The sequence below is a fragment of the Nomascus leucogenys genome, chromosome 12 (genome assembly GCF_006542625.1).
Source record: "Nomascus leucogenys isolate Asia chromosome 12, Asia_NLE_v1, whole genome shotgun sequence".
NCBI lineage: Eukaryota > Metazoa > Chordata > Mammalia > Primates > Hylobatidae > Nomascus > Nomascus leucogenys.
In genome coordinates, this window is record NC_044392.1 from 14194335 (window position 1) to 14475407 (window position 281073).

The 281073-nt window shown below is 45.0% G+C and overlaps 8 protein-coding genes and 2 pseudogenes across 32 annotated transcripts; 5 read left to right on the forward strand and 5 right to left on the reverse strand.

Moving 5' to 3' along the window:
- Positions 1 to 13965: 13965 nt before the first annotated feature.
- On the reverse strand, positions 13966 to 35918 carry MUTYH (mutY DNA glycosylase). 19 transcript variants are annotated; one of them, XM_030823781.1, is made up of 17 exons: positions 35630 to 35918; positions 29217 to 29337; positions 28233 to 28384; positions 28105 to 28144; positions 27918 to 27991; positions 27739 to 27780; positions 27584 to 27655; positions 27395 to 27508; positions 27212 to 27309; positions 26987 to 27131; positions 26844 to 26907; positions 26482 to 26670; positions 26243 to 26379; positions 26005 to 26157; positions 24516 to 24557; positions 23268 to 23432; positions 13966 to 13979 (listed from the first exon to the last, which is right to left on the reverse strand). In XM_030823781.1, the coding sequence occupies exons 1-16, from the start codon at positions 35663 to 35665 to the stop codon at positions 23301 to 23303; spliced, it is 1611 nt and encodes a 536-aa protein (XP_030679641.1). In that variant the 5' UTR covers positions 35666 to 35918; the 3' UTR covers positions 13966 to 13979; positions 23268 to 23300. The 19 variants fall into 19 exon arrangements, with proteins under 19 accessions (XP_030679641.1, XP_030679642.1, XP_030679640.1 ...); XM_030823782.1 differs by lacking the exon at positions 13966 to 13979 and adding an exon at positions 22892 to 22904; XM_030823780.1 differs by lacking the exon at positions 13966 to 13979 and adding an exon at positions 22913 to 23175.
- Positions 20707 to 22705, forward strand: HPDL (4-hydroxyphenylpyruvate dioxygenase like). Its single transcript, XM_012511187.2, has one exon. The coding sequence runs from the start codon at positions 21157 to 21159 to the stop codon at positions 22270 to 22272; it is 1116 nt and encodes a 371-aa protein (XP_012366641.1). The 5' UTR covers positions 20707 to 21156; the 3' UTR covers positions 22273 to 22705.
- TOE1 (target of EGR1, exonuclease) lies at positions 35097 to 39398 on the forward strand. Its single transcript, XM_003278654.4, has 8 exons — positions 35097 to 35715; positions 36483 to 36622; positions 36710 to 36750; positions 36892 to 36988; positions 37375 to 37533; positions 37810 to 38069; positions 38269 to 38428; positions 38508 to 39398. The coding sequence occupies exons 1-8, from the start codon at positions 35664 to 35666 to the stop codon at positions 39126 to 39128; spliced, it is 1530 nt and encodes a 509-aa protein (XP_003278702.1). The 5' UTR covers positions 35097 to 35663; the 3' UTR covers positions 39129 to 39398.
- On the reverse strand, positions 39311 to 156127 carry TESK2 (testis associated actin remodelling kinase 2). Of its 3 annotated transcripts, XM_030823776.1 has the most exons (10): positions 155820 to 156127; positions 116650 to 116771; positions 81369 to 81417; positions 51168 to 51314; positions 43317 to 43399; positions 43008 to 43092; positions 42376 to 42459; positions 42099 to 42185; positions 41305 to 41422; positions 39311 to 40987 (listed from the first exon to the last, which is right to left on the reverse strand). In XM_030823776.1, the coding sequence occupies exons 1-10, from the start codon at positions 156039 to 156041 to the stop codon at positions 40269 to 40271; spliced, it is 1716 nt and encodes a 571-aa protein (XP_030679636.1). In that variant the 5' UTR covers positions 156042 to 156127; the 3' UTR covers positions 39311 to 40268. The 3 variants fall into 3 exon arrangements, with proteins under 3 accessions (XP_030679636.1, XP_030679638.1, XP_030679637.1); XM_030823778.1 differs by lacking the exon at positions 51168 to 51314; XM_030823777.1 differs by lacking the exon at positions 42376 to 42459.
- On the reverse strand, positions 54207 to 54299 carry LOC115837822 (annotated as a pseudogene).
- Positions 156128 to 190851: 34724 nt separating the features above from the next.
- Positions 190852 to 195308, reverse strand: CCDC163 (coiled-coil domain containing 163). 4 transcript variants are annotated; one of them, XM_030823802.1, is made up of 8 exons: positions 195169 to 195308; positions 194555 to 194588; positions 194206 to 194428; positions 194012 to 194093; positions 193659 to 193851; positions 193424 to 193508; positions 191558 to 191685; positions 190852 to 191306 (listed from the first exon to the last, which is right to left on the reverse strand). In XM_030823802.1, the coding sequence occupies exons 5-8, from the start codon at positions 193698 to 193700 to the stop codon at positions 191199 to 191201; spliced, it is 363 nt and encodes a 120-aa protein (XP_030679662.1). In that variant the 5' UTR covers positions 193701 to 193851; positions 194012 to 194093; positions 194206 to 194428; positions 194555 to 194588; positions 195169 to 195308; the 3' UTR covers positions 190852 to 191198. The 4 variants fall into 4 exon arrangements, with proteins under 4 accessions (XP_030679662.1, XP_030679660.1, XP_030679661.1 ...); XM_030823800.1 differs by having other exon boundaries at positions 195120 to 195308; XM_030823801.1 differs by lacking the exon at positions 195169 to 195308 and adding an exon at positions 194677 to 194783 and having other exon boundaries at positions 194206 to 194396.
- A 19-nt stretch (positions 195309 to 195327) lies between these two features.
- MMACHC (metabolism of cobalamin associated C) lies at positions 195328 to 204035 on the forward strand. The gene is made up of 4 exons (XM_030823798.1): positions 195328 to 195649; positions 202096 to 202290; positions 202951 to 203103; positions 203533 to 204035. The coding sequence occupies exons 1-4, from the start codon at positions 195569 to 195571 to the stop codon at positions 203950 to 203952; spliced, it is 849 nt and encodes a 282-aa protein (XP_030679658.1). The 5' UTR covers positions 195328 to 195568; the 3' UTR covers positions 203953 to 204035.
- A 1718-nt stretch (positions 204036 to 205753) lies between these two features.
- On the reverse strand, positions 205754 to 218141 carry PRDX1 (peroxiredoxin 1). Its single transcript, XM_003278656.4, has 6 exons — positions 217958 to 218141; positions 214698 to 214814; positions 211463 to 211616; positions 210677 to 210799; positions 210310 to 210440; positions 205754 to 206124 (listed from the first exon to the last, which is right to left on the reverse strand). The coding sequence occupies exons 2-6, from the start codon at positions 214801 to 214803 to the stop codon at positions 206039 to 206041; spliced, it is 600 nt and encodes a 199-aa protein (XP_003278704.1). The 5' UTR covers positions 214804 to 214814; positions 217958 to 218141; the 3' UTR covers positions 205754 to 206038.
- Positions 218142 to 225606: 7465 nt separating this feature from the next.
- On the forward strand, positions 225607 to 226828 carry LOC115837521 (annotated as a pseudogene).
- A 19850-nt stretch (positions 226829 to 246678) lies between these two features.
- Positions 246679 to 267069, forward strand: AKR1A1 (aldo-keto reductase family 1 member A1). Of its 2 annotated transcripts, XM_030823803.1 has the most exons (9): positions 246679 to 247051; positions 258478 to 258567; positions 263586 to 263705; positions 263886 to 264037; positions 264993 to 265188; positions 265497 to 265696; positions 265939 to 266011; positions 266164 to 266250; positions 266911 to 267069. In XM_030823803.1, the coding sequence occupies exons 2-9, from the start codon at positions 258484 to 258486 to the stop codon at positions 266974 to 266976; spliced, it is 978 nt and encodes a 325-aa protein (XP_030679663.1). In that variant the 5' UTR covers positions 246679 to 247051; positions 258478 to 258483; the 3' UTR covers positions 266977 to 267069. The 2 variants fall into 2 exon arrangements, with proteins under 2 accessions (XP_030679663.1, XP_030679664.1); XM_030823804.1 differs by lacking the exon at positions 263586 to 263705 and having other exon boundaries at positions 246722 to 247051.
- The last annotated feature ends 14004 nt before the right edge of the window (positions 267070 to 281073 follow it).

The window sequence follows — 281073 nt, forward strand, 5'->3', positions numbered from 1 at the left end:
GCTCTGTCACCCAGGCTGCAGTGCAGTGGCACTATCATAGCTCACTGCAGCCTTGAAATCCTGGCCTCAAGTGATGATCTTGCCTCAGCCCCCAAGTAGCTGGAACTACAGGTTCTCACTATGTTGCCCAGGTTGGTCTTGAATTCCTGGCCTCAAGCAATCCTCCTGCATTGGTCTCCCAAAATGTTGGTATTACAGGTGTGAGCCACAGTGCCCGGCCCCCAGAAAACTCTCTAGCCCTCTTTCTGCCAAGTGAGGTCACAGCAAGAAGACAGTCAATGAACCAGGAAGCAGGCCCTCACCAGACACCGAATCTTCCCATCCTTTGGTCTTGGTTCCCAGCCTCCAGAACTGTAAGAAATACATGTGTATTGTTTAAACCATCCAGTCTATGGTATTCTGTTATAGCAGCCTGAACTGACTAAGATGGTCCCTTTCATCTCACTGAGCAGGACTGGAGCATATCTTCATTCTTAAACCAACTACTGGCAAGAAGGATGGAACGAATGTGATGGGCTAAGATCAATCACGTGGGGTGGAAGAGTGCTTAGGGAGTCAACCCTATGCCTTCTCTAGAAGTCTTCCTCCAGGAGGTGGGAATTGAAGCTGAAAGCACGGATGAGCTCACCCAGAGAGTGTTCAGAGGGAGAAGCACAGAGGACCTAGGAACTTCAGCTGAGCTGGAGATCTAGCTCAACTGGAAGGCTACAGAGGCAGAGACTGAATCAGTTACCGCTCCTGCTGCAGAAGGGCTTCCTGTCTGATGGAAGAGACCACCATCAAATACAGTTACAGATGGACCCGAAGTATAGTTGGGTCAGCCTGTGACAGTAAACTGGATTGAAGTCCCAGTTGTTTATTAATAACTGTGTGACTTTGGGCAGGTTACTTAAGCTGTATGGCTCAGTTTCTTCCTCTGTAAAGCACCCTATACACAGTAAATATCAAATAACTACAGTTATTATTGTCCACATGATTATCATATTTAGGTGGTGGGAGGCCAATGGATGGGATCTAAACAGGAAAGCGTCCTAGTCAGCTTTACATTTCAATCAGGTAGCTTGGGCAGCCTGTGTTCTGTCCCTGCTCAGAGGTACCTCTTACCCTCACTGAGTTTCCATCCATCTTCCCCCAGAACTGAGCCCCACCAGACCCTTTCAGGCCCCAGCAGCATCTCCACAAAATCTCTCTGTTGATTTTAGCTGTGCTTCTGTGCCTCGGAATCAGGATGAGTTACTGTTCCTCATTTCACCTCTGTCCACTTGGCATTGTTGCCGCTCCAAGAAATTAATCAGGTTTATTAAGCACGACCTCTCTTTTGTGAGCCCCGTTCCTGGCCTGCTGATCTGTACCTGTCTGCTGCTCTCCTGGCTCGGCTCAACTGGAGAGGCCTCAGCCTCCATTACTGCTTTGGTGGGGGCAGGGATAGGCGGCCGGGTGGTCACATCTTTTGTTTGCAAAGACTGACGCACCAGGCTGGATCAGAGACAAAGGCAGGACGCTCTGCTAGAGTGAGCACGAGGCCCTTTGTTGCCATGGCTGTGGAAAAATAGGAACAAAAAGGATAAACGTTGCATCCAAATATGCTAATAATTAACACTTAGCACCATGGATATAAAAAGCACTTAATGCTAAATTACAATGATCATAATAGCTAGTCTTTATTCAGCCCTACTCCATATGGCACCATGGCTTGGTAGCTAAGTATGTGTGAGCTAGAGCCTAAGTGCTTGGGTCCAAATCCTGGCTCTGCTATTTACTAGCTCTGTGACCTCAGGCAAGTTACTCAAGCTCTCCTGTCTCAGTCTTTGCATCTGTAAAGCACAGATAATGAAAGTACACAGCTCATAGGGTATATGAGTTCACACCATGCTTAGAAAGCACTTCAACATGGCCTGCCACATGATAAGCACTCAATGAATACTTTATTTTTATATACATTTTTATAGACATTGATCAGCAAATTCGGACCTCAAAACAAACTTGTGACATAGATATTATTATTCCTATTTACCAGTTGAGGAACTCAAGACTCAGAGAGGTTGAGTAACTTTCCCAAGGTCACCCACCAAGAAAATAGCAGAACCCAGTTCTGTCTGACTATAAAGTCCTGTGCTTTCCACTGCACCAGGTGACTGTCTTCCATGAGCTTCTGGCAAGAAGCCCCAGGTCAGTATAAGGGTACATTGCTGATGACTGTCTCACAGTTCCCTCTTCCCTTTAGTCACAGTTGGAACACACTAGGTATTTTCAGAATGAAGGACAGAGGAGTCCTGAGTACAAGGCAGCTTCATCAGTCGTTTCTGTCCACTCCAGCCCTGCATTATGCTCAGCCTGCCCTAGAATGTGCAAGGCCCAGTTCTCTGGTAGAAGACGGAAGGCCAGCTGTGGAAGGACAGAGACATGACCCAGCTCTGATGAGGACTTGCTCAAGCTCCACCTGTCCAATGATGTGGCTGGCTGAGTGGAGCCACAGGGCAGAAATTGGCCACACCACAGGGCAACAGGTCACACCAGACACAGGGGCTGGGTAGTTGGCAGATTTTTGCACCCTAAGACTCTTGGACAGAGTCAAGGAAATGCAGTGAACCTGCACAGCCTAAAGCCTACTACATTTGAATAGCAGCTCCCTGCCAGGGAACTTAAGATTCCTGAAGGATGTTTGTATTTTGTTTTTTAATATGAAGGAATCCCAGAGCTGGCTTATTACACCTCCTGTGGAGGGGACATCTGGCTGCCAGGCCACTTCCCATCACAGTCAGGCCTTGGTCCATACCTGTACAAAAGCAACTTTTGTTCAATATTCAAAAGCAGCTCAATTCCTAAGTGACTGCCTGGGCAAAATAAAACTCAGCCTTACAATGTCCCTGGGAAGGAGAGAAGCCTGGCTATACAATTAACTGCAACCATTTACTGAGCATGACCCTGGTCACAGCTCCCACCCAGCACTTGTCCCTCCAGTTTATGGCTAACTCCCGTGCTCTCCCATGTCCAGACGTCCTTTTGCAATCATGAGAGTGGGCTAGGTCCACCCTGGACTCTGGGAAACATAGCCCTGGCTCCTCAATTAGGACCCAACTTGGTGTCAGAATAAGCGCCCATGAAGGAGCCTCCCTGGCTGTTCCCAGGCTATGTCCACATTTAGCTCAAGGTGGCAGAGCCCACTCATGAAAGGACAAGCAAGCTGTCATGCCATGTGCCCATCCCCTTCCCCAAGCCCTGATCACAGGCCTCCTTCCTCAACCGCTTCCACCCACACCTGCCTCTTGCTTCCCATTCATATCCCTGGGTTCCCAAATGAAGATTAGAGCAGCAGAAAAATGGCCAGGCTGCAGGTTCAGGGAAAATCGCAGGAGCTCTGTGGTTGAACAGACATGCGTTTGAATTTCACCACTTAACACCTGTGTGACTTGGGCTGGTCACTTAATCTCTGAGTCTCAGTTTTCTCATTTCTAAAAGGGGAGTAATCTGTACTCTTAGGATTTCTATAAGGATTAGAAACAATATGTGTAAGTGTGTTGTACCCAGTGGCACTCACTAAATGGTAGTGATTGCCTGACAAAGGTGAGTCTCTTTATTTACAGTGTAAATACTGTTTCTCTCTTAATTCTTACAATCACCAGGCTGCATGCAGGGTCTGCCCACCACGGATGTTGCTGGGAGGGGTTTGGCTGGTTGGAGCTAAGCCCTCTTGCTGGGCCTGGACCTTGCTCCAGGTCAGATACGGGAGTTTTGGCTCTTCTGACTGCGGTTGGGTGACCAACTCTCCCAACTGCCTGGGATTATCCCAGCTTTAGCACTGAAAATTCCTTGTCCTTGGAACACTGAAAGTTCAGTCCTGGGAAAACTGGGATGTTTGGTCATCCTATCAAGGCAGCTGGCCAGGACAGATGGAAAGGTATCAGACCTGTGGAAAGAAGCTGAGCTTTTCGACAACCTTTCCAACTTGCTGGATGAACACACCAGGCTGGGGACCACTCAGCCTAGACTGAGTTAAACTAAGGCCAATGATGACATCTACAGGTCATGTGAAAAAACTGCAGCCTAGGAATCACCCACTTAGTCTGTAAGTGGTTCATATATTCATTGTGGTTCATATATTCATTGTGGTTCATATATTCATATATGTAATGTGAATAAACATATTCATATATTTACTGTGCTCTCAACACGGCATACGTCTCGGGGGTCTTGGAAGGCATCCGCAGGCAAGTGAAATTTATGCTGAGGCTTGGTGATTGAAAAAGTGTTAGCCAGGTTAAGGTGGGAGGGAAAGAAAGAGCATTCCAGGATGGAGAAAACAGCAAAGAAAAAAGCCCTGAGTGCAAAGGAACAGAAAACCTTCAAGAAACAAATTACGGCATGGGGAAGGGGACAGCGGTAACCAAAAAAAGCTGGAGAGTGTCTGAGCCTAATCAACCATGGAAAAAGTTTCTGTCTTTACCCTAAGAGCAATCAGAACTTACTGAAAGGTTTTAAAAAGCAGGATAGTAACATAATTAGATCTGCATTTCTCAAAGTTAACTCTGGCAACAGGGTGGAGGCTGGTTTAAAGAGTAGCAAGCCTACCACTTCAACCCGGGGAGTCAAGGCCACAGTGAACTAAGATCACACCAGGGCACTCCAGCCTGGGGTACAAAGTGAGATCCTGCTTCAATTAAAAAAAAAAAAAAAAAAAAAAAGAGTAGCAAGCCTAAAGCCAGGGAGGCAATTAGAATATCATTGCAGTGTCCAGGCGGTACAGAAGGTGGTGGGGACAAGGGGAGGAAAAGAAAGGTGACCGTTGGTAACAAATAATGGAAAATTGGCCCGGCGCAGCGGCTCACGCCTGTAATCCCAGCACTTTGGGAGGCCAAGGTGGGCGGATCACGAGGTCAGGAGATTGAGATCATCCTGGCTAACACAGTGAAACTCCGTCTCTACTAAAAATACAAAAAATTAGCCAGGCGTGGTGGCAGACGCCTGTAGTCCCAGCTACTCGGGAGGCTGAGGCAGGAGAATGGCATGAACCCAGGAGGCAGTGCTTGCAGTGAGCTGAGATCGTGCCACTGCACTCCAGCCTGGGTGACAGAGCGAGACTCCGTCTCAAAAAAAAAAAAAGAAATAATGGAAAATTAGCCAGGCATGGTGATGGTGGTGTGTCTGTGGTCCCAGCTTCTTGGGAGGCTAAGGCAGGAGGATCACTTACAGCTGGAGAGGTTGAGGTTGCACTGAGGCATGATTGCACCATTGCACTCCAGCCTGGGCAACAGGGCGAGAACGTGTCTCAAAAGAAAAAAAAAGGGAAAGAGATTATGGAAATAGAATGGGCAGGGCCATGGTGATTGACTAGAGGTGCAGACTGAGGAATAGGGTTGTTCAAATAGCCAGACCTGTAGGTTTCTGGCTAGGAGAGCAGTGGAAGAGCTACTGAGATGGGAGCGTGAGAAGGGGGAGGATAATGTTGGGTATGACTGATTTGAGGTCCCTGTGGGACATTCAACTCAAGATGACAAATAAGCAGTTGAATAAAGGTTAGGAAGGGAGACTTCACTGTGTGGATCAACTGCATGTAGATGGTAATCAAAGCTCTGAGCAGCACCAACATTTCAGAGTGGGCAGAGGAAAGACAACATGGCCAGGGGAAAACCAGGCAAGTGTGGCACTATGAAAGCTGGAACAAGAATGTTTCACAAAGGAGAGAATGGTCAACTGTATGAAGTCTTTGAGAAGCAGTGAAATGAGATCTGAAGATTGTCCATAGGACAGCATGAGGATCATTGGTGACCTTTGAGCCTTTGAAGGTGGAGTGATAGAAGCCAAATTAGAATGAGTTGTGGAGTGAGTAGGAGGTAAGGCGGTGGAGAAAGCAAGTGAGACAATTTGAATAAATGTAGCTAAACAAGTCACCAGTGGGAGGGTAAATAGGTAAAATCATAAATTAAATACACATAGCTTTTACCCCAACAATTCTACTTCCAAGAAATCAGACTACAAATATACTCCACATGTGCACAAAGACCTACAGAAAGGATGTTTACTACACCATTTTATAAACAGCTACAATGTTAATCAACAGGGGGCTGGTTAAATTAATATAACACATCCACACAACAGGGTATTATGTGGCCATTAAAAATATCATGGTAGGCTGGGCGCAGTGGTTGACACCTGTAATCCCAGCACTCTGGGAGGCCGAGGCAGGTGATCACCTGAGGTCAAGTGTTCGAGACCAGCCTGGCCAACATGGTGAAACTCCGTCTCTACCAAAAATACAAAAATTAGCTGGGTGTGGTGACAGGTGCCTGTAATCCCAGCTATTCTGGAAGCTGAGGCAGGAGAATCACTTGAACCCCGGAGGTGGAGGTTGCAATGAGCCGAGATCGTGCCATTGCCTGGGCGACAGAGCGAGACTTCTGTTTCAAAAAAAAAAAAAAAAAAAAATCATGGTAGGGCCAGGCGCGGTGGCTCAGCCTGTAATTCCAGCACTTTGGGAGGCCAAGGTGGGCAGATCACCTGAGGCCACGAGTTCCAGACCAGCCTGGCCAACATGACAGAAACCCCCATCTCTACTAAAAAGACAAAAATTAGCCCAGCGTGGTGGCGCACGCCTGTAATCCCAGCTACTTGGGTGGCTGAGACACGAGAATCGCTTGAACCCAGTGGTGTGCCACTGCATTCCAGTCTGGGCAACAGAGCCAGACTCCATTAAAAAAAAAAAAAAGTACATATGGTAAATATGTGTATTTTACCAAAACAATTTTTATTTTTAAGGCAGAGTCTTGCCTTGTCGCCCAGGCTGGAGTGCAGTGGTACGATCACAGCTCACTGCAGCTTTAACCTCCCCCAGCTCAGGCGATCCTCCCACCTCAGCCTCCCGAGTAGCTGGGACCACAGGCCTGCGCCACCACGCCCGGCTAATTTTTGTATTTTTGTAGAGGCGGGGTTTCACCATGTTGGCCAGGCGGGTCTCGAACTGCTGATCTCAAGTGATCCGCCCGCCTCGACCTCCCAAAGCACTGGGATTACAGGCGTGAGCCACCGCATCTAGCTGAAAAAGAATTTTTTTAAGTCACCATCTCTACGAGGTTTTTCTGAGCCACCCCCCGGTAAAATGTCAAGCCCTCGACAAGCCGGTAGAGAGTCGGGGGAGGGGGAGTCAGGAGTCTGGACACGCCCCTGTGGGGGAGGCAGGGGCGTGTCCAGAAAGCCGGGAGCTTCCGGGACCGCTTAGAGCTAAGGGAACTCGGAGCGGGGGACGCGGCCGAGGGCGGAGCAGGGTGGGGAAGGCGCGGGTCCAGAAAGACGGGAGCTTCCGGGGCTGCCTCCTCTGGAAAAAAGGGGAGGGAACGTAGAGGGGGCGGGACCAGGAACGAGAGCCCTTGGGTTTCTGGGGTGTCCACCGGCGCCCGCTGGGACTGGGGAGAGAGGGAAGGGCCGAGGCTCACGGTTTCGGAGTAAGGGGAGCGGCTAGGGAAGCCGCCGCGCCTCGGTTAAAAGCAGCAGGAGGAACGTGGCTTCACGAGTTCGGCTCCTCGGCCGTCCACAGCCCGGGCCTCCGCCTCTGCTGACCTGGCCTCCGTAGAAGGCAGAAGAGGCCTGAAACCTGCAGCAGGAGCACCGCCCTGCCCCGCGGCCCCGCGCGCCCTCCAGTGACGTCATCCCATTCGCTTTGGTCTCGACTGGCGCCCCTGCACTCGGCAGCGGCACCCCTTAGGAGGGCAATCGCGGCCAGGCTCCGAGGACACATCTTGCGAAAGTTCTGCAAGGTCCTGACTTTAAGGGAACAGGGGTCGTACGTGGGCCACGGCCGGAAGGGAGACCCAACATCCATGACGACGTCTACCCCCCAGCCTACCTCTTCAGAGCCCAGTCTGTGCCTTGCATCAAAGTCAAGCACAGGGCTCTTGTAGGGCACCAAGCCCCAGCCAAAATCACCCTTTTCTTTCAGATAGCCCCCACTTACCCCCAGAAACCTTACTCTCTCCCTCGGGAGCAGGTGGGAAGTGAAAGGCCGGGGGGTCCTGTTTCTGCTCCCCCTGGCTGTACCTGTGGCCCTTGAGTGGAAACCCCCGCCGCTGGACCAAAGACCTCGAGGCTCTAGGATTGCCCACTTGGGACCCTGACTATGAAGGGTCAAGATAGCCCATTCTGCCCCAGCACTCACAGAGCCCTATTACCAAGGCCCCTACCCCAAGAATCCACCATCAAAACCGGGGCCCTGCCAGTGCCTTCCCAGTGTTCAGGCCTGGGGAAGAGTAGCCCCATTATGCCTGTTACTCCTGATCCTTCTGCAGTCTCTCTCTCTTTGTGACCCCATGGCCTTTGCTGCTGTGTCTGCCCTGGCCCCACAGAGTGCCAGGTCAGAGCCACCCTGGCCTACATAGCCAGGCCCCGGTTCACAGGCTAAAACCTGGGCCTCCTGCCAGGCTGCAACTCCCAGCTGCACACCGCAACGTGAGACATCTCAGCACATTCTAGGGACTAGTAATTGGGACGCTTCCACTCCCTGGGGAAGGGAGATTAGGACCTCTAGCTCTCCATGCCCAGTCTCTCATCATCAAAGTCATTTAAGGCCCCAGCGTCCCCAGGGTTCAGCAGCATCCTGTTCATCATGAGCAGGGGGGTGGCTGAATAGAATGGGAGGCAGGTGTGGCCTGAGCAGTTCCCAACTTGAATTTTCCTTTGAGCTTAGTGATTTGGGGTGGGGGATTGAGATATTTTCCTTTCACTTGTGGGAAATCTTGGGGCCCCACAAATCACTAAACTGAAGGGAAAAGTCAAACTGGGAACTACTCAGGGCAAACCTGCCTCTCATTTTATCCAAAGTCACTCCTCTGCTCACTGAGATAAGACACGTACCTGATTGCCTCCCTTGGAGAGGCTTATCAGAAACAAAATAATGCAACCATTTGTCTCTCACCTACCTGCGACCTGGAAGCCCCTTCCCCACTTCGAGTTGTCCCCACCTTTCTGGATGGAACCAACATACTTCTTACGTATATTGATTGATGTCTTATGTCTCCTTAAAATGTATGAAAACAAACTGTGCCCCGGCCACCTTGGGCACATGTCGTCAGGACTCCCTGAGGCTGTGTCACGGGCACGCATCCTCAACCTTGGCAAAATAAAGTTTCTGAATTAACTGAGACCTGTCTCAAATTTTCAGGGTTCACATTTTGGTAACCATTGAGGGATTCTGAGTGGAGATGCCCCTGACCTTTGACAAATCTCCCACTGGTGCATGGTACCAGCATGAGCTAACTTTATGGCTCAAACCAATAGGACAATTTGCTGAGGTCTGAGAGTACCCCTCCAGAGAATCCCTGATCTCCCAAAATTTAGTCAAGATCTAAAGTTTATTTTGCTGTACAACTCCTCTTTTTCTAGAGTTTTACTTGCTTCCAACACAAGGAAGGCAACTTTTTTCCTGCTTCCATGACAATGGAATGCAGGTAACTCCTATGGAGTTTGAACTCGCTTCTAACAGGGAAGATGAGTTTGTTTGTTTGTTGTTTTTTTCCTGCTTCTAGGATGGTAGGAAGCAGCCTTCAGCCTGAGACCCATCCCTAGGTAGGTAACTGAATTGGGGTTTGTCTTGGATAAAGTTAAGATTAACAACCAGCTGGTCTTAATTTCTCCTTACCATTAGAGCGCTCAGTGATCACATTGTTGGTTTTTTGTTGTTGTCGTTTGTTCCAGTCTGAAGTTGTTGTTTAAGGATCCTAATTCTAGTTCAGAGATGCATTCTAAAGGGTCTTCTCTATTGCTTTTTCTCCCAAATTTAAACTTAATTCAGTTTGTCTGTGTGCATTTGCGTGAAGAAGTGAACTGTTGTTTTCATACGTTAATGACAGTTTTCTCAGCTCCGAAGAGAAAGGGCATTTACTCCTCCCAGCTGAAAGAACCCCTGGGTGACTGGGGACCTCATGGGAGTCTCGGCGGGGGGTAGACCCCTTGCGACGTGCAGCGGCCCTGGAGGGAAATCCCCAACAAAAATTAATTTTTAAAATGGCTCATCCAGGAAACGCATATAAGGGCTGATCGCCCAGCCTTTTGAGCCTTTTCTGAGGTCATAAACCTCTGGAGAGAGAAACTGAGACATGTAAGAGGGTGGAAACGACTCAGCGATGACGCCATAGCACGCTGCCCACAAGCAGCACATAGCAATCAAAAAACCTGGGCCACAGCTCAGTTCCTCCTATTAAGACCAAAAAAAAAAAAAAAAAAAAAAAAAGTGGGAAACAATCTAAGAATGAGGAAGAAACAAGGAGAATGGCCCCTTTCGAGCACGCCATAGGTTTTATGGCACATCTACTTGCCAAAGTTTATGTCAAATGGAAGTAATATGGTCTTTGTGCACATTTACATTAAGGAAAAAGAGCCCTAAGATCGACCTGCAAATTATAGAGTTCCTAAGTGCTCTTTTTCTCTATTTTTTTCTTTTCTGCCTGCTCTAAATCTGCTGTTATTTTTCTATTAAGATAAAAACCGCTGTATCCAACAAGTTCTTTTTGCAGGCTGGTGAATTTGTGTTTCTCTCATGGCTAAAAGTTCTGAAGTAAAAGCTATATTTGTTTATGTGAGTGTCTATGTGTGTGTGTATATATATTTAAAAGGACTTTATAATTTCTACAATTTTATGCTTAATTGGCAATTAAATGTTTTAATTTCCCTCTAGCACACCAAACGTTTTCTCTCTGACCTTATAATGTAAATTTTGCTATTTGACTTTCACCTAAGTTGTTTCCTTTAATATGCAAATGTAAGGCTATTTAGCTGAAAACTGCCCAGGGTTATGAAATAGGTCATCAAGAATCTGAAAGTCTAATAAAGGGGAAAAAAAGGTTTTCATAAATCTGTAAAATGTACTTCTGTCGGCATGCCTAATACGTCTATGTATTTATGTGTTGTGTACAGTGTTTCACTACTAAAAATATATAAAAGAGCACTAATTAATTGGTTTAAAATAATGAAATAAAAGTGCTTAAATCATATACTACAAAAGACTAGTGAAATGCTCTTTCAAGTTTATGTAACTTAAGTAAAATCTTTAATAAATAAGCTAGCTTTAAAATTAATGGTAAGGTAATATTAGAAATGTCTTAAGAATTGCCCGCCTACTTTTTTCTTTGCATGTATTAATGAAGCAATTTCATACTCATCCCTGCCAAATATTATAAGGTGTCAAAATTTGGCATAGGGGTTACAAAACTATAAACACAGCCCAAGACAGAATGATCTTGCTTGTGTAACCTTTAACAAATAAGATACTGATATTGGTTTAATGAATATAGTTATATCTTGAATTATTTAGTAAAATCACCATAACCTCTAATCTTGTGGCTTTAGGCAGTCTAATCCACAGACGGTAAGTAGGTTTGTTTTGGGAAAGGACTGTTACCATCTTTGTTTCAAAGCCGAACTATAAACTAAGTTTCTCCCAAAGTCCAGGAATGAACAATGACAGCTTGGGGTTTAGAAGCAAGATGGAGTCAGTTAGGTCATATCTTCCTCACTGTCTCAGTTATAATTTTGCAATGGCAGTTTCATAACTTTATTTTTTATTTTTTATTTTTATTTTTTTGGAGATGGTGTCTCACTCTGTCACCCAGGCTGGAGTACAGTGGCGCAATCTCGGCTCACTGCAACCTCTGCCTCCCAGGTTCAAGGGATTCTCTTGCCTCAGCCTCCCTGGTTGCTGGCATTACAGGCATCTGCCACCACACCCAGCTAATTTTTGTATTTTTAGGAGATATGGGGTTTCACCATGTTGGCCAGGCTGGTCTTGAACTCCTTACCTCCAGTGATCTGCCTACCGGAGATGTGATCTGCCTACTTTGGCCTCTGAAAGTGCTGGATTACAGGCATGAGCCACCATGCCCAGCCATTTATTTATTTTTTTCATGGACAGAGTCTTGCTCTGTTGCAAGCTGCAAGCATCTGTGATGGTCCAGGAAGCTTCTGAAGTGATCAGGCAGCATCAGTCTTCAGCAACTAAGCCAAGAAGATCTGGGAAGGAGTCAGTCAGAGAGCCTTGGGCCAGAGTTCCAGGGGCTCTGGGAGTGGATGCCGGGTGAGTTGGACAGTCTGATTTTCAGTGGGGTCCTGCACAGATGGGACACAGCTTAGGAGGAATCCCAGGCTGCGGGCATTCCTTGTCCCAGTGGTCAGATTTCTGGCACTTGAAGCAAGATCCTGATGGAGAAGGTCCTGTAGGAATGCTTGACTGCTGTGGCTTAGGCGTTTCAAAGTTCTTGTGTGCTAGAGGTGTGGCTGGGCTTTTTCTCACAGTGGAGGCAAGTAATTGTAACTTTCCTCTATTATTGTATACCTTGAAAGCAAAGTTAATTAAGTCCTGTTGTAGGGTTTGAGGGATGGAATTTATTTAATGTTGGGAGTGGATTGGGTAATAAAATGCATATTGAGAATAAGATGGCCTTCTGACCCTTCAGGGTCTAGGGCTGTAAAGCGTCTAAGGGTTGTTGCCAAATGGGCCATGAACTGGGCTGGGTTTTATCTTTGATGAAAAAAAGCCTAAACACTAACTGATTTGGGAGAGGTTGGATAAAGAAGAAGGAGCATTAACCTTGAATATGCCTTTAGCTTCCGCCATCTTTTTAAGAGGAAATTGCTGGGCAGGTGCGGGAGGGCTAGTTGCAGAACAAAACTGTAAGCCAGACTGGGTGTAAGGAGAGGAAGTGATAAAAGGATTATAGGGTGGGGGAGTGGAGGCTGAGGAAGAATTAGGACCTGGCTCGGCCTGGTGAGGAGCAGCCTGGGGAGGAAGGGAGAGGACAGGTGGGTCCGTTGAAAAGGAAGATTGGAAAGACTCAGAGATGCTTGGGTTTGGGACTGAGGGGACAGGTGGGAGGGAAAGAAGGAAGATTTGGGATGAGTTGCATTGGGAACAGAGACTAGGGAAGGACTGATGTGTAAAAGAATACCTGGACGTCAGGCACCTCAGGCCATTTGCCCATTTTATGATAAGAATTATCTAGATCTTGTAGGATGGAAAAATCCAAAGTGCTGTTTTCTGGCTATTTGGAACCACTGTTGAGTTTGTATTGGGTCAAGCGGCATTGTAGAAGAAAATAAGGCAGTTAGGTTTTCGGTCAGGTGTGAGTTGAAGAGATTTGAAGTTCTTGAGAACACAGGCTAAGGGAGAAGAAGGAAGAATGAAGGGTGGAAATTCACCTATAGTGAAGGAGGCAAGCCCAGTGAAAACAGAAGGTAGAGACATGGAAAGAAGGGGTGGGGGGTGCCTGCCCCCCAGGAAAGTGGAGAGAAAAGAGAGAGTAGAGACACAGAAAGAAGGGGGGGTGCTTGCCCCCCAGGAAAGTGGAGAAGGGGTGGAGGGCGTTTGCCCCACCAGGAAAGTGGAGAGAAAAGAGAGCGTAGAGACACGGAGAGAAGGGGTGGGGGGTGCTTGTCCCCCAAAATAGTGGTGCTTGCCACTAAAGGTGAAGGATCAAAGCAGGCATCCCTGCAGTGATCAGACACCTCTGAAACATGCGTGAATAATCAAGCAGGTGTCCCTGCAGTGATTAAACACCAAGGGAAAACTGTCTTCCCCAGTCCGTGACCGGCGCCGGAGTTTTGGATTCACGGAAAAAATGTGTCTCCTCTGTCTCTACCAGAAAAGGAAAGGAACTGAAATTAAGAGAAGGGAGAGATTGAAAGATGGTGCCAAGATTGAAAGGAGAAAGATTTTGAAGGATATAGTGAGAGAGGTTGGAGAAGAGAGTAAAGAGAGGCATCTTACCTGATTTAAAATTGGTGAGATGTTCCTTGGGCTGGTTGGTCTGAGGACCCGAGGTCATAGGTGGATCTTTTTCACGGAGCAAAGAGCAGGAGGACAGGGAATTGATCTCTCAAGGGAGGTCCCCAGATCTGAGTCATGGCACCAAAATTTCACTCACATCCATGTGAAGAGACCATCAGATGCTTTGTGTGAGCAACAAGGCTGTTTATTTCACCTGGGTGCAGGCAGGCTGAGTCTGAAAAGAGAGTCAGCAAAGGGAGATGGGGTGGGGCTGTTTGATAGGATTGGGTAGGTAGTGGAAAATTACAGTCAAAGGGGGTTGCTCTCTGGCTGGCAGGGCTGGGGGTCACAAGGTGCTTAGTGGGGGAGTTGTTGAGCCAGGATGAGCCAGGAGAAGGAATTTCACAAGGTAATGTCATCAGTTAAGGCAGGAATAGGCCATTTTCACTTATTTTGTAATTCTTCAGTTACTTCAGGCCATCTGGATGTATACCTGCAGGTCACAGGGAAATGATGGCTTAGCTTGGGCTCAGAGTCCTGACAGTAGGCACCTATAATCCCAGCTACTTGGGAGGCTGAGGCAGAAGAATTGCTTGAATCCGCGAGGTGGAGGTTTCAGTGAGCTGAGATGGAGCCATTGCACTCCAGCCCAGGCGACAATGTGAGGCTTCGTCTCAAAAAAAGCAAAAAAACAAAAAAACAAAAAGCCTTTTTAATATGACACAGTGGCTATATGCTGGCCTTGCATCAGTGTACCTTTGACATTAATAATTAATTTATAGAGAAACTAAACTTATTTTATCATTCAAATTGGCCCTTACAATCTCATGCACCCACCTCTTCCGTGATAGTCCCTGGGCCTTGCAGTATTGAATGGGTTTAATTTTTGGCCCTGTGTCTCAGGAATGCAGTTTATTTTGATTGGCATCTTCTTCCAGACCTAAAGATGGGGCTTTAATTGCTGTCAGTGTTTAAGATTTAGCAGGACTTGGTGTCCTTTTCAGACCCTGTAGTCCAAGTCCTGTAACTCAATGTCACGAGTACTTTTTTTTTTTTTTTTTGAGACAGAGTCTTATTCTGTCATCCAGGCTGGAGTGTAGTGGTGCGATCTAGCCTCACTGCAACCTCCGCCTCCCAGGTTGAAGTGATTCTCCTGCTTCAGTGTCCCAAGTAGCTACGATTACAGGTGTGCGCCACCATGCCCAGTTAATTTTTTATCAATTATTTTTCAAGATGGAGTCTTGCTCTGTTGCCCAGGCTGGAATGTAGTGGCACAATCTCAACTCACTGCAACTTCCACCTCCCAGGTCAAGTGATTCTCCTGCCTCAGCCTCCCGAGTAGCTGGGATTACAGGCACCCACCACCACACTTGGCTAATTTTTGTTTGTTTGTTTGTTTGTTTTGTTTTGTTTTTGAGATAGAGTCTTGCTCTGTTGCCCAGGCTGGAGTGCAGTGGCACAATCTCTGCTCACTGCAACCTCCACCTCCCAGGTTCAAATGATTCTCCTGCCTCAGTCTCCCAAGTAGTTAGGATTACAGGTGCATTCCACCATGCCCTGCTACTTTTTGTATTTTTAGTAGAGATGAAGTTTCACCCTGTTGGCCAGGCAGGTCTTGGAACTCCTGAGCTCAGGTGATCCATCTGCCTCAGCCTCCCAAAGTGCTGGGATTACAGGTGTAAACCACCACGCCTGGCCTAATTTCGTATTTTTAGTAGGGTTTCACCATGTTAGCCAGGCCTTTGGGAGGCCGAGGTGGGTGGATCACCTGAGGTCAGAAGTTCGAGACTAGCCTGACCAACAGTGGGGAGAAACTCTGTCTCTACTAAAATACAAAAAAATTAGCCGGGCGTGGTGGCACATCCCTGTAATCCCAGCTACTTGGGAAGATGGGGCAGGAGAATCGCTTGAACCTGGGAGGCAGAGGTTGCAGTGAGCCGAGATCACGCCATTGCACACCAGCCTGGGCAACAAGAGTGAAACTCTGTCTCAAAAAAAAAAAAAAAAGAAAAAAAGAGTTGCCAGCATACATTTTTGTTTACACTTATTGATCAAGCAATTTCATACTTATCTCTGCCAAATACTACAAGGTGTCAAAATTTGGCATCAAGGCTAAAAAACTGTAACTCAGCCCAAACAGAATAATCTTTGCTTGTGTAATTTTTGAATAAATGAAACATTAATGTTAGTTTAATAAAGATAACTACATCTTGAACTATTTAGTGAAATACCCTAACTTCTAATGTTATGGCCTCAGGCAGTCTAGTACACAGACATGAAGGAAGTTTGTTTTGGGAAAGGACTGGTATCATCTTTGGTATTAAAGAAAAGAGAATTTATATAAAAAAAACTTACATGGTAAATTCTTGTTCTAAAGTAAATTAACTGGTTGTTTAAAGAGAGGGATGTTTACAACAAGTCACAAAGCCGAGGCATGTCAGAAATTGTCAGCGTAAATCGTGAAAAAATTTTATAAAAGGGAATGTTGTACAATTTAAAAGTGATTAGGCCTGCTGAATGCTTTATAAAACGCCACTATAACTCTTAGCTGTACAACTTGTCTGCTTTGCAGCTGGGTAAGATCTAGGACACATGGAGTTAAATGCTGGAATAAGTCAGACCCTATCTGCACTCCTGTCTAGGTCCCAGGCTCTACACCTACTACATAATTAAAACCCCAAACTTACTAACAAAAGTAAAAGTTGCTAAAAGGTAACAGTGTAATATGTATTTAAAACTACTGAAAAAACAGTTTACATATGCTTTTGGTAAAAAGATTATAAGGAGGCATGAAGAATGTGGATTTTTACCTAGATTAAAAGATTGAAGAATTGTTTTGAAGGTTTAAGCAAGTTTTGAAAGGTTAATTGTAAAGGAAATTCTATGTGTAAACATTGGCTAAAGTTGAAAGGGTATCATCCAGTTTTTCTGTAAATTGAGCATTAAAATAAAAGCACAATGGGTTTCTCTTAAACCACTAATCTGCTCTTTAACAAAAATTATAAAGGGTTAAAAAGGTTCTATAAAAATCTTACCTTACGGTCAAACATTAAAATTGGGTAAATGTGTCTACAAGGTTTTATTAAAATTAAGTTTAACATTAATAGGCCGGGCGCAGTGGCTCACGCCTGTAATCCCAGCACTTTGGGAGGCCGAGGCAGGCGGATCACCTGAGGTGCAGAGTTCGAGACCAGCCAGACCAACATGGAGAAACCCCGTCTCTACTAAAAATACAAAATTAGCCGGGCATGGTGGAGCATGCCTGTAATCCCAGCTACTCTGGAGGCTGAGGCAGGAGAATGGCTTGAACCCAGGAGGCAGAGGTTGCTGTGAGCCGAGATTGTGCCATTGCACTCCAGCCTGGGCAACAAGAGCAAAACTCCGTCTCAAAAAAAAAAAAAAAAAAAAAGAAACACACTAATATGAAGATAAAATTTGGCTTATTTGGCATAAAATAATACAGGAAACATTGTCAAATATAAAATGGTGGTTTTAGGGCTATATTTGTATAAATATATTATTGGTATGTGTTCCAAAGTTATGGGAGACTCCTATAATTCTTATATATCTTAGTGTACATTATCAGTAATAATTATAATTGTTAGGTTAAAATTATTGTGTGCCACAAAGGTAACAGAAATCCTTGTCAATTGTAACTTTATGGCTACCCTAAAACTTTTTGTCATCCATAAGCAATTGTTGTCTTATTTTTGGTCGTCTAGAGACTGAAGTAATAACAGATATCCTTGTCAATTTTGACTTTATGGCTACCCTAAAACTTTTTGTCGTCCATAAACAATTGTTGTCTTGTTTTGGTCCTCTTTAGAAGGTGGTTTTATAATCGGCTGTAAAGCTCTAACAGGTGCTATTGAATGCAGGTTTCTGATAACTTTGGAGATTATGACATCAGAATGGAGGAAAAACGTTCAGGCCTCTTGAAGAGCTAAAATGTTCATTAAGGCCAGGCGCAGTGGCTCATTCCTGTAATCCCAGCACTTTGGGAGGCCAAGGTGGGCACATCACCTGAGGTCAGGAGTCCAAACCAGCCTGTCTATCATGGTCAAACCCTGTCTCTACTAAAAATACAAAAAATTAGCCAGGCTTGGTGGTGCACACCTGTAGTCCCAGCTACTTGGGAGGCTGAGGCATGAGACTCACTTGAACCGGGGAAGTGGAGGTTGCAGTGAACCTAGATTGCACCACTGCACTCCAGCCTGGGCAACAGAGCGAGACTCTGTCTCAGAAAAATAAAATAAAATAAAATGTTCATTAATATCCAGCAGGACAGAAATTAACTGCATGAACTAAACTAATAGGAGACTGGAGTGATCTTTTCAACGTTTTGCTTAAGATATTGCTAATCCTTTGTTTTGCTTTTCAAAGTCAAACTTTTCTTTTGAGCTATTGACAGCTTTTAACAATTTAATATACTCCCATGAACGAAATTTGGAGCATACTTGTTTCTCTCTACCTGATTTTCTCCAGAATTTGGAAACTATCTGTGAGTATTCTTAAGTTATGGCAGTATAGTTATTTGTGTAAGTGCAATAAGAATCTGTTTTCTTTTGTAACAGGACACAATTGGTGAAACTGGTTATTTTTCCAAGGCTTTGACTGGAATGGTGTGCTTTCCTTTGACGAATCAAACTTGACTTATGAAGCCAATAAAGCCCTTGGGAAACTGGCCTCATATTTTGTGTGCACAGTCCCTGTGTAGGGTTTCTGATCTGCAGTAAGTAAAGAATGTCACTTTCTAGCAGGCCAGGAACTCCAAGTTATCTAGGAACCTCAAGAGGAGAGGAATTCTCCCAACTCATAGGTATTTGATGGTACAAATCCATGGCTGGGCTTGGCTTTAAAAAGTAATCTCAGATTCCTTCTACGGAACAAGCCAATTTAAAAGGCCTACGTAACAAATAATTATTCTTGCTGCACTGTATGCAAAGAATTAAGCTAAGTATAATAAAGCAAACCAGCCGGGCGTGGTGGCTCACGCCTGTAATCCCAGCACTTTGGGAGGCTGAGGTGGGCGGATCTCGAGGTCAGGAGATCGAGACCATCCTGGCTAACACAGTGAAACCCCATCTCTACTAAAAATACAAAAAATTAGCCGGGTGAGGTGGTGAGTGCCTGTAGTCCCAAGCTACTTGGGAGACTGAGGTGGAAGGATTGCTTAAGCCCAGGAGTTGGAGCCTGCAGTGAGCTATGATCATGCCACTGCACTCCAGCCTAGGTGACAGAGTGAGACCTCATCTCTAAAAAAACTTTTTTCTTTTCTTTTTCTTTTGAGACAGAGTTTCTCTCTTGTTGCCCAGGCTACAGTGCAATGGCATGATCTTGGCTCACTGCAACCTCCGCCTCCTGGGTTCAAGTGATTCTCCTGCCTCAGCCTCCCGAGTAGCTGGGATTACAGCTAATTTTTTGTATTTTTAGTAGAGATGGGGTTTCGCCATGTTGGCCAGGCTGGTCTTGAACTCCTGGCCTCAGGTGATCCGCCTGCCTCAGCCTCCCAAAGTGCTGAGATTACAGGTGTGAGCCACTGTGCCCAGCCCTAAAAAAACTTTTTAAAATAAATAAATATTAGAACATGTGGGAAAATAAAATTAATTAAAAAAAACCAGTAACTACAATAGCCACAGCTACTATTTACTGAACACTTACTCCACCTCACTTAATCACAACTCTTTGAAGTAGGTACTATTATTTCCATTTTTACAGATGGGCAAATTAAGGCTCAGAGACGTTAAGCAACTTGCCCACACAGGCGGTAAGTGTTGCTGGTGATTCAAACCCAGGTCCATCTGGCTTTTGGAACTCATGTCCTCACATTCACTGGTCTGCAGAGTAGCACCAAGTACCTTTTACCACCCTGACCAGCTCCTGGGTACTGCCCTCCTGCCTCCAGGCCTGAACACCATGACATCCAGCTAGCCCCTGTCCCCTATGACATCCTTCTCCCTCTTGCCAATGAAACACAATAGATCAGGCTGCCTGACAAAAAAATCTCTTGTGATGCCTTGGACTGTGGCATTCATCCTAAATGCCTCCCTAACAGCACGGCCCATTGCTCCTCTAAGAGTCTGGCTCACATTCTTACTGAGTTTTTGCTTATGCCTTTTGCCCTTCTTGGATACCCTTCCCTAACCCTTCAAGGGCCACTCAGTTGAAGTTCCAGAAGACTCCAAATTCCACAATCCAGTCATCTCACACAATTCTGGGTTCCAGAGCCAGAAGTGCCCCCACTACAGAAATCTCTGGCTCAATGCCAAGTCAGGAAGCTGCAAAGAGCAAGGAGGGCCTGAGTTCCAGTCCTTAAAGGACGGGGAAGGGGAAGGACAGCCAGGTAGCTGTTCCTTTCAGATCCCGAACTCTCAGATTTTTCCTCCAAATCTTGCTTGGGACCGGGGGTTAAATGATGTTGACAGAAGTGAGACTGAAGAAAGAGACAGGACTGGTTGAGAGATTGCCCAACACTTTGGGAGGCTGAGGTGGAAAGATGGCTTGAGCCCAGGAGTTTAAGACCAGCTTGGCAAAATAGCAAGACCTCATCTCTAAAAAAAAAAAAAATTATTTTTAATTAGCTGGGTGTGGTGGCGTCCGGCTGTGATCCCAGCTATTTGTGCACTGAAGCAGGAAAATCGCCTGAACCCAGGAGCTGGAGGCTGCAGGGAGCTGTGATTGTGCCACTCCAGCCTGGGTGACAGAGTGAGACCCTGTCTCAAAACATAAACGTGTGTGTGTGTGTGTGTGTGTGTGTGTGTGTGTGTGTATTCCAGGGAACATTAAGACTTAGAGGCAAACTCCAGAACTTAAAGAAAAAACATGAAAGTCCTAAGAAATTCCGTTCTTGTGGAGAGAGAATTCCAACTCTTTCCCTGAACCTGGGCTGAGTCCCTTCGCTGTGAGGTTGGGGGGACAAGTGGGAGCCCAGCGCCTGGCGCCGAGTGAAGGCAGCCATTGTGAGTTCCTGGGCTGGGGAAGGGAGGCTCAGTGCCCAAGGATGTGACCGGGCGTGAGGCCCCGGGAAAGAGCAGCGCAGCGACACCGCAGTATCCTAGGCGACAGGTTGTGGGCGAGGGGGTGGGGAGTCAAAGGTGGAGTCACGGGCTCCACCCTCTTTCTCCTGCTTGGCGCGAGCACAGGCTCCGCGTGGTTCTCACAACTAGCAGCTCGGCTCAGTGAGACCCGGTGGTCCAGAGGCTGCTCCTGGCTGGGGTGGCGCTGCAGGGAGAACCGCGAACTCTCAGGGGTAGGCGGGTGACTTCTTTCCGGAAGAAAGCGAGGAACGCGATCTGCGGGGTGAATTGGACTCCCCAACTCCGGACGATCAGCCCAGGACTGAGAGTCCCGAAGTCCGCAACCACAAGTGAGCGGCCCCAGAAGGACAAGTCTAGGTCGCCGTCCAGAGCGCCATGGCCGCGCCCCCCCTTCGTTTGTGCCACATCGCCTTCCACGTGCCCGCGGGGCAGCCCCTAGCCCGGGACCTGCAGCGCCTCTTCGGCTTCCAGCCCCTGGCTTCGCGGGAGGTGGACGGCTGGCGGCAGCTGGCCCTGCGCAGCGGCGACGCGGTCTTTTTGGTGAACGAGGGCGCAGGCTCTGGAGAGCCGCTCTACGGCCTGAACCCGCGTCATGCAGTGCCCAGCGCCACAAACCTGTGCTTCGACGTGGCGGACGCCGGCGCTGCAACCCGGGAGCTGGCAGCGTTGGGCTGCAGCGTGCCTGTCCCTCCCGTTCGCGTGCGGGACGCGCAGGGTGCCGCCACTTATGCCGTGGTCAGCTCGCCCGCCGGCAACCTCAGCCTAACCTTGCTGGAGCGCGCCGGCTACCGCGGATCCTTCCTACCCGGCTTCAGGCCCGTGTCCTCTGCGCCTGGCCCCGGGTGGGTCAGCCGCGTGGACCACCTGACCTTGGCCTGCACCCCCGGCAGCTCCCCCACACTTTTGCGCTGGTTCCACGACTGCCTGGGCTTTTGCCACTTGCCGCTGACCCCAGGTGAGGATCCCGAGCTGGGCCTCGAAATGACAGCAGGGTTTGGGCTTGGGGGACTGAGGCTTACAGCCCTGCAGGCCCAGCGGGGCAGCATTGTCCCCACTCTCGTGCTGGCTGAGTCCCTGCCGGGGGCGACCACACGACAGGACCAGGTGGAGCAGTTCCTGGCCCGGCACAAGGGGCCAGGCCTGCAGCACGTCGGGCTGTATACTCCTAACATTGTGGAGGCCACTGAGGGGGTGGCGACTGCTGGAGGCCAGTTCCTGGCTCCCCCTGGGGCATACTACCAGCAGCCAGGAAAAGAGAGGCAGATCCGAGCTGCAGGGCACGAGCCTCATCTGCTTGCTCGACAGGGGATCCTGCTAGATGGTGATAAAGGCAAGTTTCTGCTTCAGGTTTTCACCAAGTCCCTTTTTACTGAGGACACTTTCTTCTTGGAGCTGATTCAGAGGCAGGGGGCCACTGGCTTTGGTCAGGGCAACATCAGAGCTCTGTGGCAGTCCATACAGGAGCAAGCTGCCAGGAGCCAGGAAGCTTAAGGATGCCCAGAGCTGGGTGCAGCCAGCTGTCCTGCAGCTCTGGGGAGACCAGCACAGAACTAAGGAACATCCGCAGGAGGCTCAACTAGTGAAAGGCTTTGCCTCCAGGGGGCAGGTGTGACTCCCATCTTGCCTGCCAGAAGCCATGTCTCTCACTGGGCTCCAAAGAGGTGGGATTTTTTAAAACTAAAATATTTCTTATATACAGTCTATAATAAATATGTAAGATACAAAGAACAATAATAGAATTACACACTAGGAAATAGAACATAACCAGTACTTTCGAGTCCTCCTTGTGTCCTGATGATTCTATTTCCTCCCACCCACTCCTCAAATCCTGTCATTATTAGCCCTTTGCTTTTCTGTATTGTTTCACTCCGTATGTAACATAACCCTAAATAAATGATTTCGTATTTGAGGTAGGAATTTAAAACAGAACAAATCTTCTCCTGTGCTTCCTCTCCCCCTAGGGAGCGACCACTGCAGGTGGGGAGGGGCTGGGTGAGAGTTAAGCCCAACTACCTGCTCCGGAGTGATGCCACCGCTCCAATCAGAGCTGACGTGAGACCTAGACGGAGGGTGTTGGGTGTCAGCCACTGGCAGGTTCTCCCTGTAGCTGCCTTGCCTTTCTCCTGGGGGATGGAGAACAGATCAGTCTGGACAGAACACCCCCCCAACCCCATCTGCCCAGGGCTGGCTGGGAGTTCAGCCAGAGGAAGTCAGGACCAAGCAGAACATCAACACTTTTCTGGGTCCCTCCCTCAGATGTGAGGAGTGAGGGGGCTAGGGAGAGGGTGGAAGGCTGTCCAAAATAGCTACAAAAGGGCGGGCGTGGTGGCTCATACCTGTAATCCAAGCACTTTAGGAGGCTGAAGTGGGAGAATCACTTAAGGCCAGAATCACCTGAGTTCGAAACCAGCCTGAGCAACATAGCAAGACCCCCATCTCAAAAAAATATAACATAAAATAACTACAAAAATAAGCACTTTACTAACAGGATTCTCAGGCAATGGGGGCTTTCAGAGGTGTCACTGGGCAGCACTGTTGAGGCTGTGTGCATCAGTGGAGATGTGAGACCGAAAGAAATTATCCAGCACTTGCTGGCCCATGCGGGGCTTTTTCCGACTGCACGGAGAGGGCACCTGGGACCTTTTGGAACCCTGCGAAAAAAATGGAAGGAGGGAGGCCTTGTAGTTGGGGAAGGGGGAGCAGAGAATCCTCACCCTGTCCTCCCTCCTTTTCCCTGACTCTACTGATCTAGCTCAGGCTTAGCCTGGAATGCTGTAGAGCTTTCATCCTGCCTCAAGTATCTGCCCCATCAATCAACCCTCCAAAAGGCTGCCTGAGGGAATCGAATTGTCCTAAAAATGCAAATCTTGACTCCTCTCTCCTCTACCTAAAATGGGTCAGCAGCCTAGGGCTCACACCCTGACTGACCCAGCAGGCCCTGCTAACCTTTCCAGCTAAACCAACTGCTCACAGCTCCTTGAGCACTGCAGCCTGCACTGGGCCCCACCTTTGCTCACACTACTCTTGGGACTGGAAAGAACATTGCTACAGTTGATTCCCCTTCCAAACTTGAAGAAAATGATTCATTTCTAGGACCCAGATTACCAGCTGCTTCCTCCAAACAGCCTTTCCTGATCCTTGTCTCCCAGATAGAACTGATAGCTCCCATGGATGGGTGTGGTGGCTCACGCCTGTAATCCCAGGACTTTGGGAGGCCAAGGCGGGCAGATCACTTGAGGTCAGGAGTTCGAGACCAGCCTAGTCCACATGGTGAAACCCTGTCTCTACTAAAAATACAAAAATTAGTTGGGCGTGGTGGTGGGCACTGTAATCCCAGCTACTTGGGAGACTGAGGCAGAAGAATCGCTTTAATCCAGTTGTCAGAGATTGCAGTGAGCTGAGAACAGGCCACTGCACTCTAGCTTGGGTGACAGAGCAAGACTCTGTCTCAAAAAAAAAAAAAAGAACTGATGGCTCCACAATTCATATCCCACAAAACCCAAAACCCAGCACACGCATTTCACACACCTGTGACACTGCAGCGTCCTCATCATTTTTTTCCTTTCCCTCTACCCTGCACCCCACAATGCAAGGTCTCCAGGTCAAGAACTATTCCTCTCTCCAGTGAAGCCTGGAGTGGAGAATGTTCACCCAAACATTCGTCAGTTAACTGACTAAAAACCTATGGACTCAGGCCTGGGGAGACACGGTTGGGAGAGGCCTAGGAGACTTACCGTACAGGTCCCTGGCTGTTGGCCCTGATACACACGGAAAACCTAGACAAGAAGACAGGGAGGTGAGGGCTGGCACTTTTTCCAAAAGAGATAAACCGGTGTTCTGCCCTTAACTTCATGTCCCAGTACTTTTGTTTAAAATACGCTTTTTTGGCCAGGCATGGTGGCTCATGTCTGTAATCTCAGCATTTTGGGAGGCCAAGGCGGGTGGATCACTTGAGGCCAGGAGTTCGAGACCAGCCTGGCCAACATGGTGAAACCCCATCTCTAAAAATACAAAAAATCATGGCTGGGTGTGGTAGCTCACACCTGTAATCCCAGCATTCTGGGAGGCTGAGGCGGGCGGATCACTGGAGGTCAAGAGTTCGAGACCAGCCTGGCCAGCATGGTGAAACCTCATCTCTACTAAAAATACAAAAAAAAGTTAGCTGGGTATGGTGGTGCAAGCTCATAATCCCAGCTAATTGGGAGGCTGAGGCAGGAGAATCACTTGAACTTGGGAACCAGAGTTTGCAGTGAGCTGAGATCACACCACTGCACTCCAGCCTTGGTGACAGAGGGAGATGCTGTCTCCCTCCCAAAAATTAAAAATAATACAAATTCAAAAATAAAAAATCAGCCAGGCGTGGTAGCACACGCCTGTAATCCCAGCTACTTGGGAGGCTGAGGCAGGAGAATCACTTGAACCTGGGTGGCAGAGGTTGCAGTGAGCCAAGATCATGCCATTGCACTCCAGCCTGGGCAACAGAGCAAGACTCCATCTCAAAAAAAAAAGCAAAAAAAAAAAGCAATTTTTTTGGCCAGGTGCAGTGGCTCATGCCTGTAATCCCAGAACTTTGGGAGGCAGAGGTGGGTGGATCACTTAAGGCCAGGGGTTTGAGACCAGCCTAGCCAACATGGTGAAATCCCCATCTCTACAAAAAATATAAAACTTAGCTGGGCATGGTGGTGTGGTACACGCCTGTAATCCCAGCTACTCGGGTGGTTGAGGCACGACAATCACTTGAACCCAGGAAGCAAAGGTTGCAGTGAGCCAAGATCGCACCACTGTACTCCAGCCTGGGTGACAGGGACTCCATCTCAAAAAAATAAAATAAAATAATGGCCGGGCACAGTGGCTCATGCCTGTAATCCCAGCACTTTGGGAGGCTGAGGCAGGCAGATCGCCTGAGGTTGAGAGTTGGAGACCAGCCTGGCCAGCATGATGAAACCCCATCTCTACTAAAAATACAAAAATTAGCCGGGAATGGTGGCGGGCACCTGTAATCTGAGCCACTCAGGAAGCTGAGGCAGGAGAATCGCTTGAACCCGGGAGGCGGAGGTTGCAGTCAACCGAGATAGCGCCACTGCACTCCAGCCTGGGCAACAGAGCGAGACTGCGTCTCAAAAAAAAAAAAAAAATGCTTTTTTTCCTGTTTACACAGTAATATATTCATGTAGAACATGTAGGAAACACAAGGAAGTACAACAAAGACAACAAAGGTAGTGCCTTTTTCATGGCGGTGGAAACAGCTGCCATGTGAAATTCCTCCTGGGTCAGCCAGCGAGCGCCTGGTGGTACGGTGGTCACTGGGGTCTGCCCTTCCAAGGCCAGACCATATACTTGATATGTCAGCTTGATGTGAGAGAAGGTGTGGACAACCTGGAGGAAGGGCCAAGGGATTCAAATAGGCCTGTGGATATAGCCTCAAGAGCCAACATCCTTGGCTGTTCCACCGCTCACTTACCTCCCCAAGGTGCCGGAGGCGCGTGGCTGGGAGGGGCCCAGCCCAACGCTGTAGTTCCTGCAGCAGGGCCTTGCGCTGAAGCTGCTCTGAGGGCTCCCAGGTCACGGACGGGAACTCCCACAGTCCTGCCAGCAGACCTGAGAGGGAGGGCAGCCAGGCAGGGGTCAGGACTTAGCTGCCGATTCCCTCCATTCTCTCGTTACTCACGCCACTGCCCTCCACGCCCAGTATCCAGGTACCTGAGTTGGGCCTCTGCACCAGCAGAATTTGGGCCCCAAGAGCCCCAGGCTGTTCCAGAACACAGGTGGCAGAGCTCTCCTCCCTGGGGGGCTTGCGGCTGGCCTTTCTGGGGAAGTTGACCACTCCCAGGGTCTGGTCCCAGGGCTCCGAGGGAGGCAGGCACAGGTGGCACTGTCCAGTGTTGGGAGCTGGGAACGGAGATCCCCGAACCCTACTCAGGGCAAGAGGGCTTCAGGGGCCAACCTGGAGAGCAGGCTTTGGCCGGGTTCTGCAGAATCTTACTCAGGTTAGAGGAAGAACTGGAATGGGGCTTCTGACTGGGCCAGGAAGGGTTGGGGTGGGGGCTAGGTTTGGTGCTCACCACACTCCTCCACGTCAGGACTGCCCAACAGCCTCCGTGAGGCTAAGAGCTGTTCCCGCTCCACCTGAGAGGCACAGGGTTGAGTGTCATAGGGCAGAGTCACTCCTTAGGACTTCTCACTGCCCCTTCCCCAGTAGGCTTACTCTCTGGCGTGCCCGGCACAGGCTCTCCACAGGGCACTGGCTGCACAGTGGGCGCTGTGGGGTACACACTGTGGCCCCTAGCTCCATGGCTGCTTGGTTGAAATCTCCTGGCCGGGCTGGGTCCACCAACTGCTGGGCTAGACCCCTAAAAGGAGGGAACATTGCTGTGAGCCAGAGCTCCTTTGGAGACACCCCTGAAGCACCCTTGTTACCCCAACATCCTACCAGAGCTGCTGGGAGACAAGGGTGCTGCTGGGATCAGCACCAATGGCTCGGACACGGCACAGCACCCGTGCTACGTTGCCATCCACCACACCGGTTGCCTGGCACAGAGGGGCCAAAGAGTTAGCCTGGGCTGGGAGGAAGGAGGCTGGGCACGCACAAAGTGGGGCTGGGCGGTGGGATCACCTGGCCAAAGGCGATAGAGGCAATGGCCCCAGCTGTGTAGCGCCCCACGCCAGGCAGGAGCTGCTGCAGGGTCTCTGCTGTACGTGGCATGTGGCCCCCTAGCTCCTCTACCACCTGATTGGAGTGCAAGACTCAAGATTATGAGACACCCAAGACTCCTGGGTTCCTACCCTCCTGCCATCCCCTTACCTTCCGAGCTCCCTCCTGCAGCCGCCGGCCACGAGAATAGTAGCCCAGGCCAGCCCAGAGCTGATTCACCTCCTGTGGGTAGGATCAGAGGTCAAAGAGATCACCCGTCCGTCCCTCTGTCGCTCCTATTTCCCCTACCCTAGGGTGGCTCTCACCTCCAGGGAAGCACTGGCCAGGTCCTGCAGTGTAGGCCACTTCTATAGCCACAGGCAGGCAGAAAGAGACAAGGTCAAGGGTGAGGGTGGTAGAGGAAGCCTTCTCTACACCAATCCCAAAGTAGAGGCTCTCATCTGGGGTCTGACCCATGACCCTTCCCTTCCTCCCCTGGAGTCACCTGCATCCATCCGGTATAGTAGTTGATCACAGTGGCAACCTGGGTCTGCTGCAGCATGACCTCTGAGACCCACACTGGGGGAAAGGGGTTGGCATGAGGACACTGCTGACCTGCCCTACCTGGCCCACAGCCCCCAGACCCAAGGGCCTCGAGGCAAAGTGGCCCTGCTCTCAGGAGATGTACTGACCAGCATATGCCCGCCTGTCCAGGTCCACCTCATCTTCTGCCTGTCAATGCAACCCCAGATGAGGAGTTAGGGTGGAGGGGGCTGGGTGCCTGCCTCCCACCCACTGTCCCTGCTCCTCACCCGCCTACCCGTCTTCTCCATGGTAGGTCCCGCTTCGCTTGGTCGTACCAGCTTAGCAGGCTCCCTCGGAAGGCTGTGACTTCAGCTACGTCTCTGAATAGATGGTATGAGGAGACGGAGGCCTGCAATACCACCTCTTCCGGCTGCCTGGCCAGGCCTGCTGGGGCCCCAGGACACTCAGGAATCATCCCTGCACAGGCTGTGCATCAGGGTCTTGGGACACAGCAGCCTGTGGCAGTATGCTCCTACTTAGGGCTTCCCCCAACCAACCCCCTTAAGCTTTGGAGCTGGAGTCAGACCAGAGTTATGTAATTGTGTGTAGCTGTGGCTAAGTTTCCGGCCTTAATTTTCTCAGGGTGGTACTGCTGGCTTCTTCGTCTCTGGGCCATAATGAAAACCTAACAGTTTTAGCCAGCTATAATGTATACTGGTGCAGGACCTTCCTATTTACAAAACACTTTCAGGCTCATAAACTCATTTGGTCCCATGAAAGCCACATGAGGGAGGAAATGCTGAACTACTGCTCCATTTTACTGGTAAGAAAGCAGCCATTCAGAGCAATTATCCTAATGTCACACAGCAATATAGTCAGAATTACACCCTTATTGAGTCTCTCTTTTTTTGAGACAGAGTCTGGCTCCGTTGCCCAGGCTGAAATGCAGTGGCACTATCTTGACTCAGTGCAACTTCTGCCTTCCAGGCTCAAGCAATCCTCTCACCTCAGCTTCCCGAGTAGCTGGGACTACAGACGCTCACCACCATGCGAGCATAGAGAGGGGGTTTCACCATGTTACCCAAGCTGGTCTCAAACTCCTGGGCTCAAGGGATCCACCCGCCTCGGCCTCCCAAAGTGCTGGGATTACAGGTGTGAGCCACCGCACCTGGCCCTTAGTAAGTCTCTTAATGTCTTGATACGTATCACAATCCCTTCCCAGCCTGAATCTGCCCCCTTTCATGGCTAATGAGCCTTGGGTCACAACCGAGTTCCTTACCATCACAGGCAGAAGGCTTGGCCTGACTGTTGTTCTTAGCATGCTTCTGCCTCCCTTCCTGGCTGGCTGCCTGCTTCCTGTGACCACTTCCCACGGCTGCTCGTGGCTTCCTCATGATGGCCTGAAACAAAAAGACCCAGCCAAAGCAGTCAGTCACGATGAGGCCGAATCTTGAGGCCTTCCAAGGGTGATAGCCATCTCCCTCTCATCTACCATTCATGTAGGGTCCAGCTTTTCTCAAGCACTCTCAAGATGCTCACGGGTTTACTCTTGGCTGGCTGCAGCACTGAGATACAACTAGTACAGCTGAGCAAGTGGCCTCAAGGGGGCCAGCGTTACAGCCCTGGAGACATGCAAAGACTGAGAGGCCAGGGCTGGGATGGGTCAAGGACGAAAGCCTCCTGTTTGGGAGCATTTGTGTATCTCTGATGCTTACTGTGACTGTGTGTGTGGATAGGAGTTGTTTAGGTGTGTCTGGGACAATGGGGGTAGGAGGTTTCTCTGCCTCTTAGAGACGTAGCATGGTTACACTGAAACAGCCTTTAGTAGTCATCTAGTCCAAAACCTTCATTTTATCCTAGAAGAAACCAAGGAACAGAGGGACAAAAGATCTGAGAACAGATGGCAAATCAGTGGGAGAATAGAGATTAGCTATTTTTATTCCTAATCTTTTCCTGATCTAGTAAATCATAGGTGGCTGACCATCAACAATTAGAAAATGTGCCTGGTTGATTTTCACTGCTCCCTGACTGTTATAATGGCCGCCTTTTCCCTAACAGCTAAAATTAGCTGATACTTTGTGAGTGCCTACTCTATGTCAGACCCCATGAAGAGCTTTACCAGATCTCTCAATCTCCTGGTGACTCTATGAGGTATGTACTTGTATCACCTCCACCTTAGTTATAAGGAAATTGAGGTTTATGGAGATTAAGCAACTTGTTCTTTCAAATCCACAACCAGCATTCTTATACTGTGATAAAATGCAGTCCTTGCTAAGCCTCTGTATCAAACTCTCCCCCCAAACCTTTGACTTTACCACCTCGTTTTCATCAAAAGAGCTTGCCTCCTCCTTCAGAAAAAAAAAAAAACAAAAACTTCAAATCTACCTCCATTTGCACTGTCCTACCCTCCTCCTCTTCAGAGTCCTGCTCCTCCAATCCCGTCTAACTGTTGGAACTCAGAAACCAATACCCCAGGCCGGGCACGGTGGCTCACGCCTGTAATCCCAACACTGCGGGAGGCTAAGGCAGGCAGATCACTTGAGGTCAGGAGTTCGAGACCAGCCTGGCCAACATGGCAAAACCCCATCTCTACTAAAAATCCAAAAAAATTAGCCGGACGTGCTGGCTTGAACCCAGGAGGCAGAGCTTGCAGTGAGCTGAGATCATGCCACTGCACAGCCTGGGCAACACAGACAGAGCAAGACTGTGTCTCAAAAAAAAAAAAAAAAACAAAAAGAAAAGAAACCAATACCCCAAAATATGGCCCTCTGATATGCTGAACTCAAGAAGCCTCAAGGTCTCTCTGATCCTTCCACCCCAGACTCTCCCAAAGCCGGGACAAAGTTGTTCTCTGGAACTCTTTATCTGCCTAAAGTCCAAACCCACTAAAAAGAATACTTGTTTTTTCTTCCCCTCCCGCTAAGACTAACATGTAACCACACCTGAACAAACCCTTTCACAGGTATTGTGTACCTCAGGATCACTCAAATTCCAAAGAGAACTATTAACAAATTAATCTCTGTCCCCATTCCATTCTCCCTAGTAATCCTTTATTGCCCTTCAACAGAATCTCCTTCTGGCAAAAGTTCAGTTTATTTAAAAACAAATAGAGCTGGACATGCTGGCTCAGGCCTGTAATCCCAGCACTTTGGGAGGCCAAGGCAGGAAGATTACTTGAGCCCAGGAGTTCGAGATTAGGCTTGCAATATAGCAAGACCCGGTCTCTACAAAAACAGAAAAACAGAATTTCTCTTCTACCCCTCGTCAGGCCTCTGAGCCCAAGCTAAGCCATCATATCCCCAGTGACCTGCACGTATACATCCAGATGGCCTGAAGCAACTGAAGATCCACAAAAGTGAAAATAGCCTTAACTGATGACATTCCACCATTGTGATTTGTTTCTGCCCCACCCTAACTGATCAATGTACTTTGTAATCTCCCCCACCCTTAAGAAGGTTCTTTATAATCTCCCCACCCTTGAGAATGTAGTTTGTGAGATCCACCCCTGCCCCCAAGACACTGCTCTTGACTCCACCGCCTATCCCAAAACCTATAAGAACTAATGGTAATCCCACCACCCTTTGCTGACTCCTTTTTCAGACTCAGCCCGCCTGCACCCAGGTGAAATAAACAGCCTTGTTGCTCACACAAAGCCTGTTTGGTGGCCTCTCCACATGGACACATGTGAGACACCCCTCCCATAATCTGTTTTGCCAGATGGTATATAAACTCACGAACTCTGTAGGGAGATGGGTAATCACTTTGTGGTTCTCCCAGTGTGCATGTTAATAAATTTGTATGCCTTTTCTCCAGTTAACCTGCCTTTTGTGAGCTGAGTTTTTCAGCAGATCTTCAGAGGGCAAAGGGAAAGATTTTCCCCTTGGCTCGTACACAATCAAATCCCACCCTCCTTCCCTTCATAGCCAAACTTCCTTCACCAAACCTGCTTACTTCCACATTCATTCTACAATCCATTCTCCAAAGAGCAAAGGAACCTTTTCTAGATCATGTCACTTCCTTCCTTATAACCTTCAATGGCTTCCCATTCTTTTTTTTTGAGGGGGATGGGGTCTCACTCTGTCACTTAGGCTGGAATGCAGTGGTGTGATCTTGGCTCACTGCAACTTCTGCTTCCTCGGCTCAAGCAATCCTCCCACCCAACTCCAAGCAGCTGGGACCACAGGCGCACACCACCAACACATCCAGCCAATTTTTGTATTTTTGTTAGAGACAGGGTTTCACCATGTTGCCCAGGCTAGTCTCGACCTCCAGAGCTCAAGCAATCAACCCGCCTTGGCCTCCCAAAGTGCTGGGATACAGGCATGAGCCATGGCGCCTGGTGACACCCCATTATATTCTTTTATTTATTTATTTATTTATTTATTTATTTTTGAGACAGAGTCTCGCTCTGTCGCCCAGGCTGGAGCGCAGTGGCGCAATCTCAGCTCACTGCAAGCTCCGCCTCCCGGGTTCAAGCCATTCTCCTGCCTCAGCCTCCTGAGTAGCTGCGACTACAGGCGCCCACCACCACGCCCAGCTAATTTTTTGTATTTTTAGTAGAGACAGGGTTTCACTGTGTTAGCCAGGATGGTCTCGATCTCCTGACCTCATGATCCGCCCGCCTCAGCCTCCCAAAGTGCTGGGATTACAGGCAAGAGCCACTGCGCCCGGCCTATTCTTTTATTTTCTTTCTTTTCTCTTTTTTTCTCCCTCCCTCTTTCCTTCCTTCCTCGTTTCCTTTTTCTTTTTTAAATACTCTAGGCCTTTACTATGGGTCATTAATTCTTCAGCAAGCTGGTTGTGGTGGCTCAACACTGTAATCCCGCTACTCTGGAGGCTGAAGTGAAGAACAGCTTGAGCCCAGAAGGTCGAGGCTACAGTGAGCTATGATTGTGCCACTGCACTCCACCCTGGGCTCATCAAGATCTTGTCTCTTAAAGAAAAAAAAAAAGATTGAGCAAATATTTATGGAGCCCCCTAATAGGTGCCAAGAAGTTTTAGGCACTTGGCGTACTTCAGTAAATAAAACATCAAAAGTTCCTGCCCTCAGGGAGCTTATATTCTAACGGGGACAGAAAAGGAATAATGAACATAAGTAAATTCCATAAGATGTTAGGTGATAAAGATTAGCATAAAAAGCAAAAATTAGACCAAGTCGGGAAAAAAAAGAGTGCCAAGGTGGGGTTTAATGTTGCAATTTTAAAGACTGTGGTCAAGGAAGACCCAAAGCATTCTAAATGAGTGCAAAGGCCCCAAGGAGGGTGCCTGGTATGTCTGCGGTACAGTAAGTAGGTCAATGTGGTTAGAATGGAATGAGATGGGACTGAGTGGTAGAAGAGGTCAGAGAAGTAAACCAGATGAGGTGGGGAGAGAAGGGTCACAAAGTACCTTATAGGCCATTGGAGGGATTTGGCTGCCACACCCTTGCTCTTATAAGGCAGTCCTCTTACTACAGCCTTGCAGGTCCAGTGATCCGGGCACCATCTGCCTTATCCCCTCACTATGCTCTAGCCAAGGCTGACTGAATTTAGTTGCTTGAACACCTCAAGTGTGTCTGCCCACCTTGGGGCCTCACACAATCCATTTCCTCTGTTTGGACTCTTTTATACTTTACCTAACATCGAATCATTTTTCAAGTCCTGACTGAAATGTCCAAATCAGGTCCCCTCATCTTATCCTATCACATATTTCTGCCTTGTAGCTCTTACCTAATGTAATTTCACATTACTTTGATTCTTTCCATCAGTGTGTACTTCCTGAACTTGACTGTAAAAAACGACTTGAGTTCAAGGACTGATTCTCTTTTGTTGACTGGTGTGTGTCCAAAGTCAGTGCCAGGTAAACTGTACACAATAGATACCTGTTAAATGAATTAATGGGATGGGGGATAGTCAAAAGAGTTTCCCTTTTTTAGGATAGGAGAAATCCAAAGTTTTTTTTTTTTTAGAGACAATGTGTCCCTCACTTTGCTGCTCTGCCACCCAGGCTGGAGTGCAATGAGATCACGGCTCACTGCAGCCTCGGCCTCCTGGGCTCAAGCCATCCTCTTGCCTCAGCCTCCCAGGTAGCTGAGACTACAGGTGTGCACCACCATGCCCAGCTAATTTTTAATTTTTTTTTTTTTTCTTTTTCTTTTTTAATTTTTTGAGATGGAGTCTCGCTCTGTCGCCCAGGTTGGAGTGCAGTGGCGCAATCTCGGCTCACTGCAAGCTCCGCCTCCCGGGTTCACGCCATTCTCCTGCCTCAGCCTCTCCGAGTAGCTGGGACTACAGGCGCCCGCCACCACGCCCGGCTAATTTTTTGTATTTTTAATAGAGACGGGGTTTCACCGTGGTCTCGATCTTCCGACCTCGTGATCCGCCCGCCTCGGCCTCCCAAAGTGCCGGGATTACAAGCGTGAGCCACCGCGCCCGGCCTTTAATTTTTTTTTGTAGAGACAAAGTTTCACTATGTTGCCCAGGCTAGTCTTGAACTCCTAGGGTCAAGCGATCCTCCCACCTCGGCCTCCTAAAATGATTACAGGCATAAGCCACTGCGCCTGGCCCAAGCAATTCTGAATAATGATGAAATGGGCTCAGCTGAGAGAAGCTGAAGATGAACTATAAACAATGAGGAACAAAGAAGCATTGGAAGGCAGAGGTGGATGGGAATCGGAGTGTTTACGGAGGGACTAGTCTCCAATAGGAACCTCTTTTTTTTTTTTTTTTTTTGAGTCGGAGTTTCGCTCTTGTTGCCCAGGCTGGAGTGCAAAATGCCGTGATCTCGGCTCACTGCAACCTCCGCCTCCCAGGTTCACGCGACTGTCCTGCCTCAGCCTCCCAAGTAGTGGGATTACAGGCACCTGCACCATATCCAGCTAATTTTTTTTGTACTTTTAGTAGAGACGGGGTTTCACCATGTTGGCCAGGCTGGTTTTGAACTCCTGACCTCGGGTAATCCGCCCGCCTCGGCCTCCCAAAGTTCTGGGATTACAGGCGTGAGCCACCGCGCCCGGCTTAGGAAGCTCTTTCAAGTTCAATCACCCTCTAGTTCGACTATACCGCCTAGCTGTTTCACAATTTGTCCCTTCCTCGCCATCCATATTGCCAGCCTTAATTCAAGTTCACATTATCTCTTGATTGGATTATTTCAAAAGCTTCCCTACCAATCAGTCGCCCTACACCCTCCACCGATGGCCTTCTCCTCGCCTCTTTCACTTTCTGGAAATCACTGAGCTCTCCATCCTCTCTGGGAATTTACCCATGCCCAGAACGCCCTTTTTTCCCCCCACCCGACCCTCTCCTAGTCTAACGCCTGGGCGTGCTTTAAGCTCAGCTCAGGCAGCGTCACCTTCTCTGGAAAGCCCAAACCCAGCCACCCCACTACCCCCCACCCCCGGCCCACGCTGATGAAGACAGCAGAGCACGGAAGCCCCACGTTCCCGCCGCGAGTGCGGGAGAGAAAGATTACCTCCCGAGAGCTCTAGCGCGCCCGGCTTTCCGGCGCACTCCAGGGGGCGTGGCTCGGGTCCACCCAGGCGGCGAGCCAGCAGCACAGGCCAATAGGCAATTAGCGCGCGCCGGGCGGCCTTCCCCGCGCCGCACCCGGGAGGTCTGAACGGAAGTTCGACCCCTCTGCGACCCGACGGCGAGACCCCGCCCCATCCCCGACTGCCTGAACCGCGCCAGGACACGGAGCGCAAGTCTAGCGTACCCACAGACGACTCAGGCGGGAGACGAGCGGTGTCATGGCCGCCGACAGTGACGATGGCGCAGTTTCAGCTCCCGCAGCTTCCGACGGTGAGCGGCTTCCCAGAGGTAGCCTTCAAAGCCTCTGCGCTCTGGGAGAGGGGAAGGCCTCGGGCTCATAGTTCTAGAGGCCCCTCAAGCTTCAGAGGACTGCTCCTTCCGCCTGAACTAGCCACGAGGAGACTACAAGTCCCGTTGTACACCGCGGCTCGGGCTGCCAAAGCCTGGAGCGTTGGGAGCATGGGGCTGGTGGAGGCATGGCGGGAGATGTAGTTTGGAGCTCATAACGGTTAGTAATAATAGTTGTGATTCAGTTCAGTGGAGTGGATTGAGCGTTGTGATCCAAAGGAAGGTAGGACGTATTGGGAGCTCTGGTGTGGGGCACTGCCAGGCTCTGGGGCTTACTGGGAGCTGTTGCTTGTGGCGCTGGGGCACCATGAGAACAGTAGTATGGATCCCTGTGGGATATTAAGGGAGCTGAGATCTTCAAGCCCTGCAAAATGTTTCCTGCAGGACATGGGAAAAAAGAATCAAAGGTCATCTAGTCTAACTTTCTCCTCTACAGATTGTGACAGCGAGGTGGGAAGTAATTTACCCAGGCTCATATAAGCCACTAGAAGACTCAGGCTTCCTCTCCCTAAATTCAGGGCATTCTCCACTCCAAGGCCTGTGTGTAGAACACGTGGGATACAAAGGCTTGTGGGAAAAGCTACCAATGGAAACTACCCACTCACCACCATCACCGTGGCCTAGCTTGGTGTCTGTTCCCCTGGGCTCTTTCCTTAAGCATGAACATCCATCACCCTCCTAACCCCCAGGTGGTGTCGGCAAAAGCACATCTGGGGAGGAACTAGTAGTCCAGGTTCCTGTAGTGGATGTGCAAAGCAACAACTTCAAGGAGATGTGGCCATCCCTCCTGCTAGCCATAAAGACAGCTAATTTCGTGGCTGTGGACACGGTGAGAGTTGGGAAACAAGGAGGGCAGGTGGTTGTGAAGGGGCTGGTGCTAGAGGCCTGTCACAACCCTCCCTTTACCTACCCACAGGAGCTGAGTGGGCTTGGGGACAGGAAGAGTTTGCTGAACCAGTAAGTATAATAAGCCCTGTTCTCTTTAGTGCCAGCCCTCAACTGTGGATTGGGGGAGGGGGGACGGTCACAGACCTGGGTGGTTTGGGTCCTTCATAAGGCTAACTCCTAGCCACAGCAACCCCCATACCCAACCCCAAGGTGCATCGAGGAACGTTACAAGGCCGTGTGTCATGCTGCCAGGACCCGTTCTATCCTTTCCCTGGGCCTTGCCTGCTTCAAGCGGCAGCCAGACAAGGTATGAGCTGATCTCACCCCAATCCTAGGTGTGGCTGTGGGGAGGAGGGTAGAGAGATTCTGGGGAACATCAGATATGAAGCGTTTTTCTCCCAAATCTTTTTTTTTAACTTGATAGATTTTTTTTTTTTTTAATTTGAATAGGTTTATGGGGAACAGGTGGTGTTTGGTTAAATGAGTAAGTTCTTTAGTGGCGATTTCTGAGATTTTGGTGCACCCATCACCCAAACAGTGTACATTGTGCCCAGTGCGTAATCTTTTATCCCTCACCTGCCTCCATCCTTTCGCCCGCTGAGTCCCAGAGTCCACTGTATCATTCTTAAGCTTTTGCATCCTCCTAGCTTGGCTCTCCGAAATCTTGATATAGCAGACTTCTCTTTCTCCCAGGGTGAACATTCCTATCTGGTTCAAGTGTTCAATCTCACTCTGCTGTGCATGGAGGAGTATGTCATAGAACCAAAGTCTGTGCAGTTCCTGATACAGCATGGCTTCAACTTCAACCAGCAGTATGCCCAAGGCATCCCCTACCATAAGGGCAATGACAAGGTAGGCCTCCAGCATCCCTAGCCTTGAGTCTGCCCCTTCTGTGACTTTATTTCTTCCTACTCTAGGCTGGATGTCTGGGGAGAATCTGCTTCTTAGGGAGTATGGGGAATCACTAGTGACAGGGCTTGGGAAACAAGACTGGTATGAGGAGGGTGGGTAGCATTGGGTAAGGTAGAGAGAGAGTGTTCCAAGTGGGGAAGTCTGGGATAAGTGCCCAGCAGAAGAGGCTCCCTGGGGGACTCTGTCCTCCTCATTGACCCCTTTACTTTCGCCTAGGGTGATGAGAGCCAGAGCCAGTCAGTACGGACCCTATTCCTGGAGCTAATCCGAGCCCGCCGGCCTCTGGTGCTACACAATGGCCTTATAGACTTGGTGTTCCTGTACCAGAACTTCTATGCACACCTCCCTGAGAGTCTGGGAACCTTCACCGCTGACCTGTGTGAGATGTTCCCAGCAGGCATTTATGACACCAAATATGCTGCTGAGTTTCATGCCCGTTTCGTGGCCTCCTACTTAGAATATGCCTTCCGGAAATGGTGAGGAAATGGTTGAGGGAAAGGGGTGGGGCCTGATACGAGTTTATTTCATTCACTTAAGATATTTATTGAGCTCCTACCGTGTGCCCAGGCAGTGTTTTAGGTGCTGAGGATTCAGCAGTGAACAAAACAGACCACAAAACCCTGCTCTTATGGAGCTTATATGCTAGTGGACCATTACCCTCTTGCGCTGTTGCAGTGAACGGGAAAATGGGAAGCAGCGGGCAGCTGGCAGCCCACACCTTACCCTGGAGTTCTGCAACTATCCTTCCAGCATGAGGGACCATATTGATTACCGCTGCTGCCTGCCCCCAGCAACCCACCGTCCTCATCCCACCAGCATCTGTGACAACTTCTCGGTGAGAGCACCCACCTATTTCTTGGGAGGGGAGGTTCTGATGCCTGGAGCCTCTTTCTAAGCCTCTTTCCCACCCCTAGGCTTATGGCTGGTGCCCCCTGGGACCACAGTGTCCTCAGTCCCACGATATTGACCTTATCATTGACACTGATGAGGCTGCGGCAGAGGACAAGCGGCGACGGCGACGACGTAGGGAAAAACGGAAGAGGGCTTTGTTGAACCTAGCGGGGACACAGACCTCTGGGGAAGCTAAGGATGGTCCTCCCAAGAAGCAGGTCTGTGGGGATAGCCTCAAGGCTGAAGAAACCGAGCAGGAGGTGGCTGAGGATGAAACTAGGAACCCGCCTCACTCCAAGCAAGGCAACAAAAATGACTTAGAGATGGGGATTAAGGCAGCAAGGCCTGAAATAGCTGATACAGCTACCTCAGAAGTGCCAGGGAGCCAAGCCAGTCCTAACCCAGTGCCTGGGGATGGATTGCACCGGGCTGGTTTTGATGCTTTTATGACAGGTTATGTGATGGCCTATGTGGAAGTGAGCCAGGGACCGCAGCCCTGCAGCTCTGGACCCTGGCTCCCTGAATGCCACAATAAGGTATATTTGAGTGGCAAAGCTGTACCCCTCACAGTGGCCAAGAGCCAGTTCTCCCGTTCCTCCAAAGCCCACAATCAGAAGATGAAGCTCGCTTGGGGCAGTAGCTGATGCAACTTCCACCTTGCACTCAGGTGGAACAGAGGTATTTTGGGTCTCTCTAGCCTGAAATGTCATCCTCAATTATTACTGAGTTTAGGGGTGGGGGAATGTCCTGGCAGACATATCACTGCATTGCCCTGGACCACCTCCTTTATCCCAGTGTCTGAGGTACAAGTAAGAAGGCTGACCAGCACCTGTAACACCGACTTTATTTTTAAGTCTGAAAATGTCTTGGGAAAGTTTTACAAAAAAACAACAGAAGCAAGTTATGAAAATATTTGACCAGCTTCATCTTTGGTTATTTCTTATTGCAGCTCTGTAAGGACAGACTGTTCCCAAAGCTCCAGCCATGGCAGGAAGGGAAGAAAATCAGTCCATGTATAAACCATTTAACCAACTGAATGTATCACATGTTGACAAATACATAGAAGCAGGCCCTAGGGCCTACAAAACCAGCCCCACTCCCAACCACAAGGTTGAAAGTCTTATGGGGCAGAACATTAAGACTCCTTTATAAATATGAAAATAGATTAATCAATGGGAAAAGGTCTTTGAATAGGTTAGCTAAGAGCCATGACCACCACGCTGCCTTGCTGTCCCCTTGCATAGAAATGTAGTGACGTGGTCTGACCATGCAGTAAGTGCAAACAGCAATTACTCAAGTGTCTTAGAATACTGGCAAGAAGTATATACCCCAATATTCAGGTCTGGGAAACAGCCATGCCCATTTTGGCCTCTTGGTCAGCTCCATGTTCCACTCAGTAGCTTATATGCCCCAAGAAAGGGCAAGAGACAGACCTGGGGTGGGGAAAGGACCGGGGTAACAGCTGCCTGCCAGCTCAGCCTAGAACTAGACATCCTCTGGTCCTATCTGGGGAAGTACACTGGAGGGGGTCTGGTGGGAGGCAGACCTCCTTGCCGGATTTCAGAGGCTTGGTATCAGCTGTTGGCCCTGACTAGGAAGGCCTCTCACTGCTGCCTCCCCTGTCATACACAGCCAGTGGGCACTGGGAGCCCAGAATTTGAGCCTAGCTTGGCCTAGCCTGCCTGCTCTGTAGGCTCCAGGGAAGAATCAAGGCTGTGCACCTAGGGGGCCGTATGGTTTCAGCTGAAGGTCCATCCCCAGGGTGAGGCAGGGACCAACCCCCCTCACCCATCCTGCTTTCCCTGGGTTTGCAGGCCTATGCCCGAGGTGGAGAAGGTGGCTGGAGTTGAGCCTGCTGGCCTTTCTTCTACCTCCATCTCCTCAGAAGCACCCGCAGGGCATGGACTGGCCCCCTGGGGCCTGGACCCAAAACCATTTTCTTCCTGGAGACTGGAGCAGTCCATAGCCTCATGGGCTTGAGCAGCTGGTAGGGCAGATGCCCGGAATGGTGGGATCTCTTTAACTCTGTACTTGAGACTACTTAGGCGTGGTGGGGGCCCATCAGATAGCGATTCTTCCCGGCCCACAAATGGACAGGCCTCTTGATGCAAGAACTCAGGCGAACCAGGCAAGGAACGCCACCGGCGAATAGGTGGGGCCAGGGGCTCCTGCCAGTCAGCCAGGGGCATAGTTCCGGGCCCTGGTGCATCCAGGTCAAATACCAGAGAGATGACAGACTTGCTGGGAAGGTCAAAAAACTTGATCTTGCCCCCCTTGAGGTCCTGGCGAGCACTAAAAGGGTTGACTTTGGGGGTGCGGGCAGCACCATCTCGTGGCCGGTAGTATGGGTCCAAGACGCTCACTGTACGTGGGGGCTTACGGGAAAAGATGTCTGACTGGCTTCGAGACAGCCAGATGGTACGTCTTGGGCATGGTGACTTGTGGGGGATCTTGTCATCCAGTGAGCTTAGTCGCTTCACCCCAGGTGCTTTCTCCAAGAGTCCTGAAGAATAATCAAGTCTGGGTTACTCTCACTAGTCATAACAAATACAAGCAGCATTTTACCACAGAATGTTTTCACTCATGAAAGTAAAGCTGATACCATGGCCCTGTTTCACCAGTGAAGAAACAGACTCAGAGATGGGAAGCAGTATGCCAAGCTACAGCTCTTAAAAAGGCCAGTACTTGCTGCATCATCTCGTTCCCTCCGCTTTGTTTCTGGACCTGGGATCCTGGCAATCACAACCCTAAGAGGACAAGGCCCCACATCTGAATTTCCTCCCTTAGGGTTAGATTGGGCTTCCTGGTCTAATCTCTTACCCCTGGCTGTGGGCTGCAGCTTCCTATCCCTCTCCTGCTCTTCTTCCTGTAGGCGGCTCAGAATTTCCTCCAGGGTCTTCCCAATCTCCACAAAAGATGGGCGCAGTTTGGGGTCCATCTGTAGGTATCCACAACAGCCATGAGCTCTGCCCTCCATCTCCCACCCCAAAGATGGCATTTGAGTCTATTTCTGGCATCTTTGAAGATTCAGATGTGCAGCTGAGAGACCTTTTCTAAAGGCCCCAGACAATGAAGATGATCCCTACAGTTCAGGTCAGGGAAAACACTACTGTCTACTACCCTCCCTGTCTTAGTGTTTGTCTTACCACCTTGTCACAGAACCTTCCAAAAGTATGCTCATATTAGTTTATTCTGTTCTTGAGTTCTGCTCCTAATGTGTTTCTGGGACGTATCTGAACGAAGCCCACCTACCCCTTGATCCTAACAGGTAAGATCCAGCCCCAGAGCTATATATGTGAAGGCCAAGAAGAGCCTTTCTCATATGCCTCAGGACCAGTTGGATCCACAGTCCAACAATAAAACCCAAGGCAAGGAGTGATAGGTCTACTCTGCAAGCTGAGGACCAGATAATACAAAGCAATTTTTTTCTTTCCTTGGTCCAGAGCTCTGAATAGGTTAGCTGCCAGAGAGAGGAGGAGGAGGTGTGGTTGCTGTCACTACAGTGAAAATGAGGTCCCTCATGAAGCTAATTAGCAGCCTCTCTGTACAGTCCTAACCAGGTGAAAAGGGTTCAGCCAGCCCCTGATGAAAGGCAGAGGGAGAAAGACACTCACATTACAGCAGTTGAAGGTAAGCTGCAGAAAGTCTGGGGGACAGTCTCCCACCATGTGCTGGAAAGCATCATAGTCCAGCCCGAAATTCTGTGGATGGGTATGGAAAGCATAGGTAGACAGTTCATTAATCCCCCCACCCATCCCAGCCTGCTCAGTAGAAGAGGTTGGGAGCTGCCCCTGACAACCAGCAACAGAGAGTTCCAGCAAGTCCACCCCAGGGACAGAACAGTTCCATTGCTTCAAACTAGCCCCATCAGTGGCCATGCTTGCAGCTCACCTCTGTGCGGGGAAGATAGTCCGGGTCGGCCTGGATGCGGGCGATGATCTCGCAGAGGATGATACCATAAGAGAACACATCTGCCTGGTGGGTAGTCGGACTTTGGTTTCCCTCTTAATGGGTTGAGGGGTAGGGTATCTGCCCCTGCCCCTGCCTCCCCCCCACCCCACCATCTAACAGCCCAGGCCTGGGCCATATTGCCCATATTTCATCCAAGTCAGTCACTGGGCAGCTGCCAGGTACCACCACTGCTCTTGGTAGGAACATCTTGGACACTCTGCTAAGAGTGGATTCTAAGGAGAATCAGCCAAGCGCGATGGCTCATGCCTGTAATCCCAGCACTTTGGGAGGCCGAGGCGGGCAGATCACTTGAGGTCAGGAGTTTGAGACCAGCCTGGCCAATATGGTGAAACCCTGTCTCTACTAAAAATAAAAAAATTAGCTGGGCGTGGTGGCACATGCCTGTAATTCCATCTACTTGGGAAGCTGAGGCAGGAGAATAGCTTGAACCCGGGAGGCAGTGAGCTGAGATCGTGCCACTGCATTCCAGCCTGAGCAACAGAGTGAGACCATCTCAAAAAAAAAAAAAAAGAAAAAAAGGAGAATCAGGCCTTGAGATCCTCCAAACTTACCTTTTCATTATAGGGCTCATCTCGGAGAACCTCAGGTGCCATCCAGAATGGGGAACCCACCACAGCCAGCTTCTCACTCCCCATGCTGTGGGGTGAGATTATACAGAAAATGAGCTTACCAATGGCTGGTGCAATGGAATCTTTTGACCATTCCTCCACCCCAAGGATGGGTACAGACGAGGACTAAACAAATTTAGGGAGCTGAGGTTGAGCTGTGACCAAGTCCTGGCCTCTGGGAAGGAGGCTAGAATTTTCCCTTAGCTTCAGCCCCCTGTCCCTTGGACCCCAGCATCCAGTAGGGCTACACACCTGACATCGGGGATCTTCTCAGCCAGGCCAAAGTCAGCTACCACTGCAGAGTAACCATTCTCATCCCTCTTTATCAGGCAGTTCTAGGGTTCCCAGGAAGGAAGAGAAAATAATGTGGCTCAGAAGTGGGGATCAGCCAGCCATAGAATTACCACCCATTCCTCCCTTCCCACCACAGGGCACCTTGTTCTCTGCTCCTTGGTGAACCGCACTCAAGCTGACCCCACTGGTCAGATTAGGGGCTCTAAGACAGCCAGGTGAGATGAGTTAGTCTTGGGTCTTGGGTGGCTGTCCTAGGATACACTTCACATTCCAAACAATTACTCATCTTTGCTTTCTAAGTGCTAGGCATAGTTTTAAGTGCTAGAAATAGCTAGATGAAAACCAAAACCCTTGTCCTCTTGGAGCTTGCAATATAGGGGAGAACAACAAACTATCAGGCCCCTGGCCTCCCTTCCTCCTTCCTCAGAAACACAGACCCAAAGCCCAGGCCAGACTTTGCCAACTTGATACAAGCACAAGACAAGTGTCTAAGCCTTCACTAACCTTCACTGTCCACAAGATCACAACCAACCTCTTCTCTGGCATTAAAAGTCTATGATCTGGCTTTATCCAACTGGCCTAGCAGCTGTCCCCCTGTTCCTGATGCCCCTATGCACATATCCTCATCCAAACTTGTCACAGACAAGCTTGACTTACCAAACCTGAACAGGTCCTTCAAGCCTTTGCCTTTGCTTACACTGTTCCCTTTCATTTGAAATATTCTCCCAATTATCCTTTTCACCTAAGAAAATTTTGTATTTTAAGGCAAGCTGCCTTTTTAGCCATGACCTAATCTTTCTTTTCTTTTTTTTTTTTTTTTTTTTTTTGAGATGGAGTCTCGCTGTCACCCAGGCTGGAGTGCAGTGGCGCGATTTCGGCTCACTGCAGGCTCCACCCCCCGGGGTTCACGCCATTCTCCTGCTTCAGCCTCCCGAGTAGCTGTGACTACAGGCGCCCGCCACCTCGCCCAGCTAATTTTTTGTGTGTGTTTTTCGTAGAGACGGGGTTTCACCGTGTTAGCCAGGATGGTCTCGATCTCCTGACCTTGTGATCCGCCCGCCTTGGCCTCCCAAAGTGCTGGGATTACAGGCGTGAGCCACCGCGCCCGGCCGCCATGACCTCATCTTTCTCCCTCTCATCTCAACTCCTTTAGCTCCTTCTCTATGCCACTCCTCTTACAGTCTAGCAGAAAAGCTGTGAACCCCTCAGGAGCAAGTTCTGGTTTGCCTTCCTTCCTCACAGCTTTCAATTCATGAGATAGGCTGAGAACATGCTCACTGAACAAATGCTGTCTTCAGGTCAACCCAAGTGACCTGTAAATAAACAAAAAGCAGCAACCAGCTCTCCCCAAATAGCTGCTTTCAAAATAGCCCTACACTGCTCTGGCTCAAGAGGCACCTCACCCCACCCCCTTCCTTCACAATAGCAGAGAGCAGGGATCCTTGGCTCACAGAAACACTTCTGGAGCCAGCAAGGCCCCATCTGACCCAAACCAGCCCTCCTTCTTCCTTGCCAGCCTTAGTATCTAGTTGCTAAGACATGGCCAAGTCACCTCCTGCTTACTCCTGTCAGGTACAAATCAATCCCTTACTCTGGCCTTGACATGATTACACTATTCCTCTTACCCAAGCTGGAAGGAGCCGTGATTTTATCACTTCTACCCTGGATCACAGGTAGACATGCCTCATCTCTGGTTTCCAGGAAGGACAGTTCTCGTGCTTGTCCTGGCTTTGGCTCTCTAATCAGTCCTGCTGGCTCAGCACCCCCAGCTCCCTGACTTTGACTGACTGTGAGAATATGGGCCCTAGGCCAGCCTGCCTATTAGCCAAAGCCCCAGCTATAGGGCACCAGCCTGTGAGGCAGTGGCAGCTCAGATATGTCACCTATGTCTCTTCCCTCCTAGAGGACTTTTGAGTGAGGTAGCCCTGCCTACACTAAGCAGTAAGAGAGGCCCAGTCAGATTTCCCTGAGGCAAGAGGTGACCTTTTCAGTTTCAGAAAACAGCCCAGGCACTGTTGCTGCCTGGTTCCCGTTCTTCATTGTCCTCACACCTATTATATTACACTGCAGCAGTGACTTACATGTTTGCCTCTTCACTGGCAAGGAATGATTTCATTTGTCTCTGTATCTGTAACCTAGCACAGGTACCCAGAAGGAGCTTGGCAAAAGTGTGTTAAATGAAAGTTTGGTCTGATGACTGAAGCAACTGGGCTTCTTTTAAAAGCATGTGTCAAGCTGGGTGTGGTGGCTCATGCCTGTAATTCCAGCACTTTGGGAGGCCGAGGCATGCGGGTCACCTGAGGTCAGGAGTTCAAGACCAGCTTGGCCAACATGGTGAAACCCTGTCTTTACTAAAAATATAAAAATTAGCCAGGTGTGGTGGCAGGCACCTGTAATCCCAGCTACTCGGGAGGCTGAGGCAGGAGAGTCACTTGAACCCGGGAGGCAGAGGTTGCAGTGAGCCAAGATCACACCACTGCACTCCAGCCTGAGTGACAGTGAGACTCTGTCTCAAAAATTAAAATTAAAAAAAGCGTGTGTCAAACGTATACAATAATCATACATTCCACTCTCCATAGTGAGGACTGAGCTGAGAAGAGACTCAAAAGGGTGGCCATGGATGCATTTCCTGGAAACCTACACAAATTCTTCAGAACTGGGCCAGATCAGACACCTGAAAGTTCCTGAGGTGTCCTGGAACAGCTGCACAGTCAGTATTAACACTGAATAAAGCCACCTGAGTGGAGAAATGCCAAGTCTATTCATGTTCACTCTAAAGCTGTTTCCGCAACAAAAACAACAAAACACTTTCTGTGTGGCTTCACCTCTTTCCCCTCACCCGCAACAAACTGACTCCATAAACCCAGTTAGGATCAGGCAGGAAAAGACTGATTCTACTGAAAGACTGAACAGTTAAGAGGTTCTTTTCATAGCACGGGGAGATCAGTGACCGAACTGCCGGACTCCTAAATGCCTCAGGGGCTGTTATATTTCAAGTCTCTTAGAGGATTATCTGTTTTGGTGTGATGTGTCCCATCCCTTGCCCTCAATCCCACTATGTGATCCCATACCTTTACCATAGCTCTTGTGTAATGACCTCCTGACTTAAATATCTCCACAACTAGAGTAGAGCCCATGGAAGGTAGAGATTGGATTTCCCAATATTGTGCCCTCTAATAGCACAGCATAAATAGTTCCCAGAAGCTGCTGATGGTTTTAATTATAAAAATTAACTTCAGGGTACACTAACAGTCATTCTCTATATCCCTCCAGCATTCAACGTTGTTCCTAATTCATGTTGTCTTCACTCTGAAAATTGGCATTTTCTATTCCTCATTGTGTGGCATAGCCTAAGACCATAACTGAATAGGCTTTTCATTCTAGTGAAATCACCTAAGTGACTTCTATGCAGTCAACAAAAACAACAGAAAAGAACTAAGAACTAAAGGTGCAATTCATAATTCATACTCATTCCCAACAGTAATCACAGAAGATCAGTTGGGCAGTAATGGTATTAAGCAGAAGCAAACTACTTTCTCAGCTGCCCCCAAGAGCCAAGGCTCGGGTATGTGTGTACTGGTTACTTCTAGAGCTACTGATAAAAGCCTGTGTGTGGCTATTGGCACTTCTTCATAGTGCTCACAAACTGAATATTTTTAAAGCCACACTGCCTCCCACTTCCTTCTAAGTAAGTTCTTGGCCTTGCCACTGCAAAAGTCTGTTTCAGGCTGTTTCTTAGAAGTAATTACAAAATTAGACTGAATGGCTATATCTGACAGACATTTTACTCTTAGAGCATTATTGCAGTAGCTGTGGACATGAATCCTATAAAGGCAATACTACTTTCAGGAGGCACGTTGATAGGAAACTAGGGATCTTTTTGCTTCTAACCACAGGCTCAGGATCATTTGGAAAAAGGCATCTACTTCTCTCTGTCCTGGTTTACCCACTTGGAACATGTTACCTCTACTTTAAATCCCTCTTGTCAGCTCTGGTCTGAGCAGTGTGGACTGATCACTCCTGCAAAGTCAAGGAGAGCATCTATTTTACAGACTGGGAGCGTGGAGGTTCCAAGGTCACTGAAGTCATTCAGAGATGGGGACAAAACTGGGCCTGGGACCCAGAATCTCAGCTCTGGAGCAGGCGTTTTGGCCTCTTTGCTATCAAGCCCTTCGCCCTTCCCTGAAATAGGCCCAGGAAGACTTTACTCTCATAGGCTCTGTGCTAGGTGGTAAGAAAACAAAAGTGAATAAGAGGAGCACTTGAGAAACTCATATGCTGGTGGGAGATACAGACACAACAGAACAATCAAGTGATATGGAGTGTATAATATTAAAATATAAGAAAACCTGATACTGTCCTTAAAGAAATAAGACACAGACCCAAGATGGACTATGAAGAGATAATTTGGAAATCTCAGAGCCCTCTACTGTCCCTTGAGCTTTATTTCTTAGAGATGATAAAAGGGCAATGAACACAGACAGTATCTCAAATTGGACAGTCTGGTTCATAAGACTCACTTGTTTGTCTTCAACTTGAGATCCCCGATAGTGTACTTCCCAGCCTTCCTCCAGAGTTTGCAAAAGTCCTTTGTTCTCACCACCTGGAAGTATCCTCAAAACCTCCTTAAAGTCCAGACCCAAGAAAGTACAGCCCAGAAATACAGGGAGTTATTTCTCCTATGTTCCTAGTTTTTTTTTTTTTTTTTTTTTTTTTTTTTTTTTTTTTTTTTTTTTTTTTTTTTTTTTTTTTTTTTTTTTTTTTTTTTTTTTTTTTTTTATTTTCTCCTATGTTCCGCTCCTCAAGTCTGATCAGCTGCCCCCCCCTGTTCTTTTTGTCTCAAGCCAGCTGACACTGGGAATACCCATTCCCTATAAGGAAGAGCAAAGGGTAGTGGTCTTATCCTATAGTCTAAAAAGGTTATTTTTATAATACAGCACAACAAGCCCGGACAGAACCACACTTGGACACTAGCACAATGGGACAAAGTGATTTTGGGGCACAGAAGGGAATATGATGAACTCTTAGGGAGTGGGGGCTTTCCTCGAGGAAGCCTAGCTGCCCTGGCCTAGAGTGATATTTCCTGCTTGGAAAACTTGTCGTCTATGTAGCTAAACAATTATAAAATGCTGTGCACTACTTTTTAGTTATTTGCCAACAAGACTGTACATACCTCTAGGTCAGAAGTTCCTCTTTTCTAATATTCCTTCATCCTTGGAGCCAGGTACAGGAGACGTGTGTGTGTGTGTGTGTGTGTGTGTGTGTGTGTGTGTGTGTGTGTGTGTGTTGGGGGGAATATCTGAGTAACTGATACGTATTTTGTCACAAACTCCTTCTGTCTTAGAAAAAATGGTGCTTTCTGAGTAGGAAGCAAAGATTTGATATCTAAGTTGATTCAACCCCATCCATTTGCCTGGAACAAATGCATTTTTCTTTTTCTTTTTTTTTTTTTTCAAGACAGACTCTCGCTCAGTCGCCCAGGCTGGAGTGCAGTGGCACGATCTCGGCTCACCACAACCACTATCTCCCGGGTTCAAGCGATTCTCCCGTCTCAGCCTCCCGAGTAGCTGGGATTACAGGCACCCACCATCATGCCCGGCTAATTTTTGTATTTTAGTAGAGACAGGGTTTCACCATGTTGGTCAGGCTGGTCTTGAACTCCTGACCTCAGGTGATCTGCCCGCCTAGGCCTCCCAAAGTGCTGGGATTACAGGCGTGAGCCACCACGCCCGGCCTGTACTTTTCTTAGTCTTGGTTTTCCAAAACATTCTGGGGGAGAAGAAATGGCTAATAAAGAGATAAGATACCACCTTCCAGGTCCCAACTGCCTAACTGTCCAGTTCTTACAGACAGTAATGTAGATAAAGGGCTCCTTACAACTAGGCCTCAGCTGGTTCCCAGTTTCTACTTGCCAGTCTTGTGCTCCTTCAGGAACAGTACAGCTGACTACAAATGACTCTGCCACACACCAAAACCATTCCATGTGAGGCATCCAGGTACTTACTGCTTTAGGCTTTATTGACTCAGAGTACTGCTACTTTTGTTCCCTTTCAAGCTTTTTCTTAAGATGGGCTCCCTTCCCCTCCCCCTCATCTGGGGCAGAAGGAGTAGGAGTATGTGCATGCATGTGTGAATATGTGTACATGTAGGTATTGAGGGTGGGGAATGAAGTGACAGCTATTCTTAGGCAGGTACAAAACTCTTATACACCTCCCTAGCAGACTTTAATTCAGTTCTTGGGCAGAAGTCATATTAGATATGTTAGATTGCCTTATAGTTCTCCCATTAATAATCAAATAGTACTATTTATATAAGCCTTGTCATGATGGTATCTTAGGCCATTTGGCTATGAGGTGCCTGTTTTGTGGCATGGCCAACTTCCTCTGAAAGCGACTCTTTTCTAACCTGGTCACACAGCAATTTGGACAGCAAGAGAGTGCTACAGAGATCAGCTGATGCCAAAGAGGAACTGGCAGGGCAGCAGAAACTCAATCACACAGGCAGAAAATGGGTCAGTACATATGGCCCTAAAAACCTGCATTCAAGTGACTAAAAATCACTGAACTCTTGCTCTTAGCTAAGAACTACATCATGGGGCCACGGGAAAGAAAACTTATAGGCCCCTATACTGCCTTGACTGCTGTCATTCCTATAAGGCAAGAATTTCTTAACCCTTCTCATGTCATTTGCTCCTGTAACACATATTCAGGAGATTGAAGTTAAACATGAAGGCTCTCAAGATGTATGAGTTGGCTGGGCACAGTGCACACCTGTAATCCCAGCACCTTAGGAAGCTGAAGTGGGTGGACTGCTTGAGCTCACAAGTTTGAGACCAGTCTGGGCAACATGGCAAGACCCCATCTCTATTAAAAATACAAAAAAAAAGGCTGAGTATGGTGGCTCACGCCTGTAATTCCAACACTTTAGGAGGCCAAGGCACATGCATCACCTGAGGTCAGGAGTTTCAGACCAGCCTGCCAACATGGTGAAACCCCATCTCTACTAAAAATACAAAAAATTAGCCAGGGGTGATGGTGGGCGTCTGTAATCCCAGCTACTCAGGAGGCTGAGGCAGGATAATTGCTTGAATCTGGGAGTTGGAGGTTGCAGTGAGCCAAGATCACTCCATTGCACTCCAGCCTGGGCAATAAGAGTGGAAAAAAACAAAACAAAACAAAAATACAGCCAGGCATGGTGGTGTACGCCTGTGGTCCCAGGTATTCGGGAGGCTGAGGTAGGAGAATTGCTTGAGCTGATGGAGTGGAAGCTGCAGTGAGCTGAGATCACGCCACTGCACTCCAGCCTGAGTGACAGGGCGAGAACCTGTCTCAAAAAAAAAAAAAAAAAGTATGTGTATTGGCTCACTCAGCACTGAAAGGAACCTGCTGTAAGAAAATATAGGCTTATGGTGGGGCACAGTGACTCACGCTTATAATCCCAGCACTTTGGGGGGCCAAGGCAGGGTGGATTGTTTGCAGCCAGGAGTTCAAGACCAGCATGGCCAATATGGCAAAATTCTGCCTCTACTAAAAATTAGCTGAGTGTGGTAATACGCACTTCTAGTCCCAGCTACTCAGGAGGCTGAGGCACGAGAATTGTTGAACCCAGAAGGCAGAAGCACTCCAGCCTGGGCAACAGAGTGAGACACTGTCTCAAAAAAAGAAGGAAAAGATGTAGGCTTTCTAAGGACCAACTATAAAATATAATGAATTATGTCCTCTGTGATTAAATGTTAAATCTAACACAGCTTTCTTGGCAAAAGAGAAGGGTGGTATCTCTCAATGAGTTGTGAGAGTAAAGCCTCCATACCTTAGATGTGAGGTCCCGATGAAAAATGCCTTTGAAGTGAAGGTAGCTGAGGCCCACCGCTATGTCATAGGCCAGTTTGACCCTCACAGTCCAAGGCAAATGCAGGTTACTGTCTAGCAACTGTTCCAGGTTCCCGGAGTTGATATACTGCAAAACAGAAGGAAAACCCAGCTACCATTTATCAGAAATGTTTAGGCTAGTGGTGAAACCATTAGAGAGTAAACACCTAGAAGAGAGAGACTGTTTTTTTTTTTTAAGTTACTGAGGGCTTATTCTGCCTCCAAGCACTATGGTAGGTGCTGCACACAGTGACACTTTCCTTTAAGGAGATCACAATCTATTAAGGGACATGGTCAAACAATATCATATAATAAATATTAAAATATAGTTATGTGCAGGTAGGACAACACCATGCAGCGACAAGGATAAAGCTAAACTGTGGAGGCATGTCAGAGGAAATGCAGAGAGGAAATAAGGAGTCAGAAAGGATGACCTGGAGTAGCAGGAAAGATAGACACAGAGGGAGCAGCATATGCAAAGTTATAGGTTAAGTGCATGATGCATTCAGGAACTTAATTTACTTCGATATGGCCAGAGTGCATTTATAGACAAGTCAGGAAGTGAGGCTGATATGTTTTGCTAAGATATGTGAACTTTATCCTGTCTATAGGAAACAAAAGAAGCATTTTAAGCAGGAGAGCCACATGGTTATATTTGCTTTTTAAAGAAAATATTATTTTAGCAATGGTATGATAGGTGGATTAGAGTGAAAAATACAGAGAAAGGGAAATAGGAGATTACTGCAATAATGCTGGTGAGAGCAGGGCATCTGAATCATGGCAACAGTGGAGGCATTAGAACAAGGCAAGATTCAAAATGTATTTAGATGGCAGAGTTTAAAAAAAAAAAAAACTTGATAATTGCCTGGATTAGAGAATGAGAGCAATAGGCTATTGGTCCCTGGATGTCATTTTTAAATACCCAGAGAGCAAGGAGAGGAGTAGGTCTTTAGAATAAGAGGCAATGTTAAAAGAGAGTGAGTTCAGGCCAAGTGTGGTGACTCATGCCTGTAATCCTAGAACTTTGAGAGGTAGGAGGATCGCTTGAGCTCAGGAGTTCAGACCAGCCTGAACAGCATAGTGAGAGACTTAGTCTCTACAAAAATAAACAGAATTAGCTGGATGTGATGGTGCACACCTGTAGTCCTAGCTACATGGGAAGATCACTTGAGCCTGGGAGGTTGAGGCTGCAGAGAGCTAAGATCATGCCAATGCACTCCAGCCTGGGTGATACAGTGAGATCCTGTCTTAAAAAAAAAAAAAAAAAAAAAAAAAAAAAAAAAAAGATAGTGAGTTCAGCTGGGAGAAGTTAAATTATTAAAGGTGCAGGTGCTTATTGGACAACTAAGGTGGAAATGATCTAAATAGAGTCAGTTTGAAGTTTAAGAACAAAGTCTAAGTGAAAGACTTAATATTTAGGTGGTAAAAACATTGAGCTGAAGCAGTCATGCATTCCAAGGTCATGCATGCCCAGGGTTTAACATGTAAGATGGGAAATTAACAGAATCCCAAGGAACAGACAAGAATGTCAATATGAGAATATTCTAAATGTTCAGAAGGACTAAACTCCATCTCATAAATAAATAAATAAATGTATGTTCAGAAGGACAATGACATTCTACATGTCAGAAGGAAAGCATTCTACAAAGGAAATGACGGACAGTATCAAAAGCTATGAATGAGGAAGACGAGCTTGAAAGGTGTCCACTGAATTTGCAACCAGGAAATCACTGGCAACCTTGGACAGAGCAGTTTCAGTAAAGTGGTTAAGACGAGTAAGACTGAAGTGAACAATGGAAAGAGTAGCAGATAAGGTTATGGAGAAACCATGTGAAGATTGTCTGGCTGTTCATCATTCCTAAATACCCATGAAGGGCAGCTTTGCTTTTTTATTTAAAAAAAAAAAAAAAAAAAGTGAATAAGTCTGGGCACGGTAGGAGGCCAAGGTGGGAGGATCGCTTGAGGTCAGGAGTTTGAGACCAGCCTGGGGAAAGTGGCAAAATCCCATCCCTACAAAAAATACAAAAATTGGCCAGGCGCAGTAGCTCCCAGAGGTGGGATCACAGTAGCTCACACCTGTAATCCCAGCACTTTGGGAGGCCAAGGCAGGTGGATCACCTGAGGTTGGGAGTTCAAGACCAGCCTGACCAACATGGAGAAACCCCGTCTCTACTAAAAATACAAAATTAGCCAGGCATGGTGGCGCATGTATGTAATCCCAGTACTCGAGAGGATGAGGCAGGAAAATCACTTGAACACGGGAGGTGGAGGTTGCAGTGAGCCGAGACCGCACCATTGTACTCTAGCCTGGGCAAGTGACAGAGTGAAACTCTGTCTAAAAAAAAAAAAAAAAGCCCGGGCACGATGGCTCACACCTGACAACTGTAATCCCACCACTTTGGGAGGCCGAGGTGGGCCGATCACGAGGTCAGGAGATCGAGACCGTCCTAGCTAACATGCTGAATCCCCGTCTCTACTAAAAATACAAAAAATTAGCTGGGCGTGGTGGTGGGCGCCTGTAGTCCCAGCTACTCAGGAGGCTGAGGCAGGAGAATGGCGTGAACCTGGGAGGCGGAGCTTGCAGTGAGCCGAAATTGCACCACTGTACTCCAGCCTGGGCAACAGAGCGAGACTCCGTCTCAAAAAAAAAAAAAAAAATTAGCTGGGTGTGGTGGTGTGTGCCTATAGTCGCAGCTACTCACAAGGTTGAGGTTGGGATGATCACTTGAACCTCAGGAGGTCAAGGCTGTAGTGAGCCATGATTGTGCCACTAGATTCCAGCCTGGGCAACAGAGAGAGACCCAGTCTCAAAAAGTAAGTATATGTATTTATAAATAATAATATCAGCTGTTATTTATATAGTATTTAAATTGTTTCAGGCACTGTTCTGAGAGTTTTGCATATATTATCTCATTTAATCTGCACAATAACCCTATAAGGTAGGTATACTGTTACTTTTTTTCCTTTTTTTTTTTTTTCATGTCAGACAGACAACGTGCAGACATTAATAAGGTTTAAGGGTAGTACACCTCACATGAAAATCCAATCATCGTGCTATGGACTACAAAATGACTATATACTATTACTCTTATTTTAGAGAAGGCATTTAGAAATTAAGCAACTTGCTTAAAGTTATCCAGTTATTAAGTGGCAGAGACTGGCAGACTCTGCAGTCTGGCTCCGAGTCCATACTCTTTACCACTACGTTGCATTGGAGAGTTAGAGACCACAGCATCTGAGTCAGAGAGACTCATGCAGCACAGGAGCTCAAAAATGAATTTACTCAAACCTTATATGATGTATTATCTCCCTCCTCCTCCCAAGGGAGAAAAAGGGAAATTCCTCTAAGCCTAAAATTTATATCTTAATACATATTTTGGGGTACTATTGAGTTTACAAAGGACTAGGGAACTTAATGGGATAAGAGGAGAAATATCTGAATTCTAGCCCAATTCAGCCTCCTAATAGCCATTTAACTTGGAGAAATCAACTAATAAGGCTATCCATCTTCACTTTTCTCAACTATAAGTAGGTGTGATAATCCCTGATTCACCTTATTTGCAGTGTTCTTATGAGAATCTAATAAAATATGTGAAAGTTGGCCAGGCGCCGTGGCTCATGCCTGTAATCCCAGCACTTTGGGAGGCCAAGGCGGGCAGATCACCCAAGGTCAGGAGTTCAAGACTAGCCTGGCCAACATAGTGAAACCCCATCTCTACTAAAAATACAAAAATTAGCCGGGCATGGTGGTGGGTGCCTGTAATCCCAGCTACTCGGGAGGCTGAGGTAGGAGAATCACTTGAACCCGGGAGGTGGAGGCTGCAGTGAAGTGAGATTGAGCCACTGCACTCCAGCCTAGGCAACAGAGTGAGACCCTGTCTTGAAAAAAAAATATGTAAAAGTTAGCCAGGCGAGATGGCTCACACCTGTATTCCTAGCACTTTGGAAGGCCGAGGCAGATGGATCGCCTGAGGCTAGGAGTTCGAGACCAGCCTGGCCAACATGGTAAAACTGCATCTCTACTAAAGATACAAAAATAAGCAGAGCATGGTGGCAGACGACTATGATCCCAGCTACTCGGGAGGCTGAGGCACGAGAATCGCTTGAACCACTGAGGCAGAGGTTGCGGTGGGCAGAGATCATATCACTGCACTCCAGCCTGGGCAACAGGGTGAGACTCTGTCTCAAAAAAATAATAATAAAATAAAATATGTGAAAGTGCTTTGAAAAAAATTTAAATGTCATGTATTTTCTGATGTGGTAATAATATAAGCACCAAAAAGAACCAGTTGGGGGCAGCACCATGCAGCACTTCAGATCCTTGGAAGCGTCGGAGCAGTTTTGGCAAGGCAGAAAGAATGACTAAAAATAAATCTTCTAACTTCTCAAAAGGGAAACTTGTTGATCTGCTTCATCCTGCTTGATAATCCATCTTTGAAAATCTTAAAATAAAGCATAATGACGGCATAAGCACAGCGCCTTGCTCTCTTCTTTCTAGTTGAATCTGCCCAAGGTTCACATTTGAGGTGCCCATTTGCTGAAAAGAAACTGAGCTTGTGAACTTCAGGGTTATAAGTGGGCAGTGAAGCTGACATCTAATCACACAGGCAGATTTCCTTAGCTCTGAAAGTCAAAAGGTAGACAGTGGTTCACTTCTTTAGCATGATGACAGTGTGATATGTCGGGCCTGTCTTCAGGAGCCACTCAGGTTTCCCAACTGAGTGCCAGGCAGAAGACACTATAATGAAAAGACTGTATGTGCACTCTCTATAGGCCAGGTGAGACCAGGACTCTTGGTTCCGGGAAACACTTGTTTACTCTGTTCAGCAATGTCTCTGAAGGCCCTGGAAATCCATATGCAAAGCCAGAGGGTGGAGAGCACGGGGAAAAGGTGACAAAAGATGAGGAATCACACTTGGCTAATAGATTCTGGCTTCTCCAGGCAAAATGCAAAAAGCGCAAACCAAGGACCGGAGAGGGAAAACAAATGGAATTTGCTTTTACAACCCATTTCTCTTGCCTGCCTTTGGTGAATAAATTAGTTGGGCTGATAAGCCTGTAGGCCCTCAGAAACCATGTCTCAATGTTTCAAGACCTCTGCATGTATAAGAAAAGGAAATTTGAGATTTGTCAACAAGGAAGATTTCTTTCTTTCTTTTTTTTTTTTTTTTTTTGAGACGGAGTCTCACTCTGTCCCTCAGGCTGGAGTGCAGTGGCGCCATCTCGGCTCACTGCAACCTCTGCCTCCCAGGTTCAAGTGATTCTCCAGCCTCAGCTTCCCGAGTAGCTGGGATTACAGGCTTGTGTCACCACACCCAGCTAATTTTTGTATTTTTTAGTAGAGACAGGGTTTTCCCATGTTGGCCAGGCTTGTCTCGAACTCCTGACCTCAGGTATTCCACCCGCCTCAGCCTCCCAAAGTGCTAGGATTACAGGCGTGAGCCACCGCACCCAGCCGGAAGATTGCTACACAGTCTCTGTGCCCATTAGCTGGAATGTTCACTTCTCCATAAGCAACTCTCAGTGCAGACTCAGCTGGTGTGGCCTCTAAACAAATCCCTCTGCAGGAAGCAGAGACAAGAGCAACTGCATTAGCATGTTCAGCTTTCCCCGGATGGGGATAACAGCTGCTTTGCTTTCATTTTCAGCTAGACTACTCCCTCGGTCAGCCCTATAAAACAACCCAAGGCATTGGTAATACATTTAATTAATACAGAAGTTTTAATATTTTTAATTGTTGTTATTTTAACCTTTCAAGTTATAAAACTATAATACAGCCAATAAAATGTGTTATAAGTACTTCAATACCTCTCAGTGGCTGTTACCTTTTTCTATACCAACTTTACCTATACCAAAACTTGCCTCACTTCCTCATGGTCTAATAAAATAACAGAGTTTCTTTCATTTCATTTGTGTTTGATACTTGGTTTCATTAAATATATACAGCCTTTTCCTAGAAGGCACTCAATAACTTTTAAAAGTGTACTGGTAATTCAACTATATTATATAAATAAACCTTTATTACTAAAATGCAAGAAATCATATGCCAACATCTATTTTAAAATCACCAAAGGCACAGAGAAGTGAACACTCAGTTCTCCACTCGGGAATATCAATTCAGGTTATTTCTACAAACATTTATTGAGCACTCCTCCCCCTACTGCCACTTCCATATGAGAGTAAGAACTTGTCTCTTGGCCAGGCACAGTGGCTCTCGCCTGTAATCCCAGCACTTTGAGAAGCTGATGTGGGAGGATTGCTTGAGGCCAGGAGCTCAAGACCAGCCTGGGCAACACAGCAAGACCCCCACTCAAAAAAAGATGGTAAATTATATGCTATATGTATTTTACCACGATAGAGAGTGTGTGTACAAGCATCCCCATAGTTCTTTAGTCCCTTCCACTATGTAAGGACACAACAAAAAGACAGGCATTTATGAACCATGAAGTAGGCCCTCACCAAACATTGAATCTGCTTGTGCCTAGATCTTAGATTGCCCAGCCTCCAGAAGTGTGAGAAATAAATTTCTGTTGTTTATAAGCTACCCAGTCTATGATATATTCTTACAGCAGCACAAATGGACTAAGACAACTGCCTAGGCTAAAGAGTACAGGTTCTTCCCACATATCCCAATAGGGTCTGGTAGGTACCAATTTAGGCACAGACAAGCACATAAACATATTCATACAGAGAATATTCTGGACTGGCTCTAGGGAATATGTACCTCTCTCTGAAGTAAATGCACCCAGGACTCCAGTTCCCAATTCTTGCTGATTCTAGTCAGCTACAGTAGTTTCAACCAATTATAACTATTCAGAACAATAAGACAAAATGGTAGCTTTAAAAAAATTTGAATTACCAATGTACTGATACTTGCAACCAAATAAGCTTATCTCTGAACAGTGGCTCAAAGGCATTCAGAGAAGGTCTGGAGAAAATATCAACTGTAAGAATTATTATTCCTTTTTGAAAAATCTACCCAACTGGCCAGGAGTTAGGGCACTTACCCAAGGAAGATAACTGTGCTGCCATCTAACTAACAGAGATCATTTGCTACCATCTAATTAGCAACATGGTACTGAGAAAGATTCATCCATCCTTCTGTTCACCTACCCAAACACTGAAAACCTACAATGTGAAACACAAAGATAAATGGGGCCAGTCTCTGCCCACAGAGACTAGTCTAGCCTAGATGGTCTAGTAGAGATGCCATACAGTCAACTAATACTTTTTTTTTTCATACAGGAGAATAACATGATCAGATATGCTACATAGAAATATTCTAACAGTAGTATAAAAATTGTATGAAAAAGTCAGGAACTGAGGCTGGGGGAAGAGTTAGGTTAAACAAGGCCTGAGTAAGACAATGGCAGCAAGAATGGAAAGGAGGTTAATATCTCAGAGACATTAGAGGTGGAATCAACAAGATTTGGTGTTAGTTCAAAGGCAAGGAGTAATTAAAGAGATATGGTCTAAATACAAAGTCAGTCCAGTTTGGTGTTTAGCTCATAGTACACAACTCATTCTCCCAATTAACAGTATCTTTTTAAAATTTATTTTCATTTTTTACAACAGGTAGAACCCACTATCAATAACTTATCATTCTCACCCCTCCCTTAGGTTATTCCATTAGCTTTCTAACCTGTTTTCTTGCTCCCTTTTGCATCTTGAAAAGATTTAGCCCTCATTCCAATCCATTTTCCACAATACAGCCAAGACAATCTTTCTGAAATGCCAACCTGAAGCCACTCTCCTGTTAAAATTATTCAGTGATGCTCTATTACTTGTAGGATAAAACCCACAATCCTTAGAAAGGCACACAAAGCCTTTCACTCCTGCTTATAAAAGTCTGACTCCTGCTCACCTGCACATTTGTACACATTGCTGGTCCCTTTACCTGTAATATCCTTCCCCTTTCCCCACCTAGGCCTGGCTAATATTCACTCATTGTTGAGGATTTAATTCCATTTCATGGTAACCCATAGGCAGGGTTGGGGATAAGAAAGACAGTCTATGCAAAAGGAACACAAAGATAACAAAGCACAGAAATTAGTAATTATTCTTTTTTTTTTTTCTGTATAAGTAGGGGAGAAAGGATGAAGCTAAAAATTTAAGATGGGCAGTATAATATAGTGGTGACTGCAGTTAGGCTGGCTAGGATTGAATCTCATCTCAGACTATAATAGTTGTAGAGCCCTGAGTTGGTTACTCAGTTTGTTTAATACACATCTATAAAATGGGAATAATAATAGTGCCTAACCCACAGAGTTGTGAAGATTCAATAAGTTGATACATGTAAAATGATAAGAATAATGTCAAGGAAAGTGCCCAATATGTCAGTTATGACTATTTCTATTATTATTATTATTATATTTGTTATTAGTGCAGAAGTTCTGGAATATCAAGATGAAGCATCTACAGTTAATTCAGCAGAACACAGGGGCCACTGAAGGTTTATAGGTAAAGGTATAATATGATCTAATGGGGGTTGAATTACATCCCCCCCAAAAGATGCATGCAAGTCCTAAACCCTGGTAACTATAAATGTGACCTTATTTGGAAATAGGGTCTTTGCCGATGTAATCAAGTTAAGATGAGGTCATATTGGAGTAGGGCAGGCCCTTAATCCAATATGACTGGAATTCTTATAAAAAGAGGGGCAAGAGATACAGGCACACAGGGAAAATGTCATGTTAAGATACAGGCAGAAATTGGACTGAGACATCTACAAGCCAAGGAACACCAAAAACCTACCAGAAGCTAGGAAAAGGCAAGAAGGATCTTCCCGTAGAGCCTTCAGAGAGAACAAGGCCCTACCAACACTTTGATTTTGGACTTCCAGCTTTCAGACCTCTGAGATAATAAGTTTCTGCTATGTCACCCACATTGTCGTGCTTTGCTATGGCAGCTCTAAGAAACTAATACATGACCCAAACTGCATTTTAGAAAGGTCATTCTGGTAGCAGGATAGAGAAGGAATTAGAGGCAGTTTTGGAGGGTACTGCAACAGCCAGATGAGAGGTGACCAAACATCTAACTAACAGTGCTATTTATGGGCAAGAAAAAGTTGGCTATAGTCAGAATATAAAGCTTTTTAGCAACTGAGTGATAGATATGAGAAATAAGGAAAAAGAGTCAAAGACATCTCAGAGATTCCAAATTGAAAGGTTCAGACAGCAATGGAAAAAGATTTCAGAATCTTAAATGACTCGATGTGCCATCAGTAAGTCAGAAACCTGTCAGAAACCAGTATCAATGTCAAACAGCCAAATCAGTGGCTTGTTGGCACTCTACTCTTTGGAGGGGCTCTTTGCAAAAAAGGGTTTGGGCCCCGACCTAGTTTTCACTGTAGCCCAACAATGCTTTTGTGCTGGCCACCGTATGTTTGTTGGTAGGCTCCAAACACAAAGGCTAGCCGACATCCCATCCTGCTGGCTTGGGTTAAGGAAGAAAAGAAAGCTTTGTTACTGCTCTGGGTAATTCCAGGACAGACATCCCAAGAGTGCCCTGTGGGAGGCTTGTGCTCCAAAGAAGCCTCCTGTTCTCAGCTCGAGAATCCACAGCCACTACAAGTGTACATCCGTATATCTGCCAAGGACTGAATTTGCCTACCACTCCAGGAGGTTCACCAGGGCCTGCCTGACTGAAACAGTCAACAGTAATGAGCTGACTCAAAAAGAAAAAGGAAAGACTAGTTCTAGCCACAGAGTAAAACGTTCTTAATAACCCAAAATATATTTCAGAATATTTAAGTGTTTAACTCTTGGCCTTCATATATGCTTGCTGAATACCCTTCTTCGTAGCTTTGCTAATTCTTATTCATCCTCCTTGTTTATTTATTTTCATTTTTATTTTATTTTATTTTTTGAGACAAAGTTTCCCTCTTGTTGCCCAGGCTGGAGCTCAATGGCACTATCTCAGCTCACTGCAACCTCCTCCTCTTGCGTTCAAGTGATTCTCCTGCCTCTGCCTCCTGAGTAGCTGGGATTACAGGCGTGCACCACCACGCCTGGCTTTTTTTTTTTTTGAGACAGAGTCTCACTCTGTCACCCAGGCTGCAGTGCAGTGGCGCAATCTCAGCTCACTGCAACCTCTGCCTCCCGGGTTCAAGCAATTCTCCTGCCTCAGCCTCCTGAGTAGCTGGGATTACAGGTGTGTGCCACCACACCCGGCTAATTTTTGTATTTTTAGTAGAGACGGGGTTTCACCATGTTAACCAGGCTGGTCTCGAACTCCTGACCTCAGGTGATCCGCCTGCCTCGACCTCCGAAAGTGCTGGGATTACAGGCATGAACCGCCACACTGGGCCTTATTTATTTATTTATTTATTATTTATTATTTTTTGAGACTGAGTATCGCTCTGTCGCCCAGGCTGGAGTGCAGTGGCGTGATCTCGGCTCACTGCAACCTCCACCTCCAGGATTTAAGCAATTCTCCTGCATCAGCCTCCTGAGTAACTGGGATTACAGGCACGGACCACCACACCCGGCTAATTTTTGGTATTTTTAGCAGAGACAGAGTTTCAACATGTTGGCCAGCTGGTCTCAAACTCCTGACCTCAAGTGATCTGCCCGCTTCGGCCTCCCAAAGTGTTGGGATTACAGGTGTGAGCCACCACGGTCAGCCACTTATTCATCCTTCTGAACTCGTGGAAAGCGTTCCTTGATACTCCGTCCCATTCTTTGTGCTAGGCTGGGCACAGTAGCTCACACCTGTAATCCCACTACTTTGGGAGGCTGAGGCAGGAGGATTGCTTGAGCCCATTCTTGGTGCCACTTTAGCATCCTGCACGTTTCTACTATTGTTCATCACACTGGACTATAACATTTATGGCAGGAACTAGGTCCTGCTCAATTTTGTAAGCCCCTTTGTAAATCTCAGTGAAACTGTTGAACAAACAAATGCATAATTAAGTGCATTTAAATAAATGGAGGTGGGTTTCAAGTTCCCTCTTTTATTGGAAGCCCCACCCCCCAATTTAATCATTAAAATGTAATTTAAGATATAAAAGAGAAATGTGCTTTTAGAGGAACTTTCCAATAAATATCATGCAAAAACAAATATTTAATAATGCTGGTTGGGCGCAGAGGCTCACACCTGTAATCCCAGCACTTTTGGAGGCCAAGGTGGGCAGATTGCTTGAGCTCATGAGTTCAAGACCAGCCTGGGTAACATGGCAAAACCTTGTCTCTACAAAAAATACAAAAACTAGCTTGGCATAGTGGTGCATGCCTGTAGTCTCAGCTACTCAGGAGGCTGAGGTGGGAGGATGGCTTGAGCTGAGGAGGCAGAGGTTGCAGTGAGCCAACATTACAACACTGCACCCCAGCCTGGGCATTAGAGCCAGACCTTGTCTCAAAAAATAAAATTAAAATAAAATAAAATAAAATAAATAAAATAAAATAAAATAAAATGTTTAATAATGCCTACTCAGACAAAGAAAGGCTCAGGCAAAAGACTAAGTCTGATCTTCTACATTGAGGAGACCATGTTGATTAGTGTTATGTTCAAAAAAACCAATTCCCAAGTAATGCATACACAGCTGAAAGAAGGAAGTATTCCAGCTGCACCCTCCAAGTTTTCTACATCTCAGTAAACGGCATCGCCACCCACCTAGAAACTGGGCATCATTTGGTTCCTCATTCTCCTTCTTTTTTTTTTTGAGACGGAGTCTCTGTCGACTCCAGGTTCAAGCAATTCTCTTGCCTCAGTCTCCCAAGTAGCTGGGATTACAGGCATGCGCCACCATGCCTGGCTAATTGTTGTATTTTTAGTAGAGATAGGGTTTCACCATGTTTGTCAGGTTGCTATCCAAATCCTGACCTCAGGTGATCCACCTGCCTCGGCCTCCCAAAGTGTAGGGATTACAGGCATGAGCCACTGCATCTGGCCACAAAACATTTTTTTTGAGATGGAGTTTCTCCCTTGTTGCCCAGGCTGCAGTGCAATGGAGTGATCTTGGCTCACTGCAACCTCCGCCTCCCAGGTTCAAGCGATTCTCCTGCCTTAGCCTCCTGAGCAGCTGGGATTACAGATGCCTCCCACCATGCCTGGCTAATTTTTTGTATTTTTAGTAGAGACGGGGGTTTCACCATGTTGGCCAGGCTGGTCTCAAACTCCTGACCTCAGGTGATCTACCCACCTCAGCCTCTCAAAGTGCTGGGATTACAGGCGTAAGCCACCACACCCGGCAAAGCACTTTCATAGTTACCTCATTTGACCATTGTAATATCTTTTTTTTTTTTTTGAGATGGAGTTTCACTCTTGTTGCCCAGGCTGGAGTGCAATGGAGCGATCTTGGCTCACTGCAACCTCTGCCTCCCAGGTTCAAATGATTCTCCTGCCTCAGCCTCCAGAGTAACTGGGATTACAGGTGCCTGCCACCACGCCCGGCTAATTTTTTGTATATTTAATAGAGATGGGTTTCACCATGTTGGCCAGGCTGGTCTTGAACTCCTGACTTCAGGTGATCCACCCACCTTGGCCTCCCAAAGTGCTGGGATTACAGGCGTGAGTCACCACACCCGGCCTGACCATTGTAATATCTTGAAACATTCTTGTCATCTTTTCGTTTTTGTTTTTTTTGTGTGTTTATTGGCTTTTTTGGTTTTCTTTTGTTTTGTTTTTGAGACGGAGTCCTGCTCCATTGCCCAGGCTGGGCTGCAGTGGCGCAATCTCAGCTCACCGCAACCTCCGCCTCTGGGTTCAAGCAATTCTGTCTCAGCCTCCCGAGTACCTAGGACTACAGGCGCCTGCCACCACGCCTGGTTAATTTTTGTATTTTTTAGTAGAGACGAGGTTTCACCTTATTGGTCAGGCTGGTCTGGAACTCCTGACCTCAGGTGATCCACCCGCCCGGCCTCCCAAAGTGCTGAGATTACAGGCATGAGCCACCGCACCCGGCTGGTTGTTTGTTTTTTGAGACGGAGTTTTGCTCTTGTTGCCCAGGTGTGAGCCACTGCACCTGGCTGGTTGTTTGTTTGTTTGTTTGTTTGTTTGTTTTTTTGAGATGGAGTTTTGTTCTTGTTGCCCAGGCTGGAGTGCAGTGGCACCATCTTGGCTCACTGCAACCTCCACCTCCTGGGTTCAAGCAATTCTCCTGCCTCAGCCTCCCAAGAAGCTGGGATTACAGGTGTGCGCCACCATGCCTGGCTAATTTTTTTTGTGTGTGTTTTTAGTAGAGATGGGGTTTCATCATGTTGGTCAGGCTGGTCTCGAACTCTTGACCTCAAGTGATCCACCTGCCTCAGCCTCCCAAAGTGCTGGGATTACAGGTATGAGCCACCAGGCCAGCCCAGAGAACTTAAATAACTTGCCTATGATTATTCAACTAGTAAATAGTACAGCTTGGATTTGTATCCAAGCCTTGTGACCTAAAAGCCTGGGTTTCTTCTACCCTAGGAATGTACACTTATGTAGGGAAGCTAAAGCAAAAAAAGCTTTAATAAATGAAAGAATGGGGCTGAGTGCAGTGGCTCATGCCTGTAATCTCAGCACTTTGGGAGGCCAAGGCAGGTGGATCACGAGGTCAAGAGTTCGAGACCAGCCTGGCCAACATTGTGAAACCCCGTCTCTACTAAAAATACAACAAAATTAGCTGGGCGTGGTGGCAGGCGCCTGTAATCCCAGGAGGCTGAGGCAGGAGAATCACTTGAAACCAGAAGGCGGAGGCTGCAGTTAGCCAAGATTGCACCACTGCACTCCAGCCTGGGCAACAAAAGTGAAACTCCGTCTCTAAATAAATAAAGAAAGAAAGAAAAGAAAAGAAAAGAAAGAATGTGTAATAACAAAGGTACAAAAATTCCATATAGGAGAAGATGAACGGAGGGAAACATTATGACCAAATGGGTGGTGGCAGTGGAGGTGGGTAGAGACGATGCGGCCGAGAAAAAGAATCAGGAAAGGCTTTATGGGGAAATAAGTGGACTCTAAGGCCAGGTCTTGAAGGGAAGATAATTTTTTTTTTTGAGATGGAGTCTTGCTCTGTCACCCAGGCTGGAGTGCAATGGTACGATCTCGGCTCACTGCAACCTCCACCTCCTGGGTTCAAGCAATTCTCCTGCATCAGCCTCCCCGGTAGCTAGGATTAAAGGTGCGCACCATCACACCCAGCTAATTTTTGTATTTTTAGTAGAGATGGGGTTTCACCATGTTGGCCAGGCTGGTCTCGAACTCCTGACCTCATGATCCACCCACCTCGACCTCCCAAAGTGCTGGGATTATAGGCGTGAGCCACCGCGTCCAGCCAGGGAAGATGATTTCTATAGGACAGAGGGAAAGAGTATATTCTAGGTTGAAGAAACAATATGGATAAAGAGGCGGGAAAACACAGACCATGTTCAGTAAACAATAAGAAATCCTGTTTGCCTGAATTATAGAGTACTTGTTAAAGAAGAGAAGAACTAGGAGAAAAGTAGTATTATAGTAGGGCATAAAGGACTAGAATATCAGGCTGAGTTTATCCTGAATTCCATTTTTAAACTCTAGCTGTGAATCAAAATAATTTGTAGAACTTTATTTATTTATTTTTAAATACAGATATCTGCATCTCACCTAAGACTTTAATCAATGAGGAAAGGTTTTTGAGCCAGGAAATGCCATTGATTGTTAATTTATTCAATCAACAAATATGATAAGCAGCTACCATTTGTCAGGCACTGTGCTAGGAACCAATGGATGACAATGTAAATAAAACAATCCTTGCCCTCAAGGAATTTATAATCTATTTATAATCTACACATATGAACAGTCAGTTGAAATCAATGATAAATTATATTGTATTATGAGAGCACATAGGTGAGGGACCAAACTACTCTTAGAAAGATCAGAAAAGGCTTCCCAGAGAAAATGAATTCTAAGCTGGGGCCTGAGGAATTGGTTGGGCCAGGGGGGATGAAGAGGTGTGTTCTGGGCAAACAAAAAGTCTGGTGCAGAGCTCTGAAGGTGGAAAGGGTCATGTTCCATTTGTGGAACTGAAAGAGGTTCAATACAGCTGTAGCACACAGTTGCGACAGGACAGAGGCAAGAGAAGTGAGGAGTGAGGCCATAGAGATAAGCAGTAGCAAGATCAGTTTTGACTTTACCCTGAAGACAATGAGGAGCCACAGAAGGGTTTTTTCAGGGAGAAACAAAATTAGATGTGTATTCAAAAGTGGTACTGGCATAAAAACAGACATATAGACCAATGTAATGGAATAGAGAGCCCAGAAATAAACACCTATCAATTGGGAAAGGGCAGTCTTTGCAACAAATGAGAAATGCAAATCAAACCACAATGAGATATCACCTCACATCCATTAAGATAGCTACCATCAAAAAAAAAAAAACCACACAGAAAATAACAAGTATTGGTGAGTTGGTGAGGATGTGGAGAAACTGGAACACTTATGCACTGTCAGTGGGATTGTAAAATGGTGCAACCGCTACAGAAAAAAAATATGGCAGTTCCTCAAAAAGTTAAAAATAGAACTACTATATTGTCCAGCAATCCTACTTCTGGGTATGTACCCAAAAGTCTGGAAAGTAAGGTTTCAAAGAGATATTTACATACCCATGTTCATAGCAGCATAATTTAGCCAAGAGGTGAAAGCAACCCAAATGTTCATCAACCCATGAATGGATCAACAAAGTATGGTATATACATACAATAAAATATTTATGCAGCCATAAAAAGGAAGAAAATACTATCACATGCAACAACATGGATGAACCTTGTGGACATTATGCTAAGTGAAATAATGTGATCCCCAAAAGACAAATACCGTATGATTCCACTTATATGAGGTATCAAAAGTAGTCAAATTCATAGAAACTGAAAGTACAGGCTGGGTGTGGCGGCTCACACCTGTAATCCCAGCACTTTAGGAGGCTGAGGTGGGTGAATTGCCTGAGCTCAGGAGTTCGAGACTAGCCTGGGCAACATGGTGAAACCCCATCTCTACAAAAAATACAAAAAAAAAAATTAGCTGGGCATGGTGATGCACACCTGTAGTCCCAGCTACTTGGGAGTCTGAGGTGGGAGAATCGCTTGAGCCTGGGAGGTGGAGGTTGCAGGCAGCCGAGATTACACCACTGCACTCCAGCCTGGGTGACAGCGAGACCCTGTCTCCAAAGTAAAAAGAAAATAGAATGGTTGTTACCAGGAGCTGGGAAGAGGGAGAAACGAGGAGGTGTTGTTTAATGGGTATAGAGTTTGTTTCACAAGATGAAAAAGGCCAGCCATAGTGGCTCACTTCTATACTCCCAGCACTTTAGAACAAGCTGAGAGGATTGCTTGAGCCCAGGAGTTTGAGACCAGCCTGGGCAACATAGTGAGACCTCATATCTACAAAAAATAAAAAATTAGCCAGATGTGGTGGCATATGCCTGTAGTACCAGCTACTCGAAAGGCTGAGACAGGAGGATCACTTGAGCTTGGGAGATCAAGGCTGTAGTAAGCCATGATCACCCCACTGCATTCCAGCCTGGGTGATGGAGTGAGACCCATTTTATTTTTGAAAAAATAACAATTAAAAAAAAGATGAAAAAGATCTGGCAGCCAGGCACAGTGGCTCAAGTTTGTAATCCCAGCACTTTGGGAGGCTGAGGCAGGCAGATCACCTGAGCTCAGGAGTTCAAGACCAGCCTGGGCAACATGGTGAAACTCTGTTTCCACTAAAAATACAAAAAAATTAGCTGGGTGTGGTGGTGCATGCCTATAATCCCAGCTACTCGAGAGGCTGAGGCAGGAGAATTGCTTGAACCCAGGAGGCAGAGGTTGCAGTAAGCCAAGATCATGCCACTGCACTCCAGCCTGGGTGACAGAGCGAGACTCTGTCTCAAAAACAACAACAACAACAACAACAAAACAAGATCTGGCCTGGTACAGTAGCTACTGTCCCTGTTACGTGGGAGGCTAAGGCAGGAGGACTGCTTGAGCCCAAGAATTTGCGGCTGTAATGCACTATGAACTCCAGTCTGGGCAACAGAGCAAGACTCTGTTTCTTTCTTAAAAAAAAAAAGAAAAAAAGGCCAGGCATGGTGGTTCATGCCTGTAATACCAGCGCTTTGGGAGGCCGAGGCGGGTGGATCATCTGGGGTTCGAGACCAGCCTCAACATGGAGAAACCCCGTCTCTACTAAAAATACAAAATTAGCTGGGCGTGGTGGTGCATGCCTGTAATCCCAGCTACTCGTGAGGCTGAGGCAGGAGATTTGCTTGAACCTGGGAGGCAGAGGTTGCGGCGGTGAGCCGAGATCGCGCCATTGCACTCCAGCCTGGGCAACAAGAGTGAAACTCCGTCTCAAAAAAAAAAAAATAAAAGAAAAAGGTCTGGAGATCTGTTGCACAACAATGTGAAAATACTTAATACTAACTACTGAACTATATACTTAAAAATGGCTAAGATGATTCAAAACAAACAAAAAAAGATTTGTATTTCAGGACCACTCCAGCTGGCAATATAGACTATAGATTTAAAGTGTGAAACAAGACTGACAGAGAGACTAGCTAAAAGGTTATGGCAAGACATAATGATGGCAGAAGGAATGATGTAAGATAAATGATTCAAGAATAGTAAAGAGGTAAGATGAACAGGACGTGGTGATTGGTAAGATTTGGAAAAGGGATAGATTAGGGATAAAGGAAAAGGAAACTGTCATTTGTAGAAGAGCCATTCACTATATTAATACATTTGCAAGTTATTAATTCATTTAACAAACATTTATTGAGCAGCTACTTGTGCCTAGTAGTACAGAAGATTTTAGACAATATTCTGCCACTATCATAGAACAGCTTCTCATTTTTTGAAGTTCACTAAACTAGCCCTTGACACAGTATCTGCTTAATAATTATTTGTTACATAGGAAACAGACACAAGCAATTGCATTGAAATGAGCTAAAATGAGCAAGTAAGGAAATAAATGCCTATGACTGACTCTGGAAAACACTGATCTAAGAATTTATTATCTAAGCAAATAATGGTGACCAGGATAACAAGAAAAGACCACATAAAGAGAAAGAGAAAGTAAATACAGAAAGTGCAGACAGTGATTATGTATCAGGCACAGGGATGCAGAAATGCCCCTGAGTAGTAGCAATGTGTGAGAGGTATATTGGGAGACCCTCCTTCCATGGTCCTACTTGCTACAGATTCCAAAGTTGGAACAGCTCCCAGGAGCCAACATAGAACCAACTCCTGGGAATGATACCACTTATCAAGTTAGGAAAATTACACTCGGCAAATCTATTAGAAACACATCTAGCCTAAACTCAAAAAGAACTCTGTGAATTCAACTGTCACACTAGTTTAACAATCATGAGGGGATTAGGAGAAAGATTAGCTAGAAAGCCTCTGAAGAACTTTCTAAATCCTTCTGCTGTCCTCATACTACCAATGCTGTAAAAAGATTCATCAAATGGATGGCTGAAATGACCTTGAAAGAGGCAGATATCTTTGCAGCTAACAGTTTAACTGTTAAAAGCTCAAGTGTTGGGAAGCAGTACTCATTTATCCATTTTCCATTTACCCAACAAATATTTATTGCATGCCTTTATGCTCCAGTTACTGACAATTCAGCAGTGAACAATAGCCAAGCCCAAGGAGCTCAAAGTCTAGTAAGTACGGGATTATAGTCAGCCAAAACTTGATTTAAATCCTAGCTCAGCTACAAGACCTTAGCTAACTTAATCTCTTTCTGAGCCTCAGATTTATCATCTGTAAAATGGGAAAAATATTACCTATTTCATAGGATTGCATGCTAATTAAATAATATATTGACAGGGAGAAAAAAAAAGCTTAGCAGACCCTGGCACATAGAAAGCATTTAGTATGAAAAATCACTGAATGATTTTTTTATTTTTGTTACTCAGGAGATAATACAGCAGTTGAAAAATGCCTCCTTCCAAATCAATGAAACACTCTCTAATGAAAATGTTGATAAACAGGATATGAACAAGGAAGGTATCACTCAGAGTACTCCTTCAGACACCAGTAATCTATGAAGATATCTCAACTCAAATGTCCAATAAATATCTCAAACTGAACCTATTCAAAAATGACCTCTTGATCATCTCCCATTGTGTACCTCCTAGAGTCTTCCCCATCTCCATTAATGGCAACTCTGTTTTTTAGGTGTCCAGGCCAAAAACCTCAGAGTTATCCTTGACTTCTCTCATCCTCTCATACCCCACAGCCAATGCATCAGGAAAGCCTATTTGTTTGTTTTTCTTCTACTTTCAAAATGGATTCAGAATTCCCAGCTCCACTGCTATCATTCTGGTCCATTACCATCAACTCTCACCTTTTTTGCAGTCTTTATGTATTGCACAGACTTTATTGTAACAGTCTCTTAACTGGTTTTCCTGCTTTCACCCTTTCTCTTTTTTTCAGTCATTCACCAAACAGTAGCCAGGATGATCCCATTAAAGAATAAGTCACAAAAACCTCCAAATACTTCACAATTTATCCTGAGTAAAATCTAAAGTTCTTACAGCAGTATATAAGAGACTCTGATCTAGCCAGTGTTTCCTCTCTAACCCCATCTACTACTGTTCTCTTCATGCTCTCCACTGCAGTCACATCACCCACCTTGGAGTTATTCAACCAGACCAGGCACACTTCTGCCTCCACGCCTTTGCACATACTATTCCAACTACCTAGAACACTTTGATATCCACACAGCTAGTTCTTCACCTTCTTAATTTTTTTTGTGTGTGTGTGAGCCACTGCACCCAGCCCACCCTCTTAAATTTTAGCCTCTTTTGTGAGGCCTTCCCTGTCTACATGTTGAAAATTGTAAACCACCTAGCACTTAACATCATATATATTACAATTTGTTCCCTTGTTTAGTTTAACTCCTCTGCCCGCCCCCTGCTGATTAAAATATAAATTCCAGCTGGGTACAGTGGCTCATGCCTGTAGTCCTAGTGCTTTGAGAGGCCAAGGTGGGAGGATCACTTGAGCCCAGGACCAGCCTGGGCAACATAGCAAGACCCATGTCACTGCCAAAAATAAAAAATACAAAATAAAGTTAAACTTAAAAAAAATTAAAATGTGGGACAGGGATTTTTATTTGTTCATTATTGTATTCCCAGTACCTGGAATAGTGCCAGACATGGTAGGAGCCAAATAAATATCTTTTGGATGAATAAATGAGCCAAAAGCAAGCAAGCAAGTCAGAGAAAAACTGTTTTAAGATAAAGTAAACTAAATAAACTCTTCTATTATTTGTGGGCTAGCTTGCCAACCTCAAATTCTTGTTTCTCAAATGTCACAGGGAGTTACTAAAAATAAGAACAGAAATGTACCACAGTTTGAGAGTTTTTTATTAGTAAATGAGCAAAGCAAAAAAATTAAATAAAAATTACTTTTTCCAAAAGCAAAGTGCAGTCAAACTGTATTTGTAGAAATATTTTTTGCACATAGAAGTTTAAGTGAAATAAACTTCTAATTATGAAAGGATTTGAGATGTGACATTTCTTTCTCTCTCTCTCTTTTTTTTTGAGACAGAGTCTCACTCTGTCACCCAAGCTAGAGTGTAATGGTGATGGTGTGATCTCAGCTTTGTAGCCTCTGCCTCCAGGGTTGAAGCAATTCTCCTGCCTCAGCCTCTCAAGTAGCTGGGATTACAGGCCCCCGCCACCATGTCTGGCTAATTTTTTTTTTTTTTTTTTTTTTTTTTAGGAGAGACAGGGTTTCACCATGTTGGCCAGGCTGGTCTTGCACCCCTGACCTCAAGTTATCCATCTGCCTTGGCCTCCCAAAGTGCTAGGATTACAGGCGTGAGCCACTGTGCCTGGCCTTCACACTATTTTTGATTTCTGGCTCTTTCCACTAGGGCTAATTCAGCTTTCTTAGAGCTGGGTCTACACTAGACCATCAACTACAAACACACACTAAGCATATGCTATGGGCCCAGCCACACAGAGTATTATTATAAGCTCTGTCTAGGAGACTTAGTTCCATTAGAGAACCTGGGATTTCACACAGCTTGGAGAGAAGAGAGATAAGGACATTCCTAGTCCTGGAAGGGACACCTAAAGCAAGAATGTATAGAAGAGAGCAAAAAGACCCATGTAACTAAAGGAGGGATGCGTATTATCAAACGAGATTAGAGAGTTTAGAATACAAAACAGAATTTTTTAGACAGAAGCATCACATTATCAGGTGTGCTTGATGATGATTATTCAGATAGTAGTATGTCAAAATGAAGAAAAGAGGTCAGGTGTGATAGTTCACACCTGTAATCCCAGCACTCTGGGAGGCCCAGGTGGGAGGATCCCTTAAGATCAGGAGTTCCAGACCAGTCTGGGTGATATAGTGAGACTCATCTCTACAAAAAAATGTAAAAATTAGCTGGGTGTGGTGGCATGCACCTGTAGTTTCAGCTAATGGGGAGGCTGAGACAGGAGGATCACTTGAGCCCAAGGGTTTGAGGCTGCAGTGAGCTATGATGGTGCCACTGTATTCCATCTTAGGTGACAGAGCAGCAAGACCTTGTCTCTCAAGAAAAAAAAAAGTATTTGTAGGAATTGAGGTATGGAATAATATTATGGCTTTGGAATGAAGAGAAAGAAAAATAATCAGAAAGATATCACAAAGAAGAAAATAGGAAAAGATTGGGGACCGATTAAATTCAAGTGATGAGAAAAAATCAAAACTAACCCCAAAGAACAAAGGATTCTAATAAGAGAACATGGATTTTTTTCTTTTTTTTTTTGAGACAGAGTCTCGCTCTGTTCTCCAGGCTGGAGTGCAGTGGCATGATCTCGGCTCACTGCAACCTCTGCCTCCCAGGCTCAAGTGATTCTCCTGCCTTAGCCTCCTGAGTAGCTGGGATTACAAGCATGTGCCACCACACCCAGCTAATTTTTGTATTTTTAGTAGAGACGGGGTTTCACCATGTTGGCCAGGCTGGTCTCGAACTCCTGACCTCAGGTAATTCGCCCACCTCGGCCTCCCAAAGTGCTGGGATTACAGGCGTGAGCCACTGTGCCCGGCCGAGAACAAGGATTCTAATAATGATAAGGGCCGGACACAGTGGCTCACACCTGTAATTCCAACACTTTGGGAGGCCGAGGTGGGCAGATCATGAGGTCAGGAGTTCGAGACCAGCATGACCAATATGGTGAAACCCTGTCTCTACTAAAAATACAAAAATTATTCTGGGTGTGGTGGTGTGTGCCTATAGTCCCAGCCACTTGGCAGGCTAAGGCAGGAGAACTGCTTGAACCTGGGAGGTGGAGGTTGCAGTGAGCCGAGATCGTGCCACTGCACTCCAGCCTGGGTGACAGAGAAAGACTCCGTCTCCAAAAATAAAGAAATGAAATGATAAGGTTGGAATGGATGGCCAGTTTGGGGAAGGTAACCAAGCTAAGCTGTACTGCAAACACTAGCAAAATAACTGAGTGGAAAAAAAGAATATGAACTATAATGAGTAACAACTATTAATATACAGAGAGATCTGAGAGTTAACAGCATGGGATAACAGATTTTTAAAAAACAGTTTCTAAGGAAGGGCACAGTAAGAATTTTCTCACTATCCCAGCCATTAACCATTGAGTTCATGAAAGACACTCCAGTGAACTAAAGATGGTCATTGACAGATGGCCTTAGTGACTTGCTTGACCAATAGAATGCAGCTTAAGGGACATTCTGGAACTTGCAAGGCTAGGTCATAAAAGGCTTGCAGCTTCCACTTGAGTGGTTTGTACCAGTCTAACTATCCTGAGATCACCATGCTGTGGGAAGCCTAAGCCATATGGAGATGATCTAAAGAATGAGACACCATGTGGAAAAAGAGAAGAACCAAGGAGTACCATGGCACCAGATATGCAAATGAAGAAGCCATTGAAAATAGATTTGCCAGCTCAGTCACTCCAGCTGACACATATGGATCAAAGATCCAGCAAAGCCCTTCTGCATACCTGACCTACAAAATCACAAGCAAACTAAAATTAAAAAGCCACTAAGTTTTGGGGTAGTTTGTTATGTAACAATAGATCACGGGAGCAGATGTCTTTTTATCCTAAACCCAGAGCCTAGCAAAGTACCTAGCCCATAGTAGATTCACTCAAAGTGGTGTGTATCAAGTGAATCTCTATCTTCCTGTGTATTTTCTAATTTACATCTTTGTCATTTCCCCCTCACTTGTCCTTTTAGGAAAACTTGAATCACAGACGCAATCACTGTTAGTACCTCTGGTGTGTCTCTTAACTACCATGTGGTGGTTAACAGCTGCCAGTCCCAAACTTGAAAGATAGGTATGTCTTTGCTGCCAAAGTTAACCCAAGGCAGGGCACCAAGCAACTTCGCATCTTTATCATGGTAAATAAGGATAGGAAAATATTCTGTACTGAAACACACAAAAAAATAAGAAGCAGGCACAACTAATAACAATATCACATATCACAGCACACCAATAAAAGGTCTGCCTTGTTCGTTTTTCCTTTCTTTGAGATGGGGTCCCACTTTGTTGCGCAGGCTGGGGTGCAGTGGCAGAATCCTAGCTCATTGAAGCCTTGCCCTCCTGGGCTCAAGCAATCCTCCTGCCTCAGCAGGAGTAGCTGGGACCACAGGCACAAACTATCATGTCTGGCTAATTTTTAAATTTTTTGTAGAGATAAGATCTCACTATGTTGCCTAGGCTGGTCTTGAACTCCTGGCCTCATATAATCCTCCCACCTCCACCTCCCAAAGTGCTGGGGTCACAGGTGTGAGCCACTGGACATGGCCTTGGCTTGCGCATTTTTATAAATAATGCATGAGTTTGGTCACTGAACCCATGGAGTTTCATTGTAAGCTGTCTGATTATATAAGGCTTCTTATAAGTCTGACAAAACCAACTCAGAAGGAATACATATCAACCCACATAAACAAGAAATTTCCAAAGCCACTAATACTCTTTAATAAAGAAAGAAGATGTATGGTTGGGTGGGAATAGGGAGTGATAGGAGGATCAGGGCTATGTGAATAAAAAACTCTGCAATAGCCTTCAGCTAAGAGCATTTCTTTCAGTACTAAACATCTGCTCGACTGAGGTGGCTCTGTTGTAAAAAGACCGAATCACCTCGACTAGGCCAAGGAATATTCTGCAACTGCAGAATTGGCTGAGTGGTTCTCATTGCCACAGAAGAAAATAAGAATAGTTTATTTTTTTTTAAATTTTTTGTAGACAGAGTCTTGCTCTGTTGCCTAGAGCTCTGTTGGCTGGAGTGTAGTGGCATGATCTTGGCTCACTGCAACCTCCACCTGCCAGGTTCAAGTGATTCTCCTGCCTCAGCCTCCAGAGTAACTGGGACCATGGGCATGTGCCACCCACGCCTAGCTAATTTTTGTATCTTTTGTAGAGATGGAGTTTCACCATGTTGGCCAGGCTGGTCTCAAACTCCTGGCCTCAGGTGATCCACCTGCCTCGGCCTCCCAAAGTGCTGGGATTACAGGCATGAGCCACTACACCTGGCTGGATAGTTTTCTTCGTGGCAGAAAAGGCAAGAGAGACCCCCAAAACATCCTGCTCACCAAGCAATTCAATTGCTGACTCCCCTGATCAGAGAGTACTGCCATTTGTGATCCCTCTCCACAACCATATACCTTACCCAATTCCCCAATCTTCTAGCCACTGAGAGGTTCTGCACTAATGGGTTCCCAAACTGCTTGATTGTGATGGTATTTCCTTCTCTGTGCCTTTCTTAACAATATTAAAAGGAAAAAGCGCTTTGAGATGACACACAATCTATCACTTTCTCTTCTCTCTTTCTTTCTCTCTCTCTCCTCTCCATCCCAACCTCCCACTCATCTTGGATATAGAAGAGAAAACATATACCATGTAAGTTTTTGGCAGCTACTTTTTGATTATGAGTGACAGACATCCTTATTTTAGGATGAAATTGACAACATAAAGACAGAGCAAAGAGAAAGAATAAGGTCTCTGGACAGCGTCAATTTAACCATTGAATTATATCAATACTTAATCTAATAAACTGCTAAAATTCCAGTTATATGAGTCCTTTTGTTATATGAGCCCATTTAACTATTTTCTGTTACTTGCTCCCAAACACACTCTAATATACCCAATGACCAGGAAGGAAGTATCTTTTCCAAATAACCCAAGATGCATAAAAAGTGAGTCAGAATTGAATTCTACAAATACTATGCATGCTACACACATAAGATCTTGTGCTTAGCACTGTGGGGGAATATAAAAATCAATTAAGAACAGCATGTTGTAATAGAAATAGACTTTGAAGTCAGATGAACCTGGATGCAATCCTACTTTGGGGAAGTAACTTAATTTCTCTAAGCTTTAGTTTTCTCATCTACAAAATGGAAGAAATAAGATTATAGCATTGTGAGAATTACAGTTAATATAAAGTATCAACCATAGCATTCTGCCCATAGTGGGAGTTTAAGTAACTAATAGTTGTTACGGTTTAAGAAATGGGAGAAATTCTTTACCCTCCAATGGGGCAGAAAACACAAATACTTATGATCTGCTGACTGGGATATTTACAGGGCATGGGTGATTGTCAAGGGTTCCAATTCTTCGCCTCCTACTGAATCTGTGCCTTTTGACGCATAACTTTGCGGCATATTCCTGATAAGGGCAGAGCATATTTCCTACCCCTGGACTCAAGCATGTGACTTGCTTTGTCCAATGGGATGTTGGCCAAGCAAATCTGAACATAAGGAGAGTCATGAAAAGCCGTTGTGCAAATGGACTGGCATATTCTTGCTATTCTGATATCAACTTAAAAAGGACAAGTCCAGTCTAGCCCACTGGCCCCAGAAGGAGGATGAGCTAGAGCAAAGTTCTCCCAGAAATCTCAGCCTAGGGCAGACCACCAGCTGATCTGCAGATGCATGAGTGAGCCTGAGATCAGCACAACTGCCCAATCTAGCCTCACTCAGTTCAGCTAACCCTGGAAATGTATGAGAAATAAACGTTTATTGTATGCTTTTGAGGTTTTGTGGCTGGAGGGCAACAGCTAACCAATACACAGAATTATATTTTCTGTTTAAAAAAACCAAAGATTTACACTTCCCTGATACTTGTGACTAAGTGAAAGACAAGGTTAGGTCTTGTGAATGAAAGACATACTTATGGTATATTCCTATTCTTTTTTTTTTTTTTTTTTTTTTTAAGAGGTCTCTCTCTGTTGCTCAGGCTGGAGTGCAGTGGTACAATCATGGCTCATTGCATTCTCAACCTTCAACCTCCTGGGCTCAAGCAATCATCCTGTCTCAGCCTCACAAGTAGTTGAGACTATAAGTGTGTATCACCACATCTGGCTGATATTTTTAATTTTTTGTAGAGTCTGGGTCTCACTATGTTGCCAAGGCTGGTTTCAAAATCATGGCCTCAAGCAATCCTTCTGCCTCCACCTCCTAAAATTGTTGGGATTATAGGCATGAGCCACTGCACCCAGCCTCAATACAGATTCTTATTTCAACTCATTAAATTTAAAAGGTTTCATGTGACCTTTCACCAAACCGTTTTCACTATATATTTTTTGAGACAGGGTCTTGCTCTGTCACCAAGGCTGGAATACAGTAGTGCAAGTATGGCTCACTGCAGCCTCAACCTCCTGGGCTCAGGTGATCCTCCTACCTCAACCTCTCCAATAGCTGGGACTACAGGTGCACGCTACCACACCTGACTAATTTTTGTATTGTTGCAGAGACAGGCTTTTGCCATGTTGCCCAGGCTAGTCTCAAATTTCTGAGCTCAAGCAATCTGCCCACCTTGGCCTCCGGAAGTGTTGGGTTTACAGGCGTGAACTACCATGCCCAGCCTATGCTTGCACTTTAACAAATACTAGTTTGCTTAAAAACTTGAGTCAGCTGGCCAGGCGCAGTGGCTCACGCCTGTAATCCCAGCACTTTGGGAGGCCGAGGCAGGAGGATCACCTGAGGTCAGGAGTTCAAGACCAGCCTGACCAACATGGAGAAACCCCATCTCTACTAAAAATACAAAATTAGCCAGTCATGGTGGCACATGCCTGTAATCCCAGCTACTCAGGAGGCTGAGGCAAGAGAATTGCTTGAAGACGGGAGGTGGATTGCAGTGAGCTGAGATTGGGCCATTGCACTCCAGCCTGGGCAACAAGAGTGAAACTCCGTCTCAAAAAAAAAAAAAAAATCTTTAGTTTATCCTTACGGCAGGTAGTTTAAAAACAAAAAAAGAAATAAAAACTAAGTGTCTGACTGTTCCAAGTTCAATTAATGTCTACAATTACAAAGAAGACTCATGGAAATGGCTCAAGCCCAGGAAAGTCCAGATCACTAATGTATATGAGAAATATTCTTCCTAATAATGTCAATGTTTTATAGGTATTAATGAGTGCTATGCTTGTCTACTGTAATTATTGACAAATAAACGTGAAGAGAAATGAGGAATGGTACTCACATTACTTTGGAGGACAAGCATTCCACCAACTGAAAAGTATTTACTGAATGTCATCTAAGTTTCAAAGACTGTGCCAGATATTATTAATAATTTATTTTTTATTATCCTTACCATACAGTTGTGCTGCCAAGTCAAATTATAAGGCAATTAAACCTAGAAGTCTCCAAAGACCTATGCCATCAAGGCCTTTGCTGATCCCTTCTAAAAATAACCAAGAGCATTTGGCTATTTGGGCTTCATCACTATCAGTCTATTAACATCATATTAAAAATTACTAATATCATAAGCTATGTCAAAATCTCATTAATGCTGCTGGAAAGACTGGCAATAAATACTCTTCCATAAAGTACACATTGTATGTTTTATATGGCTATAAACAAGCTAACAAGCAGCAGATTAAGTACAACATGGCCAAGAGAATATTGCATTATGATCACTCATTACTGTCATTTCCACCACAACCTGCTTTAAAATATGCAACTTAACACAAATTTTAAAAGATGTTCTTCTCTGTCAGCAAAACTAACACACCAGCCCTTCCAATGAATTCACATTTCAGAGAACAATCACACATGCAGGGAATGCATCAAATACTTTTATGCTTATTAGCATCAGAACTCTGGTAGACAGAAGGAAGGGGAGAACTTTATCTTTGAAGAATTTATAGACTCACTTCCAAGAAAAGAAATACATGGGAAATGTTTCTTGATCTGGGGTGCTGGTTATGGGTGTGTTCATTTGTAAAAATTTAGTGAGTGGTACTTTTCATATGTATACTTTTTCTGATATGTTATACTTCAGTAAAAAGTCTAATTTAATGACACTAACAGCGGTATAGGACTAAGTACAAAATGAAACATATTAACAATTCAGAGGTCAGAAGAGGGACTAGTCACTGTTATTTTGTTCAAAGAGTTAACATGTATTAAATAATTTATATATGCCAGGCACTGTACTAAATAAGTATTTTATATTTCATCCTCACAACATCCTTGTGAGGTCAACATTATATCAACAGCATTTGCCACAATTAATACTCCCTCCTTGAAACTCTTTCCTTTTCATTCCAGGCCAGCATGTTCTTCTGGTTTTCTACCTACCTCACTAACTGCTCTTTCTCCGTCTGTCCTCCCCAGACTTTCATTCATCCATTCATCTATCTATCGACAGGGTCTCACTCTATGTATGTATGTATGTATGTATGTATGTATGTATGTATGTATGTATCTATCTATCTATCTATCTATCTATCTATCTATCTATCTAGAGATAGGGTCTCACTCTGTTGCCCAGGCTGGAGTGCAGTGGCACAATCATGGCTCACTATAGCCTCAAACTCCTGGGCTCAAGCAATCTTGCTGCCCCAGGCTCCTGAGTAACTAGGACTACAGGTACATGCCATCACATCCAGCTAATTTTTAATTTTTTTTTTTTTTGTAGAGACAGAGTCTTGCTACATTGCCCAGGCTGGTCTCGAAATCCTGGTCTCAGGTAATCCTCTCACCTCAGACTCCCAAAGCAATGGAATTACAGGTGTGAGCTATAGCACCCAGCCTTCTCTAGACATTTAAAATTTAAATATTCTAGGGCTCAGCTCTTGGTTGTCTTCTCTATCTAAACTCCCTGGGGCAGGTATTATTATTATTAATTATTATTATTCCCATTATACAGATGGAAACTTTGAGGTACAGACAGATTCAAACCTATGTAATCAAGACTTCAGAGGCCATGCTCTTAACCTCTTCACAATTCTGCCTTCTTTGGCTTTCCATTTAAGAGGCAGGGCATAGCTGCACACATTCCACATTCTAGTGCCTTCAGTAACTGAGAAAAGAGAGAGAATGAGGCACATGGGACCCTCTTTCATAAGCTATTAAGGACTAATACCAGATACCAAGCCAGTAAAAAACCAACACTCTTGCAAATTCTGTTAAACAACTTTCCTTCCTAAGTTTCTTCACTTTGTACTTTGGTAATTGCTTCTCAAGGAGGAATGTGAAAAGAATCTAGAACATAGATTCTCAAATCTAGATACTCATGAAATAATCTGAGGAGCTTTTAAAAATATAGATGTAATAGGCCCTATACAAACCTATTAAACCTAGAAGATTCCAGGAATCTGTGTTTCCAAGGAGTACCCAAGCAAGGTCTGAAGCTGATAACTTGGTACCTGAATTTGCTCTAAAGAGAGTTCTCTGATCCTCAGAGGATGAATAATGACCATCACATATTCTGCCTAGCAGAGGCTGGAAATGAAATGAGAATGAAGATGTAAACTGATTCCAACAAGTAATAAGACTAATCAGGAAACCACAGCAGGGACTGTGGAATTCTAGATCAGGACAGCAAACATTACCAGGTGGTCTGGTAATGTGTTGCCATAGAGAGTTTGCAGTCAAGTGCTGTCATCCCTTGGCTTAGGATGGATTCACATCTAGGCAGCAAGAGCTAACTTAATACTTTAATACTTGAGCACTCATATTGTCAGAGTATTCACCAAGCATTATGAGGGAATACAAGGATATTAAGAAATACTGCCCATTCTGCACATGTACCTCAGAACTTAAAGTATATATATATAAAGAAATACTGCCATTGTTCCCAGGCAACAGAAGAAAGCATTATTAACACTGCCATTTTTGCATAAACATAAATGCACATACATTTTGTTTACATATGCAAGCAACACTTACTATGGAACTATAAATGCTGAAACTAAGGCAAATACGTTACTTCAACACTTAGTGATGTCTTACCTCTGTAAGTGCATGCAATTGTCCTTGATGAACACACACACCCATGAACCTAAAGAACAAAACAGAATTATTTAACAAGTGAAAAAGGACACAAATATAAATGTCATATAAAGAAATCAGGTTAGTTATCCATGCATTAGAAACAACCTGTGGGGTGGGGCACGGTGGCTTACATCCGTAATCCCAGCACTTTAGGAGGCAGAGGTGTGCGGATCACCTGAGGTCAGGAGTTCAAGACCATCCTGGCCAACATGGTGAAACCCCATCTCTACTAAAAATACAAAAATTCGCTGGGTGTGGTGGTGGGCGCCTGTAGTCTCAGCTACTCGGGAGGCTGAAGCAGGAAAATCACTTGAACCCGGGAGGCGGAGGCTGCAGTGAGCTGAGATTGTGCCATTGCACTCCAGCCTGGGCAACGAGAGTGAAACTCTGCCCCAAAAATAAATAAATAAATAAATAAATTAATAATAAAAATAAAACAAGATAGGTCATTTTTCTCTAAATGTTCATACAACTCCCCAATCACTAGAATTATGAGGGTATGCCATTAATTTATTAAACAATTATTTATTGAATGGCTGCTATATTGAAAGTATTAAGGACAGAGAGTAAATAAAAACTTTCATTCTAGGGTCATTCTGTTGGAGGGCAATTATAATAAAAAGATAAATTATGCAGAATGTGGTTAAATTGTATATATGAACTGCTGTTTCTAGTCAGCCTCTTTTAGAAAGACAGCTTCTCTGAGATGAAATTATATCCCTGCCTAGGAATAATTCTATTCCCATTATCCCACTATAACAAAAACAGTTAAAGTAAAATACGATAAGCGACATTTCCTGCTTGATTAAGGCTTTCCAAACTATGATGGGTACTAGCAGGAGTTGGCTAACTATGATCAACTACCTGTTTTTATAAATTAAGTTTTACTAGAACACAGATATGGTATTATCTATGGCTTCTTTGATGTTACAATGGCAGAGTTGAATAGTTGTGACAGAGACTGTGTGACTGGTAAAGACTAAAATATTTACTATCCAGCCCTTTATAGAAAAAGTCTGCTGACTACAATGGTTTGAATGTTTGCTCCCTCCAAAACTCATAGTGAAACTTAATTCCCAATGTGGCAGTATTCAGAGGTACGGCTTTTTTTTTTCTTTTTTTTTTTTTTTGAGACGGAGTCTCATTCTATCACCCAGGCTGGAGTGCAGTGGTGAGATCTCGGCTCACTGCAAGCTCCGCCTCCCGGGTTCATGCCATTCTCCTGCCTCACCCTCCCAAGTAGCTGGGACTACAGGTGCCCGCCACCACGCCCGGCTAATTTTTTGTATTTTTAGTAGGGACGGGGTTTCACCGTGTTAGTTGAGATGGTCTCGATCTCCTGACCTTGTGATCCACCCGTCTCGGCCTCTCAAAGTGCTGGGATTACAGGCGTGAGCCACTGCGCCCAGCCGAGAGGTATGGCTTTTAAGAGGTGATTGGGTCATGAGGGCTCTGCCTAATCCTTTCATGGATTAATGGATTATTGCAGGAATGAGTCTGGTAGCTTTATAAGAGGAGGAAGAGACTGGGCACAGTGGTTCTGCATATAATCCCAACACTTTGAGTGATCAAGGCAGGAGGATCGCTTGAATCCAGGAGTTCAAGACTAGCCTGGGCAATATAGGGAGACCTGAGACCTTGTCATATACATATGTTAGCTGGGTGTGGTGGCACACTTTTGTGGTCTCAGTTACTCATGAGGCTGAGGTGGGAGGACCACTTGAGCCCAGGAAGTTGAGGCTGCAGTGAGCTGAGATCATGCCACTGTACTCAAGCCTGGGTGACAGAGTGAGACCCTGTTTCCAACAAATAAAAAAGAGGAAGAGAGACCTGAGCTGGCATACTCAGCCCCTTTGCCATGTGATGCCCTGAGCCACTTCGGGACTCTGCAGAGAGTCCCCACCAGCAAGAAGACTCTCACCAGATGTGGCCTCTCAACCCTGGACTTCTCAGCCTCCATAAGAAATAGTTTCCTTTTCTTTATAAATTGCCCAGTTTCTGGTATTCTAAGCAATAGAAAACACTAAGGCATTGACCCTTCCTCTAGAGCACAGGGATATCTATCCATTTCCACCTGGGAGACATTAAGAAAGTTACCTAATCTTTATAAATCGCAGTTTCCTCATCTATGAAAATGGACAGAAAAATAACACTACCTTAAAAGGTTGTTATGAGAATTAAATGGGATATTTTCAAGTATACTGTGTAGCAATGCCTAGTGTATGCTCAAATAAAGGTCAGTGGTTTTTATTTTATCATTATTAACAATCCTAAATTACATCATCCTTTACATGGCTATGAGAGTTACCTTTTCAAAACACAAAATATGTCATTCTCTTTTTCATAACCCTTCAATGGTTCCCTTCTGCCTACAGAATAACGTTAAAACTTCCCATGATCCACTCCAACTTATCTTTGAAATGTCACATTTTCCCACAAGCCTTATTCTTCACCCATCTGTCCTTTTCCTCTGGGCTCTATGACCCTAGCCTACAAATATATAGTTAAATTTCCCTCATCTTAAAAAATTCTTCCACCAGGCACAGTGGCTCACACCTATAATCCTGGCACTTGGGGAGGCCAAGGCGGGCAGATCTCTTGAGACCAGGAGATCAAGACCAGCCTGGGGAATATGGTGAAATATGATCTTTACAAAAAATACAAAATAATAATTGTATTTTTTATACAAAAAATACAAAAATTAGCCAGGCATGGTGGCATGCCTGTGGTCCCAGCTACTCAGTAGGCTGAGGCAGGAGGATCACTTTAGCCAGGGAGGCAGAAGTTGCAGTGAGCCAAGATCATGCCACTGCACTCCAGCCTGGGCGACAGAGCGAGACTCTGTCTAAAAAATAAAAATAGAAATCTTCCCTTGCCCCCTCACTAAAATATGAATCTAATTCACTCTTTTTATTTGTTACCAAACGTTAAGAATAGGTTACATTCTCTATGTTTCTAAGTTGTTTTTTTTTTTTCTTTAAAAAGAGTCTTATTTTGTTGCCCAGGCTGGAGTACAGTGGTGTGATCACTGCTCATTGCAACCTTGAACTTCTGGGCTCAAGCAATCCTCCCACCTCAGCCTCATGAGCAGCTGGGACTATAGGTGTGCACCACCACGCCTGGCTAATTTTTGTATTATTATTATTATTGTTATTGTTATTATTATTATTATTATAGTGATAGGGTCTCATTATGTTGCCTAGGCTGGTCTGGAACTCCTGGCCTCAAGAAATCCTCCCACCTCAGCTTCCTAAAGTGCTGAGCTTACAGGCGTGAGCCATTGCACCCAGCCTCTAGCTACATTTCATTTCTTTTTTTTTTTTTTTTTTTTTGAGACAGAGTCTCACTCTGTCGCCCAGGCTGGAGTGCAGTGGCGTGATCTCGGCTCACTGTAAGCTCTGCCTCCCGAGTTCACGCCATTCTCCTGCCCCAGCCTCCCAAGTAGCTGGGACTACAGGTGCGTGCCACCACACCCAGCTAATTCTTGTATTTTTAGTAGAGATGGGGTTTCACTGTGTTAGCAAGGATGGTCTTGATCGCCTGACCTTGTGATCTGCCCGCCTTGGCCTCCCAAAGTGCTGGGATTACAGGTGTGAGCCACTGCGCCCAGCCCTTTTTTTTTGAAACAGTCTTGCTTTGTTGTCCAGGCTGGAGTACAACAGTGTGATTATAGCTCACTGCAACCTCAATCTCATTGGCTCATGTGATCCTCCCACCTCAGCCTCCTGAGTAGCTGGGACTACAGGCACACATCACCACAGCGAGCTAATTTTTTAATTTTTTAAACAGAGATGGGGTCTTGCTGTTGTCCAAGTTGGTCTTGAACTGTTTGCGTCAAGCAATTCTCCTGCGTTGGCCCCATATCACTCTTGTAACTTTTCTCACTATGGAAGATTCAGAGCTTCATTTATTTCTGCATTTCTACTACCTAGTATAGTGTCTGGAACACAGTAAGCTAGTTCTCAGTAAAGATTTATTAAATGGCATGAATGATTTTTATGACTTGGAAACTTGGTTGAAGTTCCTTCTTTGAATTGGAATACTATACTTACTGAAAATCATCCAAGATCAGCTAAAATTTCATCTTCTATACAAAGGATCTCCTGGATACCCTTAGCATTAATCTTTTCTCTCTCTCTTTTGTCTCTCCCTACCTCCCACAGTACAACTAGCACTTTTCACCCTACTTTGAATGACTGCTAATTACTATTAAGTGGTCTGGATCTAGAGTTAGACTGCTTTGATTTGAATCCTGGCTCTACCATTTACTGATGACCTCTCTGCAATTCAGTTTCTTCACATGCAAAATGTAAATATTAATATTACCTAACCCATATGGTTATTGTGAAGATGAAATAAGATAACTTGGGCTCCTGGAACATTATAAGCACTAGAAAATGTCAGCTATTCTTGCTACTCTAACATTTCTGACTCCTTCCCCAGACTGGAATATAAGGTATTTATTTATTGATTGATTGACTGATAGAGACAGTCTCGCTGTCACCCAGGCTGAAGTGCAGTGGTGCAATCTTGCCTCACTGCAACCTCCACCTCCTGGGTTCAAGCGATTCTCCTGCCTCAGCCTCCTGAGTAGCTGAGATTACAGGCATCTGCCACCATGCCCAGCTAATTTTTGTATTTTTAGTACAGACAGGGCTTTACCATGTTGGCCAGGCTGGTCTTAAACTTCCTCACCTTAGGTGACCCACCCACCTCAGGTGATCTGCCTGCCTCAGCCTCCCAAAGTGCTGGGATTACAGGTGTAAGCCACTGTGCCTGGCCTATTTGAATATTTTTTAGCCGGGCGCAGTGGCTCACGCCTGTAATCCCAGCACTTTGGGAGGCAGAAGCAGGCGGATCACCTCAGGTCGGGAGTTTGAGACCAGCCTGACCAACGTGGAAAACCCCGTCTCTACTAAAAATACAAAATTAGCCAGGCGTGGTGGCACATGCCTGTAATCCCAGATACTCGGGAGGCTGAGGCAGGAGAATTGCTTGAACCCAGGAGGTGGAGGTTGTGGTGAGCCGAGGGCGTGCCATTGCACTCCGGCCTGGGCAACAAGAGTGAAACTCTGTCTCAAAAAAAAAAAAAAAAAAAAATTTATTTTTTAGAGATAGTATTGCTATGTTGCCCAGGCTGGTCTCAAATTCCTGGACTCAAGTGATCCTCCCACCTTGGCCTCCCAGAGTGCTAGGATTACAGGCATGAGCCACTATGCCGGGCCAAGGCTTTTAAGAGTACAGATCTTGTCTCATTTGTTTCTATATACAATGTCTCACACAAAATGTTTTGTATACAAGTTGCTAAATACACATTTATTGAATGAAGAAGCAATAATTACCAAATTAACTTCACAATGTAAACTCGTGTTACAATAAGAATATCAGAGGCAAGTACAAGGCAGTAAAGCCAAGAGGTATTTGATTTTCTTTAATCAAATATTTATAAAGAAGTCAGGCAATAGGATTCTACTAGAAAAACAATGGCTACATTTTAAAATCATGGGTTTTTCTAGAAGCTGAAAATACCTGGTTTGGATGTGACACACCCTTGCTTTTCTTCCTCCCAGGCCCACTATTATTTTGACCACACCATCTACAGAGATGTCATAGCACATCCAGGCAGGCACTGGCTTCATAGGACAGTTTTCTGTCTGCTTTCTTCCCACCCTCTACTCAAATAACCATATCACAATTGTGTCACACAACTCTACTTCTATGTGCAACTTTACTGCCTAACCTCTCCCAATTCCTTCCAAATGGAAAACCACCACCACATCCAAAATGGTGTCACGGAGTTGGCAATCTGAGACATGCATTAGCTTTATATTGGAAAAAGAGCGGCCGGGCATGGTGGCTCACGCCTGCAATGCCAGCACTTTGGGAGGCCAAGGTGGGTGGATCACGAGGTCAAGAGATCAAGACCATCCTGGCCAACATGGTGAAACCCCATCTCTACTAAAAATACAAAAATTAGCCAGGCGTGGTGGTGGGCATCTGTGGTCCCAGCTACTCGGGAGGCTGAGGCAGGAGACTCGCTTGAACCCAGGAGGTGGAGGTTGCAGTGAGCTAAGATTGTGCCACTGCACTTCAGCCTGGGCGACAGTGAGACTCCGTCTCAAAAAAAAAAAAAAAAAAAGAGCTTGAACAGAGTTAATCACTCTAAATGTTGTAAAAAAACAGAATATACTATAAAGAGGAAATATTACTCATCCTTGACAGGGAAGTGACGCCTAGAAAAGCATGTAACATCAATAATAAGTTTTCACTAAAGTTTTTATTGCTAACTATATCAAAAATCAAAATGAAGCCTCAAATCATTGTCATGTCACAAGACCTTAAAAATTTATATTCTGAATGATTTTTATTCCCCTATCCCCATACCCCACCCCAAATCATACCAGCTAGAATTACACTCAGGAAGGGGGTGCTTTCTTAATGCATGTGCTTTGAGAGTAAGTGATTACTCAACTTTGTTATTTTTAGTTTCATATGACATACAGATTCATGTTGAGAAGGAGGGTTGCTTTTTTTTTGAGACAAGGTCTTGCTCTGTCGCCCAGTCTGGAGTGCAGTGGCACAGTGCAATAGTGTGATCATAAGCTCGCTGCAGCCTCAACCTCCCAGGCTCAAGTGACTCTCCTGTCTCAGCCTCCTGAGTAGCTGGGACTACAGGCACACACCACCACAGCTGGCTCTTTTTTTTTTTTTTTTTTTGGTAGAGACAGGGTCTCACTCTGTTGCCTAGGCTGGTCTCAAGTTCCTGGCCTCAAGTGATCTTCCTGCCTTGGCTTCCCAAAGTAAGCCACCACACTAGGCCAAGGATTGCTTTTGTACTTTAGACCACTATGGAAACAAACCCATGAAGGATCTTGTCAAAATGCAGACTCACACTCTGTAGGTCAGGGATGGGGCCTAAGAATCTGAATTTCTAAACTCCCAGGTGATGCTGATGTCGCTTGGTCTACAGACTACGTGCAGTGCATAGCAAGGCCTTTAAACAAATGACTGTTTATCACTGCTCTAAAGATAGTAAGACCAACAGGAAACTCTTTTTTTTTCGAGACAGAGCCTCACTCTGTTGCCCAGGCTGCAGTACAATGGCTCAATCTTGGTTCACTCCACCTCTGCCTCCTGAGTTCAAGCGATTCTCCTGCCTCAGCCTCCCGAGCAGCTGGGATTACAGGCGCCCGCCACCACACCCAGCTGATTTTTGTATTTTTAGTAGAGACGGGGTTTCACCATGTTGGCCAGGCTGGTCTCAAACTCCCAACCTCAAGTGATCCGCCCGTCTCAGCCTCTCAAAAGGCTGGGATTACAGGCATTAGCCACTGCACCCAGCCCCAACAGGAAACTCTTAACTCTGATACTACTGGTAAACTAGACTTTGTCTAGAGACTAGAGTCTTTTTTTTTTTTTTTTTTTTTTTTTTTTTTTTTTGAGACGGAGTCTCGCTCTGTCGCCCAGCCTGGAGTGCAGTGGTACAATCTCGGCTCACTGCCAGCTCCGCCTCCCGGGTTCACGCCATTCTCCTGCCTCAGCCTCTCCGAGTAGCTGGGACTACAGGCGCCCGCCACCACGCCCGGCTGATATTTTGTATTTTTTAGTAGAGACGGGGTTTCACCGTGGTCTCGATCTCCTGACCTTGTGATCCGCCCGCCTCGGCCTCCCAAAGTGCTGGGATTACAAGTGTGAGCCACCGCGCCCAGCCGAGTCTTTTCTATAGCATGATTTACCATTCCCCATAAAGTGTCATTATTAAGCTTTTCCACATCTTTGCCTTTACTCAGACTGTTCCCACTACCTAAAATGCCCCTCTCTTCATTTCCACATACCTCACTTAATGATGGGGATACATTCTGAGAAATGCATTCTTAGGTGATTTTGTGGTTGCATAATCATAGAGTGTACTTACATAAACCTGGATGGTATAGCCTACAATACCCTCAGGCTATACGGTGCAGTCTATTGATCCTAGGCTACAAGCCTGTACAGCGTATTACTGTACTGAATACTGTAGGCAACTGCAACAAAATGGTAAGTTCTGTGTATCTTAACATATCTAAACATAGAAAAGGTACAGTAAAAATATGGTATTATAATCTCATGGAACCACCATCATGTATGCGGTCTGTTGTTGACCAAAACATCTTATGCACTACATGACTGTAGTTAGATTCTACTCATCCTCAAATACCAGTTCAAATACTTCCTTCTCATGTTCTTCAACTACCAAGGCACCCATTTACACTCCTTTTCCTTTTTTTTTTTTTGAGACAAGGTCCCACTCTGTCACCCAGGCTGGAGTGCAGTGTTGCAATTACAGCTCACTGCAACCTTGAACTCCTGGGCTCAAACAATCTTTCTGCCTCACCCTCCCAAACATGCTAGGATTACAGGTGTGAGCCACCATGCCCAGCCTATATCACCTTCCTATAGCATCATTTCCAACCTTTATCTATGTTTTATCACATGCTTTATAACTTTTTTACTAGACCACAAGCTTCTTAACAGCAAGATATCATTCTCTTGCCTGGCATATGACAATATATAAACACTTGTTAGTCTTTCTCTGAAGGAGGTTAAAAATAAATAAAAAACACTTGCTGGGTAAATTATAGTTTTTTTTTTGTTTTTTTGAGGCAAGATCTAGCTCTGTCAACTATGCTGGAGAGCAGTGGCACCATCATAGCTCACTGCAGCCTCAAACTCTTGGGCTCAAGTGATTCTTCACTGGGTAAATTTATTTTTATTTTTATTTATATATTTTTATTTTGAGGCTGGGTCTTGCTCTGTCACCCAGGCTAGAGTGCAGCAGCGCTATGTGGCCTCCATGTTCAAGTGATTCTCCCACCTCAGCCTCCCAAGTAGCTGGGATTACAGGCGTGTGCCCCCATACCCGGCTAATTTTTTTGTATTTTTAGTAGAGACAGGGTTTCACCATGTTGGCCAGGCTGGTCTTGAACTCCTGACCTCAAGTGATCCACCTACCTTGGCCTCCCAAAGTACTGGGATTACAGGTGTGAGCTACTGTGCCCAGCCTTCACTGGGTAAATTTAAAACACAACTCAAAATTTTTTGAGTGCTTATTATGTGCCAGGCACTGGCAACGATGATAATGATGATGGTATCAGATAACTCTTTTTTTTTTTTTTTTTTTTGAGACAGAGTCTCACTCTATTGCCCAGGCTGGAGTGCAGTGGTGCAATCTCAGCTCACTGCAACCTCTGCCTCCCAGGTTCAAGCAATTCTCCTGTCTCAGCCTCTCGAGTAACTGGGATTACAGGTGCCTGCCACCATGCCTGGCTAATTTTTATATTTTTAGTAGAGACAGGGTTTTGCCATGTTGGCCAGGCTGGTCTCAAACTCCTGACCTCAGGTGATCCACCTGCCTCAGCCTCCCAAAGTGCTGGGATTACAGGCATAAGCCACCGCGCCCGGCCTGGTATCAGCTAACTTTTTTTTTTTTTTTTTTTTTTGAGATGGAGTCTCACTCTGTTGCTCTGTTGCCCAGGCTGGAGTGCAGTGGCACAATATTGGCTCACTGCAACCTCCACCTCCCAGGTTCAGGAGATTCTCCTGCCTCAGCCACCCGAGCAGCTGGGATTACAAGCATGCACCACCATGCCTAATTTTTGTATTTTTATTAGAGACAAGGTTTCACCATGTTGGCCAGGCGGGTCTCAAACTCCTGACCACAAGTGATCCGCCATCCTCGGCCTCCTGAAGTGCTGGGATTCAGGTGTGAGCCACCACACCCAGCCTGGTATGAGCTAACTCTTAATGAGCACTTACTATGCAGGCATTGTTCTAAGCACTTTACCTTATATGAAATCATTTAATCCTCATAATAACCCAATGAAGTAGTACTTTTATTATCCCAATCATACCAAAAAAGAAACTGAGGCACAGAGATTAAGTAACTTGCCCCAAATTATACAGCTAATAAAAGGCAGAGCCAGGAGTCAAATCTAAACAGTTGATTATAGAGTCTGTGTTCTTAATCACAATGCTATATTACCTTTCCATATAGTTATAAAAAGTATATAAAGATGAGCAAGACACAATTGCTTCCCTTTAGAAACTGTTTGCTACTCAAAAACTCTTGTAGCAGCTTACAGATCCCGATTAAAGTCCAAATTCCTTACCATGTTATTCAAAGGTCTGAATGATCTGATCCAAACCTCTCTTGCTTTATCTCCTATTACATCCACCTGCATTCTCTCTCTTTTCTTTTTATTTTACATTTTATAAAATTCTTATTTTTCCAACCTGGACCCAGAGCCAGCACTGCCTGCAGGCTCTGAGGCCACAGGCACCACCTGCATTCTCTATGTTGCAGTTATATAACCTGCCACTTCTAAATATGTCCTGAATCCTCCTACTTCCATATTGTTGCGAGGATGAGTCTCTCTGTCTGGAATCCATTTTTCAAAGCTCTATGAATCCTTAAAAACTTGGCTCAAGAACATCTCCAAATAACAACAATAATAATAGCACCAAACATTTATATAGCATTTAGTGTGCCAGACATGTCCACATATTAAATCACCTAACTCTTTTTGTGTTTTTTAGAGACAGGGTCTCACTCTGTCACTCAGGCTGGAGTGCAGTGGCGTGATCATAGCTAACTGCAGCCTTGAACTCATGGGCTCACACGATCCTCCCACCTCGGCCTCCAAAATAGCTGAGACTACAAGCATGCACCATCTCACCTGGCTAATTTTTTAATTTTTTGTAAAGATGGGGTTTCCTTATGTTGTCCAGGCTACTCTCGAACTCCTGGCCTCAAGCAATTCTTCTGTTTCAGCCTCCCAAAGGGCTGGGATTACAGGTGGGAGCCACTGTGCCTGGCCTGTCACTTAATTCTTTTTTTTTTTTTTTTTTTTTTTTTTGAGACGGAGTCTAGCTCTGTCGCCCAGGCTGGAGTGCAGTGGCGCAATCTCGGCTCACTGCAAGCTCCGCCTCCTGGGTTCACGCCATTCTCCTGCCTCAGCCTCTCTGAGTAGCTGGGACTACAGGCGCCCGCCACCACGCCCGGCTAATTTTTTGTATTTTTAGTAGAGACGGGGTTTCACCGTGGTCTCGATCTCCTGACCTCGTGATCCGCCTGCCTCGGCCTCCCAAAGTGCTGGGATTACAAGCGTGAGCCACCGCGCCCGGCCACTTAATTCTTAAAATAGCTCTTTGAAGTTGGTTATAAGAATCTCTAGCTCAGAGATGTAATTTCAAATATTTCCAATCATAATTAATCTTTCTCGAGGTGGGAGAATCACTTGAGGTCAAGGGTTCAAGACCAGCCTGGCCAACATGGAGAAACCCAATCTCTACCAAAAATACAAAAAAAATTAGCTGGGTGTGGTGGTGTACACCTGTAGTCCCAGTTACTCAGGAGGCTGAGGCAGAAGAAAATTGCTTGAACCCAGGAGGCAGAGGCTGCAGTGAGCTGAGATTGTGCCACTGCTCTCCAGCCTGGGTGACAGAGCAAGCCTCCATTTCAAAAAAATAATAATAAAAATAAAAATAAACCTCTACTGGAGCACTTATTAGGCCCTGCCTTCTATATCAAGTTTTACCTAATGTCTACCTCTTCCACTATTAAAAGGTTTCTGAGGGCAGGGATCCTGTGTGTGGAAGAGAATAGCTACTTGTTCAACAAATTGCTTCCCCTTTCCTCCTGTGTTCATTACAGTTGGTTAAGATTGTAACACTAAGTTCTGGCCAGTGGTATATGGGCAGAAGTGATTATGTCATTTCTAGGCCTGTTCCATAAAACCTCAACACTATTTTCCACAGCATCTTCCTTCATCTGCCAGCAGATGCAGAAGATCCAGTAGAGGAATCTGAGGCCCTGTTCTAGGTGAAAATGAGCTCCCTTTCCACCTCTACCCAACCTTCACTGGACTAGGACATGAAAAAAAAAAACAAGCCTTTAAGCCAATAGTTAGTCCACCTGGACAACATATACCATGTAGTTTTGTGCCTCTCCATATACTTAAAACATTGCCTTGTTCACAGTTAGCGCTCAGTATTCATTGAACTTAAATAAAAGTTGAAATTCTTTTTTTTTTTTTTTTTTTTTTGAGACAAGTTCTCCATCTTTTGCCCAGGCTGGAGTGCAGTGGCATGATCTTGGCTCACTGCAGCCTCCACCTCCTGGGCTCAAGTGATCCTCCCACCTCAGCTTCCCAAGTAGCTGAGACAACAGGTACGCACCACCACACCCAGCTAATTTTTGTATTTTTTTTGAGATGGAGTTTTGCTCTTGTTACCCAGGCTAGAGTGCAATGGTATGATCTCGGCTCACTGCAACCTCCACCTCCCGGGTTCAAGTGATTCTCCTGCCTCAGCATCCCAAGTAGCTGGGATTATAGGCATGCACCACCACACCCAGCTAATTTTTGTATTTTTAGTAGGGATGGGGTTTCTCCATGTTGGTCAGGGTGGTCTCAAACTCCCGACCTCAGGTAATCCGCCCGCCTTGGCCTCCCAAAGTGCCAGGATTACAGGCGTGAGCCACCGCACCAGGCCTAATTTTTGTATTTTTGTGGAGATGGGGTTTTGTCATGTTACCCAGGCTGGTCTTGAACTCCTGTGCTCAAGCAATCTGCCTTCCTCGGCCTCCCAAATTGCTGGGATTTCACAGGCACGAAGACACTGTGCCCTGCCAAAAGTTGAAATTCTTATTCTAAGACAGGTCTTTTCCTAGGACCTACTATTAGCCAGCAGTCTCCACAATGGGTAATGAGCCGCGTTATCCATTGGAGTATGGGAAGAAAATGAAAACTTTTACTTATTTTTGATAAAAAGAGAAATTTCATTTTACTAATATTTAATTATAGGTTAATAGTACCACATGGGGATGTGCTCAAAAATGCTTTCCTAATGGGATACTGAGGTAGACAGACTAATGGTCCCCCAGAGATGTCTATGTCCTAATCCCCAGAACCTGTGACTGTGTCACATTATATGGCAAGGGAAATAAATCAAAATTGTAAATGCAATTAAAGTTGCTGGTCAGAAGACTTTAAAAGAGAGATCATCCTGGATTATCACTGTGGGTCCAAAGTAATCACAAGGTCCTCATAGGTGGAAGAGGGAGGCAGAAGAGTCAATATCAGAGCAATGCAATGTGAGAAAGACTCATTGCTGGGTTTGAAGATGGAAGGGGTCTATGAGCCAAGGAATGCAAACAGCCACTGGCAGCTGAAAAAAGTAAGGAAATGGATTCTCCTCTAGAGCCTCCAGAGAGGAATGCAGCCCTGCTGATACCTTGATTTTAGCCCAGTGAGACTCTTGTCAGACCTCTGACTTATAGAACAGTAAGATAAAATAAATGTGTGTTGTTTTAAGCTACTAAGTTTGTGGTAATTCATTATGATAGCCACAGAAAACTAATAATAGGTACATAATTTAAAAAATTGTATGGGTCACTCCCCTGTGATATAACGTTCACAGATCTAAAACAAATTTTAGACTTTGACTCTTTGTAAACTAGCATAAGGAAAATAACATTAACATGTTCCTTGGTGGCATTCGCATTCAGTCAGCCAAATATTTATCAAATTCACAGTTCTGTATAAAGCTCAGAGTTAAACATTAAAGCATAAATGTCCTCCCTCAAAGCTTTATTACCTAAACAAAGAAGTGAAGGAAGAGCCAGGCATGGTGGCTCACACCTATATAATCCCAGCACTTTGGGAGGCCAAGGCAGGTGAATCACCTGAGGCCAGGAGTTCAAGACCACCCTGGCCAACATGGTGAAACCCCATCTCTACTAAAAATATAAAAATTAACCGGATGTGGTGGCACACATCTGTAATCCCAGCTACTCAGGAGGCTGAGGCACAAGAATTGCTTGAAACCAGGAGGTGGAGGTTGCAGTGAGCCGGTATCATGCCACTGTACTCTATCCAGCCTGGATGACAGAGTGAGATTCTGTCTTAAAAAAAAAAAAAAAAAAAAAGAAGTGAAGAAAGAGGTGTGACATAGTCTAAAACATATCTAGCTGTCCTTACTGTGATTTAAAAAACACTGACACTACTGGCCAAGCGTGGTGGCTCACATCTGTAATCCCAGCACTTTGGGAGGCCAAGGCGGGTGGATCACCTGAGGTCTGGAGTTTGAGACCAGCCTGGCCAACGTGGTGAAATCCTGTCTCTACTAAAAATATAAAAATTAGCCGGGCGTGGTGGCAGCCGCCTGTAATCCCAGCTACTCAGTAGGCTGAGGCAGGAGAATTGCTTGAACTTGGGAGGCAGAGACTGCAGTGAGCCAAGATCTCACCATTGCACTCCAGCCTGGGCAACAAGAGCAAAACTCCATCTCAAAGAAATAACAATAATTAATAAATAAATAATAAAAATAAAAAAAACACTGACACTACTATTACTACTGTTCATGGACCTCCTGAAGGCTGAATAACAGCACCTGGTAGGAAGAGTCCTGGGGCCACTGTATCAAAGCTGTCAAGAAAATTACTTACTGTTTACCTACAATAAAGCTGGAAACTGTGCTAGTTGCTTTATAAATATATTACCTGAGATGAAATTACCCCCACTTTATCATCTAGGAAAATGAGGTTTGGAGTATTTAAATGACTTGACAAAGATTAAAGAGGGTACTGGAATCTGGATGTTTGGCTCCAAAGTCTATGTTTTGCCCTGTGATAATGAGTAAAAAAGAAAAAAAGGCCAGTGGTCCAATAAAACCACTTTTGATTTTTGATTCATAAAAAAGAACTGCCTATCTATGAACCAATGAACATCTACCCGGTTTGCTTTATGAGTTTTTCTGCTGCCAACATTGAGCAGTAAGCAACATACACATCATAGGGGTTCTTCTGACCCATACTGGTCTTTCCAGAAAAATGTCTGATTCTAAAGGTTATGGTAACAACAATTAAGAGGCCTAAATAAACCTATAATACAATGTTAAAGCGTGGACATAATTTTGATAGTTATGTTTTCTAAAAGGCCTACATCTAAAACACTGAAAGCCTGCTAAGAAAAATAACCATTAAAAAAAAAAAAAAAAGAAAAGAAAAGAGGCCAGGCACAGTGACTCACACCTGTAATCCCAGCACTTTGGGAGATCAAGGTGGGAGGACCACTTGAGGCCAGGAGTTCAGGACCAGCCTGGGCAACATAGTGAGACCCTGTCTCTAAAAAGATTAAAAAATTAAATTAGCCAGGCACGGTGGTGTGTGCTTGTAGTCCCAGCTACTCAGAAGACAGCCAGGAGGATCACTTGAGGTCAGAAGGTCAAGGCTATAGTGAGCTATGACCATACCACTACACTTCTCTGCCTGGGCAAAACAGCAAGATCTTGTCTTTAAAAAAAAAAAAAAAAAGAAAGAAAGAAAGAAGAAAAAGAAACAGATGCATACAAAGATTGATGAAACCTACATAAATTGGTTTACTATTTTGAAACGGAGTTTCGCTCTTGTTGCCCAGGCTGGAGTGCAAAGGCACGATCTTGGCTGACCACAAGCTTTGCTTCCTGGGTTCAAGCAATTCTCCTGCCTCAGCCTCCTGAGTAGCTGGGATTACAGGCATGCACCACCACACCAAGCTAATTTTGTATTTTTAGTAGAGACGGGGTTTCTCCATGTTGGTCAGGCTAGTCTCAAACTCCGGACTTCAGCTGATCCGCCCGCCTCGGCCTCCCAAAGTGCTGGGATTACAGGCACGAGCCAATGCACCCAGCCTATTCTTTTTTAAAAAGTATGTTTTTCCAGAATTTTTATCTAATTTCCTCTCATAATTTTGGAAGAAAGGGGCCTGTAATATACTCTACCAGACTCCACTAACCTTTAACATGTAGCACAAAATAAATTGCTTTGCATTTTACTCCCAAATAATACAAAGATACCATCATTTCTTGGACTTGGGCTAGAAAAAAAATCACCAATAACAACAACAAAAAGGCCAGGTACAGCAGCTCACACCTGTAATCCCAGTACTTTGGGAGGCTGAGGTGGGAGGATTACTTGAGCCCAGGAGTTCAAGATCAGCCTGGGCAACATAGGGAGACCTCATCTCTACTAAATATCAAAAAAATTAGCTGGGTGTAGGGCACGCCTGTGGTCTTAGCTACTCAGGAGGCTGAAGTGGAAGGCTTGAGCCTGAGAGGTTGAGGCTACAGTGAGCCATGCTGAAAAAAATATATATATATGAAGAAGAAGAAGAAAGAAGAAAGAAGAAGAGAAGGCAATGGCTCAGATCTCAATTCCCAGAAGAACTATGAATCTAAACCCATAAAATGGCAGTAATATCCTCGGGTAAGTGCAGTTCAAACATGTTTTAGAGGTATTACATCATGGAAAACTGGTTGTGCTAGGTCCTAGATATGAGAACTCATAAGGAAAACTCAGCTGAACAGATATTAACCACCAGAGTCTCACATTAGGTGACACTAAGCAGAGCTGGTTCAGTCTTGCTTTCTCCTTTTTGTCTTTGGTTTTTAACAGTCCAATTTTAAGACAGCCAAAGGCAGAACAAACATTGCTTAGCAATCAGATCATGTCAATAGCACTACACATAATAACAAGAGGCCCAATCAAGTTCATGGTCCAATTTTACTTTTTTTGGGTAAAGCAATACAAAGATCTAAAAAGTTAAAGTCAGATCTGCTTGCTTACAAATATTAAAATAGTTTAATAAATAAAAAACACCCAAGATTTCTGGGAGGAAAATATATACCCTCTATCTTGAATAACAAACTGAAATTAAACAAACAATGAATTTATAAGTAGTTTAACAAAAATTTTAAATCACATTGCTCAAAACTGCCATGCAAGCAAAAAAAAAACAAAACAAGTCTCCCGACAAACACAGAACTATTAATACATATACATACAGTGACTTTAAATATATCCAAAAAGCTTTTTCTTAATCCAGGAAGTTCAAAAGAGAACTAATATCCACAAACTCAAGTATTTAAGTTGTCTCCCCAAGCCCTGAAAAAGTTTCTTCTTCCTTTCCAAATTTCTCCTTTATTCTAAAATTACTTATAAATTTACACCAAAGTAACAAAATAGAAATATAGACTTCAATCTATGTGAGCATATTTCTGAAACAATACTCTCACAGTGATTTATTTCTTCTCCCTCTCCCAAAGTGAATGAAATGTATAAAGGAAAGAAAATGTCAATCTACTAAGTATGTATCAAGTAATTAATATTTGCAAGGTTTGTGCTCTCCACAGATAAATATTAGAATACTTGAAATTTTTGTAATGCCTGTCACATATATATTAAGTACAGTGCCATGAAAAGGGGATTAAGTGGGGGCTACAGAAATAAATGTGATGTTCCCTTCTTCAAGGGAACAGACAAACGATGGTGATGTATAACATTTACTGAGCACCTAAGGACGTGTCAGACACTGTTCTAAATACTTTTACAGAGCTTATCTCATTTAATCCTTGTAAAAACGTGATAAATATATTTCTATTTTATTTAATTATTATTATTATTTTTTTGAGATGTAGTCTCACTTGGTCACCCAGGCTGGATTGCAGTGACGCAATCTTGACTCACTGCAACCTCCACCTCCTGGGTTCAAGCAATTCTCCTGCCTCAGCCTCCCAAGTAGCTGGGATTACAGGCATGCACCACCACGCCCGGCTATTTTTGTATTTTTATTAGAGACGGGGTTTCACTGTGTTGGCCAGGTTGGTCTCAAATACCTGAACTTAGGTGATCTGCCCGCCTTGGCCTCCCAAAGTACTAGGATTACAGGCCTGAGCCACCACACCAGGCCTATTTCTATTTTAGAGATAAGAAAAATAAAGATTAAGTGGCTCACCTAAGGGCACACAACGAGCAAATGGTGGAGTCAGGGAGTGGATTTTTACCTCTTAAACTTTAAGCTATACAGCCTCAATATATGATATTTCAGATTATTATGACAGTAGTAATAACAATAATAAAAAATAATGACAGGTAAGATTTAGTGCCTTTGTACTGTGATCAATTCTTTATGTATATTATCTCATTTAATCTTCCCATCAAGCTGATACAGCAGTACTATTATTATTTCCTACTTCACAAGTAAGAAAACTGAGGTTATAGATATTTCACAATTTGCTCAAGATCCCCTAAATTACTACGAGGCACAACCATCCTGAATCTCTCCTTTGAATTCCAAACTTGTTTATCCAACTGCCAAGTTGATATCTCCTGATCTCCCATTTCCAAAACTGTTCCCCACAATGTCTCCCCAGTACAATTACTGGCAATTCAATTCTTCCAGTTGTTCAAGTCAAAACCTAAGTAATCTGCACATGTGTATGGTGGTTTGAAATAAAAAATAAATAAATTTAAAGTTTAAAAATTGACAAACAAAAAACCTAATTAAGAGTCATCCTTTATGCCTCCTTCCCTTGTGCTAATATCCCACACCTATTCCCTCTTTAAAAAATATTCAGGGCCAGGTGCAATGTCTCACACCTGTAATCCCAGCACTTTGGGAGGCCGAGGCGGGCAGGTCGCTTGAGCTCAGGAGTTCAAAACCAGTCTGCACAACGTGGTGAAACCCCATCTCTAAAAAAAAAAAAAAAAAAAAAAAAAATATATATATATATATATATATAATTTGTGTGTGTATATGTATACATACGTAGCTATATACACACACTAAAATTTTATATATATACACACACACAAAAAAAAAATTAGCCAGGTGTGGTGGTGTATATGTGTAGTCCCTGCTACTCGGGAGGCTGAGGTGGGAGTATGATTTTAGCCCAGCAGGAGGCCAAGGCTGCAGTGAGCCATGGTGGTGTCACTGCACTCCAACCTGGGCAACAGAGCAAGACTCTGTCTCAAAAAAAAAAAAAAATCTCTATTTTTTCTTGGAGAAATAAGAAAAATTAAAAGAAAGAAGATATTCAGAACCCGGCTGGTTGCAGTGGCTCACACCTGCAATCCCAGTATTTTGGGAGGCCAGGGTGGGAGGACCGCTTGAGCCCAGAAGTCCAAGATCAGCCTGGCCAACATAGTGGGTCAGTCTGTCTCTGTAAAAAAAACTTTAAAAAAAAAATTACCCCAGTGTGGTGGTGCTCACCTGTAGTCTCAGCTACTTGGCAGGCTGAGGCAGAAGAATTGCTTGAGCCCAGGGGTTGGAGGCTGCAATGAGTTGTGATCATGCCACTGCACTCCAACATGGACAACAGAGCAAGATCCTATCTCAAAATAAATAATTATGAACAGTATTTTAAAATTTCTCAATAAAATATTTTGAACCTAAAATTATGTGGTTGGTCTGCCAACTAAATCTTAGGGCAAAATAAAGACTTTACCAAATGAGTAAGAACTCAAAAAGTCTCCCGGGTGTGGTGGCTCATGCCTGTAATCCCAGCACTTTGGGAGGCTGAAGTGGAATGGTCACTTGAGGCCAGGAGCTAGAGACCAGTTTGGGCAACATAGAGAGACGTTGTCTCTACAGAAAATAAGACAATTAGCTGGGTGTGACACAATTAGGTGGTGCATGCCTGTAGTCCCAGCTGTTGTGAAGGCTGAGGCAGGAGGATCGCTTGAGCCCAAGAGGTCGAGGCTGCAGTGACCCATGATCGCACCACTGCACTCCAGCCTGGGTGACAGAGCAAGGCTCTGTCTAAAAATAAAAATAATAAAAAAAAATTCAAAACCTAACTCCTCTTCACCTCTACTACCACCACGTGGTCCCAGTCATCATGAGCTCTATCTAGATGGTTACAATAGCCTCTTTAAGTAACTTAAGTTACACACTTACATAGCTTCAAATAGGCATATAATAAAAAATAACAGTTCCCTACCCTGCCCACACCACACTGAATCACCTCCTCAGAGGGAACCACTTTCAACTCTTTTTAGCTATTTATTCTATTTACCTTCATACATCTAGCTAACATACACTGCCATTTCTGACCTTATCTACTGATTTTACAGTGTAGCAGCTGAGGATTTAGCACTCTTAAATATTTCCCTTCCAATATTGTTATAAGACAATTTGGGGTAAAATCGACATTCAAGGGAAAAAAATCAAGACTCAGGATTACATCGTTAAAATTATTATTATTTTTTAGAGACAGGGTCTTGCTCTGTCACCCAGGCTAGAGTGCAGAGGTGTGATTACAGCTCACTGAAACCTTGAACTCTTGGGCTCAAGAGATCCTCCCACCTTAGCCTCCTGGGTGGGTAGGACCACAGGTGGTGGCCCTACAATGGGCTTTTTTTTTTTTTAATCTTTTGCTGAGACAGGGTCCCGCTATGTTGCCCAGGCTGGTCTCAGCCTCCCAAAGTGCTAGGATTATAGGTGTGAGCCACCGTGCCTGGCCAGCATTTACATTATTATGACTGATTATAATCACTACAAGGCCAAGTACTATATCATGATTTCACTTTATTTCTTCTATAATTGTTTGTATTTTACCCCTTTTTTCATTTGCTTAGTTATTACATGCTATTATGGTTTGGTTGTGTCCCACCCAAATCTCATCTTGAATTGTAGCTCCCATAATTCCCATTTTGGAGGGACCTGGTGGGAGGTAATTGAATCATGGGGACAGGTCTCTACCGTGCTGTTTTCGTGATAGTGAATAAGTCTCACGAGATCTGATAGTTTTATAAAGGGGAGTTCTCCTGCACATATTCTCTTGCCTGCAGCCATGTAAGACGTCCCTGTGCTTTTCCTTCATCTTTTGCCATGATTGTGAGGCCTCCCCAGCCACGTGGAACTATGAGTCCATTAAACCTCTTTTCTTTATAAATTACCCAGTCTTGGGTATGTCTTTATTAGCAGCATGAGAAAGGACTAATACGCATGCCTACTGCTACTTCTTTCCAAAGCCTCCAACGAAATTGTAAAATTCTTCTGAATATGGATTTCCACCCTGCCAAATATATCAGGAAATATATAAGTTCTTTCCTCACACTCCTACTTCCCAACATCTCTCCTGAATTTTGTAATCCTTCGACTCCAACCTGAACTGCTTATTTTCTAGACTGTTGCACAACAGTCATCCTGGAACTTCCCATTACCTTTATACCCTCTTCTTTTTAGGTCTCAAGTCTTCCTTTTTATTTTTATTAGGGTGTTTTGTTTACTTCCCTGTTTTGAAGGGACACATTCTCCAATAGCATCATGAGAAGGGGCTCATGAGAGGCAAATTTTTTGACAATTTGCCTATCTAAAAATGTCTTCATTCTACTCTTATGCTTGATTGGTAGTTCAGCTGGACATAGGATTCTAAGTAGGAAATCATTTTCTCTCAGAAAGCATCTTCTATTGTTCTAGCTTTTTTGTATGGGATTTTTTTTTAAATTTTTTCCTCTGTGGAAATGTTTAGAATATTTTTATTACCCATATTCTAAAATTTCATAATGATATGCTCTGGGTGGCTGTTTTTTCATTCATTGTGCTGGGCCCTTTCAATCTGGAAGCGTATGTCCTTTGGTTCTCCCCTCCAGCTATTAGCCAGGCCCAGCAAAATGGGTTAGTCTGTATACTGAATGGTGAGAACTCAAAGAGCATGAGCCTATGGCTATACCACCCCAGTGTGCCTCATCTCATTTGAACTAAACTCCACCCTGAATGTGCCTCATCCCATTTGATCTTAGCTAAGGTCTTAGGTGGTATGGCCATAGACTCATGCTCTCTGGGTTCTAGAAGATATTTTCTTATCAATCAAAATTAAACTTCCTGGGTTAATCTTTTAATTTTCGTATCTTTTCTGCCTTATTTTCTTTTATCTTTTCCTACTAATGGAGGATTTCCTCAACTTCATCTTCTTAACCATCTATTGACTTTTTAAACCATATTTTTAAATTTCTAAAAACAATTATCTGTGTGGTTTCCTATTCACATTGTATAGTATTCTATTCATGTTTCATGGATGCAGTATCTTCTCTAACCTCCTAAAAGGATGATAATTGTAAGATTTTTTGGTTGTTACTTTTTAAATTTTTTAAATTGTTTTATTTTTATTATATTGCCAAAGCCAAATACTTCTGAGAAAGGTTGTCACTTTTAAAAAACTGTCTTCCTTTATTTGGGTCTATTCATTTTCTCCAGGAAAAAAGTCCATCAATTTCCTGGCAAGTGGCAGGGTTGAGGGTAGGATAGGAATGATTCTAGCCTGCCTGAGAGCCAGGTGATAGAAGGTGACTAGAAGTCTTATGAGCCTCACCATTCCAGTATGCAGACTACCCCCCCATCTCCTCTTTTATGTATTGCATTCTTCCCCATATTCTATCAGATGCTCACTAGTATGAAGTATTTCTGGTTCAATTTCTCTCCAAAAATAAACCATGTCTTATTGGGGTGGGTGATATTTAACTCATTAGTTACAAGAAATGGGGATGTTGACTTTCAGGCCCAGTTACCCCTTAAAAGACTTTGAATAGCCCTCTTATTTTTAGCCCAAGCCTGACACCCACCTTCAGTTCCTGAGCTTTTGTAAGTTTCTGTGATGCAAACTGGCTTGGTTCTAATTGGCATCAGCTTCTAGAGATACTACACTATAGGCACTACAAATACAGTGGTGAAAAAGATAAACTTCTACCCTCAGAGAGCTCACTCAATACTGGAGACTTTAAGCAACAGGTAAACAAACAAATGAATAAGGTTCTTTTTTTTTTTGAGACAGAGTCTCACTGTCGCCCAGGCTGGAGTGCAGTGGCGCGATCTCGGCTCACTGCAGGCTCCGCCCCCTGGGGTTCACGCCATTCTCCTGCCTCAGCCTCCCGAGTAGCTGGGACTACAGGCGCCTGCCACCTCGCCCGGCTAATTTTTTGTATTTTTAGTAGAGACGGGGTTTCACTGTGTTAGCCAGGATGGTCTCGATCTCCTGACCTCGTGATCCGCCCACCTCGGCCTCCGAAAGTGCTGGGATTACAGGCGTGAGCCACCGCGCCCGGCCATGAATAAGGTTCTTTTCAGAAGTAATGAGAACTTGTAACAAAGCACGATAAGAGGATATATATATATATATATATATATATATATATATATATATTTTTTTTTTTTTTTTTTTTTTTTTTTTTTTGAGACGGAGTCTCGCTCTGTCACCCAGGCTGGAGTGCAGTGGCGCAATCTCGGCTCACTGCAAGCTCCGCCTCCCGGGTTCACGCCATTCTCCTGCCTCAGCCTCTCCGAGTAGCTGGGACTACAGGCGCCCGCCACCACACCCGGCTAATTTTTTGTATTTTTAGTAGAGACGGGGTTTCACCGTGGTCTCGATCTCCTGACCTCGTGATCCGCCCGCCTCGGCCTCCCAAAGTGCTGGGATTACAAGCGTGAGCCACCGCGCCCAGCAAGGATATATATATATATATATATATATATATATATATATATATATATCGATGTCTATTTTAGACTAGTCAAAAAGATTTCTTTGAGGAATGGCTATCTCAGTAGAACTATATCATATGATTCTGGAATAAAGTAAGTACAAAGGCCCTGAAGCAGGGGAAAAAGGTTAATGTGTCTGAGAAACAAGAAGGTTAGTGAGTGTGGTTAGAATGATGTAAGAAAAAGGAAGAATGATTGGAAATATGGTCAGAGCCAGGTAGGCCAAATCATTCAGGGCCCAATAGGTTAAAGCCCAGAGTACCAACTTTGAAGAATGACAAAAAGTTGTATTAGGAAATTCAGCAGGGAAATGACATAATCTGATTTACCTTCTTAAAATTCAATCTGGCTATTGTGGGGCAGAAGGAGAAGACAAGAGATCAATTAGGATGGTTGGGCTAGAGTAGTAAATGTAGAAGTAAATAGACTCAGGACATATTTTGAAGATAATGCTGAACTACTTGATGGTTTGAAATAGGGTGTAAGAGAAAGATAATAAGAATGGTAAGTTTTTGGCTCAAGTGATAAATGAATGGTGGGAGAGGTCTGGAAAGAAGAAAGGGAGTGCGGCAGGAAATTAATAGTGGTCCATAATGGGTACTCAATAATTAGTAATCATTGTTTATATTAAAAATCTTCAGCCAAGATACAGTGGCTCACACCTGTAATCCCAGCACTTTGGGAGGCCAACGGGGGCAGATCACTTGAGGCCAGGAGTATGAGACCAGCCTGGCCAACATGGTGAAATCCTATCTCTACTAAAAATACAAAAATTAGCTGGGTGTGGTGGCACATGCCTGTAATCCCAGCTACTTGGGAGGCTGAAGCACGAGAACCTGGGAGGTGGAGGTTGCAGTGAGCAGAGATCATGCCACTGTACTCCAGCCTGGGTGACAGTGAGACTCTGTCTCAAAAAAAAAAAAAAAAAAAATTAAGATCACCTTACCAATATGCCAGTGTTACAAAAGATGCTTTGTGAACTCTCTTGAGAGTCTTTCACCTAGTTACCCACCAGGATTACAATGATAAAATCAGAGAGATCCACTTTATTATTATTTTTTTCAACCTTCAACAGATGCAAAAAAACATTTTAGGCCAGGAGCAGTGGCTCGCACCTGTAATCCCAGTACTTTGGGAGGCCGAGGCAAATGGATTACCTGAGGTTAGGAGTTGGAGGCCAGCCTGGCTAACATGGTGAAACCCCGTTTCTACTAAAAATACAAAAAATAAGCTGGGCATGGTGGCGCATGCCTGTAATCCCAGCTACTCGGAAGGCTGAGGCAGGAGAATCACTTGAACCTGAGAGGCAGAGGTTGTAGTGAGCTGAGATTGCACCGTTGCACCCCAGCTTGGGCAACAAGAGCGAAACTCCATCTCAAAAAAAGAAAAATTTTTTTTAAACACTGCCCATTTATTCTGGAATACACTCTACATCCACATTCACTCACCCTTAAGATATTTTAAAAACCTGATTATTTAAAAATTATTCAACATTTAATTCAATGTGATTTCTTATTTATTATTATTATTATTATTTTATTTATTTTTTTTTTTTACCATACAGGGTCTCACTATATCACCCAGTCTGTGTTTCAGTGGCACAACTGAAACCACCTTTGCAAAAGAGAAATCTGACATAGTTAACTCTGTCTTGCCTCCAACCTCAAGCTGTTTGTCTTTGGTCATTCCTGGGCATAGGCCAAGCTAACTTTGGGAGGAATTTAGTTTACAGTTTAACCTTAAAGCAAGGATGATAATAGCCCTGCCCAAAACTAAACCACCTTTGTAAAACTAAGGAAAGGCCACAAGGTTAGGATTATGGGAGGGGAGAGAATTCTGCTAAAATGTAGGTATAGCTCTACAATTTCTTACTGCTTGGGAGTCATGTGGCTAGAGATCACAAGATTTGTGACTTCTCCAACTGCTCCTATAGATAGCATCACTATTATAGAACCTAAGACTGGTTTTCTGAGAGATTTTTTCAGACCGACCCCACCCAGACTCATGACTCATGACTCAATTGGTCCTGTAGCCCAGCCTTCCCCAACCTTTTTGGCACCAGGGACTGGTTTTGTGGAAGACAATTTTTCCACAGACTCGGGTGAGGGTCAGGTTGGAGGGATGGTTTGGGGATGAAACTGTTCCACCTGAGATCATCAGGCATTTGATTCTCATAAGGGATGCACAACCAAGATCCCTCGCATGCACAGTTCACAACAGGGTTCACGCTTCTATGAAAATATAATGCCACCGCATATCTGACAGGAAGCAGAGCTCAGGCAGCAATGCTTGCTCACCTGCTCACCTCCTGCTGTGTGGCCCAGTTCCTAACAGGCCACAGACTGACACCGGTCCATAACCTGGGGGTTGAGGACTCCTGCTGTAGCCCTACACAGAGGTACACTCAGTGCACAAGGACTTTTCCACACCCCCAATTAATCAGCAGCACCCATTCCCTCAGCCCTGCCCACCAAATTGTCCATAAAAACTCTCACCTCTAGAGGGCTTCAGGAAGACTGATTTAAGTGATAACTGCCTCTTTGGCATGGCTGGCCTTGAGTCAATTAAACTCTTTCTTACTGCAATGCCACGATCTCAGGGAATTGATTTTGTCTGTGCAGCTGGCAGTAAGAAACCATCATAGCTCACTACTCCTAGGCTCAAATGGATCCTCCCGCCTCAGTCTCCCAAGTGCTGGGATTATAGGTGTGAGCCCACCATGCCCTGCCTCAATGTGATTTCTAACAACTGATCTGGTCCATTCTCATTAAACAGGAGAAATCAAAGCACAGAGGTTAAATAACTTGTCCTAGAGAATATAATTAGGAAATGGTGGAGCTGTGTGAACTGTACAACAGAAAGAGTGGAAGAAAAGGCTGGAAAAACAGACTGAACCTTAACTGTCAGTCTAAATAATTTTTGACTCAATTTTGAAACCAATGTGAGCCACAAAAAGTTTTAAGAAATAAACTATACAACTAGAGCTGTGTATCAGGAAGAGTGAAAAAGAGGGCAAAGAGACAGGGAAAATAATTCACTCCAGGTGAAAGTGAAGAAGGCTGAATTACAGCACACATATAAGGGAAGGAATAGAGGCAAAAGCCTTTGAATATTTAGAATCACAGCTTAGCTTCTCATTAGAAGCAAGGAATACATGATAACCAAAAATGGCTGGAATTTTTCAGGATGGATAACTGGAAAGATAGCTGTCTTAATAACTGAGACTGGGAAAATATCCTGCCATATTCTCACGGCATTAGCTAATGCTAGTCTATTTCCTACATAGTATAGTTTACTTCTTAAGGAGACTCTCTGGGAGACAAGAAGCCTCTATTTCTCTTGCATTAATCATATTACCTAGCACAGGGAGGGACTGAGTAGTTCCAAGTAAATATTTGTGAATTGAAGGCATAGTCTTCAATTTCATATTTGGTGAATTGAAGGCATATTTGGTGAATTGAAGGAGGAATCTAAAAGAAATATTAAATTTCTCATGGCATAAATAACAAAAAAGAGGGACCCAGTGCAGTGGCTCAAGCCTATAATCCCAGCATTTTGGGAGGCCAAGGTGGGAGGATTGCTTGAGCTCAGGAGTTCGAGACCAGCCTGGGCAATATAGTGAGAACTTTCTCTACAAAAAAATTTTCAGTTAGCCAAGTGTGGTGGCATACGTCTGCAGTCTCAGCTACTCAGGAGGCTGAGGTGGCAGGACTGCTTGAGCCCAGAAGGCAGAGATTGCAGTGAGCCTGGGCGACAGAGTGAGGCCCTGTCTCGGGGTCAGGGGTAAGTATGAGAACAAATCTGAGTGTATAGTTCCTCGGAAAGGCCACTGGGGAGTGGAAGTGAGTGGGGCATGGAACTGGGTTACAGATCTTAAGCATAAGACTTCCTGGCGTAAACAACCTTATTCACAAGAGACCTAAACAATCAGTCCCTGCACTCAACAAAGTACTTTATTGTTCCTTTTTTTAACTGATAACTTTGAGCAACTGATGATAAAACAACCAATCTTCACTGGGCCCATGTATAAACAGAATACACACACATGAACAAAATTTACACAAGTACTACCTCTATGACTTACCAGGCCCACGCTGTTCCTTCCAAATAGAAATCTTAGGAGGAAGGGAGATAAAGGGAAAAAGGGAAACTGGGAGGTTGGGGTCAAGAAAAAGAGAACTACAAAGGTTCAGCTCACTCACTCCTGCTGGGCACACAATAGCTCTGGCAGAAGAGAACCAAGGTATGCCCAGAGGATTAAATGCCTGCCATCTGGCAGATCATGCAGATAGGCTTCTTTCTCAAGTAGCCTTTCCAAAGCACTAACAGAGGAATTTTCAACTCACTCTTTTTCTTTTTCTTTCTTTCTTTCTTCCTTTCCTTCATTTCTCTCTCTCTCTCTTTCTTTTAAGCAAGAGACCTTTTCTTCAAAACTCTTATACAGAAGTTCAATATAAAAAAGATAAAAAGTGGAACTGTTCTGACTAGATGAAGCCAAGAGAACAGAAGTCTCATCTATTCAGCAACCTCCCATCAGGGGCCAGCACCTGAGAAGGCACATCTGTGTAATCCTAGGGTTCCAAGAGATGGATTCTTCCCAATGTAAATCTAATCTCAATTTGGGGAAAAACTCTGGTTCATACTTCTGCACCTATAAAAGAAAGCTTATAATGTTTATAGCTTGAAAATAGACTAAGAGCCATACTAACGAATAGTAACCAAAAATTTTAAATCGTAAGTATTAACAGCAAATTGCTAAGACAACCAGAAAGCATTTAGAAAATACGAATTCTAAGAACCTTGAGAATAAAACATAGTCATGCTTAGTTTGGCATTTAAGGAGTCACAGGGAAGTATAATAAATGTTTCTATTACATTAATACTCCTCTGGGTAACAAAAGCCAAGAGGACTTTGTTTGCTCTAGGCCACTGGTTAGAATAATTTCCTTTTGTTGTATTCAAAATATATAGTGAAAGTGAAGACATAAAAACATAAATGATATAAATAATTAGAAGCTTCTTTTAAAAAGTAATCCACTTTCAGGCTTTTAAACCACAGTATATTTGAGACAGATGGCTTATGCAGAACAAAAATGGTCATCATCAGAGGGCAAACCCATGTGGCTAACAATAATTATCATTCTCATGTATTATACTTGCAGTGTGACAGTTCCTGTGCCAGAGGCTTATATATATCATCTCATTTGTGGGCTTATTGGGAAGATTTAGATAGACTGAGTGCTACCTTTCATATATTAGAAAACTTGGCTGAGAGCAAAGAACATTACTTTTTTAAGTCAAGGGGGATGAGGGTGGAGGTGGGGATCATTCCTAAGCAATAGGATCAAAAGGAGATAAGTTAAGAAAGTACATCAAGGAGGTATGGAATAGGAATGGTAATGTTGGTCTCATCACAACCCTACATGTTTCTAGGCTGCAACACATATACCCGTAGCAAAGCAAAGGCAAAGATGTAGGTAGCCCAGCATTATCAAATACAGTAGTCCCTAGCTTCATGTGGCAATTTAAATTTAAACCAATTCAAATAAAATTTTAATTTCTTGTTTGCATTAGCTATATTTCTGTGCTTATTAGCCACATGTGGCTATTGGACAGCAGAAATATAGAACATTTCCATCACTGCAGAAGGTTCTATTGGACAGCAATGCTTTAGTAGAAAACCGTTGAATCTGTTAAAAGCAGCAGTAGGCACTCAACAAGCGTTGAGTGAGTAAATGAATTAAAAAAAGGTGCTTTGCAGACACCGCTGCCACCGCCGGGAGCCCCGTACTATCAGCCATGGTCAACCCCACCATGTTCTTCGATATCACAGTCAAATGGCGAGCCCTTGGGCCATGTCTCCTTCGAGCTGTTTGCAGACAAGTTTCCAAAGACAACAGAAAACTTTTGTGCTCTGACCACTGGAGAGAAAGGATTTGGTTATAAGGGTTCCTGCTTTCACAGAATTATTCCAGGGTTTATGTGTCAGGTTGGATGGCAAGCATGTGGTCTTTAGCAAAGTGAAAGAAGGCATGAATATTGTGGAGGCCATGGGAAACTTTGGGTCTGGGAATAGCAAGACCAGCAAGAAGATCACCACTGCTGACTGTGGACAACTCTAATAAATTTGACTTGTGTTTTATCTTAACCACCAGACCATTCCTTCTGTAGCTCAGGAGAGCACTCCTCCACCCCATTTGCTCACAATATCCCATAATCTTTGTGCTCTCGCTGCAGTTCCCTTTGGATTCCATGTTTTCCTTGTTCGCTTCCATGCCTAGCTGGATTGCAGAGTTGAGTTAAGTTTATCATTACGAAATAAAAACTAAATAACAACAACAACAACAACAACAACAAAAGCTATACTAGGCCACTGAAAGAAGCAGCCAGAGGAAAAGAAACTAATAATAATAGCTAACATTTACTGAGCACTTACCACATACCAGGTACTATTCTAAGTGATTTACATGTAGTAATTTAATTAATCTTCAATAACAACTCCATAAAATATTTACTGTCATTACCCTCATTTTTATAGATGGGAAAACTAAGGCTCAGAGAGGTTAACTAAACTTTCCCAAGATCCAGGATTTGAATCCAGGCAGTTTGATCTAGAATCTACAGCAAGCTTGTTCAACTCACAGCCCGTGGGCCACATGTGGCCCAATGGCTTTGAATGTGGCACAACACAAATTCATAAACTTTCTTAAAACATTATGAGATTTTTTTTTGCAATTGTTTGTTTTAGCTCATCAGCTATTGTTAGTGTTAGTGTATTTTATATGTGACCCCAGATAATTCTTCTTCCAGTATGGCCCAGGGAAGCCAAAAGATTGGACACCTCTAATCTAGAGCTTTCTTTTTTTTTTTTTTTTTGAGACAAGCTCTGGCTCTATCACCCAGGCTGGAGTGCAGTGGTGTGATCTCGGCTCACTGCAAGTTCTGCCTCCTAGGCTCAAGCCATCCTCCCACCCCAGCCTCTAAAGTTGCTAGGGCTACAGGTGCACACCACCATGCCCAGCTAATTTTTGTATTTTTTGTAGAGAAAACATAACATTTTCTCTACAAAAAATACAAAAGAAAACATGGTTTCACCATGTTGCCCAGGCTGGTCTTGAACTTGAACTTGTGAGCTCAAGGGATCTGTCTGCCTCAGCCTCCCAAATTGCTGGGATTACAGGTGTGGTCACACCCAACCTAAAGCCTTCATTTTTAATCATACTATACTACTACTTCTTAAAATAGATCAAACATAAATGTATACAGTGTAGAATGATTAAATCAAGCTAATTAACATATCTATTCCCTCACATCATTTTTTGTGGTGACATATTTGAAATTTACTCCTATTCCTGGATCATATAGCGGTTCTATTTTCTCTGTTTTTTGAAATATACATTATTATTAACTATAATCACCATACCGCACAACAGATTTCAGAAACGTATTCCTCCTATGTAACTGAAACTTTGTGTCTCTGACCAACATCCCCCCATTTCCTCCCCCATCCCACCCCACTCATCCCTATCCTCTGGTAACCACCATTCTTCTCCCCACATTTTTTTCTTTTTTTGAGACGGAGTCTTGCTCTGTCACCCAGGCTGGAGTGCAGTGGTGCGATCTCGGCTCACTGCAACCTCTGCCTCTTGGGTTCAAGCGATTCTCCTGCCTCAGCCTCCTGAGTAGCTGGCACTACAGGTGTGTGCCACCATACCCGGCTGAATTTTTGTATTTTTCGTAGAGACCTTCCAAAGTGCTGGGATTACAGGCGTGAGCCACCGTGCCCGGCCTATGTTTTCTTTTAGTAGTTTTACAGTTTCAGGTTATACTATACCATTTCATTATATAACAAGTATATCTAAAGATTTTGCTGTAATGGAATAAAATTTATTTAAAGTCAACTTTCCATGCATTTGCTAGTTCCGTTCACAGTGAAGAGAATAAGAAAAGGAATGGTAAAATAAAAAGATTAGCAGGAAAGATGCCAAAATGCTAATACTAGTTTTAGCCCTACATGCTGAGATTAAGGGCAAGTTTTATTTTCTTTTTCTTACTAATTCTATTTTCTAAATTTTTGCATTGCAATTATGTATCACTTCTGTAATAATAAAAAAATTAAAATATGACTTCTTAAGCTAGATATTACTTAAAATATGATCATCTTAAAAATTCCTAAGCAGAATATCAAAGCCTCATCTACCTCACTCTCAAACATAGTGGAAGCCCCCTAACTGATCTCTTTGCTACCAGTCTCTCTAACACTAAACCATTCTGCATCTTGTCATCAATTACCTTATCATTCTAGTTTCTGCTCAGAATCCAACCACAGATCATAAACTACAATCCTCTGGATTTATGCAAAGCATTTCTGGATAATTTGACTCAATTCTACTTTTCCACCTTTATCTACCAATACTATCCTATCAAATCCTCAGTTCTTCTAAGAGAAGCCTGGTAGAAAGAACACAGGTCTTAGAGGAGACTTTGGCCCATACCTAATCTCTTGGCCTCAATGGAGAGTGAGTGTGAAGATTAAATCTTTAAATAAGTAACACACCCGGTATACAACATGCCTTCAATAAATGGTCATTATTATTATTGTCATTATTAGCCAAACAGGATTTTATTCACTGACTCCTCAAAAAGCTTTGCATTTTTATATCTGTGCTTTCTATATCACTATTTGCTCTGAGTTCCTCCCCTATCTTCTAAAATCCTTTTAAAAATCAAGCTTCAATATTATGCATGACATGCCTGCATCAAAATATTTTATGTAACCCATAAGTAGATATACTTACTATGTAATCACAAAAATTAAAAGTAATTTTTAAAAAAATTCAAAGTCCAGTTCAAGTTCCCTCCTAGAAGGCTTCCCTGACCCTTTTTTTTTTTTTTTTTTTGAGACAGAGTCTTGCTCTGTCGCCAGGCTGGAATACGGTGGTGCAATCTCAGCTCACTGAAACCTCTGCCTCCCAGGTTCAAGAGCTTCTCCTGCCTCAGCCTCCCAAGTAGCTGGGACTACAGGTGCATGCCACCACACAGCTAATTTTTGTATTTTTAGTAGAGATGGGGTTTCACCATGTTGGCCAGGATGGTCTCGAACTCTTGACCTTGTGATCTGCCTGCCTTGGCCTCCCAAAGTGCTGGGATTACAGGCGTGAGCCATCGCGCCCAGACTTCCCTGACTCTTCAAAGTTAATATGACCCCTCACTCATTTGAACTCCTATGGCACTTAAGAGTTTCTTCTACTCAAATGGTGGTGTCTTAGTTAATTTATTAGTTCTCTTTCCATCAATGTGAGTAGAGCAAGTAAAGTATAAATTCCTTGCTAGCAGACACTCTATTTTATATATATCTTGATACCTTTCTGATGTCTGAATAGATCACCAGGCATATAGTAGATGCTCAAAAAAATGTGTTAATCTGGCCAGGTGTGGTGGCTCACACTTGTAATCCCAGCACTTTGGGAGGCCGAAGCAGGTGGATTACCTGAGGTCAGGAGTTCAAGACAAGCCTGGCCAATGTGGTAAAACCCCATCTCTACTAAAAATACAAAAATTAGCCAGGTGTGATGGCGAGCACCTGTAATCCCAGCTACTTGGGAGGCTGAGGCAGGAGAATCACTTGAACCTGGGAGGTGGAAGTTGCAGTGAGCTGAGATCAAGCCATTGCACTCCAGCCTGGGCGACAAGAGTGAAACTCCATCTCAAAAAAAAAAAAGTGTTAATTTGACTTATAAATTTGAAAGAAAGTCACCACAATAAAAATACTGGCTGAATATTTTTGTAGTAGACTAGGAAGCCAATAATCCTATATAAGGATAAAAAGTTTCAAGTAAGCAGTATAATTTAATTCCATAATTTAATACCATTGACCAAACATGTAAGTCATACTTAAGCCATATGAGTTCTCTCTAGCCCAATATAAACATACAAAAATTAGCAATAAATGACCCTAAGTAAATAGCACTTTAAACTTTACAAAACATCCTGCACATAAACCCTAACTAAATATACATTGAATTAAATTGTCTTATTTGGTCTCATTTAAAAACATACTTGGCCAGGTGTGGTGGATCACACCTGTAATCCCAGCCTGAACAACACAGTGAGACCTTGTCTCATTTAAAAAAAATTTTTTTTAATAAAATAATTTTTGTATTTAAGACAGGGTCTCACTCTGTCACTCAGGCTGGAGTGCAGTGCTGCGATCATGGCCCACTGCAGCTGTGAACTATTGGCTCAAGAGATCCTCCCACCTCAGCCTCCCGAGTAGCTGAAACTACAGGCACATGCCACTATACCTGGCTAATTTTTTTGGTTGTTTGTTGTTGTTGTTGTTTGTAGAGATGGGGTTTCACCATGTTGCCCAGGCTGGTCATAAACTCCTAGGCTCAAGAGATCCACCCACCTTGGCATCCCAAGTACTGAGATTACAGGCATGAGCCATCATGCCTGGCCAAATAAAAAAATTTTTTTTTTTTTTTTTGAGACGGAGTCTCGCTCTGTCATCCTGGCTGGAGTGCAGTGGTGCAATCTCAGCTTACTGCACTAGGTTCCCAGAGGGAACCTCTGCTTCCCGGGTTCAAGCAATTCTCCTGCCTCAGCCTCCCAAGTAGCTGGGACTATAGGCATGTGCCACCACACCCGGCTAACTTTTTTTTTGTGTTTTTAGTAGAGATGGGGTTTCACCATGTTAGCCAGGATAATCTCAATCTCCTGACCTCATGATCTGCTCGCCTCGGCCTCCCAAAGTGCTGGGATTATAGGCGTGAGCAATCGTGCCCAGTCAAAATTTTTTTTAAAAAGAAAATATACTTGCCTGACTAAAATACCAAAATAATTAAGGCAAGAAAGATTCAAATACGGATTATTAAAAAGTGACAATTATATAAACTTATAAAAGTAATTCTCCACTTTGGGAGGCCAAGGAGGGTGAATTGCTTGAGCCCAGGAACTTGAGACCAGCCTGGGCAAATGGTGGAACTCTGACTTTACAAAAAATGTGGCTCACGCTTGTAATCCCAGGACTTTGGGAGGCCGAGGCGGGCGGATCACAAGGTCAGGAGATCGAGACCACAGTGAAACCCTGTCTCTACTAAAAAATACAAAAAATTAGCCGGGCGTGGTGGCGGGCGCCTGTAGTCCCAGCTACTCGGAGAGGCTGAGGCAGGAGAATGGCGTGAACCCGGGAGGCGGAGCTTGCAGTGAGCCGAGATTGCGCCACTGCACTCCAGCCTGGGTGACAGAGCAAGACTCCGTCTCAAAAAAAAAAAAAATTGTGAAAATTAGCTGGATGTGGTGGTGCACCTGTAGTTCTAGCTGCTCAGGAGTCTGAGGTCGGGAAGATCAATTGGGCCCTGGAGGTCAAGACTGCGGTGAACCATGATCATGCCACTATACTCCAGCCTGGGTGACAGAGTGAGACCCTATCTCAAAAGAATAACAATTCTCAAAGGCAAAATGTGCCTCCTCAAGTGAGTGCTAAAAGTTAAGGATAGATAACTTGAGGGTGTAATTTTACATTTATTGCCACTCGTTGATTTAATTACAATTTCCTATAATCAGGAAAATTAAATAACCACATAAAGACCAATCTCTCCTCTTTGATAAATTACCAGCCAGCAATAGAAAACAACTGTTCTAATGAGCTGCTGCTAATGTTCTAATGAGAGTAAAGCAACTTAAGAGATAGAGGAAGTTGCTTTATTAAATGCAGTTAATTACCAATAAATTAAGTCTCAATGGGTAGAAAACAATCAAGAGTACCACTAAACCCCAGCAAGATAGATTCAGCATGATAAATCCTGAATCCCTCCTTTTTTTGCTATTAGTGCTATTCTAGCAAAACTCCAATGTTTCAGTTTTCTCATTGATCAGAAGGAAGGAAAAACCATTACCTAAGGATGTTGGGATGGGACAGTCTATTCATGAGCTGTACTTCTTTCAGCATGTTTGCCCGGTTACTGCTCAACGTGTTCATCTTAAGAGCCATCACCTGACCAGAAGCTCGGTGTCGTACCTAGAATATTAAATAAAACAAGAAACGAGGGTCAACGGCAATAGTTATATGTGAGGTCAACATCTCCAAATGTACAATATGCCAAGATATTTTTGTGCCACTTTAGATAAAATATACATCTAATTACATTAAAGTATCACTTCCATGAATGAAAAGAAATTATTCTACCCAAGACCGGTATTATTTCACATTGAGTTGGCCAGAAAAACGTTGTTAATAACATCTCAAGAAAACATGTCTGATATACACCATGGAATACTATGCAGCCATAAAAAGGAATGAGGTCATGTCCTTTGCAGGGACGTAAATGAAGCTGGAAGCCATCATCCTCAGCAAATTAACACAGGAACAGAAAACCAACACTGCATGTTTTCACTCATAAGTGGGAGTTGAACATTGAGAACACACGGACACAGAAAGGGAAACAACACGCACCAGGGCCTGTTAGCAGGTGGGGGGTGAAGGAAGGGAACTTAGAACTTAGTCAATAGGTGCAGCAAACCACCATGGCACAAACCTGCATGTTCTGCACATGTATCCCATTTTTTCTTTTTTTTTTAGAAGAAATAAAAAAATGAAGAAAGAAATAAAAGAAATCATGTCTGATTTGTTGCTGTTGTTGTTTTTGTTTGAGACAGGGTCTCATTGTGTCACCCAGACTGGAGTGTAGTGGCACAATCTTGGCTCACTGCAACCTCCATCTCCCAGGTTCAAGTGATTCTCCTGCCTCAGTCTCCTGAGTAGTTGGATTACAGGCATGTGCCAACACACCTGGCTAATTTTTGTATTTTTAGTAGAGACGGTTTCACCATGTTGGCCAGGCTGGTCTCAAACTCTTGACCTCAGGTGATCCGCCTGCCTCGGCCTCCCAAAGTGCTGGGATTACAGGTGTGAGCCACCATGCCCAGCCAATCATGTCTGTTTTTTTTGTTTTGTTTTGTTTTTTTGAGACAGAGTCTTGCTCTGTCACCCAGGCTAGAGTGCAGTGGTGTGATCCCGGCTCACTGCAACCTCCACCTCCCGGGTTCAAGCAATTCTCCTGCCTAAGCCTCCCGAGTAGCTGGGATTACAAGCGCCTGCCACCGCGCCCAGCTAATTTTTGTATTTTTAGTAGAGACAGGGTTTCACCATGTTGGCCAGGCTGATCTCGAACTCCTGACCCTGTGATCCACCAGCCTTGGCCTCCCAAAGTGCTGGGATTACAGGCGTGAGCCACCATGCCTGGCCTGTTTTTAATACCTTAGAAAAAAAAATGAGAGAAAATTTTTAAGCTGATTCCTCACGGCTGACCTTGGTGAGTCTTAAGATACCAACAGAAAAGAGTCCCTTCTGTGGCATTCTAAGTGTGCAAAAAGAAGATATATGCATGAGCCTTATATAACACTTAATGAAACTGTCTTTATAAGATGCTAAACCCACATACTCAAAGTCTCCCCCAAGTACCATAAAAATCTATAGGCCGGGCACAGTGGCTCATAGTAGTAAACTATGCAAAAATGTCATTATCCTATGGGCTTCAGGAGTATCATTTCAGTATGCTATACTTGACCAAATGGGAATTCCAAAAGAAAACATGACAACTTACTTAAACTCTTCAATATCTGAAAACTCCTTGAAATGACAGTAGCTCCACAAGTTTATCATAGCTATTAATACAGGTCAGACATCACAGCTTATCTTAGAATTCAGTGTTTCAGAGTGGCCAGGCAGAACAGGGAAGGCTGTTGAGGGGGAGGCCGGGCCAAAACACAAAGAGCCACAGGAACCCTGATCGGAAAAACTAAGGCAGGCAGAACACTGGCTGCCTCTCCTCTCCTAGATCACCGAGTGAGATTTGGAACCCAGCTCTCTTCTCAGTGCATCAATGATTCTGTTGTAATGTACCTCTTGACTGATGAAAGAGAAGTAGCTTTCCATTTCAGATCCTGCATGGATAAGTTAAAAGAAACATTTATAAACTAAGAGCTCACTGGTAGTATTTTTCCAGCTCTATTTACAAAAGATATCTGTGTTTTAATAAGGACTCTTCCAGCTGAAAGTCACTCTTCTTATTTTTCCATCATCTGAAAACTGTCACACTAAGATTTTAGCAAAATGGCAAAACCCATGAAAAGATCATTCATCCTGACCAACTGGGATTTATCCCTGGGATGTAAGGATAGTTCAACATATGTAAATCGATCAATGTGATACATTATATCAACAGAATGAGGGACAAAAACCATATGATCATTTCAATTGATGATGAAAAAGCATTTGATAAAATTCAACATCTCTTCATAATAAAAACCCTCAAAAAACTAGGTATAGAAGGAACATAACTCGAAAAGCCATATATGACAGACCCAAAGCTAGCATCATACTGAATGGAGAAAAACTGAAAGCCTTTCCTCTGGGATATGGAACACAAAGAGGATGTCCACTTTCACCACTGTTATTCAGCATAGTACTGGACATCCTAGCTAGAGCAATCAGACAAGAGAAAGAAATAAAGGGCATCCAAATTGGAAACGAAGAAGCCAAATTATTCTTGTCTGCAGATGATATGATCTTGTATTTGGAAAAACCTAAAGACTACACTAAAAAAACTACTAGAACCGATAAATTCAGAAAAGTTACAGCATACAAAATCAACATACAAAAAATCAGTAGCATTTCTATATGCCAACAGTGAACAATCTGAAAAAGAAACCAAAAAGTAATCAAATTTATAGTAGCTCCAAATAAAATTAAATACCTAGAAATTAAGTTAGCCAATGAATTAAAAGAGCTCTAAGAGGCCAGGCACAGTGGTTCATGCCTATAATCCCAATACTTTGGGAGGCCAAGGCAGGAGGATTGCTTGAGTCCAGGAGTTTGAGACCAGCCTGGGCAACATAGTGAGACTATCTCTACAAAAAATACAAAAAAAATTAACTGGGCTTGGTGGCTCAAGCCCGTGGTCCCAGCTAGTCGGGAAGCTGAGGTGGGAGGATTGCTTGAGCCCAGGAGGTCGAGGCTGCAGTGAGCTGTGATCGTGCCACTATACTCCAGCCTGGGTGACAGAGCAAGATGGTCTCAAAAACAAATAAAAAAGTTCTCTACAATGAAAGTTATAAAACATTGATGTAAGAAACTAAAGACACAAAAAAATGGAAAGATATTCCATGTTCATGAATTGGAAGAATCAGTATTTTTAAAATTCCTATACTACTCAAATACTAAACTTTCTATGGAATCACAAAGACCCAGAATTGCCCAAGCCATCCTGAGGAAAAGAAAAAACGCTGGGCCGGGCGCAGTAGCTTACGCCTGTAATCCCAGCACTTTGGGAGGCCGAGGTGGGTGGATCACCTGAAGTCAGGAGTTTGAGATCAGCCTGGCCAACATGGTAAAACCCTGTCTCTACTAAAAAAAAAAATACAAAAATTAGCTGAGCGTGATGGCATGCCCCTGTAATCCCAGCTACTCGGGAGACTGAAGCAGGAGAATGGTTTGAACCTGGGAGGCAGAGGTTGCAGTGAGCCCAGATTGCACCACTGCACTCCAGCCTAGGCAACAGAGCTGAAACTCTGTCTCAAAAGAAAAAAAGAAAGAAACTGGAGGAATCACATACCTGATCAAATTATACCACAGAGCTATTGTAACCAAAACAACAGGGTATTGGCATAAAAACAGAAACATAGACCAATGGAACAGAATACAGAATCCAGTAACAAATCCATAAATCTACAATAAACTCATTTTCAACAAAAGTGCCAAGAACATACATTGGGGAAAGGGCAGTCTCTTCAATAAATAGTGCTGGGAAAACTGTATAGTTACATGCAGAAGAATGAAACTAGACTCCTATCTCTAGCCATATGCAAAAATCTAATCAAAATGGATTAAAGATTTTGATCTAGGACCTCAAACTATGAAACTACTACAAGAAAACATTGGGGGAAACTCTCCCACTGGTCTGCAAAGATTGCTCGAATAATACTCCAAAAGCACAGGCAACCAAAGCAAAAATGGACAAATGGGATCACATCCAGTTAAAAAGCTTCTGCACAGCAAATGAAACAATCAACAGAGTGAAGAGTCAATCCATGGAATGGGAGAAAATATTTGCAAAATATCCATCTGACAAACGATTAATAACCAGAATATATAAGGAGTTCAAACAACTCTATAAGAAAAAAAAAATCTAACAATCAGATTTTTTAAATGGGCAAAAGATCTGAACAGACATTTCTCAAAAGAAGACATACGAACAGCAAACAGGTATATGTAAAGGTATTCAACATCACTGATCATCACAGAAATGCAAATCCAAACTACAATGAGATATCATCTCACCCTAGTTAAAATGGCTTTTATCCAAAAGAAGGGCAATAAAGAATTCTTGCAGGCTGGGCACGGTGGCTCACACCTGTAATCCTAGCACTTTGAGAGGCTGAGGTGGAGGACTACCTGAGGTCGGGAGTTGGAGACCAGCCTGGCCAACATGGTGAAACCCCATCTCCACTAAAAATACAAAAATTAGCCGGGCATGGTAGTGCCCGTCTGTAATTCCAGCTACTTGGGAGGTTGAGGCATGAGAATCACTTGAACCTGGGAGGCAGAGGTTGCAGTGAGCCAAGATCACGCCACTGCACTCCAGCCTGGCCAACAGAGAAAGACTCTGTCTCAAAAAAAAAAAAAAAAAAAAAAAAGAATTCTTGCAAAGATGTGGAGAAAGGGGTAAGCCTCGTGAACTGTTGGTAGGAATGTAAATTGGTATAGCCACTATGCAGAACAGTTTGGAGGTTCCTCAAAAAACTAAGAATAGAGCTACCATATGATCCAGCAATCCCACTGCTGGGTATATACCAAAAGAAGGGAAATCAGTATGTCAAATAGATATCTACACTTCCATGTTTATTGTAGCACTGTTCACAATAGCCAAGATTTGGATGCAACTTAAGTGTCCATCAACAAACAAATGGATAAAGAAAATGTGGTGCATACACACAATGGAGTACTATTCAGCCATAAGAAAGGATTAGAATCTGTCATTTGCAACAACATGGTGGAACTTGAGGACATTATGTTCAGTTAAATAAGCCAGACATAGAAAGACAAACTTCACATGTTCTCATTTATTTGTGGGAGCTCAAATAAAACAATTGAACTCATAGAGACAGAGTAGAATGATGGTTAACAGAGGCTGGGAAGGATAGTGTGGGGTGTGGGGGAGTGGGGGCAGTTAATGGGTACAAAAATATAGCTAGATAGAACGAAGAAGATTTAGTGCAACAGGGTGATTACACTCAACAATAATTTAATTGTATATTTTAAAATAACTAAAGGTATAATTGGAATGTTTGCAACACAAAGAAATGATAAATGCTTGAGGTGATGGATATCCCACTTACCCCGATGTGATTATTACACATTGTCTGGCTGTATCAAAATATCTCATGTATCCCATAAATATTATCTACTATGTACCCATAAAAATAAAAGTTTAAAAAAGATGCCCCAACCATCACACACAGTTATAAAACAGCAATAACACAGCTAACATTTACAGCATTTGCTACATACTAGGTACTGCTGTATAACTGCTTTATACATATTAACTTATTTAATCTTGAAGATAATCCTGTGAGGCAAGTATCACTAATAACCTCATTTTACAGCCATGGAAACTGAGGCACAGAGAAATTAAATCTTTCTCAAGATCATACATCTAGTAAATGGCAGAGACACAATTTGAATACAAACTATGCAAAGAATATTGAGTCTGATACAGTCAGACCAACTGATTCAAGAAAAAAAGCACTGTGTGAACATTGCATAAAAATTATTCTACCAAGGGATAATAATCATGATCTTGTATGTATCTCACAACATGGTCTTGTAATATAGAAAACAAAAACTGACAATGTAAGGCAAATGTGACAAATCTATGATCTTTATTTTTATTTTTTTTTAAACACGGTCTCGCTCTGTCACCCATGCTTGAGTGCAGTGGCATGACCTCAGCTCACTGCAGCCTCCCCCTCCTGAGATCAAGCAATCCTCCCACCTCAGCCACTTGAGCAGCTGGGACCACAGGTGTGCACCCCCATGCCCCGCTAATTTTTAAATTTTTTTTTAGAGACAGGGTTTCACCATGTTGTCCAGGCTGGTCTCAAACTCCTGGACTCAAGCAGTCTGCCTGCCTCGGCCTCCCAAAGTGCTGGGATTACAGACATGAGCCACTGCACCCAGCTCTAAATCCATGATTTTTTTTTTTTTTTTTTTTTTTTTTTTGAGACGGAGTCTCGCTCTGTCACCGAGGCTGGAGTGCAGTGGCGTGATCTTGGCTCACCGCAAGCTCCGCCTCCCAGGTTCATGCCATTCTCCTGCCTCAGCCTCCCAAGTATCTGGGACTACAGGCACGTGCCACCATGCCCGGCTAATTTTTTGTGTTTTTAGTAGAGACGGGGTTTCACCATGTTAGCCAGGATGGTCTCGATCTCCTGACCTTGTGATCCGTCTACCTCGGCCTCCCAAAGTGCTGGGATTACAGGCATGAGCCACCGCACCTGGCCCCTAAATATTATGAGACATTTTAACACATCTCTCAAAAACTGAAAGCTCGCCAGGTGCGGTGGAGATCAGGAGTTCGAGACCAGCCTGGCCAATATGGTGAAAACCCGTCTCTTAAAAATACAAAATTAGCCAGGCGTGATGGTGCTTGCCTGTAGTCCCAGCCACCTGGGAGGCTGAGGCAGAAGAATCACTTGAACCCGGGAGGCAGAGGTTGTAGTGAGCCGAGATTGTGCCATCGCACTCCAGCCTGGGCGACAGAGTGCGACTCCATCTAAAAAACAAATTAAAAAAAAATTTTTTTTTTAAACCTGAAAGCTCAAGAAGACAAGAAATTAGTAAGGATATGGAACATTTCAATAACAAAAGTGGCATCTTTCATCTAATCCTTCCTCAAAGACAGGCATTTTTTTTAAAGTATATATGACAAAATTTACCAAAATGCTACTAAATAAAAATTACAGGAGGCCATAACAGTTTTGGATTGAGTTCCTGCACTAGGCTTTAACAGAAGAGACTAAAAATGAAAACGGAGTTACCCGTGCTAAAGTTCTACTAAGTTGTTATCTGACTTTCCAAGAAATCAGGAAAGAGAGATAACAGCCAATCACCCAAACTCTCCAGCTTCAATCTTCAATTGGCATAACTAAAGTCCCTCCGCTTTAACTCTTACACAAAAGAAGTAGCCTGAAGTAAGTTGATGCTAACAAATCAGTTACTTTTCTGTTGTTTTATATCCCTGCCTTTGTGTTTTATATAAGAACTTTGAAAGGGCTAATAATACACTCTCAGGTCTTTGCTTCTGCTTTTTTAAGCCCTTCTCTGACTATAAAGCCAAATTCTTCCACTGAGCTCATTGGTACACTTATTCTATTTTAGGAAATGAAGAGTTGCTGGACTCTAGAATAGCAATAAAGACAATTGAAATCTTTAAACTATATTTATTCTAATTTTGTCCTTTAACAAATGTGGCGACCACAAAGGGACCTGAAGGAGACTGCTGAAGACCCTTAGACCCTAGGCTCTGCTAACCCCTTTTTGGAGGAGAATCTGTCTTCTCATGGAGCCTGAAGAGTTGTGAAGATGGGTATGGTGGCTCGCAGCTGTAATCCCAACACTTCGGGAGGCTGAGGCAGGTAGACTGCTTGAGCCTAGGAGTTCGAGATAGCCTGGGCAACATGGTAAAATACATCTCTATAAAAAAAATACAAAAATTAGCTGGGTGTGGTCGTGTGCATCTGTGGTCCCAGCTACTCAGGAGGCTGAGGTGGGAGGATTGCTTGAGCCCAAGAGATCAAGGCTACAGTGAGCCACGATCAAGACACTGCACTCCAGCCTGGGCAACACAGTGAGACCCTATCTAAAACAAACAAACAGAAAAAATAGAGTCGTGAGTAAATCTATCTCAGGTCTGAGCTCTGCTCTCTTTTGCCTTTGATCTCTCTGATCTCTTTGGCTTTTGGGGTACCAAGGGTTAGTTTGTGTTGTGAGAGAGCACTTGATGATGAGATAGCTAGGGTTAGTTTGTAATGTAGCATGGCACATGACTTTTGGGTTTGTGGTGGTTCACAAGTCACTGGCAAGGGCTGCATTTTTTTGCTTCCTCTTTGGCAACATTTCATGTGTGGTTCTATAAAAGGCTTCAGCCAAGCCCCCAAGAATATGGCTGGACAGAAATGTGGGTTACACCTCACTTGCTAATATATGGACGGACAGAAATATAGGTTGCGTTATATTTGTAGTTAGTGTAAAGAGCTACAGTTTTATAAGGCAGAATCACCCCAAAAAATTCTGGAGATAATCCTCCAGTGACTTACACTTCCTGGACAAAAACTGAGCTTATGGCCTAGAACCCATCTACTGAAAAGTAAGCAGATTAAACAATACGAATTATTTACTCAACACCAATTTTCTTTTTTTTTGTGACTGAAAGAAACCCAACCTGACAATCTTCCTTGCAACTAGGAGACTGCATGTTACATAATGCTACTAAGAAAATGCAAGAGGCCGGGCACGGTGGCTCATGCCTATAATCCCAGCACTTTGGGAGGCTGAGGTGGGCAGATCATGAGGTCAGGGGATCGAGACCATCCTGGCTAATATGGTGAAACTCTGTCTCTACTAAAAATACAAAAACTTGGCTGGGCATGTTGGCACATGCCTGTAGTCCCAGCTACTCAGGAGGCTGAGGCAGAAGAATCGCTTGAACCCGGGAGATGGAGGTTGCAGTGAGCTGAGATTGTGCCACTGCACTCCAGCCTGGGCAATAGAGCGAGACCCTATCTAAAAAAAAAAAAGATGCAAGTGGGAATTGCTGCATGGAATTTCTGGGGATGCTATTGCTTTCTTGATGAAATTGTACTTTTTACTTCCCCCTTATTACAGCCTGGAACGAAGACATGATGAGCGCATCAAGAGTAGTTATTAGGGATGCTCAACCAGTAAGTATAATGCAAATATTCAAAAAAATTTTCCAAAATCCAAAACACCTCTGGTTCCCAGCTTTTGGATAAGGGATACTCAACCTTTTACCGGCCACCAGTAAAAGCCTTGCTTGAAGGGGTCAGAGAAGGATTCCCAGAGGAAGTCATCCTTCAGTTTTCTTAAAGAATAAGAGCTTGTCAAATAGAACAAGCAAGGAAAGGGCATACTGAGAAGGTGTAAAGCAAGTGCAGAGTCTCAGAGGAATAAGAGCATGGGATATTCTAAGGAATGGTGAGAAATTGGGTTTGGCTCAAGGCCTGGTGGGTACATGTTAAGGAATTGCAAGCTTGTGATGAGTCTAGCATGGAAAGCAAGAACCAAAAAATAAACGATTTTTAGGGCAAGGCACAGTAGCTCATGCCTGTAATCCCAGCACTCTGGGAGGCTGAGACAGGAGGATCACTTAAACCCAAGAGTTCAAGGCCAGCCTGGGAAACATGGTGAAACCCCATCTCTACAAAAAATACAAAAAACATTACCCAGGCATGGTGGTGCATGCCTGTGGTCCCAGATACTTGGGAGGGTGAGATGGGAGGATCACTTGAGCCTGGGCAACAAAGCAAGACCCTGTCTCTACAGAAATAAAAATAGTCAGGCATAGTGGTCCCAGCTACTTAGGAAGTAGGTCTTGAACACCTGGCATTAAGTGAGCCTCCTGCCTCGGCCTTCCCAAGTGCTAGGATTACAGATGTGAGCCACTACACTAGGCCAAGTATTTATCATTTATATGTATTGGGAACATTTCAAGTCTGCTCTTCTACCTACTTAGAAATACACAATACATTGTCTGGGCACGGTGGCTCACACCTGTAATCCCAGCACTTTGGGAGGCCAAGGCGGGTGGATCACGAGGTCAGGAGATCAAGACCCTCCTGGCTAACACGGTGAAACCCCATCTCTACTAAAAATACAAAAAATTAGCCGGGCGTGGTGGCGGGTGCCTGTAGTCCCAGCTACTCGGGAGGCTGAGGCACGAGAATGGCGTGAACCGGGGAGGCGGAGCTTGCAGTGAGCCGAGATCACACCACTGCACTCCAGCCTGGGTGAAAGAGCCAGAGTCCATCTCAAAAAAAAAAAAAGATGTATACAATACATTATTAGTGATAGTCACCATACTCTCCTATTGAATATTATAACTTTTTATTTTTTATTTATTTATTTTTTTGGAGATGGAGTCTCGCTCTGTCACCCAGGCTGGAGTGCAGTGGCATGATCTCGCCTCACTGCAATCTCTGCCTCCCGGGTTCAAGCAATTCTTCTGCCTCAGCATCCTGAGTAGCTGGGACAACAGGCACATGCCGCCACACCCAGCTAATTTCTTATATTTTAGTAGAGATGGAGTTTCACCGTGTTGTCCAGGCTGGTCTCAAACTGAGCTTGGGCAATCTGCCCACCTTGGCCTCCCAAAGTGCTAGGATTACATACATGAGCCACCGCGCCCAGGTGCTTTTTTTGTTTTTTGTTTTTTTTTCAGACCGAGTCTCACTCTGTCACCTGGGCTGGTTGCAGTGGTGCAATCTCGGCTCACTGCAACCTCCACCTCCTGGGTTCAAGCGATTCTCATACCTCAGCCTCCCAAGTAGCTGGGACTACAGGCACGTACCCACCACGCCCAGCTAATTTTTTTTGTAATTTCAGTAGAGACAGGGTTTTGCCATGTTGGCCAGGCTGGTCTCGAACTCCTGGCCTCAAGTGATCCACCCTCCTTGGCCTCCCAAAGTGCTGAAATTACAGGCATGAGACACTATACCCAGCCTATAACTTACGCTTTCTATCCAACTATATGTTTGTATCTATTAACCAGCTTCCTCTATCCCACGCACCCTTCCCAGCCTCTGGTAACTATCATTCTACTCTCTACCTCTATGAGATCAACTATTTTAGTTCTCACATATAAGTGAGAACATGCAATATTAGTCTCTCTGTGCTTGGCTTATTTCACTTAACATAATGACTTCCAGTTCCATCTGTGTTGCTGAAAATGACAGGATTTCATACATTTTTATGTCCAAATAGTGATCCATTTTGTATATATACCACATTTTCTTTTTCCACTCATCCATCGATGAATGCTTAGGTTGATTCCATATATTTGCTACTGTGAATAGTGCTGCAATAAACATGGAGATGCAAGTATCCCTTTGGTATATTGATTTCCCTTCCTTTGGATAAATACCCACTAATGAGATTGCTGGATCATATGGTAGTTCTATTTTTTACTTTTTTGAGAAATCTCCATACTGTTTTCCATAGTGACCATACTAATTTATATTCCCCTCAAGAGTATAAGAGTTCCCTTTATGCCATATCTTCATCAGATCTGGTTTGTTTTTTGTTTGTTCATTTTTGGGGTTTCGGGGTTTGTTGTTGTTGTTATTGTTGTTGCTGTTTTTGAGATGGGATCTCACTCTGTCTCCCAGGCTGGAGTGCAGTGGCATGATCATAGCTTACTGCAGCCTCAAACTCCTGGCTCTAGGGATCCTCCTGCCTCAGCCTCCCGAGTAGCTGGGACTACAGGCATGTGCCAGCACACCTAGTTAATTTTTGTATTTTTGGTAGAGACGAGGTTTCACCATGTTGCCCAGGCTGGTCTCGAACTCCTGAGCTCAAGCAATCGCACCTGGCTCGATCTCCCAAAGTGTTGAGATTACAGGCACTGGCCAACGTGCCTGGCCTGTTTTTGTTTGTTTGTCTAAGACAGGGTCTTGCTCTATTGCCAGGCTGGGGTGCAGTGGCACGATCACAGCTCACTGTAGTGCCAATCGGGGCTCAAGCAATCCTTCCACCTAAGCCTCTCAAGTAGCTTAAACTACAGGTGTGCACCACCACATCCAGCTATTTTTTTTTTTTTTGTAGAGATGAGGTCTTTTTGTCTTTTTGATGGTAGCCATTCTAAATGAGATACTATCTCATTGTATTGATTTGCATTTCCCTGATCAGCAAATTTTTTATGATGTTGAGCATTTTTCATATACCTGTTGACCATTCCTATTTTTTTTTTTTTTTTTTTTTTTTTTTTTTTTGAGACGGAGTCTTTCTCTGTCCCTCAGGCTGGAGTGTAGTGGCGCGATCTCGGCTCACTGCAAGCTCCGCCTCCTGGGTTCACGCCATTCTCCTGCCTCAGCCTCCCGAGTAGCTGGGACTACAGGCGCCCGCCAACATGCCCGGCTAATTTTTTGTATTTTTAGTAGAGACAGGGTTTCACCGCGTTAGCCAGGATGGTCTCGATCTCCTGACCTCATGATCCGCCCACCTCGGCCTCCCAAAGTGCTGGGATTACAGGCTTGAGCCACCGCGCCCGGCTGACCATTCCTATGTTTTCTTTCAAGAAATTTCTGTTAATTTCCTTTGCCCATTTTTAAATGGGATTATCGGGGTGGGGAGAGATGGTTTTTTATTTTTTACCATTGCGTTGTTTGGGTTCCTTGTATATTCCAAATATTAGCCCCTTTTTGGATAAATAGTTTACAAGTATTTACTCCCATTCAAAAGATTGTCTCTTCACTCTATTGTTTCCTTTGCTGTGCAGAAGTTTTTTAGTCTAATATAGTCCCATTTGTCGATTTTTGGTTTTTCTGCCTATGCTTTTGAGGTCTTTGCCATAAAATCTTTGCCTAGACCAATGTCTTGAAGTGTTTCCTCTGTTTTCTTTTCTTTCTTTTTTTTTTTTTTCTTTTTTTGAGACAAGGTCTCTCTCTCTCTTACCAAGGCTGGAATGCAGTCGCTTGATCATAACTCACTGCAATCTTGAACTCCTAGGCTCAAGAAATCCTCCCACTTCAGCCTCCCAAGTAGCTGGGACTACAGGTGTGCACGACCATGGCTGGCTAATTTTTTATTTTTTTGAGTCAGGGTCTCACTCTGTTACCCAGGCTGGAGTGCAGTGGTGTGATCACAGCTCACTGCAGCCTCAACCTCCTAGGGTCAACCAATCCTCTCACCTCAGTCTCCCAGGTAGTTGAGACTACAGGCACACGCCACCACACCCAGCTGATTTTTTTGTATTGTTTGCAGAGACAGGGATTCACCACGTTGGCCAGGCTAGTTTCAAACTCCTGACCTCAGGCAATCTGCCTGGCTTGGCATCCCAAAGTGCTGGGATTACAGGCATGGGCTACTGCACCCAGCCAATTTTTTTTTTTTTTTTCTAAAGACAGGGTCTCACTATATTACCCAGACTCATCTTGAACTCCTGGGCTCACGTGATCCTCCTGCCTTAGCCTCCCAAAGTACTGGGATTATAGGCGTAAGCCACTGTGGCCTAATTTTTTTTGTTTGTTTGTTTTGTTTTGTTTTTTTGTAGAGACAAGGTCTCACTATGTTGCCCAGTATTCTTTTTTTTATTATTACTTTTAAGACCCAGAATAACATGCTGAAACCCCTGTGTTTTCTTCTAGTAGTTTTGTAGTTCGGGGTTTTACATTTAAGTCTTTAAATTACGTTTATTTTATTATTTGAGACGGAGTCTCACTCTGTTGCCCAGGCTGGAGTGTACTGGTGTGACTGGATTTGACTTTTGTATATAGTAAGAGATGGAGATCCAGTTTCATTCTTCTGCATATATACCATGTTCTCAGCACCATTTATTCAAGAAAGAGTCTTGTCCCCATTGTATGTTCTTGGTGCCTTTGTTGAAAATCAGTTGGCTGCAAACATGTGGATTTATTCTGTTCCATTGGTCTATGTGTCTGATTTATACCAATATCATGCTGTTGTGGTCAGTATAGCCTTGTAATATATATTGAAGTCAGGTAGTATGATGCCTCCAGCTTTGTTCTTTTTGCTCAGGACTGCTTTGGCTATTTGGGCTCTTTTTTGGTTCCATACAAATTTTAGGACTGCTTTTTCTATTTCTGTGAAAAATGACATTGGTATCTTCTTTTTTTTTTTTTTTTTTTTTTTTTTTTTTAAGATGGAGACTCACTCTGTCACCCAGGCTGGAGTGCAGTGGCGTGATCTCAGTTCACTGCAACCTCCACCTCCCAGGCTCAAGCGATTCTCCTGCCTCAGCCTCCCGAGTAGCTGGGATTACAGGTGCGCACCACCACGCCTGGCTAATTTTTGTATTTTTAGTAGAGATGGGGTTTCACCATGTTGGCCAGGCTGGTCGCAAACTCCTGACATCAGAAGATCCGCCTACTTCGGCCTCCCAAAGTGCTGGGATTATAGGTGTGAGCCACTGCACCCGGCCTTTTATTTTATTCTATTTTTTGAGATGGAGTTTCACTCTCGTTGCCCAGGCTGGAGTGCAATGGCCCGATCTTGGCTCACTGCAACCTCCACCTTCCGGGTTCAAGCGATTCTCCTACCTCCCCTCCCGAGTAGCTGGGATTACAGGCATGTGCCACCACACACAGCTAATTTTGTATTTTTAGTAGACACAGGTTTTCTCCATGTTGGGCAGGCTGGTCTCGAACTCCTGACCTCAGGTGATCCTCCCGCCTTGGCCTCCCAAAGTGCTGGGATTACAGGCGTGAGCCACTGCCCCCAGCCAACATTAGCATCTTTTTTTTTTTTGAGACAGAGTCTCGCTCTGTCACCCTAGGCTGGAGAGCAGTGGCACAATCTCGGCTCACTGCAACCTCCGCCTCCCAGGCTCAAGCGATCCTCCTGCCTCAGCTTCCCAAGTAGTTGGAACTACAGGCATGTGCCATCATGCCTGGCTAATATTCGTATTTTTAGTAGAGATAGGGTTTCACCATGTTGGCGAGGCTGGTCTTCAACTCCTGGCCTCAATCCATCCACCTTGGCCTCCCAAAGTGCTGGGATTACAGGAGTGAGCCACTGCGCCTGACACAACATTGGTATCTCGATAGGGATTTCATTGAATCTGTAGATTGTTTTTGGGTAGCATGGTCATTTTAACAATATTAATTCTTCCAATTCATGAGCATGAGATATCTTTCTATTTGTTTATGTCCTCTTCAATTTCTTTCATTAGTGTTTTGCAGTTCTTCTTGCAGGGTCTTTCACCTTCTTGGTTACATTTATTCCTAGGTATTTTATTATTATTGTAATTGGGATTGCCTTCTAGATTTCTTTTTCAGCTAATTAGTGGTGTATAGAAACGCTGATTTTTGTGCATTGATTTTTGAATCCTGTAACTTTACTGAATTTATCAGATCTAAAAGATTTTGGTGGAATCTTTAGGTTTTTCTAGATATAAGATCATTTTATCCGCAAAGAGGAACAATTTGACTTCCTCTTTTCCAATTTGGATGCCTTTTCTTTCTCTTACCTCACTGTTGCAGCTAGGACTTCCAGTACTATGCTGAATAGGAGTGGTGAAAGTGAGCATCCTTGTTCTAGTTTTCAGAGAAAAGGCTTTCACAGCTTTTCCCTATCAGTATGATATTAGGTGTGGGTTTGTCATATATAGTAGCCTTTATTATGTTGAGGTATGTTCTGTCTATGACTAGTTTGCTGAGAGATTTTATCATAAAGGGATGTTGAATTTTATAAAATACTTTTTCTAGATTTTGAAGGTTACCTTAACTCTCTGACTACCTGGAACAGTTAAATTCTGAAATGGCTGGTTTGATATGAGACAGACAAGCAAACCTTCCTGGTTATAGACACACACAAGTGTTGCTCATAGATGTTGGGGTTTGGGGATCGTTCTGAATACTTCCAAGTAGTCTTTTTGGGAGCATATAATTTTTGTTCCCCAAATAGTCTTGGTATATACTGACATCTCAGTCACCCAGTGACTCTGAAAACTGGTATGTCAGAAATACCTAATAGGCTTTCTCCTGACTTTTACCTTTAAGTAGAACATCTACTATCTCACATCATCCTTACTGCCCAGTTCTTAGCCATCTTAACAAAAGTTGCTTTATATATTTCCATGACTATAGAGCTAAACTCTTTTCTGATAGAGTAGTTATTAAAACATAGAAGCACTGGCCGGGCACGGTGGCTGACGCCTGTAATCCCAACACTTTGGGAGGCTGAGGCAGGTGGATCACCTGAGGTAAGGAGTTCGAGACCAACCTGGCCAACATGGTGAAACACCATCCCTACTAAAAATATAAAAACTAGCCAGGCATGGTAGTGGGCATCTGTAATCCCAGCTACTTGGGAGGCTGAGACAGCAGAATTGCTTGAACCTAGGAGATGGAGGTTGCAGTGAGCTGACACGGTGCCACTGTACTCCAGCCTCAGCGACAGAGTAAGACTCTGTCTCAGAAAAAAAAAAAAACAAGCACTGCATCTTGTTAAAATAATATCACACACCACTGATGAAGACACTTTTTTAACTTTTAAGTTTTTAACTTTTAATAAAAGTTTTAAGTTCAGGGGTACACATGCAGACTTGTTACATAGGTAAACTTGTATCATGAGGGTTTGTTGTGCAGATTATTTCATCACCTAGGTATTAAGCCTAGTACCCATTAGTTATTTTCCCTGATCCTCTCCCTGCACTCTACGATAGGCCCCATTGTGTGTTCTTCCCCTCTATGTGTCCATGTGTTCTCACCATTTAGCCCCCACTTATAAGTGAGAATATGCAGTATTTGGTTTGATGAAAACTTTTACAGTGAGATCTCAGAAAGGCAAACAGAGAAACAAACACAACCATGAAATAAGACAGTGATAATCTGAGGAAAAATCTTAAGTATTTTAGATTCAGACTACAACAATAATCACATTTAAAAGAGAAAACATTCACTCTCTAGACAATTTCATAAGTTACTGTTTGGAAGGTTAAAAAATTAGTCAGTTTTTAGTACAGTTGTGACACTGAGGCCACTGTAGAAGCACCAGCATTTTGATATCCAGTATCTAAGTTCTCAGACAAAGCTCCCAAACAGAAAATATAAAACCTTTACCTAGTCTAGTACAAAAATAAAATATCCCGAAACAAAATAACATTCACTTACTAAAATGTTCCTCTTACTTTCCTTAAACCACAACTGTTACAACACTGCAAGAAATTTACAGTTTGCATGACAAACTACATATGCACTAAATAATAAATGTATAACCATGAACTCGAATGAATCAATTTTTCAGTATCAAGCAGATGGCAGATACTAGCTCTTTTAGTTTCTACATCTTTGAAGCTCAGTGTTCTCATTTATGAAATGAAAGTGTAACTACTTACAAGATTGTTATAGATACTATGCAATAAAATGTATACATGTTCTTAATACAATACCTAGCTCAAAGAAATAGTTCCATAGATATTAGCTACCTATATAACAGAAATAATAACTAGCCCTTAAATAGGGTGAATTATTTATAACATTATTCTAATGTTTTACACATAATAGTTCATTATATTTTCTCAACAACTCTAAAGTTAGATATTATTATAATCCTCATTTTGCAGATGAGGAAACGGAGGCACAGAAGTCAAGGTCAGAAAGTTTGTAAGTGGTAGAGCCAAGACTCAAACCCAGCCAGGTATGGTAGCAAACACCTGTAGTCCCAGCTACTCAGGAAGCTGAGACAGGAGAATTGCTTGAGCCCAGGAGTTCAAGACAAGCCTGGGCAGCATAGCAAGACTCCATCTCTCAAAAAAATTTAAAAATTAGCCAGGCATGCTGGTGGCACATGCCTGTAATCCTAGCCATTCAAGAGGCTGAGGCAGGAGGATCACTTGAGCCCAGGAGTTCCAGGTTACAGTGAGCTAAAGTTGTGCCACTGCACTCTAGCCTGTGCAACAAAGCAAGCACCCGGCCCCGCCACTTTTTTTTTTTTTTTTTTTGAGACAGAATATTGCTAGGTCTCCTGGGCTGGAGTGCAGTGGCATGATCTTGGCTCACTGCAATCTCTGCCTCAAGCAATTCCCATTCCTCAGCCTCCGAAGTAGCTGGAATTACAGACATGCACCAGTATACCTGGCTAACTTTTGTACTTTTTGTAGAGATGGGGATTCACCATGTTGACCAGGCTGATCTCAGACTCTTGGCCTCATGTGATCTGCCCGCCTTTGCCTCCCAAAGTGCTGGGATTAAGGTGTGAGCCACCACACCTTGCCAAGGCCCCCCCAAAAAGAGGTATCATTGCTCCAATAAAAGCCTATATAAAACATACAGAAGGGACAAAGGAGGGAATGATCAATCATGCTATGAAAAATATGATAATGGTAAGAAAACAAGGCATCTCATTTCATATAATCATCAAAAATAAAATCACACCTAAAAAATAGTGGGGCCAGGGGCTGGGCACAGTGGCTCACACCTGTAATCCCAAGGCAGGTGGATCACTTGAGGCCAGGAGTTCAAGACCAGCCTGGCCAACATGGCAAAACCCCACCTCTACTAAAAATATAAAAAAATTAGCTGGGCATGGTGGTGCGTGCTTGTATTCGCAGCTACCCAGGAGGCTGAGGAGAATCACTTAAACCCGGGAGGCAGAGGCTGCAGTGAGCCAAGATCGCACTACTGCACTCCAGCCTGGGTGACGGAGCAAGACTCAGTCTCAAAAAAAAAAAAAAAAAAAAAAAAAAATATATATATATATATATATATTTGCACCACTGCAGGCGACAGAGTGAGATCCTGGGACTCTCATTTGCTGACTTTAATGAATCAGGCAGCCACATTGTGTGCTGTCATAGAGAAAAGGCCATAATGGCAAGGAACTGAAGGCAGCCTTCAGCAAGAACTTGAGGCCCTCAGTTCAAGGAACTGAATGCTTCCAACAACCACATAAATTTAGCAGCAGATCCTTCCCCAACTGAACTTCACATAAGAGAGCAGCTCTGACTGACACCTTCACTATAGCTTTGAGAGACCTTGAAAAAGGCAATCCAGTAGTCCAGTTGAGTCAGACTTGGACTCTTAAACTACAGAAACAGATATAATAATGCATATATGTATAACATATATATAAACATATATATAAACAGATATCACACATATATGTGTATATATATACACATATATATAGAAGTTGCTATTTCCTTGATGTACTAGGTATTGTACAAAGTGCTCTATATATTCATTTGATCTCTGTAACACTACAAGTGTGCTTTGCCAGGCGTGGTGGCTTATGCCTGTAATCCCAGCACTTTGAGAGGCTGAGGTGGGTAGATCACCTGAGGTCAGGAGTTCAAGACCAGCCTGGCCAACATGGTGAAACCCTGTCTCTACTAAAAATACAAAAATTAGCCAGATGTGATGACGCGCACCTGTAATCCCAGCTACTCTGGAGGCTGAGGCAGGAGAATTGCTTGAACCCAGGAGGCAGAGAATGCAGTGAGCTGAGATCATACCACTGCACTTCAGCCTGGGTGACAGAGCGAGACTCCGTCTCAAAAAAAAAAAAAAAAAATGATATATTAGAAAACATGTTTAGCCTGGCGCGGTGGCTCACGCTTGTAATCCCAGCACTTTGGGAGGCCGAGGCGGCGGATCACAAGGTCAGGAGATTGAGACCACGGTGAAACCCCGTCTCTACTAAAAATACAAAAAATTAGCCAGGCGTGGTGGCGGGCGCCTGTAGTCCCAGCTACTCGGAGAGGCTGAGGCAGGAGAATGGCATGAACCCGGGAGGCGGAGCTTGCAGCCAGCTGAGATCGCGCCACTGCACTCCAGCCTGGGTGAGAGAGCGAGACTCCGTCTCAAAATAAATAAATAAATAAATAAATAAATAAATAAATAAATAAATAAAACAAACAAACATGTTTAATATTTCAAATCATTTCACTCTTTTCTGTCCTCACTGCCAAGCCCCCCACTCCAGCTGTGATATACAAATCACATCACATCTTTCAACTGGAACACTGCCAAACTGAATCTATTCTTACCCTCTCCAATTCATTTGATGTCTTGCAGTCAGACCAATCTTTTCAGAAAGCATATCAGAACACATTATGCCCTGCTTAAAAGCAAGTCCTGTAGGATAAATTCCAAAATCTTTATCCCCAAGGACCTCTATAAATGATGAGATCTTCAACAATAAACCTTTGTTTACCTCTACAACATCATTTCATCAATCACCAATCTCTCCTTGACCATCTGCTCTGGCCATTCTGGGCTTTTTTCAGAGATCCTCAGTTGCACCACAGACTTCACTCATCTAAGCCTATGAATACCGTTCCTTCTGACTACAATGGTTATCTCCAACCTACTCCTTTTGTAATGAGATGTCACCTGGCTAATTCCTAAGTACTCTTCAGGTCTCGATTTAAACTTTACTTTCTCAGGAAGATCATCTCCCTCCTCAAATTAGATTATGTCCTTTTTGTACTCCCACTGTAATGTGCGTGTGGTGACAGACTCTAGGTTGCTCTCATGATCCCACTTCCTGATGTTCATGCTGTTGTGTAGCCCCCCTCCCCTTGAGAATAAGCAGAATCTGTGACTTCCTTCTAACCAACACAATATGGTAGCCTACGCAACATAGCGAGACGCTGTCCCTACCACAATTTTTTTTTTAATTAGCCAAGTGTGATGGCATGTGCCTGTAGTCCCAGCTACCTGGGAGGCTGAGGTGGGAGGATAGCTTGAGCCCCAGAGGTTGAGTCCACAGTGAGTTGTGATCACACCACTGCACTCCAGCCTGGGGAACAGAGCAAGATCCTATCTCAAAAAAAAAAAAAAAGAAAGAAAAAGAAAAATGCCAAAGGTGATTTTAACCTAAATCAAAAACATTTATTTAAAAATTAACTGTAGGGCCAGGTGCAGTGGCTCATGCCTGTAATCCCAGCATTTTGGGAGGCTGAGACAGGCAGATTGCTTGAGTTCATGAGTTTGAGACCAACCTGGGCAACATGGTGAAACCCTATCTCTATAAAAAATACAAAAATTAGCTGGGTGTGGTGATGTGTGCTTGTGGTCCCAGCTACTCAGTAGGCTGAGGTGGGAGGATCACTTGAGCCCGGGTGGTCTAGGCTGCAGTTAGCCGAGATTGTACCACTGCAGGCGACAGAGTGAGATACTGACAGTCATTTGCTGACTTTAATGAATCAGGCAGCCACACTATGTACTGTCATAGAGAAAAGGCCATAATGGCAAGGAACTGAAGGCAGCCTTCAACAAGAACTTGAGGCTGTCAGTTCAGCAACCTGCAAGGAACTGAATGCTTCCAACAACCACATAAAGTTAGTAGCAGATCCTTCCCCAGCTGAACTTCACGTAAGAGAGCAGCTCTGGCTGACACCTTCACTATAGCTTTGAGAGACCTTGAAGAAGGCAATCCAGTAATCCAGTTGAGTCAGACTTGGACTCTTAAACTACAGAAACAGATATAATAAATATATGCTCTTTTAAATCACTTTTACATTTGTGGTAATATTGGTTTGTTGTTGTAGTTTTATTTTTTTGTTTGTTTTTTGAGACAGAGTCTTGCTCCATCGCCCAGGCTGGAGTACAATGGCATGATCTCGGCTCACTGCAACCTCTGCCTCCCGGGTTCAAGCAATTCTCCTGCCTCAGCATCCTGAGTAGCTGGGATTACAGGTGCCTACCACCACGCCCAGCTAATTTTGTATTTTTAGTAGAGATGGGGTTTTGCCATTCGCCATATTGGTCAGACTGGTCTCGAACTCCTGACCTCAGGTGATCCGCCCGCCTCGACCTCCCAGTGTGCTGAGATTACAGGCGTGAGCCATCGCGCCCAGCCTGTTGTTTTTTAATAGAGACAGACTCTTGCTATGTTGCCTAGGCTGGTCTTGAACTCCTGGCCTCAAGCAATCCTTCTGCCTCAGCCTCCCCAAGTGCTGAGATTACAAGTGTGAACCACTGCACCCAGCCAAAATTGTTTTTTTTTTTTTTTTTTTGTTTTTTGAGACAGAGTCTCACTCTGTTGCCCAGGCTGGAGTACAGTGGTGCGATCTCAGCTCATTGCAGCCTCCGCCTCTCAGGTTCAAGTGATTCTCCTGCCTCAGCCTCCGAGTAGTGGGATTACAGGTACATGCCACCACGCCCGGCTAATTTTTGTATTTTTAGTAGAGACGGGGTTTCACCACGTTGGCCACGCTGCTCTCAAACTCGTGACCTCAAGTGATCCACCTGCATTGGCCTCCCAAAGTGCTGTGCTGGAATTACAGGCATAAGCCACTGTGCCCAGCAAAATTGTTTTTGTTTTGTTTTGTTTTTGAGACAAGGTTCTGCTCTTGTTACCCAGGCTGGATTGCAATGGTGCTATCTCGGCTCAATGCAACCTCTGCCTCCCAGGTTCAAATGATTCTCCTGCCCCAGCCTCCTAAGTAGCTGGGATTACAGGCATGTGCCACCATGCCTGGCTAATTTTGTATTTTTAGTAGAGACGAGGTTTCTCCATGTTGGTCAGGCTGGTCTCAAACTCCCAACCTCAGGTGATCCGCCCACCTCAGTCTCCCAAAGTGCTAGGATTATAGGCGTGAGCCACCTCACCTGGCCAAAATTGTTCATTTTTAAAGAGAGACTTTTATGGTATGTGAATTATTTCTCACTAAAGCTTTTTTTTTAAATTTACATTGATACTTTGCTGTGGGATGGGATTCCAGGTTTTACAGTTTTCACAATACATACTTACCAGCAGACTTACATCATGGGTAATGATGTGTACTTGAATTATCTCATGAGACTAGAACAATCATTTTCTTACAAGATTTCAAGGAAAGAGACTTTCTAGGAAGTTTCCAATTATACTCCCAAACAAAACTAGGACTATTATAAAAAGAAAGCAAAAGCCTTTTACTGTATCCCAACAGAACCACTCTTTTTTCTTTTTGACATCCTCAACAGAAGCACTCTTAATTTGAAACATTAAACAGGTTGTCGGCCACTGCTATGCTGCAGCTGAAAAGCTTTTCCACTTACTAGAGGTTAGAAGCTGGCACAATTATGCCATTTGCTTTTACTTTCACAACTGCACACGCATGTGCCACTTCCACTTCCACGTACTTCAGTTCTTCCCTAAATAAATTTCACTAACATCCAAATCGTTTCAATTTTTTTTTTCCTTTTTTTCTTTTTTTTTTTTTGAGACAGTCTCTCTCTATCACCCAGGCTGGAGTGCAGTGGCGTGATCTCCAACCTCCATCTCCTGGGTTCAAGCAATTCTCCTGCCTCAGCCTCCCAAGTAGCTGGGACTACAGGCATATGCCATCGCACCCAGCTAATTTTTGTATTTTCAGTAATGACGGGGTTTCACTAGGTTGGCCAGACTGGTCTTGAACTCCTGAGCGCAGGTGATCTGCCGGTCTTGGCAAAGTGCTGGGATTACAGGAGTGAGCCACCACATCTGGCCTACTTTCATTATTTCTAAGAAGCTAAACACACTTAAAAGAGGAGATTTTCTGTAATCCCAGCACTTTGTGGGATGTGTGGCCAAGGCGGGGGGGATCACTTGAGACCAGGCGTGAGTCACCGTGCCCAGCCAACTAAGGTCTATTTTTAAGGATGACCAGATGATCCTAAATTCCAAAACTAAATTATTTTAAAGGAAGACAAATAAACTGGCCAGGCATGGTGGTTCATGCCTGTAATCCCAACACTTTGGGAGGCTGAGGTGGGAGGATCGCTTGAGGTCAAGAGTTCGAGACCACCCTGGCCAACATGGCAAAACCCCGTCTCTACTAAAAAACACACAAAAAAATTAGCTGAACATGGTGGTGCATGCCTGTGGTCCTAGCTACTCGAGAGGCTGAGGCAGGATAATCGCTTGAACCCAGAAGGTGGAGTTTGCAGTGAGTTAAGATCACTGTACTCCAGCCTGGGCGGCAGAGCGAGATCTATCTCAAAAAAAAAAAAAAAAAAAAAAAAAGGCATACAAATAAACTACATAAATCCACACTCTAATTGTAAAGTAATCCATCAACCAATCTTTATTTTGCTATCTAGGACAACTAAAAGTCCTTAAGTTACCCACACCACAAGTCAAATATTTCCTTTTATCACCACTGATATACTTTTTATTTAACCTGACCTTTAAAGCGCCATAATCATCTGTACTTTGTAATCAAAGATAAAACTAAACATCACCTACTTGTGCACTACAGCTATTAGATCAGGATTTGGCAACTTTTTCTGTAAAGACTAAAACAGTAAATATCTTAGGCTTTGAAGGCCAGGTACAGTGGCTCATGCCCATAATCTCAATGCTTTGAGAGGCCAAGGTGGGAGGATTGCTTGAGGCAGGAGTTTGACACCAGCCTAGGCAACATAGCGATACACTATCTCTACAAAAAAATTTAAAAATTAGCTAGGTGTGGTGGCACATGCCTGTAGTCCTATCTACTTGTGAAGCTAAGATGGGAGGATCTCTTGAGCTCAGGAGTTCAAAGTTACAGTGAGTTATGATCATGCCACTGCACTCCAGCCTGTGTGACAAAATGAGACTCTACTAAAAAAAAAAAAAAAAAGGCTTTGAGGGCCATATGGTCTCTGTTACAAAGTACTCAATGAGTACAGATGTGTTCCAATAAAACTTTATTTCTAAAACATTGGTCCAAGGGCTGTAGTTTACCAAATACTGTATCAGACTATATTATATGCAACCAAAAATAAACAGACCTATTCCCTCCTTTCCCATTGATAATGTTTTCACCATAAAATTAAACAATTACTTTCTAAAACACCACAAAATACATTTAACTAGCTTTCTTCTATTTTGTAATAGGCATTCATAGTGGGATAATGCTATCCCTATTGCCTCAAATGAGGAATAACAGCCAACTATGAGATTCAGGGTTAGGATTCAAATTTGAACCATACACACTGTATAGAAAGACTGAGCTAATAAATAAAAATAAAGCATTTAGGTTCACATCCAGAATCTATTTGATCTCAGCAGAGGCAAAAGTGAGTTCACCGTATTGGAACATATCCACAACCTAGATTAAAATAACTCCCAGGGAAAATGAAACCGCCTTTGCAAAATTGTAACAGTAAGAGAAATCTAACATCGCTGACTCCATCTTGCTTCTAACCACATAAGCTAACTGTCCCTGCCCATATCTGGGCATAAGCCAAGCTAACTATGGGAGGAATTTAGCTCATGGTTTAATGTTAAAACAAACATGATAACAGTCCCTTCAGGAAACTAATCCCCTGCTTGCTTGGGGATGAAACTGCCTTTATAAAACTAACAGACTGGCCATACAGTTAGAATTATGGTTCAGGGGTCATAAGATTTGTAACTTCCCCAATTGCTCCTACAGATAACATCGCTATTGTAAAACCTAAGACTGGTGTTTGAGTATTTTTCAGACCTTGCATTCTGATGAATCAGATGGCACCACCTGGATTGGCAGCCTATAACAAGAAACCAGCTTGACTGGTCTTGTGACACCCCCAACCACAACCACCTAGTAACTGACTCAGTGCAAGAAGGCAGTTTCAACCCCCTATGATCTCATCCTTGACCCAACCAATCAGCACTCCCCAATCCCTAGCCCCCTGCCTGCCAAACTATCCTCAAAAAACCCTAGCCTCTAAATTCTTGGGGAGATAGACTTGAGAAATATCTCTCATTCTCATTGCTTGGCTTGCTCTGTGATTATTAAATTATTTCTCTGCTGCAACTCCTGCTGTTCTCAGTTTATTGGCTTTTCCGGGAAATGGGTAAGAAGAACCAGTTGGACAAGTACAAAAACATCTACCCTTGAAGATGGGCTTTCAATAAAAAATTAAAAATCAAAGGAGAAAAAAAAGCCAAGGCCAGGTGCAGTGGCTCACACTTGTAATCCCAACACTTTGGGAGGCTGAGGTGGGAGGATGACTTGAGGCCAGGAATTCAAGACCAGCCTGGGCAACATAATGAGACCCTGTCTCTACCAAAAAAAAAAAAAAAATCAGTGGGCATGGCAGCATACACCTGTGATCCCAGATACTTGGGAGGCTGAGGCAGGAGGGTCACCTGAGCCCAGGAGGTCAAGGCCACAGTGAGCCATGATCACATCACCACACTCCAAACTAGGTGACAGAGCAAGACCCTGTCTCCAAGAAATAAATAAATAAACCATGAAGAAGTACCAGTAAACACAATTAATAGCAGGACTTATGATCTACACTCTAAGAGTTGCAACTAATCTGAAAAGGATTTAACAAAAAAAATTTTAAAGGTCAAGTTTTACTCAGCTCTTTGCAAGTATATTAGAAAAGTTGTAAGAAATTATAATTTTCTAGTAAAATATAATTTACAAAAATTGGCCTCAGAAGAAACAAAAACTTAAATAGACCAATTATCCTAGAAGAATAGGAAAAGTTTTCCAAGTACTTGGCACAGAATTTCACAGTGGAATTCTATCAAATATTTAAGAAATAAATCATTTTAATACCACCTAAGCTGTTTCAAAGCATAGAAGAAAAAAAAACTTCCTTTTTTTTTAGATAGGGTCTCTCACTATTTTGCCCAGGATAGCTCAAACTATCCAAGGTAGGCAGATCACTTGAGGCCAGGAGTTTGAACCAGCATGGGCAACATAGTGAGACTCCATCTCTACAAAAAAGTCAAAAAAATTAGCTGGGTGTATTGTTGCGCACCTGTAGGCCTAGCTACTCAGGAGGCTGGGGCAGGAGGATCCCCTGAGCCAAGGAGCTGGAAGCACCAGGGAGCTATGATCGTACTACTGCACTCCAGCCTGGGCAACAGAAAGAGACCCTGTCGTCTCTAAAAAATTTTTAAATAAAAATAAAAAAGAGGAAACATTAAAGCTTAAATGCATATATTAGAAAATATGAAATTTTAGGAAAAACTGAGATAAGAATAACATTCCAGATCCTAGAGAAAGAACAAAAAAATAGGCCCAAGAAAGTAGGCAAAAGAAAGTAACCGAAGATAGAATTAGAAAACAATGAACTATAAAATGCATACAAACAGTAGATATCAGTACAATCAAAGAGTAATTATTTGACTGTCAGGTTCTGCCCAGGGTAAAGCTATCAGCAGGTTTGGCAAATATACAAAGTCAAACTTCCCTAAGGCAGGTATAGGGGCAAAACCAAATACCCCTGCCTCCAGAATCCATTTTTTAAGCTTTCCATTTATCAGTAAACAACAGCTAGTTTAAAAAAGAAAGGGGTATCCTTTGAAAGAAAACATAAATTTGTGTTAAGTGTGATTTTTTAAAATGGGGCCTCAGCCAGGTAGAGTTGTTCACACCTATAATCCCAGTACTTTGGGAAGCCAAGGTAGGAGGATCATGTAAGCCCAGGAGTTAGAGACCAGCCTGGGCAACATAGTGAGACCTCAACTCTACAAATAATTTTAAAAATTAGCCGAGCACGGTAGTATGCCAGTAGTCCCAGATACTCAGGAGGCTGAAGCAGGAAGATCTCCTGAGCCCAGGAGTTCAAGGATGCAGTGAGCCAAGATCGTGCCACTGCACTCCAGACTAGGTGACAGAGTGAGGTCTATCTCAAAATCAAAACAAAATTAAATTTAAAAATACAATTGCTTCTTTCACAGTAACACTTAGCTTAAAACACAAACACATTGCACCAAGCTGTACAAAAATATTTTCTTTATTCTATAAGTTTTATCTATTAATTTTTTTTTTTGCTCTTTAAACATTTATGTTAAAAACTAAGACACAAACACACACATTAGCCTAGGCCTATAGAGGGTCAGGATCATGATATCACTGTCACCTATCTCCACATCTTGTCTCACCAGAAGGTCTTCAGGGACAATAACACATATGGAGCTATCATATCCTATGATAACAATGCCTTCTTCTGGAATATCTCCTAAAGGGCCTGCCTGAGATGGTTTTGTAGTTAACTTTTTTTTTTTTTAATAAATAGGAGTACACTCTAAAATAACAATTAAAAGTATAATGTAGTATATATATAAACCATTAACATAGTCAATTATTATCTTTATCAAGTATTACGTTCTGTACATAATTATCTGTGCTATACTTTATACAACTGGCACTGTGGTAGGATTATTAGCACCCACAATACCACCGTCACGGGTAATACATTGCACTACAATGTTACAACAGGTACACAATGTCACTAGGCCACAGGAATTTTCCATCTCTATTATAACCTTATAGGACCACCATTTTATAGGCAGTCCATCATTGTCTGAAATGTCATTATGACTTGTATATACAGGATCTATATGAGAAAAACCACAAAACTCTGATGAAAGACATCAAAGAAGAACTAAATAAAATGGAGAGATATTTCACATTCATGGATAGGAAGACTCAATGTGTGTGTGTGTGTGTGTGTGTATATATGTGTGTGTGTGTTTTTGGTAGAGACCTTGTGTCTACAAAAAAACACAAAAATTAGCCAAGCATGCTAATGCACACTTGTACTCTCAGCTACTCAGGAGGCTGAGGTGGGAGGATCACTTGAGCTTGGTAATTCAAGGCAAGGCTTCTGTGAGCCATGACCACACCACTGCATTCCAGCCTGGGACACAGAGTGAGACCCTGTCTCAAAAAAAAAAAAGAAAACAACCTGATTAAAAAATTGAACAGATATCTCACCAAATAAGATATACAGATAGCAAGTAAGTATTTGAAAAAATATTCAACATCATATGTTGTGTTAGGCCATTCTTGCATTGCTATAAAGAAATATCTGAGATCAAGTAATTTATAAAGAAAAGAGGTTTAATTGGCTCATGGTTCTGGAAGCTGTATATGAAACACAGTGCCAGCATCCACTTCTGGTGAGGGCCTCTGGAAGCTTACAATCATGGAGGAAGGTGACAGGGTGGGGGCAGCATGTCACATGGGGAGAGTGAGATCAAGAGACAGGGAGGAGGGGGAGGTCCCAGATTCTTTTAAACAGCCAGATGTCACATGAACAAACTGAGCAAGAACTCACTTATCACCAGCGGGATGGTACTAAACCATTCATAAGGGATCTACTTCCATGATCCAATCACTTCCCACTAGGCCCCACCTTCAACATTGGGAATCACATTTCAACATGAGATTTGGAGGGAACAAACATCCAAACTATATCATATGCCATTAGATATTTGAAAATTAAAATAACAATGAGATACTACTATATACCAATTAGAATGGCCAAAATCCAAAACACTGACATCAAATACTGACAAGGATATGGACCAACAGGAACTCTTTACTCATTCCTGGTTGAAATGCAAAATGGGGCAGGGCGCAGTGGCTCACGCCTGCAATCCTAGCACTGTGGAGGCTGAGGCATGTGGATCACAAAGTCAGGAGTTCAAGACCAGCCTGGCCAAGATGGTGAAACCCCATGTCTACTAAAAATACAAAAATTAGCTGGGCATGGTGGTGGACATCTGTAATCCCAGCTACTTGGGAAGCTGAGGGAGGGAATTGCTTGAACCCGGAAGGCAGAGGTTGCAGTGAGCCGAGATCACACCAATGCACCCCAGCCTGGGTGACAGAGTGAGACTCTGTCTCAAAAAAAAAAAAAAAGGAACGCAAAATGGTACTGCCACTTTGGAAGAGTGTGGCAGTTTTTTATAAAACTAAACATATTTTTACCATACAATCCACCAATTGCACTCTGTGATATTTACCCAAATGAACTGAAAACTGACGTCCACAAAAAAACCCCACACATGCGTGTTGACAGCAGCTTTATTCATAATTGTCAACATATTGAAGCAACCAAGATGTCTTTCAATAGGTGAGCAGATAAGCTGTGGCAGATTGAGACAATGGGATATTATTCAGTGCTAAACAGGAATGAGCTATTAAGCCATGAAAAAGCATGGAGGATAAACAAATACATAAATCAATTAATTAATTTCATGCTATCAAGAGTGTGGTGATGCATAATTTCTTAAGAGATTGCTACATTATTATATCCAGGTGTTTCTTTAACCACTGACACCCATTTTACAAGTTTTGATGCACATGTACAGGTGCCTGGAAGTAATTTTAAGACATCTCAATTTCAAAATAGTGAAAGTGTTAGAAATGATGAAATGTAGTAGACAGCTTTTTATGCTTAACTCATCTTGAGTTTATTTCAGTGTTTGAAATTAGGTATAAACATTTAATTTTATCTTTTTTCAGATAGTTAATTGTCTAAATACAATTTTTTAATTAGTTTACTCTCCCCCCAGTGGGTTGAAATTTCATTTTTATCCTTGAATTCTGGTGTGATTAACATTTAAATAGACAGAACAATGGAATAAAACAGAAAATCCAGAAGTAGGCTCAAATATATATGCTAATTTAGTGTATGAGAGAGATATTTTCTTAAACTAGTAAGGAAAAGATGAACTAGTCAAAAGACATTAACACAACTAGGTAGTCATCTGAAGAGCAAATAGAATTGGATCAATGTTTTATACCTTATACTAGGATAAATCCCGAATGGATCAAAAATTTAAATATGAAAATTAAAATTATAAAAGTTCTATAGCAGAATATGGAAGAATTAATTTTTTAAAATTAATAGGCTGGGCACAGTGGCTCATGCCTGTAATCCCAGCACTTTGGGAGGCCAGGGCGGGTGGATCACCTGAGGTCAGGAGTTCAAGACCAGCCTGACCAATATGGTGAAACCCCGTCTCTAGTAAAAATACAAAAATTAGCTGGGCGTGGTGACATGAGCCTGAAATCTCAGCTACTTGGGAGGTTGAGGCAGGAGAATTGCTTAAACCCGGGAGGTCGAGGCTGCAGTGAGCCGAGATCGCGCCACTGCACTCTACCCTGGGCAACAAAATGAGACTCACAAAACCCACAACTATGCTGCATCAAGTCCATAAAGGCCTCTTAAATAAAAAATTAAACTTCTAAGTAATGTGAATTGTCATAGTTTAATTGGCAAGAAGTACATCTTATAATCAATGGCATCTTATATTCAATGAAATCTACCACAAAAGCATGAGGAAAACAATATTTTCAAAACCTCTTAGGCTATATGCAAAATCCACAAGTTGTAAATGAAAAGACTGATAGGTTTATTTTGTATTTATTTATTTATTTTTCTTTTTTTAGAGACGGGGTCTCACTGTTGCCTAGGCTGGTCTTGAACTCTTGGGCTCAAGCAATCCTCCTGCCTTAGCTTCCCAAAGTGCTGGGGTTACAGGTGTAAGCCACCACTGCCAAGCCGAGGTTTAACTACATAAAAACTAAAATTATAAAAGATGAGCAGGGAGAAAATACTTGCAACATACGTAATAAAGAATTACTATCAGGCAGGCATCAGATGTCCCCAGCACACTGGAGTCTGGGGTTTGGTGCTGATGGTGCCTCATCAGCATGGACAAACACTGCCTTACAGCTGGACTTTAGTGTTGGGAGCTGTTAATTATTCTAAAGTTCCATAGATTCATGATTTTATAGTTAGAGTTTATATCTACTTGTGTTTTTTCTTTTTTTTTTTTGAGACGGAGTCTCGCTCTGTCACCCAGGCTGGAGTGCAGTGGCGCAATCTCGGCTCACTGCAAGCTCCGCCTCCCGGGTTCACGCCATTCTCCTGCCTCTGCCTCTCCGAGTAGCTGGGACTACAGGCGCCCGCCACCACACCCGGCTAATTTTTTTATATTTTTAGTAGAGACGGGGTTTCACTGTGGTCTCGATCTCCTGACCTCGCGATCCGCCCGCCTCGGCCTCCCAAAGTGCTGGGATTACAAGCGTGAGCCACCGTGCCCGGCCTCTACTTGTGTTTTTAAAGGAAGAACCCAGGGCCAAATTATTTTGAAGTGGGAGTGGGCCGGACCGGAGTCTTCCTGTGCCCTTTTCATTCTGTGTTTGAGGATGTGTCCATTGCTACATCCATGTAACTCATCCGGGGCAGGGGACGGCAAACCGTCTAAGATTTTTCAGGGGTAAAGTTAAGCAGAAGTATGTGTAAATATGAGTGCAAAAGTGTGGCTGAGCCATATGTGCCCTTGATTTGATTTGGGAAGCCTGAGGGAGGCAGCATTCCTAGCCACGTGCTGCCTGCCCAGCACAAGGTAGGGTGGTAACTGGGGTGGTGAAGGGGCAGCTCTGTAGAGCATGGTCTGCCTTAGGGCCTGAATTGTCCTCGAAGCGCATGCACTGTGGAAATTGTTCACATGAGCCAGAGACATCACTCTTTAGGATTCTATTGGCAGCACCTGAACTGGCTTGACATTTGTGGAGGTGGTGTTTCTTTGAAGCACGAACCTTTGTTTTATAATAATTAAAATCTTTATTTGGTGGCCAGGAGTAGTGGCTCACACCTGTAATCTCAGCACTTTGGGAGGCCAAGGCAGGCAGATCACCTGAGGTCAGGAGTTCAAGACCAGCCTGGGCAACATGGTGAAACCCTGTCTCTACAAAAATATAAAAATTAGCCAGGCATGATGGCAGGTGCCTGTAATCCCAGCTACTCAGGAGGCTGAGGCAGGAGAATCACTTGAATCCAGGAGGCAGAGGCTGTAGTGAGCCAAGATCACACCACTGCACTCCAGCCTGGGAGACAGACCAAGACTCCGTCTTAAAAAAAAAAAATTTATTTGGTATAATTTAATATAGTTTAGAAGCTATCTAATCTAGTTTTTTTTGGAGGGGCAAACTCTTTCGAAAATTAAGTTTTGCTTTTAATTAAAAATTAAGTCTTAGTTAAAACTCAGGCTGCACAAAATTCTTCAGTTACTTCCCATTACTTTATCAGTAATATTCACCACATTTTCCTAGATGTTTATTGATTACAGTGTTGGGATCAAATTCCGCATTAAATGTATGCAAATATATTGGACAGGCTTTGTGTTTTTCACTGTGAAATGCAATGGTAGCTTGAATAAGAAAGTATCTAGAAGCCAAATTAACATAATAATGACTTCAAAAAAAGAATTACTATCAGGATATGTAAAGAACTACAAAAAAAATCAACACAACAGAAGAAGGCAGGTAAGAATATAAGTGAACAAGTTTTATAAATGACCAATAAACAAAAGGACTTCACTAACAATCAGAGTACAAAAATTAAAATGAATTAACAACTCAGGAAGTTGAAGCAGGAAGATTGCTTGAGGCTAGGAGTTTGACCAGCCTAGGCAACACAGAGAGGGACCCCATCTTAAGAAAAAGCCTGGGCACGGTGGCTAATGCCTATAATCCCAGCATTTTGGACTTTGGGAGGCAGGGGCAGGAGGATTGCCCAGGCCCAGGAGTTCAAGACAAGGCTGGGCAACATAGCGAGACCCTGTCTCAAAAAAAGAAGAAAAAAAAGCCGAGTGCAGTGGCTCATGCCTATAATGCCAGCACTTTGGGAGACTGAAGCAGGAGGATCATTCGAGTCCAGAAATTCAAGATCAGCCTGGGCAACAGAGCAAGACTCAGCCGGGCGTGGTGGCTCACGCCTGTAATCCCAGCACTTTGGGAGGCCAAGGTGGGCGGATCACGAGGTCAGGAGATCGAGACCATCCTGGCTAACACAGTGAAACCCCGTCTCTACTAAAAGTACAAAAAATTAGTGGTGGCAGGGGCCTGTAGTCCCAGCTACTCGGGAGGCTGAGGCAGGAGAATGGTGTGAACCCGGGAGGCGGAGCTTGCAGTGAGCTGAGATGGCGCCACTGCACTCCAGCCTGGGCGACAGAGCGAGACTCCGTCTCAAAAAAAAAAAAAAAAAAAAAATAGAGCAAGACTCCATCTGTACAAAACACTTTAAAATTAGCTGACGTGACAGTAACATGCCTGTAATCCCAGCTACTTGGGAGGCTGGGATGGGAGAGTCACTTGAGTCCAGGAGGATGCAGTCAGCTATGATCACGCCACTGCACTGCAGCCTAGATGACAAAGTGAGACCCTGTCTCTAAGAAAAAAAAAAGAGGCTGGACACGGTGGTGTATACCTGTAATCCCAGCACTTTGGGAGGCAGAGGCAGGCTGATCACTCGAGCCCAGGAGTTCAAGCCCAGCCTAGGCAACATGGTGAAACCACAACTCTACAAAAAAATAACAAAAATTAGCCAGGCATGATGGTGTGTGTCTGTAGTCCCAGCTACTCAGGAGACTGAAGTGGGAGGATCACTTGAGTCTGGGAGGTCAAGGCTGCAGTGAGATAGCACCACTGCACTCCAGCCTAGGTAACAGAATGAGATCCTGTCTCAAAAAAAAAACAAACAAACAAAAAGAGAGAGAGAGAGATCAACCCTCGCTAACATGGTTAATTGACTGTGACATGAAGGGTGCCAAAACCATTCAATGGGGAAAGGACAGTCTTTTCAACAAACAGTGCTTGTAAAACTTGGTATCCACAAGCAAAAGAATGAAATTGGACCCTTACTTTATACCATATTGAAAAATTAACTTAAAATTGTCAATAACCTAAATGTAAGAGCTAAAACTATAAAACTCTTAGAAGAAAAACACTGTGGAAAATCTTAATGATATTGGATTTGGTGATGATTCCTTGGATTGACACAAAAAGCAAAAGGTAACAAAAGAAAAAATTAATTTGACTTAATCAGAATTTAAAATTTCTGTGCAAAAAAGGACACCATCATGGGAGTGAAAAGACAAATTACAAATTGTGAGAAAATATTTGCAAATCATATATCTGGTAAGGGATAAATATTCCCTATATATAAAATATATAAATACAATGCAATTCAAAAATGAGCAAAGGATTCAAATATACATTTCTCCAAGAAGATATACAAAAAAGGTCAATAAGCACATGAAAAGATGCTCAATATCACTAGTCGTTTAGAAAAATGCAAATCAAAACCACAATGAGATACCACTTTTCACATCAAATAGGATGATTACCATGAAAAAGAAAATAAGTGCCAGTGAGCACCTGGGGAAACAGGAACTCTTACGTATTGCTGATAGAACTGTAAAATGGCACAGCCACTACGGAAAACAGTCTGGTGGGTCCTCAAAAAGTTAAATGTAGATTGACTAAGTGAAATGAGGCAGTCAAAAAAAAACAAATACTGTATGTTTTCACTTACATAAGATATCTAGGGTAGTCAAACTCTTAGAAATAAAGTAGGATAGTGGTTGCCAGGAGTTGGGGGGAATGGAGAAATGGGGAGTTGTTTAATGGGTACAGAGTTTCAGTTTTGCAAAATGAAAAAGTTCTGGAGTTTGGAGGCACAACCACGTGTACATACTTAACAGTTGTGTTAAGTATGTACTTAACATAATTAAAAACTTTTAAGATAGTAAGAAAAAAATTTTATTTTATTTTTTATTTTTTTTTCCCCCAGAGACAGAGTTTCGTCATGTTGCCCAGGCTGGTCTCAAACTCCTGGGCTCAGGCAATCCTCCCGTCTTGGCCTCTCAAAGTGCTGGCACAGGCATGAACCACAATGCCCAGCCAAAATGATAAATTTTGTATGTATTTTACCATAATCTTTTCTTAAAATTAAACATAGAATTACTATATGGCTCAGCAATTCTACTTACAGCTAAATACCCAAAAGAATTGCAAGCAAAGAACCAAATAGATACTTGTATATCAATATTCATAGCAGCATTAGTCACAATAGCCAAAAGGTGGAAACAACCCAACCATCGACAGATAAAATATGACATATACATACAATGCAATATTAGCCATAAAAAGGAATGAAATTCTGATATATGCTACAACATGAATAACCCTGAAAACATTATGCTAAGTGAATTAACTCTAACACAAATGGATAAATATTATATTAATCCACTTATATAAGGTACCTAGAATAAGCAAATTCATAAAAACAGAAAGTAGAAGATATTAGTGGGTGGGAGTGAAACTGCCCCCACAGGGTTCACAAGAAGTGCATGCCAGGTTCTGGACAGAAATATAGTTATAATTAAGCATTAATCAGTCCGCACTTTGGCCCACTTCCTAGTTGCTAAAAGTCATATAGCACTAGATACTATTTGCATCCCTATTGTTCCTACAGAATAGGATTTCTGACATTAGGGTCATAAAACTTTAAGATTTTATTTCCATTCCCATCTTTCCTATAACAGGATCTCTGACATTATAATCATAAGGCTTTTGTTTAAGGATTGCTTAATATGTTTTTCAGACCCCTGAATTCCAGCAACCAGTTTGAAGACCCCCACAGAGGAACAAGATCTGCAAGAGAATACAGCTTCTTCATCTCCCTGTCCCATGACTTCACCCTGTACTCTTTAACAAATAAACAACTGCTTGGCCGGGCGCGGTGGCTCACGCTTGTAATCCCAGCACTTTGGGAGGCCGAGGCAGGCGGATCACGAGGTCAGGAGATCGAGACCACGGTGAAACCCCGTCTCTACTAAAAATACAAAAAAATTAGCCAGGCGTGGTGGCGGGCGCCTGTAGTCCCAGCTACTCGGAGAGGCTGAGGCAGGAGAATGGCGTGAACCTGGGAGGCGGAGCTTGCAGTGAGCCGAGATTGTGCCACTGCACTCCAGGCTGGGCGACAGAGCGAGACTCCGTCTCAAAAAAAAAAAAAAAAAAAAAAAAAAACAAACAATTGCCACATTTCGGCCCACTTCAAAACCCTTAAAAAATCTTAGCCCCAGTCTCCTGGGAAGATGAATTTGAGGTTTTCCTCCATCTCCTCATTCGGCGGCCCTATGATTAAACCTTTCTCTGCTGCAACCTGGTGTCTCAGCTTATTGACTTGCTGTGTGCATTGGGCAATGAACCTATTTACAGTTACAGAAGGGAGAATTAGTGAGTTAATATTTCATGGATACAGAGATTCTGTTTAGGATGATGAGAAAGTTCCAGAAAAGGATAATGAAGATGGTTGTACAACATCGTAAATGTAATTTTTTTTTTTTTTTTTTTTTTTTTTTTGAGACGGAGTCTCGCTCTGTTGCCCAGGCTGGAGTGCAGTGGCGCAATCTCGGCTCACTGCAAGCTCCGCCTCCTGGGTTCACGCCATTCTCCTGCCTCAGCCTCTCCGAGTAGCTGGGACTACAGGCGCCCGCCACCACACCCGGCTAAGTTTTTGTATTTTTAGTAGAGACGGGGTTTCACCGTGGTCTCGATCTCCTGACCTCGCGATCCGCCCGCCTCGGCCTCCCAAAGTGCTGGGATTACAAGCGTGAGCCACCGCGCCCGGCTTTTTTTTTTTTTTTTTTTTTGAGACGGAGTCTTGCTCTTTCACCCAGGCTGGAGTGCAGTGGCGCGATCTCGGCTCACTGCAAGCTCCGCCTCCCGGGTTCACGCCATTCTCCTGCCTCAGCCTCTCCGAGTAGCTGGGACTACAGGCGCCCACCACCACGCCCGGCTAATTTTTTGTATTTTTAGTAGAGACGGGGTTTCACCGTGGTCTCGATCTCCTGAACTCGTGATCCACCCGCCTCGGCCTCCCAAAGTGCTGGGATTACAAGCGTGAGCCACCGCGCCTGGCCTGTAAATGTAATTAAGACACTGAATTGTACACTTAAAAAATGGCTAAGATGGTAAATTTATGTTATATATATTTTACTGCAATAAAAAGTACTTTAGAGAAAGACACACTAGAAAGAAAGAAGCTGGAAATGGTACATAGAGACAATTCTATGGAGTTGTTTTGGTCCAAAAAAAAAAAAAACAAGACATGGGAAAGCATACATATTAATAAAAGAAACAATAGGGGCTGGGTGTGGTGGCTCTTACCTGTAATCCCAACACTTTGGGAGGCCAAGGCAGACTGATCACTTGAGCCCAGGAGTTCAAGAACAGCCTGGGCAACAAGGTGAAACCCCAACTCTCCAAAAATTAGCTGGGCATGGTGTCATGCACCTGTAGTCCCAGTAACTCTGGAGGCTGAGGTGGAGGGATCATCAGAGCCCAGGGAGGTCAAGACTGCAGTAAGCCATGATCACACCACACTGCACTCTAGCCTGAGTGACAGAACGAAACCCTGTCTCAAAAAATAAAATAAAATAATAGAATAAAATAGGTCAGGCACGGTGGCTCATGCCTGTAATCCCAGCACTTTGGGAGGCTGAGGTGGGCGGATCACTTGAGGTCAGGAATTCAAGACCAGCCTGGCCAAAATGGTGAAACTCTGTCTCTAAAAATATAAAAATTAGCCAGGTATGGTGGCGGGCACCTGTAATCCCAGCTACTAGGGAGGCTGAGGCAAGAGAATTGCTTAAACCCGGGAAGCAGAGGTTGCAGTGAGCCAAGATTGTGCCACTGCACCCCAGCCTGGGTGACAGAGTGAGACTCCATCTCAAAAAAAATAAAAATAAAATAAAATAAAGGGGAAATAACAGAGCCAAAATGTTTTTTTTTTTCCTTAAAAGAATTTTTTTAACATGTTAATGGTAATACTTAGCAGTGAAAATACAATGTAGAAAAGAGAGGGGAGAATTTCTTAGGCAATGCCTATTAGTAGGCAAGTGGAAATGGAACGTACAATATAAACAGAAATAATGGACTTAGGAGTATAGGTAGTTCATCCATAGTACAAGGTATAAAGGCCAAGTAACTGGGTAAAGATGTGTGTTGATAGCTATTGGTAGTAATGGGAGTCTGCAGAAGTTCTCTTCAGCTTGCTTCAATTTTCTCAGTGAATTCGGAAGCAATTCATTAATTACTGACAATGAGGACTAGAGAGGAAACACTGGGATTTGATGAGAGAAGAAAAGGTACAAAATACTCTCTTGAGGGAGTGAGTGAACTAGGGAAATATGATTGCTTAGGAGCATTATGGGCTCATATTTTTTGAGACAGGGCCTTGCTATGTTGCCCAGGTTGCTCTCAAACTCACAGCCTCAAGCAGCCTCCTGAGTAGCTCGGGCTACAGGTGCATGCCATTGTACCCAGCTATCAATTTTACTGAAGATAAGCAAACAAAAACTATATATGTGGGTGTGTATATATAATTTTAATATATGTATATAAGGTGTGTGCCTAATATATGTATACGCACAGAAAGAGTCCAGAAGTATACATACTGAATTGTTAACAGTGGTTATTACTGGAGAATGTATGTGTGGATGCATACACACATGTGTGGCTGGGGGTAGAGGTGAGGTGGAAGAGACTCCTATGTTATTTGAATTTTTAACCAGCACATTATTTTTGGGATTCAAACAAAATATCTTAATATAAGTTAATAAATAGCTTGAAAGGAGAATTTAGAACAGTGTTCAAGATCCACAGCACCTTTATTAGGCAAATCCTACATCCTAATTAAACACAACTATCAACCTGCAGTAAATGTGACCACAGCAAGACAATATGAGAAAAGCTGAAGAATCACTCACCTTGAACACTTCAGAAAAGAAGCCAGACCCTATTTTTTCACAGGTGAAATCATCCAAACGCGTCAGTCGGGAAAAGGCACTTATAAGAGCTCGATACGAAGATGGCCAAACTCTTCCCACCTGGCTCACATTTCCATCTCCTCCACCACCTCCTTCAAACTCTTCAAGACGCTCCACACGTGGGGGAAATCCTGCAATTGAATTCCGTTTGCTCCGATCCATAGTCTAAATAATCACTTTTTTCTTCTTTTAAGAAGGAACTCCACACATAAATTTTTGTTGAATTTTACTTCTCTTCTGGTTCGACACTAAAGAGATCAAAAAAATTTCCACTGAAATCTTTAATGAATAAATACATGCAAAGCAATAAATACTCAATGCAAAAATATTTCCTTTCACATTCTAGTTCCTGGTTTTCAGATTTAAAAAATGCTTTATGTCTTTACCCTCAAATAACACTGATATATTTAAAGCCCAAGATATAATCAGTCTTTACCATGAGTAGAGTATCATGAAGATCACCAATTACATTCTAAGTAACAAAATAACAATGATAATATCTACCATTCATTGAGCACCTACTTTCCAGGAAACATAGTATAAGAGCTTGACATACATCATGTCATTTGATTCTCAGATAATCCATGATATAAGGATTATTATGTTCATTTCACAGAGGGATCAAGAAATCAGTCACTATAAAGGCAGAGATAAAATTAAAATGGAAGCTGGGTGCAGTGGCTCATGCCTATAATCCCAGCACTTTGGGAGGCCAAGGCAGGCGGATCACTTGAGGTCAGGAGTTTGAGACCAGCCTGGCCAACGTGGTGAAACCCCATCTCTACTAAAAATACAAAAATTAGCCAGGCATGGTAGCAAGCACCTATAATCTCAGCTACTCAGCAGGCTGAAGTAGGAGAATCACTTGAACCCAGGAGGCAGGGGTTGCAGTGAGCCGAGATCGTGCCACTGCACTCCAGCCTGGGCAACAGAGTGAGACACTGTCTCAGACAAAAAAAAAAAAGTGCAAAGCCTGTCTGATTCAAAAGCCTGTGCTTCTTTCTACCAATACCCTTTATAGCCTCATATATTTTATTTCAAAAATTAATTCCAAATATATAACACAAACATTACAAGGAGACTTCAAAATTATGTATTATATAATTTTTAAAAAAGAAAACTATATCCAAAAGCAATCTAAAAATTCACTGTTGATGAAAAAGCACAGTCCAGTAGAAGTAACTATAGAAGGCTCCATCCCATCTGGTACATAACTAAGAATAAAAGCACAAGCCTACTTTTTCTTTTAGCCTGTCTCTCCCTATTTCTGCTTTTTTCCATGAGACTCAATTGTAAGGGTTCTATGCAAAATACAACATTGTGACTCCTCAATTAGTGAAATGCTTTCATAAAGGAGGTGGATACCTACTCAGTTTACCACCACCACTTCTAACCAGCTCTGCAACTCAAAGAAAAGTGGCAGGAATCCCAGGGCCATCTTAGCAACATGAGTCTGCCTCCTTACCCATTGCCAGAAGTCAGCACTGTACCCAGTGTGTACAACCACAGTTTCTTTCCTGGCAATGTGCAATTGGAATTAAGATAGTCCAGTCTCAATATGGCGGCTTTCTAAAATAGAAGTCATGTAAACTCAGGAGCTGCTGGCCAGGGCCATTTTCTATAATACAGCGTGGAAGCCAGAAGAAGTCAAGAGATTGAGGCCAATTTTCAAAGAAAAAAAAAGGGAACTTTTTGAACTCCCTGTTCTGCTCTAATCCCCAATTCTTAAGGCCTAACTGCATCCTGAGGTTCCATGCGATCTCCCTGAATCTAGTTAATCTAGTTCTACCACAATCTTCAAAGAAGGAAGAATACTCTGAGTTCCCAAATAACAAAACATTTAAGTACCTCTATTGAACCTATGCCAAAAAGTGGCATCAGCACCACCAGACCAAATATTTATATCCACAAGAACAAAAATTTAGGGTTAGCTGGCCACAGTAGCTTGTACCTGTAATCCTAACACTTCAGGAGGCCAAGGCAAGAGGATCACTTGAGTTCAGGAGTTTGAGACCAGTCAGGGCAACACAGTGAGACCTCGTCTGTATGAAAAAATGTAAAAATTAGCCAGGCACGATGGTACACGCCTGTAGTCCCAGCTACACAGGTGGCCGAGGCAGGAGGATTGCCTGAGCCCAGGAGTTTGACGCCGCAGTGAGCTGTGATAGCACCATTGCACTCCAGCCTGGGCAACAGGGCAAGACCTTGTCTCCAAAAAATTTAGGGTTATAAGACAAAAAATTTGCAGCCACAAAAAAGAATGAAATCATGTCCTTTGCAGCAACATGGATGCAGCTGGAAGCCAGTATTCTAAATGAACTAATGAAGAGACAGAAAACCAAATATCACATGTTCTCACTTATAACTAGGAGCTAAATCTTGGGTTCACGCGAACATAAAGATGGGAACAACAGACACTGGAGGCCCCAAAATGAGGGAGACAGGCAGGGGCTGAAAAACCTCCTATTGGGTACTATGTTCACTATTTTGGTGGTGGGATCAATAGAAGCCCAAACCTCAGCACCACACAATATACCCTTGTAACAAACCTGCATACATACCTCCTGAATCTAAAATATAAATGGAATTTAAAAAATAAAATAGAGGCTAGGCACAGTGACTCACACCTGTAAAATCCCAGCACTTTGGGAGGCCAAGGCAGGCAGATCACCTGAGGTCATGAGTTCGAGACCAGCTTGGCCAACATGGCAAAACCCTCTTTCTACTAAAAAAAAAATACAAAAAAATTAGCTGGGCGTTGTGGTGGTCACCTGTAATCCCAGCTACTCGAGAGGCTGAGGCAGGAGAATTGCTTGAACCCAGGAGGCGGAGGTTGCACTGAGCCGAGATCATGCCATTGTACTCCAGCCTAGGCAACAAGAGCAAAATTCTGTCTCAAAGTAAATAAATTAAATAATAAAAATAAAATAAAATAGGGTTGGGTGCAGGGGCTCATTCCTGTAATCCAAGCCCAGGCTGGAGTGCAATGATGCTATCACAGCTCACTGCAGCCTCAAACTCCTGGGCTCAGGCAATCCTCCTGCCTCAGCCACCTGTGTAGCTGGGACTACAGGCATGTGCCATCATGCCTGCCAGTTCAAGACCAGACTGGGCAACACAGCAAGACCCCCATCATAAAAAAATAATAATAATTTTAAAAACCAAATTTTCTTAATTTTAGAGCCAGTAGAAAACATCAACTTCAGTCATTCATTTTATATTTGAAGAAACATAAGGCCCAGAAAGTGGAAATGCTAAAAGTTAATACTATAACCTATTTACTAGCAAAGCTAGACTTGAAACCAAGGAGCCAAGGGTAGTGCATTTCTCAAAGTATGTCTGTTGATAATGTGCTTCAAACTACCTGAGGAGCTTGTTTAAAACCCAGAGTCATGGGTCATAACAGCTTTTTTTTTTTTTTTTTTTTTTGAAACACAAGGTTTCACTATATTGCCCAGACTGGTCTTGAACTCTTGGTCTCAAGTGATCCTCCCACCTCAGCCTCCCAAAGTGCTAAGATTACAGGTGTGAACTGCACCTGGCCACTGTGTTTTTTTTTCCAAACATCAGGAATTTTAAAAGCATTTCTTCATTTAATCTCAAAATGTGGCCAGGCATGGTGGCTCACACCTGTAATCCCAGCACTTTGAGAATCCCTTGAACCCGAGAGGCAGAGATTGCAGTGAGCTCAGATCACACCACTACACTCCAGCCTGGGTGACAGAGTGAGACTCTGTCTCAAAAAAAAAAAAAAAAAAAAAAAAAAACCAGCAAGATAGGTCTGATCTCCATTTTACAGAAAAAGAAATATAGGCTCAGAAGATGAAGTAACTTGCCTAAGGATACAGAGCTAGTAGAACCAGAACTGGAACCAAGTTCTACCCAGCACCAAAGCTCAAACTTCTTCCATTTCATTATTACTTAGCTCAGTATTTTTCCACTATGAGAGTTGTAGGAGTTAAGTTAGTTATCTGGGTAGAAAAAAGAACAGAGACTTTAGTGCAGAGGAAGGCTAGGCTGATTATAATTTGAACAGAGACAGAAAAGAAAAAAGAAACTTTAGAAAAATAAAAGATTAAAGTAATTTACAAAACATATGTAAAGTACATAAAACATCATTGACTATATGAAACACAGTTGTCTGCTAAACTGAACAATTTGATGTTTGCCATCAACTGACTTTTTCATTTTTGAGATATAAACTCTTTTTAATTTTTATGTGTACATAGTAGGCATAGACACTTACAGGGTACATGAGATATTTTGATACAGGCATACAATGTGTAATAATCACATCAGGGTAAATGAGGTATCCATCACCTCAAGCATTCATCATTTCTTTGTGTTACAAACATTCCAACTGTCCTCTCCCAGTTATTCTAAAATATACAATGAATTATTGCTGACCGTAGTCACTCTGTTGTGCTATCAAATACTAAATCTTATTCATTCTATCTAACTATATTATTGTACCTATTAACCATCCCATTTCCCACTCAACATCCCCAACACACTACCCTTCCCACCCTCTGGTAAACCATCATTCTATTCTATATCTCCATGAGTTCAATTGTCTTAATATTTAGCTTTAGCAATGAGTAAGAACATGCAAAGTTTGTCTTTCTGTGCCTGACTTATTTCACTTAACATGATGTCCTCAAGTTCCATCCATGTTGTTGCAAAAAAGAGGATCTCTTTTTTTTTTTTTGAGACGGAGTCTCGCTCTGTCACCCAGGCTGGAGTGCAGTGGCACGATCTCCGCTCACTGCAAGCTCTGCCTCCCAGGCTCAGGCCATTCTCCTGCCTCAGCCTCCCGAGTAGCTGGGACTACAGTCGCCTGCCACCATGCCCGGCTAATTTTTTGTATTTTTAGTAGAGACGAGGTTTCACCGTGTTAGCCAGGATGGTCTCAATCTCCTGACCTTGTGATCCACCCGCCTTAGCCTCCCAAAGTTCTGGGATTACAGGTGTGACCTACCCCGCCCAGCACAGGATCTCATTTTTTTATGGCTGAATAATCCATTTGTATAGGTGCCACATCTTCTTTATCCTTTCATCTGTTGAACATTTAGGTTGCTTCCAAATCTTGGCTATTGTAAACAGTGCTGTAATAAACATGGGAGTGCAAACGTCTCTTCACTATACTGATATCCTTACTTTTGGGTATATATTCAGCAGTGGGATTGCTATATCACATTGTAGCTCTATTTTTACTATTTTGAGGGACCTCCATAGTGTTCTCCATAGTGGCTGTACTAATTTACATGTCTATCAATAGTGAACGAGGGTTCCCTCTTCTCCACATCTTGGTTAGCATTATTTGCCTATCTTTTGAATAAAAGCCATTTTAAGGGTGAAATGATAACTCATTGTAGTTTTGATGTGCATTTCTCTGATGATCAAGATGTTGAGCAACTTTACATAGATCTGTTTCCCATTTGTATGCCTCCTTTTGAGAAATGTCTGTTCAGATCTTTTGCCCATTTTTTAATTAGATTGTTAGATTTTTTTCCTATAGAGTTGTCTGAACTTATATTTTCTGGTTATTAATTCTTTGTCAGATGGGTAGTTTGAAATATTTTCTCCCGTTCTGTGAGTTGTCTCTTTACTTTGTTGACTGCTTCATTTCCTGTGCAGAAGCTTTTTAACTTCATGTGATCAAATGTGTCCATTTTTGCTTTGGTTACCTGTACTTTGGGGATATTACTCAAGAAATCTTTGCCCAAACCAATGTCCTGGAAAGTTTTCCCAATGTTTCCTTGTAGTAGTTTCATAGTTTGAGGTCTTAGATTTAAGTCTTTAATCCATTTTGATCAGATTTTTTATTAGATTTTTCTTCTGCATATGGATATCCTGTTTTCCCAGCACCATTCATTGAAGAGATTGTCCTTTCCCCAGTGTATGTTCTTGGCACCTTTGTTGAAAATGAGTTCACTGTAGGTATATGGATTTATTTCTGGGTTCTCTATTCTGTTCCATCCGTCTGTGTGTCTGGTTTTTTGTTTTTGTTTTGTTTTGAGACAGGGTCTCACTCTGCTGCCCAGGCTAGAATGGAGTGGCGTGATCACAGCTCACTGCAGCCCCGATCTCCTAGGGCTCAGGTGATCCTCCCAACTTAGCCTCCCAAGTAGCTGGGACTACAGGTGCATACAACCACATCCAGCTAATTTTTGTACTTTTTTCTTGTAGAGACAAGGTTTCGCCAAGTTGCCCAGGCTCGTCTCAAACTCCTAGGCTCAAGCGATCCACCCTCCTCAGCCTCCTAAAGTGCTGGGATTATAGGCATGAGCCACCATGCCCAGCCTATGTGTCTGTTTTTATGCCAGTATTCTCATATTGTTTTGGTTACAATAGCCCTGTGGTATAATTTGATCAAGTAATGTGATTCCTCCAGTTTTGTTCTTTTTGCTCAGGATACTTTTGGCTATTGTAGGTCTTTTGTGGTTCTAAAATTTGAGGATTTTTTTTCTATTTCTGTGAAGAGTGTCACTGGTATTTTGATGTGGACTGCACTGAATCTGTAGATTGTTTTAGGTAGTATGGACATTTTAACAATATCGATTCTTTCAATTCATGAACATTAAATATCTTTCCATTTTTTGGTGTCCTTTTCAATTTCTTTCATCAATATTTTATAGTTTATAGCCTGGCCAATGTGGTGAAACCCCGTCTCTACTAAAAATACAAATATTAGCCAGGCATGGTGGCACACCTATAGTCCCAGCTACTCAGGAGGCTGAGGCACAAGAATTGCTTGAAGCTGGGAAGCAGAGGTTGCAGTGAGCCAAGGTCACACCACTGCACTCCAGCTTGGCAACAGAGCAAGACACTGGATCAAAAAGAAAAAAAAGTCTTATAGTTTTCATTGTAAAGATCTTTCACTTATTTGGTTAAGATTGTTCCAAGGTATTTTATCTTATTTGAAGCTGTTGTAAAAGGGATTACCTTCCTGATTTCTTTTTCAGATTGTTTGCTGTTGGCACACAGAAATGCTACTGATTTTTGTATACTGATTTTGTATCCTACAACTTTACTGAATTCTTTATCAAGATATGTTTCATTTCTAACTCAATACCTTATTAACCTCCTCAATGCCCTCAGGGTTCCCTGAGAGTGGCAAATCCTAGTTTTCCATATTACAGCACAGAAGACAGAATTGCTCATTGCAGCTCAATGGGTCTGGTTTTACATTCTCAGCTAGCTAGGAAGAGGTAAGAAACTGCTAATTGTGGCAGGGCACAGTGGCTAACTCCGTAATCCTAGCACTTTGGGAGGCCAAGGCAGGTGGATCACTTGAGGTCAGGAGTTCCAGACTGGTCTGCCAACATGGCAAAACCTTGTCTCTACTAAAAATGCAAAAATTAGGCCAGACACGGTGGCTCACGCCTGTAATCCCAGCACTTTGGGAGGCCAAGGCAAGTAGATCACCTGAGGTCAGGAGTTCGAGACCAGCCTGGCCAACATGGTGAAACTCTGTCTCTACTAAAAATACAAAACTTAGCCAGCTTGGTGGTGCACATCTGTAATCCCAGCTACTCAGGAGGCTGAGGCATGAGAATCACTTGAACCCAGGAGGCGAAGGTTGCAGTGAGCCAAGATCATGCCACTGCACTCCAGCCTGGGAGACAGAGCAAGACTCCATCTCAAAAAAAAAAAGAAAAAGAAAAAAAAATTGACCAGGCATGGTGGTGTGCACCTGTAGTCCCAGCTATTCAGAAGGCTGAGGCAGGAGGATTAGTTGGGCCCCAGGCGGTCAAGGCTGCAGTGAGCCATGACCACACCACTGCACTCCAGTCTGGGCAACAGAGCAAGACTCTGTCTCAAATAATAATAATGATAATATATATTATATATTATATATTATAGAAAAGCAGAATAGCATAGTCATGAATGCTATGACACCTACAGCCAAACAATCTGGGTTCGAATCCTTGCTCCATAACTTCTAGTTATATGAACTTGGATATGTTATTTAACCTCTCCACATCTCCAGTTCCCTATCTGTAAAATGAAAATAAAAACAGTGCCTACATTATATTTTATATCTATGAACACATTTAATCCTTACAATAACCACAAAGTTATTGATTAAATGGATAGTACCTAATAAACAATAAGCATTCAATTCCTGTTTGTTATTATAATTATTAAAGATATTACACATTTATAGTGAACATCTAAAAGCATGAACTAAAAATGAAGACACTAAATTCATAATAGTATTTGCCTCAGGGGAAAGAAAGTGAAACGACAAGAAAGGGAAACAAAAAGAGACATCCACTATACCAATAAGATTTTGTTTCCTTAATGTGATGAAGTGGCCAAGTAGTTAAGGTGATGGACTGCCAATAATATTTTTGTTTCCTTTTATTGAAAAATAAACTTATGGCAAACAACACAAAATGATATATTTGTTAATTTTATCATTTTTCATTAATTAATATTTGTTAATTCTGGGTGTTATTTATTATACTGTACTCTTTTCTGCATTTAAATTTTTTTAATTTCAAAAAAGTTTAACAGGTTTTTTTTTTGGGGTTTTTTTTTTTGAGATGGAGTCTCGCTGTGTCACCCAGGCTGGAGTGCAGTGGCGCGATCTCGGCTCACTGCAAGCTCTGCCTCCCGGGTTCACGCCATTCTCCTGCCTCAGCCTCCCGAGTAGCTGGGACTACAGGCGCCCGCCACCATGCCCGGCTAGTTTTTTGTATTTTTAGTAGAGACGGGGTTTCACCGCGGTCTCGACCTCCTGACCTTGTGATCCGCCGCCTCGGCCTCCCAAAGTGCTGGGATTACAGGCGTGAGCCACCGCGCCCGGCCTTTTTGTTGTTTTTTTTTTAAGATGCAGTCTTGCTCTGTCACCCAGACTGGAGTATAGTGGTGCGATCATGGCTCACCACAACCTCCGCCTCCCAGGTTCAAGGGATTCCCCTGCCTCAGCCTCCCTAGAGGCGTGCGCCACCACGCCCAGCTAATTTTTGTATTTTTAGTAGAAACGGGGTTTCACCATGTTGGTCAGGCTGGTCTCAAACTCCTGACCTCGTGATCCGCCCGCCTCGGCCTCCCAAAGTTCTGAGATTACAGGCGTGAGCCACTGTGCTTGGCCTTCACAGTTTTTTTTTAAAGTCTATTGCTAATGCAACAGCTATGTAGCATGCTTAAGCCAAAACATTGAGAACAATTTGGCAAATAAACAGCATGCCAATGTGCAAGCCAAGCCTCTAGACTCTCAAACTTTTATTCTGCTAAATTTCCACCGTAGTTTTTGGTCCTAGGAATATATATATATATCTTAGGCTAAAACTTCAAAATCATGGGTGAATATTTGGATGGCCTAACTTATTTAAGTCCACAAACTTAAAATATTGGGTGGGATCACTGGCTCACATCTGTAATCCCCCAGCACTTTTAGAGGCTCAGGCAGGATGACTGCTTGAGCCCAGGAGTTCAAGATCAGCCTGGGCAACAGAGTGAAATCCCCATCTCTACAAAAAATACAAAAATTAGCCCGGCATGGTGGTGCACACCTGTAGTCCTAGCTACTCAGGAGGCCAAGGTGGAAGGATTGCTTGAGCCCAGGAGGTCAAAGCTGCAGTAAGCCGTGTTTGGGCTACTGCATTCCAGCCTGGGCAATAGAGCAAACGTCTGTCTCAAAAAAAAAACAAAACTGGAGAGCTCATAACAAACACTGATATTTAGTGTAGAGCCCCTATCACATGCTAAAGTAATACTAATGATTAGATAGCTGAGATGAGTGGTAAGAAGTAGAGTCCTCTCCATGGGAGTAAGAACTGTATTAATCCATTTTAGGGAAGTGCTGAGCAAGAGAAAACTTCCAAACCATGCCTTCTGCTCCCTTGGCGAGCAAACTAAATGACTATATTTTAAATGAAATCAACCAAGCTATAAATGGCTGTCAATTTATTCTGACAAATTTTAATAACTAATAAAAGGCAGCAAAAGTATACAGGTACAAACCCTAAAACCAAGCCCAATTTTATAAAATGTGGGAATTATTACTTTTAAAATAAGAAAATACATTATTTCAAATATATGACATTTTATGATGGTTTCTGCCTCTGGATTACCTCTCTTGGTCTTATTTATTGAGTATTATCTATTGATACTAATAGTGTCCCTCAAAGTATTAATATACTTTTTTTGGAACAGTGATAACTACAGTTACCATCACATTACCAGAAAAACATAAGGCGTTATTGTCACAATGATGGGGGTGTGGGATGAGCACTACTGGTATTTTAGTGGGCAGGGGCTAGGGAAGCTAAATGTCCCACAATGCACAAAACAAAGAATTGTCCTCCCCTAAATGCCAATAGTGCCCTAGCTGAGAAACACTGTGTTAGAAAAGCTTAATCATTTTTGTTCTTAAACTAGGAAATAGCATTTAGCAGTCTTTCAAAAATGCCCAAATTATGTGGCTTATAAGGACACAAGTAATTTTTTAGTAACTATGTTTTCAACTTAAATATTATAAACTTGGAAGTTCAAAGCTTTTTCTTTTCTACATAGGTAGGTTTGTTTTTTCAAATATTAATTTCATTTATATAGGAGTTGATTTGTTTTTCACAAAGAAAATACAATTAAAAGCTTTGATTGGGGAAAGTAATTTGAAAAGCTACCAATTAAAAAAAAGTTAGTGAACTAAATAGCCTATCTTCAATATTATACTTTTTTATCTTTCCAAAGTAAGAATTCCAAAAATCATTTTTCAGAAATATCAAGGAAATTTTTAGGACTCTCAGACCACACTCCTGTCCGAAACATGCTTCTGGAAATAATAACTGCAGCCGCTATTTACTACAGACCATGCATTCTACCAAGGGTTTTGTGTGTTGTCTCTAATCTTTGTGACAACTCTGCAAAGCATGTATTATCAGAGATTATGACTTCTCCAAATATAAACAACTAGTGAGACTCAGGATTCAAATCTAGCACTTCAAACCTAAGCACTTCCCATTATAACATGTCTCCTTCAGAAATACAAATTTCTGTGAAAAATGATTTGTGGATTAGCTATGTAGAAAGCTGCTACTATTCCCCAACTTCCCTCAACAGGGAGAGTAAAAAGTGTACAAATGATGGCTCTACCAGTCTCTGAGGCAAAAGCCTTCCTTCAGTCATTCAATCACATTCTACAGACAGAAAAATCAGTATTGATTTAAACAGGCTTTCTAAAGAATGGATGCCATGATGACAGCGAAAATATGCCAAATCCCAATCATTCTCTATTTTCCATTCTAATGCACAGTATCTGTTGTTTCTCACCCCTTCATTTCACCAAAACAAAGTAGATACAACTTCACAATAGTCCAGACACAAATTTAATCCTGCAATGCACTAGAAAGCTATCTACCAACAGGTAGCTGGATTTGGCAAAGTGTCAGCCAGCAATAAAAAATTGTCAATGTCCATCCAAATATGAAATCATGTGTATACAAAGTTGGTAATATTATCCCACAAAGTCATCAGAAAAGATTTCTGAGAATTCAGTGGACTTTTACACCCTAAAGAGTAGAAAAAGACTGCAAACATAATATACCAATATCCTCATCACATTGTTTTCTTTCTTTAATCATAAAAAGTCCCCACCTAATCCAAAATAAATTAAGGATTCATTATGAGTAATATGTAGCCCCAAAAACTGGCCACTTATTTTCTAGAATGGGAATACTGACAAGTACATTAGCTGGGTATCAATACCAAACACATGGCAAATCTACATGACAAGTCTGCTTAGCTGTTATCCTTTCTATGGACCAACACAGCTAATACAGACACGTTTCAGGATGACTGTCTAATTAAAAATAAAAGCAATACTGCTGAGCTTGCCATCCTGCTGTGAAATAATGAGTTGCAGTTTCCATTCAAACCAAAGGCAATCTAGCATAAAAACTGGCATCCCTTATCTAATTAACCAGGAATATACACAATGGCATAGTACCAGACAGATCAAAAGCCAGTTCTTAAAAGCGTATTAGCTCTTCTAAATAAGCATCATATTTGCTGTGTAACTTCAATCCACCAGGCCCTAAGCCATGACATAAAACAGAAACTTAGGGTGAAAGTTATAAAGGCAGTTAGAGATGAACTAGTTTAATCTTTAGACCAATTCAGGAATCCTCTCTATTAGCTGACTCAAATATTAATTGGGTAGCCACTAGGTGCAAGGCATTAGGACAGGTGCTATAGTATTTACTGAGCATTTTTTATAATCTAGATGCTTTTCCAAGCGCTTTACATTTAATATACATAACAGTCCTCTAAAATAGATACCAGTATTACCCCCAATTTACAAATGTGTAAACGAAGGCATTAAGGAATTAACTTGCCCAATCTCATAACCAAGAAATGGTAGAAGGCTGAGCACAGAGGCTCACACCTGTAATCCTAGCACTTTGGGAAGCCGAGGCGGGTGGATCACGAGGTCAGGAGATCGAGACCAATCTGGCCAACATGGTGAAATCCCGTCTCTACTAAAAATACAAAAATTAGGCACGGTGGTGTGCACCTATAGTCCCAGCTACTCAGGAGGCTGAGGCAGGAGAATTGCTTGAACCCAGGAGGCGGAGGTTGCAGTGAGCTATGATCACACCGCTGCACTCCAGCCTGGTCGACAGAGCAAGACTCCATCTCAAAAAAAAGAAGTGGAGGAGCCAGAATTCAAACCCAGAGGCTGTACTCTTAATCGCTATGTTAATATTGCCTCTCTGGTAGGAGGATGTACAAAATGGAATAAAACATGACTCCACCTTTCCAAGAACTCAGTCTCCCAAAAGATACATGTAAATCAATGAATATAATACAGTACAATAAGATAATTTTTTTTTTTGAGACACAGTCTTGCTCTGTTGCCCAGGCTGGAGAACAGTGACGCGATCTCGGCTCACTGCAACCTCCGCCTCCTGGGTTCAAGCAATTCTCCTGCCTCCACCTCCCGAGTAGCTGGGACTACAGGCACGCACCACCATGCCCAGATAATTTTTTTTGTATTTTTAGTAGAGATGGGGTTTCACTATGTTGGCCAGGATGGTCTCAATCTCTTGACCTAGTGATCTGCCCAACTCAGCCTCCCAAAGTGCTGAGATTACAGGCATGAGCCACTGCGCCCAAACAAGATAATTGTTAATGACAGATAAGAGGGAAGGCTTAATTAAGATACTGGCAGTGAGGAAAAATAAGTGAGAGAAGGTAAGTGACCATTTCTTTAGAGATGGGGGTCTCACTATGTTGCCCAGGCTGGACTTTACAGGCATGATCACTGCACACTACAGCTTCGAACTCCTAAGCTCAAGGGATCCCCTTTGCCTCAGCCTCCTCAGCACTACCATGCTGGGCAGAGATAAGTGACATTTTTAAAAAGGTGTTCTGGCCAGGTGCAGTGGCTCACACCTGTAATCCCAGCACTTTGGGAGGCTGAGGCGGGTGGATCATGAGGTCAGGAGATCGAGACCATCCTGGCTAACACGGTGAAACCCCGTCTCTACCAAAAATACAAAAAAATTAGCCAGGCATGGTGGCGGGCACCTGTAGTCCCAGCTACTCTGGAGGCTGAGGCAGGAAAATGGCGTGAACCTGGGAGGTGGAGCTTGCAGTGAGCCAAGATAGTGCCACTGTACTCCAGCCTGGGCGACAGAGCAAGACTCCATCTCAAAAAAAAAAAGGTGTTCAAGTCTGGGCACTGTGGCTCACATCTGTAATCCCAGCACTTTGGGAGGCCAAGGCAGGCAGATCACCTGAGGTCAAGAGTTCGAGACCAGCCTGGCCAACATCTCTACTAAAAATACAAAAATTAGTCAGGCATGGTGGCAGGCACCTGTGATTCCAGCTACTTGGGAGGCTGAGGCAGGAGAATCACTTGAACCCAGCACGCAGAAATTGCAGTGAGCCAAGATTGCGCCATTGCACTCCAGCCTGGGGGACAAGAGCAAAAATCCATCTCAAAAAAAAAAAAAAAAAAAAAAGGTGATCAAGTGGATATATGAGGTACAAGAGGTACCCAGATGACTCCAAGTTTAACTAGAATCCCTCCCATGTTTCTGGTTTGGGTAACTGGGAGAATGGCTAGCCATTCACCTAAAGGATATGATGTGTAAGGAGATGCGAATTCTTCTCAGATCTTACTGAGTTTAAGTTGCCTGAAGGAACACCAGTTAACAATGTCCAGGAGGCTGTTGGAGACACCACACTGGAGCTTAGGAGAGAGGACAAGACTGAAGATGTACACTTAAAAGTCACTAGCATGCCGGGCGCTGTGGCTCACGCCTGTAATCCCAGCACTTTGGGAAGCCGTGGTGGACGGATCACGAGGTCAGGATATCGAGACCATGCTGGGTAATACGGTGAAACCCTGTCTCTACTAAAAAACAAAACAAAACAAAAAAAAAAACAAAAAAATTAGCCAGGCGTGGTGGCGGGTGCCTGTAGTCCCAGCTACTCGGGAGACTGAGGCAGGAGAATGGTATGAACCCAGGAGGCAGAGCTTGCAGTGAGCCGAGATCGTGCCACTGCACTCCCTGGCGAGAGAGTAAGACTCCGTCTCAAAAAAAAAAAAAAAAAAAAAAGTCACTAGCACTTACTAAAGAATTTCCCAAAGTAGAGAATATGACTCTAGGTAATACCAAATTCCTACCATGCACCAAAGCCCAGGCACCTTCTTTTTGTGCTTAGGTGAAAGCAGGTAAGTGGTCAAGGGAACATCAATATATACGGGACAAAAAAAGGAAGAGTATACAAATGAGACTAAAAAGGAAAAAAGCAAGAATAAAACCAGAAGAAAGTATATTGCCATTGATAGTAATGACAAAAACCACAATTACTTTTGCACCAACCTAATATGTCACAGAAACCAAAAGTGGAAACAGCACACATATCAAATACCACAAAGTAGTATATGGTATGAAGAAAACTGTCCACTGGATTGGACACTACAGAAGGCAGAGTCAGCCTGGCCTACTAAAACACTACCAGTAACAAAGAGCTCACTACAGTAGTCTGTTCTACTATTGCAAAGTTCTGGTTGTTAAAAAGCTTTTCTTCTTTCCAACGACACAACGAAAAGCAAAGGCATTGGAGTACACACTACTGTGTTCAAATTCTGACTCTGAAGAATTAACAGTTAAAACAACCAAATGCAATGATGACACTTGGCTAGATCCTGATTTGAACAAACCAGCTATAAAAGACAATTAGGGCGCGGTGGCTCACGCTTGTAATCCCAGCACTTTGGGAGGCCGAGGCGGGCGGATCACGAGGTCAGGAGATCGACACCATCCTGGCTAACACAGTGAAACCCCGTCTCTACTAAAAATACAAAAAATTAGCCGAGCGTAGTGGCGTGTGCCTGTAGTCCCAGCTACTCGGGAGGCTGAGGCAGGAGAATGGCGTGAACCCGGGAGGCGGAGCTTGCAGTGAGCCGAGATTGCGCCACTGCACTCCAGCCTGGGCGACAGAGCCAGACTCCGTCTAAAAAAAAAAGACAATTAGGGATTTTTTTTTTTTTTTCTTTTTTAGATAAGGTCTTGCTCTGTCACCCAGGGTGCAGTGCAGTGGCTCAACCATAGCTCACTTGCAGCCTCAAACGCCTAGGCTCAAACAATCCTCCCACCTCAGCCTCCCAAAGTGCTAGGATTACAGGCATGAGCCACCATGCCCAGCCAACTGGGGAAGTTTTAATAAGCACTACTACTAGATAATAGTAGAAAATTACTGTTAATTTAGTTAAGTATAATAATGATATTAAGATTATATGTGACATTTTTTGGCCAAGTGCAGTGGCTCACACCTGGAATCCCAACACTTTGGGAGGCTGAGGCAAGCAGATCACCTGACCTCAGGAGTTCGAGACCAGCCTGACCAACAGTTATGAAACCCTATCTCTACCAAAAATACACAAAAAATTAGCCAGATGTGGTGGTGCATGCCTGTAGTCCCAGCTACTCAGGAGGCTGAGGCATGAGAATCACTTGAACCCAGGAGGCGGAGCCTGCAGTGAGCCAAGATTGCACTCTAGCCTGGCTGATGGAATGAGATTCGGTCTCAAAAAAAAATTTTCTGGGCCATGCACAGTTGCTCACTCCTGTAATCCCAGCACTTTGGGAGGCCAAAACAGGAGGACTGCTTGAGGCCAAGACTTTGAGTCCAGCCTGGGCAACATAGCAAGACCCCATCTCTTTTTTTTTTAATTGTATTTATTTTTTTTTTTTTGAGATGGAATCTCTCTCTGTTGTGCAGGCTCAAGTGCAGTGGCATGATCTCAGCTCAATGTAATCTCCGCCTCCTGGGTTCGAATGATTCTCCTGCCTCAGTCTCCTGAGTAGCTGGGATTACAGGCGCGTACCACCACGCCTGGCTAATTTTTGTATTTTTAGTAGAAACGGGATTTCACCATGGTGGTCAGGCTGGTCTTGAACTCCTGACCTTGTGATCCACCAGCCTTGGCCTCCCAAAGTGCTGGGATTACAGGTGTGAGCCACTACACCTGGCCTCCGTCTCTTTTTTTTTTTAATGCAGTTTCTGATTTTCTGTGTATACTAAATGTATCTATAACTTTATATGCTGGAATATGAAATAACACAAAACTAACTAATATTGGACCCGATGTAAATAATGTGAGATGGTAAAGCACTAGGTGAATTTATGAATTTCCAGGATAATATCTCCTTTGATCAATTTTCCTAGTTAAATATGAGAAGGCCTGAAAAGGACCACTTGGGGCAGAAAGGCAACTCAAGGGCCAGGTGCACAGCATGGCAACAGAGCAAGACTCCATCTCAAAAAAAAAAGAAAGAAAAAAAAAAGAAAGGCAACTCACCTCTTCTGATGTTAGAGGGCTATTTCAGAGACTGTGGGAAAGAAAGTAATCAAGAGGAAAGAGGAAGTTAAGTTGTTCCTCGTGTTAGCCTGGCTTTTTTTTTTTTTTTTTTTGAGTCTCGTTCTGTCACCCAGGCTGGAGTGCAGTGGCACGATCTTGGCTCACTGTAACCTCCACCTCCTGGGTTCAAGTGATTCTCCTGCCTCAGCCTCCCAAGTATCTGAGACTACAGGCATATGCCACCAGGCCTGGCTAATTTTTGTATTTTTAGTGGAGACGGGGTTTCATCATGCTAGCCAGACTGGTCTCGAACTCCTGACCTCAGGTGATCCACCCGCCTCGGCCTCTGAAAGTGCTGGGATTACAGGCGTGAGCCCCTATCACACCCGGCCAAGAGAATATTTTTATAGCCATGAAAAATGACAGTTGCTATCAGTACGCAAAGATATATGTACAAGAATATTAAAGTATACATTGTTGGTAAGTGTGATGGTTAATATTGAGTGTCAACTTGATTGGACTGAAGGATGCAAAGTATTGTTCCTAGTGTGTCTGTGAGGGTGCTGCCAAGGGAGATTAACATTTGAGTCAGTGGAGTGGACGAGGCAGACCCACCCTCAATCTGGGTGGGCACCATCTAATCAACTGCCAGTGTAGCTAGAATAAAGCAGGCAGAAGAAGATGGAAGAGCAAGACTTGCTGAGTCTTCCGGCCTTCATCTTTCTCCCATGCTGGATGCTTCCTGCCCAAGAATATCAGACTCCAACTTCTTCAGCTTTTGGACTCTTGGACTTACACCAGTGATTTGCCAGGGGCTCTCGGGCCTTTGGCCACAGACTGAAGGCTGCACTGTCAGCTTCCCTACTTTTGAGGTTTTAGAACTTGGACTGATTTGTCACTGGCTTCCTTGCTCCTCAACTTGCAGACGGCCTATCGTGGGACTTTACCTTGTGATCATGTGAGCCAATCTTCCTTAATAAACTCCTTTTCATATATACATATATTCTATTAGTTCTGTCCCTCTAGAGAACTCTGACTAATACAGTAACAGAGAAAAATGGAGACAATCCAAATATCCAAAAATAGAGATGATTAAATAAATTACAGTACAGGCCAGGCACAATGGCTCACACCTGTAATCCCAGCAGGTGTGGGAGGCCCGAGGCAGGTGAATCATTTGAGCTCAGGAGTTTGAGACCAGCCTGAACAACATGAGGAGACTTTGTCTCTACAAAAAATACAAAAATTAGCCAAGCGTGGTGGCCCATGCCTGTAGTCCCAGCTACTTGGGAGGCTGAGGGAGGAGAACTGCTTGAACGTGGGAGGTGGAGGTTGCAGTGAGCCGAGATCGTGCCACTGCACTCCAGCCTGGGAGACACAGCGAGACTCCATCTCAAAAAAAAAGAATGAGGTAGCCAGGCACAGTCGCTCATGCCTGTAATCCTACCACTTTGAGAGGCCAAGGGGAGGATCCCTTGAGCCCAGGATTACAGACAGGAGCCACCGCACCTGGCCAATTTTTTAATTTTTTGAAGAGGTGGGGTCTTACTACGTTGACTAGATTGGTCTTGAACTCCTGGCCAACGTGGTGAAACTGCGTCTCTACCAAAAAAAATATATATATACAAAAATTAGCCAGGCGCGGTGGCACATGCCTGTAATTCCAGCTACTGAGGAGCCTAAGTGAGGCAGGAGAATTGCTTGAACCCAGGAGGCAGATGTTACGGTGAGCTGAGATCGCACCACTGCACTCCAGCCTGGGCGACAGAGTGAGACTCTGTCTCAAAAAAGAAGAAAAAAAATTAAAAAAACAAATACAAAAGATATAGTCATTAAGCTGAATTCATACTAACTGATATATAATAGATGGAATTTCTTTAGCTTTCTGATAGAGGTTTGCTTCCTTTAATATTTTTTCCTGATAAAAGTTCAGGAAAGTAAATTTCAGGCAGGTGGATCACCTGAGGTCAGGAATTCAAGACCAGACTGGCCAACATGGTGAAACCCCGTCTCTACTAAAATACAAAAATTAGCCGGGCATGATGGTGAGTGCCTGTAATTCCAGCTACTCGAGAGGCTGAGACGGGAGAATCGCTTGAACCCGGGAGACGGTGGTTGCAGTGAGCTGAGATCACACCACTGCACTCCAGCCTGGGCAGCTAAGCGAGACTCCATCTCAAAAAAAAAAAAAAAAAGAAAGATTTTAACCGAATTTCAGACTAGCCAGAAGGAAGCAAACTGCAACCTGTAACTGTTCAGACAATACAGGTGACAGTTAAAAATCTTCAGTGATATCTGTTGCTTATAAAATTCTTTAGCCTGGCATTCGAAGACTCTGCTCCACTATAATTAGCCTAATCATTATTCCCCACACTTAACGCACCCTTCTGATGTAGTGTTGACTTTTTGTCTCAGCTTATATGATGTTCATGTCATTCTAGCTCTTGTAGTAATCTGACTATACTACTTACTTGGCACTCAATTAATGTCTTTTTGGTCTTCTTAGCTCCACTCTCACACCTTTTCCAATCTGTTTCACCAGGCTAAGTAAACTTCTGAGAATCATTCATGTGTCATACAAAAGTTCTGCCTCATTTGACCCCTACCCACATCTCCAGCCTCATCTATGTCCATTCCTCTATCTGCAGTCACAATCTACTCCAAACATAGAGAACTGCTATATTTGTAGAGCCGTGCTCACATTTCAATATCTATGCACGTAATATTCTTTCTCCCTGGTGTGTTCTTCCCAGATTCTTCCACATGACTCTCTCAGTAATCATCTCATGTGGGAGGTGTTCTCTGACCCCTCAATCTCGTTTTCTGTGCTTTGATATCACCCTGCACAAGTCTTAGTTATTATAGTCATCATATAGCATTTTAATTGTTGCTTATCATCTCTTTCACTGGACTATGAGCTTCCAGACTATGAGCTCTTTTAATCCAAGCTAAGGGCTTGGACTCAAACTTACCTTCAAACTACGGCAATACAAAGTGTAATACTACAATATTGAGTCAAAATGTACAGTGGAGAAAAAGTAAAATAAATAGGACATCAAGATTCCACATTTTCAATGTAAAAAACATACTCACTCTTTCATTCACTCAGCCAACATATCTTTATTTAGCACCTCTTACGGGCCAGGCACTATGCCAAATCCTGGAGAGGTGGTGATGACAATATAGACATACACAGACAAATAATTCTGAGAGGATACAGTCCAAAATGTTAACAATGGTTTTTAACTTTTTTTTTTTTTTTTTTGAGACAGAGGCTCACTCTGTGGCCCGCTCAGGCTGGAGAGCAGTGGCACGATCTCGGCTCACTGCAACCTCTGCCTCCTGGGTTCAAGCAATTCTCCTGCCTCAGCCTCCTGAGTAGCTAGGATTACAGGTGCACACCACCTTGCCCAGCTAATTTTTGTATTTTTAGTAGAGACGGGGTTTCACCACATTGGCCAGGCTGGTCTCAAACTCCTGACCTCACATAATCCGCCTGTCTCAGCCTCCCAAAGTGATGGGATTACAGGGGTGAGCAACCATACCCAGCCTGTTTTTAACTTTTTGAATAATGGGCAAATTATGAATAATGTATATCTTCTCCTTTAAAATCTTCTCTATTTTCCAATTCTTCCTTAATGAATATGCATTACTTTTATAATCATCAAAAAAAAAATTTTAACATCCTTCCAAAATACAAATACCTACCAAACAGTAGCAACACAAAACCCAAAGTAAATACTATGCAATGTGAAAGTGAAACAAATGTTGAGAACTTTTAGCCAGATTCTAGTTACACCTAATACAAAGAATAATGGGACTAAAGTATAAAAAATACATGATTTCCACAGTGAAATCATTATGGAAGTCATTGTGAAGAAGATTCCATGCAATTGTCCAAGGAAAACACTGACCACAAGATCAATACCACCCTAGTTTTCCATACTGCAGAAAGAAAAAAAAATTTTGTTTTTTTTTTTTTGGAGACGGAGTTTTTGCTCTTGTTGCCCAGGTTGGAGTGCAATGGCTCAATCTCGACTCACTGCAACCTCCACCTCCTGTGTTCAAGCAATTCTCCTGCCTTACCCTGCGAAGCAGCTGGGATTACAGGTATGTGCCACCACGTCCGGCCCAAAAAAAAAAAATTATATTATTCTATTTTATTTAATTCAGAGGAAGAGAGAATAGCCTCCATACTTGTTCCAAAGACAAATTAATAACACCATATTTAATCTGTATAATGATTTACAGTTTACAGTTCATGGAGCACTTTGATCTTCACAATAATTGTTTTCTTGTTCTCACTGGATAGATTAAAAAATAAAGGACTGAAATGCAGAAGGCCCTTCTTTTTTTTTTTTTTTTTTTGAGATGGAGTCTCACTCTGTTGCCCAGGCCAGAGTGCAGTGGCAAGATCTCGGCTCACTGCAACCTCTGCCTCCCAGGTTCAAGCAATTCTCCTGTCTCAGTCTCCCAACTAGCTGGAACTACAGGCGCATGCCACCACGCCCGGCTAATTTTTGTATTTTCAGTAGAGACGTGATTTCACCACGTTGGTCAGCTGGTCTCGAACTCCTGACCTCAGGTGATCCACCCGCCTCAGCCTCCCAAAGTGCTGGGATTATAGGCGTGAGCCACCATGCCCGGCCAGGCTCTTCTCTTTTTTACTCAATGTCCAAAAGCTATAAAAGAAAAGACTGAGGGCCGGGCATGTTGGCTCACGCCTGTAATCCCAGCACTTTGGGAGGCCGACATGGGCAGATCACAAGGTCAGGAGTTCGAGATCAGCCTGGCCAATAGGGTGAAACCCCATCTCTACTAAAAATACAAAAATTAGCTGGGCGTGGTGGCATGCACCTGTAGTCCCAGCTACTCAGGAGGCTGAGGCAGAAGAATTGCTTGAACCTAGGAGGTGGAGGTTGCAGTGAGCCAAGATTGCGCCATTGCACTCCAGCATGGGCGACAGAGCAAAACTTCGTCTCCAAATAAAAAAAAAAAAGAAATCTCACTTCTGTGAATTTATCCCACAAATATCCCTGTACACATATAAAATGACACGTTCAAAGGCCCTTTTTACAACACTGTTTATAATATCAAAACACTGGAAACATAAATGTCCATTATAAGGAATTAATTAAATAAATTATGATACATCCATTCAATGGAATACTATGCAGGTGATTAAAAAGAGAATAATAATAATAAATGAATAAATGAATAATATATATAGACCACAGTGGCTCACGCCTGGAATCCCAGCACTTTGGGAGGCTGAGATGAGTGGGTCACCTGAGGTCAGGAGTTCGAGACTAACCTGGCCAACATGGTCAAACCCCGTCTTTACTAAAAATACAAAAATTAGCCAGGTGTGGTGGCACACGCCTGTAATCCCAGCTACTCAGGAGGCTGAGGCAGGAGAATCGCTTGAACCCGGGAGATGGAGGTTGCAGTGAGCTGAGATCGCACCACTGCACTCCAGCCTGGGTGATGAAGTGAGATTCTGTCTCAAAAAAATAATAATATTAATATATATAACCAAAAAAAAAAGAGGAAGCTCTCTATGTACTGATCTGGAAAGGTCTCTAAGATATATAAATAAGCAAGATTGGGGGTGGGAGGTGCAGAATAGTGGGGAACCATGGGCAACTCTACATGAAAAGTGGGAAAAACAGGATTATACAATTGACCCTTGAACAACACGGGTTTGAACCGTACGGGTCCACTCATATGCTGTAGTTATTCACAAGTGTGATCATAGCACACTATGGCCTCAAACTCCAGGCCTCAAGTAATCCTCCCACATCAGCCTCTGGAGTAGCTGAAACTACAGGCAAACCTGTATTACATACAGATTTTTTTCAACAAATATATTTTTTAAATTTTTGGAGATGTGTAACACTTTGAAAAAAACTCAGAAACAAAACACCTAGCCTAGAAATATCAAAAAAATTAAGAAAAAGTTATGTATGCCATGAATGCAGAAAATATATGTAGATACTAGTCTATTTTATTATTTACTACAAGATATACACAAATCCATTATAAAAAGTTAAAATGTATAAAAACCTATGCACACAAATACAAACCATACATGGTGCCATTCATAGTCAACAGTAAACAAATGGAAAGATGCAGTATTAAATCATAACTGCATAAAATTAACTGTAGTACACACTGTACTTCTGTAATAATTCTGGAGCCACCTCCTGTTGCTGTTTCAGTGAGCAAGTGTTGTGAGTAGCCCTTAAAATGCTGTGTGATGCTAATCATCTCCACGTGAGCAGTTCCTTCCTCCAGTAAAAAGTGTCACAGTAAAAAGTGATCTCTCAAGGTTCGTGCATATTTTTCATCATGCTTAGTGCAATACTGTAAACCCTGAATAACACCATGAGATCCATACCAAGTGCCGCTAATGCTGGAAGTGCTCTCAAGAAACAGAAAAGTCATGACATTATAAGAAAAAGTTGGCCAGGCATGGTGGCTCACACTTGTAATCTCAGCACTTTGGGAGGCTGAGGCAGGAGGATCGCTTCAGCCCAGGAGTTTGAGACCAGCCATGGTAATATAGTGAGACCATGCCTCTACAAAAAAATAAAAAATTATCCTGGAGTGGTGGCACACACCTGTAGTCCCAGCTACTCGGGAGGCTGAGATGGGAGGATGGCTTGAGCCTGGTAGGTTGAGGCCATAGTGAGCTATGATCAGACCACTGCACTCCAGCCTGGGCAATGGCCTCTGTCTCAAAAAAATAAATAAATAAAAATTTGAATTGCTTGATAGGTACCACAGATTTGAGATCTGCAGCAGTAGTGGTCAGCCATTTAAAAAAAAAAAAAAAGTAAGTTCATGAAGCCAGGCTTCACAATGCCAACAGCAACAGCAGTTAAGTTTTGGGGGAGGTCAAAAATTATACCTGGGGCCAGGCATGGTTGCACACACCTGTAATCCAGGCACTCTGGGAGGCCAAGGCAGGTGGATCACCTGAGGTCAGGAATTTGAAACCAGCCTGGCCAACATGGTGAAACCCTGTCTCTACTAAATATACAAAAATCAGCTGGGCGTGGTGGCAGGCCCCTGTAATCTCAGCTACTCGGGAGGCTGAGGCAGGAGAATGTTGTGAACCCAGGAGGTGGAGCTTGCAGTGAGCCGAGATCACGCCACTGCACTCCAGCCTGGACAATAGAGCAAGACTCCATCTCAAAAAAAAAAAAAAAACCGGAGTGGGCATGGTGGCTTACACCTGTAATCCCAGCACTTTGGGAGGCCGAGGCGGGTGGATGGCCTGAGGTCAAGAGTTCAAGACGAGCCTGGCCAACATGGTGAAACCCTGTCTCTACTAAAAATACAAAAAAATTAGTTGGGCATGGTGGCGCACACCTGTAAACCCAGCTACTCGGGAGGCTGAAGGAGAACTGCTTGAACCCGGGAGGCAGAGGTTGCAGTGAGCTGGGACTGTGCCATTGCACTCCAGCCTGGGCAACAAGAACAAAACTCCATCTCAGAAAAAAGAAAAAAAAAAAAAAAAGGAAATTAATGAAGCCAGGCTATGCAGCACCAACAACAACAGCAGTAGATAAGTTTTGCCGCGAGGGGGCGGCGGAGGGGGGTCAAAAATTATACTTGGGGCCAAGGCACAGTGGCTCATGCCAGTAATTCCAGCACTTTAGGAGGCTGAAATGGGAGGAGTGTTGATGCCCAGGAGTTTGAGACCAGCCTAGGCAACATAGGGAGGCCCTGTCTCTACAAAAAAAAAAATTAGCCAGGCATGGTGGCATGCACTTGTGGTCCCAGCTACTCATTCAGGAGGCTAAAAGGGGAGGATCACTTGAGTCTACGAAGTTGAGTCTGCAGCGACCCATGATCCTGCCACTGCACTCCAGCCTGCGCAACAGCAAGAGATTCTGTCTTTAGGAAAAAAAAAAAAAATTATACTTGGATTTTCTACCGCACAGGGGTCAGCTTCCCAACCCCTGTTTTGTTCAAGGGCCAACTGTATATGTTTTTTTATTACTCTTTTTTTTTTTTTTTTTTTTTTGAGATGGAGTCTCCCTCTTGTCGCCTAAGCTGGAGTACAATGGTGCGATCTCAGCTCACTGCAACCTCCACCTCCTGGGTTCAAGTGATTCTCCTACCTCGGCCTCCCGAGTAACTGAGATTACAGGCACCTGCCACCACGCCTGGCTAATTTTTGTATTTTTAGTAGAGACGGGGTTTCACCGTATTGGCCAGGCTGGTCTCAAACTTCTGACCTCAGGTGATCCACCGGCCTCTGCCGCCCAAAGTGCTGGAGTTATAGGCGTGAGCTACCACACCCAGCCGTATATTCTTACTTGTAAGCATTTGCCTAAAGAAAGTCTAAAAGAGGCCGGGCGCGGTGGCTCATGCCTGTAATCCCAGCACTTTGGGAGGCTGAGGCAGGCAGATCACTTGATGTCAGGAGTTCAAGTCTAGCCTGGCCAACACGGTGAAACCACGTGTCTACTAAAAATTAAAAAATTAGCCAGGCGTGGTGGTGCACACCTGTAATCCCAGCTACTCAGGAGGCTGAGGCTGGAGAACCGCTTGAACCCAGGAGGCGGAAGTTTCAGAGAGCCGAGATTGCGCACTGCACACCAGCCTGGGCAACAGAGTGAGACTCTGTCTCAAAAAAAAATAAAAATAAAAAAGAAAGTCTAAAAGAATATAAAGAGACTATTCAAAGTATTTGGGAGAGGTCATGGAATCAGGTTAATAAGGAACAGAGATGGGAGTAGCTGAGACTACACGCATGTGCCACCATGCCTGGCTAATTTTTTTTGTATTTTTATTAGAGACGGGTTTTCACCGTGTTAGTCAGGATGGTCTAGATCACCGGACCTCATGATCCCCTGCCTCAGCCTCCCAAAGTGCTGGGATTACAGGCATGAGCCACCCCACCCAGCCCTAAATTTGTATATTAAAAAATGTTTACATTTAATAACCAGTTGAATGTATTATCTATTCAAAGATTAAATGTCTCTAAAAAAAAAAACTAAAGCTCACAAAACATAAGTAATTTGCCTTTGTATTAACCATCATATAGTTAATAACAAGAGTTGAATACGACTAAGACTTTCCTAGTGTTCTTTTCCTTTTATCACACTGCCTTTTGGAAATTTTCAGGAATGGAAGACATAAAACGTATTACAACCAGGCTTTTCTCTGAAACAGCCACTGCCTCTGGTTGTTCAGGGAAAATAACAATAGTGAGACTACACTGAAGTCATCTCCATATGATGACTTTGTAAATAGTATAATAGCCATTGTTGGGTCAAAACATTCACCATCACCCACACAATACAATGTAATAATTGGGCTTCATCTACCAGAAGGAGATGAAATTCCCATAAATGCCCTTATCATAGGTTTCAAATTCCAACACTATATTCTTTTCACAAAACAAAATGAAATGTATGACACTAAGAATATATCTATAAATACTTTCATACAGGGAAGAAAGCATAAAAGCAAGTCAGTTTTCTCCTCAAAATAAGTCCGGGATGAGCATATGTAAATGTGTAATTTTCTTTTTACAATTAACTAAAACCGTTTGAGACCAGCCTGGCCAACATGGTGAAACTCCATCTCTACTAAAAATATAAAAATTAGCCCTGCATGGTGGCCCTCACCTGTAATCCCAGCTACTCAGGAGGCTGAGGGGCAGGAGAATTCTGTGAACCTGGGAAGCGGAGCTTGCAGTGAGCCAAGATCTTGCCACTGCACTCCAGCCTGGGCGACAGAGCAAGACTCCATAAAAAAAAAAAAATTAAAAACACACACACACACACACAATTAACTAAAACCATAAAAAAATGTTACTGAGGATCCTGAGGTGGAGAGTCCCTAGCCTCCCAGCACATATATATATACACATATATACGTATATATGTGTATATATATACACATATATACGTATATATGTGTATATATATACACATATATACGTATATATGTGTATATATATACGTATATATACGTATATATGTATACACGTATATATATATATATATATATACTTTTTTTTTTTTTTGAGACGGAGTTTCACTCTTGTTGCCCAGGCTGGAGTGCAGTGGCCCGATCTCGGCTAACCGCAACCTCCACCTCCTGGGTTCAAGCGATTCTCCTGCCTCAGCCTCCCAAGTAGCTGGGATTACATGCATGCACCACCACGCCCGGCTAATTTTTGTATTTTTTATTTTGGTAGAGACGGGGTTTCTCCATGTTGGTCAGGCTGGTCTCGAACTCCTGACCTCAGGTGATCCACCCACCTCGGCCTCCCAAAGTGCTGGGATTACAGGTGCAAGCCACCGCACCCAGCCAGCACATATATTTCAAACAGAATCAAAGCCCATCATATGTCAAGCTTACAAAGGATTTTTTGTGTTTGAGGGTCTATCCCAAACATATATCTGTAAGACAGAATAACACATCATACATCCAGGGCATCAAGTATCTGAGGACATCACCATTAATTCATGTACAAACATCTGTACCATTTGGTACTACTTTTCAACAAATGCCAAGTAACCACCAATCCAACTCTGGGTCCCTCCTTGGTGAGCAGGCCCACCTGTAGGACTTACTGTCTCCTCTGCTCAATCTCCTGCTATCATGCTGGACAACTGTGACATTCATACTGATGACATATTCAACACAGCCCCTTAATCTCCCACTACTTCAATAACCTACACCTCCATTCCCCTTCAACAGCATTGAGAGAGTTAAGCCAGTTTTTGTCTTTACCTTGAAATAATGAACTCTGAGCTGTCCAATTATATATTTCTTACAAAATCTGGTCTTCAACCACATTTCTGATTGTCTTTTTATTCTCTAAGTACACCAGCCTCCCTATAGATTGTGCTTCTTATAACTCCCAGCTTGGTCCCTTGGAATCAAACATATCTCCTACACTATCAATAGCAGTGTAAAGTTGCTTCCCATTTTATCTTTCTGTCCTGCAAGTTTCAATTTTGAATCAATCCAACCATCTTTTTTGTCCTACTATTCTTAGGCTGTTGAAGAAAGTGTAAAATCCATGCTACTGGGCCCCATTACAAATATATTATTTCTAACTAGGAGGACCCTCAATGTGGTCAACAGTCATTTAGCTCCTGAGTTTCTTTTGCTTCTTTTTCTTTTCCCCCAGGCTGGAGTGCAGTGGCACAATCTTGACTCCCTGCAACTTCAGCCTCCCGGTTCAAGCAATCCTCCCACCTCAGCCTCTCCAGTAGCTTGGGACAACAGGCATGCACCACCACACCCAGCTAATTTTTTAACTTTCTGTAGAAACAAGGTCTCACGATGTTGCCCATGCTGGTTGCAAACTCCTGGGCTCAAGTGAGCCTCCCACTTCAGCCTCCCAAAGTGCTGGGATTAAAAAATCCAAAGTGAGCCACCACACCTGGCCAACAATTTTTTTTGTTAAATCTTTATTCTCTTTCATTTTCCATTTAAGATTCCCATGGCCATAATACTCAAGTCAGAAACTCACCATAGTGTCTTCAGTCTCCAAACTGACTTCTCCACAGATAAGTAATCACATCAATACGGCCATCTGTCAAACTCCCTCACTTTCCTTCCCTTCTACCACATCATTATCCATTTTCACTACTATCCTTTTGGTGTCAAAGGGCAAAATGCCTGACTGACATATTTCCTAGATGAACTTTCCCCTCACTTACAGAACTGTTTCACCTGTACTGAAAAGAAAAACACACATGTGCCATAATGGAAAGAACACAGGTTTCAGAACTAGACATACCTGCTCAAATCCTTGTCCACAGTATTCTCAACTGTAAAAGATGGATACTGACATGTTAACCACAAGGCTATTGTGATCTATAAAGCATCTTTATGTACCTGGCATATAGTATATTCTCCATAAAGATGAGTTTCACTAGAACCAGCTCTCCTTCACAACCAAACTCTGGAGAATAATTTTACTCATTTCTTCTCATTTATTCCTCAATCCATCATGATCTCACTACTACCTTCATTGCCATCCGCACCCTACCAAAACTGCATTTCAGAGGAAACAAGTGACCTCCTGATTGCTAAATACAGGGCAGGTCGGGCATGATGGCTCACCCCTGTAACCCCAGCTCTTTGGGAGGCCGGGGAAGGCAGATAGCTTTGAGCTCAGGAGTTCGAGACCAGCCTGGGCAACACAGAGAAACCCCGTCTCCACAAAAAATTATCTGGGTGTGGTGGCTCCTGCCTGTGATCCCAGCTACTCAGAAGGCTGAGGTGGGAGGCTCCGAGACTGCATCACTGCACTCCAGCCTGGGCGACAGAGTGAGACCCTGACACCAAAGAAAAAAAAAAAAAGCTTCTTAATTCTCATTCAGCTGGACCTCAGGAGCATGTGACATTGATAGTCACCCCCCTCCCTTCTTGAAATCCTTTCTTTGGCTCCTATTATAATGCTGTTACGTTCTAGTTCTTGTCCCGTTCCTTTAATCTCTCTTTTTCAGTGTCTATTACCTTTCAAACAATAATGCTCCTTCTGGTCCACAGTCCTTCTCATCTTTCATTCCATACTAAGGCATACAAATATCCCCCATATATTCTCTTGACCCTCCAAATTTATGTATCCAGGTCCAAGCTTTCTCCCAATTTTCAGACCCAAATTTCCAGCTACCCACAGTGATATTTCAAAACACCTCAAACTCGGCTGGGAGCAGTGGCTCACGCCTGTAATCCCAGCACTGTGGGAGGCCGAGGTGGGCGGATCGCCTGAGGTCAGACGTTCGAGACCAGCCTGGCCAACGTGGGGAAACCCCGTCTCTACTAAAAATACAAAAATTAGCCGGGTGTGGTGGCGCATGCCTGTAATCCCAGCTACTCGGTAGTCTGAGGCAGGAGAATCGCTTGAACCTGGGAGGAGGGGGTGGCAGTCAGCTGAGATCATGCCACCGCACTCCAGCCTGGGTGACAGAATGAGACTCCGTCAAAAAACAAAAAAAAAAAAACAAAAAAAACGAACAAACAAAAAAACCCTGAAACTTAACTTGTTCAAAACCAAATTTATTACCTTCTCTCAAAATTGCTTTTTTATGCTCCCTATTTCAGATGAGATCAGGCGCGTTGAGGGTGATATGACCGGAGACTATGTTCCCTATTTCAATTAACGCTACCGATTCACACCATCAGCCAAGTCAGAAACTTTCTACTATTCCTCTCAACTTTATTTTGAAACCTCTTGGAATTTCGTGCCATTCCCTCCCGCCTGGATGAGCACACTCGTTTTCTGCCTACCTGGCCTTTCCGCCTCCACGGTCTTCACTTTCAATCCTTCCTCTATATTTTCACCAGAGATAATGCAATCATACCAAGCTCCTGCTTACAAAACCTTCAACGGCTCCCCATGCATGCAGCATAAAGTCCAAATTCCTCAGCAAGTTCTTCTCAGAGGTATACAATTTAAAGATTTTTAAATTACACAAACGTGGGTTTCACTTGTAGCGAAATCTGAACACTGGCTTAGTCCAGTCTTCATAGCGAAGAGTAAAAAGCAGAGAGGGGAAAGGAAGGGAGATGATGACAAGCGAGGAAAGAAGAGGGGGAAGGCAGTAGGGTCTGAGGGGAGGGAACTGTTTTCCTGGGTAGAGGTGAACGTTTTCGAGGGAAGAGTGTATCGGAGGGAAGTCAAGTGAAGGAACCCAGATCTCTGAGGCAGGAGCGGGTATGAGAGCAGGGAGGCGCTCAGTGGGGAGCTGGAAGTCTCTGAAACAAGAGTTTTCCGAGAAAACGAAAGATCCCCAATGCGAGCGAGGTAACTTCTAATGGGTTCCCAGGTTCTAAGGGGGAGCAGACGTGGCGGGGAGCCTGAGGGAAGTGAGAAGGAAAGGAGAAAGCGGCCAGGAAGGGAGCGTCCGCCGCCGCTGAGAGGGGGACCTCTGGGAAGCCGAGGGGTCCCATCGGGTGCGGAGGGGCGCAGGCGCCTCTGCTCCGGGGCAGAGGAGGTGGAGCGGCCGCGCGCGCGGACCGGGCAGGATGCCCGGGTTTGTGTCCCCCGTCCTCTTTTCACGTTACCTGAGGCAGGACTGAGCAGCCAGAGGGGTGCCTGCGCGGGCAAGAGGAGGAGACGGCGGCAAAGAGGGAGCATAGTAACCCTCACAGCTCGTTGGTGGCAGCGGCTCCTTAGCCTGCGGAGGCGGTGGGAGCCCCTAGCGCAGAAGCCGGCGACTTAGCTGGGCTAGCGGCGGCGGAGAACGAGGAGACTACTGCCATGGCCCCACAGTCGGGGCCGCTCCCCCCGCCTGTTTGGCGGGGCCAGGAGGACAATCCGACCAGCGAAACCAACAGGGCAGCTGGTAGCTCTGCTGAGCTCCCGGGCCGCGAGAGACTGAAACGCCTAACCGGCCCAGCAGGGGGGCTGGGGGCGGGGTCTCGACTGGCCACGCCCCTCCCTCAAGCCCTCCCTCAGAGTAGCCAATCAACCGTCAACTCCTGATAAACGAGCTAGTGAAATTGCCCAATTAGCGCTAGGAATGCCACGTGGTATGAGGGTGGGCACAATGGGCGTCCAGAAAAGCCAATCAACAGCCGTAGGCGCCAACTCCGGAGGATGAAGGGAACCAATAGGAAGGAAGTCGAGGTAAAAACAGAAGAAGCAGTGTGTGGGAAAGGCGGAACCGAGGAGGAGGGAATACACCTGGGGGAAACCCAAGTCCAGGAGCCTCTTAGAGGGCGGGGCAGTAAACACAAGATGGACCAATAAAAATGTTAAACACAGAAATGATTGGTAATTGATAAAGCCAATTGAAAATGGACTAGACTGGAGCGGCTTTCGGGTTGGTCAAGGTATAGCTGAGTAAAGAAAAGCGGTAAGAATGCTGCGCCCTGCAGGATTTCAGTATAGTGAGGAGGAAAAAATATATCAATAATACCGACTTGAAATAGTAAGAGCAGTCAGTAGAGCTAAACAAAATGCTAGGGAAGCAATTAATAAAGACTATGAGATTCGGTTAAGTGAAAGCTTAGAGGAGGTAACACTTCAGCTAGCTTGAACACAGATTTTGAAAGAAAGCTGGTGGGGAATAAGTTGGGATTTTTTTGTTGTTTTTATTGGGTTTTTTTGTTTGTTTTTTGTTTTTTTTTTAGAAGGGTCTTACTCTGTCGCCCAGGATGGAGTGCAGTGGCGCGATCATGGCTCTCTTGCAGCCTCAAACTCCTGGACTAAGATGATCCTCCCAACTCAGCCTCCCCGGATAGCTGAGACTACAGGCGCACACCAGCATGCCTGACTAATTTTTTGTGTATTTTGTAGAGACGGGTTTTACCATGTTGCCCAGGCTGGTCTGTAACTCCTGGACTCAAGTGATTGGCCCACGTCGGCCTCCCAAAGTGCTGGGATTACAGGCGTGAGCCACCGCTCCCAGCTAAGAATTCTGCCCAGCTGTTCAAGGCACATATTTCTTCACTCTTTGCTTGTGCCTGGACATCAGGAGCTCATAATCTCATGCCTGAAGAGACTGGAACAGGAGAAGGGCAAGAGCAAGCAGTATGGGCCTTACTGTATTAGCACTCCCAGGGGTTAGAGACCCCTTTTCAGACTTCTTAAGACTTCCATCCTCCTGGAAGAGTATAGGTGGTATGCATTCCTGGTGGCCATAAAGTTTAAGAAATACGGCCAAGGCCGGGAGCAGTGGCTCACGCCTGTAATCCCACCACTTTTGGAGGTCGAGGCAGGGGGATCACGAAGTCAGAAGATCGAGACCATCCTGGTAAACATGGTGAAACCTCGTCTCTACTAAAAATACAAAAATTAGCTGGGTGTATTGGCGCGTGCCTGTAGTCCCAGCTACTCAGGAGGCTGAGGCAAGAGAATCGCTTGAGCTTGGGAAGCAGAAGTTGCAGTGGGCCAAGATCACACCACTGCACTCCAGCCTGGGCGACAGAGCAAGTCTCCGTCTCAAAAAAAAAAAAGAAAAAAGAAATATGGCCAGACACAGTGATTCACTTCTGTAATCCCAGCACTTTGGGAGGCCAAGGTGGATCACTTGAAGCCAGGAGTTCGAGACCAGCCTGGGCAACATAGCGAGACCCTGTCTATACAGGAAAAAAAAAAAAAATGAGCCCAAAATGGTGGCATGTACCTGTGGTCCTAGCTACTTGGGAGGCTAAGGCCAGAAGATCACCTGAGCCCAGAGGTCAAGGCTACAGTGAGCTGTGGATGGTGTCACTGCACTCCAGCCTGGACAACAGAGCAGGACCCTGTCCCAAAAAAATATAAAAAGAAAGAAAGAAGTGTGGTAGGAGATATTAGAGAGAGAAGAGGCTGCATGTGGGTTGGGCTTAAATGCCAATATTTAAATTTGTCTTTTGTTTTTTATGCTGTGAGAGCTATTCTTGAGCAGGACCATAAACTAAACAGGGCAGTGTTTTAGGAAGATTAATTGGTAGCTCACAGAATCTCTGAAGGGAGAAGAGAGATCACCCCAGCCTAGCCCCCTGACCAAAGGCTTTTTGGTACCATTCTTCTGGCAACAAATCATGTGCTGCCACCTGGTGACAGCTCAAATAACAATTTTCCACATTGCTATTTAATATTTCTGTTGAGGTTGGGTGTGTGGGCTCAGACCTGTAATCCCAAGGGCTTTGGGAGACTGAGGTAAGAGGATCTCTTGAGCCCAAGGGTTTAAGACCAGCCTGGGCAACATAGTGAGACACGTCTCTACAAACAAAAATCCTTTTTTAATTAGCTGGGTGTGGTATCACATGCCGGTAGTACTAGCTACTAAGGAAGCTGAGGCAGGAAGATCACTTGAGCCCAGGAGTTCAAGACCAGCCTAGGCAAGATGGCGAAACCCTGTCTTTACAAAAAGTACAAAAAATTAGCCGGGTGTGGTGGCGCATGCCTGTGGTCCCAGCTACATGGGAGGCTGAGGTGGGAGGATCGCTTGAGCCCAGGAAGTTGAGGCTGCAGTGAGCTGTGATCTCTCCACTGCACTCTGGCCTGGGTAACAGAGTGAAACTCCATCTCAAAAAAATAAAAAAAAAAAAAGTGGACACACGCAGTTCATGTTCCATGTTGTCCAAGTAGTGAAAAGGATCAGGATCATTAGTCACAAGGCATTTTTTAATGAAATATAATAGAAAATATCAGTGTATCACTCCCACTAAGGATAAAAATTAAATCATAACATTTTTGTTTCAGTCAATAAATCTACACACATATTTACTAGGTCACAATGTAAATTGTATTTCTTACTGGAAGTCACAGCCAAAAAATTCTTAAAGCCACTGGATTAGAGGCAGAGAGACTGAAAGAAGAGACCAGGGAAGAGGCTGCTACAGAAATGCAGTCTGGGCTGCTAAGGATGATGTGTGGAGATGCCAAAGAGAGCCTCAAGCAGAAGTTGGGGCTAGGCATGGTAGCAGCTCACACCTGTAATCTGAACACTTTGGGAAGCCAAAGTTGGTGGATCAGTTGAGCCCAGGAGTTCAAGACCAGCCTGGGCAACATGGTGAAAACCTGTCTCTACAAAAAATATTTAAAAATTAGCCAGGCATGATAGCATGTGCCTGTAGTCCCATATATTATTACTTGGGAGGCTAAGGTGGGAGGATTGCTTTAGTCCAGGAAGTGGAGGCTGCAGTGAGCCAAGATCTTGCCACTGCACTCCAACCTGGGCAACAGAGTAAGACCTTGTTTCAAAAAAAAAAAAAAAAAGGCAGAAGCTGGAGATGAGGAAAGGTAGCCTCCTACTCTCCAGATCCAAGTCCCACCAGAATATCTCATCCTCCTTTGCATCCCCCAGCACTACTGCCCCAGAGCAGTGTCCTACCTCATTCTACTCACCAGAATGGGAGCTCCCATTACTTTCCAAGTTCAACTGAGCTTGCACTCAGAAGGTACAGCTATAGGCTGGGCACGGTGGCTCACAACTGTAATCCCAGCACTTTGGGAGGTCGAGGCGGGCAGATCACTTGAGGTCAGAAGTTCAAGACCAGACTGGCCAACATGGTGAAACCCCATCTCTACTAAAAATACAAAAATTAGCGCACACCTGTAATCCCAGCTACTTGGGAGGCTGAGGCAGGAGAATCGCTTGAACCTGGGAGGCGGAGGTTGCAGTGAGCTGAGATGGCACCACTGCACTCCAGCTTGGGTGACAGAACAAAACTCTGTCTCAAAAAAAAAAAAAAGATACAGCTATAAATGTCTATGAACTTGGATTTCAGGGGTAGAGGTCACAGAAAGCACTCCAAGTAACAGGAAGATGAACAGGTACAGCTGATTCTATCCCATGTGGGTGCTGACTCACAGAAAACACATCAGGGAGGGTTAAACCATTTTATCGCAGTTGGGGGGCAAGGATGGGCAGGCAGTGAAAAGCCTCAGTAGAGAAGACAGATAATAGCTACTTCAAGAAGGCAGGGCGGACAGCCCAGAAACAGGGCCTTGGAGGGGAGGGTGGGCAAAGAAGGCTTCATCCTACTATTCTTAACGAGTCCTTACAGGTCATTCAGGAGCATCTTGGGGCCCCAAAGGAATAGGTCCTCTTGCTCAAGACTCTGGACATGGAGCTGAAAGATGCTGGGCTCCAGGTTAAAAAGGGTGCTCCTCTGGGGATCTAAGAGGAAAGAAAAGGGAAGAGAAAACAAGTCATCAGCAAGCATTGTGATATGCACAGAACTAGGCCCTAGGCCTTTCTAATAGAGAGGGACATACAGGACTGACAGGATAAACAGCAACAGAGGTCAGTGAATTCACAGAAAGGCAGAGACTCCATTCTACCTAGTGTTAAATAATTAGTCAGCTGGCATTCAGGCACCATTCAGATTTAGCCTCCCCCAAAACGGGAATCCTTGTCCTTATCCTCACCTGGCTTCCATAAAAGTTCCCAGCTACTGTTACTGTCCAGAAGACTGAATTAAGAGCTGGATGAAGAAACAGACATGGTGAAGGTAGTGGCCAGAGGCAGCTTAGATTGGACAACATGAATGGAGGTCCTGGAAAGGGGAACAGAACCAAAAACAGAGATGATAATGATGTATCAAGGGGGCCCTTCCAGCACAGAACTGTCCTCCTTCCTGAGGCTAGGACTCTGGTCTCCTCCCTTTTTTTTTTTTTTTTTGAGATGGAGTCTCACTCTTGTCACCTAAGCTGGAGTGCAATGGCATGATCTCAGCTTACTGCAACCTCCGCCTCCTGGGTTCCAGCGATTCTCCCACCTCAGCCTCCCGAGTAGCTGGGATTATAGGCACTCACCATCATGCCCGGCTAATTTTTGTAGAGATGGGGTTTCACCATGTTAGCCAGGCTGGTCTTGAACTCCTGACCTCAGGTGATCCGCTAACCTCGGCCTCCCAAAGTGCTGGGATTATAGGCGTGAGCCACCGCGCCCTGCCGATCTCTCCTCCCTCTTTAACATCCAAACATATAAAGGCACCTCAGTGACTCTGTATCAAGTAAAGAATGCCCTTATGGGCTACAACCCAGATACTCATACTGCCCCCATAAGCCCAAGCCAAATCTAGGATAGCTGAACTTTGGTCCCCACTGCCTGACCTGTGAGACAATTTCCCTCCACTGGCACAGCTCCCACACCCCCTGACCTGAGGAGGTTATCCTCCCTCCAGGCATCTTGGTCCTCTGTCCTGGCAGCCTCCAGAGTATGACCCTTGCCTTCCTGGCCACTTTGCAACTGCTCCAACATCTGCCAGATCATGGGCTCAGGTGGAACCAAACCTCTCCCTCTCTCCCTCCCCATGACAGTCCTCTTCAGCACACTTGGAACCCTCATGTGGGCAAGGATAGTTTCTCATGGCCGGGAGCAGAAGGGTTAGGAAGAAGAGCTCTGGAGAGAGAGTCAGCACAGGGAAGAGAAGAATGGAGACAGGGGCAGGAGAGGGTATCCTGGCCTCCCTGAAGAACAGGATAGACAGAGAAAGGAAGGGTCCTCCATAGAGAAATATGCAGAGACAAGTCTGAACCTAGTCCTACCTTCCACCTGCCAACCTGAGCCTGTCGTCCCTCAGCCAGCTGTTTCAGCAGCAGCTCCTGGTGCTGGCCTGCAGATAAGTGAGAATGTAAGGGGGCTGTTCCCCAACTTCTTTCCTTCTCCCTCCCTGCCTGTGACCACCCCGCTGCTGAAAACTGAGACAGAAACATTCTGGCTCAGCTGTTGGGAAGCTTCCAAGCTGACTGAAGAGATTAAACTCACACCATGAGAGGCAAAGAGCGCAACAAAATACTTGGCCACACTTCTCAGTAGCTCAGGCAGTTGGAGCCATGGCCACTTAATGGGAGAGCAAGAAGACTTTCCAGGCCGGACGCGGTAGCTCACACCTGTAATCCCAGCACTTTGGGAGGCCAAGGCAGGCGGATCATCTGAGGTCAGGAGTTCGAGACCAGCCCGGCCAACATGGTGAAACCCCATCTCTACTAAAAATACTAAAAATATGAAAAAAAGTGGCCAGGCATGGTGGCGGGTGCCTGTAATCCCAGCTACTCAGGAGGCTGAGGCAGGAGAATCGCTTGGACTCGGGAGGCAGGGGTTGCAGTGAGCCAAGATTGCACCATTGCAACAGAGCCTTGGCAACAGGCAACAGAGCGAGCCTGGGCAACAGAGCGAGACTCCATCTCAAAAAAAAAAAAAAAAAAAAAGAAGAAGAAGATGACTTAGGATGACTTTCCAGAAAAAGGGACAAGCAAACACATATTCACCCCCAACCACCTTTTACTTACTCAACTGGTACTGCAGCAACTTCAATTCCTTCTGCATAATCTCTGACTCCTCCCACAGCACTGTAGGAGTGACAGCAGTGCTATTCTAGAGTCAATCAACAAATCCAGAGTAAGAAGGCAAGTAGACTATCTAGGGTCTTGTGAAACTCTTAGAGAGGATGATCCCCAACTTGTCCCACTACAAATGCCAAAAGTTCAAAGTCCTCAAGAAGGCAAGGTCTTGCCTATCCCTTACTCGGTCTGCAGCTCCTGAGGAAGGCCATTGGTAGTACCGCATTCTCCTGGTCCTGTTTGCATCTGGGCTTGGGCTTGGGCTTGCTCCCACACCTGGCTCTGAAGGCCCTGCAGTTCCCTTCTCAGCTCCTCCAAGCGTTGCTCCAGGAGAAGAGCGCTCCCCTTTGGGGCCCCCTGCAGCAACCTTAGTGATGCTGTAGTGGGACAAGTTGGGGATCATCCTCTCTAAGAGTTTCACAAGACCCTAGATACTCTACTTGCAAAACAAGACACGTGCACACACAACAGGTGTGTGGCAAAATTGTGTGCATACATATGAAGCTGTGTATATGAAGAAAATAACTGGCCAGATACCTTCCAGGACACTGATCTGGTACTTCTGCTATTCTCGCTCTTCTAGCAGGCCCTGCACTGCCTGCCTCAGTGCCTCAGTCACCTACCCAGGCAGAAAAAAACACGTGAGCTACTGTATAACAGCTTTTCCCAACCCCTAGTATCTGCATCTCACACAAACATCACGTATACACACCAAGGATTCCAAGCCTCACCTGAGCCTGAGATTGAAGCTGGGATCAGAGAATAGTAACCTCATCCCAGAGAGAGGATGGGCTGTAGGACTCAGGGCAGCTCAGCCTTTGTGGAACTGTGGGAGTCTCTAAAGCCCAAGGCTGTTGAGCTTGGACTCCTGACTGCAGAGGCAAGTGATGAGAGGAAATCCAGATCCCAGCCAGGTCCCCGGCTGAGGGAGTAAGGAAGGGGTAAGTGCAGGGTCTGTGTGGGGAAACAGAGTTCAGGAAAGGTCAGAGTTGGAATTTGGAAGGAGTAATGGATGATACAGGCACTGGAGGAAGCCACAGAAAGAGAAAGGGCTTGGAAGTAGAAAGAGACATTACTTACCTAAGGTGGAGACCCCAAGAGGATACAGCCACTGCTACAAAAGAAACAGTTGCACAGGCCAATGAGCTCTGAGAGTCCCTTAGCCTCCCGACGCAAACTGGGGACCTCCACCAACCCCTCACCTTAATCCGGACTACCTTTCGATCAGTAGCGTTGAGAGAAGCACATCCACCTGCTCAAACCAGCTGAGGCTCCTATTCATATCCTGTGGCAGGGGAGAGGCAGGGGTTAGGGTGTCTTGTGCTTGCTCTCCCACCGGGGGATATCCAAGGTATCCCCTGGTGTCTTGTGCTTGCTCTCCCACCGGGGGATATCCAAGGTATCCCCTGGTGTCTTGTGCTTGCTCTCCCACCGGGGGATATCCAAGGTACAGCCCAGGAAAGGCCACCATGTTAGATGGAAAGAGGGAAGTGGGGATGCAACACTCGGGTAGGGGGATGCGCTATCAGACCAAAACTGCGATCCTGTGACTAGCGAAAGGAAGGACGCTCTTGGGGAACTGGGGGAAAAGCGGGATACCCTGATGATAACGCAGATATCAGGTGGGGATTGAAGGCGCCAGAACCTGGTCGAGACCTCCCCAGAAGTAGTACACTGGCGCCACCACGCCAAACCTGTGCCAGTGACAACTGCCGCCGCCGGGTTCAAAACTTCGGGTTGGTTTTGAAAGTCCGACTTTGGACTGGTTGCCGCACGGCCACCTGGGAAACAGTTCGCCTCTTGCGACCACAACCGGCGATGGAGGCGGTGGAACTACCGTTCTCTGGAAGAGACACGTACATGCCCACCCCCGCGGTGTAGCTTGCCGGGAAACTGAGTTTTCCTGATTCCGTGTGGCTGTCTCTAAGGAGCAAACGAACTACGCATCCCAAGATGCACCGCGCATAGGCAACACTGTCCCGCTACTGGACCCATTTCCTACCTGGGAAATGGAGTCGAAGCTGACTCAGAACGTAACGGCCCAGTTGTCCTTGAGACTTCATTCCCCAGCAAGCTCAGCGTGTAACGTGCGCTATGGAGCCGAAAGTCGCAGAGCTGAAGCAGAAGATCGAGGACACGCTATGTCCTTTTGGCTTCGAGATTTACCCCTTCCAGGTTAGTTTATCCCTCCTGCTGTTCTAGGGCGAAATATATGATTGGCTTCGTTGCAACTGGCGTGAGGCCTCGGGAGCCCCTGATCCTCCTGAGTTCCTGCAGCCCAGTGTCCATGTGACAACAGGGACAGGGTTTCAGTGGGGGCTTGGGTTAAAAAGGTAGTGGTCGAGGCCGGGCATGGTGGCTCACGCCTGTAATCCCAGCACTTTGGGAGGCCGAGGCGGGCGGATCCCCTGAGGTGAGGAGTTCGAGACCAGCCTGGCCAACATGGTGAAACCCCATCTCTACTAAAAATACAAAATTAGCCGGGCGTGGTGGTGCATGCCTGTAATCCCAGCTACTCTGGAGGCTGAGGCAGGAGAATCGCTTGAACCCATGAGACGGAGGTTGCAGTAAGCCGAGATCGCGCCATTGCACTCCAGCCTGAGCAACAAGAGCGAAACTCCTTGTCAAAAAAAAAAAAAAAAAAACAGTTGTCGCATGTTTGTCCTTTACCCCCATATAATGCCGGATTGGTTAACGGGAGACACCATACGACCTGTAACGTGGGTGGCTCAGATTGTCACCTATATAATTACAAGAAGAAAGGGACCTGTGAGGCAGAGTCACCTTGGAACTTCCTAAAGGATTTAGGAGAGGGCAAAGCCTAGGAGGTTTGCATAGCTATCGTTTAGGTCAGCTGAGGAGGGAAGGGCATTCCTGGTGATGAACAGGCAAACAATTGGCTGGTTTGTTCCCTCTACCAACAGAAGGATAATTCATGATATTTCCAGTCATCAGTGCTGGGCTGGGTAATGAAACTTTGTACACTGGCCTGGCACAGCAGTCTCAGCACCGCACCCCGACCCCCATTTACACAGTTACATTTCCCCACATCAGTGCCCTGTGCACTAAGCACTTAAGTTACAAAGCTAAATCAACTCAGCTTGAGCCGTCTGCCTGATGCTTAAGAGACTACCCACTTCCCATTCCTTCTGCTGAGTGGCTCACAGCAGTCCTGGGTGAGGATATAGAGGGAGAAGTAGGTTGGGTCTAGCTTGAGACTGGTCTTGCCAGAAAAAATGGAATTGAGCTATATATGAAAAGATAGACTGGAAGGAAAGAGGATTATGTACATCCCAAATATCAGAAAAAGCTTGAGTAAAGGTGTGGAGATAGTGGTGTGGTGTTACCAAGTAAAAGGGCTTGATGCCTGATGTGCTAGAAGCTAATATTATGACACTGGGTTTTTGAGAAAACAAAAGCTATTTGTTGCAGATCAACCTTTAACTCTTTGAGACACCGTTTCAGTGGATGGCAGGTGTGTGGGAGAGTGAGAATGCCTATCTGGCAAGTTGAGTAGACCTGGGTATTAGGAGGGGCTTTTGTGCTGAACAAAGCCAACTGCAGCCCTGCCAGTCACCCTACGCTCCTACCTCTCACGTCCCTACCCCCACATCCAGTCAGCCACCAAGACCTATAAGACTGTCTACTGAATCTCCCAAATCCATTCCCTTGTATTCCACCCATCTATGCTGTGGCCCACGCCACCATTTCTCACTTGGATTACTGTAATAACCTCCTTGTTGTCATTTTACCTCCAGTCCATCCTCCACACTGCAGCCAGTTTGATCTAAAAATGATCATGCTAGTTTACTCCTTAAATCTTCAGTGGCTCTTCACTGTCACCAAATTAAATTCGTATTCCTTAAATTGGTATTCAAAGCCAATCAAAATCTCACTCCTATTGATCTCTCCAGCCTTCTCTCCCTCTGATTCCCTCTACAGACCCTTCACTTCCACCAAACTAGACAATTCTCAAATATACCCAGGAATTTTCTGCCAGTGTGTTTGCTTATGCTGTGACTTGTTTATTTTATTCTTTATTTATTTAGAGACAAAGTCTCACTCTGTCCTCTTGGCTGGAGTGCAGTGGTGCAATCATAGCTCACTGCAGCCTCAAAGTCCTGGGCTCAAGTGATCCTCCCACTTTAGTCTCCCAAGTAGCTGACTCCAGGCATGCACCAATACTCAGAGTCTCACTTTGTTGCCCTGGCTGGTCTTGAACTCCTGGCCTCAAGTGATCCTTCTGCTTCCGCCAGCCACCCAAAGTGCTGGAATTACAGGCATGAGCCACCATGCCCGGCCACAAGGAAGCCTTTTCTAATTTCAGAGGACCCTCATCTGACCCTGTCATTAGCTATAGTACAGTCATTTCTATTGTTCTTAGTGGTTCTGCCTATTAGAACTTTCTGCAGCCGGGCGTGGTGGCTCTCACCTATAATCCCAGCACTTTGGGAGGCCAAGGTGGGTAAATTACTGGAGGTCAGGAGTTCAAGACCAGCCTGGCCAACATGGTGAAATCCCGTCTCTACTAAAAATACAAAATTAGCTGGGCGTGGTGGTGTGCACCTGTAATCCTGGCTACTCGGGAGGCTGAAGCAGGAGAATCGCTTGAGCCCAGGAGGTGGAGGTTGTGATGAGTCGAGATCGTGCCATTGCACTCTAGCCTGGGCAAGAAGAGCAAAACTCCATCTCAAAAATAATAATAGTAATAATAACTCTCTGCCTTTTTTTTTTTTTTTTTTTTTTTTTTTGAGATGGAGTCTCACTCTGTTGCCCTGGCTGGAGTGCAATGGTGCCATCTTGGCTCACTGCAACCTCTGCCTCCCAGGTTCAAGCGATTCTCCTGCCTCAGCCTCCTGAGTAGCTGAGATTTCTGCCTGTCTATTCTAAGTTCCCTGCCATATAATACATGAATCTATAGTAGACATGAGGGGGAACAGACCTAACCACAACAGTCACATTATTAGTTGAGCACCGACACAGACTTCACTTATCTGTTAGAGCAGTAAAACCAGCTACAATCAAACGAGTAATGGTCATCCCATTCTGTCCCATTAATGCACAACCCCAGGTAGCCTGTGTAGACCTGTGTCAAGTGTTCTGCACTATGAGTCAGAAATCCCCAGTAAGTGATGCAGGTATCTTCATAGCACTTTGTGTGAACAGTGGCAACCTCCACAACTATGTGATTTAGCAAGTTCATTGAAGGTTATGTTATGGTTCTTTGGTTCAGGCTTCTTGTGACATCTCTTCTCCATGTTCAGTGCGTGAATGTGGGTGTAGATAGTGTTACAGGTGAATCCAATTTCTTGGATGTCCAGGCCAAGTGGACAAAAGCAAATATTGTGTGTCCTAAAACTGAAAATAAAGTTTGCATTAATCACATATTTGCTTTGCTGATTGGTCAACCTCAAAAACATAAGCTTGCTGGCCAGGTGCGAAGGCTCATGCCGGTAATCCCAGCACTTTAGGGAGGCGGAGGTGGGTGGATCATCTGAGGTCAGGAATTCAAGACCAGCCTCGCCAACATGATGAAACCCCATCTCAACTGAAAATACAGAAAATGAGCCAGGTGTGCTGGCAGGCACCTGTAATCCCAGCTCCTCAGGAAGCTGAGGCAGGAGAATCGCTTGAACCCAGGAGGCGGAGGTTGCAGTGAGCCAAGATCGCGCCACCAACTCCAGCCTGGGGAACAAGAGCAAAATTCCATCTCAAAAAAAAGAAACCAAACACAAGATTCCTGTTAGGGGTTTTGTAGACTAATATGGTGTTGACCGTGGTAACAAGAAAGTCTGTCAAAGGCAGGAAAATCCCATCCTGGGCAACATAGGGAGACCCTGTCTCTACAACAAATTATTTTTTTGTTTTAATTAGCCAGCCAGGTGTGGTGGCTCACACCTGTGGTCCCAGCCACTTGGGAAGCTGAGGAGGGATGATTGCTTGAGGGAGGGAGGTTGAGGCTGCAGTGAGCTGTGATCACCTCACTGCACTCTAGCCTAGGTGACAAAGCAAGACTGTCTCAAAAAAAAAAGCAGGAAAACCCCTGATGGGCTCAAGTCAGAGTTTAAGTACGTTTCTAGCCTCTTTGGTAGCATCAGTTCATCATTAACTGATAAAAATGTTTTTTTTGGCCTGGCACGGAAGCTCACGTGTATAATCCTAGCACTTCGGGAGGCCAAGGTGGGCAGATCAGTTGAGGCCAGGAGTTCGAGACTAGCCTGGCCAACATGGCAAAACCCCATCTCTACTAAAAATACAAAAAATTAGCTAGGCCTGGTAGCACACGCCTGTAATCCGTGCTACTTGGGAGGCTGAGGCACAGGAATCGCTTGAACCCAGCAGGCAGAGGTTGCAGTGAGCCAACATCATGCCACTGCACCCTAGCCCCTGGGCAACAGTGAGATTGCATACATTAAAAAAAAAAGGGGGGGGGCCATTTTGTTTTTAAAGACAGCTTCTCGCTGGGCGCGGTGACTCACGCCTATAATCCCAGCACTTTGGGAGGCCGATGCAGGTGGATCATGAGGTCAAGAGATCGAAGACCATCCTGGCCAAAATGGTAAAACTCCGTCTCTACTAAAAAAATACAAAAATTAGCTGGGCGTAGTGACGCATGCCTGTAGTCCCAGCAACTCGGGAGGCTAAGACAGGAAAATCACTTGAACCCAGGAGGTGGAGGTTGCAATGAGCCGAGGCTGCACCATTGCACTCCAGCCTGGCAACAGAGTGAGACTCTGTCTCAAAAAATAAAATAAAATAAAAAAATAAATACAGGTTGTCACTCCATTACCCAGGCTGGTCTCAAACTCTTGGCCCCAAGCAGTCCTCCTACCTCAGCCTCCCAAAGTGCTGGGATTGCAGGCATGAGCCATCATGCCCAGCCTAAAAACAGTATTTTAAGAAACTGCCTGGGCTGGGTGCGGTGGCTCACGCCTGTAATCCCAGCACTTTGGGAGGCCAAGGCAGGTGGATCACGAGGTCAGGAGGATCGAGACCACCCTGGCCAACATGGTGAAACCTCGTCTCTACTAAAAATACAAAAATTAGCCGGGCGTGGTGGCACGTGCCTGTAGTCCCAGCTACTCAGGAGGCTGAGGCAGGGGAATCACTTGAACCCAGGAGGCGGAGGTTGCAGTGAGCCGAGATCATGCCGCTGTACTCCAGCCTGGGCAACAGAGTGAGACTCCGTCTCAAAAAAAAAAAAAAACAACTGTGTGTTCTCTCCAAATTCATCTCTAGAGTTAGGGTCATATAGCCTGGAACTATGATCTCGTCTTTTGATCTGTCTGTATGGAGATGCTCTGGATATAATAAACTTTTAATCTATTATAACCCCTTGATCTTCAATGAAGACATAGCTTGCTGCCGCTGATAGTTTCCCCTGGTGACATATCAAAAGGGTAAAGAAGTGCTGGTTGGGAAGAGACTGGTGGAACCACATCGTTTTGTGTCATTTGAGGATGAGTTGGACTGTGGCATGAATGGCATTAAGGGTTCAGGTGGCTTTCTCCCTCTCAGGCTTGGCTGCAGCAACATGCTTCTCCAGATTAACAATATTTTTCTGAACAACTGTCATGGCATCATATGTTGATTCTGCTTTGAGAAATCTCCGATCTTGCTTTTGTCTTAGAATGCCTTCAAGGTGTTGGACTTGGAGGGCAAGTGTGTTGACAGCCACTTTGACTGTTCCTATGCCCTCATGCACCTCAGTCAGTTGTGGATTTAGGAACTCTGCTCTGTGGATCCTCGTTCCTGGGTTTTTCATTTTATTATTATTATTTTTTGAGGCGGGGGTCTCACTTTGTCGCCCAGGCTGGAGTGCAGTGGCACGATCTTGTCTCACTGCAACCTCTGCCTACCGATTCTCCTGCCTCAGCCTCCTGAGTAGCTGCGATTACAGGCAAGTGCCACCATGCTTGTCTAATTTTTGTATTTCTAGTACAGGCAGGGTTTCACCATGTTGGCCAGGCTGGTCTCAAACTCCAGATCTTAGGTGATCCACCTGCCTCCACCTCCCAAAGTGCTGGGATTATAGCTGTGAGCCACCACGCCCAGCAGGGTTTTTCATTTTCATTGGTTCATTTGTAGTTGGATGAGGGCTGAAATTATTTGTTTTTCAGTCAGTCCTTCAATAAATAAAATAATTCCCTGGGCCAGGCTCGGTGGCTCACGCCTATATAATCCCAGCACTTTGGAAGGCCGAGGCAGGTGGGTCCTAGCTGAGGCCAGGAGTTCGGAGACCAGCCTGGCCAACATGGCGAAACCCTGTCTCTACTAAAAATACAAACTAGCCAGGCGTGGTGGTGCACATCGTAATCCCAGCTGCTCGGGAGGCTGAGGCACGAGAATCACTTGAATCTGGGAGGCCAAAGTTGCAGTGGGCCAAGATCATGCCACTGCACTCCAGCCTGGGTGACAGAGCAAGACTCTGTCTCAAAAAATAATTAATTCCCTGTCAAATTCAGTTGAGTTGCTCATAAAAATATATCACATAGCATCAGTGAAAATTCACTGAATGAGATGGAAGCTGGGGCAAAAGTGTGAGGCCTGAAGGTTAAGGTGTGGGCCAGGCTAAGGCCTAGACTGGTCTTCTCCAGCCTGGCCTGAACTTTCTGTTTTAGGTGGCATGGTACAATGAACTCTTGCCTCCAGCCTTCCACCTACTGCTGCCAGGACCTACCCTGGCCTTCCTGGTACTCAGCACGCCTGCCATGTTTGACCGGGCCCTCAAGCCCTTCTTGCAGAGCTGCCACCTCCGAATGCTGACTGACCCGGTGGACCAGTGTGTGGCCTACCATCTGGGCCGTGTTAGAGAGGTAAGGAAGGCTCAGTTTTCCCCCAGCTCCCAAACCTACAGCTGCCTCCAGCTCCTCCACGCTCAATACAGATCTAGACCTAGGGCTAGGAGCCACTTCAAAGGTGAAATGATACCCTAAAGCCAGGCTTGACATTCTGTGATCTTTCCTCATTCTGCCTTCTCACACACCCAGGTTCCACCACCCTCCTCTAGCAGTCCCCCAGTGTGAAATCAGTCTCACTCACCCTACACTGATGGGCAACTATATGAACCTCAGATCAGGTTTTCTTTGGCCTCCAAGTGGAATAGGAATGAGTCCAACATTCCCCAGGCATTGCTTTGTCCTAGACCTGCAAGCTTTACGCTCTCCTTTTGAGGACAGAACAATATTCTCCCAACACACACTCACATATACACTTAACTATGTACATACCCACTGGATCTCCCCAAAGCTGACCATGCCTTCCTTCACACCAGGACTTGTGTATTTCCTTTCAAAATGGGCCCTTCTGGAAATAACTATAACTATGTCCACACTGGAGCCTCCCAAGTTAAGGCCATGTTTTCCCTTCTGAGGACAGGACCATGTTCACACACACACAACAAACTAGGGCTCCCTAGGACAAGGTCATAACTCCCCTCATGCTGACAGTACCCTCTATTTTGTCCACTGTTCCAGAGCCTCCCAGAGCAGCAGATAGAAATCATTGCTGACTACGAGGTGCACCCCAACCGACGCCCCAAGATCCTGGCCCAGACAGCAGCCCATGTGGCAGGGGCTGCTTACTACTACCAAAGACAAGATGTGGAGGCTGACCCATGGGGGAACCAGGTGAGAGAAAATGTAAATAGAGGCTGAGACAGACTGATAAAGGCCTCTCCTTACCAGGTCCCACATTCCTCAGCCTTCCCTGGATGGATGTGACACGACCCAGAACAAATTAGCTTTGTTCTGGATGGGGGGCAGTCCTGTCACATGCAGTTGTCTAACTGGGGACTCGTGAGATCAGAAAACTTAGCCTGCAGAACTGTCTTAGGATACAGGGGGCACAGCAATGTTAAGACTAATGGTGAGACTAGGAAGCCCAGCCCTTCTTTGTGCTCAGAATAGTTTATGAAAGGGTTTGCCAAGAAAAGGACAGAGGTTTACATAGAGTCAGTGTACACTGGGTGGGAAATAAGTGAACAGGCCTAGCTTGCAATGGCAGTTGGACTTGGTGCCAAGGGGACCTCCGTGACCTTTTCTTCACCCTCTCCCCAGCGCATATCAGGTGTGTGCATACACCCCCGATTTGGGGGCTGGTTTGCCATCCGAGGGGTAGTGCTGCTGCCAGGGATAGAGGTGCCAGATCTGCCACCCAGAAAACCTCATGACTGTGTACCTGCAAGAGCTGACCGAATCGCCCTACTTGAAGGCTTCAATTTCCACTGGCGTGACTGGACTTACCGGGATGCTGTGACACCCCAGGAGCGCTACTCAGAAGAGCAGAAGGCCTACTTCTCCACTCCGCCTGCCCAACGAATGGCCCTATTGGGCTTGGCTCAGCCCTCAGAGGAGCCTAGTTCTCCCTCCCCGGATCTTCCCTTCACCACACACCCCCCCAAGAAGCCTGGGAATCCCAGCAGAGCCCGGAGCTGGCTCAGCCCCAGGGTCTCACCACCTGCATCCCCTGGCCCTTGATACCTTTCTCCCATGTAGACCCTCATTTATGGTGGTACTTGCTAGGACTTAATTGGCTTTGGCAAAGCAAAAGGTTTTGAGTACAAGATTACTATTTTTGATAATATAGTAGAGATCTTCCATGAAGATAACAAGGCTCAAGGAAGTTAGGTTTGGCCAAGATAAAGGCCAGGGAACCAGAATTCCCATCTGCCTTCACATGAGACAGTCTCACTCTGTCACCTAGGCTGGAGTGCAGTGGCACAATCTCCACTCACTGCAACCTCTGCCTCCTGGGTTCAAGCAGTTATCTGCCCCAGCCTCCTGAGTAGCTGGGATGACAGGTGTCTGCCACCACACCTGGCTAATTTTTTGTATTTTTAGTAGAGATGGGGTTTCATCCTCTTGACCAGGCTGGTCTTGAACTCCTGACCTCGTGATCCACCCATCTTGGTCTCCCAAAATCCTGGGATTACAGGCATGAGCCACCGCGTCCAGCCAAGACTCTTTTATCTATTCCCATTTCTAAGCAATGCCCCAAGATGTTGTTACAGGGCCTAAGGGGCAAATATCCTCTAAAGAGTACCTACCAGCAGGGCATGGTGGTTCCCGCCTGTAATCCCAGCACTCTGGGAGGCTGAGGCAGGTGGATCATGAGGTCGAGTTTGAGAGCAGCCTGGCCAATACGGTGAAACCCCATCTCTACTAAAAATACAAAGTTAGCCAGGCATGGTAGCACAGGCCTGTAGTCCCAGCTACTCAGGAGGCTGAGGCAATACAATCATTTGAACCAGGGAGGCGGAGGTTGCAGTGAGCCGAGATTGCGCAGCTGCACTCTATGCACTCTAGCCTGGGCGACACTGTGAGACTCTGTCTCAAAAAAAAAAAAAGTACCTACCTCAGGTAGGGACTGAATAAACACGTGTAAGGCACTTTGGAAAAGTACCTAGCATACAGTAAGCAGTATGTTGGCCATTACCAAAGGCCCTGGGAATTCTGTACTGCTGCTCATGGGTGTAGTCTGGGTTCTAGAGGGGTGGGCAGGTTGGAGTAGCTGAGGAAGACAAGTGGCTGGAATGGCATCACATGATACACGGTAGTATCCTCAGTTCTTAATCTACCTTGGCCTCAAGGGCCCAGGAGAATAACTTTTCCCAGCTGACAGCCTCTCTGAGGACAGTGACATATGAATGAAGATCAAAATGGGCTTTGGCCAGGCACTGTGGCCCTCACCTGTAATCCCACCATTTTGGGAGGCTGAGGCGGAGGACCGCCTGAGGCGAGGAATTCAGAACCACTCTGGGCAACATAATGACACTAACAAAGACTATCTCTAATCAAGGCTAGAACCAAGGGAAGGCTAAGAATTGCCCAGTACAGTGCAACTACTGAAAGCCCTACCCAAGGCCACCAGCCTTGTCTTCCTCTTTCCTCTGTCAGTTCAAAAGGAACAGAAACCTCCAACTCTTTTACATAGCAGGTACCAGGTATTTATCAGAAGAGGCCAAGCTTCTGGTTCCCATGCAGCCCTTTGAATAGTGTGTCCAAGCAAAAACAGATGTCCAAGTAGTCACACTGAGACTTTAACTGGTAACCCAGCCTGTGGCATAAGTCGCAGTGCTCTGGCCAACTTCTCATGTGTAGTGAAACAAAATGTAACACCTTGGGTTCATTCAGTTCCATTCCCTGTGTCTACCTGTGTCAACACAATTCCCTGATTTGGAGGCAGCTCTCCTCATTTTCCCCTAAACAGGGAAAGCAAGGAGTAAATTCCTCTTAAAATCAAAAGCTAATAATATGCTTCCAAAAATAAAGACTCATCAAGGTCTCAGTTGAAGTTTAATACAAACTACAAAAAGATTAATGGGTTGCTCTACTGATACATCATACAAACCAGTGGCCTGCCCACAACGCCAACTCAGGCCATTCCTACCAAAGGAAGAAAGGCTGGTCTCTCCACCCCCTATAGGAAAGGCCTGCCTTGTAACACACCACAATTCGGCCGAATCTGAAGTCTTGTGTTTTACTCATGGAAAAAAAAAAAATACAGAAGAGGTTTTGTTCTCATGGCTGCCCACCGCAGCCTGGCACTAAAACAGCCCAGCGCTCACTTCTGCTTGGAGAAATATTCTTTGCTCTTTTGGACATCAGGCTTGATGGTATCACTGCCAGGTTTCCAGCCAGCTGGGCACACTGCAAGAGAAAGGTACCACTAATTAATAACCTTCTCAATGGTATGCACCACCATTCTCCTATGGACAAAACCAGTTCTGCACCTGAACACTCAGATACCAGGAAACCTACCCCTGCAATCAGTCTAAGATCATACCCTTTTAGTATAAGCTAACCATTTTACAAACATTATATAATCATCACCACAGCCTTAAGATACTATCATGCTTAATTTATTCATGTAGCACTTGAAATTTAAATTTTACACAAAAAAGGCAAAGTTTAAATGATTTGCCAACACTCTCCAATCCTTAAGGGAAAAAAAAAAGCTAAATAAATGACACACATAGGACTATGTAAACCCTTAACACTAAACTGTTTCCCTCTGACAGCCCTTCAGAGCTCTGAAGACAGCAAACTCAGTCTGCCTTCTCAGCATTCTTCTAACTCCACCAAACTGGATAGCCTGAACCTTATAAAGGATCAAGAACTTCACAGAAGCCCCTGCTTGTTTCATTAAGTAACTGCCATCTACCCCTCGGTAAGCAAAAGGCAGAGTTTGAAATTTTTCATAGATTTATACAGAAAGCACAGCCTTCAACCTTTTCCTGACAATGCCTAAGAATGTGCCTCAGGCTAGCCTGAAGAAAATGAGGCAAGGGGACTAATCTCTTATATTTTCTTTTTTTTTTCGAGACGGAGTCTCGCTCTGTCACCCAGGCTGGAGTACGGTGGCGCAATCTCCACCTCCGTCTCACTGCAACGTCGATCTCCCGGGTTCAAGCGATTCTCCTGCATCAGCCTCCCAAATAACTAGGATTACAGGCGCCCGCCACCACACCCGGCTAATTTTTTTTTTTGAGACAGTCTCACTTTGTCACCCAGGCTGGAGTGCAGTGGCACGATCTCAAGCTCACTGCAAGCTCCGCCTCCCGGTTCATGCCATTCTCCTGCCTCAGCCTCCCGAGTAGCTGGGACTACAGGCGCCTGCCACCACGCCCGGCTAATTTTTTGTATTTTTAGTAGAGACGGGGTTTCACCGTGTTAGCCAGGATGGTCTCGATCTCCTGACCTCGTGATCTGCCCACCTCGGCCTCCCAAAGTGCTAGGATTACAGGCATGAGCCACCACACCCGGCCTGATTTTTCCACTACCATGTGCTGTCATATTCTACGAGACATGTAGTCATCAAAGTCCAACGGGAGCAACAAGAGTCTCAACTGCTCGAGTGAGACATACAGAGGCCCCTCTTTGGTCCAAGGATATCATAACCTCAGATGTCAAGACTCTCTAGGCACAAGGTATAGATGGAACAAGAGCTAAATAGAAGGACTAGCTGCCATAATTTTCCTAAAATCTCCATCTGATTGTTAGTTATTGGCTTTAGTGATATCAAAGGGTTACGATACAGGTCCTAAAGATAAACAAGTTGCAAAGAGCAGCATAAAAGCAAAGACTAGGCCACAGCCAGCTAGAGGTTTGCCAATAGGTACTACAAGGGGACCAAAAAAGATTCCTCTGTCCAGGATGAAACAAAGAACTGGGCCTCATAGCTAAATAACAGGAATAATGAACCCGAAAGGACCTTGCCAACTCAGTTTCCTGACACTAAGGCCTCATGACTCTTACAATTATACTTGTATTAGTGACAAATCCCCAGTTAAATGTTTCACTCATATCCAACACTGTTGGGTATGGGAGGCTGAAGCGGGTGGACCACCTGAGGTCAGGAGTTCAAGACCAGCCTGGCCAACATGAAACCCCATCTCTACTAAAAATACAAAAAATTAGCTGGGCATGGTGGTGGGCGCCTATAATCCCAGCTACTAGGGAGGCTGAGGCAGAATTGCTTGAACTCAGGAGGCGGAGGTTGCAGTGAGCTGAGATCGCGCCACTGCACTCTAGCCCAGACGACGGTGCGAGCCTCCATCTCAAAAAAAAAGTGTTTGGCAGCCGGGCACAGTGGTTCATGCCTATAATCCCAGCACTTTGGGAGGCCAAGGCGGGAGGATTGCTTGAGTTCAGGAGTTTAATACCAGCCTGGCCAACATGGCAAAATACCGTCTCTACAAAACATACAAAAATAGTGGGGCGTGGTGGTGGACCCCGGTAGTCCTAGCTACTCAGGAGGGCTGACGCAAGAGAATCGCTTGAACCTAGGAGGTGGAGGCTGCAGTGAGCTGAGATCACACCACTGCACTCCAGTCTGGGTGACAAATCAAGACTCTGTATCAAAAAAAAAAAGTATTTGGCATTCATTGGCTTTTAAATGGTGCCTATTTAAGAGGTTGTACATGTTCCAGTGGGATGGGAGGCAGCAGAGACCAACAGAGTCTGAAGAAGCAAGCTTCTGAGTTATGAAAGCTTGGGTTCGGGAGACTAACCTACATGTAGGTTCCTAGGAAAGTCAAAAGGGCCTACTTTGCCACTGCCACTTCCTTCTTAATGCTGAACCTCATCTCCCACAAGGGGGCAGTCTCAGCAGGTGTCAGCTGAGCCATGTGTCATCTGTCCAGGCTAACTGCCCACACATCCTTCTGCAAAGGGTACCTCCTGGTTATCAGTGCTCACTGATCCCTATATAATCAGACTCTAATCCCTGTAAAAAGATTACTTGGTGCTAGCCAAGCTAGCACCTTTGGGTCTTCCCAAACATACACCCCTAATCCAGACTCTAATAACTTCATTTTCTTTAAATCACAAGATCAGAGCTGAAATAGGCCTTAGAAAGCTAGTCTGGGCTGGGCGCAATGGCTCATGGGAGGCGGAGGTTGCAGTGAGCCAAGACTGCGCCACTGCACTCCAGCCTGGGCAACAGAGCAAGACTCCATCTCGCAAAAATAAATAAATAAATACAAATATGAACTATATGGATTAACCTCTTCTCTCAAGAAAGTTATTTTAAAAATGGCATGCTTTATCTCTAGATGTGATTCCCAACCATTTTGTTTTGCCCTAATACATCTGTGAGATCATCCTACATTCAGTAAGTTAGATCTTTAGGAGTGACTCATTCTAAATGAGCAGGACAGAAGAGAGGAGTATGTATACTTTGAATAAAAAGCCTTTCTATTCTCCTTCCCAAGCTTTTCCATTACCCTCACCCTCACAACACACTGTAATCCAGGGGCTTCCATTTATGAAGGGAAATACCCGTTTTCTTATTTGGTAGCTTCTGTTCCTACTATCTTTCCCATTCTACCACTGTGGGGAAAAGAGAGAGAGATCAGATTGTTACTGTGTCTGTGTAGAAAGAAGTAGACATAGGAGACTCCATTTTGTTCTGTACTAAGAGAAATTCTTCTGCCTTGAGATGCTGTTAATCTGTAACCTTACCCCCAACCCCGTGCTCTCTGAAACATGTGCTGTGTCAACTCAGGGTTAAATGTGCTTTGTTAAAGATGTGCTTTGTTAAACAAATGTTTGAAGGCAGCATGCTCCTTAAGAGTCATCACCACTCCCTAATCTCAAGTACCCAGGAACACAAACACTGCGGAAGGCCACAGGGACCTCTGCCTAGGAAAGCCAGGTATTGTCCAAGGTTTCTCCCCATGTGATAGTCTGAAATGTGGCCTCGTGGGAAGGGAAAAACCTGACCATCCCCCAGCCGGACACCCGTAAATGGTCTGTGCTGAGGAGGATTAGTAAGAGGAAGGAACGCCTCTTTGCAGTTGAGACAGGAGGAAGGCATCTGTCTCCTGCCTGTCCCTGGGCAATGGAATGTTTCATATAAAACCCGATTGTATGTTCCATCTACTGAGATAGGGGAAAACCGCCTTAGGGCTGGAGGTGGGACATGTGGACAGCAATACTGCTCTTTAAGGCACTGAGATGTTTATGTGTATGCATACCTAAAGCACAGCACTTAATTCTTTACCTTGTTCATGATGCAGTGACCTTTGTTCACCTGTTTAACATCTGCTGACCTTCTCTCCACTATTATCCTATGACCCTGCCACATTCCCCTCTCCGAAATACCCAAGAATGATCAATAAATACTAAGGAACTCAGAGGCCAACAGGATCCTCCGTATGCTGAACGCTGGTCCCCTGGGCCCCCTTATTTCTTTCTCTATACTTTGTCTCTGTGTCTCTTTCTTTTCCAAGTCTCTAATTCCACCTAATGAGAAACACCCACAGGTGTGGAGGGGCAACCCACCCCTTCATACCACCACTCTGTTGTCCTGTTATCAGACAGATGGCTTACCTTCCCCATGTTTGTCAGTGAACTGGAAGGCCTGAACTAGTCTCAAAGTCTCATCCACAGAGCGGCCAACAGGGAGGTCATTTACAGTGATCTGCCGAAGAATACCCTTATCATCAATGATAAAAAGGCCCCTGGGAAAAGAGATGAAAGGAAAAGCAATACAGGTTTAGAGATGTGCTTTGTTAGAATATAGAAGCTTGAAGTCTTAAAGAAATGGACTGGTCTCCACCTTCGTACTGGCCTGGCCTTAGTGAGGAGGCCCCTGCATAAAGGAATGAAATGACGAAGGAGTCTCTACAGATCAGGGCTCTAGATCTCTCCAAATAAAAGGCTTTTAGCCAACTGGATACTTGTCCTGATGATATACCTGAACGAGATGCCTTCATCAGCCTTTAAGACCCCATAATCCTGAGCAATGGTGCGCTTCGGGTCTGATACCAAAGGAATGTTCATGGGTCCCAGTCCTCCTTGTTTCTTAGGTGTGTTGATCCTATGGCAAAAGGCAAACATACAGTTACATTGAAACTCTTGACTTAATTGTACCCATTCCTCTTTCCCCTTTCCCATATTCCTAATCTCTAACTTTCCAAAAAAACTTTTTTTTCCTTTTCCAGCAATAAAGTGAATGCTGAGAACAGTTAAGGTAGGTCACTAGGGTACACTCAACTGCAACTGAAGCTGCTTCTTCTCTGCTGCCAGGTCATGAGAGCAACAAGAGAAAGTCAGACTTTGCACCCCCTTCCATGAGAAGCCAATACTTGAAAGTCTATTGCCAAAGTTTCCCAGTTGCTGTTTTAAAAGTTCACATGCCAGCCGGGTGCAGTGGCTCATGCCTGTAATCCCAGCACTGTGGGAAGCCGAGGCGGGGCAGATCACGAGGTCAGGAGATCAAGACCATCCTGGCTAACACGGTGAAACACCATCTCTACTAAAAATACAAAAAAATTAGCCGGGCATGGTGGCAGGCGCCTGTAGTCCCAGCTAACTCGGGAGGCTGAGGCAGGAGAATGGCGTGAACCCGGGAGGCAGAGCTTGCAGTGAGCGGAGATCGCACCACTGCACTCCAGCCTGGGTAACAAAGCGAGACTCCATCCCAAAAAAAAAAAAAAAAAAAAAAAAAAAGTTCACATGCCAAATGGACCAAGAGATTTACCATGCTAGATGACAGAAGTGAGAATCCACAGAAGCACCAATCACTTGGCAGTTGAGTTTCTTAAATTCTTCTGCCCTATCACTGAAAGCAATGATCTCCGTGGGGCACACAAAGGTGAAGTCAAGAGGGTAAAAGAAGAACACAACATATTTTCCTGGGGGAAAAATAGGAGTCATGGTTAGCATTTGACACAGACTTCCTTGCTTTATATTTTCCTATACAAAAAGAAGCAAGGTGATGGCTGACACAATAACCACTGCCAAGATGCTCAATACGGATGTCTCCTAGAAGCTACTTTTAGAACCTGGTGCATTAGGAAGACCTGAAAGAAAAAAACTTCCAATCCCATGCTTTTATTCTCCTACCTCCATGTTCTTAGCTGCCAACTACAGAATAAACACTGTTCGGTCTAATTTTGATCTTTTCTGAGTGGCTAAAATTAGCATAAACACCAAGTTCTCCAAAGATAGCAAAAGCAAGGATGCACTTATAAGAATCGCCTAATGCCAATGCTTGACAAACAGTGCCCAGAGAAAGCTGAATTGCAGTTACTCCTCTGCTGTAGAGATAAGACACCAATAAGAAGTCAGAGCTTTTGCACCTCTCCCGTGATGAACCATAGTAATGGAACGAGCATTAAGTGATCACATGTATTCCTAACGTGCCTGACAGGACAGGAAAAATTTTAAGCCAGGCACAGTGGTGCGTGTCTGTAGTCCCAGCTACTTGGGAGGCTGAGGTGGGAGGATCCCTTGACTCCAGGAGTTTGAGGCCAGCCTGGGCAACAGAGCAAGACTGTCTCAAAACAACAAAAATATATATACAGGCTGGGCACGGTGGCTCAAGCCTGTAATCCTAGCACTTTGGGAGGCTGAGGCGGGCGGATCACGAGGTCAGGAGATCGAGACCATCCTGGCTGATACGGTGAAACCTCGTCTCTACTAAATATACAAAAAAAAAAAAAATTAGCCGAGCGTTGTGGTGGGCACCTGTAGTCCCAGCTACTTGGGAGGCTGAGGCAGGAGAATGGCGTGAACCCAGGGGGTGGAGCTTGCAGTGAGCAGAGATCCCACCATTGCATTCCAGCCTGGGGGACAGAGTGAGACTCCGTCCCAAAAAAAAAAATATATATATATATATATACATACATATACAGAGAGAGAGAGAGAGACAGAAAAGACAAAAGTACTAGTGAGTAACAGAACTTCTAGCTGCAATTTTAATGAAGTCACTGGGATTAACCACTGAAAAAAACAGATCTTCAAACTGGCCAGGCAGCCTTTTCGCCACACCCACCAGGCTTAAATACTAGAACAATTCCAAATATTCACTCATTTCCAGGTAACAGCAATGTTTGAAAAGTCAAACAGGCTGGGTGTGGTGGCTCAGTCTGGCATGGTGGCTCACATCTGTAATCCCAGCAGTTTGGGAGGCCAAGACGGGTGGATCACCTGAGGTCAGGAGTTCAAGACCAGGCTGACCAACATGGTGAAACGTGTCTCTACTAAAAATACAAAAATTAGCTGGGCGTGATAGTGGGGGCCTGAAATCCCAGCTACTCGGGAGGCTGAGCCAAGAAAATCACTTGAACCGGGGAGATGGAGGTCGCAGTGACATGAGATCATGCCACTGCACTGCAGCCTGTGCGACAAGAGCGAAATTCCATCTCGGCGGGGGGGGCAAACAATCAGCCCTTTTACCACTTTGCAGTATCACTGGAAACTAACTCATCTAAACAATCCCTCCAGGGCTTTGCCTAACAAGCACTTTGGGGCCTCATAGGTCAAGCTCAGGAGGGCAGAGAGCAGCTCCTCCTAGACCTCCTGCTTATACTCCTGGGCCAAGGTCACCTCCCTATGGTGCAACTTACCTTGTTTGCTAGGAGAAGCCCCAACAACAAAGTGTGATTATGTCAGGAAACCTAGTCAAATGTTCTACCAAAAACTAACTCCAGGAACTAATGCTACACCACTGAGAAAAGGACACTTGACACCTGAGTTTCAGGTTAGCATTCTAAGGAATCTATATCCTCAGCTGTCCCAGGAGATCCAGCTGCTCTGGGACTACAAGGTAAAGAAAGGAGGAGCCTCAACAGAACTTGGCAAGTGTCTGCATGAAACTATGACAACAGAGGCCAGGCACGGTGGCTCACGCCTGTAATCCCAGAACTTTGGGAGGCCGAGGCGGGCGGATCACGAGGTCAGGAGATCAGACCACGGTGAAACCCCGTCTCTACTAAAAATACAAAAAAATTAGCCGGGCGTGGTGGCGGGCGCCTGTAGTCCCAGCTACTCCAGAGGTGGAGGCAGGAGAATGGCGTGAACCCAGGAGGCAGAGCTTGCAGTGAGCCGAGATCGCGCCACTGCACTCCAGCCTGGGTGACAAAGCGAGACTCCGTCTCCAAAAAAAAAAAAAAACAAACTATGACAACAGAAAGGAGAGTTGTTCCATCTGTAATATCAACTCTTCTCTGAGGTCAAAACAGGCAAGGGAAAGTGCCTAGCCCTTAGCCTAATATTAACTTCTGTGATATATACGTGACCCAAACAAACTGAACGAGCAGTGTCACAGCTCCAAAGATTTGAGTGAGCTCTGAGACTTTAAATGTAGAATGTATCTTATAAAGAGATAATGAGTATTTCTCCAATAATAAAATAGAGGAGGGCCAGATGCAGTGGGTCACACTTGTTATCCCAGCACTTTGAAAGGCTGGGGCAGGCAGAGGGCTTGAGCCCAGGAGTTGGAGACCTGCCTGGGCAACATGGTGCCCATCTCTACAAAAAATACAAAAATTAGCCGGGCATGGTAACATGCCCCTACAGTCCCAGCTACTCAGGAGGCTGAGGTGGGAGGATCACCTGAGCCCAGAGAGGTAGAGGCTGCAGTGAGCCATGACTGCACCACTGCACTCCAGCCTGGGTGACAGAATGAGACCCTGTCTCAAAAATAAAAATAAAGAAAGAAAATAGAGGAGGAATACTGAAAAGATAATTGAGCTAGTATGTCCAGACATAATGAAGCAGGTGGTTTTTCCAGAAGTGGTTTGGTCCTAGGATATATATCCTGTAATCACTTGATAATCACCACTTCAACATGAAGGTAACAACAACCTGAATACTTCTTCCTAGGAGACAAAACATTTTACAGTCAAACATAACATTGACACAAATCTAACAAGCCATCCCTAGAATATAAAATAACTCCATCTCAATGAGCCCAGTGTAAATTCTCTCACCTTTGTAGTCAGACAGGCTGATATCTTTAAACTGACCATCTGGCATAACGGCTGTGGCTTTGAAGTTGGGGGCAGAGTGCCCAATTTTAGCATTTCCTGAAGACATCTTCCTATCAGCTAGAAATAACAGAAATGAATTAGAAACAAGCCTTAATTTCCTACATAACCAGCAGCCTTCACCTACTTAAGAGACTTAGCTGTAAACAATCAAGGCATTGTCCAGTGTCCCTGAATACATTAAATGTTGTTTCAGTAAGAAGCTCTGGCCAGCAGTCAAGGGTCACAATCTGAGCTTTCCAACTTTTGGAACGAAACAAGTCTCTGAATCTCAGCCTTTGTTTTCATTTAAAAACAGCAAGGCAATTTCTTTATATACTGAGATAACCTCTCATTCTTTCTGAACCATAATTAGTGCAGTGGCATCTTATTCATTATACAGAAGCAGAGGGAGGCAGGTGAAGACTCTCAAACCAGAATCCAAATGCACAATGCTACAAACACTTTTGTTTGGCTCCCAAAAAGTCATGTTGACCTTTCCCATCACTGTGCCTCCACCTGCCTTCATAACATCAGAAGCATGTTTGACTTTTCTCCAGGTAGCTTTGTCCAAGACAGCACACAACCTACAACTAATCCAACTTGTTTTATTTGTTTTTGTTTTTTTTGTTTTTTTTTAGACAGAGTTTCCCTCTTTGGGCCCAGGCTGGAATGCAAAGGCGTTATCTCGGCTCACTGCAACCTCCGCCTCTCGGGTTCAAGCGAGTCTCCTGCCTCAGCCTCCGTAGTAGCTAGGATTACAGGCGCAGGTCACCACACCAGGCTAATTTTTTTGTATTTCTATTAGAGACGGGGTTTCTCTATGTTGGTCAGGCTGGTCTCAAACTCCTCACCTCAGATGATCGCCCAACTCGGCCTCCCAAAATGCTAGGATTACAGGCGTGAGCCACCGCGCCCTTCCAGCCAGTCCAACTTTTAAGAGGCAAGACCACTGGGCGCAGTGTCTCACACCTGTAATCCCAGCACTTTGGGAGGCCCAGGCGGGCGGATCACAAGGTCAGGAGTTCGAGACCAGTCTGGCCAACATGGTGAAACCCCATCTCTACTAAAAACACAAAAATTAGTCGGGTGTGGTGGTGCATGCCTGTAATCGCAGCTACTCAGGAGGCTGAAGCAGGAGAATCGCTTGAACCCGGGAGGCAGAGGTTGCAGTAAGCCGAGATGGCGCTACTGCACCCAGCCTGGGCAACAGAGTGAGATTCTGTCTTAAAAAAAAAAAAAAAAAAAAAGAGGCAAGACCAAGATATTGGCATCTGCTTAATTTCAAATCTTTAGGTATTGTATAAGCCCTAGAATTCCCTTCATAAACGGGTTCCTGACTTTGGGGCTAATATCCCACAGCGAAAAGTAGAACAAGAATCAATTTACTGCTGAAAAGGAAGGTTGCGCTGGATTCACCCAGATCAACACCAAGATTAGTATTGAGATCTTGGCCAAGCGCTGTGGCTCAAGCCTGTAATCCCAGCACTTTGGGAGGCCGAGGCAGGCAGATCACATGATGTCAGGAGTTCGAGACCAGCCTGGCCATCATAGTGAAACCCCCGTCTCTAACAAAAATACAAAAAATTAGCCGGGCGTAGTGGCACGCGCCTGTAGTTCCAGCTACTCGGGAGGCTGAGGCAGGAGAATCACTTGAAACTGGGAGGCAGAGGCTGCAGTGAGCCGAGATGGCGCCACTGTACCCAGCCTGGCTGACAGAGCGAGACTCTGTCTCAAAAAAAAAACCAAAAAACAAAAAAACAAGACTTCGAGACTGGCCTGGCCAACATGGTGAAACCCTGTCTCTACTAAAAATACAAACATTGGCCAGTGGCGGTGGCTCACGCCTGTAACCCTACCACTTTGGGAGGCCAAGGCGGGCGGATCACAAGGTCAGGAGTTCGAGACCATCATGCCTAACATGGTGAAACCCCGTCTCTACTAAAAATACAAAAAAAAAAAAAAAAAAAAAAATTAGCCGGGCGTGCTGGCGGGCGCCTGTAGTCCCAGCTACTCAGGAGGCTGAGGCAGGAGAATGGCGTGAACCCGGGAGGTGGAGCTTGCAGTGAGCCGAGATCGAGCCACTGCACTCCAGCCTGAGCGACAGAGCAAGACTCCGTCTCAAAAAAAAAAAAAAAAAAAAATTAGCCGGGGCTTGGTGGCACAAGCCTGTAATCCCAGCTACTCGGCAGGCTGAGGCAGGAGGATTGCTTGAGTTCGGGAGACAGAGGTTGCAGTAAGCCGAGACCGCGCCACTGCACTCCAGCCTGGCCGACAGAGCGAGACTCTAACTCAAAAAACAGATTTAACCCACTAAGCCGCGGTCTGAAAGCTTTTCCAACTCCCAAAGTTCTTAGTTAACAATACCACAACCAAAAGAAATTTTGTAAGCATGGATCTTAGCAAACTTTTAACTGTTTTTTAAGAAGTCCTTAACACCTTTAACGACAAAAACCAAAAACCAAAAACTAAGGCATGCTGCAACTTGGTGCCCCCAGATGGCCTTCTCTGGGAAAGATCCTACTTTCCCAGGTGGCCCCCAAGTACAAAACCCAACCAATTCGGGGTGAAGGCTGCTGGGATTCAGGCCGGCGCCGGACCCCTTCAGGGCATCTGCCCAGCGCAGAGGGCCACATCCCTAAACCCCACTTTAGGTACCCCCTGTCCCTCCCCAGCACTGGAGAAAGCACCAGCAGAGAGAGTGCTTCAGCGGGGACATTTGGGCTCATCGCTAACTCCATTCCACGTACAGGAAAATAAAGACGGGGAAAGTGTACCCGAAACTCCACAGCTAGTCAAGGCCCAGGACCCGGAACAGCCAACTACAAATACATACAGGATGTCTTCTACAGCCACAAGTCTGGATACAGGTCCATTCCAGAAGCTTCCTGAACCCACCCCGTCCGGCAGGAGGCTAGTCTCGAAGACCCCACCACCAGCCCGCGCAGACGCCGCACCACGTGCTCGAGTTGCCGGGGAAGACTCGACTCGAGTCCACGCTAGCCTTGGGATTCAACCAGGTCCCCGCACCTACGTGGTGGGCCCACGAGAGGGGTGTGCGTATCGCTCAAGCAGTCTCGGACTCCGGGCCTCCCCCGGCTGTCTCACGCATCACAGCACCCCCACCCGAGCGCGGGCGGGCCCCGGACAGGAGGAGGAAGAAGCAACAGGCAAGAAGGGCGCGCCGCGCCTCACTCTGCAGAGGCCGCACTGCCCACACTCACCAGTCCTGACACAACTCGAAGAAACAACCCACCAACGCCAGGCAAGAACAGGACGCGCAAAATTTCCCCGGGGCGCTGCCTTTATAGCCAGTAGGGCTCTCGCGAGAGTCGGAACGGACGGGGGTGCCGGAGGAGGAGAGAGAGGAGGGGGAATGTGGCCCGAGCCCCGCCCGGCGCGCCCCTCCGGAATGACTCGGCGCTTTCCCTCGTTGGGGCGGGCGCGGAAAAATGCTAATACCCCACCCTGTTGCGAATGGCTGAGGTTGGAGTGAGGCGCCCTTGTGGCCGCTCCCGAAACCAAACGCTTAGGTTAATCCTAGATCTCTGCGGAAAACCAGGATTCTCTTTACTTCCAGGACCGCTACGCACTGTGCCTTCAATGCCCAAACCGGAGTAAGCGTCTTAGCTGCTGCCCACGGAGAAGCACGCCTAACTAACCACACCAAGCCATGAGAACTGTCTATCCAAATATTTCTTAAGTTCGCAGCTTTAACCCCGGCGCAGATCCTCAGTAACCCTCATTGTTCTCTTTGATTACAGGGTTGCTGCTTTCTGTTGTAAAGGAAAATAAAATATCAAGACTTCTAAACTTACGCCAAAGGGAAAGTTCAGCTTGGGAGGCTGACTCAGCTACACGACCATCCTCTCCCTGGATGAATAATTTGACTTTACAATCTTGAGTCAAAATATTACACATTAGCCAGACCCACACGGTAAGGCAAAAGGCCTCAGACATTTCCTGATGACTACCCCCAACAAACACACATACACAAAATCATAATTAATTATTTCCTACCCTGGAAACCTTTAAAGTATGTAGCCTCCCATAAAACAAGGACGTGTCAATTGCAACTAGATCTACAATATAAAGTCTAGTTCCTAAAACTAAAGTTTGTTCTATTCCACATGTTTTTTGAGACCCAGTCTCACTCACCCTGTCGCCCAGGGTGTAGTGCAGTGGCGCGGTGTTGGCTTACTGCAACCTCCACCTCCCGGACTCAAGCGATTCTCCCGCCTCACCTCCGGAGTATCTGGGACTACAGGCACGCACCACCACGCCCAGCCAATTTTTTGTATTTTTAGTAGAGACGGGGTTTCATCATGTTGGCTAGGCTGGTCTCCAACGCCTGACCTCAGGTGATCCGCCCGCCTTGGCCTCCCAAAGTGCTAGGAATATAGGCGCGAGCCACCGCACCTGGTCTCTATTCCACAAATTCCATAAATGTTGACTACTAGATTACCTTTCTACTAGACTACTTTCTTTCTAGTAGTACCTTACTACTAGATTACCCTGAGTCCACCACATAATTGTTTTCTTCCTCTATTCCCTTTTTCCTCAAACATTCACCTTATCTTATGTAAAAATGTAGATTTAGGCCACCTAGGGGGGCGGATCATAAAGTCGGGAGATCGAGACCATCCTGGCCAACATGGTGAAACCCTGTCTCTGCTGAAATACAAAAACTTAGCCGAGCGTGGTGGCGCGCCTGTAGTCCTAGCTACTTGGGAGGCTGAGGCAGGAGAATCCCTTGAAGCCGGAGGCAGAGGTTGCAGGGAGCCAAGGGTACCGCTGCACTCCAGCCTGGCAACAGAGCAAGACTCCGTCTCAGAAAACAAAATGTAGATTTACTGAGCATTAGCTAAAGTCTTTGCCTCAGTCTTTCCCACCCCCACTTTTCGAGGAAGATGTATAAATACTAAAAACCTCCTGAGAACCTCTTTGGAAGAAACAGCCACAGAAGTGTCTGTGACATGGTTTAGTCAGTTTAGTCACTCATTTCAATTAACACCATCTCTTATCCATCTCTTCCACTGCAGCTGAAGGAAATCTTTCTGAAGTCTGATCATGTCTCTCTATTCGTGGTTTAAAAGCTGTGGCTAAAGAAAGAAATAAGTAAAATTTTAAAAGAAAAGAAAAAGAAAATAAAAGCTGAGGCTCTGTAGTCAATTTACTGAGTTAAAACTCCTCACTGTCAGGGCTGGGCGCGGTGGCTCATGCCTGTAATCCCAGCACTTTGGGAGGCTGAGGCCGGCAGATCACCTGAGGTCAGGAGTTCGAGACCAGCCTGACCAAGGTGGAGAAACCCCATCTCTACTAAAAATACAAAATTAGCCACGTGTGGTGGCGCTTGCCTGTAATCCCAGCTACTCTGGAGGCTGAGGCAGGTGAATCGCTTGAAACGGGGAAGCAGAGGTTGCAGAGAGCTGAGATAGCGCCATTGCACTCCAGCCTGGGCAACGAGCGAAACTCTGTCTCAAAAAAAAAAAAAAAAACCACAAACACAAAAACTCCTTGCTGTAATTTTAGGTGTGAACTTGGGCAAGTCTTAAACCCATTAAACCTTACTTTTCTCAACTGTAAAATGGGAATACTATTAATACTTTATTGTGATTATGTAGTTCAGTACAGTACTTAGTTCTTATTATAAATTAGAAATGTTAGCTGCTATTAATATAACTCTTCCATCCTTCACACTTATAACACCCAGAATACAGTGTAGCTGTTTCAAGCCTTCAGACTTTTTTTTTTTAAGACGGAGTTTCGCTTTTCTTGCCCAGGCAGGGGTGCAAAGGCACAACTTCATCTCACTGCAACCTCCACCTCCAGCATTCAAGCGATTCTCCTGCATCAGCCTCCCAAGTAGCTGGGATTACAGGCACCCACCACCATGCCTGGCTAATTTTTTGTATTTTTAGTAGAGACAAGGTTTCACTGTGTCAGCCAGGCTGGTCTCAAACTCCTGACCTGAGTTGATCTACCTGCCTCAGCCTCCCAAAGTGCTGGGATTACAGGAGTGAGCCACTGCGCCCAGCCGCCTTCAGACTTTTGTTCGAACCTGGAAAACTCTTTCCCTAGAGAAAACATGTCTTTCGAGAGTCAGCTGAAGCATTACTTACTCTCCAGCTGTCTCTTACCTTCACGCATTCCCAGGATTTATAATTCCCCTCCTTTGTGTCCAAACAATAGCTTGTATAGCCAAAAAAATATTTTAAGCAATTTTAGTTTTACATTTCTTCCTCTGCCTGCTAGAGTGACTTTCTGGAGAGTAGGATGTGGGTAACATCTGTCTCTGTGTCCCCAAAGTCACAACAAAGCATCTGATATAAAATAGCAGCTCAGTCAGTGAGCATTCAATCAATAGTATCATGTTTCTGTCTCTGTCCCCAGCTCCCTAACTCCCTTGGCTCTTATAGTAGGATAATGAATGAAGAAGTGCTGTGTCATGCTCATTGAGCATCTCAGTTTTTGTTATTTTCATACTACTTTGCATAGAAGTGGTTTATTTGCTTCTTCCTTCTTTGCCTGAGGCTGAATAGTTATTTGGCATTATTCCTTTTTTTAATTTTTATATAACTTTTACTCTTTTTTATCAGGCAGCCACCCGAGCCAGCGTAGGCTCAGAGAGACTCCCCTTTCTTTCTTGCAGGAGCAAGGGCAACATGAAAGTTCAGAGCTTAATAATGGATGGTTATTGGCTATGGGCAGGCTAAACCTACAGTACATACAGTCATACTTCAGCCCAAAGAAAATTGCCACCTATTGTATTCACCATATGCCAGGCATTGGGCTGGGCACTTGAGTTTATTTTTCTAATTTAAGAACAAAAGCCGGGCGTGGTGGCTCACGCCTGTAATCCCAGCACTTTGGGAGGCCAAAGCGGGCAGATCACGAGGTCAGTAGTTTGAGACCAGCCTAACCAACATGGTGAAAACCTGTTTCTACTAAAAATACAAAAATTAGCTGGGCGTGGTGGCAGGCACTTGCAATCCCAGCTACTCAGGAGGCTGCCGCAGGAGAATCACTTGAACCCTGGAGGCAGAGGTTGCAGTGAGCTGAGATCCCGCCACTGCACTCCAACCTGGGCGACAGAGCAAGACTGTTTCAAAAAAAAAAAAAAAGAAAAGAAAAGAAAAAAGAACTAAAAGAGAGTAGAGCACATTTGGCACGTGCCTGTAGTCCCAGCTATTCGGTAGGCTGAGGTGAGAGGATCACTTGAGCCCTGGAGTTTGAGCCCAGCCTAGGCAGTGCTGCAAGAATCGGTCTCTAAACAAACAAACAAACAAAAAAACAGGAAAAAAAAAAGAGTTATCCTGGCCTGGAGAAGTGTTAACAGTCTATCCCCTCAAGAACATAAAAGTGAAATAACTGGACAGAGTACTGAAAAAAGAAATCTGTTGAACAAGTCTAAGTGATTTGTAGAGTCTCTCCAAAGGACAGTAAAGATCTCAGAGCCATGGGGAGGAGACTTTCTTGCAGGGTCTGGTGTATACCTCTAGTTCTATTTTTAGATATATTCCATTATGTTCTCTTCATTTGCTCACCATTAGCATGGGAATTATTCCCCTTGTTTTATTTATATTTGTAGTAACAAGTCTAGCACAGTAACTGGCATAGAAGTACTTAATAAATATTACAATGTATCGAAGACTTTTGAGATGTAGAATTAAATTATTTGAACTACGTTTTAGCAAGTTGACTCTGGAAGCTGTGTGATGAATGAATTTAGTGACTAAGAGATTAGGCAAAGAGAGCAACTGGGAGGCCACGGCAATGGTCCAGACAAGAGAAGTCTCAGAACTGTAGTGTGACATTAGCAGCAGGGTAGAAAGAAGGAAATACAAGGCATATTTCTTCAGGCTTTAGGATTAATTGGATTTACAATGAAAGGAAAGAGTAAATTAAATCCAGTTTCTTGGTGCCATGAGTGATGTCATTAACCTGTGACATAGGAAACACTGGAAGAAAAGCAGGTTTGAGGTTTAAAATAATGATAAAAGGGCCAGGAACATTGGCTCACGCCTGTAATCCCAACATTTTGGGAGGCCAAGGCAGGAGGATCATCTGAGGTCAGGAGTTCGATATCAGCCTGGCCAACATGATGAAACCCCGTCTCCACCAAAAACACAAAAATCAGCTGGGCATGGTGGCGGACACCTGTAGTCCCAGCTACTCCAGAGGCTGAGGCAGGAGAAGTGCTTGAACCCGGGAGGCGGAGGTTGCAGTGAGCCGAGATCGCACCACTGCACTCCAGCCTGGACGACAAGAGCAAGACTCCGTCTCAAAAAAAGAAAAAAATGCCGGGTGTGGTGGCTCATGCCTGTAATCTCAGCACTTTGGGAGGCCGAGGCAGGTGGATTGTCTGAGCTCAGGAGTTCAAGACCAGCCTGGGCAACACGGTGAAACCCCCGTCTCTGCTAAAATACAAAAAAAAAAAAATTAACCGGGTGTGGCAGTGTGTCCCTGTAATCCCAGCTACTCAGGAGGCTGAGGCAGGAGAATTGCTTGAACCCAGGAGGAGGAGGTTGCAGTGAGCCAAGATCGCACCACTACACTCCAGCCTGGGCAACAGAACAAGACCCCATCTCAAAAAAAAAAAAAAAAAAAAGCAGTAGTTACATCACTGCACTAATTTGCTGTGGGAGACAGTTACCTGACTCATCAACAGCCGTTGTCTCTTCTTCACAGCCAACTAAATGTAAAAGGTAAGACAATTCAATGTAAGTATAAAGCCCATGTCCCAGGACAGCAATCATTTTAACAGTAGGACTTGCTAACCTAATAGTAGCCTGCTATAAACTTATAAGCCATTAAAATTAAACCTATAAACCATGAAACTAAATGCTCTCAGATAATTGTAACAACAAATGCAAAATAAAATAATGGACGCCGGGCATGGTGGTGCATGCCTGTAAAGCCAGCACTTTGGGAGACCGAGGTGGGCAGATCACTTGAGCCCAGGAATTTGAGATCAACCTGGACAACATGGCGAAACTCCATCTCCACAAAAAATAAAAAATTAGCCCAGTGTGGTGGTGTGCGCCTGTGGTCCTAACTAGTCCAGAGGCTGAGGTGGGAGGATCGCTTGAATCCCAGAGCTCGAGGCTGCAGTGAGCCGAGATGGCGCTACTGCACTCCAGCCTGGGTGACAGAGTGAGCAGAGTGAGACCCTGTCTCAAAAAATAATGAAATAAAATAATGGGAACCCAAATCACAAGATAGCACTCATTTTTCCTTTTTTTTCCTCTTTTTCTTTTTATTTATTTATTTTGAGACAGAGTCTTGCTCTGCTGCCCAGGCTGGAGTGCAGCAGCATGGTTTCGGCTCACTGCAACCTCCACCTCCTGGGTTCAAGCAATTCTTGTGCCTCAGCCTCCCAAGTAGCTGGAATTACAGGTATGTGCCACCATGCCTGGCCGATTTTTGTATTTTTAGTAGAGACAGGATTATGCCATGCTGTCCAGCCTGGTTTTGAACACCTGGTCTCAAGGGATTCACCCACCTCGGCCTCCCAAAGTGCTGGCATTACAGGCTGAGTCACCGCCACCTGGCTTATTTTTCATGCAGATGATTTAGAATATGTTTATGTTAAATTTTTTTAGATTATCACTAAAAGAAAACAGTTGAATTCTTCAATTTACAAGGATTCAATTTTTAAAATTATATTTGAATGTACAGAGGCCTACAAATACCAATTTCAGAAACACTGTTATCAAGGATATCTATTTGTTAAAATTGAATACAACTGAAAGTAATGGATTAACTGCAAATAACAAGCTTAATTAATTTAATTAATTAATTTTTCCCATTTAACAAGGAGACAGGGCCGGGCACAGTGGCTCATGCCTGTAATCCCAGCACTTTGGGAGGTCAAGGCGGGTGGATCACTTGAGGTCAGGAGTTCAAGACCAGCCTGACCAACATGGAGAAATCCCGTGTCTATGAAAAATACAAAATTAGCTAGACATAGTGGCACATGCCTATAATCTCAACTACTCGGGAGGCTGAGGCAGGAGAATCGCTTGAACCTGGAAGGCGGAGGTTGCAGTGAGCCAAGATCATGCCATTTGCATTCCAGCCTGGGCAACAAGATGAGCTCCGTCTCAAATAAAAAAAAAAAAAAAAAGTAGACAGGGCCAGGTGGAGTGGCTCATGATTGTAATCCCAGCATTTTGGGAGGCCAAGATGAGAGGATCATTTGAGCTGAGGAGTTCGAGACCAGCCTGGGTGACATAGGGGTGTCTCTACAAAAAATTAACCAAACGAACAAACAAAAAACAGCCAAACATGATGACATATGCCTGTAGTCCCAGCTACCCAGGAGGCTGAGGTGAGAGGATTGATTGAATCCAGGGGGTTTAGGCCACAGTGAGCCATGAATGCACCACTGCACTCCAGCCTGAGCGACAGAGCAAGACCCTGCCTCAAAAAAAAAAAAGCGAAACAAAATGATAAAAAGCAAGTAAGGCAGGGCACAGTGACTCACGCCTGTAATCCTAGCACTTTGGGAGGCCGAGGCAGGCAGATTACTTGAGGTCAGGAGTTCAAAACCAGCGTGGCCAACATGGTGAAACTTCGTCTCTACTAAAAATACAAAAAAAATAGCCAGGCGTGGTGGTAGACACCTGTAATCCCAGCTACTCTGGAGGCTGAGGCAGGAGAATCGCTTAAACCCGGGAGGTGATCATGCCACTGCACTCCAGACTGGGCTACAGAGCAAGGCTCTGTCTCAAAAAAAAAAAAAAAAAAGAAAAAAAGCAAGTAGACAGCTATTGCAGTATGTTAAGCTCCATAGAGACAGCACCAGGGCAAGTGAGAGCCTGACAGGCACAGGGTGACTCTGTGCCTCACTGAGGAAAAATAACTAGACATGAGCAAAGGAGGTCCTCAGAAACCTAGGGGCAAAATGTCATCATATGCATTCTTCGTGCAAAACTTGTCGAGAGGAACATAAGCACCGAGAGGCTTCAGTCAGCTTCTCAGAGTTTTCTCTTTTTTTTTTTCAGATGGAGTCTTGCTCCCATCACACAGGCTGGAGTGCAGTGGTGCGATCTTGGCTCACTGCAACCTCTGCCTCCCGGGTTCAAGCGATTCTCCTGCCTCAGCCTCCTGAGTAGCTGGGATTACAGGTGTGCGCCACCATGCCTAGCTAATTTTTGTATTTTTAGTAGAGACAGGGATTTTGCCATGTTGGCCAGGCTGGTCTCGAACTCCTGACCTCAGGTGATCCACCCGACTCAGCCTCCCAAAGTGCTAGGATTACAGGTGTGAGCCATCACGCCCAGCCAGCGTTTTCTAAGAGTGCTCAGAGAGGTAGAAAGCTGTATCTGCTAAAGAGAAAGGAAAATTTGAAGACATGGCAAAGGTGGACAAGGCCCGTTATAAAAAAGAAATGAAAACCTATGTCCCCCGTAAAGGGGAGACAAAAAGAAGTTCAAAGATCCCAGTGCATCCAAAAGGCCTCCTGTAGCCTTTTTGTCTTTCTGTTCTGAGTATTGCCCAAAAATCAAAGGAGAACACCCAGGCCTATTCATTGGTGATGTTGCAAAGAAATTGGGAGAGATGTGGAACAACACTGCTGCAGTCGGGCGCGGTGGCTCACGCCTGTAATCCCAGCACTTTGGGAGGCCGAGGCGGGCAGATCACTTGAGGTCAGGAGTTCGAGACCATCCTGGCCAACATGGTGAAACCCCTTCTCTACTAAAAATACAAAAATTAGCCAGGCGTGGTGGTACACGCCTGTAATCCCAACTACTCAGGAGGCTGAGGCAGGAGAATCGCTTGAACCCGGGAGGCGGAGGTTGCAGTGAGCTGAGATCGCACCATTGCACTCCAGCCTGGGCAACAGAGTGAGACTCTGTCTCAAAAAAACAATGACCAAAAAAACACTGCTGCAGATGGCAAGTAGCCTTATGAAAAGAAGGCTGAGAAGCTAAAGGAAAAATATGAAATGGATATTGTTGCATATCGAGCTAAAGGAAAGCCTGATATAGCAAAAAAGGGAGTCGTCAAGGCTGAAAAAACGCAAGAAAAAGAAGGAAGGGGAGAAAGATGAGGAAGATGAGGACAAGGAGGAAGATGAAGATGATTAATAAATTGGTTCTATCACATTTTTTTTCTGTCTAAAAAGCATTTAACCCTTCTGTATACAAATTACTCCCTTTAAAGAAAAAATCGATGCCGGGCGCCGTGGCTCACTCCCGTAATCCCAACACTTTGGGAGGCCAAAGTGGGCAGATCACCTGAGGTCAGGACTTCAAGACCAGCCTGGCCAACATGGCAAAACCCCATCTCTACAAAAATACAAAAATTAGCTGGGCATGGTTGTGTGTGCCTGCAATCCCAGCTACTCGGGAGGCTGAGTCATGAGAATCGCTTGAATCCGGGAGGCAGAGATTGCAGTGAGCTGAGATCGCGCCATTGCACTCCAGCCTAGGCGACAGAGCGAGACTTCATCTCAAAAAAAAAAAAAAGAAAAAGAAAAAAATTGAAATGTAAGGCTGTGTAGGATTTGTTTTTAAACTATACAGTGTCTTTTTTGTATAGTTAACACACTACTAAATGTGTCTTTACACATTATCTTTTAGTTTTTTTAGAGACGGAGTCTTGCTCTGTTGCCCAGGCTGGAGTGCAGTGGCACGATCATAGCTCACTGCAGCCTGGAATTCTTGGGCTCAAGCAATCCTCTTACCTCAGGCTCCTGAGTAGCTGGGACTGCAGATGGTTGCCACCATGCCTGGCTAATTAAAAAAAAAAATTTTTTTTTTTGAGATGGAGTTTTGCTCTTGTTGCCCAGGCTGGAGTCCAGTGTCATGATCTCTGCTCGCTGCAACCTCTACCTCCTGAGTTCAAGTAATTCTCCTGTCTCAACCTTCTGAGAAATTGGGATTACAGGAGCTTGCCACCACACCAGGCTATTCTTTTGTATTTTTAATAGAGATGGGGTTTCACCATGTTGGCCAGGCTGGTCTCGAACTCCTGACCTCAGGTGGTCCTCCCACCTTGGTCTCCCAAAGTGCTGGCCACCACACCCGACCTAAAAAAATTTTTTTTGTTGGCCGGGAGCGGTGGCTCACACCTGTAATTCCAGCACTTTGGGAGGCTGAGGCGGGTAGATCACGAGGTCAGGAGATCGAGACCATCCTGGCTAACACAGTGAAACCCCGTCTCTACTAAAAATACAAAAAATTAGCCAGGTGTGGTGGCAGGCGCCTGTAGTCCCAGCTACTAGGGAGGCTGAGGCAGGAGAATGGCGTGAACTCGGGAGGCGGAGCTTGCAGTGAGCAGAGATCGCGCCACTGCACTCCAGCCTGGGCAATAGAGTGAGACTCTGTCTCAAAAAAAAAAAAAAATTTTTTTTTGTTGTTTAGACAGAGACTCATTATGTTGTCCAGACTTGTCTTCAATTCCTGGGCTCAAGCAATCCTCCTCCCTTGGCCTCCCAAAGTGCTGTGACTATACAGTTTTTTGATTAGAAAAAAAAAAAAAATACAAGTTAAAAACTGGTATGATCATTCCATACTGCTATCAGGAACTCAGCTCACTGCAACCTCCAACTCCGTGGTTCAAGTGATTCTCCTGCCTCAGCCTTCCAAGTAGCTGGGACTATAGGCATGCACCGCCATGCACAGCTAATTTTTGTATACTTAGTAGAGATGGGGTTTCACCATGTTGGTCAGGATGGTCTCGATCTCCTGACCTCATGATCTGCCCGCCTCAGCCTCCCAGAGTTCTGGGATTACAGCTGTGAGCCTGGCCTACTTTTTTTTTTTTTTTTTTTTTTTTTTAATTATACTTTAGGCACTATTCACAATAGCAAAGAGTTGGAACCAACCCAAATGTCCAACAACGATAGACTGGCCTACTTTTATTCTCATGATAACACTACAGTCACAAAATGTCTGCCCTACTTCCAGCCTGGACAACATAGTAAGACCCAGTCTCCAAAAAAAAAAAAATTAAATTCATTAAAAAAATAAAAAATAAATGTATTTAAGTTGCTCTTTACCTAGTCTTTTTTTTTAAGAGATGAGTTCTCACTGTATTGCCCAGGCGGGTCTTGAACTCCTGGGGTCAAGAGATTCTCTCACCTTGGCCTCCCAAAGTGCTAGGATTATAGGTGTGAATACTGTGCCCAGCCTACCTAATCTTTATTTGAACTTTTTTCTTTTCTTTTTGAGATGGCATCTTGCTCTGTTGACCAGGCCAGAGTGCAGTGGCACAATCTCAGCTCACTGCAACTTCTGCCTGCCAGGTTCAAGCAATTCTCCTGCCTTAGCCCCCTGAGTAGCTGGGATCACAGGCATGCACCACCACACCTGGCTAATTTTTGTATTTTTAGTTAAGACAGGGTTTCGCCATGTTGGCCAGGCTGGTCTCTAATTCCTGACCTCAGGTGGGGACCTCTTGGCCTCCCAAAGTGCTGGGATTACATGCATGAGCCAACACGCCTGGCCTTTTTTTTTTTTTTGAGATGGAGTCTTGCTCTGTCGCCCAGGCTGGAGTGCAGTGGCTCAATCTTGGTTCACTGCAACCTCAGCCTCCCGAGTAGCTGGGATGATAGGTGCCTGCCGCCACTCCTGGCTAATGTATTTTTAGTAGAGACAGGGTTTCACCATACTGGTCAGGCTGGTCTCAAACTCTTGAGCTCAGGTGATTCACCCGCCTGGACCTCCCAAAGTGCTGGGATTATAAGCCACCACACCCGGCTTTTTTTTTTTTTTTTTTTTTGAGAGATGAAGTGGGCTGTGAGTGCCGGCTCGTGCCTATAGTTGCAGCATTTTCGGGGTGCTAAGGCAGTAGGATCACTTGAGCCCAGGAATTCAAGACCAGCCTGGGCAATATGGTAAGACCTCATCTCTACAAAAAATTAAAAATTAGCTATGTGTGGTGGTATGTACCTGTAGTCCCAGGAGCTTGGGAGGCTGAGGTGGGAGGATTGCTTGAGCCTTGGAGGTTGAAGCTGTAGTGAGCTATGATCGTGCCACTGCAGTCCAGCTTGGGCAACAGAGTGACACCCTGTCTCCAAAAACAACCAAAAAAAGGAGAGATGGGGCCTTGCTCTGTCACCCTGGCTGGAGTGCAGTGGCTGATGATGGGTCACTGCAGCCTCAAACTCCCCAGCTCAAGTGAATTCTCCTGCCTAAGCCACCTGAATAGCTGAGATTACAGGAGTATGCCACCATGCCAGGTTTGAACTTGTTTCTGGGTTTACATTGACTTCCACTCATTATTTTGTTTTTTATTTTTACAAATCTGACATTTCAATATTTTTCTTTTTTTTTTTGAGACAGAATTTTGTTCTGTTGCCAGGCTGGAGTGCACTGGCACGATCTCGGTTCACTGCCACCTCCGCCTCTAGGGTTCAAGCGATTCTTCTGCCTCAGCCTCCCGAGTAGCTGGGACTACAGGCATGTGTCACCATGCCCAGCTAATTTTTGTATTTTTAGTGGAGACGGGGTTTCACCATGTTGGCCAGGATGGTCTCAATCTCTTGACTTCGTGATCTGCCCGCCTCGGCCTCCCAAAATGCTGGGATTACAGGCGTGAGCCACTGCGCCCAGCCTCAATTCTCATATTTTCTATCAGATATCAACCTTAAATTCAAGTATGATTTGATAATTGTTCTTCTATTGCTGTCCTGGTTAATGCTATGCTGCTTTTCATTGTTAAATAAGGCACCCACTTAGGATATTGAACTCTGTGGATTTTAGCTTCAAGTTTTCATCTTCCCAGAAGATGAAACTAGAGACATAAAATATTGATTTTTCTTCTTTTCTTCCTTCTTCTTTCCCCTCCAATTTTAGGGGATCAAGAATGAATGTAGAGATACAGTCCAGACCAGAACAGTAAAGGGAATGTGTCCAAATTGGATCAATCATGAAGCCGACTTGGAATACTAAAGTTGGTTTTTACCTCTAGCTACCTGATGCTTCAGCAACTAATTGATTCTCAGATTCTTTTTTCTAGAACCAAGTCTCTATAAGTAGAAGCACTTTTCGGTTATTTCTTAATCTCAACACTATTGGCATTTTAGGTTTGATAATTCTTTGTTATGGAGGGACCGTCCTGTGTGTATTAGGATGTTTAGCAGTATGCTGGCCTCTTCCCTCTAGATGCCAGTAGCACCCCCCACACACGGTGCCAACTGTCTCCCCAGGTTGAGAACCGCTGAGTTAGAGAAGGTCAAAAAAATGACTAGAGGACTCCTAGTTTATCTAACCTTCTGACCTATTTATCCTGTTTGTCCTGGCTGACAGGGTCAGCTCTGCCTAGAGGCAGGGGAAAAATCTTTCACTTCTTTCATGTATTCATACGTTACTTCTAGCTATCCATCCTGGCCAAAGCTTCCAGAAATTAGGAAGCTTGCTTGCCAAAAGCACTGCAATTAGGAGAGTGATGATGTCGGGACTAGAAAGACTCACGCCCACTGTAATCTGTCTTCATATTGCTCTTGAGCGCCACTCTGCCCAAAATTTGTCATGTTGACAAAAGACAAAAGGCTCTGAAAAAGCATACACATGAAAAAGGAGAGGTTTACCTCTAGGCAAGAATGCTTCACTCTGATTAATTCCTACCCCCAACCACACCCCTCACCACAAGATAGAATCCTGTCTTTCGTGAGGTCTTAGTCATGTTCCTCTGGACCACTGCAGGCCGTAATTTTGCAACTAGAGACATCTCTAATTCTCTCCTTCCACCTTCCCCTAGAGAAATGTCAGGCCTGACAGGCTGATCCTAGTTTGAGATCTCTATGACCAGAGTGGGTTCTGAGGCAGGACCAACCTTTACGGTTAAGCAGTCTGAGCATCTGACAAAAGGGAATGGTGAGTGGTCTGGTAACCTGCCCCTAACCTGCTCATCAGGGATGGTTTGCTGAACCAGGAGAAAGCTTGGCCTTTTCTAATTATAAAATAAAACAGAATTTAACTCAGTATATGTTTCAAGCCAGAAGATTTATCTCCCCTCTTTTCTTCTTTAACTTAAACAGCCCCATTTCCCCAGCTGCTCCTTAACTGACCTGCTTTCCAAACCCCTGCTGATATCTCCCTATAGCATTTAGCTTAGTATTAAGTTCAACCTCCTTCCTTAGCTTGACACACGAGGCCCTCTACCCTCTGACCCCTCGTCTCTCCTCCCTCACATACACCTCCTGCCGCTCTAGCCATGAAGCACTATTTGCAATCCCCAGAGTGTATGTTGCAGATCTCAATGCTCTCCCCAATTCTCTCCACTTACTCTTTGCCTAAATCCTGCTTGAAAAAATTGGGCTTAAGTGTTACCAGTTCTGTGGTAGCTTTCCTGACAACCTCCTTATTCCCATTCTGATTTTCAGTGCCCCTTCCTCTGTATTTCCACCATACCCTGTGCATATTTCTATCATATGCTTACATAGTTCCATAATTGTTTACAATTTATGTTTCTCAGGCCGGGCGCGGTGGCTCATGCTTGTAATCCCAGCACTTTGGGAGGCCGAGGCGGGCGGATCACGAGGTCAGGAGATCGAGACCACGGTGAAACCCCGTCTCTACTAAAAATACAACAAAAAAATTAGCCGGGCATGGTGGCGGGCGCCTGTAGTCCTAGCTACTCGGAGAGGCTGAGGCAGGAGAATGGCATGAATTCGGGAGTCGGAGCTTGCAGTGAGCCAAGATTGTTTCTCTTCCCCCTTTGGACCATGATCTTTGTGAGTCAAGGTTATGGTAGTTGTAAGTATCTCAGAGCATTGAATAGAAACAGCATCATTGCATTGAACTATGCATTCCTTGAGGGCAGGACCATATTTTCACCTCTGCATACCAACATCTAGCATATCACCAGTAAATAGTTGGTGTTCAGTGAATGAGGAATGAATACATGAATGCTTCAGGCAGAAGGTTGCTCTCATGTGGCTAGCTACACATTTGGTGATCTTTTTTTGTTTGTTGGTTTGCTTGTTTTTTTGTTGCTGTTGTTTTTGTTTTTTGAGACAGAGTCTTGCTCTGTCCGCCAGGCTGGAGGGCAGCAGTGTGATCTCGGCTCACTGCAACCTCCGCCTCCCCGGTTCAAGCTATTCTGCCTCAGCCTCGGAGTAGCTGGGACTACAGGTGCCCACCACCACACCCAGCTAATTATTGTATTTTTTGTAGAGACAGGGTTTCACCATGTTGGCCAGGATGGTCTCAATCTCCTGACCTCGTGATCCGCCCACTTTGGCCTCCCAAAGTGCTGGGATTACAGGCGTGAGCCACCGCACCCGGCCTTTTTTATTTTACAAAGACAGAGTCTTGCTCTTGTCACCAGGTTGGAATGCAGTGGTGTGATTTTGGCTCACTGCAACCTCTGCCTCCTGGGTTCAAGCGATTCTCCTGCCTCAGCCTCCCGAGTAGCTAGGATTACAGACACCCACCACCACACCCAGCTAATTTTTGTATTTTTAGTAGAGACAGCATTTCACCATATTGGCCAGGCTGGTCTTGAACTCCTGACCTCAGGTGATCCACCTGCCTTGGCCTCCCAAAGTGCTGGGAATACAGGCATGAGCCACCGCACCTGGCCCTTTTTGCTTTTTTCAGTCTGAGTCTTTTTCATTCGGCCTGCTGCCCAGGCTGGAGTGCAGTGGCGTGATCTCGGCTCACTGCAACCTCCACCTCCCGGATTCAAGCGACTCTCCTGCCTTAGCACCCTGAGTAGCTGGGACTATGGGTGTGGACCACCAAGCCCGGCTAGTTTTTGTATTTTCTGTAGAGACAGGGTTTCACCATGTTGGCCAGGCTGGTCTCAAACTCCTGGCCTCAAGTGACCCACCCACCTTGGCCTCCCAAAGTGCTAGGATTACAGGCATAAGCCACCATGCCCGGCCACATTTGGTGATCTTATTTTTGAGTGTCATGACGATGCAAAGAGGACATGTTGGAGCTAGGAGGCTGATGAAATCCTGCCCTCACCCAATTTATTGGTATCTGTCATAAGTGTGCAAGTCCCATATTCATGTCAGCAGAGAATGTGCTGAACAGGTATTTGCTGAATTAATCAGTCTCAATTTCCCCATCTTCAAAGATCTTAGTACCTGCTTCCTTCTACCATATGTTAGCAAGAAGATTAAATATAAAATTAAAAAATAGCTCTCCCAAATACTTATTACTATTTTCTGAGTTTGTTGGAAGCAGAGAGTGTGATAAGTTAGCCTCCTCTAAAACTGAGCCAAACACAGCCACTTTGGATGGTGGCCTGGAACTGCTGACAGGAGAGAGCTTTACTTACAGGGAACTAATCTAAGCCTGAGAATTGCACTGTAACTTCTATCCTTCTCCTTCCTGGAGTTGGGGGGAACTACAGGCATTTTTCTTTTTCTTTTTCTTTTGAGATGGAATCTTGCTCTGTTGCCCAGGCTGGAGTGTGGTAGTGCAATCTCGGCTCACTGCAATCTCCGCCTCCTGGTTTCAATCAATTCTCTTGCCTCAGCCTCCTGAATAGCTGGGATTACAGGCGCCTGCCACCAAGCCCGGCTAATTTTTTTTTTTTTTTTTTGAGACGGAGTCTCGCTCTGTCACCCAGACTGGAGTGCAGCGGCGCGATCTCAGCTCACTGCAAGCTCTGCCCCCTGGGTTCACACCATTCTCCTGCCTCAGCCTCCCAAGTAGCTAGGAATACAGGTGCCCGCCACTACGCCCGGCTAATTTTTTGTATATTTAGTAGAGACAGGGGTTCACTGTGTTAGCCAGGATGATCTCGAACTCCTGACCTCGTGATCCGCCTACCTCGGCCTTCCAAAGTGCTGGGACTACAGGCATGAGCCACCACACCTGGCCCCAGAGTAGCTTTTTTTTTTTTTTTTGAGATGGAGTTTTGCTCTTGTTGCCCAGGCTGGAGTGCAGTGGCATGATCTCAGCTCACTGCAACCTCTGCCTCCCGGGTTCAAGCGATTCTCCTGCCTCAGGCTCCCGAGTAGCTGGGATTACAGGCATGCACCACCATGCCCAGCTAATTTTGTATTTAGTAGAGATGGGGTTTCTTCATGTTGGTCAGGCTGGTCTTGAACTCCCCACCTCAGGTGATCCGCCTGCCTCAGCCTCCCAAAGTGCTGGGATTACAGTTGTGAGCCACTGTGCCCAGCCCAGAGTAGTAATTTTTGTTTGTTTGTTGAGATGGAGTCTTGCTTTGTTGCCACGCTGGAGTGCAGTGGCGTGATCTCAGCTCACCGCAACCTCCGCCTCCCAGGTTCAAGCGATTCTTCTGCCTCAGCCTCCCGAGTAGCTGGGATTACAGGTGCGTGCCACCACGGCCAGCTAATTTTTTGTATTTTTAAGTAGAGATGGGGTTTTACCGTGTAAGCCAGGATGGTCTGGATCTCCTGACCTTGTGATTCACGCATCTCGGCCTCCCAGAGTGCTGGGATTACAGGCGTGAGCCACTGCACCCAGCCCAGAGTAGCTATTTTTTAAGTGTGTAAGAATTAGGCCCCTACTGCCTTAGGTGGGACAAACCAATGTGGGGATTTTCACTGGAGAATGTTTTTGATCAGTGCTATAAACTGGATTTGCTGCTTCAATCTCAAGGGGGTTTTCAGACAGGGTCTGGCCAGGGAGCTCCAGAGCTCTAATTAACTAATTGGCCATTTAAATAATAATAGCTCGGTCTATCCAATGCTCAGAGATCCTGAAAGATTTTATCTAATGAAGAAGGTATTTTGCTTCTTACTAGTGTCCCAGGCTTATGTGGAGCTTAATTAATGTTCATTGACTGCCATTTGCTTCTGGTGACCCTGAAATCCTGTTGCCTCTCTGAAATAGACGCAAATATCTTGTCTCCAACTGGACAAGAACACAGCCAAGCCAAGTAGCTTGGCTGTAATTGGTCTATGACTAACAGGGCAGCCTTATTATCAAAGGCTTATTGCTAGAATCCCTAGAAAAAAGAAATGAGGTAAAAGTACAGCAGGTGCCATGTCTGGCCACAAAGACGGCAAGAAGCCCCTGAAACAGCACAAGGAGCAGGCCAAGGATATGAATGAGGAAAATGAGGCTTTAAGCAGAAACAAAAAGAGAAGCAGGCCAGGCCAGGCATGGTTGCTCATGGTTGTAGTCCCAGCACTTTGGGAGGCTGAGGCTAGAAGATCACTTAAGTCCAGGAGTTCGAGACCAGCCTGGCCAAAATGGCGAAACCCTCTCTCTACCAAAAATTTAAAAAATTAGCGAACTGTGCTGGTGTACACCTGTAGTCCTAGGACACCTGTAGTCAGGAGGATGAGGTGGGAGGATCACTTGAGTCCAGGAGATCAAGGCTGCAGTGAGCCATGATCACACCATTGTGAGATCCATGATCCAGCCTGGGTGACAGAGTGAGATCCTGTCTCAAAAAAAAAAAAAAAAAAAAAAAGAAAAGAAAAGGAAGCAAAAAACCAAACCAAAACAATGCAAAAGATAACATAAAAACAAAACAAAAGGAAGCAAAAGGCCAGGCGTGGTGGCTCACATCTGTAATCCCAGCACTTTGGGAAGCCAAGGCAGGTGGATCACCTGAGGTCAGGAGTTTGAGACCAGCCAGACCAACATGGAGAAACCCTGTTTCTACTAAAATAAAAAATACAAATACAAAAATTAGCCAGGTGTGGTGGTGCATGCCTGTAATCCTAGCTATTCTGGAAGCTGAGGCAGGAGAATCACTTGAACCCCAGAGGCAGAGGTTGTGGTGAGCCAAGATCGCACTATTGCACTCCAGCCTGGGCAACAAGAGCAAAACTCCATCTCGGCCGGGCGCAGTGGCTCACGCCTGTAATCCCAGCACTTTGGGAGGCCGAGGCGGGCAGATCACGAGGTCAGGAGATCAAGACCATCCTGGCTAACACAGTGAAACCCCATCTCTACTAAAAATACAAAAAATTAGCCGGGCGAGGTGGCGGGCCCTGTAGTCCTAGCTACTCAGGAGGCTGAGGCAGGAGAATGGCGTGAACCCTGGGAGGCGGAGCCTGCAGTGAGCCAAGATCGCGCCATTGCACTCCAGTCTGGGCGACAGCGAGACTCTGTCTCAAAAAAAAAAAAAAAAACTCCGTCTCAAAAAGAAAAAAAAAAAGGAAGGAAAAGAAACTCAAGAGCTAAAAACAGAGGTCTGAGGGACGGGCCTGGCTGAGGTGGGAAGATCACTTGAGGCCAGGAGTTCAAGACCAGCCTGGGCAACATAGAGAGACACTGTCTCTACAAAAAAGTGAAAAAATTAGCAACGCATAGTGGTGCATGCCTATAGCCCTAGTTACTCAGAAGACTTGAGGCCTAGAGTTTGAGATTACATTGAGCTATGATTATACCACTGCACTCCAGCCTGGGCAATAGAGCAACAATAAACTTTTGGCTGGGTATGGTAGCTCATGCCTGTAATCCCAGCACTTTGGGAGGCTGATGTGGGTGGATCATGAGGTCAGGAGTTTGAGACCAGCCTGATCAATATGGTGAAACCCTGTCTCTACTAAAAATACAAAAAAAATTAGCTGAGGCTTGTGTCAGGCACCTGTAATCCCAGCTACTCAGGAGGCTGAGGTAGGAGAATTGCTTGAACCCGGGAGGCAGAGTTTGCAGTGAGCCAAGATCGCGCCATTGCACTCTGGGTGTGCAAAGGAGAGTCTCTGGAGCGAGACTCCGGAGCAAGACGCCATCTAAAAAGAAAAAAAAAAAAAAAGAATAAACCTTTATAGAAAAAAAAGAAAAATCATACAGTGGCTTATCATCTCCCAGCTCAGAATCCTACCAGAGTTGGCCCTTTGGTCTTTGTTCTACTCTAAATTATGTATCACCTGGAATTAAACCAACTGATTTAAAAAAAGAAGAAGAAAAAAAGAAAGGAAATCAGGTTCTCAAAGCCCAGCACTAGTAGAGCTCAGACAAGTTACCTTTTTATCGTAATGAAGTAGGAAGGGCACCACTATGTATGTACCTAGCACCCAGGGGTGTTTAACCTTTACTCACGTTCTGCCTGGAGAAGGAAGCCAGGCTGCAATGCAGGGATCTGGCTCCTGAACTCTGTCAAGGCTGAGGCAGGGCTGGATAAGAAATCTCTACCCCCATGTCAGGCTTGTGACCAGCCTCTCCCTCATCTTGCGCAACCTTGATCCAGAGGCAGGAACTGATACACTGGCCTTTGGAAGCCGTAGGACTTTGAACTTCAGAGCTGAAGAAGCTGAACAGAGCTGGTGCCAAACCCACTTTTAGTAACCCCATAGTTTTTTTCCCCTCACTTAACAACATATCAAAGACATTTTTTCCACAACAATACTTACATACTTACTTTATCTTTGTTGTGTCTATATTTATCACATGGATGCACAACAATTTATTTTGGCTATTCCCTTCCTAAAAATATTTACATAGTATGTTTTAATTTTTTTATATTAAAATATATTTAAAAAATAGAGACAGGGTCTCGATATGTTGCCCAGGCTGGTCTCAAACTCCTGGCCCCAAGCAGTCCTCCAATCTTGGCCTCCCAAAATGCTGGGATTACAGGCACGAGCCACCACGCTCAGCTGATTTGGGTAATTTAAACAACACAGTAAACAGCCTTGTCACTTTTCTATTATTTCCTAAAACTAAGTTCCTTACAACTGCTGAATCAGAAGGGATGAACATTTAACATTTTCATATATATTATCAAATGGCCTTATATCTATGTTTTCTTTTTCTTTCTCCTACTTGTATTTTGAAGTATATATATTTAAATTTTTAATACTTTTTTTTTTTTTTTTTTTAGAGACAGGGTCTTGCTTTGTCACCCAGGCTGGAGTGCAGTGGCACAATCATAGCTAACTGTAACCTCGATCTCCTGGGCTTCAGTGATCCTCCCACCTCAGCCTCCATTGTAGCTAGGACTACAGGTGCACAACACCTCTATTTTTGTAGAGACAGCGTCTCACTACGTTGCCTTGGCCTCATGTGATCCTCCCACCCAGCCTATGCTCCCTTCTGATCAAACCACATATAGTTCCTGGAATGTAACATCCTGCTTCATTCCTCCACAACTTGGCACATATCAATTCCTCTGCTCAGACTACCATTCTCCAGCTTCCTTTAACTCCCTTCCCAACAACAGTCTATTTTTCCAAAAAACTCCTGACACATGGTAGTTATCATTAAATGTCGGTCAGTCGAATGAATAAATCAATCACTTCTACCCACTTTTAGCACAGAGTAGCCTCTGTGGGTGACATGTGCAACAGAAGACCATAAAATTAGGAAATGCAATTGACAGGGGAAATCCGCACCACCATATGACAGGCTGTCTGCTTCCGTCAGCGGTTATTCCCTTGCCTGCCTGCCCTAGCCCACACCACTTCCTCCTCTTCCTCCCACCCCCGACTTTCCAGCCCCAGTCCATTGGTTTCAGTTGGCTGCAGCCTCCTTTCTACCACTTCACTGCAACATTGATCTTTGTAACTGCCCTAATAGAACTGACTCCTGCCCTGATATAACTATCGCTTCTACGCCAACAGCTGTAGCTCTACATAATCATGTGTGTGCATGTACATGTGTAAGTGTGCTTGCATGGGTGCATGAGTGTATATGTGCGCATGCGCGAGAGAGAAAGTGACTGCAACCCTGTGCAGAGTCCTCCTCCTCTATTCTGGAGTCCTGTCTCTGTCAGGGATGGGTAGCAGTTTGCAGTAGTTTCACTTGAAGGGGTAGGAGAAGAGGGAACAGTTTTCCTATTTCAGCCTAGCTTGCAGCAGCCTATTTTGAATATAAATAATAATCATTGCCGCTCATTAAATCTCTAGGTACCACCAGGCACTTTACATCCATTGTTTCATTTAATCCCCAAACAACTCAAAAAAGTAAGTATGGCCGGCTTGGTGGCTCATGCCTGTAACTCCAGCACTTTTGGGAGGCCAAGGTGGGAGGATCGCTTGAGCCCAGGAGTTCGAGATCACCTGGGCAAATATAGTAAGACCTCGTATCTACAAAAAATAAACAAAATTAGCTGGGCATGGTGGTGGACACCTGTAGTCCCAGCTACTTGGGAGATTGAGGTGGGATGATTACTTGAGCCTGGGAAGTCAACACTGCAGTGAGCCGTGATCATGCCACTGCACTCCAGCCTGGATAATAGAGTAAGACTCTGTCTCAAAAAATAAATATATAAAATATATTTAAGAAATTAAGAATTTTGCTTTGGTGCATAATCAGGAAAAAAGCAATAAAATGGTTCTGAGGACCAAGTCACTCTGGTGGGATTGGGGATTGGAGCTCAGATCCCAAAGGAAGAGGTAGCTGACTGCTAGCTGACTGCATAATGCAGTCCCCAGGGCCTGGTGCCAGCCTTGCTGTCTCTCAGCAGCCACTTGAATGGGACCACAGGATTTGAGGGGCCTGAGAGGGAGAACAATGCCTCAGTGCACAGGCCCAGGGCCATTTCCAGTAGCTACCTGTGCAGGGACTTTCACTACTTGGGGGAAATGAGTCAGGTCTTGTCAAGTTGGTTTCTGAGCTCGCCGGAGTTTAGGAATGATTCTGCCCTAATAGGGGATTAGAAGGAACTTAAATGTGTTCCTTAAATGTGCGCTCATTACAATGTCACTAGAAGGTCCGCGCATAAAGTCAAGATCTTTTTCAGGCCCCCTTATCGCCCTGCTTCATATATGGGTCCTCTGGGAACCTGAACTCTGTTCTTCATTCTCATTCAGACAGCCTAGCCTACAGTAAGCAGGAAGTGCCAGCATATACACTGGGGTAGCTCCGGGACAAACTCAGAGACTTGAACAGCAGGCATTTATTTCTTCATCTCTTCTATCTGGCTACATTCCTCTTAGGGTCTAGAAATCCCTGCCAAATGCTAAAATGCTCAGTGAGGGGTGCTGAGAACTTAACCTTTCCCTCCCTCCTGCCTAGTTGTCCAGAAAGGGATGCTCCCTTCTCCTTCCTAGACAGCCATTCTCACTTTCTAGCTCTTCATCTGTTTCAGCCTCCTCTTGCACCACACAAAGCCAACCCTGCACATATATGTAGGTATGCATTCTGCCTGTTCCACATTAGCCCCTCTGGACTGTGAACCTTGAAGGCAGAGGACAAGGCTGGTCCTTTTTTTTTTTGAGACAAAGTCTCACTCTCGCTCTGTCACTCAGAGTGGAGTGCAGTGAACAATCTTGGCTCACTGCAACCTGCACCTCCTGGGTTCAAGCAGTTCTCCTGAGTAGCTGGGATTACAGGTGCCTGCCATCACACCCGGCTAATTTTTGTATTTTTTGTTTGTTTGTTTTGATTTTTGTTTTTCCATCGGATTTATTTCCTCACATTACAGCATACTTTTCATATGAGCCTACACATATCAGATGGTAACTCTGGAATGGGTGAGTCTGTGACACTGACCCAGCACAGCTGTGAGGGTGATGACAGGCAGGTTAGCAGGTGCGCACAGAGGGGCTTTCTTCTAAATTGGAGGTCAGGTTAGATGATTTGGCTCCGCAGAGCTCATTCAGTGCTCTGTCTTCTGGTGGCTTCCCTTGATTTCTAATAAAAGCTGCAGATTGAGCCACTCAGTTCAACATGGCTGGTAAGGCCTCAGCAAACTTACAATCAAGGTGGAAGGCACCTCTTCACAGGGTGGCAGGAGAGATAATGAGTGCTTAATTTTTCTATTTTTAGTAGAAATGTGGTTCCACCATGTTGGCCAGTCTCGTCTCAAATTCCTAACCTCAAGTGATCTTCCCACCTTGGCTCCCAAAGTGCTGGGATTGCAGGTGTGAGCCACCGTGCCCGGCCAAGGCTGGTCCATTTTTGTGCCCAGTGAAAGGACTAGGGCATAGTATATGCTAAGTAAACGTTAGCCAAATGCATGATCCATGATTCCCCCATTATTTTTTTCTTTTTCTTTTTCTTTTTTTTTTTTTTTTGAGACAGAGTCTCGCTCTGTCACCCAGGCTAGAGTGCAGTGGCATGATCTCGACCCACTGCAACCTTCGCCATCCAGGTTCAAGGGATTCTCATGCCTCAGCCTCCAAAGTAGCTGAGATTACAGGCATGCACCACCATGCCCAGTTAATTTTTTGTATTTTTAGTAGAGACAGGGTTTCACCATGTTGGCCAGGCAGATCTCAAACTCCTAATCTCAAGTGATCCACCCGCCTTGGCCTCCCAAAGTGCTGGGATTACAAGCTTGAGCCATCACGCCCAGCTTCCCTCCATCATTTTCTCCACTTTCATATCTCCTGTCTCTGCCACTGGACCCTTCCCCGCTGCTTAGCACGTGGTCATGCTCGCATTTCCCACATAGTGAAAAACTCTCCCTCCATCTGCACCAAGCCACTATTAACCCATAACTTTTCTTCCTCTTTTTTTTTTTTTTTTTTTTTTTGAGACAGGGTCTCAGTTGCCTAGGCTGTGCAGTGGTGGGTGCGATCACAGCTCACTGCAGCCTTGGCCTCCCAGGCTCAGGTGATCCTCCCACCTCAGCTTCCCAAGTAGCTGAGACCACAGGTGCATGCTACCATACCCAGCTAATTTTTGTATTTTTTGTAGAGATGGGATTTCACCATGTTGCCCAGGCTCATCTTGAGAACCCCTGGGTTCAAGTGATCTGCCTGCCTTGGCCTCTCAAAGTGCTGGGATTACAGGCATGAGCCACTGTCCCTGGCCTTTACTGTATCCTTGAGAAGTTCTTCCTCTGATTCTCCATGTCTTCATCTCCTGTTCATTCCTGAATTCAGGTCATCCGGCCCAGGATTAACCATTCCAATGAAGGAGCTCTCCACATTGGTCACCAATGATCTTCATGTCAACCAAATCCAAAAGTTTCTGCTGTGGATATCAGACAACATGAATATAAAGACTATTGTTAGTGGTGGATGCTCAATAAAGTGGTTGTTCTTATATTCTTATTTGCTCACTTCTGTTTTTTTGTTTTATTGTTTTTTTAAAATTATTATTTATTTTTGAGATGGAGTCTTGCTCTGTCACCCAGACTGGAGTGTAGTGGCGCCATCTCGGCTCACTGCAACCTCTGCCTCCCAGGTTCAAGCAATTCTCCTGCCTCAGCCTCCCAAGTAGCTGGGATTACAGGCACCCGCCACCATGCCCAGCTAATTTTTGTATTTTTAGTATTGATGGGATTTCAACACGTTGGCCAGGCTGGCCTCGAACTCCTGACCTCAGGTGATTGGTCCGCCTCAGTCTCCCAAAGTACTGGGATTACAGGTGTGAGCCACCACACCTGGCCTGTTTGTTTTTAGACAGGGTCCTTGGTAAAAAGAATTTGAGGTGAGAAAAAAAAAGAGACAAGGTTTTGCTCTGTTGTCCAGGCTGGAGTAGAGTGGCACAAACATGACACACTACAGCCTCGAAGACCTGGGCTCAAGCAATCCTCCCACTTCAGTCTCCTAAACAGCTGGGACTATAGGTGTGCACCACTGTGCCCAGCTAATTTTTATATTTTTTGTAGAGATGAGGTTTCACTATATTGCCCAGGCTGGTCTTGAACTACTAGGCTCAAGTGATCCTCCCTTCTTAGTCTTCCACAGTGCTGGGATTACAGCCATGAGCTACTGTGCCCGGCCTGTAGGTTCTTCTTTTACATATATATATATATTATTTTTTTTTTTTTTTTTTTTTGAGATGGAGTCTCGCTCTGTCACCCAGGCTGGAGTGTTGTGGTGCAGCTCACTGCAACCTCTGCCCCCTGGGTTCAAGCGATTCTCCTCCCTCAACCTCCTGAGTAGCTGGGACTGCAAGCGCGTGCCACCATGCCCAGCTAATTTTTGTATTTTTAGTAAAGACGGGGGTTTCACCATATTGGCCAGGCTGGTCTCGAACTCTTGACCTTGTGATCTGCCCGCCTTGTGCTGGGATTACAGGCGTGAGCTACTGCGCCTGGCCCCTTTTTTTTTGAGACAGAGTTTTGCTCTTGCTGCCCAGGCTAGAGTGCAATGGCACAATCTTGCTCAACGCAACCTCCGCCGCCTGGGTTCGAGTGATTCTTCTGCCTCAGCCTCCCAAGTAGCTGGGATTACGGGGATGTGCCACCTTACCTGGCTAATTTTGTATTTTTAGTAGAGACGGGGGTTTCTCCATGTTGGTTAGCCTGGTCTCGAACTCCTCACCTCAGGTGATCTGCCTACCTCGGCCTCCCAAAGTGCTGGGATTACAGGCATGAGCCACCATGCCTGGCCTATTTTATTTTTTTTTAATACAGGCTGGAGTGCAGTGGCGCGATGTCAGCTCACTGCAACCTCCGCCTCCCTGGTTCAAATGATTCTGTTGCCTCAGGCTCCCAAGTAGCTGGGATTACAGGCTCCCATCAATATATCCAGCTAATTTTTTTTTTTTTTTTTTGAGGGGTAATCTCGCTTTGTCAAGAGGCTGGAGTGCAGTGGCTCGATCTCGGCTCACTGAAACCTCCGCCTCCCGGGTTCAAGAGATTCTCCTGCCTCAGCCTCCTGAGTATCTGGGACTACAGGTGTGCGCCATGACGCCTAGCTGAATTTTTTTTTTTTTTTTTTTGAGATGGAGTTTCGCTCTTGTTGCCCAGGCTGGAGTGCAATGGTGCAATCTCAGCTCACCGCAACCTCCGCTTCCCAGGTTCAAGCAATTCTCCTGCCTCAGCCTCCCGAGTAGCTGGGATTACAGGCATGTGCCACCACGCCGGCTAATTTTGTATTTTTAGTAGAGACCGGGATTCTCCATGTTGGTCAGGCTGGTCTGAAACTCCTGACCTCAGGTGATCCACCCGCCTCAGCCTCCCACAGTGCTGGGATTATAGGCATGAGCCACTGCGCCCAGCGCGATTTTTGTATTTTTAATAGAGACGAGGTTTCACCATGTTGGCCAGGATGGTCTCGATCTCTTGACCTTGTGATCCGCCTGCCTCTGCCTCCCACAGTGCTGGGATTACAGGCATGAGCCACCATGCCCGGCCATTTCCGTGTTTTTAGTAGAGACCTGCCTCAGCCTCCTAAAGTGCTGGGATTACAGGCGTGAGCCACCGTGCCTGGCCCTGACCTGGTTCTTTTAAATCATTCTGTTCTTCTCTCTCTTTCCACTCCTTATAAAATTAATATGGTTTTATCTTAGTCTAGAAAACTATATTAGAAAAACAGAGCTCAAGGCAAAGCTTACATGCTAAGGATTTAATAGGAGGTATAATCTCAGAACAAGAATGAGAGAAAAACAGAAATTAGCCGGGGAAGAAGGGAAAGAAAATAAACAGGTGGTGTGCCATAGACCTAGCTATAGTTTCATAAGAAGACACAGCTAAGCACTCAGTTACATAGGACTGAGAGGCTATATGAAACCACTATATGTATGGTGTCTAGGAATCATCATGTTTTAGGGGCAGCAAGGGCAAACTATCTGTTGGCTCTTTCCTTCTCTTTCTCATTGGTAGGGGAGCAGTATATTCTTTTTCTTTTTTTTTTTTTTTGAGACGGAGTCTTGCTCTGTCTCCCAGGCTGGAGTGCAGTGGCACCATCTCGGCTCACTGCAACCTCCGCCTCTCGGATTCAAGCGATTCTCCTGCCTCAGCCTCCCGAGTAGCTGGGATTACAGGCATGCACCACCACGCCTGGCTAATTTTGTATTTTAAATAGAGACAGGGTTTCTCCATGTTGGTCAGGATGGTCTCTAACTCTCGACCTCAGGTGATCCGCCTGCCTCGGCCTCCCAAAGTGCTGGAATTACAGGCGTGAGCCACCACACCCGGCCGAGTCTGATTGTTTTTATGAGGATGGCCTGATACATTAGACATTTGGTCCACCAGGACATCATTTATGTTGGGGAGACAGTGGGGGATAATGGGGGTGGGGAAATGGGAAGAGTGGCTCTCGGGGAGCAAAGGTGTGGGGAAAAGCAGAGCCAAACCGAGATAACCCTGTGTCTTGCCCATCCCTGCCAAGGAAAACACATACATGCAAGACACCTCTCCACTCAAACAGCACAGACTATTTCAAATCGCAGATCTGTCATTTAATTAATACCTGTGTGACTTTGGGAAAATTATAAATAGCTTTAAGGTTGCTGAGTCTGTCCAATCTGTAAAATGGATTATGAATACTTTCCTCACAGGCTTATGGTGTGCTGGTAATATCTGTATCTTCATCGGGATGGTAGTTACATTGCAAAAAATAAAAATAAAAAAAGAACTGTATACATTTAAGATTTATACATTTTCTTTCTTCCTGGATGTAGAATAGGAAAAAAAGAAAAAAAAGACTGGTGTATTTTCTGTATATATGCTATACTACGATTTTTAAAAAGGCTTGTACGAAATAAAAGAATATTCCTTTTCGGCCAGGCGCAGTGGCTCACTCCTGTAATCCCAGCACTTTGGGAGGCCAGGGCGGGTGGATTACGAGGTCAGGAGTTCAAGACCAGTCTGGCCAAGATGGCAAAACCCCGTCTCTACTAAAGAATACAAAAAAAATTAGCCAAGCGTGGTATCGGGGGCCTGTAATCCCAGCTATTCGGGAGGCTGAGGCAGAGAATTGCTTGAACCAGGAAGGCAGAGGTTGCAGTGAGCCAAGATCGCGCCACTGCACTCCAGCCTGGGCGAGAGCAAGACTCCGTCTCAAAAAAAAGAAAAGAATATTCCTTTTCAGGATTATTGTGAAGATTCAATAAAACCATGTTCATTAAGTGTTAAGCACAGTGCCTGGCACACAACGTGCTGGGCAGGTCCATGGTCCAGACAGAGGGACCAGGCATTTTCCAGGGCCTGGATCTGCAGACGCGAGGTCTTCTGTATTCTGGCCAACCTTGGTGTTGCAGCTGCTCTCTGAACCTGTTTGCTTGAACTAAATGTAACGGGGCCAACTTAGGTTAACTTTGGGAATCCAGCCAACCTGACTTTAGGGAGAGTATGGAGCCAGGGATGGCATTGTGAATCTGGAGGGCCGAAACCAGAAGAACCTGCAACGTGGCACCTGCGGCCTTACTTCCCCCGGAAAAGCACCAGCGGCGGCGCCCAGGCGCGCGGTGCAATGTGGGCCAGTAAGAGGCGCGGCTGGCCCCGCCCCCTGCACCGCCCACGTGGCCAGCGCCACCTGCCTCATTGTGCCCAGGAGTTCTCCAAACCCGCGCTGCGGAGTGAGTGACCCAGTTCAGGCCAGTTTGACCTCGAGGATCCAGAGGTGGAGACGGTACTACCTCCCACCTCTGGTTTCCATCCCCTTCAGGTCCTTCCTCGGAAGGCGGGGAAGGAAGTCCACCCTGCGCGTGATCCTTTATGCCCGGCCCCTGCCCTTCCCTCCGGGTGGAGCTTCCTCCTCACCGCCAGACTTAAGCTGAGGACCGTTGGATCTCTGGTAGGGTGCAGAACTGACATCAGGCCACACTACCCTATTCACGCTCTGTGCTTGTGCCAAGGTGAGCTTCTCTTGCTGCTGGCCTATCTTTCTCCCGGAGAAGATGGCCTCGATCCTTTACTACTGAAATGTAAGCCCCCGGGGTTGAGCGGAGAGCGCAGAGCACTGGAGGGGACGAGACTTGGTTTCGGATTTGAGCTCTTCTTTGTCTCTGCATGATCTTGCTAACTTCCCAGTTTCTCTGAACCTGTTTCCTCAGCAATAAAATGAGGTCCTACATTAGAACTGTAGCAAGAATTGAGATAAAGCTTTGAAGGCGCACAGCGCATACTAGATGATCTGCAAGTTTTAATTGCCATCTTTCTGTTTGCTCGTGCTTTTTCCAGCTGCTCCGGCTTTCTTATGCAGGTGCAGGGATGGTTCTGAGAAGTGGAGAGAAGTGGGGATAATTCTCTTACTTAGACACCTGCTTTGGGTCTGAGAAAGTCTGACGTGTTATTCTGTTGCCCCAGAACTCTGTTAAAGTGAGACACAGATCTGAACCTTCACTGGATGAGGCTACTGTTAATTAACTCTTCCCCTTCAGATCGTTCATACTCAGGGCTGCGGGCCTGTTACTTTTCCAAGATCTGTTTCCTTATCTTTAATACAGGAGCAATCTCAGTATGTTTCTATCTGGTCCACTGGGATTTTTTGCCGAGTACAATAAAGTGCTTTGATATTCTCCAAGAGGATTCTTTCCAGGTTTTCCAAGAGGTAAAGGAAGAAGGTGACAGAGGCAGCGACTTCCTTCCAGCTGGCCAAACTCAGCCTCTCAAGATCTCTCCCCCATAAGCCATGTGTGTGTGGTGTGTGTGTGTATTGTGTACATTGTATGTATGTATGTATGTATGTATGGGACAGGTACTCTAGGAGTGAGGGGTTCAGGCAGATGACGGGCTCAGACCTCAAGGAGTAGCCAGGTTTGTGGGGGAAATTTATATATAAACAGAAAAATGTAGTGATGTGCACATGCTATCAGTACATGGAAGTAGCCATCCATTTATTTATTTATTTTCTTTTTAGAGATGGATGGGGGTCTCTCGCTCTGTTGCCCATGCTGGAGTGTAGTGGTGGAATCCTTGCTCAGTGCAGCCTCAAACTTCTGGGCTCAAATGATCCTGCCATCTCAGCCTTTGGACCATAAAGTGCATGCCACTGTGCCCAGTTAATCTTTAAAATTTAAAAAAAAAAAATTCTCCCTAGCAAGCAGACTCAGAAAGAAAAAAACAAATTTTTGTAGAGACAGTGTTTCCTTTTGTTGCCCAGGTTTCAAGTGATCCTCCTGCCTCAGCCTGCCCAGGTGCTGAGATTACATGTATGAGCCACTGCACCTGGAAAGGAGCCAGAAATGTAAAGTGCTAGCTGAAGGATGAGCAGCAGTTAGCCAGGCAAATGTAGGGTTTGGGGAGGGAAAGTGTGCACACACCTAGAGTCAGGTAAGTGGTGTGACCCTGTTGAGTGTTCAAAGTCTGGAATACAGTCTGACATGAGGAGGTGGTGAAATGAGGAAGATAGGAGCCAGGTTTTGAGGAGGCTGGACTTTATCCTGAATATAGGGGAGAACTGCTGGAAGGGTTTGAGACTGGGAGTCACATGGTTGGATCTGGCGATGGACTGTGGGAAGAGGGACCACTTTGGAAGCCAAGATCTGTGGTTTAAGTAAAGAGTGATGGTCAGCTGGGCACAGTGGCTCATGCCTGTAATCCCAGCACTTTGGGAGGCCAAGGCGGGTGGATCACCTGAGGTCAGGAGTTCAAGACCAGCCTGGCCAACACGGTGAAACCCTGTCCATACTAAAAATACAAAAAGTAGCTGAGTGTGGTGGCACACACCTGTAATCCCAGCTACTCGGGAGGCTGAGGCAAGAGAATCACTTGAACCCCGGAGGCAGAGATTGCAGTGAGCTGAGATCATGCCACTGCATTCCAGCCTGGGCAACAGAGTGACACTCTGTAGCAAAAAAAAATTTAAAAAGGCTGGGCGCAGTGGCTCATGCTTGTAATACCAGCACTTTGGGAAGCTGAGGCGAGCAGATCACGAGGTCAAGAGATGGAGACCATCCTGGCCAACATGGTGAAACCCCATCTCTACTAAAAATACAAAAATTAGCTGGGCGTGGTGCCATGCGCCTGTAGTCCCAACTACTGGGGAGGCTGAGGCAGGAGAATCGGTTGAACCTGAGAGGCAAAGGTTGTAGTGAGCCGAGATCACACCACTATACTCCAGCCTGGCGACAGAGCAAGACTCTGTCTCAAAAAAAGAGAGTGATGGTGGTCAGAGATGGGGCAGTGGCAGTAGAGGTAGATACGGATGGACTAAAGATTTAGGAATATATATTTTAAAATTCTTTTCACGGCCGGGCGCGGTGGCTCACGCCTGTAATCCCAGCACTTTGGGAGGCCGAGGCGGGCGGATCACGAGGTCAGGAGATCGAGACCATCCTGGCTAACACGGTGAAACCCTGTCTCTACTAAAAATACAAAAAAAAAAAATTAGCCGGGCGAGGTGGCGGGCGCCTGTAGTCCCAGCTACGCAGGAGGCTGAGGCAGGAGAATGGCGTGAACCCCGGGGGACGGAGCCTGCAGTGAGCCGAGATCGCGCCACTGCACTCCAGCCTGGGTGAAAGAGCGAGACTCTTTCTCAAAAAAATAAAAAATAAAAATAAAATTCTTTTCACATACATCAAGAAGTACAGGAAGTATTATTGCAGTCTTAGGTCTTAGGTTACATATTAGAGCATTCTCTTTTTCTGTAGCTATAAGTATTAACAAGATTTACAACCCAGCTAAACTGACAAAATCTGGCCAACATTACATATGTAAGGTGGTTTTCCAAGCTGGCTTTTTTAGAAGTATAGGAGAGGCCAGGGGCAGTGGCTCATGCCTGTAATCCCAGCACTTTGGGAGGCCAAGGCGGGCGGATCACGAGGTCAGGAGATCAAGACCATCCTGGTTAACAGGGTGAAACCCTGTCTCTACTAAAAAATGCAAAAAACTTAGCCGGGCATGGTAGCAGGCACCTGTAGTCCTTGCTACTCGGGAGGCTGAGGCAGGAGAATGGCATGAACCCGGGAGGTGGAGCTTGCAGTGAGCTGAGATCGCACCACTGCCCTCCAGCCTGGGTGACAGAGCGAGACTCCGTCTCAAAAAAAAAAAAAAAAAAAAAAAAAGGAAGTATAGGAGAAAGCCAGGTGTGGTGGCTCACACCTGTAATCCCAGCACTTTAGGAGGCCAAGGTGGGAGGGTCACTTGAGGCTAGAAGTTTGAGAGGGCAAAATAGTGAGACCTTATCTCTACAAAAGAAAAATAAGGCCAGGCATGGTGGCTCACACTTATAATCCCAGCACTTTGGGAGGCTGAGGCAGAAGGATCACTTGAGCCCAGGAGTTTGAGACAAGCCTGGGCAACAAGGAGAAGCCCTGTCTCTACGAAAAATACAAAAAATGAGCTGGACATGGTGGCCCATGGTTCTAGTCCCAGCTACCTGGGAGGCTGAGTGGAGAGGATAGCTTGAGCCTGGGAGGTGGAGGTTGCAGTGAGCTGAGATCACAGCACTGCCCTCCAGCTTGGACGTTAGAGCGAGACTCTGTCCCAATAAGTAAATAAGCCAGGCACAGTGGCTCACGCCTGTAATCCCAGCACTTTGGGAGGCCGAGGCAAGTGGATCACGAGGTCAGGAGATCAAGACCATCCTGGCTAACACAGTGAAACCCCATCTCTACTAAAAATACAAAAAATTAGCCGGGTGCTGTGGCAGGTGCCTGTAGTCCCAGCTACTCGGGAGGCTGAGGCAGGAGAATGGCGTGAACCCGGGTGGCAGAGCTTGCGGTGAGCCAAGATAGCACCACTGCAGTCCGGCCTGGGCGAAAGAGTGAGACTCCGTCTCAAAAAAATAAAAAATAAATAAGCTGGGTGTGGTGACATGTGCCTGTAGTCCCAGCTACTCGGGATTTCTCCAGTCCAGGAGTTCAAGGCTGCAATGAGCCATGAATGGGCCACTCTACTCCAGCCTGGGCAGCAGAATGAGACCCTGTCTCAAAAAGAAAATTACAGGAGAAAATACTCTCCTCACCAGCTACTTATCAAAACCATAATCTGATAATACTCATAAATGCCTGCAAGGAACTGCAAATTCTTTAGATGGCTTTTATTTATTTATTTTTTAGACAGGGTTTCACTCTGTGGCCCAGGCTGGAGTGCAGTGGTGTGATTTCAGCTCATTGCAACCTCTGCCCCCCAGGCTCAAGGGATCCTCCTGCCTCAGCCCCCTAGTAGCTAGGACCACAGAGACACATCACCATGCCTGGCTAATTTTCATATTTTTTGTAGAGACCAAGTTTTGCCATGTCCCCCAGGCTGGTCTCGAACTCCTGGACTCAAGCAATCTGCTTGCCTCAGCCTCCCAAAGTGCTGGGATTAACAGGCATGAGCCACCACACCCAACCAGATGGTTTTTTTTAAGACCCAAATGGATTATACTATCAACATGTTTGGTTTGCTTTAACACTTGTTATCCAGGGCTTTGGTCTTTTGGTGAAATAGAGTACAAAGTCAACACTCTATCCACAAGTTCCGCATCTGCAGATTCAACCAACCTAGAATCAAAAATACTTGGGGACAAAAAACCAATTTTAAAAATTCAAATAAAAAAATACAGTATAGGCCGGGTGTGGTAGCTCACGCCTGTAGTCCCAGCACTTTGGGAGGCCGAGGTGGGTGGATCACCTGAGGTCGGGAGTTCGAGACCAGCCTGACCAACATGGAGAAACCCTGTCTTTACTAAAAATACAAAATTAGCCAGGCGTGGTGGTGCATGCCTGTAATCCCAGCTACTTGGGAGTCTAAGGCAGGAGAATCACTTGAACCCAGGAGGCAGAGGTTGCAGTGAGCTGACATTGCACCATTGCATTCCAGCCTGGGCAACAAGAGTGAAACTCTGTCTAAAAAAAAAATAATATGTATATATAACACCTATTTACCTAGCATTTAGCATTTATATTGTATTAGGAATTAGAAGTATTTAGAGTTGATTTAAAATATACAGGATGATGTACTTAGGTTTATGCAAATACTATGCCATTTTATATAAGGGACTGGAGCATCCCAGGATTTTGGTATCTGAAGGGGTCCTGGAACCAGTTTCCTGTGGATACCAAGGGATGACTATACAGAAAGAAGAGCATGGGTTAGGCCCTGTGCAAGGTGCTTTAGATATAGTATCTCTTGAAAATATCAGAACTGAGATTCAAACGCAGGTCTGCGTAGCCCCAGAGCCTAAACTGTTTCCTCTGCACTCCACCGCTGGATTTGATGAGTACAGTTTTGGACATGGCGAATCTCAGATGCCTATACATACTAGTGGAGAGGTCCAGAGGGCGTTGAATATACAGAAGTGGGGTGAGAAGAATCAAGGCCTAAGGCGATAACCGAAGACATGAACTCAACTAGGGAATGAGGAGATTGAGGAGAAAACCCTGAAGGGACCTTTCCTCTGCCTCCCACACCAGCATTTGTGGGAGGCAGAGGAAAGGCCCATGCAGCCAGGAAACACTCATGTAGATATTGTTTCCTTTTTTTCCTGTGTCTTCTAGTTCCCTGCATCCAGGCAGCAACTGTAGAGCCCTTTGAGAAGGAAAGAATTCAGCAGAGGGAAGGAACCTAGACACTGAATTGGAAATAATAAAACCTGATACCTGATAATACCCTCCTCCCCACTCAACCCACACATCTCCCTTTTACACTTGAAGATAACACGAGGGTTTCTGGCCGGGTGCGGCGGTTCACGCCTGTAATCCCAGCACGTTGGGCCAAGGTGGGTGGATTGCTTGAGGTCAGGAGTTTGAGACCAGCCTACCCAACATGGTGAAACCCCGTCTCTACTAAAAATACAAAAAATTAGCCAGGTGTGGTGGTGGGCACCTGTAATCCCAGCTACTCTGGAGTCTGAGGCAAGAGAATCACTTGAACCTGGGAAATGGAGGTTGCAGTGAGCCAAGATCGTGCCACTGTACTCCAGCCTGGGTGACAGAGCAAGACTCCGTCTTAAAAAAAAAAAAAAGGATAGCCGGGCGCAGTGGCTCACGCCTGTAATCCCAGCACTTTGGGAGGCTGAGGCAGGTGGATCACAAGGTCAGGAGTTCGAGACCAGCCTGGCCAATACAGTGAAACCCCATCTCTACTAAAAATATAAAAATTAGCTGAGTGTGGTGGCGGGCGCCTATAGTCCCAGCTACTCGGGAGGCCAAGGCAGGAGAATCACTTGAACCTGGGAGGTGGAGGTTGTGGTGAGCCAAGATTGCATCATTGCCCTCCAGCCTGGGCAAGAAGAGTGAAACTCCGTCTCAAACAAAATAAATAAATAAAAGATAGGCTGGGCACAGTGGCTCATGCCTGTAATCCCAGCACTTTGAAAAGCTGAGGCTGGTGGATCACCTGAGGTCAGGAGTTCAAGACCAGCCTGGGCAACATGGTGAAACCCTGTCTCTACTAATAATACAAAAATTAGCTGGGCATGGTGGCACATGCCTGTAATCCCAGCTACTCGGGAGGCTGAGGCAGGAGAATCGCTTGAACCCAGGAGGCGGAGGTTGCAGTGAGCCAAGAACGCGCCATTGCACTCCAGCCTGGGTGATAAGAATGAAACTCTGTCTCAAAAAATAATAATAAAAAAGATAACATGAGGGTTTCTGAATGCTGCCAAAGGTCCAGATAGGCAGTTCCTGACAAGCTCAGTGTCTGGAATCTTAATGCACGGCTAGGCTGGAAAGCAGTTGTATCAAGCAGAAGATGAGGAAGTCAAGAGCTGGCTAAGGATGATTTTCTGTCCTAGAGAAAAACATCTATGTGGCACCTTCATTCTTCCCTAGGGAGCTCTTGTTCTTTGCAGATCTCCTACATCTTTCATCCCTGTTCCCCAAGCCTCAGCCTTTTCGGTGTTCAGTTTCACCAGCAAAAGAAAGGGAGAAGCAAGATTCATGTTTCTTCTTCCTTTTCCCCTTAAGCCAGGGTGTTGTTCAAGCTCTCACCCCAGGTGTAATTTCAGAGCCTTCTCATGCGTGCTGGGTAATCTGCGAGAGGCCAACAGGTCATTGGGCATTAAGTCCAGGAAACCTGCCTTAGACCCTGGTGGCAGCAGGCCACCAGGTTCCTCTTGTCAAGTCCAGACTTGCTTGCTTGATCCCTTGGAAATTTGATTATAAAGAGCATTGCCCTGGTAGCCTGTGGTTTGACACTCAGATTGAAGTTTTGATTTTGTTTTAGCAGAAAAGAGTGGTTTCCAAAACCAACCTAAACTAGACTATAAAATTCTTCCTGGGTCAGAAGTATTAGGAAAGACAGTGTTGGTGTACTGGCTTTACTCACAACTTGTCTTTTTTTTTTTTGAGATGGAGCCTCACTCTGTATCCCAGGCTGGAGTGCAGTGGCATGATCTCAGCTCACTGCAACCTCTGCCTCCTGGGTTCAAGCGATTCTCCTGCCTCAGCCACCTGAGTAGCTGGGATTACAGGTGTGCACCACCATGTCCAGCTAATTTTTGTATTTTTAGTAGAGAGGGGGTTTCGCCATGTTGGCCAGGCTGGTCTCGAACTCCTGACCTCAAGTGATCCGCCTGCCTCAGCCTCCCAAAGTGCTGGGATTACAGACGTTAGCCACTGTACCCGGCCTCAACTTGTCTGTTGCCCAGACTGGAGTGCAGTGGCACTATATCGGCTCACTGCAACCTCCGCCTCCTGGGTTCAGGTGATTCTCATGTCTTGGTCTCCCAAGTAGCTGAGATTACAGGCATGCGCCGCCATGCCCAGCTAATTTTTTTTTTTTTTTTTGAGATGGAGTCTTGCTCTGTCGCCCAAGCTGGAGTGCACTGGCTCAATCTCAGCTCACTGCAACCTCCACCTCCCGTGTTCAAGCGATTCCTCCTGTCTCAGCCTCCTGAGTAGCTGGGACTACAGGCACATGCCACCATGCCCGGCTAATTTTTGTATTTTTTTTTTTTTTTTTTTGAGACGGAGTTTTGCTCTGTCGCCCAGGCTGGAGTGCCATGGTGCGATCTCGGCTCACTGCAAGCTCCGCCTCCTGGGTTCACGCCATTCTCCTGCCTCAGCCTCCAGAGTAGCTGGGACTACAGGCGCCCGCCACCACGCCCGGCTAGTTTTTTGTATTTTTAGTAGAGATGGGGTTTCACCATGTTAGCCAGGATGGTCTCGATCTCCTGACCTCGTGATCCGCCCACCTCGGCCTCCCAAAGTGCTGGGATTATAGGCGTGAGCCACCGTGTCCGGCCTAATTTTTGTATTTTTAGGAGAGATGGGGTTTCACCATGTTGGTCAGGCTGGTCTCGAACTCCTGACCTCGTGATCCGCCCTCTTTGGCCTCCCAAAGTGCTGGGATTACAGGCGTGAGCCACCACACCCGGCCTAATTTTTGTATTTTTAGTAGAGACGGGGTTTCGCCATGTTGGCCAGGCTGGTAATACCCTGACCTCAGGTGATCCGTCTGTCTCGGCCTTCCAGAGTGTTGGGGTTACAGGCGTGAGCCACCACTCCCGGCCACAACTTGTCTTATTACTTGCTCTATCCTACATCCTTTTAGAACCTGGAAACTAGGATTATATTTATAAAGATATTGTTGGTAATTAAATCAATCCCAACAGTGATATTCATGGTACTGATGAGATCAAGGGAAAAGGTTGTATCTACCTCATTGGCTCTTGGTGTGAACATTCTCTCTCCTTTTCTTTCACTTGAATAACTCCTGTTCAGTTATTCTTTAGGACTTGACTCAGGAAGAGATGCCCCCAAGAAGCCATCCTAGCAAGGTTACTCTTTTCTTGCCACCCTTGTGCAGCTCTTATGCAGAATTTGATCGAAGCTCTTATCAATGTGTACTGATATCACCTGTTCCCATTACGAGACCATAAACTGAAGGAAGGCAGTTTAAATATTTAAATATGTTTTTCTCTTGGGTTTAGCACAAGAGTTGGAACATTCAATTTACAGACAAAATGAGTATTCTTGAGCCATTTGGTGACTTCTTATTTTCATAGCTTTCCAGAGGGGGAGGCTCCAGTTACCTGCTTTGTTTGGTTGGAAATTTACTTGTATCTGTAATTAGTTATTTTTCTGCTGCACTGAAGTCATGTATATAGTTTCCCCTTCCTGGAAAGAGTTCTTCCCCTTGACTCTTGGGAATTCTTAAAAGCCAGTGTCAATATTTCTTTGTCCTTGCCCTTTTCTATAGTACATCATACTTGTATCTACCGTATCTTTTTATAGGTCTGTGTTTATTTGCCTTTTTTCCATTAGCTCCTCCTTAGATCCTTGGTTTTGCCACTTTATTTATTTATTTTTTTTTTTGAGATGGAGTCTCCCTCTGTCGCCCAGGCTGGAGTGCAGTGGCATGATCTCAGCTCACTGCAACCTCCGCCTCCCGGGTTCAAGCAATTCTCCTGCCTCAGCCTCCCAAGTAGCTGGGATTATAGGCACCCGCCACCGTGCCTGGCTAATTTTCGTATTTTTAGTAGAGACAAGGTTTCACTATGTTGACCAGTGCTGGTCTTGATCTCTTGACCTCGTGATCCACCTGCCTCGACCTCCCAAAGTGCTGGGATTGCAGGCGTGAGCCACCACACCCGGCCAGTTTTGCCACTTCTTAGCTGTTGATTTGGAGCAAATTTCACTTTTTTTTTTTTTTTTTTGAGACGAAGTCTGGCTCTGTCGGCCAGGCTGGAGTGCAGTGGCGCAATCTTGGCTCACTGCAACCTCTGCCTCCCGAGTTCAAACGATTCTCCCACCTCAGCCTCCATAGCTGGGACTACAGGCGCATGCCACCACACCTAGCTAATTTTTGTATTTTTTGGTAGAAACAGGATTTCACCATGTTGGCCAGGCTGATCTCTAACTTCTGACCTCAAGTGATCTGCCTGCTTTGGCCTCCCTATGTGCTTGTTATTACAGGTGTGAGGCACAGCACCCGGTCTAACTTCACTTCTTTGAGCCTATTTTCTCAACTAAAAAATTAAAGATCTGGATATGGTGGCTCATACCTGTAATCCCAGCAACTCAGGGTGCTGAAGTGGCTGGATAGCTTGAGGCCAGAAGTTCAAGACCAGCCTGGGCAACCTAGCCAGAACCCATCTCTAAAAAAGTTTAAAAACATCCAGGTGTGCTGGCACAGGCCTGTAGTCCCAGCTACTTGGAAGGCTGAGGCAGGAATATCACTTGAACTTAGGAGTTCAAGGCTGCAGTGAGCCATGATCACACCACTGTTCTCCAACCCAGGAGACAGAACCAGACCCTTAGTCTAAAAAAGAGTTCCTTTTTTAGGACTCCCTTTACCTCCCTTGCAGGAGCCCACTTGGGCCTACCAGCATGGCTGACCAGACCTCTGTGAAAGGTCCTTAGAGAATCTCTGTAGTTCTTTTTTTTTTTTTGAGACAAAATCTCGCTCACTGCAACCTCCGCCTCCTGGGTTCAAGTGATTCTCCTGCCTCAGCCTCCCAAGTAGCTGGGACTACAGGCACCCGCCACCACGCCCGGCTAATTTTTTGTATTTTTAGTAAAGACGGGCTTCTTTCACTGAGTTAGCCAGGATGGTCTCGATCTCCTGACCTTGTGATCCACCCGCCTTGGCCTCTCAAAGTGCTGGGATTACAGGCGTGAGCCACTGTGCCTGGCCGAGAATCTCTGTAGTTCTGACAACCTCCTGGGAACATTCATTTCATCCTCAGAAAAGTGGCCCCTTCCTGGGCCTATTCAGTTACCTGGTCTCTCTCTCATAATGGCCTTTGCCTGCCTTACACTGGCTTGAGACCTTAGTTAGTCAAGACTGGGTGCTTCTGTGTGGCCACCTGCTTTTGTTTTTAGATAGTGCAGTTCTTTAACAGAGATCTTTAGCCTGCCACAGAGAAGGGCAGCCAGGCTGGTGGTCTGGTTAGTGTTTGTCCAGGAGCTACTGGCCATGGTTGGTTTTGGTCACCCTGTCTCCGCTGCCTTTGCTCACAGGCACATATATAACCACGTGTTTGTCCTCCACATCTGTCCCCTCTTCCCCACCCCTGCCTGGCCCATGATTTGTAGTAGTGAGACAGAGTCTTACTCTGTCACCCAGGCTGGAGTGCAGTGGCGCGATCTAAGCTAACTGCAACCTCTACCTCCCAGGTTCAAGTGATTCTTGTGCCTCAGCCCCCCAAGCAGCTGGGACTACAGGTGCGCGCCACCATGCCTAGATAATTTTTGTATTTTTAGTAGAGATGGGGTTTCACCATGTTGGCCCAGCTGGTCTTGAACTCTTGACCTCAGGTGATCTGTCCGCTTCAGCCTCCCAAAGTGCTGGGATTACAGGCGTGAGCCACTGCAGACTCTGCTTTGCAGTATTCTTGACAGTGGATATCTGAGACCTGAACAACAGCACTAACCCCAACACCATTCTCTTCCCATCTGTGTTTCAGGGAGCAATGGCGGCTTCCTGTGTTCTCCTGCACACTGGGCAGAAGATGCCTCTGATTGGTCTGGGTACCTGGAAGAGTGAGCCTGGTCAGGTGAGGGATGGGGGAAGAAAAGAGAAACTTGCTGAGCCTCTGCCTGCATTTTCCTAGCAGCCCCACCCCCATACTCCCCTTCCAGTGGGGATGAGCCAGTGGGAAGAGATAAGAGAAGAGACCAATTATACACCCTGGGCTTCCCCAGCTGACTCAGAGAGTGGGCTGAGGGGCCCAGCAGGGCCAGGGCCATAGGAAGGACATCTTTCTCTAACTGGATCTGCACTGAGTGCTGTGGCAGACATGGGGCCCTCTGTGCCCATCCCTATGCTATGACCCCTAATATGGCAGTTATCACCCTACCCTATGCTGTGATCATGTCTCCTCTCCCACACTGGGTTCTTTGAGGGCTCAGCCTCTCCCTACTGCTCAGTCCAGAATTAGGCACGTAGCAGGTGTCAAGGTTTGAAGAATAACTAGGTGAATTGTATAGACCAAAGGTCAGCAAGCTTTTTTTTTTTTTCTTTTACTTGAGACAGGGTCTCGCTCTGTTGCCCAGGCTGGAGTGCAGTGGCATGATCTTGGCTCATGGCAGCCTTGACCTCCTGGGCTCAAGTGACCCTCCCACCTCAGCCTCCTGAGTAGCTGGGACCACAGGCACACACTAACACACAGGCCCAGCAAACTTTTTTTGTTTTTTGAAACCGAGTATCACTCTGTTCCCCAGGCTGGAGTGCAGTGGCTTGATCTCGGCTCACTGCAACCTCCGCCTCATGGGTTCAAGTGATTCTCCTGCCTCAGCCTCCTGAGTAGCTGGGACTACAGGCATGAGCCACCACACCTAGCTAATTTTTGTATTTTTAGTAGAGACGGGGTTTTACCATGTTGGCAAGGCTGGTCTTGAACTCCTGACCTCAGGTGATCCACCTGCCTTGGCCTCCCAAAGTGCTGGGATTACAGATGTAAGCCACCTCGCCCGGCCACAAACTATTTTTTAAAGAACAAGATGGGGCCAAGTGTGGTGGCTCATACCTTTAATCCCAGCACTTTGGGAGGCCGAGGCAGGAAGACTGCTTGAGCCCAGGAATTTGAGACCAGACGGGGCAACACAGTGAGACCCCCGTCTCTACAAAAAATTCAAAAAATTAGAATGTGCCCGTGGTCCCAACTGCTTGAGAGGCTGAGTTAGGGGGATTGCTAGAGCCCTGGAAGTTGAGGCTGCAGCGACCTATGATCATGCCACTGCACTGCAGCCTGGACAGAGCAAGACCATCTTAAAAAAAATAAAAAAGTAGGCCGGACACTGTGGCTCACGCCTGTAATCCCAGCACTTTGGGAGGCCAAGGCAGGTGGATCACAAGGTCAGGAGTTCGAGACCAGCTTGGCCAACATGGTGAAACCCCGTCTCTACTAAAAATACAAAAATTAGCCAGGTGTGGTGGCACACACCTGTAATCCCAGCTACTTGGGAGGCTGAGGCAGGAGAATTGCTTGAACCTGGGAGGCAGAGGTTGCAGTGAGCCAAAATTACGCCACTGCACTCCAGCCTAGGCAACAGAGCAAGACTCTGTCTAGGGGGAGAAAAATTAAGGAAAAAAAGTTAAAAAACAATTAGATTTGGACAAGTTACATATGGAGGTGATTATACACTATGTGATCTTTTAATATTGTAACCACTTAAGCCGGGTGTGGTGGCTCATGCCTATAATCCCAGCACTTTGGGAGGCTGAGGCAGGCAATCACCTGAGGTGGGGAGTTCGAGACCAGCCTGACCAACACGGAGAAACCTCGTCTCTACTAAAAGTGCAAAATTAGCCAGGCGTGGTGGTGCATGCCTGTAATCCCAGGTACTCGGGAGTCTGAGGCAGGAGAATCATTTGAATCCGGGAGGCGGAGGTTGCAGTGAGCCGAGATCGTGCAGCCTGGGCAATAAGAGCGAAACTGCATCCCAAGAAAAATAATAATAAAATAAATAAGTAAACACTTAAAAATATAGATGTAGTTCTTAATTCAAGAACTGTTAAAGTTGGGCCGGGCGCGGAGGCTCAAGCCTGTAATCCCAGCACTTTGGAAGGCCGAGGCGGGCAGATTACGAGGTCAGGAGATCGAGACCATCCTGGCTAACACGGTGAAACCCCGTCTCTACTAAAAGAAAAAAAAATACAAAAAATTAGCCGGGTGTGTTGGCGGGCGCCTGTAGTCCCAGCTACTCGGGAGGCTGAGGCAGGAGAATGGCGTGAACCCAGGAGGTGGAGGTTGCAGTGAGCCGAGATCATGCCACTGCACTCCAGCCTGGAGGATAGAGAAAGACTCCGTCTCAAAAAAAAAAAAAGAAAGAAAAGAACTGTTAAAGTTGATAATTGAGTGACCCCTGGTGTAGACCCTCCCAGCTGAGGGGAGTCTGGGAATGTAGACCTGCTCTCTCAGGGTGGACGTAGCTATGAGATTTGGCACCTGCCTGGAATGGGGCATTTCCCCAGGGCTTCCTCCTTCTTCCTTGGAAATCTTGAGTCAGAGTGAAGAGAAGTTTGGGGATTAAGTTTGACAGAAGCCCCAGCAGAGAACAGATTCTTCTATCTGGGATTTAGACTGATATTTGTGGTGTGCTTGGATGACCTGTGTCTCTTTTCCCTTTTGCTTTCTTTCCTATAGCTGCCAAGGAGCCTGGAGCCAGGGTCCCTGTGCTTCAGGCAGGCACTTGTCATAGCCTCAGAGAAGTCAGGAGCTAGGTCAAGGCAGGGGGTGGGGGCCACAGACAAGGCCAAGGCGGGGCATGGAACAGCAGGGGTCAGATGTTAGGAGAAGTACGTCTGCACCCGGGTGGGGATCTTGAATACTATGCCAGGCACCCACAACAAGAGCTTTGAGTGCTTTGTGTCTAGGGCTGGGTACCCTTGTTTCTGCTGCTGATGCCATGTTTCCAGTATGGATTTTAGCAAAATTAACTGACCCATCCTTCTACCTGATGCCTGTTTTCTTCTCTCTCATTAGGGAGTTCTGGGTCCAGCTTTCAGCCCACTTATCTGCCTCCAGCTTTCAGCCTACTTATCTGCCTTCCTTAATCTTTTCCCCCTTCTAACCTCTTTTGCTGGCCTGTGCTCCCAGAGTTCCCAGAGTCTGTCTACACAACTCCCTGTATGTCCTTGGCCTAGGAATTTTTTCTTATGTTTCTCTAACCAGCTTCTTAGAACCTGGAACTTGTTTCCATGGTCTATACTTCTTTTCTCTATTTATCCATCTGTCTTCTGATTGAAAAAAAAAATTATTTTTTTTATTTTTTTAAATTTTAAAATTTTTATTTATTTATTTATTTTATTTTATTTTTTATTTTTATTTTTTATTTTTGAGACGGAGTCTCGCTCTTTCACCCAGGCTGGAGTGCAGTGGCGCGATCTCGGCTCACTGCAGGCTCCGCCCCCCGGGGTTCACACCATTCTCCTGCCTCAGCCTCCCGCGTAGCTGGGACTACAGGCGCCTGCCACCTCGCCCAGCTAATTTTTTGTATTTTTAGTAGAGACGGGGTTTCACCGTGTTAGCCAGGATGGTCTCGATCTCCTGACCTCATGATACGCCCACCTCGGCCTCCCAAAGTGCTGGGACTACAGGCATAAGCCACCGCACCCAGCCAATTTTTTTTTTTTTTTTTTTTTTTTGAGAAGGAGTTTCACTCTTGCTGCCCAGGCTGGAGTGCAATGGCATGATCTTGGCTCACTGTAACCTCCACCTCCCGGGTTCAAGCGATTCTCCTGCCTCAGCCTCCCAAGTACCCGGGATTATAGGCATGCACCACCATGCCCAGCTAATTTTGTATTTTTAGTAGAGACGGGGTTTCTCCGTGTTGGTTAGGCTGGTCTCAAACTCCCAACCTCAGGTGATCCGCCCGCCTCGGCCTCCCAAAGTGCCGGGATTACAAGTGTGAGCCACCACGCCTGGCCTTTATTTAAAAAAAAAAAATTGTTTTTAATTTGTTGTTGTTATTTTTTGTGTGTTTTTTTGAGACGGAGTCTCACTCTGTCTCGCCCAGGATGGAGTGCAGTGGCATGATCTCAGCTCACTACAGCCTCCTCCTCCTGGGTTCAAGTGATTCTCCTATCTCAGCTCCTGAGTAGCTGGGACTACAGGCATGTGCCACCATGCACAGCTAATTTTTGTATTTTTAGTAGAGACAGAGTGTCACCATGTTGACCAGGCTGGTCTCAAACCCCTGACCTCAGGTGATCCACCTGCCTCGGCTTCCCAAAGTGCTGGGATTATAGGCATAAGCCACCACGCCTGGCCTTATTTTTTTTTTTTTTTAAAAAGAGGTGGGGGTCTCGCTATGTTGACCAGGCTGGTCTTGAACTCCTGCCTTCAAGCAATGCTCCCATGTTGGCCTCCCAAAGTCCTAGGATTACAGGCATGAGCCACTGTGCTCAGCCTGAAAAAATATTTACTAAAGCCCTCTTTATGGTAGATGCCGGGAAAATATTGTTAGTTTTTGCTAGACCTTGCTGAGATGGCTTGGGTAGGAAGGCATCTTAGAGACTGGTTGGGGTGGGAGCAGAGCAAAGGGTTTGGAGCCTCTGAAGAGGCTTCTGGTCCCTTAGACTGAAACCATCTTCCATGTTTTTTTTTTTTTTTTTTTTTTTTTAGACGGAGTTTCACTCTTGTTGCCGAGGCTGAAGTGCAGTGGCGCAATCTCAACCTCAGCTCACTGCAACCTCTGCCTCCTGGGTTCAAGTGATTCTCCTGCCTCAGCCTCCCGAGTAGCTGGGATTACAGGCGCCCGCCACCACACCCAGCTAATTTTGTATTTTTAGTAGAGATGGGGTTTCACCATGTTGGCCAGGCTGACCTCCAGCTGGCCAGGCTGGTCTCGAACTCCTCACCTCAGGGGATCTGCCCACCTCAGCCTCCCAAAGTGCTGGGATTATAGGCATGAGCCACCACACCCAGTTCATCTTCCATCTTTTCACCTCCACTGCATAGATGTGCCTGTTATATTTCTGACCCCCCTTCCCCCAGCATTGACCTTGGGGTGGCGACAGTAGAAGGCTGAAACCAACAGAGCTGAAACCTCTGCTTCTCTCACCTTGCAGGTAAAAGCAGCTGTTAAGTATGCCCTTAGTGTAGGCTACCGCCACATTGATTGTGCTGCTATCTACGGCAATGAGCCTGAGATTGGGGAGGCCCTGAAGGAGGACGTGGGACCAGGCAAGGTGAGGACTGGGGTTGTAAATATAGGTGGGGTGAGAGAACTTAGAAGCTGAAGCTAGGGCTGGGGCCCAGCTGGAGGGAATCTGGCACCAGCTTCCTTCCAGTTCCTCTCCCAGAGTTGAGGGTGGGTGAGACCACATGCCTGTGGCTCTTCTCACTGTGGGCCCTGCCCCCTGCACTAGGCGGTGCCTCGGGAGGAGCTGTTTGTGACATCCAAGCTGTGGAACACCAAGCACCACCCCGAGGATGTGGAGCCTGCCCTCCGGAAGACTCTGGCTGACCTCCAGCTGGAGTATCTGGACCTGTACCTGATGCACTGGCCTTATGCCTTTGAGTGAGCCTTGCCAGAGCCTCATCTGGGGAATCAGGGGGTTGAGCAGGATGGTGTTAGTAACTTATTGTAAGTCACAGCAGCAGAGCAGGATAGGAACACTCATTTGCATGGCAAGCTGAGGAGCCTGACGTGGGATCTTAGCCTCTTCTGCTACAGCAGCTTAGCTGTAGCTACAGGAGTTTAACTCTAGAAAAAGGAAGGCAGTCTCACATGGTGTGTACCGCAGGGTATGCACCCGTAACCCTCCTGCTCCCTTTATTCATTTAGAAAAGGTGCTGACTTTTTTGTTGAGCACCTAGGGTTACAGTAATAAGTAAGTCTCAGCAGAAGATGTGAGAAGAGCCCACCATTAGTGCCATGCCCTGTGCTGGAAGAAGGGTGGATAACTCCCTGAGGATGAGTTAAGGAAGACTTCCTAGGGGAGAGGAGATATCTAGGTCTAGGAAGAGGAGGGGGCATAGGCATTCCATGTAAACTTAACACCTGGGTTACGATCTGGAAGGATGAAAAAGCATGGCTTTTTTTGGCCAGGCGCGGTGGCTCACGCCTGTAATCCCAGCACTTTGGGAGGCCGAGGCGGGTGGATCACGAGGTCAGGAGATCAAGACCATCCTGGCTAACACAGTGAAACCCCGTCTCTACTAAAAATACAAAAAATTAGCTGCGTGTGGTGGCGGGTGCCTGTAGTCCCAGCTACTGGGGAGGCTGAGGCAGGAGAATGGCATGAACCCGGGAGGTGGAGCTTGCAGTGAGCTGAGATAGCGCCACTGCACTCCAGCCTGGGCAGCAGAGCAAGACTCCATCTCAAAAAAAAAGAAAAAGCATGGCTTTTTAAAAATTCTTGGCCCTTTGTCCTCTCTGGGATTGGAGTTTGGGACATAGAGTGGCTGGATGGGCAGGTAGGGTAGAAACCTGGCATTTGTGTCCACACTTGGTGGGGCTGTCTCTCACTCAGGCGGGGAGACAACCCCTTCCCCAAGAATGCTGATGGGACTATATGCTACGACTCCACCCACTACAAGGAGACTTGGAAGGCTCTGGAGGCACTGGTGGCTAAGGGGCTGGTGCGGGCACTGGGCCTGTCCAACTTCAACAGTCGGCAGATTGATGACATACTCAGTGTGGCCTCTGTGCGTCCAGCTGTCTTGCAGGTAAGGACAGCAAGCAGATGAGTGGTTTAGGGGTTGTCTGCTCAAGAGCATGAGTGAGCAGACAATGGATCTGCTTAAGGGAGATGGCTAGCAAGTTGTCAGAGTGTTGGTGCAGAAGTCCTCTGCATAAAGGTGGGCATTGAAGCAGTGGGAGAGAATGAAATTGCTGATGGGAAATGGTGAGAAAAGCAGGCTGAAGGGTAGTGGGGGAGTCAGCAATAGGGGGTTGGTCCAGACATGCATGTCTGGGATGGGCCAAGCAAGCTGGGTGTCACCACTTCATGGTGATGGGTTATTCTTTGGCTCAGGTGGAATGCCACCCATACTTGGCTCAAAACGAGCTAATTGCCCACTGCCAAGCACGTGGCCTGGAAGTAACTGCCTATAGCCCTTTGGGCTCCTCTGATCGTGCATGGCGTGATCCTGATGAGCCTGTCCTGCTGGAGGAACCGGTAGTCCTGGCATTGGCTGAAAAGTATGGCCGATCTCCAGCTCAGATCTTGCTCAGGTATGGGTCAGTCTTAGGGAGAGGGCCCTGGGTTGGGAGGCAAGGGTTAAGGGATTTCTTATTTCAGTGTCTGGGTGAGGCTGAGGATCTTGCCTTGTGATCTGGAGGGAGGCCACTCTAGGCATATTTCCCATTTCAGCAGGGCTCAGGTGCTCCAGGAGCTTAGGGAAGGCTGCATGGAGAACAAAATAGTGCTTATGAATACTGACCCTTTTCCTCATCTATCTAATCCCCCAACTTAGGTGGCAGGTCCAGCGGAAAGTGATCTGCATCCCCAAAAGTATCACTCCTTCTCGAATCCTTCAGAACATCAAGGTACTTGGTAATGGGTTCTATGGGTTCTATCTTCTTTAGCTCTTTGGGACATTTTCTTGGCCCTGACTCTACCTGGCTAAAAAAGCAGTGTTGTGGAACCCCAGCTTCTGCTCACAAAGCTGGCTTTCTTGAACCCCACTCTCCATCCTCAGGTGTTTGACTTCACCTTTAGCCCAGAAGAGATGAAGCAGCTAAATGCCCTGAACAAAAATTGGCGATACATTGTGCCTATGCTTACGGTGAGGATGTATCAGCCCCCTAGACTTGGGGAATGTGAGATTTGGGGTGGGATTCTGGCCCAGGTGTGACCTACGGCTTGCTGGTTGTGAGAAGGACGCAATGTTGTGGGTGGGATTGCTATGCTGGACATAGTGCTCTCATTTCTCTTTATTGAGCTCAGGGAAGTAGTATGGCTCGGGGATAAGGCATATAACCTGTGAGTCCCAGTCCTGCTTCTTGATATCTTGTAACCTAAAGCAAGTTATTAAACTTCTCCAAGCCTCAGCTTCCTACGTGTAAAATGAGCCCAGTTCCTGACATGTAGTAGATTCTCAGTAAATGATATGAGGAGAGCCCAGAAGGCATTGTTGACCTCACTGGAGGGATTGGGGTTGGGAGGGAAGTCTGCTGTACTTAGGGAAATAAATGGTTCCTGGCCTCTTGATCTCAGTTCAGACTGCAAACTCTTAGGGGCAGGGGTAGCTACATATCAGTCTATGGGTTTGGTGCTAGAATGCTGTTGATACTGTGGTGTTCTCTGAGATGGGGATCCCAGCCACTGCCATCTGACATAGTGCTATACACAGATGAGTTTTTTTAGGAAGATTTGGGGAAGATGCCTGGAGTCTTTGGAATGGCAACTCCTGCTGATGGAGTAATCTATCTGTCTCTCTTTCCAGGTGGATGGGAAGAGAGTCCCAAGGGATGCAGGGCATCCTCTGTACCCCTTTAATGACCCGTACTGAGACCACAGTTTCTTGGCCTCCCTTCCAGCTCTCCAGCTAATGAGGTCCTGCCACAACGGAAAGAGGGAGTTAATAAAGCCATTGGAGCATCCATATTGCTTGCTTGTCTTATTTGCCTGGTCAGGCCTGAGATGGAGGCTGTTTCCCTCAGGGGTGACAGACCTTGGGCTGCTGGATGTGACCTGCCCTTGAAGCCCAAATATTCATATCCTGGTTCTGGAAGAACCTGTGAGGAGGCTGAGTAATTCTGTATCCTTGCATTAGGCACGTTGGGAAGTAGCGCCATCTACTGGCACATCTGAAGCACTGCATGCTTCCCTGGAGTCTTCTCAAGAATGCCTCGAATTGACCACCTCAGGAGTGAGCGATCAGGGCAATGATTGTCCGTTGGTTTCAAGGCAATGCTGGACCTGGGCCTTGAGTTTCCATCCCCCTGTCCTGATCAGTGCCTAGGTTTAGTAATATGAAGAATCCAAGCGACTTAACATTCATAAGTTAGGGAATCCCAGCTTGCAAAATCACAAAAGGTGGGGCACAGGGGCTTTCTCCATCAGACACTATAGTCAGTGTGCATAGGTGACCTGCAGGAGGCAACAGTCCAGCCCAGACCTTGTCACTCGGCCCCTAAGGCCCTATCTTACGCACTTTTTATTGGTGGGCACCAGAGGCCACTGATGAACAGGTTTTAGGAAGGTTTTTGGCAAATCTCTCTAACCTCCAGTCACACGGAACTCATTTTACTTTCCCAAACCATTGCTCTTCGTTCAAGAAGTATTTATTGGGTACTTATGGGTTAGGCATGATGCTAAGCCCTGGGGATATAGCTATAACCAAGACATATAAGTCCCTACAGCCTACTTGAGGAGACAGACTAATTGCATAATTAGTTTAATTACAGTTGGAAGAAGTGTTATGAGAAGTGTAGGGCGAGTAGCCTACTTATTTAATCAGCTAAGATCTGAAAGATGAATAGGGATTAATTAGTTAAAGGAGGTAAGAGTGGGAACAGCATTCCATACAAATTGGACAGCTTAGGGAAAAGTCTTGAAACTAGAAGACGCTGCTGGAAAAACCTAAAGAGGACTTGTATGACAGCAACTAAAAGTAAGGGGGACCTGGCGGTAGAGGTGATGGCATAAAACAATGCTGGAATTGGTAGGAACTGATGATTGGAAGGCCTAGAAGACTGTTGAGATTTCTATTATTTATTTATTTTTTGAATTGAGGTCTCCGTCACTGAGGCTGTAGTGTACAAAAATTTTAAATTTTTGTAGAGACTAGGTTTCCTTTTTTTTTTTTTTTTTTTTTTTTTTTTTTGAGACGGAGTCTTTCTCTGTCCCCAAGGCTGGAGTGCAGTGGCGCGATCTCGTCTCACCGCAACCTCCACCTCCTGGGTTCACGCCATTCTCCTGCCTCAGCCTCCCGAGTAGCTGGGACTACAGGTGCCCGCCAACACGCCCGGCTAATTTTTTGTATTTTTAGTAGAGGGGGTTTCACCGTGTTAGCCAGGATGGTCTCGATCTCCTGACCTCGTGATCCGCCCGCCTCAGCCTCCCAAAGTGCTGGGATTACAGGCTTGAGCCACCGCGCCCGGCGAGACTAGGTTTCCTTATGTTGCCCAGGCTGTTTTTTGTTTGTTTGTTTTGTGATGGAGTCTTGCTCTGCCACCCAGGCTGGAGTGCAGTGGCGCCACCTTGGCTCACTGCAACCTCCGCCTCCTGGGTTCAAGCGATTCTCCTGCCTCAGCCTCCTGAGTAGCTGGGATTACAAGTCCCCGCCATGACACCTGGCTAATTTTTTGTATTTTTGGTAGGGATGGGGTTTCCCCATGTTGGCCAGGCTGGTCTTGAACTCCTGACCTCAAGTGATCTGCCCGCCTCAGCCTCCCAAAGTACTGGGATTATAGGTGTGAACCACCGCACCTGGCCCTCCCAGGCTGGTTTTGAACTCCTAGGTTCAAGACTCCCAGGTTCTTGGCCTCCCAAAGTGTTGGGATTACACGTGTGAGCCGCTGCACCCAGCTGCTTCCAAATCTTTGTGAACAGTGCTGCAACAAACATGGAAGTGCAGATCTCTCTGATACGCTGATTTCCTTTGTTTTGGGTATATACTCAGCAGTGAGATTGCTGGATCATATCATAGCTCTATTTTTAGTTTTTTGAGGAACCTCTAAAATTCTCCATAGTGGTTGCACTAACTTACATTCCCAGTGTTTGAGGGTTCCCTTTTCTCCACATCCTCTCCAGCATTTGTTATAGCCTATCTTTTGGATAAAAGCCATTTGAACTGGGGTGAGATGATACCTCATTGTAGCTTAGACTTGCATTTTTCTGATGATCCGTGATGCTGAGCACCTTTTCATATGCCTGTTTTCCATTTGTATGTCTTCTTTTGAGAAATGTCTATTCAAATGTTTTGCCTGTTTTCACTGGATTATATTTTTTCCCATAGAGTTGTTTGACTTCCTTATATACCCTGGTTATTAATCCCTTGTCAGAGAGGTAGTTTGCAAATATTTTCTCCCATTCTGTGGGTTATCTCTTCACTTTAATGATTGTTTCCTTTGCTGTACAGAAGCTTTTTCACTAGATATGATCCCATTTGTCCATTTTTACTTTGGTTGCCTGTGCTTGTGGGGTATTACTCAAGAAATGTTTACCCAGATCAATGTCCTGGAGAGTTTCTCCAGTGTTTTCTTGCAGTCGTTTCATATTTCGAGGTCTTAGATTTAAGTCTTTAATTCATTTTGATTTAATTTTTGTATATGGTAAGAGACAGGGGTCTAGTTTCATTCTTCTGCATATGGATATCCTGTTTTCCCAGCACCATTTATTGAAGAGACTGTCTTTTCCCCAGTATATGTTCTTGGCACCTTTGGTGACAATGAGTTCACTGCAGGTGTGTGGATTTGTTTCTGAGTCCTCTATTCTTTTCCATTGGTCTATATGTCTGTTTTTATGCCAGTACCTTGCTGTTTTGGTTACTATAGCTCTGTAACAAAATTTGAAGTAAGATAATGTGATTCCTTCAGTTTCGTTCTTTTTGCTTAGTATAGCTTTGGCTATTCTGGGTCTTTTGTGGTTCCATATAAATTTTATGATTGTTTTTTTCCATTTCTGTAAAGAATGTCATTGATATTTTGATACTGATTGCATTGAATCTATAGATTGCTTTCAGTAGTATGGACATTTTAACAATATTGATCGGCCGGGTGCAGTGGCTCACGCTTGTAATCCCAGCACTTTGGGAGGCTGAGGCGGGCGGATCACGAGGTCAGAAGATCGAGACCACCGTGAAACCCCGTCTCTACTAAAAATACAAAAAATTAGCTGGGCGTAGTGGCGGGCGCCTGTAGTCCCAGCTACTCAGAGAGGCTGAGGCAGGAGAATGGCGTGAACCCAGGAGGTGGAGCTTGCAGTGAGCCAAGATTGCACCACTGCACTCCAGCCTGGGCGACAGAGCAAGACTCCGTCTCAAAAAATATATATATATATTGATTCTTCCAATTCATGAACATGGAATATCTTTCCATTTTTTTGTGTCCTCTTCAATTTATTTTGTCAGTGTTTTATAGTTTACATTATAGAGTTTTTTTTCTTTGGTTAAGCTAGTTCCTAGGTATTTGATTTTATTTGTAGCTGTTGTAAATGGGATTACTTTATTTCTTTTCCAGACTGTTCAGAAATTAGTTTTGACTTAAACATCTCACCCTGCCTAACTTTAACATTCTCTATAGCAAATGTCTATTTTGTTGTTTTTAACAACTTACCTGAAAAGTTAGCAACAGACATCTTTGTCTAATCACTGTGGTTGTAGGAAAATCCAGGTTCTTGTCACATGAACAGGAAAGATTAAGCTCGCAGAAACTTTGAGGGGCAAGGGGGATGGAATTTATTGGGGAAAAAGGAAAAACAACACAGCAAAGCAAGAGAGGGGTTCCTGTTAACAGGACCTCATCTCACAGATTGAATCCCAGGTTCCACACAGGAACAGTAGGGGCCAGGCTCCTCCCCGCTGCAACCAGCATGAACTTCCATGGCTCCACCCCATTCTCCCAGTGCACAGGCCAGTCAGAGGTTCTCTGGGAACCCCTTTATACTTGGCTGTTTCATTCCCCTGTCTAAAGAAGTACATCTGCCCTTAGAGTGAGGCTAAGGACAAAGATCGATCTTAACTGCTTCCTGCTGACAGGGGGTGCTATTTTGGGAAGATGGCAGGCAGATCTCCCTCAGAGGCCTATATTAGGGTCCTCTGCAGAAGGGGCCATCGTCCAAGGCTGTGGTTGCATGTCTGTTTGGAGTTTGATGGCCTGAAGCTGAGAAGAGACAAACTGGGTTATTAGAAAACATGTATCAAAACAAAACAAGGGTAAGGACAGGTGAAAAATCCTGAGGCCTTTTACCAGTTTGCATGGGGAGAGGGAGGCCAAAAGTCCAGTTGGTAAAAAAACTTTTACCCTTTTGCTGGCATGTCAGGCGTCTGGGTTCCCTTCCCCTGAGCCCAATCCTAAGCCAGTTTAAGGTTCGGGAAATTAACTGTTTCTCAATTTGGAGGATGTATCTGAGGGGAGTGTCCCGTCGTATGGAGACACAATTACCTATTTGTGAAGAAAGGACAGGGGAGGAAAAAGAAAAAAAAAGGTGTTTTTTCAAAGGAGTCCCAGGAGTTCAAGATGCATTCAAAAGGAGTACAAACTGAAGGTGAATGGCTACTCATCTAGAAAGGGGGAAGCAGGCGTCCCTGGTTCCTTTCTCTTCCTAGCAAATACCTGGGGTATGTGAGGGAGGGAAAGTGAGGCATTCCTCTTTCTTTCCACCATCCTTGTATCCCTGAGTCCTGGTGAATGCAACAACATGCCACCCATGGTTGTTAAAGAGGCTTTCACCCATGTTAACTAGCGGGGCTGGGGATGGGAATTATTCACTCAACTCACATATGCCTTATCTCCCCTGCTGTCAGTAGCCTTGAATTCCCTAGACTTCATTTATGCCATGGACACTAGCATGACTTTTATCCATGAAACAGAAAGCTTAGCTTAATCGGCAGGAGTCAGCCACGCTCACCTGTGCTGTGCCTTTTAACTTCCATTATCATCTGCCTCTGGATCCCTCAGATCCAGTCTTCTTTCCTAGGGCTTTGACCCAAAGCTTGGAATTGAGTTTGAGACAAAAATGTGTCTTGGAGGGAGTTGCACGGACTCCTCATTATAAGCCAAATGCTAAAGTGAAGCTGTGGAATTGGGTCCTCCCCCAACAAGGGAGGGAAAAGGTTGTCTTGTGACACACCCAGATAACTGGTGGCTATAGTTATGCTCGCTAGGATTTGGGTGCATGGTGCTTGGCTTTGGTTAGCTCCCTTGGTCTTGCTTTCCCAAAAAGGAAACCTCCAGGTGATGGGTACCCTAATTATTCCCATTGCCTGGCAGGATTTGATGTATAATTGCTCAGAACTAGAATATTGATCCAGATTTCTACATTACCCATCCCTTTTGTTCTTTCTGAGCTGTAGCTTGAGATTGCTGGTTGGTTCACAGGAACGAGCAGGGTTAGTCTAAAATGTAGGCAAAGACTTAAAAACAACTAATTAGTTTAGAATTTAATGACAAATGAAGTCCGGTGCGGTGGCTCACGCCTGTAATCCCAGCACTTTGGGAGGCCAAGGCAGGTGGATCACGAGGTCAAGACATTGAGACCATCCTAGCCAACATGGTGAAACCCCCTCTCTACTAAAAATACAAAAATTAGCTGTGGTGGTGCACACCTGTAGTCCCAGCTACTCAGGAGACTGAGGCAGGAGGATTGCTTGAACCCTGGAGGCGGAGGTGGCAGTGAGCCGAGATCGCACCACTGCACTCCAGCCTGGTGATAGAGCAAGACTCTGTCTCAAAAAACAAACAAACAAAAAGAATTTAATGACAAATGTATATGTTTTGAAACATAATTTCTTTCTCTGCAGTTCTCATTTATTTTTATTTTTATTTTTCAATTTTTCTTTTGTTACCAGTTCTCATTTCTGTTAAAAAATCATGATAGGACTGAGTTGTTTGCAAAATAGACTTTAGTCTTATACTTGGCCTGATTAGTTGCGTAAAGTGCAGCAAGAATAACTGTTTCTACATAGGCCTTTTAGATTGGCTTTGATGCAACTCTGTTCCACAAGGACTCTTAGAAAAGACCTTTTAAAGCCAAGCCCAGCCATGGGTTTGTATCTTCAAATACCTGTGAGTTGGGTGATCCTCTTCTCTTAAGGTCCCAAGGTAAACTTGGAACTCTGGGCCAGTTAGAAAGTGACACTCTTGGCCGGGCGTGGTGGCTCACACCTGTAATCCCAGCACTTTGCGAGGCCGAGGTGGGTGGATCACGAGGTCAGGAGATCCAGACCATCCTGGCTAACACGGTGAAACCCCGTCTCTGCCAAAAATACAAAAATAATAATAATAATAATAATAATTATTATTATTATTATTAGCCGGGTGTGGTGTCACGTGCCTGTAGTCCCAGCTAGTCAGGAGGCTGAGGCAGGAGAATAGCTTGAACCTGTGAGGCAGAGGCTGCAGTGAGCCAAGATCATGCCACTGCACTCCAGTCTGGGCAACAGAGGGAGACTCCGTCTCAAAAAAAAAAAGGAAAGTGACATTCTTTACTGACCACACAGGTCAGGAACCCTGTACAGGGACTGTGTAGGCAAGGGTATGAAGCCAGTTTTCTCCCCAAGGGGATTTTTTTGGCTCTGCAACTCGAGCTTGACTGCTTAAAGGGAAGCATACCCTTGCACTCAAAGCCTTGGTAAAACAACCAGTTTCTTCAGTTGCATCCTGTTGCAAAAGAAAATGGATTCTTACTGCACTGATGCAAACAACTATATTACCACAAGTTAAAAATACTCACAGAGGCTGGGCACGGTGGCTCACACCTGTAATTCCAGCACTTTGGGAGGCCGAGGTGGGCGGATCACCTGAGGTCAGGAGTTCAAGATCAGCCTGGCCAACATGGTGAAACGCCGTCTCTACTAAAAATACAAAAATTAGCCAGGCGTGGTGGCAGGTGCCTGTAATCCCAGCTACTTGGGAGGATGAGGCAAGAGAATTGCTTGAACCCGGGGGGTGGAGGTTGCAGCGAGCTGAGATTGCACCATTGCACTCCAGCCTGTGTTGTGGGAAGTCAGGAACCCCGAACGGAGGGACCACCTGAAGCCATGGCAGAAGAACGTAAATTGTCCGTTGGTTTCAAGGCAGTGCTGGACCTGGGCCTTGAGTTTCCATCCCCCTGTCCTGATCAGTGCCTAGGTTTAGTAATATGAAGAGTCCAAGCGACTTACATTCAGAAGTTAGGGAATCCCAGCTTGCAAAATCACAAAAGGTGGGGGACAGGGGCTTTCTCCATCAGACACTATAGTCAGTGACATTTATTAGTTCTCCAAATTAATACTTTTATAATTTCTTACGCCTGTCTTTACTGCAATCTCTGAACATAAATTGTGAAGATTTCATGGACACTTATCACTTCCCCAATCAATACCCTTGTGATTTCCTATGCCTGTCTTTAATCTCTTAATTCTGTCATCTTCGTAAGCTGAGGAGGATGTATGTTGCCTCAGGACCCTGTGATGATTGCGTTAACTGCACAAATTGTTTGTAGAGCATGTGTGTTTGAACAATATGAAATCTGGGCACCTTGAAAAAAGAACAGGATAACAGCAATGTTCAGAGAACAAGAGAGATAACCTTAAACTCTGACCGCATGCGAGCCGGGCGGAACAGAGCCACATCTCTCTTCTTTCAAAAGCAAATGGGAGAAATATCACTGAATTCTTTTTCTCAGCAAGGAACATCCCTGAGAAAGAGAATGCGTCCCTGAGGGTAGGCCTCTGACATGGCCGCTTTGGGGGGCAGCTGTCTTTTTTGGTTGAAGCTGTAGGGATGAAATAAGCCCCAGTCTCCCATAGTGCTCCCAGGCTTATTAGGACAAGGAAATTCCCGCCTAATAAATTTTGGTCAGATTGGTTGTCTGCTCTCAAACCCTGTCTCCTGATGTTATCAATGACAATGCGTGCCAAAACTTCATTAGCAATTTTAATTTCGCCTCGGTCCTGTGGTCCTGTGATCTCGCCCTGCCTCCATTTGCCTTGTGATATTCTATTACCTTGTGAAGCACATGATCTCTGTGACCCACACCCTATTCGTACACTCCCTCCCCTTTTGAAAATCACTAATAAAAACTTGCTGGTTTTATGGCTTGGGGGGCATCATGGAACCTGCTGACATGTGATGTCTCCCTCGGACACCCAGCTTTAAAATTTCTCTCTTTTCCACTCTTTCCCTTTATTTCTCAGACTGGCCGACACTTAGGGAAAATAGAAAAGAACTTACATGACTATTGGGGGCAGGTTCCCCCGATAAGCCTGGGGGACAAGAATGAGACTTCATCTCAAAAAACAAACAAACAAAAAAACAAAAAAGAATATTCACAGTTTCCAAATTCTAGAGGAACAAGGCAGAGAGAAACAAAAAACATGCTCCAGATTTTGTTCGCAAGAGTATACCTTACTCCTCATGCCTGTAATCCCAGCACTTTGGGAGGCCGAGGCTGGCGGATCACAAGGTCAGGAGATTGAGACCATCCTGGCTAACACAGTGAAACCCCGTCTCTACTAAAAATACAAAAAAAATAGCCAGGCCTGGTGGCAGGCGCCTGTAGTCCCAGCTACTCGGGAGGCTGAGGCAGGAGAACAGCGTGAACCCAAGAGGCGGAGCTTGCAGTGAGCTGAGATTGCGCCACTGCACTCCAGCCTGGGAGACAGAGTGAGACTCCGTCTCAAAAACAAAAAAACAAAACAAAAGGCCGGGTGCGGTGGCTCATGCTTGTAATCCCAGCACTTTGGGAGGCCAAGGCGGGTGGATCACGAGGTCAGGAGATCGAGACCACGGTGAAACCCCGTCTCTACTAAAAATACAAAAAATTAGCCGGGCGTGGTGGCAGGCACCTGTAGTCCCAGCTACTCGGAGAGGCTGAGGCAGGAGAATGGCGTGAACCCGGAAGGCGGAGCTTGCAGTGAGCCGAGATTGCGCCACTGCACTCCAGCCTGGGCGACAGAGCGAGACTCTGTCTCAAAAAAAAAAAAAACAAAACAAAACAAAAAAAGGAGTATAACTTACTCAATTTATTAAAGGACATAAATAGTTCAAAGTAAGTTTTCTTGACTCTGAAAAACAAAATAAGGATCAGCAATATTCCAAGCAAAAGTTAAAAAGGTTGCTTCAGTTTCTTGAGTACATTCAGTTAACTCTTGTTTTACCCTATATTTGTGAACATTTTAGCTCTTCATGAGTCCTGTACGTTTTTCCTTTATTCCAATGTCACAATCTCCAAAGTTATCAGAAACCTGTATTTGAGAGCACCTGTCAAAGTTCTATAGCTTATTATAAACCATGTTTTGAAAAGGATTAAAACAAAACAACAATTGTCTGTGAACAACAAAATGTTCAGGGTAGTTACAGTTAGAAGCACAATTGACAAAGAAGTTTGATTATCTCCATAGTTTACAAAAACTTAACAACCTTAATTATGATTGATAGCATATACTCAGACATTAGAATTTTAGAAATTCCATACAATTTTGGAACATGTATTATTCACCAAAATGTAACCTAAAGAAGATTGAACACAGTACCATGTACCTAAATGTTTCAAATAATCCTGTTTAGCTCTCTTTTCTGGACACTCCAGGGGCCCTTCTGAAGTATTTGAAAAGCCAGGTGTCAGGAAAGACAATTTTGAAACTGAAGTTTGACTTTAAATATGTTAGAGGTTTGAAACACTTGAAATAGAATTCCAGATTACAATAAATTATTGATTTTGCCAAAATAATGACTCAGAAACATAAAAAGAAAAAAAAAAAACCTTTTATAAGCCTTTACAAATTTTGCCAAAGAGCAGATTAGTGCCTTAAGAGTACCTTATTGTGCTTTTATTTCAATGCTCAATTTACAGAAAAATCATACAATACCCTTTTGAATTTAGTCAATATGTTCACACAGAGAATTTCTTTGCAAGATTAATTTTTTTTTGAGATGGAGATGGAGTCTCGCTCTATTACCCAGGCTAGAGTGCAGTGCCATGATTCCAGCTCACTGCAACCTCTGTCTCACGGTTCAAGCAATTCTTGTGTCTCAGACTCCCGAGTAGCTGGGACTACAGGTGACTGCCACAATGCCAAGCTAATTTTTGTATTTTTAGTACAGACCAAAAAGCAGTTTATAACCATAAAACATTTAGCCAACCTAGTATCTGACCTGCATAATTTAGTCCAACTATTTTTTTTTTTTAAGACAAAGTTTTGCTTTGTTGCCCAGGATGCAGTGCAGTGGCACGATCTCGACTCACTGCAACCTCCGCCTCCTGGGTTCAAGCAATTCTCCTGCCTCAGCCTCCTGAGTAGCTGGGACTACAGGAGCACGCCACCATGCCTGGCTAATTTTTTGTATTTTAGTAGAGATGGAGTTTCACCCTGTTGCCCAGGCTGGTCTTGAACTCCTGAGCTGAGGCAATCTGCCCACCTCAGCCTCCCAAAGTGCTGGGATTACAGGCGTGAGCCACTGCACCCGGCCCAGTCCACTTATTTATATTTTGATGACATCGGCTTTTTACCAATAATCTTTAAGTTTTCATTTCTCAAAGATTAAAGTCACGTGAACCGAAAAGTACCACAGCTTTTATCTTCCCTTTTATTTTTTATTTATTTATTTTTTTTTAATTTTTTTTTTTTGAGACGGAGTCTTGCTCTGTCGCCCAGGCTGGAGTGCAGTGGCGCGATCTCGGCTCACTGCAAGCTCCACCTCCCGGGTTCATGCCATTCTCCTGCCTCAGCCTCTCCGAGTAGCTGGGACTACAGGCGCCCACCACCACACCCGGCTAATTTTTTGTATTTTTAGTAGAGACGGGGTTTCACCGTGGTCTCGATCTCCTGACCTCGTGATCCGCCCGCCTTGGCCTCCCAAAGTGCTGGGATTACAAGCGTGAGCCACCGCGCCCGGCCCCCGTTTATTTTTTTTGAGGTGGAGTTTCGCTCTTGTTATCCAGGCTTGAGTGCAATGGCACAGTCTCAGCTCACCGCAACCTCCACCTCCCATGTTCAACTGAGTCTCCTGCCTCAGCTTCCCAAGTAGCTGGGATTACAGGCATGGGCCACCAAGCCTGGCTAATTTTGTATTTTTAGTAGAGATGGGGTATGTCCATGTTGGTCAGGCTGGTCTCGAACTCCTGACTTCAGGTGATCCGCCCACCTTGGCTTCCCAAAGTGCTGGGATTACAGGCGTGAGCCACCACACCCAACCTATCTTCCCTTTAATAAATATTTGATCCAAGTGCTTATCTTCCTTTAGGCCAATTAGAGCTATTTTTATAGACGTCACACACAACACGTATATAACTCCACAGAGAGGCAGAAGAAAACCCAGCCCCCACAAGATCCTTCATTTGCCAATCTCCTATTTGGACCATTGGCCTTTGAGGACTTTTAATTCCTGGGGTTACATGAGGAAAACAGGCCGGGCATGGTGGCTCATGCCTGTAATCCCAGCAATTTGGGAGGCCAAGGTGGGTGGATCACCTGAGGTCAGGAGTTCGAGACCAGCCTCGCCAACATGGTGAAACCCCATCTCTACGAAAAATACAAAAATTAGCTGTGCACGGTGGTGCTCACCTGTAATGTCAGCTATTCGGGAGGCTGAGGCAGGATAATCACTTGAACCAGGGAGGTGGAGATTGCAGTGAGCTGAGATCATGAAGCACACTCCCACCTGGGAGACAGAGTGAGACTCTGTCTCAAAAAAAAAAAGTACATGGATTTAAAATATACTTATTTTTTAAAATTTTTATTTTTTATTTTTTGAGACAGAGTCTCACTCTGTTGCCCAGGCTGGAGTGCAGTGGTGCAATCTCGGCTCACTGCAACCTCCGCCTCCTAGGTTCAAGCGATTCTCCTGCCTCAGCCTCCCGAATAACTGGGACTACAGGCATGCGCCACCAAGCCTGGCTAATTTTTGCATTTATTATTATTTTTATTTATTTATTTATTTATTTATTTAGAGACAGGTTCTCACTCTGTCTCCCAGGCTGGAATGTAGTGGCGCGACGTTGGCTCACTGAAACCTCTGCCTCCCAGGTTCAAGCAATTCTTCTGCCTTAGCCTCCCGAGTAGCTAGGATTATAGGTGCCCACCACCATGCCTGGCTAATTTTTGTACTTTTAGTAGAGACGGGGTTTTACCATGTTGGTCAGGCTGATCTTGAACTCCTGACCTAAGGTGATCCGCCTGCGTCAGCCTCTCAAAGTACTGGGATTACAGGCGTAAGCCACCCTGCCTGGCCTTATTTTTATTTATTTTTGAGACAGTCTCACTCTGTCACCCAGGCTGGAGTACAAGTGGTGCGATCTCAGCTCACTGCAACCTCCACCTCCTGGGTTCAAGTGATTCTCCTGCCTCAGCCTCCTGAGTAACTGGGACCACAGGCCCCCGCCACCATGTCTGGCTAATTTTTGAATTTTTAGTAGAGACGGGTTTTTACCATGTTGGCTAGGATGGTCTCGATCTCCTGACCGTGTGATCCACCCGCCTTGGCCTCCCAAAGTGTTGGGATTACAGGCGTGAGCCACTGCGCCCAGCTATTTATTTTATTTTATTTATTTATTTTTTGAGATGAAGTCTCGCTCTGTTGCCAGGCTGGAGTGCAGTGGCATGATGTCGGCTCACTGCAAACTCTGCCTTCCAGGTTCAAGTGATTCTCCTGCCTCAGCCTCCCGAGTAGCTGAGATTTCAGGCGCCTGCCACTACGCCTGCCTAATTTTTGTATTTTTAGTAGAGATGGGGTTTCACCATGTTGGCCAGGCTGGTCTCGAACTCCTGACCTCAAGTGATCTGCCCGCCTCGGCCTCCCAAAGTGCTGGGATTACAGGAGTGAGCCACCGCGCCCGGCCTGCACCCAGCTATTTATTTATTTTTTCTGAGATGGAGTCTCACTGTCAACCAGGCTGGAGTGTAGTAGTGCAATCTTAGCTCACTGCAACCTCCAACTCCTGGGTTTAAGCGGTTCTCTTGCCTCAGCCTCCCAAGTAGCTGGGATTACAGGAGCCTGCCTCCACTCTCGGCTAATTTTTGTATTTTTAGTAGAGATGGTGTTTCACTATGTTGGCTAAGCTGGTCTCGAACTCCTGACCTCAAGTGATCCGCCTGCCTCAGCCTCCCAAAGTGCTGAGATTACAGGCACCTGCCACCACGCCCAGCCTAAAATATATTTTAAAAGATATTTCTCTGAGTTCCTCAAAGGTAGAGTCCATGTCTTTTGTCCCCAGAACCTAGTACAAAGTCTTGTACCTCATAGTTGCTCAGTGAATATTAATTTAATGGATGAATCGGTCACACTAGTAATTGCAGAGGTTTTCTCAGGCCCTAGCCCTGGCTGCAAGGACTTTGGAGAGATCTCTCCTCCCGACACCCTCCATTTACCACGTCATCAGACTGTGGTAGCCATTCAATGAGTGCTTAGCGTGAATTCTACACAGTGCTAATTACCTGTAATTCTCACAATGTCCTTAAGCGGTAGCTACTAATATGTCCTCATTTCACACTTAACCTTAATCCCAGCTACTCGATTACAATCCGGGTTACGTGACCTGGCTCACGTCACCTAGCTAATAATGGAAGAGCCCATGTATGTTTGCTTTAGGAATTGGCATTTTCACGTCCAGCTCTCTAGCCCCCAAGATTTCAACCTCTTCGAGCCTTGACAGATTGGAATAAGAATCCTCTCCAGGAATCTTTCCCAATATGCTGGAACCTAAAGGGAAATAAAACCCCTACTCTGATCAGCGTAGACTGGGCCATGGTAAAAAGGAATGGATGATGCTCCAGGTGTGAGGAAGTGCAGCTTTTTAGCCTGCCACTTATTTTTCACTCAGCCATTTGCAGGAAATGAAGCACACTGCTTTCCATAACCGATTTGTCTTGCAACTTTCTGAACAAGTCACAGCTTCCTCTTTTTTTTTTTTTCTTTTTGAGACGGAGTCTCGCTCTGTTGCCCAGGCTGGAGTGCAGTGGCGA

Coding starts and splice junctions, on each gene's coding strand:
- HPDL (XM_012511187.2), top strand. CDS start 21,157: ATGGCCGCGCCCCCCCTTCGTTTGTGCCACATCGCCTTCCACGTGCCC.
- MMACHC (XM_030823798.1), top strand. CDS start 195,569: ATGGAGCCGAAAGTCGCAGAGCTGAAGCAGAAGATCGAGGACACGCTA. Junction 202,291..202,950: donor ATCTGGGCCGTGTTAGAGAG/GTAAGGAAGGCT, acceptor CCACTGTTCCAG/AGCCTCCCAGAGCAGCAGAT. Junction 203,104..203,532: donor CTGACCCATGGGGGAACCAG/GTGAGAGAAAAT, acceptor CCCTCTCCCCAG/CGCATATCAGGTGTGTGCAT.
- PRDX1 (XM_003278656.4), bottom strand. CDS start 214,803: ATGTCTTCAGGAAATGCTAAAATTGGGCACTCTGCCCCCAACTTCAAA. Junction 211,617..214,697: donor CAGCCTGTCTGACTACAAAG/GTGAGAGAATTT, acceptor TTTTTCCCCCAG/GAAAATATGTTGTGTTCTTC. Junction 210,441..210,676: donor GATGAAGGCATCTCGTTCAG/GTATATCATCAG, acceptor CTCTTTTCCCAG/GGGCCTTTTTATCATTGATG.
- CCDC163 (XM_030823802.1), bottom strand. CDS start 193,700: ATGCGGTACTACCAATGGCCTTCCTCAGGAGCTGCAGACCGA. Junction 193,509..193,658: donor CCTCAGGAGCTGCAGACCGA/GTAAGGGATAGG, acceptor GATTGACTCTAG/AATAGCACTGCTGTCACTCC. Junction 191,307..191,557: donor GGAACTTTTATGGAAGCCAG/GTGAGGATAAGG, acceptor CTTTCCTCTTAG/ATCCCCAGAGGAGCACCCTT.
- MUTYH (XM_030823797.1), bottom strand. CDS start 35,665: ATGACACCGCTCGTCTCCCGCCTGAGTCGTCTGTGG. Junction 29,338..35,629: donor CCCGCCTGAGTCGTCTGTGG/GTACGCTAGACT, acceptor TTTTTGTTTCAG/GCCATCATGAGGAAGCCACG. Junction 27,509..27,583: donor TGCAGGAGGGAGCTCGGAAG/GTAAGGGGATGG, acceptor CACTCCAATCAG/GTGGTAGAGGAGCTAGGGGG.
- AKR1A1 (XM_030823803.1), top strand. CDS start 258,484: ATGGCGGCTTCCTGTGTTCTCCTGCACACTGGGCAGAAGATGCCTCTG. Junction 263,706..263,885: donor AGGACGTGGGACCAGGCAAG/GTGAGGACTGGG, acceptor CCCCTGCACTAG/GCGGTGCCTCGGGAGGAGCT. Junction 266,012..266,163: donor GAATCCTTCAGAACATCAAG/GTACTTGGTAAT, acceptor CTCCATCCTCAG/GTGTTTGACTTCACCTTTAG.
- TOE1 (XM_003278654.4), top strand. CDS start 35,664: ATGGCCGCCGACAGTGACGATGGCGCAGTTTCAGCTCCCGCAGCTTCC. Junction 37,534..37,809: donor ACCATAAGGGCAATGACAAG/GTAGGCCTCCAG, acceptor ACTTTCGCCTAG/GGTGATGAGAGCCAGAGCCA. Junction 38,429..38,507: donor GCATCTGTGACAACTTCTCG/GTGAGAGCACCC, acceptor TCCCACCCCTAG/GCTTATGGCTGGTGCCCCCT.
- TESK2 (XM_030823776.1), bottom strand. CDS start 156,041: ATGGATCGGAGCAAACGGAATTCAATTGCAGGATTTCCCCCACGTGTG. Junction 42,186..42,375: donor ACTATCTTCCCCGCACAGAG/GTGAGCTGCAAG, acceptor ACCCATCCACAG/AATTTCGGGCTGGACTATGA. Junction 40,988..41,304: donor GCTGCAGCCCACAGCCAGGG/GTAAGAGATTAG, acceptor ATTATTCTTCAG/GACTCTTGGAGAAAGCACCT.